Source organism: Sminthopsis crassicaudata, chromosome 4 (genome assembly GCF_048593235.1).
Source record: "Sminthopsis crassicaudata isolate SCR6 chromosome 4, ASM4859323v1, whole genome shotgun sequence".
NCBI lineage: Eukaryota > Metazoa > Chordata > Mammalia > Dasyuromorphia > Dasyuridae > Sminthopsis > Sminthopsis crassicaudata.
In genome coordinates, this window is record NC_133620.1 from 166,525,919 (window position 1) to 166,728,021 (window position 202,103).

Below are 202,103 nucleotides of genomic sequence, written 5' to 3' on the forward strand. Positions count from 1 at the left end.
GGAAGTGGATATCTTCAACATAGAGAAGAGCTAATCCAATTCCAATTGATCAATGATGGACAGAATCAGCTACACCCAGAAAAGGAACACTGGGAAATGAGTGTAAACTGTGAGCATTTTGTTTTGTTTTGTTTTTGTTTTTGTTTTTGTTTTTGTTTTTCTTCCCAGATTATTTTTACCTTCCAAATACAAGTCTTCCTTTGCAATAACAACAACAACAAAATTCGTTCTGCACCTATATATTGTACCAAGCATATATTATAAGATATTTAATATGTATGGGAATGCCTGCCATCTAGGAGAGGGGGTAGAGGGAAGGAGGGGAAAAATTCAGAGTACAAGGGATAATGTTGTAAAAAAAAAAAATTTACCTATGCATATGTACTGTCAAAAAAAAGTTATAATTATAAAATTAATTAAAAAAAAAAAAAAGGAACAAAGCCACCAAGGAATCAAGACAATAGGATCAGAGCAGTCTGGTAACTTCCTGGATAATCCATCATACTTCCAGGAACTTTGAACCTGAGAGTAGAAAGGCACAGATCACCTCTTAAATAAGTCATTGTGAGAAGTGGCAACAAAGTGAATGGTGCCATATAGAGGAGGAAAGGCTGAGTAGTCGAATGGATCAGAGATACTGCTGTAGTGATAAAACCTACAAAGGATCCAATGAGAGTGTAGGGAAAATAGGAAACCTTCTTCATTTGGCCCAAGATATACTTCAGTCCCAGCTTCCTCCAGGAATCACTTCTGCCCTGTTTCTTATGCTTACCATAGCACAGCACAAAGGACAGGAAAAGTCCTGGCATCATCATATCACCAATTCCCATATGAAGAGTGACTGCCTGTGGAATTTAGAAAAACTAATTTTTTTAGTAAAAGAAAATCAAGAAATGTCAGTCCGCATAGAATGTCAAGAGGGTCAGCTGCTGGCCGGGTGGCAACTTTGACCATGATGCTACTATAAAGATGTAGGTGGAGAAAAAAAACCCAAAAGACATCTTAGATCAGAGGGTCTAAAAGGAGCAAACAGGAGATCTTGAAGCTTGGCAGACAGAAAATGATCGTGGCCACATGTAAAGGACTGAGTTGCACTGAGTTCAGGCACTTGAGGTTAATTACCAATTGGACAATACTCTATTAGTATATACTTGGAGAATGACCCACCAACCATCCTGTGCTGGCTCGATCTGTGGGTGTATACAGTGAATGAAAGGAGTCATTGGAGGGTGGAGTAGGACAAGCAAGATCATTCTTTGGTGGTGGAGAGAGAGAAAGGAGGTGTGGAGATTCCTATATCCATTCCCCTGATGGCGACCCCAAAAGACCAAGAATAAAGACTTTTGCTTATCCTGACTCTGGCTGATTTTAAGGTATCCAGGGTACTAACACGGTCATTACATTTGGGGCCCAAGTGTGGGCCAAGGACCTTACTTTCACTGAAGAAGTCCTCCAGTGACCAGCCAAACAAGAAATTTACTTTGTTAAGGGCTAAACTAGCACCCTTTTCTAGCTGAAATGGGGCAGATATTAGGAAAAGATTTTCCCCATTCCCCAGCTCAACCCCCAACACCACCCCTGCCCCAAACAGGTGCTATAAAAAGCATGCTTAAGTTGATTGAGGGGCAAAGTTTAATTATAACCTGGGAATAGATTGCTAGACTCTTAGGTACATTAAAACACACATCCTATTGGTTCTTAGAGGAAAAAGAAATAATTACAGATAATTGGAAACTTGTAGGAGAACAATTATGTGAATACTACAATAATAGAGGTCCTTATTCAATTGCCACATATACAGCATAATACAATTGGCCTTAAATAATCTTGCAAGTTATAGAAAAAGGAAAGGTTTTTAAGAACAGCCAGATGAGGAAGTGTGAGGAAAAAGAGGAAGACAAAGAACAGTTTAATGATCACATAGCCAGAGGGCATGGGGACTTAAATGAGGTTCAAGAGCATCACCACACCCTTCTGGCTCTCATGAGGCAGCTTCAACCACTCCTAGGGAATAGATTATTGACATGCTCCCATCAACTTCACCTTCTGGGACAGAGGGAGGAGGAATAGTGGGAGGGGCAGTGATACCACCAGCACCTCCCCCCAGCAATCATCCCCTCCTATGACTAGATTGCAAAAGGCAGTATGAAAAGCCACAGGGGAAGGGAGGAATATAGGTGATTTGAAACTGCAAATATATCCTGTGATTCAATAGTTTAACTCTTCAGGTCAAGAAAGTAGAAGATATACTCCTTTTGATATAGACATCCTCAAAGACCTGAAAAAGGCTTGTATTCTTTATGGGGCTACATCAGCTTATGTTAAGATATTGTTCCAGAATTTAGCTTATGAAGTCAACCCCTAGGGACTGGAAATCTATAACAAGGATATGCTTAGAACCTTGACAAAACTTGTTGTGGCTTTCTGAATATAGTGAGGTCTGTAGGATACAAGCCCAACAAAATAGTCAAAATGGAGTTAATACTTCAATCACCTGTGACCTACTAACTGGTGTAGGTTCTTATGCAGACATTTCAGTACAGAGTAATTTCCCCTTAGCAGCATATGAGCAAATTGCTGCTGCTGCTATCAAAGCATGGACTTTTCTCCCTAATAATAATGAAAAGGGTGAGACCTTCACAAAAATTGTACAAGGGCCAAATAAACCCTTTGCTAATTTTGTGGGATGTCTGCAGACAGCTGTCATATGAACTAATGGTGAAAATGCAGTAACAGACATTTGATAAGATAAGACATTTTGATCTTCCTAAAGAGAATGCTAATGAGGTTTGCAGAAGAATTATACTAGGATTATACAAGGATGCTCCTTTAGAGGAGATCATAAGATGCTGTGCCACAGTGGGCACAAATGCCTTTTATAGCCAGGCTATGATGCAGACTTCCCAAGATCCCAACAGGGGAAGACAGGGTCCCTTTTGGCAAGGGACTTCCAGAGAGACTCGTCAATGCTTTCAATGTGGTAAAGTAGGGCATTGGAAAGCTCAATGTTGGCATAGAGACAGAATGAGAAAACAACGTGGGAGAAAAAGACCCAATACCCCATGTCCAAAATGCAACAGAGGCTTCCATTGGGCATCAGAATGTAGATTGATTCAGGGAAACAGGATGAGGGGCCCAGCCCCAGGGCCCCAGGCAAAAAACACTTAGGGCATGATAGTAGCCGATGCTACACCCAGAGAGTGCCTAGAAATCTAATACCTAGACATGACCAATCAGCCAGGAAGCAACCTGATGGGAGAAAGGGATTACAATTGGGGAGAATAAAGTTGTATGCAGCTGGGACAATTGAGATACCCCCTGGAGAGGTGAAATCTGTTCCTCTCCAGCCTATGGATCCCTTGCCTCCAGGCACAGTAGGCTTTACCATTTCATCTCCTGAGAATACTTACAAAACATCCATACACTGATGTGGGAAACTGGGGAATGGCAGACAATATTCCAGTCACTAATTCAGGTAGACATTGTGTGACTTATCAACCAGGAGAAGTAGTAGCATCAGGTTTATTGATACAGACTCCTAATAAGCAACCTGGTGATAATCGCCCAGATTCTGATTCCAAGAAGCAAAACCCAGGAATATACTGGACAGCAACTGTGACAGATGACCGACCTATGCTCACTATCTATATAAATGGCATACCATTAAAAGGACTGATAGACACCGGTGCAGATCACACAGTCATTAGGCCAGCTGGCCTAGTCACTGGCCAAAGATTAAGGCAGATACCTACATGTCTGGTGTAGGAGGATCAATAGCAGCTGAAGTTAGTGCTACCCCTTTTAGATGGACTTTTAAAGGTGAAACAGAAGTTTTTCCTCCTTTTATAGTTGAAAAATCCCCATCAATCTGTGGGGAAGAGACATTTTACAACTATTAGGGTTAAAATGAATACTTTGGTTTTTTAAGCAGGGCTGCTGTTGAAGGCCTGCCAACACTTTCACCTGTTCTTATCCAATGGAAAACTGATACACCAGTATGGATAGAACAGTGGCCTTTAGGTAACAATAAAATTCAGGCCTTATTAGATATAGTACAGGAGCAACTTGACCAAGGACACTTACAACCTTCTCCAAGTCCTTGGAATTCCCCAGTATTTATTGTAAAAAAGAAATCTGAAAAATGAAGGCTGTTGACTGATGAACAGATGGAAACTATGGGAACTCTTCAGCATGGACTTCCATCTCCTACTCAATTGCCTAGAGAATGGCCTCTTTGGGTTATAGACATGAAGGATTGTTTCTATTCTACCCCTTTAGATAAGGAGCATATGAAAAGATTTGCCTTGTCAGTGCCCAGCGTTAACTTGACGGAGCCTTATAAGAGATATGAATGGACAGTTTTGACACAGGGAATGGAAAATAGCCCTACTATGTGTCAAATGTATGTTACTGCTGCTCTTACTCCAGTAAGAAAAGCATTTATGTTATTACATTACATGGATAATATATTGGGATGTGCACCTGAGGAACAAATGTTAGAAGCATATCTACAAAAGACCATAGAAACACTAAGGAATTATAAATTGCACATAGCTCCAGAAAAAATTCAAATGCATGCTCCTTTTCAATATTTAGGATATGAAGTATACCCTAAGGTGCTTACAGTACAAAAACTTTCTTTAAGAACAGAGAAGCTAAGCACCCTAAATAACTTTCAGAAATTCATAGGAGATATCCAATGGATGCATCCAGATGTAACCATTATATGACATTTTAAGAGGAGACAGTGCTTTAAACTCACCACACCAGTTTACAAAAGAAGATCAAGAGGCTTTGAGAGAAGTTGAACTGGCTTTATCCATGTGATTGAAAGAGTCACTCAAAAACCCTTGGAAATATCCGTTTTTTGCTACACAAGAGGCACCCAGCAGTCCTTCATCAAGGAGACAGTGTGATAGAGTGGGTGAACCTCCCAGCACAACCAGAACAAAGCTTACTCCTTATCCAGTGCTTATGGCTAGAATTTTATTAAAGGCCATTAAGCAAGCAGTACAATTATTTTGGATAAGATCTGACAAGATATACACCTTTTATACTAATGCACAAGTTAATGTGTGCTGTGAAACCATCCCAGAGAGGCAAATTTTATTAGCCAAGGGTCCAAATTTTACACATGGGTCTCCATTAAAGACTATTACATAATTGGTGATGGATTCTTGAAGAAAAGTTTTCTAAAGTTCCTCTTAAAGTACCAACTATCTTTACAGATGGATCCCAACATAATATTTGTGCTGTATACTCTCATGACTTAACTATAAAGAACTCCTTTTCAGTCCACTCAGCAGAATGAATTGTATGCAATCATTCTAGCTTTTACTTATTATGCAGGAGATATAAATATAATATCTGATTCGGCCTATTCAGTAGGTGTGGTACAAAGAATTGCCACAGACAAAATAAAATTTGTAGCCTCCAATATATATCAGCTCTTTCAGGAACTTCAAGAACAAGTGAGAAAGCATCCAGGTAAGATTTATATCTTGCATGTCCACTCTCATAGTGGACTTCCAGGTCCTATTTTTTAATGGTAATTCAAAGGCAGATAGCCTTCTATGTTGGCCAATACTCCTTTATTTCAAGAAACCCAAGAATCTCATTTTAAATATCATCAGGCTGCTCAAGCTTTACTTTTACAATTTGGAATAACAAGAGAGGAAGCTAGGAGCATAGTAAAAGCCTGTACATCTTGCATTCCTTTCCACACTCCTACACTCCTCCAGGGAAGAACCCTCATGGTTTGAGACCTAATGAAATTTGGCAAACGAATGTGACCCATTTTAAATCTTTTGCTCATTTGTCTTTTATCCATGTTGTGGTAGACACCTTTTCAGGATTCACTTTTGCAATACCAGCAGCAAAAGAGACAACCCAAGTGGTTACTGAATTCCTTATACAAGCATTTGCAATTATGGGTATGCCACAAGCAATAAAAACAGGCAATACACTTGCATATGCTTCTAAACATTTTGTACACTTTTGTTCACAGTATATCTCTGAAACATGATAAGACTATTGTAGGAGTTGAAAATCCTCAGGAATCATTGGATTCTCTGAGACATCATAAGACTGTTGTAGGACTTGAAAACCCTCAGAAATCATTGGATTCTTTGAGACATGATAAGACTGTTGTAGGATTTGAAAACCCTCAGGAATCATTGGATTTTGTGAGAAATAATAAGACTGTTGCAGGACTTCACAATATGCAGGAATCGTTGGATTCCCTAACATATAAAAAGACTGTTGCAGGACTTCAAAAACTTGAGGGGATCATTGGATTCCCTGACACATGATGCAATGGACAATAGATTGGTTTTGGACTATCTCTTGGCTGCTGAAGGATGTATATGTGTGACTGATGTTTACATAGCCTTCTTCTAGGACTTCTGGAAATCTTTTACAAGACCATGTTAATTTATATTGTTTGTTATATCACTACTTGCATGTACAATTCATGCTTGTTACACCACATCAAGCCTGCACTGGCTGTGGGGAGAGTCATCACTAATAGCCTTGCATTATTTCTATGTGCTTGTGTAATACCTCCCATGCTGATGGGTTTGTGCATACCTGTTTCTAATAAGACCCTTAAGCCCAGAAACCAGCTAGCAATCCCCACTTCCCTTTGGTGCTTTTCATCTCCCCTCCTGAGATGTCAGGGAGGGAGTGATTATCTCCTTTTTAGTGCTTTCACCTTCCTTCCTGAGAAGTCAGGGAGGGCATGATCACCTCCTTTTTGGGGTTCTCACCTCCCTGAGAAGTCAGGGATGGTGTGATCACCTGTGTTCTAAAACAAAAGAAAGAGGGAAATGTAAAGGGCTGAAAATCTGAGTTACACTGAGTCCAAGCACTTGAGGCTAATTACCAATTGGACAATACTCAATTAGCATATACTTGGAGAATAACCCCCACACACACACCATCCTGTGCTGGCTTGATCTTTGGGTGTATACAGTGAATGAAAGGAGTCATTGGAGGATAGAGTAGGTCAAGCAGGATCATTCTTTGGTTGTGGAGAGAGAGAAAAGAGGTGTGGAGATTCCTATATCTATTCCCCTGATAGCGACCCCAAAAGACCTAAGAATAAAGACGTTTGCTTATCCTGACTCCGGCTGATTTTAAAATATCCAGGGTACTAACCCGGTCATTACAGCCACACAGAGGCCCATGGCTAGAGCATCCATGAAAAGCCAATAGCCAGTCATGACAGAAAGGGAAAAAGAGTGCAGCTCCAAAGTAATCAATGTTTAACTTAATGATCTTATTCAATTGATAGATTCTTCATTTTTTTGACATGTACTCATAGTTTGGATAATTATCTACCCAAATAATAACTCCATTTCTGGCCAATTAAAGATCCTAATATTTTTCTTCCCATTTTCTTCTTCTTCTTCTTCTTCTTCTTCTTCTTCTTCTTCTTCTTCTTCTTCTTCTTCTTCTTCTTCTTCTTCTTCTTCTTCTTCTTCTTCTTCTTCCTCTTCTTCTTCTTCTTCTTCCTCTTCTTCTTCTTCTTCCTCTTCTTCTTCTTCTTCCTCTTCTTCTTCCTTCTCCTCCTCCTCCTCCTTCTCTTCTTCTTCTTCTTCTTCTTCTTCTTCTTCTTCTTCTTCTTCTTCTTCTTCTTCTTCTTCTTCTTCTTCTTCTTCTTCTTCTTCTTCTTCTTCTTCTTCTTCTTCTTCTCCTTTCTTCTTGTTGTTTCTTCTTCTTGCTTCTTCAAGAATTCTTCTTTGTTTTAAGTTTTATTGACGTTTTGTTTTTACATTATAAATATTTTCACTCCCTGAAATGTTTTTGTAACAAAGTAAAATTGTTAAGTAAACCTAATAATAAAGTGGCCTCATCTGAAAATACATACAATGTTCCACATCTGTAGCAGTCCCCCTATACACACTTACACGCACTCACATATACACACACAGACATACACACTCCTCTACTTTTAAAATTTTGCATAAACCTCTGTTCTCTCCCATCCAATTAGGGGAGAAAGAAAAAAAAAAACAAATTCCTTGCAATAAATATGCATTCAAGAAAAACATTTCCTCAATAGTTGGATACAAATATATCTTAGACCTCTTGTCATCTCTCCCACATTAATTGGCTTCCCTCTCTTACCTAAAATGACATCCACCAGCTGTGTCCCACAGGAATTTGAAGTCCCAGCTTCCTGTCATCAGCCCCAATTTCTGGGGCCTGGATCCCAAGGCTTTGTGAGAAATGTAGTTTCTAATGGGATGGCTATATATTTACTGGAAAGAACATCAGGAATATAAGATTTACCTCATCTGTTTCCTGTTATATTTGGTTATTTCTGAGTTTCTATATAATCTTCTTCTACCCTGCAAATATATAATAATTCAACTACATTCAATGGAACAATTCAACAAATATTTATTAAGTACTTTATTTTGTGCAGATAATTAGCATTTTGCTAGGTTCTGGGAATACAGGGAAGAAAAGAAGGAAGCAAGGAAGAAAGAAAAGAGAGGGAAGGAAGGAGGGAAGGAAGGAGGGAAGGAAGGAGGGAAGGAAGGAGGGAAGGAGGGAGGGAAGGAGGGAAGGAAGGAAGGAAGGAAGGAAGGAGGGAAGGAAGGAGGGAAGGAAGGAGGGAAGGAGGGAAGGAAGGAAGGAAGGAAGGAAGGAAGGAAGGAAGGAAGGAAGGAAGGAAGGAAGGAAGGAAGGAAGGAAGGAAGGAAGGAAGGAAGGAAGGAAGGAAGGAAGGAAGGAAGGAAGGAAGGAAGGAAGGAAGGAAGGAAGGAAGGAAGGAAGGAAGGAAAAAGGGAAGGAGAGAGGGTGGATGAAAGCTGATCTTGAAAGGGTAATAAGGTTTCTGAAAGGTGGGGAAACAGACAATACATTCTAGAAACAATGAATAGCTTAGTGAAAATGCACATAGGCAAGAAATGGAATGCTGAATTCATGATACAAATATAGCTGTGACACAGAATGTATCAAGGAGATTTTTAAATGTCCATGTTCCTAAATGTCAGGCAATTTGTTCCTTATCCTGAGTGTGATATAGGGAACCATGGAATGTTTTTGATCAAGAAATGAACAAGACCTATGTGTTAGGTAGCTAGCTATCTGGCAATTGTGTAGAAGAAAGAAAAGATAAAAAGCATATTGAACAATGAAGAGGCTATTACAGTAGACCAAGTGAGTCCCAAAGAACTAGAACTGTGGCATTGTGATTAAAGAGGAGGAATGAAGGAATGTACAAGATGTACAGATATAATTTTTTAAAAAGACAAGCAAACAAAAAACTCACAATTGATTGAGGGCAGGATGAGAAAAAGGGAAATACAAAAAAAAAGTGATTGGGAGCATAGTGATACTATTGGCAGAGAATAGCAAGGTTTGGAGAAAATCTGTTATTTTTCTTTGGACATCTGAGACTAAGTAACTATCACTATGGAGGGAAAACTGCTCTCCTTAATCTAGCATTTGATTTAGAACAAAAAGAATTGTCTAAAAGATACATTCTTCCTTTTAAAAAAAGTGACATTTTGATTAAAGTTGTGATATAAAATTCTTTAAATAATAATAATTTGACTGATTAAAAGTAAGTTCATGACCTTAATAACATGCCATGTTATTATTATAGAGTTTCAACTGTATATTAAGTGGATATTTAGTCACTGAGAATCAAACTAGATAAATTGGGGATTTTGTTAGTATATTCACAATATGCAGTTATTTTAATTGGCTATTTGCATTAATTGACTCAATGGGATAACTATGCTCTTCCCTCTTTTATATGATTGAAAATATGAATATAGTAACAGAAATAACTCTACTGGGACAGGCAATTTATCTTACTTATTTCTACACCCATCTTTCCATGAAACTACCTCTTAGGCATCTACTGTCCTCTATCTGGCTTGACTGGATTCTCCCACCACTGGGGTACTCATGTCAAGTCTGGGCAACATTCTTTATTTCACACCTATCTCTACCTACCACTACCCCCCTCCAGCTAGCAAAATATATTTGATTTGTCCCACTGTCTCAAAATCATGCACTAAGTCACCACGGAGACCTTAGTCAACATAATTCTCATTTTCTAGATGCTGGAGAAGTTGCCACTCTGCCTTTCAAATATAGTAGCTTTCCTTGACCTAATCTTTACTAGATTTTATGATTATCTACTTAGGTCTATACACAAAAATTATAATCACAGACCAAGTTTGAGTTTCCATAATGTTGGTGATGGGAAAAAGTGTTGTTGTTGTGTTTTTTTTCCCATGTCTATTCTCATAACTGGATGATAGCCACATCAGCATGTCAATCCATATTCATATAGGAGAAAAAGAGTAAGAAATATAGGAAATGGAAAGACAGTGTAAATTAGCTTAAAGGTTATCTAAGTTTTTTTCACCTGAAAACTGCAGAAAAATCATTCAGAGAATCACTATAAGAATAAGACAGCATTTTTTCATGTTTCTTTGTTTTAAAATATCAGGATTTTCATGCAGAAACACCCTACTTCCACATCCTGAGGTTTAACTTAAAGAATTTCTGATGGGAAAGAATGTGCTAATATTTCTCAAAAGACACACATGGAAAAAATGAAATCTGACTAATGACAGATGCTGAAATAATCATGAGCTCTTAAAATTCTTCCCAGGGGAGAGAGTTCTATGTAGATGGAATTGTATAATGGTGCATAATCTACTGTTTTGAACAGTATGGCCCTTAAAATACATTTAAAGTATGAATAGTACAAAATCAAATAAAAAGAATTTAAATGAAAAATAAAATACTTTGCTTTCTTTAATCTAGTATTAGGTTTACAAGATAACTTCTTCCTTTTGAACAAAATGACATTTTAATTAAAACACAAGTGAATATAAATTCTTAAAATTACAATTATTTGACACATTATAAATTAGTGCATTCTTGACAAATTATAGTTATTTGATGAATTATAAATGCATGGTCTTAATAACATCTCATGTTTCTGGTGATTATATATTACTAATTTTTATATTAACTAAAGAAAACACTTTAAAATACAGAATATTTCCCCTTGGAGTAATATTAGTTTACTCCACAAAACAATAATCTGGAAATGGGGAAAACAATTTCATTGTTTTTCATATTAACTTTGAGGAAATAAGCAATGATTTTGTGAAAAGTCCATTTTATCTGGCTTTGCAGATAGAGCTGAATTCAAGTTCCAATTCTGCCATTTTGTTGCTAGTATGACTATGAATAAATCACTTAATCTCTCAGCCCCAGTTTCCTCACCTATAAAATAATTTTATAGAAACGACGTTAACTGTAACTGAAAGAGTAGAACAAAGGTTCCCATTATTCCTAGATTGTGATTAGCATGAAAGGAATGGAAAGGAGTTGAAATAAATTTTCTCACTCTAAAGCAAATAGTACACTGAGTTTAAGAAGTAGAAGCTCAAAAATAATAAAAATAAGTTCAAAAGATAAATGTAACATGGGCAACATATGGAGATTTCTAGTTAAGGAAGCAATCTCAAAGATTGTAGAAAATCCCAAATTTCCTATATAAACCCCACTCAATATCTTAAAAGGACTCCAGAAAGACAAATAAGAAATAATATAAATAAATAGAACTAAGTTCCTCCACCCAAATACAGAACTTAACAAATGACACCTAGAAGGCAGAGATATGGAAGGGTCATATCAAGAAAGTCAGGACTTCATGTTAACATGAAAGACAGTGCAGTTGAGGATAGGGGTTACCTGAGGAAAATGAGTTTGTAATTTGTTAAAGAAGCTAATAGCCAGAAATGAGGAGAGGAGCCACTTCAAGGAAACTATTCATCCCCATGATCAGGGAGATCACAAAGGAAAAATTAAAAAGAGAGAAAGAAAATTTAAAAATCAGAGATCCACATCTTGGCTTGGTAAAAGAAAAGGATGAGAGAAAATTCATTTAAATTATAGATTATTAATAAATTACAGATTTACCTGCAACTAATAATAATTAGCTAGATGGTACCAATGGTACAATAGATTGTACCATGGTACAATGCTAGATGTGGAAGGACTAAGTTCAAATTTAGCCTCAGACATGAGTTATATGATCTGGAGCAAGACACTTTAAAACTCTGCCTGCCTCAATTTTCTTTCAAATGGGCATAATAATAACACTTCTTTCCAGGGTTATTGTGAGGATCAAATGAGATAAAATATAAGTATAATAAAGCTCTTAGCACAATGTTTGGAACATAATGGGTACTATATAAATATTAGCATATATAGAAAATTGACCAATTTCAGATAGCAAACACTCAACAAAAGAAGGTAGCAGAATGTGTTAAAAAGCAAAATACAATAATAAATGTTGACAGGAAACATACTTAAAACATAGACACACAGGAATTTTTAAAAGGGAAAGAAGAGGGTTTAAAGGAAAACCTAGTAGACTTCAGCTGAACACAAAAAAGCAGAAGAAGCAATTTGGTTTAAGTTAAGCAAATGCTAAAAATAGACTTAATTAAAAGAGATAAGCAAGGAAATTATATTTTGCTGAAAGGTAGCAGAGATAATGAACTAGTTTGTATTCTTAACAAATTTATTAAGTATTGGAATAAAATCTAAACATATGAGGAAAAGTTAAGTGAATTAAAATATTAAGAATAGAGAGTAAAACTACAATAATTAGGGACCTCACTGTACTTTTTCAGCTCTAAATAAATTTAACCAAACTCTGACAATTATTGAAAAAAGAGTATATATACTTTAAGGTGTTTATGACACCTTTTTAAAAAAATATCCATACATTAAAGCATAAAAAGATCACAAATGCAAAAAACACTTAAATTATTGAGCACAGCTTTTATTGATCATAATATAGTTATTTTTGGTTTATTGAGGCAATTGGGGCTAAGTGACTTAGCTAGGGTAACACAGCTAGGAAGTGTTAAGTGTCTAAGAACAAATTTGAGTCTAGGTCCTCCTGACTAGAGGGCTAGTGCTTTATCCACTGCTCCATGTAGCTGCCCTAACACAATACAATTTTTAAAAACTATATCCAATAAAGCTGGGGAAACTATTAAAAACCAATTGAAGATTAATACTAAATAATTGGTGAATCAAAATAGAAGTCTTGGAAATGACACATAATTTTATTAAAGATTGTAACATTAAAATAGCCCAATAAAATGCATTTATCATAAATGCATAGTTATATGCACATTGTATCTGTCTTTCCAATAGAATATAAGCTCCTTAATTAAGGACTGTATTTTTGCTTTTCTTTGTATCTCCAATATTTAGCACAGTGCTGGATCCCCTTCTTTATATCTTTTAACATTCTAAGGGTCCAGTTGAGCATCTATTCTTCCTTATTCTTGCCACATGATTGCTTCATTCTCAAATTATACATTTTCTAAATGATCTATTTTTGTCACTTCTCATTTTACATGTTATTTTTGATAATATACAATAGACTAGTTACAACCATTACACATAATCCCATTGCCTTCAGAATCAACCCAAATTTTCATTCTTTAGATGCTATAGTGTTCTACAATTGACATCCCTATGGCCTCAGAATCATAATGAAATCATCAGTCCAGTACAAAAAAAGTCAAAGTGGACCTTCCATAAAAATAGTAGAATATAGCAGGAAGTGCGGGATTTAACATCAGGAATGCTTGAGTTTAAATTCTACCTCTGATACTTATTATCTGTGTGACCCTTAGTACAAAATTTAATCTTGGATATCAAAATTTTAATATCAGAAAACAAAATATGATTATTAGAAAGACTAATTTCAATTTCCTAAATGAAATCCATTCTGTTCTTTTTCTCCTACTCAATCCTGAGTCCAACACAACAATTTGCTATACCTGTTCAAGATTTATAAATGAATAGACTACTTAGTCTTTTGATCCAACTGCATATCATAAACCAAATAACACGCATTTTGATCTAATTTGTTTTCCTAGGATATATCCAAAAGTAGGAGAGAGAGAGTAGTATTTATATAAATTAAAAAAAAAAAAAAACAGAAAGCCAATTTGGCTGCTTGTTCGAGCAGAATGAGATGGAAAATGAGACTAGATAGGTAAGTTGGAGCCAGCTTGTACAAAACTTTGAATATTAAAAAGAAGAGTTAATATTTGATCATTGAGGTAATAGGAAGTGGTCAGGTCAGTACTTTAGAAATATCAGTTTGGGAGGATTCTGGGAAGATGGCAGTGTAAGTTAATAAATTACAAGTTCTCCAGATCATCTCCCACAAATAGTACAAATTTGTGCTTGAAGGCTAACATAGACTGATAAAAAATCAAGAAGATTTGAGACAGAACAATAGATCCTCCCGATACAACCCAACAAAATCTGAAGAAAGACCCCAGTCAGGATCAACCCATTTGAAGTGCAAATATCAAGAAATATTAGGCTAGCTGCCTGTTTCTGGAACCTCAGCAAAAACTTTCACTTCCAGGACTGCTTATGGAGTCGGATCTGTGTTCTTAGTGAGTTATTACTCCCTGATCGAGAATTTTGGATAGGGAATGCCAGGCCCAGCTGTGTTGTTGATACAAGACCCTGGGGCATTAAGGAATCGGCACCTGGTGAGTGTGGAGGCAGAGAGGCAGGGACACTGCTGTCTGTGGATACTTATAGGAGAGTGAAGTTCTTGGTTTGGAGTTCCTAATCACTAATACATCTAATTTTTTTTTTTAAATGAACCAGAAAAGAAGAAAGAACCCCACCATAGAAACATACTATGAGAACAGGGAAGACCAGAGTTCATCTTCAAAGGAGGACACTGAAGTAAACAAACATAATCTTTTCTTGTATGGTTTTTATTTTTTATTTTTAGTTTTTCCTCAATATCTCTTATTTGATTTTTAAATTCTTTTTTTTTTTTTAGTTCTTCTATAAATTCTGGGTAGGAAACCATTTCACATTACTCTTTGAGATAGAAGGTTTGTTTACTTCAGTATCCTCCTTTGAAGATGAACTCTGGTCTTCCCTGTTCTCATAGTATGTTTCTATGGTGGGGTTCTTTCTTCTTTTCTAGTTCATTTAAAAAAACTAATTAGAAAAGGAGATACAGCATCTCAAAGATGAAAATAATTCTTTAAAAATTAGAATCAGGCAAAGGAAAGCCAGTGAAGTTATGAGAGATTAAGAAATTTAAAAAAAAAAAAAGATTATTAATGAGAAAATAGGGCAAAAAATGTAATATCGTATAAGAAAAATGACAGATCTGGAAAATAGATCAATAAGAGAAAATCTTAGAATAATTGGATTGTCTGAAAGTTGTGATCAAAAAAAGAATCTTGACACAATAATGCAGGAAATAATCCAAGAAAATTGTTCTGGATTCAAAGAACATGAGAGGAAATTAGAAATAGAAAACTGCCCACCAATCACCATCTCAATAAGATCCTTTGTGAAAAACACATAAGAATATTTTTGAAAGCCCCAGATCAAAAAGAAAATTTTGCAACAAGAAAAAAAAAAATTCAAATACACTGGAGCTACAATTACAATTGCACAGAACTTAACAGCAGCTACAGTAAAAGATCACATGTCCTGGAATCATATCTACTGATAATCAAAAAAAAAAAAAAATCGACCTGTGGCTAAATATATCATATCCAGCAAAATTATCCATAATATTGAATGAGAAAAAATGGACATTTGATAAACTTGCAGATTTTCAGGACTTTCTATCAACCAAATCTGAACTTATTAGAAAATGTAACATGTAAGAGCCAATCTCAAAGATCAATTTCAAGGAACTCAACAAGGACAGATGGCTTATATTGTTTTTTTTCACATGGAAAATGTATACTATTATGTTTAAAAATCACATCAACAATAGGGTAGCTCAAAAGAAAGATTTTTAAGCAAAAGGTAATGATTATATTATACAATTGAGGTGCAGAGGAAGAATAGATACAGTGACATTAGAGGGGGGAGGGGGGCTGGTAGTTCTCAAAACCTACTCACATTGGTAAGAGTTTAATAGACAACTATATATATATATATATATATATATATATATATATATATATACCATGAAGAGTATAGCATCCTCCAAAATCTATAAAGAAATAAGGGGGAAGGAATGGGCATATGGGGAAGCAAAGGGTCTGGGAAGAAAACAAGAGTGGGATCAGTGGGGGGAAGTTAAGTAATAACAAGGCAAGTTAAAGAGCAGAATTAAAGAAAAGTCAGCAGAGATAAGAAATATGGGGAATGTATGGGATATATTTACGTATGTATGCATAAATATATCTTTTCTTAACTATAGCTTGCTTGGGAGTGGTACAGGGGTAAAAGGGGGGGAAAGAATAAAGTAAATAAAGTGTGCAACAGATAGCAAGAAATAATTTACAAGAACATAAAGAAAAATGGGCATTTATGAATGTAATTTTGTCTATAATATATATATATATATATATATATATATATATATATATATATATATATATAAATTCTTGATCTAATCATTTGTTGTTATATATTTTGAATCTTCCCTGATGTTCTACTGGGCACATGATAAAGTGATAATATAAATAACTAGAGTAGTTCCAAATAACTTATTTTTTAAAAGCTATTAATATAAAAATTTTAAATATTACCGAATCCTATGGTAAAGTAAATTGTAGCTATTGTTACTTTATAGAACCAGAAAGAGTCCAAGTACTACTTCATCTAGTAGAAAGTTGACTTTACTAGGAGTGAAATAGTATCACCAAGGGAAATATGGATCTAGAATACAAATGTATATGCATCATGATACCCAGAAAGATGGTGGTGAAATAAAAGCATTATCTTCTGAAACATTTTTAATGAAAGGATCATAAAGATCTGTGATCAATTTTATGTGGAATCTCATCAGTAATAATTTATAAGGAGGGAAATTTCTTCATCAGAAACAATACCTGCCATGGAGATAGAATGTACTTTATTCCCTTGCTGAGAAGATAGAAGATAAGAAACTCTTAGTTATCAAAGGTTTCTAATAGATTTGTTGACTGAAGCTCAGGAAGATGAACTGTTATTGGAACATCTAGACTGAACTCATCTGGTTTATAAAATCCAAGTTTGAAATGGCATACCCCATTAATTCTTTTTTCCTTTTCCACTTTATCTCCCTTGGACTTTCAGACTGGAATCAGAATGGAAATTGGAGAGGAGTTTTCAGACTGGAGCTTGGGAGTAAGGTTATGAAGGGCTTTGAGTGCCAGACATAGAATTTTATATTTGATCATAGACTTTGTTGTATCCTGTTTGTGTGTGTGTGTGTGTCTGTGTGCGTGTGTGTGTATGTGTGTGTGTGTGTGTGTGTGTGTGTGTGTGTGTGTGTGTGTGTGAGAGAGAGAGAGAGAGAGAGAGAGAGAGAGAGAGAGAGAGAGAGAGAGAGATGTAATTAGTGCATAATATTTGATACCCATATTGCACATTAAGTACATTTGTGGGATAGGACCCACTTACCTACATTTGGGGATACTTTGATATAAGCTATACTTATACTTTGTTTTGGAGATTTACTTGGAATTTTAATCTTAATGATTAATCTTTAAGCTTAATGAACCAAAGAGAAAAAAATGATACTTTTTTGTTTGTAGTTTTTTGCACTTCATAGTATTTTTATTTTTTCCCCAATTACATGTAAAGATAGACTTTAGTTTTCATTTTTGTAAGATTTTGAGTTTCAATTTTTTCTTTCTCCTTTCCTCCCCCCTTCCAAGATAGACCAAGAAGTCTGATACAGGTTATATAGGTGCAATCATGTTAAATACATTTCCACATTAATTATGTTGTAAAAGAAGAATCAGAACAAAAAGAAAAAAAAACACAAGAAAGGAAAAACAAAAAAAAGTTAAAATAATATGCTTTAATCTGCATTCAGACTTCATAATTCTTTCCCTGGATGTAGATAACATTTTCCATCACAGGTCCTTTGGAATTGTTTTAGTTCATTCCATTGCTGAGAAGAGCTAAATTGATTATTGCACAATGTTGTGGGTACTATGTACAATATTTTCCTCGTTCTGCTCATTTCACTCAGCATCAATTCATGTAAGTTTTTCCAGATTTATCTGAAATCTGCCTATTTATTTCTCATAGAACAATAGTATTCCATTACATATGTATGCCACAATTTGTTCAGCCATTCTCCAATTGAAGGGCATCCCCACAATCTCCAATTCTTTGCCAACACAAAAAGAGTTGCTATAAATATTATAGAAGTTCTTTTCTCTTTTTAAATGATCTCTTTGACATATAGACATCTTTGACTGGATGGATGGGTGTGCATAGTTTTATTACCCTTTGGGCATAGAAATTGACCCTTTCAAGTCAGGTTCATAATTAAATTAATCCTGTGAGTTTCATAAGCTCTCAAGGCCCTGTGATTATCACTTTATGATAAAATATTTAACATAAGTATTTATTGAATAGCTTTCTCATAGCTATGCTTTTTTTTTCTAATTCAGTGATATTTTGACCTTGTCCTAATGACTCAGGTCTAAATACACACAGACGCTGATTCAGAAATGACTCCCACATTCGTAAAAAGCCATTTCCTGCTTGTTAAATATCCAGTTTGGGGACTCTTTTTTTAAAAATGTCTGAATTCTGTGAACCCTCACATGATTCTAGTTCTATTAACACTATTGGTTGAGAAAATATATGAAAAAATCTATTATAAATTCAGTTATGCTTTGAAATGACTTTAAATGAAATAGAATTGATATACATGTACAAAATTCTAGCACATATTATGTACAAGTTGTATATTTTTTAGTCTAGAGAAATGTGTGCTTATTTAGATGAAGTTAGGTAGTATATTTAATATGTTAGTTCTGAAATTAGGAAGATTGGAGTTCAAATCCAGCTTCTGACACTAACTTGCTGTGTGAATATAGGTAAGTCACTTACCCTTTACATGCCTCAATTTTTTTATCTGCAAAAGAGAGTTACTAATAGCATTTACATCCCAGGATTGTTGTGAGGATCAAATGAGAATAATGTTGATAAAGAGTTTAGAACTTTCCTGATACATAATAGATACTTAATAAATGCTTGTATTCTTCCTTGTTTGTTATATACCTATTTTTAGAGTTAAATAAAAATCAAAATTACAATACTTGCTATGCTTATTTCAATAATTCTGAGAGGTCCCATAGAGAAAGAGGTCCAACCTGTGAATCCACAGGTTGGAAGGCACATGTGTTATATGTGTTTGCATCTTTAGAATTAGAAGGGACCTTTGAAGTCATCTAGTGCAGCCTCCTCCTTTCACAGACCCAAAAAAACCCAAAGAGGTTAAATAGCTTGCACAGTAAATAGCAGAGTTGGGATTTATACCTATGTCCTCTAATTCCAAATCCCACCTTCTCTATTTACTATGCTGCCTATCTCTTCAGTGCTCACCCTCTCTATTTCCTTTTTTTTTTTTTTTTTTTTTTTGCTGAGGCAGTTGGGGTTAAGTGACTTGCCCAGGGTCATACAGCTAGGATCTCTTAAGTGTCTGAGACCAAATTTGAACTTGGGTCCTCCTGACTTCAAGGCTGGTGCTCTATCCACTGCGCCACCTAGCTACCCCTTCTCTATTTCCTTCTAATTATTCCTGATGAAAGTATTAATAATATGTAGCCATAAGCAATCTAAGGATTCTGAAAATCTTTAGCTTCTCTTAGTTTTTACCAGCTTCCCATTTGTCCAACTTTATACTGAATTTATATTATATGTTGACTTCATTTCAAGCATCTAATCACAGAATCAATGTTTTAGAGTTGATGGAGACTTATAACAGCAACTAATCCAACCTACATCAGAAAGAAATCCTTCCTTAGCCCATTCACATTAACATCCAGCTTCTTGAATATGTATAAAAAGGAAGAATCCATCCTTAGCAGCTTATTCTCTTTAGGACAGCTATATCTCTTAGGAAGTTTTTCTTGGCATCAATTCCAAATTTGTTTCTTTGCAACTTTTATCTCCTGCTCTAAGACCAAATAGAAAAAAATCTAATCTCTCTTCTTTATGACAGCCTTTGAAATACTTGAAAATTATTGTCAAATCAGCCTTAATAATTTTCTCTTCTCCAGGTTCAATTTTTCTGGGGCAATTTTGTTGAATTATTTCCAGGACTCAGTTATCTTCTTGAAAATCTTTTTTTTTTCTTTTGCTCAACATGAGTCTAAGGAGGGAAGAGGACCAAACATCTCAAAAAATTGTGTTATTTGGGGTTTTTTTTCCCTTTTGGACCATAGTGAAACTAACTCTGTTACTCCTTTATTTGCCTCTCCAAAAAAGAAATTTTGTCATCTTTTAATATTAATATACTTCATTATTATTATATTCTGATATTGAACTTATTGATCATTAAACTGGAATATTTATTTAGAACATCAATAGTCAAATTACTGTGCATACCCTAAAGAGATATATAAATTGGGTTTTTTTTAATTATTTTACATTAGAAAATAATGATTTTTAGCATTTTGTCTCATTTCTAACACTTAGCAATGATAGTTAAAGAATAAGGTTTTTTCTTTTATTCCATACACTGTCATGGTCAAAGAATTTTTGACTTATTTACCATCTTACTGTTGATACACTTTCTTTGAAATTATTTCAGCTAGTTATAATTATGTGTCAAGTCACAAAATATGTAGCTGGGAATGAATATAACAGCTTAAGTACAACTGTCTTTCCAAAGAAAACCTTGACAACCTAAGCATAACAGGACCTGTGAAAAACCTTTGACATTTATAAGTCCACTCATCTTATATATCCTCCATGAATTTTCTTAGTCACACAACTCTGAACTATTTGGTTTAGGTTGGAACCAGCAATGGAAATGCTGAAGTATTCCAATTGAGTCTATTTTTATGAGATTTCCAGGCCAATTGGAGGGCCTCAAATGTTTGACTAAACCACTCAGACTGCATAGTTAGATAGTTTTCAAATCTAAACCCAAATCTAAGTAAAATTTCATCCAACATTGACCAGAGTATTTTATTCATACTACAAAATAAATTATGTAAATAAAATGAAATATTTTAAACCATACAAAACATTTTTATGTATACATATACATACAAATGTGTGTGTATGAATGTGCATACTGGTTGTTAACATTTACAAATTTTTCATTAGTACTGCATATCATTTTCAATGACGTAGTACAATAATGTGTTGTTTGTGCAAATGTGCATAGTAACACAGGTAAATGGAAGCCAAAGAAACTCCATAATCAAATGAGGCACATGAATAGGATTAGAATTCAGAGCTCCTGCATTATCAATTTTGAATTCCTTGGTGTTCCTAGGTCATTTCTTCCAAGTAAAAGAAGAAAATCAATTTCATAAAGTTTGCAAACTACAAGAAAAATCTTCAAACCAATTGTTGAAACTCAAGAATAATTATGTAATGCAAAAATATTAACAATCAACCAATCAACAAACACACCCTTATTAAGTACCTACTAAGTGGCAGGCACTGTGCCCAATACTGAAGATACAAATTCAACCAAAGTGAAAAATTTCTGTGCCCTCAAAAAGCTTACATTTTAATGGGGAAGACAACACATAAAATGAAAATAAAAAAGTCAAAATGGAGGACTACATCAGTGAAAGAAGATAGCTGAAGCTTGATGGTAAAGTCTGAAGAGAGAAGCATGATTAGTCTGGCCTCTTTCTCAAAATAGAATTCAAGGAAAAAACAATAATATAATTATTGAATTTGTTTCTATTTATACATATTTTTTCCAAACTAAGAATTTCTTCATTCAAATGTCAACCTTGATCATGGCCATCAGAAAATTTCCTTAATTATCTTTGAATTTCACATCTTGAATCTTTGACCCATTGTGAGAGGTCTTGACTGGTTTTATATTGTGGACCCTTTGAGCAGCCTAGTAAAGCCTATAGATCTCTTCTTAGAATAATATTTTTAGATGTAAATATATATATATATATATCAAATTAAAAAGAAAATTAATTGAAATAAAATTTTTTTACCATCCAAGTTCATAACCTCCTAAAATTTATCATAGTCCTATAGGTTAAGAACCTCTATACTAGAGACTTGTTGTTCCAAGGAATTGAGGATTTTGAACACCAACAGATGTATTATAAATTATTTGGCCTTATAAATGATGTATTCAAGTAAATAAATATATTTTACATATATATATATAAAACATATATATAGCATATATTACAACACTTCTAAATAATGTCTTATCTTAATAAATATATTTGAATATTGCAAAATTGATAAGTAAGCCTCAATCCTCCTGTTATCTTCCACAACTCAGGAAGACTTATTCAAAGACCAAAGTGAATTACAGTTCTACATACTTCTCTTTATTTGAATATTGTCTTAGAATTAAATTTTGGGTTAAATACCCTTGAGAACACACAGATCTCCACTGTTGAGAAATCAGAAAGAATCATTCACTTGCCAAAGGTCACAGGTGTCATCTTTGGCTAAGCAGTGGGATAGAAGCAGATAAGGTGGAAAGATATTGGAAATACAGAAAAATTTCACAGAGTAAATTTAAACTGAAGCCACACTTTTGTACAAAGTAAATCATCATGAATCAAAGCGATCCTATTAAATCTGCATGATTCTTTTGACCCTTTTTGGTATAGTCCTCCTCCTCCATTTGATACTATTGCTTATGAACTCCCACCACATTTTTGCTATCAAATCATTGAACCCTTAACTTTCCTGAAACTTCAACATCAACTTCATGGAAATGGTTTTGTGAGTTCTGCATATATTTGGTTTACTTATCTATATGTGTGATCTAAAAGGACTACTAGGTCTGAGGGGTTTGAGGTACCTACCTCTGCTCCTTCTACTAGGGATCCCATCTTTTCAAGACCCAGGAACTCTCAGACCATGTACAGTACTGAGGGACGTGGTTTCTAAAGAGAGAGGTCAGACTGTTTTTCTCCCACTCTTTAATTCTTTATACCCCTACCGTGGATCTAGAAAACAATTGCTTAAAGATTAGGTTTGGCTCATTTTTAGGCTCACTCCAAAAAGAGAGATTGAAAAAGTTTTCATTATACAATATTAATGAGGTATAGGACAGCTATTTATTTCTTCCATACAAAAAAGAGTTGTTCAATCAAGAGACACACAAGTGTACATTAATAGAAGACTTCAATATTTCCTACTCCTTCTCTTAAAGCTCACTCACTCAAATCATGACAAAACTGGCTAATTAGGTCCCCCAAAAGCAGAGGTCTAACATTGGTGGACCCTTAATGAGTCAGTATACTCATTTCCTTAGCAAAGGTATTGATTAAAATGGCATCACATCTTTTAATGATGAGAGCTTTCTATACCCAGAGAGAGGACTGTGGAAACTGAGTGTGGATTACAACATAGCATTTCATTCTTTTTATTGTGGCTTGCTTGAATTTTATTTTCTTTTATCATTTTTTTTTTTGCTTTTTGATCTGAGTTTTCTTATGCAGCAAGATAATTGTATAAACAAATAAATAATTGTACCTATATTGGATTTAACATATATTTTTTCCATGTTTAACATGTATTGGATTACATACCATCTAGGGGAGGAGGTGAGGGGAAGAGGGAGGGAAAATTGGAAAACAAGGTTTTTCAAGGATCAATATTGAAAAATTATCCTTGCATATGTTTTGAAAATAAAAAACTTCAATAAAAAATAAAATTGCATCACAAAGACAAGAGTTACAAGACATATTCCCCAAATATCAAAGACACATTCTCCTACAAAAATACCCAGAGTCCAGGAGAGGAGAAGAATGAGCACAAATTTAATGGGTACATTGGTAGTAAGATACATGCTTTGGGGATACATGTGGCTAGAAGGATAATACTTAAAACATCAAGACATTAAAAATTTTGTAAGACTAGCATTTTTATCTTCACTTCATTTCTGTAATATCCAATTAATTCCCTTCAGGTTCAGATCCAATGGACAAGCCAGTAACAGGGCTGACTCTTCTGATGGAGGTCATCAACTCTTCCAAAAAGGCCTGAAGAGGTGTATAGTATACCTGTCACTGAAACCAAGGGAGGATGCAGTTTGAAATTCACAAGGCAAATTCCAAAAATAGAAATGCTCAACTCAATATCCTTACTCAGCTACCTACCTACATGAAAGGAACATAAAACAGAAGGTACAACCTGGGTTTTGAGATCCAGTTTGAAATTCACAGAAAATAACATGGGCTAACTCTCACTTGTAAGCCTTTTCCTACTTTTTTTCTAGGTTGAGGGAGAGCATTTAAAGGCTCCTGACATCCTGACAAAGATAGATTCAGAGCACAGAGAGCACTCCTTTTAAGTCTACCGAGTCAATGGTTCTGCTCCCTAATCCTATGCCCCAACAGGTGGAGCAACCTTTGTGGAAAAAGAATACTAGCTCCATCTTGTTCTCTTGGTTTTTGAAGAGAATCTGATAGTTAATAGAATGTACCTTTTCCTTTGAGGAATCCCAAGAAATTTTATTTTAAATCTAAAGGGACAAAAATCTTGGGAAAAAAATTAAAACAATTTGAGGGACCTGAGATCCTATGCATGGCACCTTGTGTCACTGTGCTTGCTCAAACCATAATAGAAAGCACTCCAAGGTATTTCTGTGAAGAATTGTTTATACTTGAATTCATATAATTCCTATGTTTATATATATAAATTATATGAATTCAAGTATAAACAATTCTTCACAGATATATATATGTATATACACACACATATATATATATGTATATACACACACATATATATATGTGTATATATATATATATATATATATATATATATATATATATATATGCATTCTATAATTAGTTTGAATGGAATTTCTTTTTCCATTTTTTCTCCTGGGGTTTTCTGACAATTTTCTGACAATGATATTAGAATGATGACTTTTGTGAGTTTATTTTATATTCTGATAATTTACTGTAGTTATTATTTCAATTAAATTTTAGTTAACTCTTTGTGGTTGTTTAATTGTCATTTTTGCCTATGCTTCTTTCTCCAATTTTTTTCTTGGCTTATTGTTAACTTTAGTATTTCTAGAAATACATCAAATAACAATAGTGACAATAGATACATTTGCTTTACTCTTGATGTTATTAAAAAGACTGGTAGCTTTTGTTCATTGTGGTTATTACATATTTATTATAAATAAATAAACATTATTTACTGTATAAAAGAATTCTTATGCTTTGAGTTTTTTAAACAAAAAGGTCTATTACATTTTGTCAGAAGCTTTTTATATATTTGTGGATATAATTGGGTTTTTTTGATCATTAATATGGTCCATCATGTAGATAGGTACTATGATAGTGACCAAGACTATAATATTTATATATATATATATATATTTTTTTTTTTTTTTTTTTTGGAGGCTGGGGTTAAGTGACTTGCCCAGGGTCACACAGCTAGGAAGTGTTAAGTGTCTGAGATCAGATTTGAACTCGGTTCCTCCTGAATTCAAGGCTGGTGCTTTATCCACTGTGCCACCTAGGTGCCCCTTAATATACTTTTAATATATATTTACTGATAATTTAATAAGTTTGTACTGATATTAGAGATATTGCTCCATACATTTGTTTATTTCTTTTGTCTCTCTATGGCTTAATATCAAGATCATGCATGTTTCATAAAAGAGGTTTGGTAAGAACCTTTATCTATTTTTTCCAATTCTTTATTTCATACTCTAATTGTTCCTTTAGTTTTTTTCATATAATTCATTTATAATTCCATTTCAACCTGTATTTTTAAGACTTATTTAGTTTATTTTCCTGATATTGTTATTTATATTCTCTATTTCTTGTTCTATTAACTTAAATGTTTTAGATTTTTTAAAAAAAAGATCCATCTGTCACTTATTAGCTCTGTTGAATATTATTGGTCCAGAGAGATTTTAATACTTTCCTTTATTGCCACTTCTGTGTCTATGTAAGTATTTTTAGTATGGACAAATGCTTTGTTTTTTTCAAAGGCATTTCCTGAAGAGAATTTAATTCTAATCTGAATTCCAAAGCTTGTTTCTATATTTCTATAAATCTGTTTTAAAAGGTAGTTCAGAGACTATCAAGTTCAAATCATAAAAAAAAATAAAAATAAAAAAAATTAAAAACTAGGATGCTTCAACCCAAACCAAGCCTTCTCCAGGCTAAACGTCCTCAATTCTTTAATCTTCATATGTTATGAAATCAAGACTGCAGATAAGCCTGAGATACCTTTACTGATCTAATGGCTTTGTCTTTATAAAGTATAAACCTGAAACATTGTCTTTGTTCTTGAGAAGAGTATGGAAAGAATATAAACTTTTAATGGAACATAAGTCAGGAATTTCATTATTCATATATGTATATGTAAGTGTAAGGTTCCCCAGACTCCAACTCCATGATCAAGCACTGACATGATCAAGCTCAGGACTACTGTGAGAAGCATATCCCCAATTAAGAGCCCAGATCTCCGGGGTTTTGCCCTTATACCTGGTTGTTACTGGACAGATTCACAGGGATTGAACAGAAAAAGCCCTTACGGGCAATTTCTCTGACTAATAATCTGACTTATGCTTTATCAACCCTAAGAATATTGCAATTAGAAAAGTTTGCTAACCTAGCATATGTAGAGTACATGAAATTTGCTGAACTGATTATAATCAGTAGAGCCTTGCCTAAAATCAGTTGACAGGCAGTTCTATGTAAGTAGGTCAATCTTGGTCAAACATGGAGTTCTTTCTGTCAGGTAGAAACTAAAAATATGCCAATCTTCACTATTCTGGACTGTACATTTTAGGAAAGATCTTGACAACATAGGATATTATTGAATAAGATTTAGAATTTTGTCATTAATATTGATTTAAGGAAACAGGGATTTTAACCTGGAAAACAGAAAACAAGTAAAAATAAAGCAACAGTTTATGATTATTTTCTGTAAATAGTTAAGACTATGGAGGATTATAGGATTTAAATTGAAAAAGGATCTTGAGGGTTCATCAAGTTCAATTCTCTCATTTTACAAATGAGAAAACAAAGATCTACAAAGGGGAATTCCTTGGCAAAATTCATATCAGTAGCAAGTTTCAGAGCAAGGATTTTGACCAGTCCCACTTTTTCTTTCAGGTGAGCAAAACTATGGTCACACAATATCAAAATTTAAAGGTATTTTAGAGATTATGTAGCCTAACACCTTCATTTTACCTATAGAGAAAAAATAAAAGAACTGAGACTATAACTCAGGTTTCTTTACACTCTGTCCAATGTGTTCTCTCTACTGTGTTCCCATTGCCTTCCCAAAGTTTAAATCAACTATGGGGGAAAATCCATTGTTGCCTATAATTGTTTTTTAATTTCCAGTTAATTTTCAGTGACTTATGGTAAGATGATAAAATGCAAAAGCTCAAAAACTACAAGTTTTCTTTCTGTGACAAACCAAGTGTCAAAGAATTTGGCTTATTTTGCATTACCACAGAGAACAAAATTTGGACTAGTTCTAAGAAGCTGTAAGTAAGTAAAATTGGACTTAACTTAAGAAATAACTTTATAAAAGTTAGATCTATTACAAAATGTTCTGTCTTATGAGATAATAAATTTCCCTTAATTGTAAAAATTTGAGCATTGGCTAGATCACTACTTGTCAGAAATATTGAGGAAAGGATTTATACTCTTCAGATAGGTATTAGATAAAATGACTTCTAATGATGAACCAAACAACAAAGATTCTATAATTCTATGTTGATTTTCAGAAGAATTTTGGGCTTAAAACCATGTTACTAGTAATTTTCAAAAAGAAAGAAACCCTTTCAAAGATACTTTAGGAAGTTTTTGAAAAGTTTCTTTCAAAATTATCATATGGCAACAAAGATTTTCATGAGTATGTGTCATCTCCAGTGACTGGCTTAAATAAAATGACTGCTTTTTTTATTCTTCACATTTTTTAGTTCATTTTTCTACTCTTCTCAAGCAACCTATATTTTCTGAGCTTTGCAATCTTCTTTTAACAAAGAAATTGGCTGCTTCAGAATAAACATAGTTCATGGTAACATTCTGGGGAGGATCTGTCTGTCTGAAGTTATGCAGTTGAAGTGGCTAAAAGAGAATTGTAGACTTAAATTTAAGGGCCATTTGAGAAAAACAAAAGTCCCAAAGATCACCTAGTTAAAAGGTAGTGGAGCTGTAAATTCTGGGTTTTGTGGCTTTAGAATAGAAAAGTATTGTGTTTACTTCAGGACTTAACATTTCCTCTGTAAACTAACAAGATGACTTCAGTTTTGGGGAAAAAAAATAAGCATATTCCCCCACCCACTTCATCGCCAAATCTGGTTCATCATTTTGACTATTTCATGGCTAAATGCTTCAAAGTTCCCCTTTTCTTAAGTCCAAGAGGGAAAAGGTTATTTTACTATTGATGATTCCTATGAATCATAAGAACCTTCCTCAAATTGTTAAACATTTACTGAGGGTATAATTTTAACAGGACAATTTAGATTTTACTCAGGATACCAATATCTGGTATTAATAGGACATGCTTCTTCATTGAGATGATCTAGTAACAGTTTGGAGATTGTCTATTTCATATTGTGCAACTACTTTAGGTCACTCAAAATTTAGGTCCCTAAGATGATTTCTCTTCTTTCCCAGCATCTATGAAATATAATCCAGAGTCTCTCATCTCCTCTCTTAGAATAATTGCAGTGATGGTTGAACTGCCCCTACACAGCTTCCATTCAGCCCATCTTTGGAATGTCCTCTGAGGTGCCTATAATCTTATATAAGATATAAGAATATCTTATTCTTCTCAGATAAGAAGAAATCTTAGTTACTGCTCTATATAGTCATTTAGTTATTTGTATGCAGTAATTCCCAAGAGATTGTAAGCTCTTTAAGGATAAGTACTATTTGTACTCCTGTTTTTGTATCCCCATCAAGTATTTAGATAGTTACAAATTGAATTTAATAAGATATTTTATTCTTTTTTGAGACTATAGCAAGTTGTATTAGAGTTTCCCTCATCTGCTATCATAGTTACACTTGAAAACAAAATCTTAGCTTCAAAAAGTTTAACTATAGAACCTAAAATCTGTAGGGAGTTGAAACAATCTGAAAAAATGAGAAACTTAATCTGAGAGAGACCAAGGGATAACTACAAGCAGGATATTTCCAAACCTGCTTCTTTTTCCTTTCTGCTACAATCATAGCCAAGGGAACCCATTTCTTGCTTTATAAGGAATAAACAACACAACAACAAATCTAGCTTTATTTTTCAATCCCTAAAACTGTGAACATCTACAGGGGATAGGGGAAGAAGGGGAGGAGGCAGAGAGGAAGACGTTTCCTTGACCTTTGAGCAGTGACTGAGCTGTTAGCCAAACTCTAACAATTTCTGCACGTGAGCACCCTTGGGAACATGAGAAATTATCCAGAGGGAATAGCTTCAAGATAGTCTTTTGACCAAGAGAATTAGTGTGGCATAAAAGAGTCATTGTGGTTAAGAGAACTCTCCATTGATTACTAGGTAGAGATAATTTTTGCTATAGTCTTTCTGCCACATTATTCAGTCCAGAGACCTAAAACATTGCAGTATTCTAGTGACCTTGTATAACCAATGCCCTCTGTTCCCATTGAGAATAATGAGTATGTGTGTGTGCAGAGGTGGGATGGGAGGGGGGAGGAATGTTGAGGGAAGTCACAAAGAAGACTCAATTGTACAATTTTTCAAAGCTCATGTTTGCACAGTCAAATCCCTTACATAGCTTATATGAGTCTATCCCACAGAAACAAGGTCAAGTGAATAAACTGTTTAAAAAGAAAACTTGGCCGTAAGTAATATGGTTTCATCCCCCACACTTGGTAGAGAGAGTTCTTTTTTAAAAATAGTGAAAATGAGTATCAAGAACAGGACATAGAAAAGATAATCTGAAAATATTTCTGATTGATGCACCACTGTTGCTTCAAAGTAGAGATTTGCTACATTCAGCAATTATTGGAGAGGCAACTTCTTGTATTAGAAAATGCACTAGACTTTGAGTTAGAAAACCTCCTACTCTAACATTTATAGCCATGTAATTGTCTTTCAACTTAACTTGTTAAATCTGTTTCCTGATCTGCCAAATGGGTGTAATAATACCTACATTCATTTTTCTTATCTGTCAAAGAAGACTAGACTAATTAATGTGAAACTCCTAATTGAGAACCATTATTCTATCAATTTATTCTTTGGCCTCCCCATAGAAATGTTTAAAAAAAAAAAAAAAAACAGGCAGGGAAAGTGTGCAGGACTTAGAGTGCAGGGAAGGGAGGGCATATAAATGGTAATATACTTGCACCACTTTTTGTAGTTGCAGAGAAATGGAAACAAAGTAGTTGGATATTGATTGTGGTAATGTAATAGAATATTATTATGCCACCAAAAAATGAATATGAAGATTTCAGAGAAATCACTAAGCATTTCTTTAGCACCTACTATATGCTCTGGGAGGATAAAAGAGGGCAGCTCTGGAGGAAAAGGGAGTCTCTGTTTTAGACCAGACTTGAGGCAGCTCTCTGCAGGAAGGGAAATCACTTCTCTGGACCAGAGTTAACAGCAACTGTCTGGAGACAACTGTTCTCTACAGGAAGAAGAATCTGTCCGAGAGATTTGAGTTGACACAGCAGATCTCCTCCCAGAGAGCAATCGGCAGCTTCTGGAGACAACAACACGTTACAACTGTCTAAGGAATTGAGAGACCTAGTTTATTGGTAATTGATAGCCTTAGCAATAAATTGAATGTGCCCAAAACTTTGTTCCTCAGTATACCTTAATTTCCATTGCAACATCATGATGAATTTGTTTATTTGTAGGCATTTGATAAAGAAGCTATATTTTTCCTTTGTCCATGAAATAAAACCATCAAACCGACTAAACCCTTTTTTTTTCCTTTTTCTTCTTTTCTATATATTGGTCAAAGACCAGAATCCCAAAACAGGACTTTGGTTCTAGGAGGAACCTAAGTGTTGGTGTAGTGTTCCATCATCTCCAAGGTACCTAGCAACTATTTTCTTTTTAGTCTCAGAGGTGATAGCCTCTTGCCCAAGAGACATTATCAGTCATGATCTCATCTGAGTAACTGGACTTTGAGTTTTCTAACTTAGAGAAGAAGCAGCACAGGCAAAACTATTCTCAAACATTTATCAGCTTTGGAAAAACCCATATAGTCTAAATAGTAAGAATTCTTAAAACATATCTTCTTGCAGAAAGAGGGGAGAATTTCTAGGGCATTATGATCTCAGAATCCAGTTTTCCAGCAAGAAAAATGAGTTTTCCTGGTAAATACCAGTTTTAGGGATTGACTCTACAGCAACTCAAAGTTTGAGAGTTCTAGAAACCAGTCAAAAATTGTGAAAGAGTGGAGTAGAAAGGGCAGTTCCTAAATGGTGAAAACCTTTTGGAGAGAGAAGAAACCAACTTTATACTAAGAGAGAATTCTAGAACAGCATGATATTTTTGGGAGTGGAGAATCCACAAAACCAAAAAATATATGGAAAACTAAATCAGACATGACAGAAAAAGATATAAGCTCAGCTGTTTTCCAATAACAAGAATTATTTAAATTCTTCAGGTCCTTTGGAAGGGGAAAATATTTCTCTAGCAAATCCCAAAGTCATTTTTCTTCTGATAAAATCCATGCCCTCAGAGTGACTTTATAATACTGGGTTATTATATGGATCTCTAGGATGAAAGTGGAATACACTGGAATTGGGGGTGGAGTGATCAAGGCAAACCTGAAATCACTACCAGATTTGAACTCATGAAAAATGAGTCTTTCTGATTCCAAGTCCAATCATCTATATTCACTGCACCATCTGGCTGCTCATCTGCCATTGACTTTCCCTCAAATTATTCCACAGTAATGAAATTCAAGGCCATCATTTAGCAAATACACATAAATAATGGCACACTCACCACTTTCTTCATACTATCCATATCTAATTTGCTCATGAAAATTTCTTTCTTTGAAACTGATGATTCTGAGTATTTTTTAAAGAAAAGACTAGTGAATTTCTAAGGTCCTCTCTAAACTCTAAGAGCCTAAATATATCCTTTGTAAGTATATTTTGCAACATATGTAAATCTTGTCAGTCCAGTAGTAAACAGATTTATTCTTGATGCATCCCCCAAGATATTTCTAATTATTTTCAGAGGTAAAATTCTGAGGGAAAAGATATTTTAAAACAAAATATAATATGTCTATTTAAACAGGAAGGGGAATAAGCATTTATATAGTGCATATTCTGTGACAAGTACTATGCTAAGCAATTTATAAATATTATTTCATTTGATTCTCATAAACCTGAACCATTTTTAGTAGAATAAACTGAGGCAAACAGAGGATAAGTGACTTTTGGTGGTCATATAGCTAATAAGTATCTGAGGCCAAATTTTAACTCATGTCTTTCTGAATCCAAGGCAACTCACTCTTCCCCCTGCACCATTTAGTTGTCTCTAAAACATATGTGAGAATACATATAGTGAAACAAATACACATTCATTTATTCAACATATATTTGGTAATTATATCCTATATCACTCAGATGATAAACTTTTTTTCAGTGCCTACCATGTATGAGGCATTTTGCTAAGACCTAGAGTTTCAAAGAAATGCAGAAAGTTACTGTGGTAATAGGGGAAATGAGAGGTTCATCTTTAGAAGAGGATACTAAAGTAAGAAAAGAAAAAACCTCTCCTATCCCAAAGAGTAATATTAAATGATTGTCTACCCAAAAAAAGAATTTGTAGAAGAACTCAAAAAAGACTTTAAGAATTAAATGAGAACTATTAAAAAAAACTTTTTAAAAATTCAAGAAAAACAAGATTATGAAAAGCCAACCAACTAGAAAAGAAGATCCAGAGTCTAAGGGGAAAAATGACTTCTTAAAAATTAGAATTGGGCAAGAGGAAGCCAGTAAAGTTATGAAACCAAAAAAAAATATAAAGAATGAAAAGTAGAAGACAATGTGAGATATTTTATAAGAAAAACAACTGATCTAGAGAACAGATCAAAAATAGAAAACATAAGAACAATTCAACTACCTGAAATCTATGATTTTAAAAAAAAGGAATCTGGATATAAAAATATAAGAAATAGTTAAAGAAAATTGTTCTGAAATATTACAAGAAGGGAAAGCAGAATTAGAAAAATCCACCAATCATCAACTAAAAGAAGAGATCCTATAAGGAAAGCCTACAGGAACATCATTGCTAAATTTCAAAAAACCCAGATCAAAAAGAAAATTTTGCAAACTAGAAAAAAACCAAAAAATAGCTCAAATAAACTGAAGCCACAATCAGAATCACACAAAACCTATCAGCAACTACCAAAAAAAAAATACAGGTTTTAGAATACTATATATCAAATATCTAAAAAACTAGGCTGAGGCCAAAAAATATCATATAAAGCAAAATTAATAACAATACTTATGAAAAAATGGACATTCAGGATTTGTGGAAAACATGAATTTAAGAGATAATTCAACATATAATGTCAACATCAAAGGCTAATTTCAAGGGAGTCAATAAGAAAAACTGGCTTTTTAACATGGAAATTTAAACAATGTTTCTAAGATTGTCATTAGAAATCAAGTAGTTTGAAAGAAAAATTGAGGTTGGGCTGAGTATGATGTAATTCTAAAAAGTAAAACCATATAGGAAAAGAAAAAATAGTAAACATGTAACACAATGAAGTGCATAAACAAGAATTGACACAGAGGAATTAGATGATGGAAGAGGGCTAGTAGCTCTAGAATACTAGTCTCATTAGGAATGGGTAAAAAAAAAGGAGCAATACATATATATCCAGAAGGGTTTAAATCCTCCTTAATACCTATATTATGCCTACTTAATACCTACATCTTTAACTCCTTAAGGATAAGTCAATCAGCATGCACTACTCATAAATCAAATTCAATATAGCAAAAAATCTATTCTTCTATATATAAACATATCCCAGAGATAATATGAGTCTGGTTCCAAACTACCTTAATAAAGTGAATATTGCAATAAAGCAAGACACATATAAAGGTTATGTTTATGTTATGCTGTAGTTTATTAAGTGTACAATAATATTGTCTTTTTAAAGTATACATATTTTAATTAGAAAATACTTTATTGCTAAAGAAAATTGCTAATTATCATCTGAGCCTTCAGTGAGCCATAATCTTTTTGCTGGTGAGAGTTTTGCTCCTATGTTGATAGCTGCTGACTTATTGGGTTGGTGGTTGCTGGAGGTTGTGATGGATGTGCCAATTTCTTAAAATAAGACAACAATGATATTTATTTCATCAACTGACTCTTCCTTTTATGAAAGATTTTTCTGTGGCATATGGTACAATTTAATAGCAATTTACCTATAGTAGAACTTCTTTTGGAATTGGAATCAATCTTCTTAAATGCTGATGCTGCTTTATCAACTAAGTTTATATAATAAATGCATCTTCAATATTATTGTGTCTTACAAAATAAGGAAGCCTAAGAAGAAAGAGAAAGTGACTGGGGTAATGGTAGGATGGTAAAGCAATCAGAACACAGAACATTTCAATTAAATTTACTGTGTCATATGGGCTTGGTTAATTTGCTCCAAATTGATTAAAATGGTAACATCAAAGATCACTGTCACAGACTCCCTTGACAGACATGATAATACCAAAATGTCTGAAGTGTTATGAGAATTACTAAAATGTGACACAGAGACATGACATAATCACATGCTGTTGGGAAAATGGCTCCAATACATTTGTTCAACATAAGGTTGCCACAAAGTTTCAATTTATAAACCAAAAACAAAGCAATATCTATGAAGCACAATATAATGAAATATGCCTTTATTTCATTATTTCTGTCAGTGCTGTCATTATTCATCTATCAATTACATGGTACAGTGGATAAAACTCTGGGCCTGAAATCAGGAAGACCTAAATTCAAAACTTGTTTCAGACACTTACTCTCTTGTGACTCTGAACAAATCCTTTAACCTATGCTACCTCTGAGAGTTGGTGTGAAAATGCACTAAAATAATATCAGTAAAGTTCTTAGCACAGTGCTTGGTAGATGTTATGTAAAGGATAGCTAGTAGTAGTAGTAGTAGTAACAGAAGCAATAGGAGTAGTACTAGTAGCAGTAGCAGCAGCAGCAGCAGTAGTAGTAGTAGTAGTAGTAATAGAAGCAATAGGAGTAGTACTAGTAGTAATAGTAATAGTGATAATAGTAGTAATAAACTCCAGGAATGCTGGAGACAGCCCTAACTAGTTTGTAAGAGCCAAGTGTTCAATTTTCAGGGTGAGCATTTATACCTCAGAATTCTACAACCATAACAAATTAGGATTTGATTTATTGTTTTATTAATTATCTAGACTTAAAAGAAGGAAATAATGCAGATTAAACTTAAAAGAAATGAACATACTTTTTTTTTTTTAAAGCAACACATTCCTGTATTGTTCTATAAACATTGCTTAAACTCAACAAAAGTTCAGAAAGCTCAGGGAATGTCATCACCAGCTTGAAAGCCTAGTAACTTTAAAATAATCACAATGATAATTGTAATGACTTGCTTTGATATAATACTTTGTGGTTTACAAAGTGACTTACATTCATTTTCTTATTTGAGTCCCTTAAGATTCCTGTCTGGTACCCCATATTCAAAACCTTGGTATTATCTTTTAATTCTTCCCTTTTCTTCACCTCTCACATACAATAATTTTTCAAAGTATTATTGATTATACTTCTCTGATATCTCTAGCATCCATCCCCTCCATTACTGTTCTCACTGCCACCACCTTGTTAACAGGCCCTACTGAGATAGTTTCTTAACATATTCTTTCCTCCATTCTCTCTCTACTGCTGAGCTATAATTTACATTGTTGTCACTTCTTTGGTCCTCATTTTCCTTATCTGTAAGATGAAGAACTTGGGCTAGATGGCCTCTGAGAGTCCTTCCAAATTTAAATATGTATATTTACAAATGAAGGTGGCCTAGCTGTACCAGATCTAAAATTATATTATAAAGCAGCAGTTACCAAAACCATTTGGTATTGGCTAAGAAATAGACTAGTTGATCAGTGGCATAGGTTAGGTTCACAGGACAAAATAGTCAATAACAAAGACCCCAGCTTTTGGGATAAGAATTCATTGTTTAACAAAAACTGATGGGAAAATTGGAAATTAGTATGGCAGAAACTAGGCATTGACTCACACTTAACACTGTACACCAAGATAAGGTTAAAATGGGTTCATGATCTACGTATAAAGAAGGAGATTATAAATAAATTATAAGAATATAGGATAGTTTACCTCTCAGACCTGTGGAAGAGGAAGGAATTTGTGACCAAAAAAGAACTAGAGATCATTATTGAATACAAAATAAAAATTTTTGATTATATTAAATTTAAAAGTTTTTGTACAAACAAAACTAATACAGACAAGATTAGAAGGGAAGCAATAAAACAGGGAAAACATTTTTACAATCAAAGGTTTGATAAAGGCCTCATTTCCAAAATATATAGAGAGAATTGACTCTAATTTATAAGAAATCAAGCTACTCTCCAATTGATAAATGGTCAAAGGATATGAACAAACAATTTTCAGATGAAGAAATGGAAACTATTTCTAGCCATATGAAAAGAATCTCCAAATCATTATTGATCAGAGAAATGCAAATTAAGACAACTCTGAGATATCACTACACACCTCTCATATTGGCTAGGATGATGGGAAAAGATAACGACGAATGTCGGAGGGGATGTGGGAAAACTGGAACACTGATACATTGTTGGTGGAATGCATTGAACCATTCTAGAGAGCAATTTAGAACTTTTCTCACAAAGTTATCAAACTGTGCATACCCTTTGATCCAGCAGTGTTACTACTGAGCTTATATCCCAAAGAGATCTCAAAGAAGGGAAAGGGACCTATATGTGCAAAAATGTTTGTGGCAGCCCTTTTTGTAGTGGCTAGTAACTGGAAATTAAATCGATGCCCACCAATTGGAGAATGGCTAAATAAGTTGTGATATATGAATGTTATGGAATATTATTACTCTGTAAGAAACGACCAACAGGATGATTTCAGAAAGGCCTGAAGAGACTTACATGAACTGATGCTTAGTGAAATTAGCAGAACAAGGAGATCATTATATACTTCAACAACAATACTATATGATGATCAATTCTGATGAACGTGGCTCTCTTCAACAATGAGTTGAACCAAATCAGTTCCAATTGTTCAACAATGAAGAGAGCCAGCTACCCCGGAGAAAAAACTCTGGGAAATGAGTGTGAACCACCACATAGTATTTCCACTCCTTCTGTTTTTGTTCGCTTGCATTTTTGATTTCCTTCTCAGGTTATTTTTATCTTAGTTCTAAGTCTGATTTTTCTTGTGCAGCAAAATAACTGTATAGATATGTGTATATATGTATATATTTATGTATATGTACATATTTAACATATACTTTAACATATTTAACATGTATTGATCTACCTGCCATCTAGGGGAGGGGGTGGAGGGAAGGAGGGGAAAAGTTGGAACAGAAGGTTTTTGCAAGGGTCAATGTTGAAAAATTACCCATGCATATAAATAAAAAGCTATAATAAAAACAATAATATTAAAAAAAATGTAGATTTAGAGCTATAATCTTCAAATCAACTACTTAATGAGCACCCACTTTTATATCCCCTTAGCACTGTGCTATAGCACAGAGAAAGAGACAGAGAGATGACATAAACACTACTCTCAAGGAATTTATGATTTAATAGGGAAAGATACATGTATAGAACTGATTGATACAAGAAAAGGTAGTGTGCTTAAAATCAAAAAAAAATTTTTTAAAAACCATGAAAATCCATGAAAACAGATAATAAAAGATGCCATCTTCTTGGAAGAAGTATGGGAGACTACAAGATTAGATTGTGGTCAAACATAGGTTGGGAATCATTTTATGGACATCTTTCTGTTTCAAGTCAAGTCTCAGTTTTTATTTGATGAAGCAGAGATTTTACATAATAAAGGTTAAACAAAAAATCTCTTTTGGTTTCAGATATATAGTGACTTCTGTCTGAACCCAGCCACCAGAATTCCCCAATTTATGCTAATATCTTATACAATAGACAAGTACTAAAAAATTAATTGTTCAACGCTTCTTGTATATGATTGTTACTGAGCTACTTACCAAAAAATCAATATCATATATAAAAGTGCCTGGTCTAGTTTAATTAGGCCAGATTAAACAGATAAAACTTTTGTTGGGAATTACTTGTATATATACAAACTTTTCTAGAGGAATGTCTCATGTAAGTTCCCCCTCAATTAGTTTTCTATAACTTTAATACAATTTCTTTTCTAGTATTTTGGCTCTTATATTCATCTTGTACATCATCATCTCTAAATTTTTACCTTCTATAATCAACACATAAAAAGTGGGAAGTATATTCAGGTGATAAAAAAACAAAAGACACACCTTCAACATTTTTTTTAGAAATTAAAAGAAAAATTATACAAGTGGTTCTTTGCTGACAGGATAAATTATATCCAAAAAGGCCCATTTAAAGAATATTGTAGTAATCTTAATGAAAAGAAACAAAGCCCTGAGTTATGTTGGCAATAAACCAAAGGGAATAGAATATGAGAGATTCACAGCACTTGGAAATTTGTTAAAAGTGAGAGGTGAGGGGAAAGGAAGAAAAATGATTTTGAGCTTATAGGCCTTAGTGGATATATCTGTCCTTAACATAAACAGAGGAGTTAGAAATATGGGAATAATGACAAAAGCAAAAATGAAGAGTTCTTTTTTGGATTTGCTGAATTTAAGGCAGTACATATAGTGGCAAACATCCAATAGGCAGTTATAAATACAGGAATGAAGTTCTTAAAGGATCTTCAAGGTAAAATTTTTGTTAGTGAGTAATCTGGTTTAAAGTGATTGTTCAAATTTAAAAGAGGAACTTGATGGTAAAGATTTGCTTTCTCAGTAATCTGATTAGAGCTGACTGGTAAGAATAGATGAGCTCACCATGACATATAATGCAAAGAGGAGAGGGGGTCAAAGTACAGAACCTCTGTAGTCACCCATGCTTACATTGTAAGAAGAGGATGAATCCTTGAAAGAGATAAGCAAAGAGGCTGCCTATAAATCCAAAAATGACTGAAAATAACTGTGGTATATGTGTACAAATAAAGGGTATATGCTCATCCCAACTACACTCAATCACCCACAATCCATTTATCACATGAGAATACCCTTGCTCAATCAATCAAAGGCATTAAACTATACACACAAAAATTAATTAATTTGGAAGAAGCTAAATGTTTATAATCATTGGATGAAAAGAAAATTTCTACAAAAAATATATTGGAAATGTTTGAAAATACAGTCATATTATGTAGAGCTTTTAATAGAATAGCAAGCCAGTTTGGAATTTATGATTCCTATAATGGGCTAGTCCAATGGTGGAAGCAATCGCCATCTAAGCCTCTGAGAGAATCTCTTAGAAAGAAGAGAGAGCTTCTATCTTCCACCAACTCTTATCATATCAAATAACTCTTTGTTAAAAATTTAATTTATTCTACCTGATTAATTGATATCAGCTGAAAAATCAATGAGAGACACATAAGTGCCGACTCATGAGTAATAATACTAGAAAACTACCTCCTCCCCTCTATTACCTAGTAACATTGAAAATTTCATCAGATATGGTCAATGTATGATAGAAGTAAAGGGCTCTCATGTCCATAAATAGAAAAATAAACAGAAAATATCAATACAATTTTTTTATCAATACAATTTTTTTAAAACTACCTACTTTTGCTACAATATTCAGATCACTCTTTCATTTTTATTCATCCTCTAATGTATTATGTCACCTACCACCCCTGAAATCTATTAGCATATCCAGGAAGAATGACTCATCTGACTAAGGAAACACAGAGGTATTGGTTTCTTGGAATTCAGGAAAGTGAATCATGTTCCATATACTCTGCTTTTAATAGCTTCCTTTTTGGAAAATGTCTGAATACTTCCCAAACATTCAACCTCCTTTGGGGAAATAAAAGTTGATAATAAGTTGCTCACTAAAGTCCCACTCTAATATTACATCTTGGTTTATAGGTGCTTTTGGTTGTTTGACAATATTCTTGTGGATGTCAGGTTCCAAAGAACTTTATCAAGCTTTAAGTATAGGCCCAGAGACTAGTTGTACTTTCATTGGCTAAGAAGCATTATCTACAGGTCACATACATACACACAAACACACCCACACATAAATCTGTATCTTTTGATCTATATACATATATAATATGAATATATGTAAATTTTCCATATTAATTTACTGTTGTCTCTCTCAATAGAATGTAATTACTTTGAAGGCAGGATTCCTTTTGAATATATATTTCCATGACTAATGGGATTTAATAAATGCTTTTTGTTTGAATGGCTTTGGGTGAGGAACCACAAAGATTCCATCAAACAAGATATTGTCAATACTTATTGTTTTCTTCATGGTTATTGCTATTCTTGTTGTTGCTGTTAAGAGACAAACATCAGAGGGTAGGAAATAAGAAGTACATGATATGATATGATATATATGATATATGTGTGGGCAGACGCACATATATACAATTTACATGTATACGTTTACTTCTAACATCTCATGAAGATCATTTACCAGGGTGTGGAGAGAAGAATGTTGATCTCTGTTGAATGAGGGAGCATCCATACCAAAGAAATCCAATAATTTAACTGCTGGGAATTAATTAAATATTTAAGTCGTAGATATTTCTAGGATAAAACTGGAATTTTTAAAAAAGTATTTTCTGGGAGACAAAATGATTTCTTTAATTAAATGACACATTTCTGAATGAATGTGGTGCAAATTGATATTTTTAGTAGACAGCTTTCTTTTACTACTCCAAAATGATTCAAGAAACACACCAAAATAATAGACATATGGATTGAAAGTCAAAATTAATCAATCAAAAAGCATTTATTATTTTACTATGTTCTAGGCACTCTATTAAATTCTGGAAAACAAAGAAAAAGGAAAAATGTCCTGTGCCCTCAAGAACCTTACATATTAACAGAGAAATCAATATGATGTAAATAGATTTATAAGAAACATACAGGATAGATGGAAGGGACTTGAAAAGTCACTTAATACAATTCCCTGATTTTGATGCTATTATTCAGTTGTTCCCTATTCTTTGTGTCCACATTTGGGGTTTTCTTGGCAAAGATACTAGAAAGGTTTACCATTTCCTTCCCCAGCTCCAGTTTGTAGATGAAAAAAAGTGAAACAGAGAGAGTTAAGTGACTTGCTCAATCACAAAGCTAATATAAAAGTATCTGAGGCAAGACTTGAATTCACCAAAATGAGTCTTCTTTACCCCAGGCTGACCACTCTGCACATTGCACTACCAAGAGGCTCAGGGAAGTAATCTAACCAAGTTCTCAAGGACAGCAAATAGATAACACAGGAAGGAATTTAATCTGTGTTCTCAGCCTCCAAATATAATAATCTTTCCATTATATCACTCCACTTCAAATTTTGAAACCTTCATACAATTCACAGATACAAATAAAACTGTTGTATAGAGTGGGCTTTTTTTTTCCTTCCATTTTTGATGCCTCAAGCTATAGCATATATGTTAAGACTCATGCAGAAACTGTAGCAGACAGGATTCAATTTAGGTTTTAAGAAACAATGGTATTCCTTAAATAACTCTCAAAAATTTTCATTGTTCTCAAAATAATAAAGCCAAAAGAAGTTTAGGATTTTTTTTCAAAATTTGAAAACTATTCAACTTGAGTAGCAAGAGTTCCTGAATCCTGAATTCCTAGACCTCGAATTTCTGAACATAGCTCTAGAGATAAAAATACATTGCAGTTAATGTATTTAACTGCATGGACTCAGAAAAGGGGAACTATGTAGTCAAGTTATTGTAATGTTTGAATCCCAAACTTGCAGTGTTAAAAGTTCCTGAATTCTAGTTTTCTGTAAAAACTGCTGAGAATTTGGGAAGCTGATCTTCTAGAAAGCAAAGGAGGAATTCTTGGGCATTGCTAGAGTCTTAGAGAATTACTTAGAGAATTACTACTTTGTCCTGAGAGCTAGAGAATAAGCAAGGACTTAAACCTCACATGAAGGAGCAAAAAGCCTAGATCTTTTCCTTCTCTATTTTCATAAGTTGTATTTCCAAAGGAAAAAGTAGTTATCTTCCTAGAAAACTTTACTTCAAGATAAAGTCCAAGTAATATTATAGGGTTAGAAATTTAAATAGATATCTAGAAAAAAAAAAAAAAAAGTCCAAAAGTTCACCAAAATGTCAAGTGATTGCCTCTTTCATAATCCCAAATTTATTTTCCCATCCAAGGGGAGAACAAATAACATTAGGAATCTGAGGAACTATGTAGATTCTTGAAAAAGTACGATGGACAGACCTCACCAGAGAGACTAGAGAATTATGTCAACTGTTTTAAGTCTCTGTGAATCCTTTGTGGTTTTACTATTATTGTTGCATCTTGTGAAGTGAAAAGGTGTCCTTTATGTGGTATTCATTGTTATCTTGAGTAGAATGACATCATGGGGCGGTATCTTGACTTGCTAGTCAATTGGATTTAAGTGAGGCAAAGTTGAACAAAGGCATCAGCTTCACTCTTCCTGAGTAATCAAGTCCAGGGACAGGACAAAAGTGAGGTGACTGTGATAGCCCAGGATGCATTGGATGACCTTGACATCTTCAATGTCTGACTAAGCTCTAAAGGCTCCACAATTTCTGATTTGGCTGCCTTTATGACCATCGGAACAAATTGCTGTCATCTTCCCTTTCCAGAAGGAGAAGTCTTCATATGCTTGGGGTAGATATCCCCCTAACTCACAAACTGTTGACTACCTTCAAACCTGGTTTAGTCTATCTACCAAGATAGTTTTACTAAGTGTAGCTGCTGTGTATGCTACAGCTCTTTGGAGTCACAGATGCAAGTCAGATAAAAGGTGAATACCAAAAGCAAATGAGCAGCCCTGAAAAGGGCTCAGCAAGCCCTCATACCAGAAGTGCTAAACTTCCCTGGACACCCAAACACCATACTTTGAATACTTAGAATTACTATAAATTCTTTTGTCCTCTTCAGTAATTCCTGCATTTTATAAACTGCCTTGTTTGTGAAATAAAAATAAATAAATGTGTAGTCTGTAACTTGAGGTACACATGTTCACACATAGATAACTACTTGCTTTATTCTTTTTTAAGTTTGTTCCACACTTTTCCTTCTATCCCTTCATATCCAATAGTTTAAACTAATGGCACAATATGATACTATGACCCATTCATCATTCCAATATCATCTTAAATTGACAATTTGTATCCTCTTCCTGCAAAGCAAAATATTTGATACAATCAGCTTGATTCTTTATTTCATTCTTGTATGTGTGTGTGTGTGTGTGTATATATATATATATATCATATTTTACTTAGCTTTGTCTGAAGTTAAAATCAGCTGAGAAGACATGAAAGCATCTCTCCCTCTACATGACAAAAGCTAATTGCTATTTTAAGACAACAGCAACCACCAAAAAACAGTGACTTCTGGAAATATATGAAACCTGCAAATAGAGCTGTTTCCAAGAAAAGAAACTTTTTTCTAAAAAGTCATTTTCCACAATTTTTGTAATTCCTATATTTTAAATTTAAGGAAAATCATGTAAATTATATTTCCATTTACACCTCATCATCTCATCTGACATCATGTAACAGGCTGACAGACAATAGTGGTAGAAAGATCTAAATTGATAGATTTTTAGGACTAAATAAAAGCTTTTTCAACTACATTATCCATAAGCAGGCAGCTACTGAGCTACTATTTCCAACATTGTGGATCTTGGCTTGTAAAGGGAATGAGGGAAAAGTTTCCCACAAAGATTCCATCATTTAAATCTACAATCCAGACAAGTCTAGAGTCATTTATGACTGTACTTGCATGATGAATTTTGAGGAGGAACTCTCCCCTTCCCCACTTCCCTCACATCTATTGGCACTACAAAGACTCATAGACACACAATTCTTAGCTCATAAAATAAAATTTGCTTTTTAAAAAAATGCATAAAGCCTTAATTCTTTAATTGTCTTTCTTCATGTTTGCGTTTCAAGATTCATATTTATATATTCTCAGTGCTATTTTTATTTTAGAAAACTAAACCAAACCTTAAAATTTACATTTTTCAAGGTTTTAATTTTTGCATTTTCCTTCTACAAAAGCCTGTCAGGGGCAGCTAGGTGGCGAAGTGGATAGAGCACCAGCCTTGAATTCAGGAGGACCAGAGTTCAAATCTGGTCTCAGACACTTAACATTTCCTAGCTGTGTGACCCTGGGCAAGTCACTTAACCCCAGCCTCAGGGAAAAAAAAAAGCCTGTCACCCATTAGATTGATGTAGTAACAATTCAATTCAGCAAACACATTTCAGCACATTTTAAATGTCAGGCCCTGATCTAGGTGCTGCATGCTGAAGATAGAAAGATGAAAAATTATCCTGTTCCTGCCCTCTTAAAATTTACAATCTAACAAGACACCAGAACTCAAACTGTGAATTAAGTGCAGTCTATCTTGTGTCCAATCCTCATTCCAGGTTCTCTTTATAAGTTCTTTTTCCTTTTCAACATTCCATCCCACATAATATCCCCTTCTCAACACCAATTTCTATTCCCATACTTAGAATAGTATTAGATGCATACTAAATGTTTAACAAATCTTTACTGGCTGATTCATCAAAGGTCACATAGCCTATAAGTGGCAAAGCCAGTATTCTCTGACTCTTCACTCACTGTTTCCACTATACCACACATATCTCCAATTGCAAATCATTATATACAGTCATCTTATCCTTGCCTTCATTCCTATTCTCCCCCTAATTATAATAAGGGTTCAGGAGAAGGGAACTTCAGGACTAATATTAAGGAATTAGAAATAAGATGATGGATGAAGATCTCCTCAATAGAAAAGTTGATAGTGGATAAGAAATTTCTTTTTTTTTTTTTTTTTTTTTTATTTATTAATTTATTTATTTATTTTTTTAATTATATATATATATATATATTTTATAATATTATCCCTTGTATTCATTTTTCCAATTTACCCCCCCTCCCTCTATTCCCTCCCCCCGACGACAGGCAATACCATACATTTTACATGTGTTACAATATAGTCTAGGTACAATACATGTGTGCGAATATCACTTTCTTGTTGCACAATAAACATTAGAATCCGAAGGTACATGCAACCTGGGCAGACAGATATTAGTGCTAACAATTTTCATTCCCCTCCCAGTGTTTCTTCTCTGGGTGCACTACCTCTGTCCATCATTGATCAACTGGAAGTGAGTTGGATCTTCTTTATGTTGAAGATTTCCACTTCCATCAGAATACATCCTCATACAGCATTGTTGTTGAAGTGTACAGTGATCTTCTGGTTCTGCTCATTTCACTCAGCATCAGTTGATTTAAGTCTCTCCAGGCCTCTCTATATTCCTCCTGCTGGTCATTTCTTACCGAGCAATAATATTCCATAACCTTCATATACCACAATTTACCCAACCATTCTCCAACTGATGGACATCCATTCATCCTCCAGTTTCTAGCTACAACAAAAAGAGCTGCCACAAACATTTTGGCACATATATGTCTCTTTCCGCTCTTTAGTAAAGAAATTTCTTTATGACAAAGTAATGTCCATCTATTGGGAAATGGGTAAACAAACTGTATAACAAATTAATATATGAAAAATTGTTGTATTATAAGAAATGACATGTGTAATGAATAAAGAGAAGCACAGGATGTCCTATATGAAATGATGCAAAATACAATAGACAGGGGGAAGTGACAATGAAAATGGAAATGGATTGCTAACATAATCAAAAATGAATATTGCAGAATTTTTCATAATTTTGGCCCCCCAAAAAATGGCCCCCAAAAAGAGATATGAAAAGATACACACTCCTGCTTTTTTTGTATTGATAAGAAGTCCATGATTTTAAGACATTGAATATATTTTCATATTTTTATAAATAATTAATTAATTTTTGCTAATTTTCTCTTCCTCTTTTTTTAAATGTTTTTTTTTTTAAAATATTCTTTATTGTATAGTATGACTTGCAGAAGGATGAGAATAATGGAAGAAATTTTTGGCAATGCTAAGAACAGGATTTAAAAAAAATGGGTTTTTCTTTTTTTGTTAATTTTATAATTATAACATTTTTTGACAGTACATATGCATGGGTAATTTTTTATAACATTATCCCTTGCACTCCCTTCTTTTCCAAATTTTCCCCTCCTTCCCTCTACCCCCTCCCCTAGATGGCAGGCATTCCCATACATATTAAATATGAAAAACTGGTTTTTCAATGAAAAGCTAGTCCCAATGTTCTTGTGATAAAGAGATACATCTGCACCCAAAGAGAAAACTGTGGGAACTGAGTGTGGATCGCAACATAGAATTTTCACTCTTTTTATTGTTGGTTGTTTGCATTTTATATTCTTTCTCATTTTTTCCTTATAAATCTGATTTTTTTTTGTGTGCATGATGTTCATAAAAATATGTATAGAAGAGCTGCACATGTTTAACACATATGTTGGATTACTTGACATCTAGGGGAAGGAGTAGGAGGAAGGGAGGAAAAAAATTTAGAACACAAGATTCTGTAAGGGTGAATGTTGAAAATTATTCATGTATATATTTTGAAAATGAAAAGCTTTAATTAAGAATTTTTTAAAAAGACTTCATTTAAAAAAAATGATTTTTTAGTGCTCCAGTGCAAAAAACAAAACAAAAAAAAAAAAACTTTCCCAAGTTCCTCATATTTAAAGATGACAGAAACTTCATTAATCCACTCTCCACAATATCCTGTCTTGATTTTTGCATATTCCTTATTTTTTCAATTTGATTATAAACACCACACTAAGCACTTTCCATAAGTGCTTTTTGATTCACTGATTAACTCCTAGGGAGCAATGCATATTTTTTTCTACTTATTTCTTGACTCCTTGACCCTTGTTCCACATCCTCTGTCCCACTGTGGGAATAATAAATAAACCCTTGGTACATTTTTTAATTAAATTTGCAACATTAACATTTTCTTTACCACTTTTTTAAGTTTAGATAATCAACAAAATAACAAATCAAGCTCTGATTTGTAGTACTTACCTATTTCTGAGGGGTGAATGCTTATACTGAAAAATTTAATAACTAGCATTCAGTGCTTCCAGGACACCCCTGCTTTTAGATCTGAACCTACCATTCTGTAACTATCTGAGACAGAATTCAAACTCAGATATTTTCATTCCAAGTTCATCATTCTTTCAATTACAGCGTGCTGCCTCTTTTTCTCCTACCTGCCAGGTCAACTACTATTTTAAAGATGAGGCAATTGTTCCCAAAAGAGATGAAATTATTTACTAATATCAGTAAATTAGTGAAAGAGATGGAAATTAAACTCAAGTCTTCTAATTCCTGTGCCCAAGACTCTTTCCATTATTTAATACCCGTTATTATTTACCTCTAAACTCTGGGAGTTTTCACTGGCTGGCCCTCATACTTAAAATGGATCTTTCTCCTCATGTCTTCTTCCTGCATCCCTTGGCTTCCTTCAAGTCCCAGATAAGATTATTTTTCCTCAGGAAGCCATTCCCAATCTCTCTTAATTAATGGCTTCCTTCTTTTCATTATTTCTAGGCTACATTGTATGTAGCTTGTTTGATCACTCTGTTCCCCTAAGAGAAATGGAGTATCAGACTAGAATTACATTTATTATTATATATTCTTTAAATATTGTTATTCTATACAAGTCATTCTCCAATTGATAAATGGTTGAAAGCTATAAATAGACAATTTTCAGATGAAGAAATTAAAATAATATCTAGTCATATGAAAAAATACTCTAAACCAATATTAATTAGAGAAATGCAAATTAAGATAACTCTGTCTTACCACAACATATCTCTCAGATTGGCTGAGATGACAAGAATAGATGATAAATGTTAGAGGGGATGTGGGAAAACTGAGACTCTGATATAGTATTGGTGGAGTTGTGAACTGATCCAATCATTCTGGAACTATTTGGAACTATTCCCAAAGGGTTATCAAAATGTGTCTACCCTTTGATCCAACAGTGTCTCTATTGGGTTTGTATTCCAACGAGATCATAAAGAAAAGGGCCCACATGTGCAAAAATGTTTTTAGCAGCCCTTTTTGTAGTGGCAAGGTACTGGAAACTGAGTGGATGCCAATCAGTTATGGAATGGCTGAATAAGTTATGGTATATGAATGTTATGGAATATTATTGTTCTGTAAGAAACCATCAGCAGGATGATTTCAGAGAGGCCTGAAGAGACTTACGTGAACTGAAGCTAAGTAAAGTGAGTAGAACCATGAGAACATTGTATAGCAACAAGATTATGTGATGATCAACTGTGATGGACATGACTCTTCAATTATGAAATGATTCAGGCCAGTTACAATAGACCTGTATTGGAGAAAGCCATCTCCATCCAGAAAGAGGACCATAGTGAGTAAATGCGGATCACAACATAGTATTTTCACCTTTGTTGTTGTTTGCTTGCTCTTTCTTTCTTTCTTTCTTTCTTTCTTTCTTTCTTTCTTTCTTTCTTTCTTATTTTATTATGCCACAGTTTCCTTTTTCTGCCTCAGTTTCCCCAAATTGTTCTGCCTCAATTTCCATGAATTGTCCTGCCTCGATTTCCTTAAATTGTTCTGCCTCAGTTTCCTTGAATTATTCTGCCTCAATCTCCCTGGCTGCAAACCCTCTTCCTAACCATTGGAACTGATATAAATTAGGACACAGATAACTAGCCCTGACCATTAGCATTCCATAGAGTCATAAATTGTGGATGGTTATTTAGAGATAGGTAAGCAATCGCCTATCTTTGACTCTGTGGCTCTTAGCCACTTCTTATCAGAATTTGTGGTCCTCACTCCCAACCTGTCAGAACCAAATTTATGATCCATTCCTGAAAAGTTCCCACTCAACAGTGATCTACCTATATTCCCCCCCCCCCACCTTTGTCTCTCCTGATTGCTGGAATCCTATAAAGAATCCTTGAAATTCTTCACTCATTACTGAATGCTTTGAGACTCAAATCCCATTTAGCTTGCTGGGGGCAACATGGATCCTGTTTTGTCCCCAGCACAATCTCTCCCTCTCAAATAAAATATTAAAAACTCTCTCATCTCTATCTTCCCTCAGTTTCTCTAGCATTACATTTTTTTTTCCTTTTTGATATGATTTTCCACATGATAAATGTGGAAATGTGTTTAGAAGAATTGCATAATTTTAACCTATATTGGATTACTTGCTGTTTAAGGGAAGTGAGTAGGGGAAAGAATGGGAGGGGGAAATTTTGGAATGCAAGGTTTTCAAAGGTTAATGTTAAAAAAAAAAAAAAAAAAGTACCTTGGCATGTATTTTGCGAATAAAAAGCTATTATTAAAAAGTTTTATTGACAAACACTTCAAAATCAAATTAATAGGGAAAAATAGTTATTCTAGGAGAAATAATTTTTGGGTTTAAATTAAACTCCTGGTTGCTATTCCTTAATGAGGAAGGAGGGATCTAAGATATATATCCAAGGCTTGACTCTCTTCCCACCAGATTCTTATTCCACAATGGACACACATAGTAAACTATAAATAAATGTATTTAAAACAGAAATCAAAAAAAAAAAAGAATTTATAGAAAAACATAAGATGGATTGAATGAGTTCTGTTTTTGGGAACAAGAAAATAGTCTCAAATCTCACTGAAGGGAAAATTCCCTAAAGTTTCCAGAATAGATAGCTGAAAATGGTATATGATCAAACTCCAATGCCTTTGTACATTGACTTTTTCCTTTTGTGGACCTGAAAAGAAGGTAGAATAATATATCTTCTATTTCAGTACAGAAAATCAGAATACAGATTTTGCCTGTAGCTTTTACCAAGTATCTACCAAATAGATCTTTTGAGTCTAAGGTTACATAGTTATTGGCATGTTGTTTCCCATATTAGATTGTAAATTCTTTGAGGTCAGGGACTGTTTTTACCTTTCTTTGTATCCCCATCCCTTAGCACAATACTTGAAACATAGCAGATGTTTAAGAAATAGTTACTAAGTGGATAAGTTACTAGTTAAGTGGATAAGAGTGAGTCAAGAGGAAAATATGATTATAAGATCTCAATTATATCTACACATCTGTAACATAAAATTGATTGAGTTTCATTAATTATAAATGCTGATCAAACCAAATGTGGAATAGTCTTTGTCCTGAAGAAAAACATTTTTCAGAAGAATGACTTACATAGAAAGATGGCATGGAGTCATGGAAATGTACTTGATTTGGAAAGCTGTGGAAATATTGATCTGGAGTCAGAAGAGGCCAATGTTCAAGTCCTACTTCTGACATTTATTAGCTGTGTGACCTAAGGTAAATCACAAACTCTCCTAAACCTCAGGCAGCCTATTAAGAGTATAATGTATTGACTGAGTGCCATCTGCCATAGTAGAAGGAGTCCCCAAACCAAATTAAATCATTTATGTGTGACCTACATTAAACCCAATATAAAGGTACTAGTATTTTTTGTGATTTTTTTTTAAATTGAAAGCCTTCTTTCAACTGGCATTAGGTTCTTTTTTTTCCCCTAGTATTTGTATATTAATGCACATTACTTCATGAATTATGATAGGAGAAAAAAATCAGAGCAAAAGGGAAAAACCATGGGAGAGTTAAAAAAAAAAAAAAAAAAACCCAAGTGAACATAGCATATGTTGATTTACATTTAGTCTTCTTAGTTCTTTTTCTGAATTCAGATGGCATTGTCTGCCCAAAGTCTATTGGGATTCCTTTAGATCACTAAACCACTGAGAAGAATCAAGTCTTTCATAGTTGATCATCACATTCTTGCTGTTATTATATACAATAAATTTCTGGTTTTATTTGTTTCACTTAGCATTAGTTCATGTAAATCTTTCCAGGCCTTTCTAAAATCAGCTTGTTCATCATTTTTATAGAATAATAATTTTCCATTATATTCATATTTCACAACTTGTTCAGCTATTCCCCAATTGATGGGCATCTACTCATTATCCAATTCTTTGCTACTATAAAAAGAACAGTTACAAAGATTTTTGCACATATGGGTCCTTTTTCCCTACTTTATTATTTCCTTGGGATATAGACACCATTATGGCCCTGCTGGGTCAAATGATATGCACAGTTTTATAGCCCTTTGGGGAAAGTTCCAAATTGCTCTCCAGAATAGTTAGATGATTTCACAACTCTATCAACAATGCATCAGTATCCCAGTTTTCCCATATCCCCTCCAACAATTATCATTAACTTTCCCTGTCATCTTAGCCAATTGTTATGGGCCAGAACTTGAAACAAGGTGCTAAGTGATTATGTACTTAGTACTTCTTAGAGTTCACACCTTTAAGAGAGCATATATAAGGAGGAGATTCACAAGTCAAAGAGATTCACAAAATGGACAGAAATATAAGCAAGAAGCTCTCAGGGCCAAGCCCACACAAACCTACAAAAACCCACTCTCAGAGGTGGAGTTAGATTCATTCCAACTTCTACCTTTGTGATGGCTGGAGGCTGAAGGACAAATCTTTGGATTTGGAGACATTTGGAGGGAGCTCTCGGAACCAAGGAGAGAGATAGGCCTCTACTAAAGCTAACCGGGCCCCAGGAAAAGAGATAAGACTTTGAAGGACACACTAAAGGATTTGGACTTTAATCCCTGGCTGCATTTGGGATTATTTAACTGAACTGAAACTAAGGCTGCCTCCAGAAGCTACCTAAAAAACCTGCTCCCAAAGAACACCCTTTAGAGAAGAGAACATTACACCCATTATGAGAGGTATGAGGTGGTACCTCAGAGTTGTTTTAATTTTCATTTCTCCAACCAATAGTGATTTATAGCATTTTTTCATATAACTATAAATGGCTTGACTTTCATTATCTGAAAATTATCTGTTCATATCCTTTCCTCATTTATCAGTTGGGGAATAACTTGTATTCTTGTAAATTTGATGTAGGTTTTTATATATTTTAGAAATATATATCAGAAACATTGACTGTATAGATTTTTCCCAGTTTTGTTGGTAGGAGGTTCTTGAATGAAGTGAGGAAAAGGATTTGATAAATAGAAAATAGAAGATGGTTCCAATCAATACCTGACATTTTAATATTTTTTTAAGGTTTCCAAAGAAATATGTCTATTTGGAACTATACCCAAAGGGCTATCATACTGTGCATACCCTTTGATACAGCAATGTCTCTACTAGGTCTATGTCCCAAAGAGATCATAAAAAAGGAAAAAAAAAATCCACATGTACAAAAATGTTCCCAGCAGTTCTTGTTGTAGTGGCAAAGAACTGGAAATTGAGTGAATGCTCATCAGGTGGGGAATGGATTATCTGAAAATCAGTGACTTTTTTCCATAGTACCTCCACTCTACTCCCACACTCCTAAGTCTTCTTGCTAAACATTACCAACTTCTTCAATAAATCTTTGTATAATATTTAGTTTTGCTACTGTTTATTTTCTGCTGTATACTCTCTAGTTTGTCATTATCAATCATTTGGTCATTTCAGTTACATTGATATAATTGCAACTAAAGTATTTGGATACCCTTCCAAGTAACATAAAACCAGTCCAAATGTAATGATCCAATTCAACGATAAACTGTGTACATAATATAGGATACTGTCAGCATGACTAACTAACCTCTCCGGTTGGGAAAATGTGCTGGCAGGAAATAAAGTAGTCAAGCCTCAAATTAGTGGGATCTACAAATTTGTGTCATAAAGGTTATGTTCACACACACACACACACACACACACACACACACACACACACACACACACACAAAACCAAAAAAGTAGAAGCTCCTATACATGTAATTCAGGCATATATAATCCATAATTATGGGGTTGAAGGAGGGGCAAGGAATTAAGTAGAAAAAGATGTGGATTAAATCATCCAACTTAACTGCCTACAGTTATTTGAATTTTGTGAATACTTAATTCACTTTGACCAATTAAAAGTGGTCTGAGTACAATTTATAGTAAAAATATTGTTTTTAATTTTACTATAACAAATTATCTTTTTAATGCTTTTTACACTATCTTCATTTCCAAATACTTTCAAATATGTCCATTCTTTCCCCACTTCCTTCTCCAAAGAGCCAATCTTTGTAAGAAAGATGAAAAAAAAGTGAGTGGGGAAAAGCATTTCAGCAAAACTAAATAACTATCAGCCAAGTCCAACCTTACATATAATGCTTCACATCCATAACTCCTTATTTCTGCAGAGAAGAGAGTGATATTTTTCCTATCTTTCTGGTATGATTATTTCCCAGAATTAATTTCATACAGACTAATTTTGGCATCAGTAATCTCACTAGCTATAGAATCCTGGACAAATCACTTATCTCTGTTTGACTCAGTTTTCATCTGTAAAGTAAACCAGAAAAGAGAATAATAAGTCACTTGAGTATCTTTGTCAAGAAAATCCCAAATGGGGTCACAGAGTCAGACACAAATGAACCAGTATGTGAATGAGTGTGTAATTAAAACCTAAAAGAAGCATAATGGATAAACCTTCAATAAAGAATCTATGGGAAAACATGGACAAAAAGTGTATAGGATGAGTATATATGAAGAAGAGTGATCTGCACCAACAGAGGTGATACCCATATAAACAAAATAATAGATAAATTGAAATATTATAGCTTTCAATTGATACTCGGATTATTAATTGGCTTTCATTTTCTCTGACAATGAAATGATCCACTCTAGCTTTAGATCATTGGACCTAAGAAATAAAACAAAAAAAAAAAAAGCAAATTTTTATAAGAATTTGAAATCTAAGAGAAGTAGGGAAATGTTATGGAAGCTGTTTCTGATTAATTTAGTTTATTATAATTCATTCTATTATAATGGACACAGGGAATATTCAGTCTATTATAATAGACACAGGGAAATTTCATCCAATGAGACAAAAAAAAAAAATTAAAGAGTAGCATATGTGATTCCTGTGCTACCACCCACAGTTTATGGTCTAGAGAGATCATGGAAAACAAGAGAATACAGAACATTCTCACCACTAGAATTTTTCAGGAAAGAACTGGAAGACCACTAGACAGGTAGATTGTAGAGAAGATTCTTGTTCAAACATGATTTGAACTAGATGGCTTCTGAGCTTTCTCCTAACTCTTGAGAAGCAGAACTTGAATTTAGGGACACTTGGATTCGTAACCAGTCTCTCTTTATAGTGATGTGATAAGCCTACTGTTGCCAGACACTGCACTAAGAGCTTTTTTTTTTTTTAAACAAATACTATCTCATTTGAGGCTCACTTTAACCCTGGTAGATAGGTACTACTATGATCCCCATTTTACAATTACACTCAAACCAAAATTAAGACTTATCCAGGTTCACACGATGTGTGAGTGTCTGAAATTGGTTTTGAAATTAAGTGTCCCCTGATACATTGTTAATGGAATTGTGAATACATCCAGCCATTCTGGAGAATGATTTGGAACTATGCTCAAAAAGTTATCAAACTGTGCATACTCTTTGATCCAGCAGTGTTATTACTGGGCTTATATTCCAAAGAGATTTAAGAAGGGAAATGTTTGTAGTGGCCAGAAACTGGAAACTGAGTGGATGTCCATCAATTAGAGAATGGCTGAATAAATTGTGGTATATGAATATTATGGAATATTATTGTTCTATAAGAAATGACCAACAGGATGATTTCAGAAAGGCCTGGAGAGACTTACATCAACTGATGCTGAGTGAAATGAACAGGACCAGGAGATCATTATATACTTCAACAACAATACTATATGATGATCAATTCTGATGGATGTGGCCATCTTCAACAATGAGATGAACCAAATCAATTCCAATAAAACAGTAATGAACTGAACCAGCTACACCCAGCAAAAGAGCTCTGGGAGATGACTATGAACCACTACATAGAATTCCCAATCCCTCTATTTTTGTTCACTTGCATTTTTTTTTGATTTCCTTCACAGGCTCATTGTACACTATTTCAAAGTCCGATTCTTTTTGTACAGCAAAATAACTGTATGGACATGTATACATATAGTGTATTTAACTTATATTCTAACATGTATTGGTCAATCTGCCATCTGGGGGATGGAGTGGGGAGAAGGAGGGGAAAAGTTGGGATAAAAAGTTTTGTAATTGTCAATGCTAAAAAATTTACCCATGCATATATCTTGTAAATAAAAAGCTGTAATAACTTTAAAAAAAAAAAAAAGAAAGAAAGAAATTAAGTGTCTCTTACTCCAGGTTTGGTATGCCACCTTAGGTAGGGGATAGAGTGTGGCATTTCAATGACCAGGATTTGCTTCAGACATTTACTACTTATGTGACTCTGGGCAAGTTACTTCCTTCTCTCAATCTGTTTCCTCATTTGTAAAATAGGGTTAATAAGAGTACCTACCTCAAAGGATTATTGTTAATAAGAAAACATGTAAAGTGCTTTGCAAACCTTATAAGTGCTAGCTATTGCTTCTACCAAGGCTTCTAGGTAGCATAATAGTTCGAGCACCAGGTCTGAAATCAGGAAGACTTGAGTTTAATTAGAAAGACTTGAGCCTCAAATAATTTACTAACTATGTGATCGTGAGCAAGTCACTTAACTCTGTTTACTTTAATTCCCTCATCTGTGAAATGAGCTGCAAAAGGTAAACCAGTATCTTTGCCAAGAAATCCTGAACAGAATCATGAAGAGTCAGACATGTCTAAAATTATTACTACCAGTTATCTAACCTTGGATTACTCACAATTACCCCTAGAAGTCTCACAACTTCATGTGATCCTGTGAAATTCTGATTTTGAAAACTTGCTTATTTTTTAAGTAACAATATTCTACCAAGTGACCATTAAAGATATGGTGACTTACAGAATTCAGCTAACTTATTTAAAATTAGCCCTTATTCTTCATGAGATTCCTACAGTTCTATCAAAAGTGGAAATGGATTGGTTTTTTCCTTCAGTATCCTCAGTGTTGCAGTCTCACTGTGAGGAAGAGGCTTCTTACAAAATTTGAGTCTCCTTTGACTTTCTCTTTGCTCTGACATTGGGGGAAGAAGTTGCCAACCAATTCTGTCTGTCTCTATAGTTACCAATAAGCAGCCCAAAAGAAAACCTTAGTTGTCAAAGGAGAACTGGAAAACTAGTTGGAAGAGGCAGGTCAGTATTGCCAAAAAAAAAAAAAAAAAAAAAAAAAAAAAAAAACTCTCTAAAAATAAATAAATAATGAGAGCCAGTTCATACAAGAGAGAGCAGTACCTATATGCCTGCAGTTCATTGTGGAATGAAATGAAATGTGAAAGGCTTTATTCTAAACTGTCAGTGAGGCCACACTGATGCCTAGCTTCAATAACAGATATTCACAGGGCACTTATTCATGACAACACCATGTCAACAGCAACAGAATAAAAAGATGTAGAAGCTGTAAGGAGCTGAATTCTAAGCCTTCTTCTCAAAAGGCAGCATACTGTTCTTATGTGTTGTAGGCCAAAGAAAGAGTCTGAACATGAATAATATAGTGATAGCAGAATCTTAAATAACATTAAGATTTGTAAAATGCTGCATGTGAATTCTCTTTAAGTCTCACCACAACAGCCATGAGTGAACAGTAATAATAGAAGTATAAATATTTTCTTCCAATTTTATAGAAAATGAAGCTAAGGTTTAGGGAAGGCAAGTGACATAAAACTAATAAAAATTAGTGGAATTTGAGCTCTTTTCTTTACTGCAATTTAGCATTCTCTTAACCATGTCAATCAGGGGTCTATTATAACTCTAAATCCTTTACATAAGAAATAGAAGCAGCCTCAAGAGTAATAATTCTAGGTTTTAAGGACACAGAAATAATCCATTTGAGAGGTAAAAGATTTGGACTCTTCTTCCTGCTTTTGCAAAAAAAAAAAAAAAAAAGTAGTGTGTCAATAATTTCTTCATTTCTACAAACAGGAAGCTGGGCAAGGTGATTTCTAATGTCCCTGTCACCTTTAAAATGCACTATTCTGCTACATAAGAATAAGTGATTCATAAAGAAATGAATATAAAAAAGCCTGCAGATATCATTATAAACTGACAAGAGGAACAAATTATAGCAATATAATTACTTATCAGGAAGAATGCACTTTTCAAGAGTTACACAGCATTAGAATGTTTTATTATGGCAAGTTGAGATCTTATGTGGGTGGGTGGGGGTGGGTGTGTGTCCTGGTAATTAAAGAAAATCATATTGGGTCTGTTTTATACAGAAGCAAGGATATAAACTAGATGGACTTTCTTCCAATCCTTTGATTCCCAATATATAATTGTTCTTAATATATAGTTTTAACATCAAAAGAACCAGTGCATTTTTTAATAATCAATTCTCATTATGGCTCATTCAGTTTGAAACTTGAAAGAGCCTGAACAGCATCTAATCTCTGGCTTTGAAAGGCTGTGATTTGTTCCAGTCTGAAAGTTTGTTCATGTATTACTATTGACTGACTGATAGTGGTCTGCCAACACTGCTGTTTAGAAAGGAAGTCTTTTCTTCCACCCATCTTGTTTGTGTTTTGAAAATTGCTTCAGTTTATGTCCTGTTTTCATTCCCACGCCCAACCCTTGCAAAGCAAACAGATTACAAGTGGTGTTAGTGGCCCCACTACTAGTGGTCGTAGTGGTAGTAGTGTGGGAGAGGAGGAGGTGGAGAAAGGAAAGAGAAATTTCCCTAGAGCAAAAAAAAAATTTACAAGAAGCCAAAATATAATTTAAAAGCAAACTTTTATGTACCAAAGCCAGATGGATGTTGCAACATCAAGGACATCAGTTCAATTTGTTAGAATAGACACCATATAAGCTACATTCATTGGAATCCCTGATGCCATCAGATACTTATGAGAATTCAGCATGCCTACAGTAACTCTCCCTAGAATAGAGGTTCCATTGAGGATGGGATAATTTGTTTCTTTCTTTGTGTTCCCAACATACAGTACAGTGCCTAACATTCAGAAAGCTCTTAATAATTGTTTACTAAACTGAGAATTCATGTATGCCAAATTTAATTCCAATAATACCAGTGGCAAAAAATGTATGCTTAAGTACATGATCTGAGTGAGCAAGGATTGCTGTAGCAATAGGCACTGATTTATTTCTTTTATCTTTTCACATTTACCATAATTTATAAACCATTTAAAAAAAAAACACACACACATTAATTTTGACTGTAGATATACTATCTCATGTGCTTGGAACTTGTATTTTCTTCTGGAAGGTGCCCAAAAGTAATCAGGTAAATTTACATACAAAGGTTTTTGTTGGTAGTTTTTTGTTTATTTGTTTTACCATATTCCCCTGATCTAGTTGGGGTTTTTTCCCCACTCTTTTAATTTTTCTCCCAACCCCTCATCTGACCCTATTTGGACAGAAAATTCCCCTCCCTCTATATAAACTCCAAATCAATCATGTATTTTTAAAGTGCTTTCATAATTCATGCTAGTTTAGGTGAATATGATTCTATTATAAAATATGACAACTTGTATTACACTTGATTCTATTCAGAAATAAGTCATTTTATTCAAACAAATATTTATTTGAGGAAAAGGAACTACAAATTGTTGTTCTTTGCAGTATTTCAATGTAAACAATAAAAACAAATTCATTACCTGAGATAATATAACTGTAGCTATCATAAAGTTAGAAACCATAGCTATGTGAGGAATCAAGGGTTGCCTTATTAAAATACAAATCTAACAATGCTCCATATGCTTTTTAATCAATTGGATCCAAAGAAATAATTTACATAAATTCAAAATATTGCTTATGTTGTCAGATACCTACTTTCTTTTCTTGATCTATGAAGTTAAAATGCACCGGGTTGGAAAAATCATTCCCAATCTGAATAACATAAGCATTTTTCTAAAATGGTAGGAATTTTTCTAAAAAAAATTTTTTTCAATCTATTTTAAAGTAAAACAAATTTACTCCTCCCCACCCCCACCAAAATCATGCTCAAAATTTTCATTTCAAATTAATTCAGGTTCTATGTAGAAAAAGTTGGAAATTTCCCAATAATTTTTGCATAAACGATTTCATCAGCAATATTTTATGTAAACTCATATAAACAAAAGGCCTGAAACATGGAAAAAGTGATCCAATATGGACCTCATTACCAAATAGAAAATCCATAGTCCTATCTCTTCTCTTTCTTAAAGTTCCCCTGTTCTTAAAGAAAGGAGGGGAGAAGGGGGAATGCTTCAATCCTTTCTACATTTCCATTTTCATTTAGGAAGCAGCTCGAAGTAGTAGATAGAGAAATGAATTTGGAGTCAGGAAAATATGGGTTCGAATCCCTCCCTTTTTTTTTAATCTTGAAAATGGGAATAATAGTAATAGCTACAAAATAGCTGTTGGGAGGATCAAGTTAAGTAATGTAAATCTTAAAGCTATATAAATATTAGTATTATTATTAATTTTTAAAATTGCTATTACAATGCTTAAAACCTAGTTAGTTAGATGTCTTCTTAAGCAATTTGTTGGTTTTAATAGCCATTATTTGATTGCAATTTTAGATTAAAAAAAAGTAAAAATTCTTTTAAAGCAACTTGTGAAGAGACATCAAAGTTCTGTCAGGTGAGTTTCCATGTTCCTTCAGAGAGGTGAAAATATCATCACATTGTGTAAGCAGCTCACAAAAGATTGCTGAATATTGGGGAAGAAATTATAGTTTGTGTCCTTGTGCTCTGAGCAAAGTATTCTATTCATTTTACAGTGAAACTCAAGTAATACAGATTTGATTCCAAATTAGGAGTTATTTTGTTTTTGCTGGCTGCTGGGGAAAACAAAGGATGAGATGCCCATGAAAAGACATTAAAAGTAAAAAAGAGAGAAAATGACAACTCAGTGTACCTTCAAAGCTAAAGAGGAAATAATAACCATCTGCATTATTTAACTCCACAGTAGGGGAAGAGCTGATTATCCATATTCTCCAAAGTCATGTTTCTATACTGTTATGGCATTTCAAAAATGGGTAGGAATGTTTTTAGTTGCAAGATCTCAGAGACAACCTGCTGTCTATCCTGGTAAAAGTCAAGTCCTGTGAGAAGTTCCACATCACGTACACGAGCAGTATGAGCCTGAAATCTCTCTTCAACCCAAAGATCCTCTGATCTGTTTGCCTAGAAAGCAAAGAAAAGCCCATATTAATAGATCAAGATTTTACTTTGACCTGAAGTCCTATTGAAATGTCTTGCTGTGGTCTTATAGGACCCCACATAATTGATGGTTATGCAGTTTGGGAGTGAATTCTGAAAGGCTAGGAATTAGAAAATGGGAAAAGCTGAGTATGAGCCCAGTACTGTGGATTATGTATATTGGCTGGGGACCAGTCAAACTAATCCTTAGATTGGCCATAAAATGAGAAATCTTTTAGCCACAGCAACTTATAAACCTAAAGGACAGAGAGGATATTTATATTGATAGTATCCATATGGAAAACATCACACATCTTTTAAACATTAATGTATTGTTTTATTAAAGAACAGATAAGTCCCTATCAATTCTTTTCTCAACCCTTTCATGGGTTTGGGCCTTCATTTGATGAAATTAAAGAGGCACCAAGTATGCTGTAGTGATAGAAATTCTGGACTTATAGTCAGAAAAAATCTGACATCTAATTAGATGTGTTCCCAAGGGGAAGTCACTTGATTCGTGTGAGCCCTAATTTCTTCATTTGTAAAATGGTGATACCATCAACTCAGGGGGTTGTTATTGAGGTCTCACGTGAGCTAATATACAGAAATCACATTGCAAAATTGAAACATTATACATAGTTCAGCTATTATTTAACATTAACATTTGACAAATATTTTATTTGAAAAAATTGGTTCAATAGCCTGAGATCTTGGCTGGATCTGTCTAGTAACACAAACAACGCATATTCATTTTACTTTCTTGGGGGCTTTGTTTTGTATTTTTTCAAACATTTGTTAGTTTTTTTTCCCCTTTAATATTTCTAAGTAAAGAAGACCTCTAGCACATTGGGTCCACTTTCTTTGGGAAACATTTAGCGGCAGGGAGTGGAGAGGTGAAACAGCTGCAGAGAACAGGCAAGAACAGATGGATTAAAATTTGTATCGTCGGTGGAAACTTCCAAATAAATTATATCATAGATTCATTTGAACATTTTTCTATTAGATTAGGTATTAGACTAAATGTCCTACTATTTTAAGTCAGATGAACTGTCTACATTTGACCACTAAGATATATGATATATGAGATTTAGCAAACATTTATTAAATCCTTACTGGGTGCCATACTGATCTCAAAGTTTTTATGACATGTTCCCTGTTACCAATATTAATATATATGTACATATACATACTCTAACTACAGTACAAAATAATACATGATAAATAAATCAAGCATTTATGAAGTACCTACTTGTGTAAAGAATTGAGGATATAAAGGAAAGTAAAAGAAAGTCCTTTTTTAAAGCAACTCACATGCTTATAGGGGAGAAATGAAAATTACTACAAACAAGTTATATACAAAATAAATTGAATTAGTGAGGTACAAAATAGTACGATGGGAGATCTAAGGGAAGAAAGATTTTTATTAGCTTGGGGGAATACAGAAAAGTTGCTAGAGGAGGGAATATTTGAGTCAAGAAAGAAACAATGAATAATTTGTAAGTAGGTAGAGAGGATGGAAGGGCATACAGAAGAGGAAAAATAAAGTATTTAAATGTATACATGGCTTCTAGACTCATTGGGCAAAGATTTATTTTATTCTTTTTATTTTTATCTCTTGAACACAAAGTCTGGCCCTTAATCAGTACTTATAGATTAATTGACTAATTGGTCCCATCAAGGCTTAGTGGAGACCTCTGCCTAGTAGCAACATTTGATGACTAAATAAGAATTAGAATTAAAGTCCATGTAATTTTTGCCTCCCATATGAACTATTATATAGAATGATGTCCATTCCATATGACAAGGGAACCAACAAAAGATCATCAATCACCATCTTATTACTATTCAATGCTCATTTCTCAATCTTAATTTAACATTGTTAATATATTGTAATGGAATAAGTCAAAAATCCTGTGTTTGAATACCATAAGAAAGTATTTAACCTCTCAGATACCCAGTTCCCTCATCTATAAAATGAGAAGATTGGTTTATATGACCACTAAGATCCTATCCAGCTTTAAATCCAGTCTATAATCACTCCTTTCCCTGATACTAGGTCATCATTGCCCACTCATTCTTACATCATGAAATACTATATAAATGTGATTTATGCAATCTGGCTTCTCTCCCCACCACTCTACTGAAATTACTCTGTTGATAGTTACCAGTGACTTCTCAATTGTTAAATCTACTTTCCCTCCCTCAGTATTCTTCTTCCTTGAATTCTCTTTAGCATTTCATGAAATCATAGAATCTCAGAATTAGAAGGGACTTTGGATTTTATCTAAGCTAGTGCTGTTTGGAACTAAGATCTCTTCTCTATATAACTGATAAGTATTAGTTATGATAAATCTGTTCTCCCTTGACTTCCATGACAGTTTCAAACTCTTTGATTGCTCCCTCTCTGTCTCTTTTTTTGTATGCTTCAAATGAACACATCCCCCAGGAGTCTAAAAACTTGACCATTTTCTCACCACATCATATCCTTGGGAAATCTTTTTTTTTAATAGTTTTTTTATTTACAAGATATATGCATGGGTAATTTTTCAGCATTGATAATTGCAAAACCTTTTATTCCAATTTTCCTCTCCTTCCCTCCACCCCCTTCCCAGATGGCAGGTAGACCAATACATGTTAAATATATTGAACCATATGTTAAATACAATATATGTATACATATCCATACAGTTATTTTGCTGTACAAGAAGAATTAGACTTTGAAATACTGTACAATTAGCCTGTGAAGGAAATAAAAAATGCAGGCGGGCAAAAATAGGGGTATTGGGAATTCTATGTAGTGGTTCATAGTCATCTCCCAGAGTTCTTTTGCTGGGCATAACTGGTTCAGTTCATTACTGCTCTATTGGAACTGATTTAGTTCATCTAATTGTTGAAGAGGGCCATGTCCATCAGAATTGATCATCATATAGTATTGTTGTTGAAGTATATAATGATCTCCTGTTTCTGCTCATTTCACTCAGCTTCAGTTCATATAAGTTTCTCCAGGCCTTTCTGAAATCATCCTGTTGATCATTTCTTACAGAACAATAATACTCCATAATATTCATATACCACAATTTATTCAGCCGTTCTCTAATTGATGGGCATCCACTCAGTTTCCAGTTTCTGGCCACTACAAAGAGGGCTGCCACAAACATTCTCACACATACGGGTCCTTTTCCCTTCTTTAAAATCTCTTTGGGATATAAGCCCAGTAGTAACACTGCTGGATCAAAGGTCCCTTAGACCTGTATTTCACATTTTAGCCTCTCTCCTGAACAACAGAACCATATTTCCAACTTTTTGTAGAACATATTCTAATCAATTATCATATTATTGATTCTACGTTGATAAGCTCTTAACTGACCTCTATGTATCGCCATGATTCTAGTTTAGGACCTTTTGATTTATTTACTGCAATCAGGTATTAATTGCTTACTTACACTTCATGCCCTCCTTGCTCTAACCTGTATGATTCCACTGATTTTGGGTTACTATTTCTAAAATGCCATTTTAATCATGCCATTTTCCTCACTACAAAACCTTTAATGGCTCTTCATAGCTTATTTTATTAAATCCAAATTCACAAGCCTTGCTTTTAAAGCACTTCACAATAGATCCACCTTACCTTTTCATTTTTAACTTCTATTACTTCCATATGTATACTCTACATATTAATCATATAGGGTTCCTTATCCCTTAAACATACCCTCTGCTGTTCTGTTGCCACAGTTATCTATATTCAATGCATTCCTTTAGACAATAATGCTATTTTGAATTCATCTCCACTCATAGAAACTCTATATATTCTTTAAAACCAAGTAGTTAAGTAGATTTGGAATTGGATGAATGGCTAAACCCAAAGAACAGTCATTAATGAATTCAGAGCAAATTGGTGTAAATCTAACATGAATCATATAGATCTATCATTAGCACTTGCTGATCAATATTTTTATCAATGACTTGATAAAATATAGGAGTAATGCCTCCCAAAGCTGGGAATACACATTTAAAAACAAACAGCATTCAAAAAAATTGACATTATATTCAATATGTATCCATAATTTTTAGTATAACTTTTTTGAAATACTCTACAAGCTACTAATCTTTCTGGTTTCTTAATCCAAACTTTATTTTTAAACATTTTTTTATCATTTATTACTGTCCTACATTCTAACTGAAATGCCTAAATATTGATGCAAAAAATGATTAACTTTGTGGACTGCTGTCAACTTTGTCACATGGGGCAATGTTCAAATTACTGGGACAAAATAAGATAACTGAATTAATCTATAATAAAAAGTTTAAATTTTACACTAAAGTAAAAAGATATTGACAAACTAAAGCTAATAAGATGAATCTATAATGTAAAATCCTTAAAAGCAGAAGCTATTTATATTTTATATGAAACAATGCCTGTTAGGTTATTTAATAAATGTTAAGTATTTAATAAATGCTCTTTCATTGACTAATAGGAATATAAAATATTATTCTTAGGTTTAAAAAAATTGATTGCGCAGGTATAGGATAGAGAAGAAATGGCAAATTTTTGTGGAAACATCTAGAATTTTTAGTAACCTGAAAGCACAATATTTACCAGCAATGTAGACTTTCAAGTGGTAAGAATGGGGCGCAAAACCTAGAGAGACCTTAGTCTGAAAAAAAGAGGCATAGTATACACAAAAAGAAGCATGACAGTTCTATTATACTCAGCACTTCTTTTAAAGTAAGGTATTCAGTTCTTAAGAACACAGAGTTACCACAATGTGTTCACTTAGAATGTTGAGAGAACAGGACATTATGCTGTACAATGAATAGGTGAAAAAAATCAAAGATTTTATTAGCCTGGAGAAGAAAATACTTGGGAAAATAGAATTTTATTGCCACCTTATGGTATCTTTAAAGGTTATCATAGAGAAAAATTAGTTCATGTTAACTCCAGAAAGAATAAAAAATGAAAGCTACAAAGAGGTTTTCACTTAATGTAGAAAGAGATGAGTTTCTCACCACTGAAAGTCTTCAAGCAGAGTCTGAATGACCCTCAGGGGATTTTTTAAGGGGATTTCTGTTCATATACTTGAATTAAATGTGATGCTATGACACTTTAAAAAACAGCAAATATCCTAGTTTAGGAATACTAGTCTGGAAGCAATGTGCAGGATGAATAAAGAGAAGGATAAAGAGGAGCCATAGAAAAACTAGCTAAATGCTATTTCAAGAGTCCAGGCAAGAAGATCTAATGTAGTAGACTTTCCCCAATAACTTCTCTGATAGTTCTATACTAGACAGGGCAATTGAGAGAATGGCATAATGAACAATAAGAACCTTCCAGAGTAAAGAAAAAATTTATAGAATGGCACGTTAAAGAGAAAAATTGGAAGCAGGGAAGAGAAGCCCAGAAGTTATCATAGGACCATATAAGACCTGCAATCCAAATAAACCCCAAGGGAAAAAGTATTGTGTAATAAATAGGCTGTCATCAATCTCAGATAGATAAGGAAGTGGAAAAACAATGAATAACCCTGGAACCATCTCTAATTCCTCGAGGTGCCTTAATTATGAGCAAATAAGTAGATTCCCTGAGGATCCTATTAGAATTTGGCTAACTTAGCCTAGGAAGTCTTTCTTTACACCTTACTCTGGCAGAACATACAATGGAGGGTGGAGTTTATACAAGTCTGCTCAGCTACTTTGTTTACTCAGATTCCTGTGTCCAAGAAAAACAGGCAGTTATCTGTATGTACTTCGAGAAAAATAGTCCCAAGGGAAACCAGGTCTCTCTGAAGAGGCTACTGGATTACTTGGTACTTATGCCTCTCTTCTGATACTGCCACTATCCAGGTACAGGCTCTCACCACCTCTCTTTTTGTCTCTGTCTCTATCTCTTTATCTCTCTTCTCTCTGTGTCTCTTTATCTGTCTCGCTGTCTTTCTTTTTGTCTCTCCATCTCTCTTTCTCTCTCTCTCTCTCTCTCTCTCTCTCTCTCTCTCTCTCTCTCTCTCTCTCTCTCTCTCTCTCACACACACACACACACACACACACACACACACATACACACACACACACACACACACACACACACTCTAACTAATACCTCACATTGACATTGACTCAGGATCAAAAATAAGTCCTTATCTCTTCAACAATGACATGACTCGAACTAATTCTAGTTGTTCAGTGATGAAGAGAGCCCTCTACACCCAGAGAGAGGATCTTGAGAACTTAATGTGGACCACAATATAGCATTCTCACTCTTTCTGTTGTTTGCTTGCATTTTGTTTTCTTTCTGCTTTTTTTTCCCTTCTTGATCCGAATTTTCTTGTACAGATAACTGGATAAATATGTATATATACATTGGAGTTAATATATATTTAAAATATTTAACATGGATTGGACTACCTGCCAGGTAGGAAGGAAGGGGAAGGAGGAAATAATTTGGAACAGAAGGCTTTACAAGGGTCAGTGTTGAAAAATTACCCATGCATATCTTTTGGAAATAAAAAGCTTTAATTAAAAAAAAAAAAAGTATGTATATTAAAAAAAAGAAGCCCTTAATAACCTAGCCCCTTTCTAGCTTTTTCAGCCTTCTCATACTTTATTTTCTTCCACATACACTAAGATTCACTGATATTGACCTCCTGTCTGTTTCTCACACAAGACATTCCATTTCCAGACTCTGGACATTTTCGCCGACTGTCCCCAAGGAAGAGTATGCTTTCTCTCTTTTCTTCTGCTTCCCAGCTTCCTTGGCTTCTGACAAGTGTCAACTAAAATTTTATCTTCTATAATAAGCCCTTGAGTTAAGTTCAGGAATCCAGCTGGGACTGAATTCACCTGGCTTAGTTGAGCTCAGGAATCCAGTTAAAATAGCTTAAAGTTACTTTGAATGAAAGATTGTTATCTTTCACGCCAGCATCCTCTAGGACATTTTTACTCCTGAGAAATTTTTATGTGGTCGTGAATCTATAGGTATAAAATAGGTATATATATCAAACATTTGCTAATTGTAAATCACAATTTCATGTCTCCTACACTCAGTCATGCAACCTCACACGAGGTTGTGACCCACAGTTTAAGAAGCTTTGCTCTGACACCTCATTAATTTCTATTTGTTTAGTCTGTCAGAATTATCATCCCCAAAATATATATTGTCCATCCTTAACCTGTCTTTGGGTCTTATCTCCTGAACAAAACTTTTTAGGCACTAGGGAGTCTGCTTACTCAGGTTTATAAGATGCTGATGGGTCCCATAAAAAAATTAACATTTTTTAATTATCAAAGAAGTGTAATACTAACCCCACAAGGATGTGCTAACTTTCTTTAAAATAACCAATCATGTTATCTCCACTCCCTGATGCTTCCCACTCTGTAACCAATAGTATTGTCTTCCCCATATATCCAACTCTGTATTCCACAAAACTTTATTAAGGTTGGTGAATACTACCTTAAGCTCTTTGGTCACCAAGAGAGATCATTGACCCAATTTATTGGTTACTGCTAGCTTCACTAATACATTGATCATACTCAGATCATCATCTCTCAGTTTGTCTTAATTTTCAAATGTAACATTACTATAGGTACAATACAATTATATAAGCAAGCATCATCTACTGGTTCATTCTACTCCTAAGTACCACCCTGAAAGAAAGCTGAAATGATCAAGGAGGGACATTAAAAGGGATCTCTCCTTCTGCTAAAAGGGATCCAGGAGATTAGACTGGGGTAGTACTAGGATTAAGGTTTACTTCAAAAAGCAGTTGAAAACTGCTTTTCATCCTAGGAAGGGCTAGCATGGTGAGTCATAAGTTGGTTAAACATAATATTCCAATTGTCCCTAAGAAAATCTGCCACTTCTGAAGAGATTCCTAGCTTGCTAACTCTCCCTACATATCCCAATTTCCAATATTCTTGCATAAAGGGAGCAGTGACCACTATCCAGCCAGAACAATAACACAATAGAGAGCACACTGGCTACAAAATGTACTCACGGCACAGCTTTCTATGTTGGTAGATCGATGAGGAATGATAAAGGGCAAAACATCCAAGGACCCAGGACAGTTCAGTGGCGTATAAGTCTGGTTTTTGCAGCTACTCAGCACCACGAAGTAATGAGTTGGGATGGGAATGCCAGTGTTGTTTATAAACCTTTTTTAAAAAAAAATGTTTAGTATTAGTCTTATGAAGTCCCTTGATTTCTAAGAAAGACATCAGATTGTTAAGGAAGATTGGGGCAGCTGGGTGGCACAGTGTATAGAATTCCATGCCTGGAATTAGAAGATCTGAATTCAAATCCAGCTTCAGACACATTAGCTATGAGACCATGAGTGAGTCAACCCATTTTGCCCCAGTTTTCTCATCTGTAAAATGAGCTGGAGAAGGAAATGGCGAATCATTCCAGTATTTTTGCCAAGAAAATCCAAGCAGGGTCGCAAAGAATTGGACATGACTGAAACAAATGAACAAAAGGGGAAAAAAATATTCTGGACAAGCAGTTATCTAACTTCTTTTCTAGATTTGAATTTAATCATAATCAGAGATTCCAATAGAATCACTAAATTATAAAATCCTGAATTTAATATAATGAATGGATAGGGAACAATGTGGTCTGCTGAAAGGAACATTTGACCCGGAAGCAGGACACCTGAACTGTCAAAGTCTTGTTTCTATTTTGTGCCACAATTTCCTTATCATTAAAAAGAAGTTACCACCTCCGTCACCTATTTCACAACAGTGAATAGAGGTAGTATGGCATTCTAGATTAGAATTATGGGATTGGAATAAAGAAAGCTTGGATTCAAATACAATACTTTAGAGCTGTGTAACCCAAACCAACTTGCAATCTCTGTATATAGTTTCCCACATTAATGATTATTTGGATTGCACATAGATGGATTTTTTTTAATAATGGAACCAATAATTTCATTAGTATGGGGCAATTTTGATGAAGAAAGTTCCTCTACTCATGCATGTGGCTACCTAATTTGTGAGTTATGTCTTACAGGGGATGAGTGTAGAATACTGTATTTAATGTCAGACTTTTTCAGTGTATTGGACAATTTTTTTCTGAATGGTTTTCTAAATAAGCCAATCCCTTTATTTTATAGATAAAGACACTGAGGACATGAGAAGTTAGGTGAGTTACACAAAATCCTCCAGCTCTTTCTACTTCATCACATTGTATTCCCATGAAAGATATTTATTGACATGATGCTTGATTTTTAAAATTTCTATATGACCACCACAATTCCATGGATGAAAAACTCTTACTCACTCTTTAATTTCATGGGGCTCATCAGAATGTCCATCATAGTTGTAATCAAACACTGGTCCACTAATCACATTCACTCCATTCCTTTTCATAGCATATGTCACAAGCAGAACACGATGGAAATAGTCCCACATTTCTGATAATAAAAGGATTAGACAAAAATAAATTGTATATGCTATTGCACATGAAATTATCTTTTCTATGATAAAAATTATTTTTAAAATAATAAATGTAATAGCACTTTAAAACATTTATTTCAATATATTTTTACAATCTTCATTTTGTTCTTCTTTATTGCATATAGAAGTAGTGTTTCATAGGATAGAAAACCAGAATTGGAGTTCTAAAAGCACAGGATAAAAGTTTTGTCTCTGCCCAGAACATCTGTGTGATCAGAGTCAATCATAACCTCTCTGTATTCGCAGCAACCTCTAAGATCTAAAGGAACTATCCTAACTTTTTTTTTAAGTTGTGGACTCCTTTGGAAACATGATGAAGCTTATGACCCTTTCTCAGAAAAATGTTTCTAGATGAATAAAGCAAAATACAAGGATTATAAAAAGAAACTTATTATAAAGATGTTATTTTTTCCTACACAAGTTGAAATCTATTCCCTGAAATCTATACAAAGATTCCTTAAGGGATCTATGAATTTGGTCTAAAATTACAAAATAAGTGGCTAATCTCTACTCATCTATATCACTGGAAAGAGTCTCTACACTAGGAATTCCGTAAATTGATAAAATAACAAATTTGAACATCCCCTCCCCAAGGGGGGGGAAAAAACATTTAACAATGATTAAAAATAATAATTCACATCCAAATAGCATTTACTATATGGCAAACACTGTGCTAAGTACTTCACATTTTTTCATTTGATCCTCACAACAACCTTGTAAGATAGGTAACATTCTACAGTTGAGGAAACTGAAACAAATAAAAGTTGTGACTTGTCCAATCACAAAGCTAGTAAGTATTTGAGGCTGAATTTGTCCTTACTCTTCTGATTCCAGTTCTCTCTATACTGTATTATCTAGCTGCTCCTATTTACTTTGAATTTTGAACAATGAAATGAAATTTTTTTGTGGAGAAGGGAGGTAGATTATCTGGGAAGTAGAAAGGAGCATTTCTAGCAGACTTTTCCCTGAGACTTAGTTAGCAATGTTTGTTCATTATAGAGGACCAGAGTATAGAAGGGAGATCTAAAGACTGGCAATTAAATTTGCCTTCAAGGAAATGCAATGACTTTTTGTTTGTGAATGAACAGTTTCTCTATGGTTCGACTAAATAGAGCATAATGATCTAAGAAGCTCAGCAAGTAAGTAGTCCAAAAGTAATTCAACACATCTTAAAAAGGTATCTCATGTTTACTATTAAGAATTCTATTTATACCAAAAGGAAATAATGCCAGTTGTGCAAATATGAGATTCCCCCTAAAATCACAATCTCAACTCTTAACTTACGTTTAAATGCTTCATAAGTAGGAATTAAATTGCTTGTAAGTAAAGCATCATATTGTCCATCAGGTGTCTTGCTGAACACTGGGTGAAAAAAAAAAACAAAAACAAAACTAATAAAAATCTGTTCTGGTTATTGATGAAAATAATCAAGTCAAGTCAACAAGCAGCAAGTTATTAAGCACTTGCTAGGAACCATGCACTATCCAAGGAGTTAGAACTAGAAAGAAGGGCAAAAACAGTCACTTGCTCGCAATCATGGGAAAAGGGCCAAATCATCATTACTCCATCCCCTCACTCAGCCCAATTTCTACCTCTTAATTATGAGATTCTAAGGAAGATACTAAATAGCAGACAAAAAATTGAGTACTATCCATTGTTGCTCCAGCATTTCCAGGGCAACAGTGCACAGTTCCCAATCATAGTCAGCTACCTCAGACTTTTTCCTTGTACTGAACCAGGATAGGTAGAAAACAGAAGAGGATTCTCTTAAGGGATCTCTAGAATTCCTGTATCCTCGTGTAACTGGCTAGCTTAGCTGTTGACCTACATTGAACCAATCCCTGTGAAGTCACAGCCAAATAAAATGACTTACCTGATTCAAAATTCAACATTTAAATAAAATTATTATTGAAAAAACAGAGTAGATATAGTAAGATAGTTTCTTTATGACTTGTTCGCCATTCCCACCGCCCCCCCCCCACACACACACACAAGGGACTCCTCTCTCTTCATAAGTAATAACTACTAATTCTTTCCATCAGAGCCTGTCAAAATACTACTTGTTCACTTCAAAACATAGTCAAAATGCTATCTCTTCCATGTAAAAGAGCATTATTCCTAACTGTATGATCCTGGGAAAGTCACTTAACCCCTATTGCCTCAGCAAAAAAAAAAAAAAAAAAAAAAAAGATAGTATTTATGTAGAATTTTCAGTTTCACAAAACACATTACAACAATTATCACACTTTATCCTTTATCCTCACACAGCAATGAAGTCAGTGTTATTAATGTTCTTATTTTACATCTGGAGAAACTGAAGCACTAAAAGGAAGTTATCCAGAGTCACATTGTTCATAGATGTATAATGCCTAATTTGAACTCAGATTTATCTACCAGGATTAGCCACTATACCACCTACCTGCTTATCTAAAGGCTTCAAAAACCATTTATTTAATAATACATTCTATATTGTTCCAAAAATTAATTTTGCTGACTTAGAATTTATCTATTTTTGATACTATTTACTATATTTTAGAGCAACATATTGCTAATATTTTTATTATGATCACTTTCCTCTTTTTGAAAAGTCTGAACATCGGTCAACTTCTTTTCTGGTTATAGCTAAAAATATTGCAAGTATCAAAATATCAGAAGAGAAACTAGCCAGATCTTGAAATTACTTGAAATTTCAAGGGAAGCTTAGTAAGAATAATATTCCCTATTCAACAAGACATAAATTCAAACTTCAGAAAAATATACTTACTGGTTTTTCCAGGTTTTCAGAGAGATTAAAATATATATATATATATATATAATTCCACCTTGATATGGTGCCTTATGAACAAAAGCCTTAAGACTCTGGCCTGGAATTCTTCAGAGAGACAGCTATGTTTTTAATACAAGCTACATTTGGGTAGTAGCAGCAAGAAAAAATATATTTTTTTAGATGTCCATCTCTCACCAAAGAATTTTGGTTTAAATTTAAACTTAAACCTGATGAACTCTCTAAACATCTGGGCAAGATTACAGATGACCTGTGGCCCACATTGCAAAATTTATTAGTCTTTATTACAGTTGTTGTGTTGCCTCTGGTCAGCATACAGCCACTGGATGCCTCCCCCTGTGCAGGCTGCTTAACCTAAGAAGGTTGTTTTGGTTTGGGGTGTATGTTTAAGCACATGCCCACATCCAGCTGATGAGGGCTTTCGAAGCTGCTGTGCTAAAAAGAGTCATACTAACTAGGAGGGTAGAGGAAGCCGTGGGTGATATTCTTTTCAGTTGGATAGATGGAACAATTTTGGCTCTGAGAAGGAGATATCCTAACATCAGCCCGCAGACAGTCTGGAACAGTGGGAGGAAGAGGCGATGTGTCTCCCTGTTAAAAGAAAAAAGAAGAGAGAAGAAAAAAAAAAAAATTACACCCACAGTTGTGGCTGTGCCTGTACTTTGTATGGTTTGTGACTTCCCTAAAATGTTTTCCATTTAACCTTTTCCTATTTTCATAATGAATCAACTCTACAGGAGTAATGGAAACAGATGTTTTCTGCAGTGTTTTCCTCCCCGTGGTTCACTCCTGGTTGGGAACACCCGTGATAGTAAGCCTGCCACACAGGAAAAAAAGAGGGTGCCCAAACCAAAGGAAATTTGGAGACCAGAATCCAGAATCTCTAAAACTCAGTGACTTGGGAGAATGGATTTATATTTATATGAGAAGAGGAAAATATCCACAAATGATTTCATTTTAAACAATGAATTAAAAATTAAATATGTTTTAAATGCAGATGTGAACATTATACTGGTCTTGAAACACACTGGTTTTTTGTCTACAGAGTAGCTGTCATTAATTGTATATCTAATTATGGGCTTTTACAATTTGCATATATAGACTGGATTGATAAATCGTAAATTCCTTGTGAGTAGAGACCATTCCTACAATTTCATTTGTAAAAGCACTCAAGTTTCCAGAACAGATTTCAGCCCATCACAAAAATCCAATAAGAGTTTCTGATTTAAAAGCATTGTGCTCTTTTTGTTTGTTTGTTTTGTTTTTAGAAAAAGGAGGAGGAACTATTCTAGAGCTATGATTTCAAAAATATAGGGGACATTACTGGTATGGAAACATTCTCTACTGATATAGATCCATAACTCATTATTAGCTCAGTGACAGCAAGTTATCTGAAGCACTTAAAAGATTAAATGACATCACCATGATGACTCAGCACATAATTATCAGAGGGAGAACTCGAACCAAGACCTTGTGGATTCCCAGGTTATTCTTATTGAATTCTTAATGAGAATAGAAATATTAAAAACAGAGGGACAGAGCAGAAAGAGCACAGAATTAAGTCTCAGTTTCCTCCTTTATAAACAATTATGCTTGATTCTAGAGTACTTTGCAAGTGCTACTATCTATATTTTTAAATACTGTTGATCAATAAGCATTAGAAATATAGTAATATTATGTCATTATAGATATGAATTAAATTTATTGGTTAGTTTTGATTATTAATGTTAATTAATATATTATATTAAACTGACCTGTAGTTTCTAATGAAATCACAGATCCATTCCTATATTTATTTAGTGACTTGAAGTTTACAATCAGTCTATCAATAAGCATTTAATAAGTACCTAAATATTTCAGGTACTGTGCTAATAAGTCCTATGGATATCTAATTTGATTTCTACAATATTCCAATGGGGTATTAAACCAAATACAGAACCTAATGTCATCATGTATGGGTGAGTACTAATACTCTACTCTTTTATTTTTACCTTTTAATATCTGAATGTATTCATGGGGATTTTGACAACATCCCACCTATTGTCATTATATAGAACATTTTTATCAGCTAGATTCAGAAAAGCCCAAAAAATTAAGGTAAATCAGACTTGATTTCACAGAATTCTCTAGGTCTCATCAGCTTAACAAGAGTTTTGTTTTAGCTTAAAATTTTTCCACTCCCAAAAAAATTGCATTTTTAAGCTAAAGCAAAACTCTTGTTAAATTATCTAGACCTGTAGTATTTCCTTCAAATTCCTATCACATGAGAATAATAGGGTTACTCTGGGTGGACAGAAAAGAAAAAAAAGAAAAACTCCTTTGGCACTTGTATGGTAGATTGAGTGCCTGAAGCTGAGACATTCAATTCATGCTGATTTCCTGGGGTACATCATTGGGAAATGTTGGGTTGACTTCTTGAAAACTCTCTAGAAAAATAATTTCATGTCATTTACCATTCCTAGCACATTTATCAGGCAGTTACTTTGTGCAATGGGAAAGGAAATGGCAAACCACTTCACTATCTTTTCCAAGAAAACCCCAAATAGGGTCACAAAGAGTCAGTCATGACTGAAAAGGATTGAACAACAACAATTCGTGCAATGCAGCTCGGTATCTACTATGCCATGCTTCCTCTTTCTAAAGGAAAAATACCATATTTTTTATAAGTAATAAACACTGAAAGGTAATGTTTCTAACTTCAGGACATAGGAGGAAGGGTGGAGTGGGGGGTACTATCTTAAGAGAAGAAAAGGCAAAAGAAGTTTTAAAAAATGAAATTCTGAAGACAAAAGCAGAAATTATTCTAATTGGGAAAAGGGGGATCCACCTAAAGAAGACATGGCAGATTCACAAAACACTCATCACAAATTCCTATTATTGAAAGAGGAGTGTTGTCTAGAAATGCTAAATGTTTCATTGAAGAAGATGAACCTGACAAAGAATGCTAACAGCAACAGCAACAACAAAATCCTTTTTTAAAAAAATCTCTTGCTAAAAAATCTTCTTGGAAATCAAAAATAATGATAAAAAAGTTATGTTGGGGTAAAAGGCAAAGAAAGGATCAAAGAAGTCTAGAATTCTTGCTCTTCTGGATCACATAACAGAACTATTCAATTCTCATTTTCAATTGCCTATTAAATATTTCATACTAATAGATTCCTATTAAACATCTCTACCTAAAATATTTATGAAACCCACCAGCCCCCCCAAAAAAAACCCTCTTTTCCCCCTAACTTCTTAAGTACTATTGATTAAACCATCATCTCTCTCACTTACCCAGGTGTACAACTTAGGTATCATCCTTGACATCTCATTCTCTTACCTCCCATATCCAAATTGTTGCCAAAGTTCTATCATTTCTACCTTCACAAATCTTTCTAATCAATAAGTCCCATCACCTTTTATCATTATAATCACCTTAGTTCAGACTATCTTCATTTAATACCTGTTGGTTGGTCTCCCTGCCTCAAGTGTCATCTCACTCCAATTCATCATCAACTCAGCTCTTCATAACACAGCATTTTCCTATCATTACAGCTTTCCGACACCTTACTACCTTCCACACACTATGAGACCCAGTAATAATGATCTACTCACCATTCCTTACATATGACATTCCATCAATATACTCTGAGAGTTTTTATTAACTGTACTCTCCTTAGATGCAGGATTCCAAGATAGTGAAATGAATAAAGCACTGGGCATGGAGTCAAGAAATCGGAGTTCAAATCTTGTCACAGACACTTACTAAATATGTAATCCTGGACAAGTCACTAATCCTATTTGCTTCAGTTTCCTCATCTGTTAAATGAGCTGAAAAAGGGAATGGCAAACAACTCTAGGATCTTTGCTAAGAAAATCCCATGGACAATAACTCTTGGATAGAGTCAGACATGATATGAATAACCAAACAACATTCTTGAAATGCTTTAACTGCTCATTTTCATCTTTGGTAGGAAATTCCTAGATTCCTTCAAGTCTCAGATAAAAATCTCACTTTCTTCAAAAAGACTAAAAGTCCTCCTTAATGTTAGTTCCTTTCTCTGAGACTACCCCCAATTTATTTTGTATATGTCTTGTTTGTATCAAGTTGCTTGCTACTGTTTTTCCTCATTAGACCATGAACTACTTGAGAATAGGGACTGTTTTTGCCTTTCTTTGAATCCACTAGAGTTTAGCACATTATCTAGTACATAGCAGGTGCTTAATAAATGCTAGGTAAGTAGATGACTAAACTCCAAACTTGCTTCTATTTTCTTTTACCCAAAGAGAATGACCTTTGAAATAAAAGTAGATAGACATGAATAGTTAGCAGGGTATGGAAATTCAAGATAAATGAAATGTACAGGGAATATCTAGCTCTCCTCAGTAAATTCAAGTCTTTTGGCCCAGATGAAGTATATATTAGAGCTATCATATCAAACCTGTGGCCTTCAGGCTGCGTGCTACCCACAATATTCCCAAGTGTAGTTTAAATAAAATTAAAATGTAATTGGGAAATATATTAAAATAAAAATTTTAAATATAATAAAAAGATTGTTCATATGCATATTTTTAAATCAATATGCAATTCATAGATTGTTATGAGAGTCTGAGTCTTCCCCATTCTATTTTTACTCATTAGTCACCACTGTACTTGAGTATTCAAGGACCAGATATATTTGCTGTATTGTTGGTGATGATCTTGAAAAATGAGTAGTACTACACCACTAGTGGGGAAAAAGAGAAGTTAAATGTCTCAAATTAAAAAGAAAAAAAATAAGAAGGTAGAGACTCCAAAATATTGGCCAGTAATCTTGTCTTTTCATTTTTTAAAAGCAAAATAACATTTGAACTCCCTGTCTACAAGGTTGTTGTAAGACTATTATGTGGTGACCCAAAAGTCTTAGGATAGTTTTAAGCTAATAATACTTAAAAATATAAATGACAAAGCATTATAGAACTATATAAATTGGAGAATTGGAGAATATGTGTGTGTGTTTATAGATTCATAAGATCCAAAGTTAATAGGTAATTAGACAATCTGGTCCAAACTCTTAATTTTACAAATAAAACAAATAAAATTTTACAAATAAAAATCAATTTCCCAGGGTCACATAGTAAAGTATTAGAGGCAGGGATTTGAATGCAGGTTTTTTTTATTGTAAAATCACTATATCATATTGATGGAGTGAACCCTGAAACTATGTCCCCTTTAATCTGTAAAAGAAGGGAGATTTGGGGTCTCAGGCTTTCCCCTGGGAAAAGCATACCTTCCCAGACAACACCCTCCCCAAGTTAAATGGTTTCATTCAGTTGGAGATCTTTATCAGATAGTCCTATTGAGTGGCTAGAAACTGGAAGATAAGTAATCTCTTTTCAACTGGAAATCTAGGCCTAAGTCATTGAAGCCCAAGCCTCAGACTGCTAATAAAAGAGAATTCTGAACTCCAAATCTTTGTAGAAGTCCAAAACAGAATTATGTTTTGCCAAGGAAGCTCTCTTCTTGGCAAGGCTGCCTGCCAGGACTCTTGCCCACTGTGAAGATATTCTCTTCTCAGTGTTAACCTTTGTTATTTCCTTAACAAGACCTTTTACCCACTAAGAAATCTGTCTTCCTAGCAAAGGTGGCTTCTTAGTGAATAAAATTCCCTTTTGCCACAGACTTTTCAGGTTTTCGAATTCTTTCACATTGGACCTGCCACCAGAAGTAATTCTCCATCCCAATTCTCATACCTCATCACTACCACTAATCTCATCAATATCATCTCAGGGTTTATTATTTTCAATTAACTTGTTCACTTTTATGAGAAATTTTTTAAAGATTATTTCATACAAAAAATAACTAAAGTAGCTGGATATAGAAATTAGGCAAATTTGAGACACTGAGGCGAGGTAGTTGCTTTTCCACTCTTCCCTCAAATTAACACAAATATCCTTAATCAGCTTTGAGAGGTATGAGGAATAGTTTCAAGTTCTACCTAAAGAATCCTGGATTTTTTCTCAGTTTTATAAATGCAGATTTATTATCTGCCAAATTAGAGCCACATGTAACTGGGTTAAAACTAAGAAAAACTTATGACCAATGATGAGGTTTAACCAAATGTTGAGGTCTAGCTAAGGGATACCTAAATAAAATTAGGATTACTTGAGGTCTAGTGGCAGGTTTGGGATACAGGGAGTCAAATGAAGCTCCCCTGAAACCCCTTTGGATTTGGCACCAAGGAAACAAAGTTAAATGAGTTCTAATGGCTACGAAAGTCCCCTATAAATGAATTTACAGGTCTGAAAACCTAGATTGATTAAAAAAAAGGTTTATTGTAGGGTTTGGAAGTAAGGTTAAAGTCTGGTTAGTAAAAGGCATTAGATAGAGGAAGAAATACACCAAAGGCTTAAAGGAGTCTGTGATGCAAAGCATGGTGCTTGCATGTTTCAACTCTCTGCCAAGAGATGATTCCAGCTTGGCTCTTTTATTTGCTTGAAGGGGCCTAGGGTGGAGTTCCAGATTGATTCCTAGGCCAGAACCCACCAGGTGGGGGTTGGGAAACCTGAGCAGATCATTAGAATGGGGGCTGGGTACAGCCCAAATTAGCTCAGATCTCTCCCCTTGGAATATAAAAGGGTGGTTTTGATCAAATCTTGTAAATCAAAGGTTAGTCCCAAAGGAAGTTGGAGATCAGAAAAGAAATCTTAAAGGGGCCACCGCCAGAATCAACCTCCTTATCTAATCACAGAGAAGCTAGGTGGCACCGTAGATAGAACAATTTGTTTTGAGTAAAGAACTGAGTTTGAATCATGCCTTGAATTCTGTGACCTTGTATAAGTCACCTAATCTCTATCTGCCTCAGTTTCTTCAAATGTCAAAGGGGAATACTAATATCTGCCCCACAAGAAGATAGTTCTAAGGATTAAACAAAATGATTGTTTATTGTTGTTTGTCCTCTGTCCTTTGTTCTGGAAAAGGACTATGACTTCAGGAAGATGATGCTGTGACATACAAATAAATTGGATTTAAGTGAAGGAGAGCTATGCAAAATCAACAGCTTCATTTTCTCCTTCAGAACCATCTGGGTCCAGTGGCATGATAAAATCAAGATGACTAGAGATGGCCTTGGATGCAGATGGAAATTTTTTTTAAAACTAAGGTCCTTCCCAGCTCTCAACTGAGGCAACATCCATTCTATAGTTAAGGATATATAAGAAATGAGGTAGAGAATGGTCTCTTTTACCAAGTCAAAAAAAAAAAAAAAATCAATCTGGGAGAGGAAGACCCTCAGGGTTTCTGGCCAAAACAGAAACAATGGTTATTTATATTTACTCTGAGCCACTCAAGAGCCCAAACAATGACCCTGTGGGCTTAGGTCTAGACATATTGTCCAATTAATAAAAGTCAGAGTGATTTTGGTTTAAGGCAAGGTCCTTAAGAAATAATTCTAGCCAAAGGAAAAAAAACAAAAACAAAAACAAAAGTTTTGGGGTTAATATCCAAAAGAGATTTCAGGTATTAAAATTCATATTCCTTTGGGCAGGAAAGAAAAGAAGGGGGAGGGGGGGTGGATAGAGACAAAATGAGCAATAGAGAAAGGAAGGAAGGGAGAGAGAGAGGAAAAGAGAAAGAAAAAGAAAAGAAAAAGAGAAGATAGGAAGAGAAGGAAGAGAAGAGAAGAGGAAGGAAGGAAGGAAGGAAGGAAGGAAGGAAGGAAGGAAGGAAGGAAGGAAGGAAGGAAGGAAGGAAGGAAGGAAGGAAGGAAGGAAGGAAAGAAGAGAAGGAAGGAAAGAAGAGAAGGAAGGAAAGAAGAGAAGGAAGGAAGGAAGGAAGGAAGGAAGGAAGGAAGGAAGGAAGGAAGGAAGGAAGGAAGGAAGGAAGGAAGGAAGGAAGGAAGGAAGGAAGGAAGGAAGGAAGGAAGGAAGGAAGGAAGGAAGGAAGGAAAGAAGAGAAGGAAGGAAGGAAGGAAGGAAAGAAGAGAAGGAAGGAAGAGAAGGAAGGAAGGAAGGAAGGAAAGAAGAGAAGGAAGGAAAGAAGAGAAGGAAAGAAGAGAAGGAAGGAAGGAAGGAAGGAAGGAAGGAAGGAAAGAAGAGAAGGAAAGAAGGAAGGAAGGAAGGAAGGAAGGAAGGAAGGAAGGAAGGAAGGAAGGAAGGAAGGAAGGAAGGAAGGAAGGAAGGAAGGAAGGAAGGAAGGAAGGAAGGAAGGAAGGAAGGAAGGAAGGAAGGAAGGAAGGAAGGAAGGAAGGAAGGAAGGAAGGAAGGAAGGAAGGAAGGAAGGAAGGAAGGAAGGAAGGAAGGAAGGAAGGAAGGAAGGAAGGAAGGAAGGAAGGAAGGAAGGAAGGAAGGAAGGAAGGAAGGAAGGAAGGAAGGAAGGAAGGAAGGAAGGAAGGAAGGAAGGAAGGAAGGAAGGAAGGAAGGAAGGAAGGAAGGAAGGAAGGAAGGAAGGAAGGAAGGAAGGAAGGAAGACCCAACTTATGGGAAAACTCCTGCTACTACTACTCAAAGACAAGGATATTTGTCCTTCATTTGCAAAGCACTTAGCACAGTGCTGGACACATAGTAGATGTAAATTGTGTCCCCTTTAATCTGTGGGGGAGGGGCGATTTGGGGTCTCAAACCCTTCTGATATGTAGGAGGGGTACACTGTTTTTGTCCATAAGGGAAACTCCCAAGATAAGTCATTTGAAGATCTCAGCCAGGGGTATAATCACCACCCTCTATTAAATAAAAATATTAGCCCTTAATCTCCTCAACCTCAAACCTCAGAAGGCTAATAAAAGAAAACTCTGAACCCCAATCTTTGCTAATTGCCCTTCTGGACTTAGCCCACTGGGTCTTTTTCAGTGTAAACCTTTACAAAAGTTCTAACAGGATTTTGCCCACTGATAAAGATATTTTCTTCCCAGTGTAAACCCATTTTTGCAAAAAATAATCCTAACATGATTCTTTGCCCACTAAAAAAGCTGTCTTCTTAATGTACATAAATCCTCTTTTGCCACAAACTTTGGGTCTGGAATTACATCGACCAGAGGGTATCTCTTACCCTTAATTCTCATACCTCATCAGTAGATATTTGTTTCATTCCTTTCTTTAAAGTATAGATAATGGATTTTCTGGGGTAAGTGAACCCCAAATAAATCACTTCTCAATTTTGATTCCAAAACAGAGTGTTGTGGCAGTTTAATCCCTCTGTATCTCTTGTGAGTTTCCCTATACCTTTAAAAGGGATAAAGAAGGAGGAATAAAGATAAAGACAAGGAGGTTGATGAAATTCTCAGTATGATGTAGAAGTTCTGATACTATTTGAGCACCCTGATTTTTGAAGCCTTACTATTTTGTGTGAGACAAGTGCTAGACCACCTTTCCCAAATTAACTAATCAGAGACATGTTCCAGTACAAAGAGAAAGAATTTATTTGGTTCCTGCAGAGGCCTAGACACAAACCTGGGAACAATCCCAACTCCTGCCCTATACCCCTGGAACCTAACCAAGTTCCGGCTTGTCCAAGATTTAAAAAGACCTGAGCCTTTTCATTGGATACACTAAAAGGATGTAATCATCCTTGACCAATGTTGATGACTTCCAGTGAGTCACATCACTTGAGGGTCTGGCCTTTAGAGACCACGTGATTCCCTGCAACCCAGGGTTCAAGACTGGAAATAGGGATCATGTGATTTCCTAATACCTGAGGCCCAAGACCTCATCTTCCAGCTCTGGGTATAAGGATCGTGTGATTTAGTCTCAATACTGAGAAAGCTTCACCCAATCAGTCCCATTCAATTTGAACCATTAAGACCTGCCAAGATGATTAGCACAATGGTACTTTACATGAATTACTTTTCCCTTGTAGTCTGATTAGGGTGGAATAGAAAGGATAAGAAAATACTATGAAGCACATAATAAGTCCTTTAGTTCAACAGTGACTTTCAGCACAGCTATGAAATCTCCTTATCAAAGACATGTAAGGGGCAAAACATTCCTGTTTTCTGATATTATGGAAACTCAAATTTACTTACTCATAAGGCTATATATATGTTAAATAACTGAGATATCTTTCAATTTCTTTTTATTCTTTTCAATCCTTCTAGGACTTATCTTGGAGAAAAAATGTTAAGGACCATGCCTAGTTGAAGGGGCAGGTCAATTCTCCAAAAGCCTCCACAGCTGTGGATCATAACATCTGAAGGAGTTGCCTTTACTGACACAGTGTTGTTTGTGGATTGGGAAAGAGGAAAGATATCAGACAACACAATTGCCTTTTAGTGGAGAGGTCAGAGAATGCAACTGCCTCCCAGTCTCCTTGTATCATCATCACCCTCTCACATATAAAGATCCATTCTACAGGTCTGAGTTAGACCTGCAGCAGCCACTGGCAGGTGGCTCCTGAATCAATCACAACAAAAAAATTTTGCTTGTTTTCTTATTTATCTATTTATTTTATTTGCCCCAAAACCAGATTTTTATGTTATAAAATTATATAAAACATGCTAATATCTATAACTTATTGCAATCCTCTTGTGTTTTTAAAATTCACATGAAGCAAACAAAAAAATGAGGACTAGGTTAAGAATTTATCTTTCTTCTTATATCAGGTTATCCAAAAACTTTTTGAAAAGCTCTTTTAAAAGACTTTTGAATCTTGAGGTGTGAAAAAGGTAAAATTTTGTAACAACAACAAAAAAACAATTCATACCTACAGGAAATTTTAGTTTTGTTTTTTGAAAAGATCTTCCAATTAAATTCTCTAGCTATTTATTGTAGTTAATGATTTTTTATTATTGCCTGTCCCTTCCTTCACATAATAGTTGCATGATATTTCTCCTTTTCTTACTAAAAAATAAAGTTCAGACATTATTCTAACCAAATTCATATAGAGACTCCTTGGCAGCTGCTATAAATCACATCAAATTGTAACCAACTCCCTCTAGTTGTTTTCAAACAACTAAATCAGAAGGCACTGAAGCCACAAAAAAAAGCTCAAACAGACATGTCAATTGAGCACATGTTCAGAATTGCTCCTATTGAAGATCTGATTTTCAAGCACAAAGCTGATTTACAACATTTTTGTGCTAAGTTCAAAACATTCTTGTATGTAATTTTCTTGAACCACAACATACTAACAGAGTAATTTCTGAATTGGAAAGCTCAAAATTGCTAGAATTCCATCCTGTCACATGGATACATGGAGAGAAAGACTTCTCTAGCATGAGTAAAAGGATGAGAACTCTGGTTAAAAATGGAAACTAGTAATACTAAATAGTTGTTTCCACCAATGAATTGATCCATTAACCTGGAAAGATCACATGTCTCTGAGCCTTGAATTTCCACCTGTAAGTGGCCAAAGCCTGGTAGATCCATAGTTGAAAGTCTTAAACATCCTCCTTACTCCTTAGGAATAAGAGGATAGAAATGTTGAAAATACACAAAACACATTACAGTCTGATTAATTTATATATCCTGTGTACCCGAGACTTTATGGGTCCTTCAAAATTATAAGACTCAGATCCTATTAGTGGTACCTTTTTAGGCATATCTGGGGGTGGGAAGGGAAGAAGGAGAAGAGAAAAAGGAGGCAAAAGAACACTAATAATTACTTTAAGGAACTGCAAACAAAACGTGGTATACTAAATAAAGGCACAAACATTTATATTTGTTTTTAATATTTATATTAGGAAAATATCAACACTCGCAAAATAGTATTTTAAAATCAGGTTATTCAGGTTACAGGGAGTAAAATATTTGTCTACATAAGGTAGCAAATTATGTTAGTCTATCCTGCCAAAGACCATGGCCAAACAGTTGTCAGTAATTGAATTTGGTTTCCAGTTCAGGGCTTTAATTAGTGGTAGGAAATTTACTTCCCTCTAAAATCCTAGAATGGAACAGGGAGAATAGATATCCAGAATCAACCAATTCCTTCCTCTCCATAAAAACGGCAGAACTTTTGCAATATACTCTTAGCAAGAACATAACTAGCCATAGGTTAATCTCTGAAAGTCTTTGGAGCCTGTAAATTAAGGCCTTTAGGAAAATAGAGATTGGAGAGGGGAATATTTTAGTTAAAGGGATTCCCTAGATATTTTTCTTTTTCAATCTAATATTTAACATTTTCCTTGTATGTTTCTTAAAATAATTTGAGAGAAACATACACACTTTATTAACAACCTCTAACCCTTTTATATGCAGATCTGCTTCACATCTTTATTTCACATTGATGAGGAGTTAAGTACTTCTTTGCACTAATACAACTTAATTCAAAGGTCTTTTCCCTTTGGCCATGTTTCATAAAAATTATATTTTAATATTTCTTTAAAATTATATATTTAATTTTGAAAATTCAGTGTATATTCAGATATCCTTGGAGTCTTTAGCCACAGGTTTTAGTCCAACATTCTAAATGACTAAAGTCATTTACCTACCTGGGCTCCATTTGCATAGATTATAAAATGAAGGTTATTGAATTAGATGGTATCTAAATTTCTTTCCTTCTCCCAAATCATGTCTAAACAATTCTACCACAAACAGCAATGCAAACTGGCTAATATAATGACTGTTAGTAAATGTGTCAAGAAATATTCCAAACTTTACTCAATCACCAATCTTTCTTTCTGACAAATTATGTTTTACAAGAAATTACCTATCTCCTACTTTTGGGGGCAAAACCAGTTCTAAGTCTGTGGTTGTGTGAATAAATATCAAAGAACCTGGATTATGGAGACAGCTAGGTGGTGCAGTGGCTACCCACCAGAGCACCAGCCCTAAATTCAAGGGACCTGAGATCAAATCTGGTCTCAGAAACTTCCTGGCTATGTGACTCTGGGCAAGTCACTTAACCCAAATTGCCTCAGGAAAAAAAAAAAGAAGAAGAAGAAGAAGAAGAAAGAAAGAAAGAAAGAAACCTGGATTATAGAAGAGAATCAAAAAATGTTAGTAATTAAAGTGATCTGAAGTTGCCAGTGGAACCATCTGAGATAGATTAAAATTTTATCTTTCTAAGACATGCACAAAATAAGAAAGTACTCTACACAGGTAAGATACAATCTGTATTTATTTCCTGGATAATCTATTTAAGGGACTTAACAAATGGTTGCTCACTTTAGTTGTTGAAAGATCAGATTTGGAGGATTTTTTGGTTGGTTTTCTTTTTCAATCCTTTTTAACATTCTATGACTCCATTTGGGGTTTTCTTGGCAGAGATACTGGAGTAGTTCACCATTTAATTTCTAATACATTTTACAGTTGAGGAAACTGAGGTTAACAAAGCTGAGTGACTTGTCCAAGGTCACACAACTAGTATGTATCTGATGCCAGGTTTGAACTAAGATTTTCCTGACTCTAGGTCTGGTACTCTATTCTCTGACACTTGGCTGTACTAATTTTACAAGCTTAAATCATCTGATTCAGTACCTGGTAAAAATGAAGAGTTATTTGGATAGAATTATAGAAACATCAGTCACTATTTCTTCCAGAACTCATTTAATTTAATTCTGGTTTTAAGCATTTCAAACAGATGCTTTGCCTTTCTCACTGAATTGTTTTAAGGATCAAGTGAGATTAATTGATTATTTCATTACAGTCTTAAAGTTCTTTAAACCATAAACCTGTTCTACTTCAATATGAATACATTCTATCACACTTCATTTCCTTGTCCTTAACTATTAGCTCTATTTACCAACCATCCAAATCCTTTAAAAAATGTAATGCCAAATGTATTATATCAAGTGTATTTGCTTGAAGCCAATCTGTAATAACAGAAAATTGGACTCTGCATCAGGAAGATCTGGGCTCAAATCCTACCTTTTGCCCCAATTAAATTGGTCTCTCTGTTTTTCACACATGACACTACAATATATGTAGCTATATGACATAGTGATTTGAGAGCTGGACTTGAAATCAAGGAAATCTGAAACAAAATCCAGACCCAGACACTTACAAGCTATGTAAACTGAAACAAGTCACTTAAAGTTCTGCCTACCTTAGTTTCCTCGTCTATAAAATAGTGCCTACTTCCCAGGCTTGTTGTGAGGCTAAAAAGAGCTGATATTTGTAAAGTACTTTACAGATATTAAGCTCTAACATCATCATCATAATCATCACCATCACCATTTCCCATCTCCATGCCTTTGCGGTCTTCCCGGATACCTAAGAAGATTCTTTCCTTATTTTTGCCTCACAGAATACTTCTTTTCCTTTAAGATATGGTTTGATTAATATCTTCTATACAAACCTTTTTTTCATCCCTCCACGAAGCCTTCCCTCCCTATCTTGTACTCAAACTTTTGTATTTATTTGTATTTATTATCTAATTATACTGTATATTTTATATGTATTTATGTTCCCCATGAAATATAGTAAAATTTAATAATTGTATTTTTCCCAGTATCATATAGCCTATATATAATAGATAACCAATAAGTGCTCATTGATTGACTGATTGATTGATGTCAGCTGTGTAACCATAGGCATGTCACTGAACACTAATTATATCCTATCAATAATATCTCTGCCTATTTCAAAGGAGATGGGAGAATCAAATGACATGGCAGCTAAAGCTTTGCAAATCTGAAAAGTGTTATATGTGCATGAACTATATTATCATAAATCTATTTAACACAACTTCTACAGAAAAGAAACATCAATGTCCATTAGTACTTACAGGTTTAGAAATTGTATATGAAGTCCACAGAGGCATTCGGATTTCTTGACTATATCCACTAATATAGTCCTTCTGGTAAAGGACACAGTAATTTTTGCTTCTTTGTGTAATCTTGGGCCTCCCATAAGGCAAATTTTCTTTGGATGTTTCTGTTTCTAAAGCATAAAAACAATTCCTGGTTTTATATTTGGTCTGACATCATTGTTAGAAGAAAAGTACATTTAAGAGAGAACTCTCAAACTAGAAAATGAAAAAATGCATTTTGTTGTATATGCGTGTTTTTTTAAACCAAATGCTGTCAAAAGACACTATTTAATAATTCAAAATAGTCCAAAAGATAATAGCCCACAAGTTTATGATACACAAAAGAACTGTTCTGTGTATTAAATCACATCTAAATCTCTCTGTGGGATCAAGGAATCAGAAATGTTTCTCCCCAACTTTTTCTTAGATTGGATTCCTCAATTAACTCATTCTAACCAAGCAGCCACAGGTTAACAGCTCAGTACCTATTACATCTATAGGTATCGTGCTTCTTGGACTAGCTTTCCTCTTGTGCATTCTTATTGATGCTACAAATAACAGTATTTAAAATGAGAGCTTAAGGCAGAACTAGAATAGACCTTAAGAGATCATCTCTCTAACCTCACTCATTTTATAGAGAAAGAAACTAAGACTCAGAGAAATTAACTGACTTCTACAAAGTTACTTCACATTAAAATAAAAAAGAAATTCAGATATTAAAGTTTTAATATTTGTGGGGCAGCTGGGTGGCATAGTAGATAAAGCACCAGTCCTGGAATCAGAAGGATCTGAATTCAAATCCAGTCTCAGCCAGTTAGCTGTGTGACCCTGGGCAAGTTATTTAACCCTGATTGCCTCAAAAAAAAAAAAAAAAAAAAAAAAAAGTTTTAATATTTGCAATAAAACTGCAATGTTAAGAATCATTTTAATGTATTTATATAACTGAATAATAAACTAGGGAATTGAAGCAATTCTGTTCTAGGCCCAATTCTTTTTTTTTTTTAATTAAGGATTTTTATTTTCAAAACATATGCAAAGATAATTTTTCAACATTGACCCTTGCAATTTTGTGTTCCAATTCCCCCCCTCCCCTAGATGGCAAGTAATCCACTATTATTTTAAACATAGTAAAAATATGTTAAATCCAATATAGACATACATATTTATAAAATTATCTTACTGCACAAGAAAAATCAGATAAAAAAGGGGGAAAAAATGAGAAAGAAAATAAAATCCAAACAAACCACAACAAAAAGAATGAAAATGCTAGGTTGTGATCCACCCTCAGTTCCCATAGTCCTCTCTCTGGGTGTAGATGGTTCTCATCATCACAAGATCATTGGAATCAGTCTGAATCATCTCATTGTTGAAAAAGAGCCACGTCCATCAGAATTGATCATAGTATAATCTTCTTGTTGCCATGTATAATGATCCCCTGGTTCTGCTCATTTCACTTAGCATCAATTCATGTTAAGTCTCTCTAGGCCTCTCTGAAATCATTCTGCTGAATATTTCTTATAGAACAATAATATTCCATAACATTCATAACTTATTCAGCCATTCTCCAACTGATGAGCATCCACTCAGTTTCCAGCACCATAACTATGTCATAAAAAGAATTTGGTAGGATTCCTTATTTCCCTATTTTTTCAAATAGTTTGCATAATGTTGGAATTGTTATTTAAATGTTTGGTGGAATTTACATGTAAATCCATTTGTCTAGGTCCAATCTTTGCCTTAACTAATTATACAGTCTAGAGGAGAACCCTTAGCTTCTCTGAGTTTCAGTGTTCTCATTCATGTCTGTTCTCAGTCCCAATGCAATTGAGATATTGCATTTGCTATTTTAGAGTTTAAAGCATTTAGATGACTGGTAGGTGAAGGACAGTTAAGAACAGTGTGATAGAGTTGGAAATAATGTGTTTATATTGAAGTGGAAGAGATTTGTTTTAAAGTACTTCAAGACTGTAAGATGGTCTAATTATTTGATCTATTATCATTGGAGGCTGTGAGTGTATTGACCAAGATGAACTCGGTCTCTTCCAACTCTCAGATTTTATGACTTTATATGATATAAATAAAATGTGTGGCTAACTTAAAGGAATTCTAAACAGTAGTTTAGAATGAATTTCCAACAGATTAGATTGTAGAGGTTCCTGTGATTAAGGAGATGAAAGAATAAGGTAGAATAAGAAAGGAGATTTCTGAAGGAAATAGAAATTCAGACAGGATCTGAGAGAGCACCTCAGATACTAAAATGAGGAGATTGAATGAAAAGATCGTAGAAAGTCTTTGAACTCAAAGCCCTAGGTGAGAACCCTACCTCTGATGTTTACTACTTGTATGACCTCGGGCAAGCCACTTAATCTATCTGTATTTTCATCTGTAAAATAAGGTTTGACTTAAAGATCTCTAAAGTCCCATATAGCTCTAAATTCTATGGTTTTTAAGTTCCCTTCCAGATTATAGATATTTGGATATTTGGTCTAGTTTGGCAAAATAGAGGTCTAGTGTACTATTGAGGAAAGTATAATTGGTATCTAAGTAAGTATCATGTGGTTATTCCCTAGGGAATATTTTAGCAAGCAGAAAGCAGCATTCAGAATTGTAAGTAATTAGAGAAAAAATTAACAAAACTCAAAATAACTGAAGACAAAGTAGTCAGTGTATTGGAAAAAGGTAAATGAAATTTACATGATAATCAGTTTCACAGATAGGAAAGAAGTCTAAGGGATTTCAGTGATTGCTGGCAATTAATTATGTCATACAATTAGATTTTTATGCCAGATCCAAGTGCTCTGCTATCATGATATTTTATCTGGAATATTGTGCTTCATTCTAAGACCTACAATTTAGAAGGATCAGTGATAATTTGGGAGTTGTGTTGGTGAAGATCCTTTAATGCATTTCACATGTGTATCAGGTAAAGGAACTTACATGTTTATGCCAGAGAAGAGAAGACTTTGAAAAAGGGCTATCAGGTGGAGAAAGGATTATATTTGTTTTCTTTTGGCTTCTGAGAAGCAAATGAGTGAGAGCTCCAAAAAAGTGAGAACTCTTGATTTCAAGAAAAAAATTATTATCTAATAACTTACCTCAAAAGAGCTCTGATTTCACTGATGTGAGTACTCCCTCCACTAAAATAGACCACAAGATAGCTTCATGAGTAGCTATGGCCAAAAAGGTGATGAGCCTTTGTGCAGTTAGCTAGGCTATTCCTGGGTTCTAGGTAATATATGTCCAGGCTCATATGCAATGTTGTTTCACCTTGGGTAGATGTGTCCAAGTTGACACTTCATTAATACAGTCTTTGACAACCCAGCATAAGAGCCAATAATTAGCCAAACTGAAATTGAATTTTTTTTTTTTTAAAAAGACAGTACCAAATTTTTCTATTTCACTTATTTGAATTAGGTCTTCAGAATTATAGACCTTTTTCTTTATTCTTCCCCAGCAGCCTTTTCACCTTGGAAGTTTACTCTATTTTTTTAGAATAATTTTTATTTACCAGATATACATTGACAATTGCCAAACCTTTTGTTCTAATTTTTCCCCTCCTTCTCCCTGTCTCCCCCAGATGGCAGGTCGACCAATACATGTTAAATAAGTTACAGTTTACTCTATTTCTTTTTTTTTTTTTTTTTTATTCATTTTTCCAAATTATTCCCTCCCTCCCTCCACTCCCTCCCCCTGATGGCAGGTAATCCCATACATTTTACATGTGTTACAATATAACCTAGATACAATATATGTGTGTAAATACCATTTTCTTGTTGCACATTAATTATTCGCTTCCGAAGGTATAAGTAACCTGGGTAGATAGACAGTAGTGCTAACAATTTACATTCGCTTCCCAGTGTTCCTTCTCTGGGTATAGTTATTTCTGTCCATCATTGATCAACTGGAAGTGAGTTTACTCTATTTCTTAAGGTCTCTTCTTTTGATTGATCTGTCCTTCCCAGAATCTCCATTTTAAGGAAAGTATCTGGGCTAAATACGTTCACTCTGGGACTTTCTCCACCATAGCCCTTTCCAAATATCTTTCCCAACTTTAGCTCATTTATGTGTTTATTTATATCAGGAGATATATATGTTGTGTATGTGTATACATACATACATACACACATACACACACTATCTGTATTATTTTATGTCCTCCATTAAAACATAAGTTCCTTGAAAATAGAATTGTCTTTCTTCTTGTTTATATTTTTTAATCCCAGCAGTTAACATAGTACCATAGTAAGTCTTTAATAATGCTTATTGAATTGATTTGATTTTTCTCTTAAAAAGGCATAGGAAGACTTATTGGAAAGATAATTTCAAGTACAATTATATCACTGGGTAATATAAATACAATTACAAGTATGCTTCCATTAACTGAACTTCATATAAAATGAACTCATAGTAAAATGATCATAGAATTAGCATGAATTAGAATTACCTCTGAAATAACTTTTTCATTGAACTGAGATTCTTTTTAATAATTTCATAACCTATATACATATATATACACATAAGTATATATGTAAGTACAGGTAACTCCCAGTGAGAAAATTTCTTCCACCTCTCTCACTTTTGGAAATATTCCAGAATTTACAGTCTTAGATACCCAAAGCAATGAAAAGCTAAGTGACTTGTTCAAGATCATATGACAAAGATGTATCAGAGCTACATAGACAGAGATAGATAGATAGATAGATAGATAGATAGATAGATAGATAGATAGATAGAGGTATAAATTTAGATTTAGATATAAAGAGGCAGCTAGTAGATAGAGGGCCAAGCCTGGATCCAGGAAGACTCATCTCTCTGAGTTCAAATCCAGTCTCAAGTTTCCTGTTTGCCTCAATTTCCTCATCTGTAAAATGAACTGGAGAAAGAAATGGCAAACTATTCCAAGACCTTTGCCAAAAATAATGCCAAAAGGAGTCTGGAAGAGTTAGACACAACTAAAATGACTCAACAACAATATAGTCCAATGAGAATGGAGTTTTCAATAAAATTATGGAACAAAAAAATTCACTAGGTCTAAACAGAAAATACACTAGACCTTCACACCACTTCCATGCTATCTCCAGACAATGCTATCTGAACTCTGGTCATCATTCCTCATCTTCTCCCTGTAGAGTCTTGTGCATTGTCCCTATATGCCAGATTTGATAAGCAAGCTTTTGTCTGTTTCCTAGAATCAAGGTTCCCAAATAAGACCATGCTATCTCCATACCACACTGCCTACTTGTGTACCTCCTAATCCCCTCTTCCAACTCTCCTTTATGTACTTTCTTCCCCCATTTGAATGTAAATTCTTTCTTGCTTGTATTTATGTCCTCAGAGCTTACCTGGTACATAGTAAACTATTATTTACTAAATTAGATTATCATTTACTAAATTAGGTTTAAATACTTTTAAAATCTGTTTTCCTATTTTGTGTTCAAGTAGTCACAGTTTATCATGCCATTTTTAAATTTTACAAATCAGACTTTCATAAAAACAAAGAAAGCAAGCATGTTAATTACCTTAAACAAAAATCTCAGTGGAAGTTAAACCTCCAATTCCTAGTAATAAAGATATAGAGCACTCAAGCAAGAGATGATGAAAGTTTGTGTGTATATATGTGTGTACATAAAAATATATGTAGGGTATGGTATATATGTGTATGTTTATACATATCCCTATACAAACAAATATATACATATCAAGAAGGAATCCATGTGAGAGACACCAGGCACCTGCTTCTAGGAAAAGACACCTACATTCCCTTACTCCAAGGAACCAATCTTTTTCCATTATCTTTCCAATACTACCCTTGGACACCACACTTGCTAATTATATACAATGGACTATTTCATCAGAGTGAATTAGAAAAGTGACTGCTATAATAGTGAAAAGATCAGTAAGCACAAAGTTCAAAAATGAGCTTGAAAGGTGAGAGAGAGAGTGACAAATTTTGATCAATTAACCAGGCAACTATTGATATTACAGCTCAGATAAAATCCAAACAATAGAAACATAAAAACCATTTATATTTTGTGGTTATTAAATTAGCCTTTTCTGTTTTCTATTGGCCTACCTTCTGCTGTTGTGAGATTTAGATTTTGATTCTTTTCTACTTCAGCATTCTGTAAAATAATGAAATAAATGACAATGAAATAAGAGATTTTCTTTGGTAGATGGATTCCCAAATACTTTATACTCTCAACATTTGTTTGGAATGGAATTTCTCTTTGTATCTCTTGCTGTTGCATTTTGTTAGTGATATATAAAAATGCTGAGGATTTATGTGGATTTATTTTGTATCCTGCCACTTTGCTGAAATTTTGAATTATTTCTAATAGCTTTTTAGCAGAGTCTTTGGGGTTCTCTAAGTATACCATCATGTCATCTGCAAAGAGTGATAGTTTGATTTCCTCATTTCCTACTCTAATTCCTTGAATCTCTTTCTCGGCTCTTATTGCCGAGGCTAGCATTTCTAGTACTATATTGAATAGTAATGGTGATAGTGGGCAACCTTGTTTCACTCCTGATCTTACTGGGAAAGGTTGCAGTTTATGAAATAAGAGATTTTCTTGGGTAAAAAGGAGGATAAGTCTATTTCTAGTTACTCTATAAATTAATCTGTTTACAAACAAAGCTTTTGCTTATCCCAGTGTAATCTTCCTTTTTATATCTGACAATTTTGTCACGACTACTACTTAAAAGTTTGTTTGCTATGACTATGGGCCATCTTCAAATAACATCCAGAATGATTGATGTGCTTTGAAAAACAGTCCCCCATATAGGACATCAGTGAAAAGAAAGATGTGTTACAGTATTCATGATTTGTTCCTTGGTCCTAAGATAATAGGAATAAAGGAAAATGTAGATATTCAATTAAATAAAATATAATTTTTGGACAGTACTTGAAGATTCAAATACAAGATAATTTCATTTGTACTAAAAATGTTTTTACTACTTTTAATTGGACAAAATATGAAAATTAATTTTCTTAAACTTTGTGGAATCAAATCTATAGCTATTTTTATTCTTTTTTTTACTGAATCTGTTTTTCATCAGTATAGAGACTTCCTCTATCATGGTGAACCAGCACTGTCTCCACAATTTATTCCTAGAGTACTGGCAAACCTAAATGACTTGCTTCAGGTAACAAAACCAATAGGTGTCAGAGTCTGGTTTTCTTAATTCCAGGTCCAGCCTTTTACCGACTACATCAAACTTCCTATCCTGTCACATACTTCCTTTGATACTCAAGAAAACTTTGAAAAAAAAAAAAGCAAAAATATAAAAACACAGAAGAATAGAATTTTGATTTTAAAATGAGGAGTATTATGTTCTGGTCAAGTTGACTTAAAGAGAATAGGTCTGCAAATCTATCCTTTAAGCACAAGGTGGAATAGCCTACCCAAAATAAGATCATGGGTTAAATGACCTTCATTAAAGATCTCTACCCACATTGCAGTAAGATGAAAAGAATACTGCATCGGAAAATATGGTCTTGTGTTCTGGTTCAGGAACTTAAATGTTATATAATTCTAAGCAAATTACTCAACTATTCTGAACCGAAATTTCCTCATCTCTACTTGTATCACCTACTTCATAGGCTTGTTTTGAGAAAAAGGTTTTATAAATTTTAAAGTGTAAGTAATCTGTAGTTATTATTGATATAGCTTACCTGATCTAATGAAGGACATGTACAATGTAAATTATCTGCGGGCTTTGCATTAACAAAGGGGCAAGAATACAAAGTCGACACTTCTTTGGGGTGTGATGGATTATGGAAAGGTTGCTTCAAAAGATGGTTTAGACTTCCATGAGTTCCATTGTTTGGTGCTGGTTGAATGTGTAAAAGATCTGTTTTAAAAAAATATGTGATTATTATATAGATAGATAGATATGACTAAAACTATTATTTATTTATTTATATTTAAAGGACTTTTAAAAACTGATGGTAACAATTTCCAAATTTAGAGAAACACTGGACTATCCTTTCACAAATATTGTTGTACTATAAATATTCACTGTTCAGATCCCATCCTCACCTGTCCAGATGTTTCCATCACCTGTTGTCAAAGAATCTGATTGGTCATTGAAAGTTGTAGAAGTAAAATCAAGCAGACTTATAACTTTCTCAATTAAGATGTATACTTGCAGCAAAGATGGAATCAGTTTATTTATCTCAGAGCTAAAATTTGTTTATTCAAATAGCTGGAGTAATTGAAATTGCACAACTGGGAAAATAAGAGAATTTGCTATATACGGTTCTGAAAATAGCCAGAGTTTCCTTAAGATAACTTAATATCTTTTATGTGTAACATTTCTTCATATAAATATTTAACCCAAAAATAATTCCTGAGTACTTTTGTAATGAATGTTATTTTATCTTATCTTTCACTCATAATTCTTAAAACTCACTTGAGAATCTTCTTTCAGACAGTTTATAAGTACATACATATAAACATAAGCAAATATGAATTTGATAGACCTGATCCTAAATAACAACTATGTAAAACATTCAAGATATATAACAATTCTGGAGAAGTATACTTGAAAGAAGGATACTTACAATAGGGTGTTAATTCAGTGTGATTGATGAGATAATGGTTCCCTAGTTTACATATACTTGGTACTTAGCATGGGAATGGAATGGTTCTCTACTTCACACATACTTAGTATGCTATAATGATGTAATTGTAATAGGGTATTTAAGGGCTGAGAGAACTGGAAACACAGTTAAAGTGGTCAGTCAGTTAGCTAGTAGAGACCTTTTGGGACCCTGAAAGCAACCTGAATCAGTCCAATAGCATCTTTGGCCTTATCTTCTATAGCCAGCAGCAACTTTTGGGTTGCAACAGTGCTCCATGGACTTCCTCAGTCGTGATGTTAAGTTCTGTGCTTCAATTTACCTAGCCTGGATCTTACTTTTGTGCTATGTGACATCTGCCTGGTGTGTCACCACTTTTGCCTTCAATTTAGCCTTGGCCATACTCAACTACCAGAGAGCAACGGGACCCTTAAGACTACAGGACTGCAATAAAAATGTATTTAAAGCCTTTCCTAATCTAGACCTCTCCCATCTTTTTAGATTTCTTACACCTTACTCACCAACATATACTATTCAACACAATGACATTTGCCTCCTGGCTACTAAATAAATAATACATTCCATCTTTTAGCTTTGGATATTTTCTCTTAGCTATTCTCCAAATCTAGAATACTGTCCTGCCTCAACTTTGACTTATTGACCTCCTTGGTTTCTTTTAAGTCCTATCTAAAATCCTATCTTCTACAGGAAACTTTTCCCAACCCCTCTTGATTTTAGTACTTTTTGTTCTGTTAATTATTTTCTATTTATCCTTATTTGGTTTCCTTTGTATATATTTGTTTGAGTGTTATCTGTTCCTTTATATTGTAAGCTCCTCAAGATTAGGGACTATCCGTTACTTCTTTTTGTAACCTCAGCACTTTAGCACAGTACCTGACACATTAAGTACTCAATAAATGTTTTTGATTGATTGATTTAAGGTTTAGTGCTTCAAACTAAATACTTTTATTTTTTATAAAACATTCTATGAATTTTTGATTGTCTTTATAATTAGTATTTTCTTATTATCAATCATATAATAGAAAGTATTATCCAATGAAATTTTCTCTCACAGAGGAAAGGTCATCATGAGTATTTTCTTATATGACTGTTTTCACTGACAAAGAGTATTTTTAAAAAATAAATTTCTCTTATAATGTTGATATTTAGGTTCTGAGTTTGAGAAAACTGGTTTTCTCGTTATATATTAGTGAAAACACATAAACAAATGTTCATGGTGACTTTTCTTGTGTCAGAGAAAACTTTATGGGTCACATTTAAAATAGTAACTGAGATCCTAAAATAAAACTTCCTTGAACTAGGCATGTCTATTTCTTTCTAGGAATGTATACTTACCACACAGTAGGTTGTAGATCTCAATATTTTCAAAAGGTTCAACTTCAACCTTCTCCTTAAATCCAGGTCCATGTGCCAAAAAGATAGCCTAGAATATCAGTAAAAATCTATAAGTAAAGATTTGTAATCGAAGATAAAACATGAAAATTGAAGTACATAATGAGACATCATCATTGAAGTATAAAAAGAGATGGTAAATTCTTTGCTATTTTCTTCATTGCTTGCCTTCACATTTGCCTCTAAAATCTTGTATAAGGATTTTCTTGAATGAAAAAATCCTACTTTCTAATACCTTGAAATTTTCCAAAAGCACATTAGCTTGCAGATCTGCATCCATTCAAATTATACATAAGCTTCCTAAAGCATAAGTTTGACCACCTAACTTTTATGCTTTATAACTTTCAGAGATCCCTTTTGTATCTAGAATATTTACTTCTTCTTGTTCCACTGATCTTGAGATCAATAAGCAATAATAATAAAAAAAAAATATTGCCTATAACCACATATAGCTATAGCCACAGCTCCCAGCAGAAGCAGACCCTGAATAACTGAGGAAGAATACAAAAGCAAATTATATATGTACAAAAATTAACTAAGTGAGGCTCATCATTACTGCCAAGAACAAAGATGGAAAACTTTTTTTACACCTCTGTAGGAGAGGCTAAGTACAGTGACGACAGTTATAGGAGTAGACTTGGAATCAATGGGATTATAAGGGGGCAAGAAAGAAAGTGAAGGCAAAATCTAATTTTGCTTACTTCCTCTATCGAAGGAAAATAATCTTCAAATTGTAAAGAATACAGGTAAGAATTGGATTTGTGACTTAATTGGCATGAGGATGTTCCAGATAAGAAAACTCCCTCTAACAATGCAGGTCAGCACCTTCTCTGAAATATATTGTTTTAGGGATTCCCTAGAGTATCAAGAGATCAGGTGACTTGTCCTAAGTAATACAGCCAGTATGACTCAGAAGCAAGACATAATAAAACAAAAGTGATTACTAGCAAACTGAAACTCAAGATAATGAAGAGAGTACAAGATCATTTATTGGCCAAAAATAAATTCATGTAATCAGACTTGAATGAAGTTTTCAAAGGTACAAAAATAGGAACTACAAGAAATGATCTTTTAAAAATCATAGAAAACAAGATACTGATTTTGAAAATGAGGTAGAATATGACTTTTTCAGACCTAGGGAGTCCACTAGGGAGTTCAACTTCATTGTTAAAATTCTATCAAGCATTTGTAAAGGAATGATTTGTAAATGAAGAGAGGAAATGGTAATCAGTGGGAGAGAATACGATTCATTAAGAACAAGACTTGCTACAGTAACTAACCTCTTTCCTCTTTTTTGATAAGATTACTAGACTATTGGTCAAAGACTGCTAGAGACATGGTATTTTCATTGGAGCATATGGTTCATGGTATGTTTCAATATACCAAAGTCATGGTATATTTCAATAAACTATTCAATATAGTTTCTTAGATTTTCTAGGCCATTTTTTTGGCACATGAACCTGGATTTAAGGAGAAAATTGAAGTGGAATCTTTTGAAAATATCTAGGTAGAAAAAATGATAAAGACTAATCCACACTATAGTGTGAACTAATTGTACAATAAAAGTCAGACTGATAATAATAATAACAGTAAAAAATAACATTTGCATAATTCTTTAAGATTTGCAAAGCTTTACATATGTCATCTCTTTTGATCTTCCAACAACCTTATGAGATGGATTGTTTATTAGCTCTTACTATGTTCATTTTACAGATGAGGATACCCAAGACTTAAAAGAGGTTAAGCTAATTATCCAGACGACTAGTCAAATAACTAGTAGCTTTCAAGCTACTTATCAAACAATTAATAGTTATGATAATCATTATCAAACTAGAGAGAACTCATTAATGAAGTGTCACAGGTTTTTGTACTTGACTATTTTTTTCAACACCTTTATTAATGACTCAAATAAAAGTATAGATTCCCATGTTTAGAAAATTTACAAATGATTGAAGCTTGGAAGAGATAGCTAATAGATTGGACTATTAAATCAGGATCAATAAAAATTTCAACCATCTGGATAGATGAATCAGATCTAATAAGATTAATGAAGATAAAGGTAAAATCTTATACTTGGTTTAAAACAATTAACTGTATAACATAAGTCTATCCCATAATTGTGAAGAAAATATAAAGCAATTAATATCAAAAGATTCTGAAGGATAGAGTGGATAATGAAATCAATAAAAAATCCACAATGTGGCATAGCGGCATATGGTGGCAGAAAGGTATATCCCTAATGCTTCACATGGAATGAGAACACATCAAAAACTTTTAAGAAGTTTATTATTTGATTGAATCAAATAGATCATTTTGCAAAGTAACAACTGTTTATGTTCACATTACTTGATGTCAATATATATATTCTTTTTTAAAAGATATTTCTTTCAGCCTTTACCAAAGTTTTATTACACAAACCTTTTCATGTTAAAGAGTGGTACCTGAGTCACTGAAGTTTAAATCAGAGAAGCATGCTCCAATTAGCTTTCTTGAGCTAGAAAGACTTTGCCACATGTTACCTTTGTGACTTTGGAAAGGTTACTTAACCTCCACAGGCCTCATTTTCCTAATCTGTGAAATCAGGAGTTGACCTGATGACTTCTGAGGTACTTTCTAACTATGCATCTATGATACTATGATTATAATCTAGTGATGATTATTCGTTTATCATCCAAGGACTAGACTAAGGTTAGAGAGGTTGGTTCATCAATAGAAAGATGACCATCAGATGGGGAATTTTTTGGCTACACAACTTATAAAAACCATATACTAATGAATATATGGGTGGAGGAAGGTGCTATCTACATCCTACGATGATAAAATCATAGGTCTGTTGAGATACTGAAAAAGTATATACTTTTCTTCACAATAAAGAGACTAAGCTAATATGATGCCATCATTCCATCTAGGAACTTTTCTATTTAGGCAAATATGTATATTCTTGAGATTAAATGAGATTTAAAAAGGCAGTCCAGCAGAATAGAGAGAGAGTAGGCCTTGATATCTGGGAAATCTAAGCTATCTCTGACACATTCTTGGCTTTATGGTCACAAGCAAGTAGCTTTACCTCTCAAGATCCCATGCAATGCTATGAGATTATATTATACAAACTGCCAATTTGCAAAATGTCAGTAGAGATGAAATTTCCATAAGAAATAGCACCTATATAGATGAAATCAGAGGGTCAGGAAGCCTATTTCCCCCCCCTTCTCGCCTCCCCCATCTCTACATGGAATTCTTTGTAAAATCTAGTAGATCCAAAATAATAAAAAAAAATATAAAATTATCTCACACACTTAACACTTCCTAGCTGTGTGACCCTGGGCAAGTCACTTAACTCCAGCCTCAGAAAAAGGAGAAAAAAAATAATAATATAAAATTAGAAACCTTACCTCCATACTTTTAAATTCATTGTTATAACCATGGGTACCACCTCCACAACCTTTATAACTTTTATACCTGAAAAATAATAATAAAAATAAGATCTAGTATTTTAATATTAATGAGAATATTAGATGTTTACAAATATAAATAAGATTTTATTATTGTGTAGTATATGTATACCAAAAACAAAATAAACTCATTTTTTCCTACATAGATAAATTGTCATAGAAAAAACTTTTGAAAGAATCTGTGAATAATTATAGGTAAGGAAGATGTTTGAGAAAGATAGGTAAGAAAGAACAAAAAAATAAAGAATTTATAAAATTAAAATATAATTTGTTTGTTTGTTTTTTAAATTCCAGTAATATTGCACTTTCTGTACAGGTAGACTAGCCAAATTCCAAAAATCTTCAGTCAAGGAGAAAATATTGCAAGCATCCAGCAAGAAACAATTCAAATATAATAAAATGTAATAAAAACATAATCAAGGTAACACAAGATTTATCAACTTTTATATTACAGGATTGGAGGTCTTAGGATATGATATTCCAGAGAGCAATGGAGCTAGGGTTGCAACCAAGAATCACTTACCCAGCAAAACTGAGTATAATCCTTCAAGGGGAAAAGTGAAAATTCAATGAAATAGAGGATTTACAAGCATTATGATGAAAAGAACAGAACTGAATATAAATTTTAATTTTCAAATATAGTATTAAGGGGAAGCATAAGGAGATAATCAAGAAAGGGATTCCATAAGGGACTTAAGGTTTATTTATTTATTTACATTCCTACATGAAGGGAAGATACTTATAACTCATAAGAACTTTTTAATTATTATGGAAGTTAGATGGAAAATATATAGACAGAGGGCATAGGTGTGAGTTGATTATGAAGGGATCATATCTTAAAAAAAATAAAATTAAGAGATGAGAGAGGAATGTACTAGGAAAATGGGAAAGGGAGAGGTGGAATGGTATGAATTATCTGCCATAAAAGAGATAAGAGAAAGCTTTTACAATTATAGGGAATTCCATGTAGAGATGGGGGAGGGAAGAAGGGGGGGAGGTAAGCTGCCTGACCCTCTGATTTCTATATAGATGCCATTTCTTATGGAAATTTCATCTCTACTGATATTTTGCAAATTGGCAGTTTGTATAGTATAATCTCACAGCATTGCCTGAGATCCTAAGAGGTAAGAAGAGGGAAAGAGAAAAGGGAATTTGTGAATCTTACTTTCATCAGAACTGGCTCAAAGAGGAAATAACATACACACACAATATGGGAATCGAAATCTGTCTTACCCTGCAGGAAAATATGAGGGGAAAGAGATACTGGAAGATGGGGAGGGTGATAGAAGAAGGGGTGGAAAGTAGCAAAATACTTTTGAGGATGGGCAAGGTGAAAGGAGAGAGAGAATAAATGAGGAGAAATACCATTAACAATAGTAATTGTTTAAAAAAAAATTTGAAACAAGCTTCTCTGATGAAGGTTTCATTTCTCAAATGTATAAGGAACTAAGAAAATTCATTAAAAATAAATAAAAGCTATTGCCCAATTGATAAATGTGATCAAAGGATGTGAAGGACTAATAGGACTATATATAGTCTATATAGACTATATCCTATATATAGTCTTATATAGGATATAATATAACAAAAGGACTATAAAATATATCCTTAGACCTAACAATATTACTACTAGGCATGAATCCCAAAAGAGATTTTAAAAAAAGAAAAAAGACCTATAAGTAAAAAGCATTTATAGCAGTTCTTTTCTCAGGACAAAAAAACTGGAAATTGAGGGAATGCCCATCAATTAAAGAATGGAAAAATAAATTATGGTATGTGATTTTGATGGAATATTATATTGTATAAGAAATGATGAGCAGGATGCTTTCAGAAAAACCTGGAAAGTCCTCCATGAACTCAAGCAAAGTGAAATATACTGTGTACAAAAAAAGAGCAAAGTTGTGGGATGAGCAGCTATGAATGATTATTCTTAGCAATACAAAGCTTCAGTACTACTCTGAAGGACATAAAAAATGCTATCCGTATCCAGAAAAAGAACTGATTGTGTCTGAATACAGATTGATGTATACTTTTTCTTTTTTATTTTATTTTTTTTTTGAAAGTCCTTTTTTGGAGGAGTGGGAGAGTCTCTGTTTTCTATCACAACATGACTTTTATAGAAATGTTTTACATAACTTCACATGTACCTTTCTAATTGTGATGGGGGTGGGGAGGAAGGGAAAGAATCTGGAACTCAAAGTTCTAAAAACAAATGTAAAAAATTGTTTTATGTATAACTAGGTAAAATAAAACTATTTTAAAAAATAAACTACAAGCTCGGAAGAAATCAGAAAACGAAATTAAATGTTATCAAATAACTCCTTTCAAAAAAGCGATATTCTCACTCAAGGGTTAGAGAATTAAGAAAAAAAAAAAAAAATCTAGAATGACTCCTCCCCCTTTCCCTATTCTGATATTACCACAATCCTAACCAGAAATCCATCTCCCTGCCATTTCGTACTGAAATAGAAAAGGAGAAGGAAAAAAAAGGAAGCTACAAGAGGAAGGCAGGAATGACCCACAAGTAGAGTTTTTATCCTTGTTCCCCTCTCATTCCTCATATCAAAAGTGTACCATTTGTTTTTACTTGAGTTTCAGTTTGTAATGATCCAAACAAACAGAAGTTTACTCCTTTCTCCATCGGTTTTCAGAAAGAGATTATACTCCTTTTTATCTTTAGCTATTATGATTCCTATGTTCCTAGAGCCATTGAAATCTCCAGAGGATAGTGGATTGCTTGCTGCTTTGGGGAGGAGGAAGACAAGGGAAGGAGAGAGAAAAAATTCAGAACACAAAATCTTGTAAGAATGAATGTAACTATTGTTACATGTATTTGGAAAAATAAAATACTATTAAGAAAAAACAAAAGAAAATAAAAACAAAAATAAAGAGAAGTGTGGATATCAACAATCAAAACAAAAAATAGAAATTTCCATAGGAAAAGATAAAAATGATTACAGAATCAAAAACTCTTAGAGTCATATGCCACCTCACAGGTTATCTAATCCAGTCTGTATAAGAACAGGGATTCCCTCTACAGCATTTAAGTGATCAATCAACCTCAGATTGAAAACTTCCAAATATGGTAGATTCCTCACTTCTAGTGACAGTCCATTTTCCACTTTTGTGGAAAATTTTTGTCTAATGGTTAGGAAGTTTTTCCTTATTTTTTAGAACTTAGTTTTGACAGGAACCTAAAGGGAATAGGACTATGTACTATAATACATATATATGCATATATGTACATATAGTACATAAAAAAACAATCAATAAGTTGAAAACCTTAAAGTAGATTGAAGGCATCCAAGCCAAAGACCAAAGAAGCCTTTCCTTTATCCTTTAATCCTTTGGGCCACCATTAACATTTGCAGAAGTTCAGTTACTACTCTGTCCTCCCTTCATACAACACGGTGAAGTCAAAGATTGATTTTACTGAAAATAGAAAGTCAGTTCCAGAACTGACTGTACTTTTGATCATACCATTAATGCAAGTTCTGCATATGCATGATGCTAAACCCTGAAATCTGACTTTCTGATCACAGTTTCCTTATCCTTTCATGTTTCCTTATTCTTCAACTTTTCTAAAGCTATTTTTGTCCTCAATGAAACCTCCATTCTCTTCATTCTTCACTGTTCTTCTAGTTACAGTGGGCCTCAAACTTTTAAAATAGGGGGCCAGTTCACTGTCCCTCAGACTGTTGGAGGGCCGGATTATAGTAAAAACATAAGCTCACACTGTCTCTGCCCCTCAGCCCATTTGCCATAACCCTGCGGGCGGCATAAACGTCCTCATCCTCGGTGGGCTGCATCTGACCCACGGGCTGTAGTTTGAGAACCCCTGATACATACTTCAGCCTAGCTCTTACTTTTCTCTCTTTTTGACTCTATCATTGACCTATTCAACTACAGAGTGACTTCTACTAAGGATCCTAAGCCTGTTGCTATTGAATGGAGTCCTGAAAATCATAAATCCAAATCTTTCTCCATTATCCAATCATTTTTTGTTCCTATTCCTCTTGTGCTATTGAAAACCACTGAAGGAAGCTGTACAATCATGCTGTTCAGTGGCACAAATGTGAAGTGAATTCATAATAAATTCATGTAATCTGATTTCAACTGGGACATCATCAGTGCATAGCAACCCTTTTTTTCCTTCCTCACTTGACCCTATTTTGTTCCCAGGTTGCTGCTCCAAACTTACTCTTCTTTGCTCAAGCTTACAACATCATTTTAATATCTCTTTCAGTTGGCATCAGTTTTTTTTTTTTAATTGATAAAATCTAGGCCATCCTAGAGTTCTCTCTTCTCTCCCATATTTATATCTCAAAACCTCTCTCTGTTAATACCCTTTCTCTTCTTCTGTTATGCCACAGTTCTCTTTTATTGTCCTGACTCAGTTTCCCTAATTATCCTGACTCAGTCCTGCCTCGGCTCTGTTTCTCCAGCATTACACATCTTAGTTCTAGTCACTGAGGAAGAGATGATCTTTCTCCTAGCCAAGATCAACTCTTCTACTACATTCCTAAAAAGGGTATACTGGTAAATGTTTAACAACTACCTCTTTAAGGAAAAAAAATACAAACAAAGCACACTTTAAGTTTAATTTTCTTTATTAACATTTTACCTATCATTTTCTCTTCTCGATCAACAAAACAACAAATCAAGCCCCAACGTGTAGCATTTGCCAATTTCTGAATTGCAAATGCTTACACTAAAAATTTAACAATCAGTTTTGAGCTAGTTTGAACTGGCTTTTAAAAAAAAAAAAAAAAAAAAAAAAAAAAAAGGAAAACCTTTCTCTTAACTATTGTTCTTCAAGTTATCATTCTATGTATTTATCCTCTATCTTTTCTTGACAAATTTCTAGAAAGAATCAACCTATACTCATCTTAATCTCTTTAGCACTACTCACTCCTCAAAGCCTTATCAGTGTGCCTAAAATAAAACTCATTTTCCTTCATGCTAAACATCTCCTTCTCCCAATGTTTCTCTTTCTAGAAAGATCACAATCCTATGTGAAGGAGTAATGCAACAACCTCTTAATTAGCTTTCCAGCTTTCAATCTCTCTCTTTTTTTTTTTTTTTTGGTTTATCTTCTGCTATACAACTTGTTATGGCCACAATCACATCTGCCAGTTTTTTCAATACACTGAGATAAAGTTCATTCAAGTCCAGTGATATGCACTTTAGAAGAATATTCAAGTGTCTTCTTGTTTTTTCATTTATCTTTTTTTTTCATTTATTTATTTTTCATTTATTAGTGACCATTCCTTTTTAACCATTATTGTTCTATATTACTTAATTTGAAACACTTTCCTTGATATATATATATATATGTACATATACACACACATACACATACATACATGCATATGAGAGAAAAAATATATATCAATACATATTCCCTCAGCAAACCTGCCTTTTAAGCTCTATTTTCTTTATTCCCAAAATAGGTTTTTTCTTATTAAAGCTTTTTATTTTCAAAATATGCATGGATAATTTTTCAACACTGATCCTTGCATAGCCTTTTATTCTAAATTTTCCCCTCCTTCCCCCCACCCTCTCCCCTAGGTGGCAAGTAATCCAATATGTAAACATATTTGTACAATTCTCTTGATGCACAAGAAAGATCAAAAAGGAAAATAAGAAAATAAAATGCAAATGAACAACAAAAAGAGTGAAAATGTTATGTTATGATCCACACTCAGTTCCAACAGTCTTCTCTCTGTGTGTAGATGATTCTTTATCATGAGATCATTGAAACCCAAAATATTTTTTTTTTTTTAAAGCCTGTTATTCTTAGGATCCAATTCCAGTTCTCATATTCACAAATATTATGTTTCTTTCCTATTCTTATATCAAATGCTTACTATATTCTCATGTCCTAGTCACTCACATTAACTTCAGTGAACATCTACAAATACACAGTAAAGTATTCAATTTACTCTCATTTTTTCCTCTATATTAGGATGTGTTTTTTATTAATTGTTGGAATAATTATTTTGTTTTGTTAAAGCCAATGTTTTGGGACCTAGTGTGTTTTACTCACACTATTGATTGTCATTAGATCAAGACATGATTCTGTTGATTAGGACTTTTACATTCCCACAGTAGAAATGATTACTATAAATCAGAGGTAAAATCTTATCATTTCTCTGCCCACCCCACCTCTTCACTACTTTTCACTCCTTTCATCTACTTCTGTCAGTTTATAAAACCACCTGATAAACTTTTCCTGAAGTTGAGGGAACACCTCCACCTCGTGGTCATTTGAGGGATAGTTCAAGTTTTTCACCCCAATGTATCTTAAGACCAGAGTTTTTTGACCAGTGATTGAGTCCTATCTGCCTACTAATAGGAAAATGTTTCAGGATGTGTTGTAGAAACCAAGACTTTCCTAATTTCTATGGCTCTTTAACAAAAATCAGACCTCTGGTGTCCATTATTTTTTCTCTTTCATGTTTTATTCCTTTTGTTGTTTTTTTTCTTTATTCTTTTTTAGACTTAGTCAAGAATAGTTAGCATGTGGAAATAGGATACTAGACTTAGAATGAAGAAATACTACCTTAAAAGTTTATCTAGCATTGTGATTAGGAAATTATTTTAGCCTACTAGTCTGTTTCTGTATCTCTAAAATGATGATAATAGATGATAATAGCTACTATCTCACTAGGTTGTTATGACAATTAAATAATATGATATATAAAGGCATAAAGATATATGTATATATCTTATATATAAGATATGGAAAGAATTGTTATTATTATTATTATATTCTCAAGCTCATTTTCAACAATGTGAAAATGAATCCCAACAACCCTCTTTAGAAGTCAACAAATCAAGTCAGCAAGCATTTATTAACTCCCAACTATGTGCCAGATATTATGCTTTAGAAATAAACACTCCTGAAATTATGAATGAACCTGTGATCTCCTTGGTACAGAGAACTCCCTGACCAATGCAACACTAAAAGATTCAACAACTTTCCCAGAGTCACACAGTCTGGATGTCAAGAGGTCCTTCCTGCTTCTAAAGTTGGCTCTATTATATAATACTGCCTCTAATATCTGATGGAGAATAAATGAAGGTTCAAAGCAATAATTTCCCCTATAACCATCAATGTTCTCTATCTCTTTTTTTTCTTCATAAAAATCTTGAAAAAAAATCTAATTTGATTTTCAGTTGTCATATAGGGCTGAACTTAAAAATTATTCTACAGCATAGCTAAGATTAATGTTTTTCTGTCTGATGGGGCAACTGTGGATTTGATCTTTATACTCACTTATACATATATATTTTAATATCTTCCAGGATGCCTTCATCTATATCCTATAAATAACAAATTTGGTTATAATAAAATAAGAAGGACATAAATATAGTCAGAGGACCTGGATTAGAAGGCCAGCTCTCTAAATCATCTATGACATAGGTCTTATAGACCATTACATGACCTTAGACAAGTCACTTAATTTCAATGTTCCTCATTTATAAAACATGGGAGTAATATTAAATAATCTTCAAAGTCTCTACTTGATCTAAACCTATGATTCAACAGCAATATGAAAGTGCAGAACATATTTTTAATATAATGTTTTATAAAATGTCAAAAATACTCATTGTAGCTACCCCCTCTCAAATTATATAAGCACGATAGTAAGATGAAAATTTGGGTAATTGACAAGAAGCATGAAATATTGATTTTTTAGGAAATAGGTAAATGACCATACAAACCTTACAGCTAGCCACTGTTGATCTACAAGAAGGTGAACTTTGTCGATTCTAACATTTTTAGCATAATGTAATCGTTTGGGCAAGTCAGGAGTCAGGTAGGGCTTAAAATGCTGGTCTGCTTTTTGACACTGAAAAACAAGTAAAGATTTCCTCATGAAAACAATTTGTAGAATGAATACAAAAATGTGAATGAAAACAACTGAAAAAAGGCCTAAGAACTCTGATCAATGCATTGAAAAATCAGGATTCTAGAACACTTTTGGTGAACTATATGACTCATTGCTTAGCAGAGAGATGATTACTAGAGGGGCAGAAAGAGACAGATATTCTGAATATAACTAATATATGGATTTATTTTACTTGTTCATACTTAACTTTTTACATAGGAGCAAGAGGAAGTTTTCATTATATTTTTGTTTAGGGCAAAGGACAGTGTTAGTGAAAATGAAGGGAAATGCCCTTGACAGAAAAAGAGCATCAATGAAATGTCTTCATTTGTAATTTTTTGTTTAGTTCATGATAAATACGTATTTATAGAAACATTATTTCCTCCTGAAACTCATAGTACACAGACATTTCTTGTTCTATGCAAATAAATTTCTATATTTCTTTGAATAAAAATAATTTAGTCTCATGTAACAAAATATAAGGAGACAAACCATTCTCAGATTGTACATTATAGATCTATTGTGAAGACCATACAAAATAATATGAGTCATTTAGCAATTCTACATGTACTTTACTAAGATCCTACTATATGATAGGTCCTATGAAAGGCTCTTGGAATCCAAAGACAAAACAAAACAAATAAAATTTATAAACTGCCTTTACATATATTATATTATTTGATCCTCACAACAAGCTAGTAAGATAGCTGCTATTATTTTCTATTATTTTCATTTTAGAGATATAAAAATAGACTAATCATTTTAGCAAATGATTTCCTAATCAAATTGCTAGATAGTATCTAAGACAATAATTGAACTTAAATTTTCTACATTCCAAGACTAGTATCTTATCCATTATTTCATGTGCTAAGAGATACTAAAAAGGATCCCTCAAGAAACTTATTTACTAATTTATGTATTTATGTATTATATGTCTATGTATATAATCTCTTAGTAGACATCTAATGTGTGGTAAAATGTAATTTTCTTTTTAGTGAATGTTTGAGAAAATAAATTTCTAGATATAAAATATAGAATTAGAAGAGCTATTATTATTAAATATATTAACATTTTGACAGATTATTTTTGGTTTTTCTAAGATGTTAGGAAAAAGTTTTTGTACCTGCCAACCTATTTTATCAAATATTAAGTACAAACATTTAATAATTCACATAAGGACAAAAAGAATACACCAAATTTGTTTCTATTAAATGTTAGTTTACATTCATTTTTAATTGAATCTCTCATTCTTTAGTTCAATCCAACCTTTTTATTAAGAAAAATTGTATATGTGTGTAAAAATATATAAAAACATAGACTTGTATATTCAAAAAGCAGTTTCCCAATCACTATAAAAATCTAAAAAGAAAAGACAGAGAGAAGTGTGCTTCTGTTTTATAGTGGTCTTTTTATCCTCTTAGGCCCACTGAGATAGTCCAAGGATAGACCAAAAGTTTCAGGAACTAGGAAAACTAAAATTTCTATGGGCACAGGCCAGAGTTGTTCCAAGAAGCCATGTGGCTAAAGTCAAAATTGTGTTTAGTCAGGGTTGATCAGAAAAACCCAGTTCTACTATAATCTTTCACTTAGACCCTATTCGATTTATCATGGAGTTGAGTCCTATAGATCTTCTCTAGCAATGAATATCTATTTTAATTATAATAATTAATATTTATATAACACTTTAAGATTTGCAAAGTGCTTTACAAATATTATCTTATTTTATTCTCACAACAACCTAGGAAGATTGTTCCTATTATCCATGTTTTACAAATGAAGAAACAGGCAAATTATAGTGAAATAATTTGTTCAGGGTCACACAACTTAGCAAGTATTAAAAACCAGAGTTGAACAGAGTAGAACCAGAGTCTACCCACTATGCAACCTATTTTCTATTGCTGCTGCTGCTAACTACAACTACTACTACTATTACTATTTTTTCTTGTTATTGTTTTTTCATCATGATCCCATTTGGAGTTTTCTTGGCAGTTGTTTGCCAATTTGTTCTCCAGCTCACTTTACAGACGAAAAAAACTGAGTTAAACAAGGTAAAGTAACTTGCCCAGGAACACACAGCTAAAGTGTCTGAAGCCAGATTTGAATTCAGATCTGTCTGACTTCAGATATGACATTCTAACTGCAGTCACCCAGTTGCCCAAACTACTTCTATTATTATTACAACCAGTAATAATAATAAGTAATGTTTTTAGTGTTTAGTATGTGCTAGACACTGTACTAAGCACTTTACAATTATTATCTCATTTGATCCTTACAACAACCCTGGAAGGTAGGGGTTATTATTATTCCCATTTTGTAGTTGAGCAAACTGAAACAAACAGGTTTAGTGATTGATATGCCCAGTCACACATCTAGAAAATATCTGAGACTGAATTTGAACTCAGGTCTTCTTAATTCCAAATATCATTTAACTGCTCAGTTTAGTTAGTGTTTGAATTCTGTATGCTAAGTTGGGGTGGAGGAGAATCCCACATTTTTCTAGAATTTCTGAAGGCAGCCCTAAACCTTGACTATAGCATTTAGATAGACCTTGCCAGTTACTGCAGCACACTTTAAAGAACCTCCGTCTAAGAATAGAAGGATTTGACCAGCTTCTCTTTCTATTAACAACCCTCACCCATGCCAAATATAATATAAAAGGATTAAAGCCTAAAGTAAACTAAAAAAAAAAAAAAAAGAAAGAAAGAAAAAGAAAAAGCTAAAAAGAATTTGGGGTAGAGAAAATAGATATTAGAAGGTGAAATAAAACTATTATATTTCTAAATCTGATATAAACTAAACAAAGAAAAAATGCTTTAAGAACTCACAAAGAACATGTTCATAATATACATTTTATCAGTAGAGAACATAATTACTTATCAGTATTTCATATTTTACATCTACTAAGAATTTTAGATTATTTGTAAAGAAAGTGAATATTTCCAGGCTTCAATAAATTCTTCCACAAAGGCCACTCCTATATTAAATTGGCAGTAAAAATTTAAAGCTATTTTTGAAATACTTTTTCTATAATGCTTTTTCATTGAATTTCATGCAATTTCAAATCAAAGTATGTTAATCAAGTACAGTCAACAGATAATATTCAGAGGGGATGAAATGATTTTTCTGAATTGTGTAGGGGACTGCAAGAATCTCTGGTATCTTTTTCATTGATTTAAAGAAGCCATTCTTTTTTTTTACTTTGAAGAATTTAAGAAGTAAAGATGATTGAGGAGTAATATATGAGATTCTTTCATGAAGAGTCTAAGTTGGAGACCTCAGTAGTCAAATAGGAAGTCACCAATAGTGGCAAAGATATCACCTTTGCATAAAACTTTTTCTTCCTATTTTCCTAGTACAGAAATGAAATATTCTCTGAGATGAAAGTTACCACACTGAAAGTCTCAAATGTGTGCAGAAAAGTATTAATAAGGAGAATGAAGGAAATGATGAGAGGTTATGACCTAGGAAGATGTGTAAGAGTAAGTTGCCATCAATTCAGGCTCTAATTATCAATTTAAAAAAAAAGATGAACCCAAGAAAATAATTAATACTTACACTGAGGTTTCTAACAATTCCTGGAGAATCGACTGTTTCAAAGGAAGAAAAAAAACACATTATTATTATCAAATTTATTATCAATTATCAAAAATAATTTTTAATTATCAAAATTAAGAAATATTTGCATAGGAAATTCAGTCATATATTCATTGATGAAATTATGTGTTGGTAAAAATTAATTCAAAATTTTAAAAATTCTTAAACATCTAGGCATAGAGTATGGTACATTTTTATTTAACAGCTGAGTCTAACATGAGATGTTATGGAATGTCTTCCTTTCAAAGTTCATAAAAATAGGACATTCTTATTTGACTTTAACCGTCCTTCAAATTTCCATTGCTTTCAATTTAATAAGCACCTACTTTAGTTTTATTTTTAGCAGAATCAAAAGATAGGGTAGAATAAAAGAATGGATTTCTACTCTGTGTTGTGAACCTTGCTAAATACAGGGGTAGAAAAAGTCAAAAACAAAACAGTTGCTGCCTTCAAGAAATTAACATTCTCCTGAAATGTGTAGAAGAAGAGACACATGATCTGTTACCCTCAAAAAATTTGATTCTGATTTTCCGTGCTTCCTAACTGTCATGGTCACTTACAAAAACTGGTCCATACTTACAAGTAAAATAGTCCTTCGGGACATTGCGAGCTCGAATGCGCGGAGCAGGCCCTTCATACATATAAAAGTTTATTTCTGGAAAGTAATCTATCATATATTCCAGTTTATTACAGTATGTCTGTTCCATTCCTAAAAAAAAATACATAAGGCAAGTCCTTATTAATTTCAACAGTATTAAGCATGTCTATAATTTTTTGTATATATGTTACATTTACTTATCCATATATGTGTAATTTTCCACAGGGAAATATAAGTTCTTTTGTGAAGTGGTTTACTCATTCTGTAACATATTTTAGAATAGTACCCCCAAAAGTCACTAAAGTATATATACCTTTTGACAGAGGCTACAATGCATGAACAACTAACCAATGAACACTCTTTCAACTCTCTGATCAATGAGCCTCTTATCTCAATAACCCTAGCCCTTTCCATAAAACTAGGCCTTGTTCCCTTCCACTTCTGAGTGCCTGGAGGAATTCCACTCCTATCTGGAATAATCCTTCTAACATGACAAAAAAATTGCCCCAACATCTATCCTCTACCAAATTGCACTCTGCCTAAACATAAATATTCTTCTATATTCCAGAGAAATCAAAGAAAAATGAAAAGGATTCATATATACAAAAATATCTATAGCAACTCTTTGTCTAGTGGAAAAAAAACTGGAAAATTAAGCATCATCCATCACTTGAGAATTTGCGGAATAAATTATGGCAGATAAAATAATAGCATACTATTACACTATAAGGATTGATGAAAAGCATGTTTTCAGAGAAAGAACAGATACAGAATGAAATGAGCAAAACCTGAACAATTTATAGAATAGGAACATTATAAAGACAAACAACTTTGAAAAACTTTCATCTTTTTCCAATGGGAAAAAAGAGGAAAGAGTGAATGAGTGTGTGTGTGTGTGTGTGTGTATGTGTGTGTGTGTGTGTGTGTGTGTGTGTGTGTAAGTTTCCTGTGAACAGGGACCATTTTGTTTTTGTTTTTGTTCTTTTATCCCAAGAATCAAGGACAGTATCTTACAAACAGTAAGTGCTCAATTTGACAAGATACCTATTTGTATTCAAAGTGGACATTTATTTTTAAGAATATGTGTGTGTGTGTGTGTGTGTGTGTGTGTGTGTGTGTGTGTATACATACAGTATACATATAAAGCTAAGAACTAGCATTTTATGTAATGGGGATGACTAGAATCTTTCCAATGAAATCCTTTCTTTTAAGATGACAAATAGTATATATCTAAAGCTAAGAGCTAACACTGTATACCATGGGGATAACTAGAATCCTTTCCAGTAAAACCAGGATGTCATTTATTTATTAGAAACATATATTTCACTTAATACTAGAAATTCTGGATGTAGCAGTAAGACAAAAAAGAAATCCAGGAAATATATATATTTTTTTTTGCAGATGATATAATAGTATATTTTAAAAACCCTAGAAAATTTAAAATTGAAAAATGAATTGAAAAAATAAGCAACAAAATTGTGGAATATAGCATAAATCCATATAAGTCATCAGCATTTATATATAATACCAATAAAAAATCAGCAAGAAAAGAGAAATGCCATTTAAAGGAACTTTGGTGTCTACCAATCAAGATATACTCAAGAACAATATAAATAACTCTTATAAAACACTTTATGGAAATAAAGGTAAACCTAAATAGTTGAAGAAATAATAATGGCTTATAAGTAGGATAAATCAATATAAAAATGATACTACTTAAATTAATTTACTTATTCAATATCATGCCAATAGATTATTTTATAGAAGTATGTTATACAAATATTTATTTGTATATAAAATTTACATGGAGGAAAAAATATTAAGAATCTCAAACGGGGGAGAGCAGCCAATTGGTGTAATGGATAGAGCACCAGCCCTGAAGTCAGGAGGATGTGAATTCAATCTGTCCTCAGACACTTAACACTTCCTAGCTGTGTGACCCTGGGCAAGTCACTGTACCCCAATTGCCTCAGCAAAAAAAAAAAGAAAAAAAAATCTCAAAGGGAATCAAGAAACAAGTAGAAATGAAGGGAGGGCTAGCAGTATCAGATCACAATTATACTAGAAAATAGCAATTCTTAAAAAATATAGTGCAGATGAAAAAATAAGAGATTGATAAATGGAACTAATTAGGTATACAATATATATATCTAACATATATACCTAATATGAACTTAATAGTCAAATGCCTGATAAATATAAAGATCCCAGCCACTGAGATAAAGCCTCACCATTTTATAAAAACTCTGGGAAAATTGGACAGTAGCATAGAAGAAATTAAATTTAGACCAATACCTCACAACTTATGTAAGCTCCAAATATATATTTATTTATTTATATATAGTTAGGTTATATAACCTAATTATGAAAGGTCATATTAGAGACATATTAGAGAAACATGGGAGAAATTATCGATTTGATCTAGAATAAATTTACAAAACAAATATCAGGTAGACTCACTATCCAACAAAGTATCCAAATTATTTATTTCCCAAATGTTGGAAAAAGAACTATCAGTACTAACAGCCATATATACATATATATATACACACATAAATATAATCTCTTAATGGGAAGCACATATACAAGCACAGGTTTAGGCATATTTGTAATCAGAATGGTTTAAAAAAGATATAGAAATGATTGCAGAAGATAACATCAACAAATGTGTGTCTAATGGAATAGAATGGAATATTGAGGTTTTTCTGAAATCATTGAATTAATAAGTTCAGCCAAGATGTTTTATCAACAACCTGTAATAAACACCCTTAGTTCTCGGGAAGAGAAAACATATATGTCACAAGAATTAGGGAACAGGAGAAAAGAATGAAGAAAGAGTATTAGATATTTTATGACAGAAAAAAAAACAGGATGAACAGGTTATAGCTTACTCAGGCAAAATAAAGAAATAATTTGAATAATTCATGGAAAGAGAAAACTCACTAGAGGTAAACCTAAAACTTTAATCTTCATTTTAAGAATGCTTTTCTCTATCCTGATCTGTAATATAAAACCGTTTCATTATCTATACATAATTTTAAGAATAAAAGGCTTACCATGAGATATTTTTAAATGACGATGCCAGATTCTTCTTTAGTTTTGTGACCTGTAACCTTACAGCATGAAAAAAAGTTCTACACATTTCACTAAATGAATGCTAATGTATTCTGAGTGAGGAACAGTAAAAAGAGGCAAATACAGTTCTGTATCTAATACAAAGGTTAACATCAATTAGCACTAAACCTCCTCTCAGATTAATATCATTATACCTCATAAATGAGAAAGATATTGTAGCCACAGCTAAGTCCCTTACATACATTAAAGCAAAATAACTTTTGTTATAAAGTCAAAATAATTTTGACATGGCAAAATATGATTATGTGTGTGAAGGAAAGATCCATTTTTAATAGAAATATATATCTTATCAGAATTGAACAGATACTATCCTAAATGCTGTGCTGAAGCAAAGACATTAGGTAAAAAGAACCCGGAACTGAGAATCAGAGGAGGTGAGTTTAAATCCTGTGTGACACTGGGCAAGTCACTTCATTTTTCTGGATCACAATTTCTTCATTTATAAAAATAAAGGAAGAACTAGAAGAAAAGGCACTAAGATGTGTTGAAAAGACTGGCAGATTTTTCATTAATATAAATAGTAATTGTAACAAAATAAATAAATAATAAATTGATATGGCCTTATTATAAAGCAGGAAGAGCTGAACAAGTCATATAGTCCAAACACTTTAACTCAAATTTGAGAAAACCAAGATCTTAAAAAGGCTAAATGACTTGCCAAAGGTTGTACAGGAGCAGCTAGGTGGTACAATGGGTAGAGCACTGGACTTAGAATCTTCAAGAGTTTTAATCCAGCCTCAACCACTCACCCTGTTTGCCTCAGTTCTTCATTTGTATAATAAGGTGGGAAATGGAATGGCAAACTACTCCAACATCTTTGCCAAGAAAACTCACTGAGATCACAGAGTCAGACATAATTGAAACAACCAAGTAGTACAACAAGATCATATAAGTAGGAGGATTAGTACCAGTATTTGAACTCTTGTCCACTGACTCCAAAGTCAGAATCCTTTCCACTGTACAACATTGTCTCTCTTGCCTCTAACACATTGACAATTACTACTCATGTGATCCTAGGCAAGTTTTCTAACCTCTCAGAACCCCAACAAGATGGTAAATGGAGAGACAGAAGCAAAATAAGAGGGGCAAACCAAACTATTAACAGCATCTCCCCTCAGCCTATGATGGAGATAACCAAGAACCTTAAGCCCAATAGCCTTGAGAATAAAAGTCTCTCCCACTCCATCCTCCACTAGCACCACTAATCTGCTTCCAGCCCTCCTTCTGCAGCTATAATTATAGCTAGGTAGAAGGGTTGTGTCATCCTCACCAACATCCATACCAACTTCTAACTACCTATTACCAATGGGCAAGGGAACCCAAGGAACCTAAGGAGAGTGACTACTGTGTGGTTCTTACACACCAGATGCTCCCTTTAGTCCTACTTTGCTACTACATCCTAAAGACCACAGGACTTGAACATCTAAGGCAGTAAAACCTCCTGTACATGTTATCTCCTTCAGTAGATGAGCTCCTTGAAAAGAGTTCTTTCTCTTTTCAACTTATATATGTATTGCTTAGCACAAATTTCACACATAAGGACTCGATAAGAACTTTTCCATTCATTCACACCTTTGAAAAAAATGGGAAAATCATGCTTAGGTTTCTTGTTTATAATGAGATTAAAAAGAAATAATGCCTATGTAAAAATAGGCTGCTGTTAGTACTATTGACAATTTATAATTAGTAAAAACTTGGTTGAGGAATCAGATCTAATCATTTTAATTATTTTTCCAGTTCTCTATTAAAACTGCTGAATTTATGATAGCAAGACCTAGCAGAGCTCTTGGAACCTTCTAAATAAATATATGTTGATCAATTTCAGTGATTTTTCTACAGTTGCAGTAAGGATGCATTCTTTATATCTTTGTGGTTATTATTACTTTGTATGCTCAATGAATAGATACTAAATAAGATAAAGAGCTGCAAAAGGAAACATTAAAAGAATAAACTGGTGCAAGAAAACTTACCATGATCAGCCAGAAGAATGATATTGACGCAGTTGTGTAGGTTCCTTTGTTTTAGTCCCTCCATTAACATTCCAAAAGCTTTATCTACTTTCTCTAAGGCCCTAATAACCTGGATAATGAGAATAAAGTTAGCATTTTTTTCTAAAAATTTCATGTTATAGAAACAAATAAACCCTGGTTCAATACATTACAGCCTCATATTTATCTCAAAAAAATGAATTGTTTTTTAAATTCATAACAGACCAGAAACTAGCAAGTTTGTTTTTTGTGGTTGCATTTGTTTTTAACTAGAGTAAAAGCAGTTGAAGGAAGATTCTAACCAAGAGTTGAGAAAGAACAATCTGAAAATATAGGAATTGTAGAGAGCCAGTACTCTGGAGAAGTATACTTGAAACAAGGTGTTAACTCAGTAGAACTAGTTCTCTAGTTTACATATATATACTTATTACTTAGAATGGTGATGTAATGATTCTCTAAATTCACACATAATCAGTATACTGTAATGATATAAGTACAATAAGGTATAAAAGGGCTAACAAGGACTGGATAAGGAGTAAGGCTTTGTTCTGGTTGTGCTGGGAGGTTCATCAATTCTATCACACTGTGTCCTTGATTAAGGATTGCTGTGGGTGCCTCTTTTGTAGCAAAAACTGATATTCCCACGGGTTTTTGAATGACTCTTTCAACTACATTGGATAAAAGCCAGTTCAACTTCTCTCAGGGCCTCTTGAGCTTCCTTTGTAAGCTGACATCATATAATGTCATATGATGGTTGTAATTGATAGGTAGTTAAGCCTAAGACTGGATGTATCCATTGGACATCTCCTATCAATTTCTGAAAGTCATTTCTCTGTTCTTAAAGAAAGTTTTTGTATTATAAGCACCTTAGGATATACTTCATATCCTAAATATTGAAAAGTAGCATGCCTTTGAATTTTTTCCAGAGCCATATGCAATTTGTAGTTCCTTAGTGTTTCTATGGTCTTGTAGACATGCATCTAACATTTGTTCCTCATGTGAACACCTCAAGATATCATCCAAGTAAGGTAACAACATAACTTTTGGAAATTCTTTGCTTCCTGGAGTAAGAGCAACAACATACATTTGACACATAGTAGGGCTATTTTTCATTCCCTGTGACAAAACTGTTCATTCGTATCTTTTATAAGGCTCAGCTAAATTAACACTGGATACTGAAAAGGCAAATCTTTTCATATTCTCCTTATCCAGAGGGATGGAATAGAAACAATCCTTAATGTCTATAACCCAAAGAGGTCATTCTCTAGGCAACTAAGTAGGAATAGAAGTCCAGGCTAAAGAGTTCCCATAGTTTCCATCTGTTCATTTACTTTTCTCAGATCAGTCAACATCCTCCAAAGAACAATTGTACCAAAGAGGGAAACAATCTAAGCCTTGTCTTAAAAGCATAGCTGATTTTGAAAGTGCATCCAAGTTTGGGAGAACATGGGAAAGAGGTGACTTGATGGTGAAATCCTGGAGATAACAGACTGAAAGGTTATTGTACCAAAAGGGAAATTCAGACCAGGTTAATATGACAAAGTGAGGCACAGAAGTTGTGGTTGGTTCAAGAATGAAGGATACTTTCCCAGAAAGAAAGACCTCCATTCAGATGTGGGTAACCTATAGCAAAGTTCAATTTGTTCCATGCTAATTATGTTCCTATTATGCAGTATCTATCTCATTATAGTCATTGTATTTCTATACAGCACAATTGGATTTATTTTTTCCCATTGAAGATAAAGATAAATAAATACCCAATGAATTCCTGTTATATTTTTCAGTGGCGGCAGGGGTGGGCATGGGGAAGAAAAAGACAAAATGGATTTTTAAAAATGATATATTTTTATAATACAACAGGTCACAAATGTCTGCTAGTAAAGTTAAATCACCTAAAAAGAAAAAGTAGAATGAGATCTTGATAAAAGAACCTGTGTATGAACTGAATGATGACAATAGATATGAAAATAAATTGATGTTTACAGAATGTAATTTGAGATTTTTTTCTTTGAAGTCACAGCTATGTGAGCTTATTCTTTCTTTTCCTGCTTTGTCTTTTATACAGTTGGCAAGAGATAAAGCTTCTTCTGAAATGTGGGAAGAAAAGAGACCATTCAAAGCATGCCAGAAAAACAAAAAAGGTCACTAGTGGAAATATCAGCATTACCTTTCATGTTCAAAAACAATACACAGTTAAGTTCTCCTCGATATAAGGCTATGAGTGAAAAAAATGACCCATAATCCTTTTTAAATATATTTGTAGCATAATAGGAAATAAAAATTAATCTGAAAGCCTAGTTATGAATTCACAGTTTCATCAAATATCAGTTATCTAAATCTAGGTAAGGCATTTGCCCTCTTTGAGCTTCAGTTTTCTTATCTGCAAGATGGGAATATAAAATTACAAAGACTGAAGAAGAAATTGACAAATTACTCCAGCATCCTCCCCAAGAAAATCCCACAGACAGTATATTTCATAGGGTCATGAAGAGTCAGACACAACTGAGCAACTGAAAACAACAATTAATAAAGATTGCCCACAAAAAAAGAGATGAGGAAAAGTGCCTTTGGTTTTTCCTTGCAGAGGTGGAATATAGTACAGTTAAGATGTATATGTTGAGCTATTTTGTGGATATCTTTCTTCCTTAAATATATATACATATATACTGTTAAAGAAATGACTCAGATTAGCTTTATATCAGCTCTGTACTATAGAATGCTACTTAAAGGAGAAGGCAGGAATATATATGGAAATAAATGTGATAATAAATAAAATAAAACAGAGAGCAGAATAAAATAAGATTCTGTAACTAAAATGAGATTCTACTTCACACATGTGTTATCAGAATGAAATGAGGTAATACCTGTGTAAAATATTTTATGAAAAATATAAGCATTATGTCAGGGTTATCATCATTATTATTTCTGAGTTTTGGATTATGGTTATTTTCACCATTCATAAACTTTTTTGGTTGTTTTTGGATTTGGCCCTTTTCAGTTAAGTTTAAATTTAAGCAACCTTCCCACAATTTAGTCTTTTAAAAAGACATCCCAGATTTCTATATGTCACTAACTAATTCTTGTTCTAGCAATGGATTCTGTATAAGAAAGTGAATGTGCTAAACATTTAATTCTATATTACCAAGGGAAATTATTCTGCTCTCATAACCGATTTTTGTCATATCAAAAATTATTATTTTGTCATTGGATGTATCTTTCATGAAATAAATGCTACATCTCTGTTTCTCGTTCCATCTGAAATATGACAGTTTTATCTGTCAATTATAGTTATTTAGAATAGTATTTTATATGACTAAAAGAATGTGGAATATTATTTACAGTTACATTCCTCATGATCAAGTTCAAAACATCATACACCCAAATTTCCATTAGCCATAAAAAAGTCACTAGATTGATTGATAGAATTGTAAGCATATTATTAAAAAGCTAATGATGAATCTACCAAATCTATAGGGCTCTCCCCAGTCCCTTCTACCACACATTATTTAAAAGGACAAGTCTCTGGCCTTGAAATGTAGAAAAGGAATTAGATTTGGTCTATTAGGTTGTAAGCTCCTTGAAGACAGAGACTATTTAACTCTTTTAGTATCTCCAGAGCTTAGGACAGTGCCTGGCACATAGTAGTCACTTAATAAATGTTGATTGATTAATTTGGTGTCAGAGAAAAGAACCAGGAACCAATAGGTGGATGTTGCATGAAAACAAATCTAAATTTGATGTCCAAAAATTTCGCTATTAGAGATATCCAAAAGTTAAATAGGTTACTTGGAGAGGTGGTAGGTTCCTTCTCCTTCAGAGTCATCAAGTATAACCTATATAGTTATTTATTGATTATGCTATAGCTTGGATTCTTTTTGTGTATGAGTTAGATTTAAATGTTTATTGAGGTACCTACATTCTAAAGACTCTCTATTGCCTCCAGCAAAAATTACAAACTTTTCATTTCAATTTTTAAATCCCTTCACAAACTAGCTCCAATGTATCTTTCCAGGCTTAATATATTCTCCTTTCCATTCTCATTGATTTAGCCAAACTGGTCTTTTTGTCGTTTCTCATATTTTTTTTTTTCTTTTTCTTTTTCTGAGGCTGGGCTTAAGTGACTTGCCCAGGGTCACACAGCTAGGAAGTGTTAAGTGTCTGAGACCAGATTTGAACTTGGGTCTTCCTGAATTCAGGGCTGGTGCTCTATCCACTGCACCACCTAGCTTCCCTGTCTTTCCTCATATGTAGCACTCTATCTCCCATCTCTGTATTCTTGGAATATTCCTGGAATGTACTCCCTTCTCATTTTCACATCAAAGAATCTTTTACTTTCTTCAATAATCAGCTTAAACACCAACTTGTATATGAAGCCTGTACTGATCCATGCCCTCCCTCACTATCTATCAGAATTCTAATTTATGCTCTACATAAATATCTACTAATAGAATTTGTCACTTAATAGCCAATACTGTTTCCTTTTTTTTTAATCTCAGTATCTCTAGTTCTTAATACATGCTTGGCATTTAAAATTGGCATTTAAAAAAAATAATAATACTTGTTAGAAGTTCCAATAGACTTTTGATGGAAAGTTGGAAAGCTATCTTGGAAGAGTGGGAGAAAGAAAAATTTGGAACATAAAGTTTTGCAAAAATGATATGCTCCCTTCTCATTTTCACTTCATAGAATCCTTTACTTTCTGCTACAATCAGCTTAAACCCCAAGTTGTATATTAAGCTTTTCCTGATCCATCCCCTATCAATTTTTTATGTCCTCTCTCACCATCTATCAGAATTCAGATTTAAGCTCTACATATTTATTTCTATATACTTATATATGAATATATGTACTAATAGAATTTGTCACTTAAAACCCAATACTGTTTCTTTTTTAAAAATCTCAGTATCCCTAATCCATAATACATGGCTGGCACATAATTGGCATTTTTAAAAAAAATTATATTTGTTGGCAGTTCCAATAAACTTATGATGAAAAGTTGGAAAACTATCTTAGAAGGGTGGGAGAGTAAAAATTTAAAATACAAAGTTTTGCAAAAGTGAATGTTGAAAACTATTTTTGCATATATTTGGAAAAATAAAATATAATTAAAATAGTAAATATATATACTAATTGACTAAAAATCTCTGTAAGGGGACTGACCAAGTTCTGAAATCAGAAAAGAGTTAAGGAACTCATAGGATTAGAATCTGATGAATGCCTACTCCCCAACTCCATTGCCCCCACCAATCTTTCTCCCCCTCCTCCATAGGTTTCCCCATGAGAAAAGAACCTAGATGTTAGTCGTAAATATAGATGGAAAAGAGAGGAGCAGTGAGCAGTGGAGATGTTTATAGAAAGCTACAGAGACCAGTCTAACAAAGGTGCCCCCTGAAAATTGTTCAGCTGTCAATGGATGATAGAAAATAGTTCAGTTGGATTTCAGAGGGCAGAAAAGAGCAGTGTACCCCCCCCCAAAAAAAAAATCAACACAGATGCCCAAGATAAAGAATACAACAGAGGCAGAAGAATATCCTAATATCTCTCTTCAGCAGAACTTGTTCAAAAACAGCCTAAAACTTAGTCTATCTGATAAAAGGCCTTTTGGGGCAGCTAGGTGGCGCAGTGGATAGAGCACCAGCCTTGAAGGCTCAGAAGGACCCAAGTTCAAGTTTGGTCTCAGATACTTAACACTTCCTAGCTGTGTGACCCTGCGCAAGTCACTTAACCCCAGCCTCAGAAAAAAAATAATAAATAAATAAAAATAAAAGGCCTTTTAATAGACTGCAGAGCCAGAACTTTAGTGTGCTTCCAAAGTAAATGGAAGAGCTCTCTCTCCTCTGATGGCCTCCCTGGAAAGACTAAGAAGAAATATTGTAATATATGATACATATAGGGGAGAAATAATAACAGTGGTATCAGTAGCAGAGAAGACTACACCAAAGCTCTCAGAGTTACCCTAAATTTCTGAAGAAAGAAGCATTAGCAATGCTCTGGAGACTTAACTATTACTCTAAATGGGGATTAGGAAAGTGATCCTATCACTTATGTACTACATAACAAATTATTACAGTAAGAGGTATAAAATATTTCAAAATAATTTTCTTTAATTTATCTTCATAAAATCCCATTGATAAGGTACTTCCCAAATGAGTTTATCACTTAGGTCATTTTGGTTTCCCTAAGGTGAGAGTACAGGGAACCAAAATTAGTCAGCCCAACAAATTGTTTTCTTTCTATTCATGAATCCCAAATATTTCTACTAAAGTAAGTCACCTGAATGAGTGAAAGAAACATTGGAAGAACTATATAAACTGTAGAGTAAAACTAATTGAATAGAAAGAACAGTCCTCACAATGGCTTATTATTGCTATTTAGTCATTTTCAATCATGTTGACTCTTTGTGACCCTATTTAGGGTTTTCTTGCCAGAGATAATGGAGTGTTGTCATCTCCTTCTATAGTTCATTTTACAGATAAAAAAAGTAAGGTAAATAAGGGGGGAAAAAGGTTAAATGACTTGCTCAGAGTCAGTTAGTAAAAGTTTGTGGCCATATTTGAACTCAAGAAGATGAGTCTTTCTAATTCCAGGCCATTCTATTCACTGTGCCATCTGGCTTCCCCCACCATAATATCTACCCCCCCAAAAAATGAAAAGAATCACTAAAAAAGAAGCCCAACTCCAAGTAAATTAAAAAACCAATAGTAGTTGCAGGACCCACATAATAAAATATGTATTCTTTCTTCCAGTTAGCAGAAAGAAGGGAGACTCTGAGGGCATAATGTTAGATAAGCTATCATTGTTTACATTGTTTTTGCTTAGGTGCTGCTTTTTGCTAAAAGGGAAGGTTCATTAGTATATAGCAATAGTCTATATGAGGTACATATCCCCAAAAGAGGATAATGTAAGCATCACTAAGTTAGAGCTAGAAGATGCCATCTAATCCAATGTAAGGAACAGTAGGTTAACTGGCTTGGGGTATAAGAAGCAGAATTTGAATCTATTTCCTCTTACTCCAAAAGCAAAGCTCTATTCATTGAAATGTATTGCCTCCAATAAAAACACTATTTTAAAAAAATAAACAAATAAAAGCAAATTCATCTAGATTTTAAAAAGAGGTAGTGTAATAAAAGATGTTCATACATCTCCAAACACCTGCATAAGCCTACATGCCAGACAACTTGTGAGTACATTATTTTTTCTTCTACCAGCTGAAACTTGGACTTGTAGGCAAGCACTAGTGGTATTCTTTCTGCTGGTACTACCTTTCTTCTTTCCTTCATTACCCACCATCACCTACTGAATAGAATGGGACCCAGGATTTCTTTTCTCTTTTGTTTTTTTTTTCCCTGAAAAATTCTATGTTTAATTAATGTTTTAAAATTTTACCAGAAAATATTCAAGGCATTAAAACTAGGAGAAAAAGTATTAAGTTTACACTAATTTTACCTAGGCTCTATTTAGGAGAACTCAGTCTGATTTTTTTTTTTTTTCAGTTCTTCCTCTTTTGCCTGATTTCCTTCTCTCATTATTGTCTGAATTGGCCAGATCACTCCTTTTGGAACAGGATGTTAAATCTGGTTCCAGGTATCTGTTCAAAATATTCAGCTGGTAAAACTATCAGGTATCTGTTTCACCCACCTTTAATTAAGTTCCAAATCTGTCAAGAATCATTCTTTTAATTGATTTCCACTCTTTCTCACATATACACTTTTTTTTTTTGCTTACCTACAAGGTACATAATCATTTTCCTTACCCTATACATTGTGAAAAGATAAAAATTAATATTACCTCTGATTTCTTCTGTATTGATTCTACACTGTAACTGATTTTGTACTGTATTAATTTTATACTGAATCCACAACCATCTGGCTTGAGTTGACTTCAGGAATCTAGTTGGGTCACATCTACCTAATCCATTTGGATCTGTTTTCTCATTCTAAAAACAGTACTAGACTAGATGGTCTCTGGGGTTCATCCCAGGTCTAGTTCCATGATTCTTTGATCTTCTAATAGATATATTCAGAGGTAAATTAGATATAAACATATCATTATTAGTTATTACTATAAATATAGGTATAGGTATATTACAGAGACTGGCAAAGTATAGGTTTGATAGCTATAAATTAGATATTATAAAATTATCTAGACATAGACAGAAACAGAGATAGCTGATTATCTAGGCATATATTTTAAGACTATAAGTTGCATAAAAGGCAACAAACTATTGGTAATAGTTTCCTCAGTATGGAGTTCTTTGTACTACCTGTTATAAAATAACAGATACAGTTCATTATTTGTATATGCATGTATATAATATATATATATATATGCACATACATGGGATAACAAAGAGTTGAACATGACTGAAAATACTGACAACCTAGGGGGGGGGGAATAGAGATAGATAGATAGATAGAAATTATATACACACCAATGGCACATAGAATAAACAATGTGTCCTACCTAGAAGAGCAGGGTATAAGTACCACAGTGACTAAGGAGGCTTCAACCCACAAACTAGACACAAGAGTGGAATTATATGTCTCTTTGTTTGCCATAAGACATCTTTGGATTTCAAAAGTACTAAGACTAAGGTATACAGTGCCCAGTCATACTGCATTCTTGATGCTAAATCAAACTAACGATCCATGCCAATCAATTGTATCATTTTTATAGATTTAACAATTTTATTCTAATGAAATTCTAAGGTAAATATCTGTCTTTCAGAGATACATTGTGCAGTTCTACAGATTACATTTTTTTGCCTTATCCTACAGGCAGCATAATCCAATGGGGATGGGCATTAGACTTATAACTTCATTAGGACAGGGAATTTCCAGATAAGAAAACTCCCTCTTAGCAATTCAAGAAACATTTTTAAAGTACATTATTAGAGAGTTGATCAGAGGACTGAGTAGTTAGAAGCAACTTTCCAGATGTCACAAAACTATTATGTTTCAGTCTTGAACCTAGGTTTTCCAGGCTATGTCATGTTGCCTCTCTATAACCCAATATCAAACTTTTTTTCCCTCCTGAGGCAATGGGGGGGGGGGAGCTTAAGTGACTTGCCCAGGGTAACTCAGCTAGGAAGTGCTAAGTGCCTAAGACCAGATTTGAACTCAGGTCCTCCTGACTTCAGGGCTGGTACTCTATCTCCTACACCAATTAGTTACTCCTACCAAACATTTTTAAGGAAAAAAAAAAAAAATAAGCAAACATACACCACCACTGACTGGTCCACTTGCATGTCCAGCAGAATCTGGTTCTTCCACGTACAAAGTATAAAAATTTGGTCTGGGGATAAAATTGAAACAAGACAATTATTTCTTATTTTCCACCAAAAAAAAAAAAAAAAAAAACTTTTAAAAGCTGCTTTATAGGAGAATGTCAGTCAGATCTGAAAAATAGACTTGTAAGCATCTGCCTCTGTCAGCATATGCCAATTTTAATCATCTGCAGATAAAGATGTAGTCCCTTTAAATACTAAGAGAAGTAAGGTGTCAAGAATAACCCCGAAATATCAGAAGGTAATCATAATAACTAAGGTGTTTCATTCCACATTAATTTCTGACCATATTACATCATTGACCCTTTGCTTCCCATCACTTTCCTCAACTATTACCTATTTGGAAACATGCATATTGGAGTTGAAGACCTAGGGTCTCATTTCTAGTGATATTTTGCTATTTGATTTTGGCTAAGTCATTTAACTTCTCCAATCACTGATTTTCTCATCTATAAAATTAAAGAACTGGATTAGATAATCTGTAAGGTTCCTTCAAACTCTGAATCCAGCAATCTATGATTGTATATCATAGGGTTTTTTCAAGCTAATTCATATATATTCTGAGCAGACAAATTTTAGATACTCCATCTCTCTATGCAGATCATTTCTTCATAGTTTTACTCCAGCATTTTGTAAATTTGTAGAATACTCAAAAATGTATAGGATAGAAAAGAAGGGAAGGAGAATAGAGATTTTTTTTTTTTTATTTTACTGATAGAAAAGGTGAGGTGAAAAAAGGGGATGCTAAAGAGAAAAAGCAGCTATACTCCTATTTTGCTTCTATTTCTTTTTCTGTCAAAGAGAATATTTGAGCTAGAATTGACAAAACAAAATAGCTATGATGGAGTTAAAATCCTTTGTAAAAAAGAAGAAAATATAAGATGACATTTATGTGCCTTTAAAAATGTCAGATCACTAGACTCGTGAACTGTATCTGAGGAAAGTGAAAAGAACTAAAGGATATATGATTTTTAAAGGAAATTTTCAAAATGTGTTGAGAACAGGGGAAGGACTAGGGATCTAAATATAGCTTTTAAAAAGAGTCAGAGAATCAGCTCTGTCAAATGTAGACCAATGAGCTTAGACAAACACAAATGGCAAGCTTATCAAATTTTCAGATGACATAAAGCTAGGATAGCAAATGTGTTCTTATGATAAAGTCAGGGTCAAAAAAGTTCTCAACAAACTAAATAAAATACTTGATCAACTTTAAGGAGATCAAATATAATAAGAATAAGTGTAACATCTTATATTTGAGTTGAAAAGCAACTTTTCAAAGTAAATTGGGATAGGATTAGCTAAAGAGTTCATGGGGGGGGAAACACTTGGAATTTTAGGGGAATTAATAATGTAACATGATTGCCAGAAATGTTACAATATGCTTTATTAAGAGAGACATAATGTCCAAGACTTGGGGAAAGGAAGTGGGAAAGAACAGCTCTGTACTCTGTCCTGATCAGACTTTAACTGTGAGACAAAAATTGTCCAGTGGACTACAGACTACTAATAATTAGTCAGTGATGTAGAGAGAGACATAATTGCAGTTTATTCATTTAATGTGATACATCAGATGGTGTATCTGTCAAAACATTTATATTATAAGGAAAAAGGGAAAATGTCCATTGGTCATAGAAATGTTGTTTATCCCTAGCTCCAAAGGAAGAAATATGTCCTTATGAGCATGGTTATTCCTACTAGGTTAAAGGAAACTATAATATTCCTCATGAGATAGGATTAAAGAATAGATTTCCTTGGACTATCAAAGTCCTTTTTTTTTTCCTTTGCAACACTAAGCAATTAGTGACCTAGTAGAGAATCTGGAGGAAACCACCTGAACTAAAGCAACATATAATAGAATAGTGAATACAAAACAAAATGGAATTAGTTATGTCAGCTTTTAATACACCACTCTTCGCTCTTAAAAATCCTTTTTTAGATATGGAATATTGTGTTTATTTTTAGGTGCCAAAAAATAAAGCTGGTAGTGATAATTAGCACATTAGATGACAAAGTCAAGATCTTAGATTCAGACAGGCTAGATCATTGTTTTGAATTTAATAAAATGAAATATGATTAGGATAAAAAGATAATGACTTAGATACAACTGTAGGAATGAGATTTGAATGAGATTTGAATGAGATTGTGAAGTTAAGTGCTTACTTGAGGTTGATTAAGATGTAGAGAAATGTGCATTGACCCAGAGCTCAGAAGTTAAAGGAATAACAAGATGAGAACAGGGTCGAAGAAAATTCCTACTGAGGAAAGGTAATTGAGGTAGTTAAATAGATTTTGATCAGTCAAGTCTTTTTGGTATGGTGGCTCAGTTTGATTGTGTGCTGATTAGTGCCAAAGAGTATCTTGGCCAAAGATGTCGAAATTAAAAAAAAAAAAAAGACAATACTCCCTTTGAGGGAGAGAGATCCTTTATGTGGAAAGGAAGGAAAAAGAAAAAGAAAAAAACCTGAACAAAATAAAATCAACCAATCAAAACTAGTAGTACATGACTCTAGCAGATCTAAGGAAAAGCAGCAAACTAAAAACATAATTGAATAAGGCACAATCTCATTCAAATTTTATTCCTACAGTTGTATCCAAGTCATTATCTTTTTATCCTAATCATATTTCATTTTATTAAATTCAAAACAGTGATCTAGCCTGTCTGAATCTAAGAATGAAGTGTTTTTGCTGTTTCCAGGAAAGGCATTCTGTGCCTTTTTGAATGTGGGGAACTTTTTCTTGTTATTTTCCTTGATATTAGTTTAATTGAGATTAGTTAAATATATGCCATTTAAAACAAATATTATTCAGTTTCATCTAACAAAAAGATTCACTGGAAAGGAAGATCAGATAAGGTTAAATAGATGCTAACCTAAAACAGCACATTGGACTTGAGAAGCAGCGAGGAGGCCTTCCTACACATCTGTGTCAGGACTTGGCCCTTGGTATATTTATATTTTTTCACTAAGATTAAGCTATCCTGTCAAATAATCATCTTATACAAGACATTTTCTTTGCTCTACTTTATGTTAACAGTTACCTTTCAGATTTGGGTAAGTCAAGCCAATGAAACAGTGTAGAAATTCTCTCTTCATATGGAACAGACCTAAAGAAAACAGTTGAGAAAGAAGATATAAGGTCATATTGAACATATTCCTACCAACACATGTTTATTAAGCAAGGAAAAACTGATATTTTCTAACATTAATAATAATAATAATATATTTAGATAGGTTTGTACTCTTATAAGTAAAATTTATATATCAAATCTTTCTCAAAAGAGAGTGTCAATGTAATTGAAAGAGAACTTGATCTGAAGTCAGTGCACCTAGGTTCAAATGCTAATTCTTCTTTCTACTTATGTGACTTTGGGCAAGACACTTAATCTGGGCCTCAGTTCCTTATATATAAAATGACAGAGTTGAACTAGATGACCTCCATTGTCCCTTACAGCTCTAAATCTTGTTCTTATGCTCTCTCTTCTCTCCTTTTAAAAAATACTTCTTATTGACTTCTTTTTGTCCAATTTCAAAAAGTCTGAAGAGACAATACTAGTATTTCTAATCTAATTCCTTTTTTGTCCTTCCTGTTTAGGTATAGGGAGGAGGAAATTGATGGGTCTCTTCTAGGGAATGGGGGGTATAGCAGAACAGACCAACAGAAAGAATCTTATCCTTTTTGTGAACTAAAGCCAAAAGATAGGGAAATATCTATATCTCAAGGATTTGTGATTTCATCAATGTGAAAACCAAAGATGTTAACTTAAATGTCAATTCTTAGAGAACTAAGCACCTAGAAGAAAAATTACATAAAGTATAACTCTCCACCTAATTGGTTCACACTATAAAGATATAACTTACTTGTTATACAGTTTGTAATAAGATGGAAACGTGCCATTGATAGGTACGTCAGAACCAGGCCAAAAGAAGGTTGCAGCCTTCAAACCTTGATACATAGCTGTCAGCCAGATCTATAGGAAGATAAAATCAAAAGTTTACTACAAATCAAAACTTTCAACTTGTAAACTTCCAGGAATCTTTAAGTTGACCAAAGAGAAACTTCAAAAATAAATATAAGGATTTCTATTAACATGAATAAGGGGGAGATAATAGCAATAGTTTGTATATGTGATTCACAATAATGTATACTTTCTAATTTTCCAAAAATATCATAATGATTCAACTTTTCTAATATTATTTGGGAAATAGTGCAACTGTTTTTTTTAAATTTACAGTTTAAAAATCATTTATGTAGTCAAAAATATAATATTTTAACAATTAGAAAACTGTGTAATTGACTCAACTTTTAAAGTAATTTATTTTTAAAATTATTATTTTAATATACCTGGAAAATAATGATTAATTTTTATGTAAAAGTCATTTAATCATCTCATGTTACTGTAAATTTAAAAATTATTTAGAATTACAAAGTTCCCAGTGATAATAAGAAATGTCTTAAAGCTAGCTCTGGAGTCAGGAGGACCTGAGTTCAAATTTGACCTCATACTTCCCAGATGTGTGATCCTAGGCAAGTCACTTAAACCCAATTGCCTCAACCAAAAAAAAGAAGAAAAAAAATGTATTTCATAGTTTTAAAAATAAACGTTTTTGTAAAGATTAAAACCACTATCCAATAGTTGACTTTTAAACAAACAGTAGAGAGATGATTTTCAAAAGCTGGAAAAGAGCAATCAGATGACTCCCAGTTTCCTAATAACACCTCAACAAAATTGCTGTTCATAAAGGGGTTTCAAGTAGTTAACAGCCTTGAAGATATATATTTTTTCTATCAAACTTTACAAACAGCATTTTAATTCACTTATAAATAATTTATAAAGACTGAAGTTTACAGAGAAAGTGGCTTTTGTGCCATGTGTAAGATTTTCTCACATTAAAAAGCAAAGATTATAGCTTGGACATAGGATACCTACCGGTTGCCCATTCCACCATTCTGGACTGAATTTCTCATTTGAAGAAAGTGAAAAGTTCTTGTTAAGATATACATCATATATATTATTGTCAATGATGCCATGGGATTCTGGATATAAACCCTAAAATCAAAAGAAAAGAAATAAATCCACATATTAATATAAAACAGATGACCCAATGCTGGCAAAAAATAGTTAAAATACTGAATGGCAGATTCAAGATCCAAAAAGATTTTGGCAAGATAGATCATAGGATCAAATCTAATAGAATGTAAGTTAATAAGAGTGAAGATAAAGTTTTATACTCAGGTTCAAAACACTGACTTCATAAGAACAAGATGAGGGAACCATGACTTCAAATCCCATATCATTACATACACATTTACTGAGCAGCTGCCTCCTAATTAGTTTCCCACTCTCCTAATTTAAATGTTCCTCAGTACTCTACCCAAGGTTCACTTTCTTTTTTCATCCTACACTTCTTACTGATTTTATGAAGTCCCATGGGTTTGATAATTATCTACATATACAAATTACTCTGAAAACTTCATATCCAACCTTCATGTCTTTCCTGAGCATCTGTCCTGATACTCCAACAGTCTGTGGTGTCCCTACCTATGAATTCCCTAGGCATTTCAAACACATGTCAAAAGCAGACAATAAATCTACCCTTCCTCTCATTTTACTTATGTCATTTTGTAATACTTGTTTCAATTCTCCCACAAAATTCTGGATTTCTCCAAAAATATTCCAAACTCAGTTTTATTGAGACAAATTATAGATTATAAGGAATTGTTCTTTTTTTTTCTGGTTTTGTGTTTCATGTGAGCTGAACTACACAATTTATCATGAAAGTCTTTTATTGTTTACTCATTTTTCGATTCGAGTTTTACTGCCTGAATTGGAACCTTATATTAAGTCTAGCCTCCATATACTTTTGGAGGGAATGTTGGGACCTTGTTTTGATCTTGATCTGTATTATCTAGTATTTTGCTACTGTTTTCTCTTCTTATTAGGCATTGTGTTCTTCAATGTTCTCAGAAGTGTCTCAGGTCAGAAAGTACCCTAAGAAGTTTGAACTAGGGTATAGTCTGACTGTTAACCTCCTAGTCTGAACTTTACAGACTCCTGGATTACAGACTACAGACTTTATAGACTTCTGGATTTGGATTACTCAACTTGCAGGCTTTCTCCTGGCCACAGGTCCAGCTATTACCCTCGCCTGACCCTGCTCCCTCCCAGCTTCTATCAGACAGAAGATTAGATAGAAGATTCAGTTGATTCAGAAAAACAGCACAGGAATGGGCAAAGGTTCTATGCTCCCTACCTTGATCAGTCAGTTGAAAGCTCAGCCCAGCCCCACAATCCAGGGTCAGAGAGATAGAACTATGAGCATACTTTTGATCTACACTTTCTAACAAGAACCTAAAACCCATCTACACTAGATGCCAAGACTCAATTCTGGGAAAAGAGTGATAGAACTATAGGCTCACCCGTGATCTATATATACTTTCTACCCTGGAAACCTCAGGCCTTAGTCCCAGTCCACACTGTAAGGTTCTAAATTCCAGTCCAGGGTCAAAGGAACAGGTACCAGCTTGCCCCTATTCCTTGCTCTCTGCTCTGGTACACATATATAGATACTGGTTCCATCTATGTGCTACAAGTCTCTGCATGGGCTTCCTGGTTAGACCCCCTTCCCTAATGCCTGCAGACTTTTGGCTGGTTTCTCCTCAAATTTTCTGATCACTACTCAGGCTGGTATTTGTCTTTGATGTTTGTTAAAGTACTTGTGACAGAGAGCTAGATCATATTGCTTCCTCTTTCTCTGCCCTCTTTGCCAGTCTCATTTAACAACAATCTCTAAAAACAGTTTATCTGAGCCCCAATCTTAATCTACCCAGATCCACGTAAATAATTCACCTTACATGCTGATATTTATAATATCAACTTGGAGACTCTTCTCTTGTTGGCAACATTATGTTTTTCCAAACACCATTCCTATACATACTTAAACAAGCACATATGAAATATTGCCTATGTACATGTACTACATTAATTACTAGGGTAATAAAGACTAAAGTGAAAAATATTATCCTCAAAGAGCTCCCATTTTACTGGGGGAGGGAGGGAAATGTCATTTACAAGATAAGGAAATACAAAATACATAGAGAGAAAGTCACAATTTCCCTGAATCAAAATCCTTTATCTGTAAAATGAGGGTGATTACATGAGGCCCTTCCAGCTCTATATCTAAAACTGCATGATTCTAAATACATAGTAATGGGAGGCAATGCTAACAATTGGGGTAATCAATTACATGTCCAACTGAAATAGAAACTGTTCATCACTATTCTTTTCAAGTTATATCTTCCAGTTCTGAAGCTATATTCCTAAGGGAAGATGAAGTTTAGGCTCATAGCAGCTTAGTGGTGGATCATGCTCCAATGCCTAAATCAACACTAGTTATTTGCTACAGTAAAGAAATAGCAATTCAACAAGCAGACTGAATTCCATTCATTTGGGAGCAAGGGAATATAGTACAATTATCTCAAAAGATCTGTCTCCTATGAAGACTTTCATAAGACAAAAGTTTGTTCTCTAATACCTTGGGCCATTTTCATCATGTTACATGACCAATTTGACACTGAATTTCTTCTACCTTACTCCAATTTGATATAATTGTTCTTTGGCTTTGTGATTTGTGAATAGAATGCAGCACTTATATAGAGGAAGACCTATGTTGAATCCTGCCTCAGATAGACCTCTCAACTTTCCTGGACCCCGATTAATGCATCTGTAAAAAATAAGGACTACTAGGATTCCTTACAATTCTAAATCCATGGTGCAACCTATAATCACTCATGATACCTGCCTAGTCTTCCAGATTTGCTGACACTAGTGAATCTTTTGACCTTGATGCTATCATGGCATTCTGATTACTTTGTCTTGAATCAGTTTGAACTATAACTTTTTCCCAATAGGATCTTGCTAATTGACCTTAATCAGCATAGAACATGACTGGCATATCTTCCTTCTCTAATATGAGTCACAAACAATTCAAAGAGTTTTTCGCCCCCCCCCCCCAATAAATCACTTGGTTAATAACTTACTGTGACAATGGTGTAATGATTTGGGAAGGTTTTGGTTGGATAAGCTGCTCTCATGTACTTCGAATGTATTCCACATGTTTCTGCAACAAGTTACATTGACATATTAGGAAGTTCCATGTTTATGAAGAATATGTACAAATAGATAGAAATTTGGGGATATAAAGTTTCCAATAGAAATAATAAAAAGCCAGTTATGGGAGTTTATAATGATAACTTGTTTATATAAATATATTTCATATAATTAGTTTAACATCTATTCTATGTACTTTTTTTTGAATACAGTAAATACAGAACACTGAATACAATAAAGTAAAAAGTTTTTGAACTCTAATATCTAACTACTCAAATAAGTTTAAAGTGACATGAAAAGATGCTACACAGAACAGAAAAGCTCTTCACTTTATATTTTAGAATGCATACTAACATCTTTATGATTGTACAAATCATTATTATAAAACTAACTTCAGTGGAAATTTCTATAAATCTGTTTCTAAGTCTTGGCCCATACATTTTTCAAGCAGATGGCTCCATTATAATATAATACTATATGCTGTCCTTTAGCCTTTGTTCTAGTGTATGTAAATTGGTAACAATCAACAAACCTTTATTAAGCACATGCTATGTACCAGACATTGTGCTAGACAATGGAGAAATAAATACAACTAAAAAACCAGCCTGAACTCTCAAAATGCAAGCATATAATCAAATGCTATTTTATCAAAAACTTACTGTTTACAAAGAAACAAATTTTATATTTTAGTACTTTGGTTTCCTATCTATACATTGTAGTTATTTACAAATCAATAAACAGATCTAAATTTTATTCCTCACAAATAGATATATTACTATTTTTCTAATACCTAGAGATGCTATAATGATTATTTTTGGACTGGATTGTCATTTCATTAATGTAGGGAACTCAAAGAGAAAAAAACTTTCTGTGTTCAAATCATCACCTGATTTGCAATTTATAATCTTAGTTAAATTGGGAGGTTAAGTGACTTTCCCAGGACTCTATATAGTCCGGGGATAATCTGATACAGGTCTTCCTGATTAAAGCCAGTTCTCTATCAGCTAAAACACATTACCTTTTATTACATACATTAACATAATGCAAATTACTTATTTTAATTATTTTATATATACTTAAATATATAAAATATGTGTACAAATATATTACATATATGTATTCTTGCATATTTAAAGCGTTATTGAATTGAGGCAGTTGAGAATCTTCTCTGTAAATTGTAATTCTAGAGAACTGTCTCCATCACTAAGAGCTCCTGACCTGCTCACTTGAGATGAGCTCAAGCTGGGACTAACTGTATTTACTTTTTAACTCTACCTCTCAAATGCGCTGGTCAAAGAATCTTTACTTGGAAGTTCCCTACACTCTTTTTCTCTAGATTTCCATAACACTATTCTATCATGGTATTCCTTCTACCTGGCTGATTGCTCTTTTTCAGTCTCATTTGCATGATCACTATCCAGCTAATGATGCATTGTTTCCCAAAGCTCCTTGCTAGGCCCTATTCTCTTTTCCCTCTGTACCAGTTTACTTGGTGGTCTCATCAGTTCTCATAGATTCTTTATCTTTTCTCTACTAATGACCTCCATCCATATCTACTTATTTAGCTCTAATCTCTTTCCTAACCTCCAGACTCATAATTCCAACTGGACATCTTGAACTTGATGTCCCAAAGACACATTAAACTCAACATGTCCAAAGGTGAATTCATCTTTCTTCTAAATCCCTCTCTTCTTAATATCACAATCTAAGTGACATTCTCTACTTCTCATCCTCATCTCATATCTAATCTGCTGGCAGATCCTGTAGATTTTACCTTCATAACAACTGTAATGTTCTCTTCTCTAAAGTGTGATCATTCTCTGGGAGCAGGTTTCTTGGGGAGCTTCTGGAGGCAGCCTTCGTTTCAGTTCTGTCCAATAATCACCTCAAATACAGGCAGGAGTTAAAGTCCAAATACTTTATTTTCTCCTTCAAAGTCTTGAATCTTTCCTGGGGCCCCCCAGTTAGTTTTCTTAGAGGCCTATCTCTCCTTGGTTCCAAGAGCTCTCTTTGAATGTCTCCAGCCAGCACAAATGTGGAATGTGGAATGAATTTTGATTCCTCCTCCCAGAGAGTGGGCTTGTGGGTTTCTGTGGGCTTGTCGCTCTGGCCCTAAGAGCTTCTTGCTTATATTTATGTCCAATTTGTGAATCTCAACTTGTGAATCTCTTTGACTTGTGAATCTCCTCCCTATATATGCTCTCTAAAGGTGTGAACTCCTTTAAAGGTGTGAACTAAGTATATAAGCATTGTCTCTATCAGTGACTTAGCACCTTGTTTCAAATTCTGGCCCATAACACTGGTTTTATTTTGATTTAAAACATAAGGTAGTCATGACCTCCCTGACTTCTCAAGGAGGTGAGAACCCCAAAAAAGAAGGTGATCATGCCTTCTTTGACTGCTCAAAAAAAAGTGAAAACACCATAAAAAGAAGGTGGTCACACCCTCCCTGACATTTCAGGAAGGGAGATAAAAATACCAAAGATTAGCAGGTTTCTGAAGGGGCTCATTCTTAAAACAGGTATACATAAATCCATCAATATGAGAGGTATTACACATAATTACATAAATTACATAAGCACATAGCAATATAATACAGGCTAGAAGTGATGTAACAAATAACATGAATCAACATGAGGAATTATACATGTCCATAAGTCCTAGAAATAATCCAAAAGGAATCTATTGTCCATTAGTTCATGTGCCAGGAATCCAATAATTCTTGCAATTTTTGAAGTCCTGCAATAGTCTTATCTTGTGTTATGGAATCTAATGATTCCTGCTGGTTTTCAAGTCCTGCAACAGTCTTATCTTGTTAGGGAATCCAATGATTCCTGCTGGTTTTCAAGTCCTGCAACAATCTTACATTGTGTTAGGAAATCCAATGATTCCTGCTGGTTTTGTGCTTAGATCTTCTCCTTTGTTTTCAGATTTTTCTTTTTTTTCTGTCTCTCTCTCCAGGTGCTCATTGCCACCCATGTGTTTCCTTCTCCATCTGTTTCCTTCTCTGTCTGTAAAAATACAAGCAAACCCTCTCTCCCAGGCAGTTAACCTATCTCGTCCCTTCTATTTACCACTTTCTAAATCTCTCCTCATCATCTGGCAATTACATTGGAGCTGTTTGCACTGGACACTGTTCTGTTGGTTTGAAAGGCCTGTATTCCCCCCAAGTGTAATCCCTTTCTGCTATCTTATTGCTTTTCTGTTGGTTGATCATGTAATCCCTTTCTGCTATGTGATTGTTTTTTTGCTGGTTGATTACATCAGAATCCTGACCTTCTAAAGACTCTCTGGGTATAAATTCAGCTGCCATCATGCCCCACCTATCTTTTGATTGAGGTCTTGGAGCTGGGCCCCACATCTCATTTCCCTGGGTCAATCTACATTATGAGGCCCAGTGGAAGCCCTTGTGGCATTTTGGACATAGGGAAGTTATTCCACTGAAATCAGGATCTTGTCTGTCCTACATTTGGGCACAAAAATATAATGTACTCTTCTCTAAAGTGTGATCATTATTTGGGAGCAGTTTTCTTGGGGAGCTTCTGGAGGCAGCCTTCATTTCAGTTCTGTCCAATAATCACCTCAAATGCAGCCAGGAGTTAAAGTCTAAATACTTTATTTTCTCCTTCAAAGTCTTGAATCTTTCCTGGGGCCCAGTTAGTTTTCTTAGAGGCCTATCTCTCCTTGGTTCCAAGAGTTCTCTTTGAATGTCTCCAGCCAGCACAAAGGTGGAATCTGGAATGAATCTTGATTCCTCCTTCCAGAGAGTGGGCTTGTGGGTTTCTGTGGGCTTGTCGCTCTGGCCCTGAGAGCTTCTTATTTCTGCCCAACTTGTGAATCTTTTCTCTATATATACTCTCTAAAGGGGTGAACTCCTTTAAAGGTATGAATTCCTTTAAAGGTGTTAACTAAGTATATAAGCATTGTCTCTATCAGTGACTTAGCACCTTGTTTCAAATTCTGGCCCATAACAAACAATTAAATGTGTGCTCCTACATTTACTCCCTTTTTTCCTCTGTCATCACCCTTGTGTAGGCCCTCATAAGCTCAAACCCAATCTATTTCTTTTTTTTTTTTTTTTTTTTTTTTATTTTATATATATATATATATATATATATATTTTATAATATTATCCCTTGTATTCATTTTTCCAAATTACCCCCCCTCCCTTACTCCCTCCCCCCGACGACAGGCAATACCATACATTTTACATGTGTTACAATATAGTCTAAGTACAATACATGTGTGTGAATATCATTTTCTTGTTGCACAATAAACATTAGAATCCGAAGGTACATGCAACCTGGGCAGACAGATATTAGTGCTAACAATTTACATTCCCCTCCCAGTGTTTCTTCTCTGGGTGTATCTACCTCTGTCCATCATTGATCAACTGGAAGTGAGTTGGATCTTCTTTATGTTGAAGATTTCCACTTCCATCAGAATACATCCTCATACAGTATCGTTGTTGAAGTATACAGTGATCTTCTGGTTCTGCTCATTTCACTCAGCATCAGTTGATTTAAGTCTCTCCAACCCTCTCTGTATTCCTCCTGCTGGTCATTTCTTACTGAGCAATAATATTCCATAACTTTCATATACCACAATTTACCCAACCATTCTCCAACTGATGGACATCCATTCATCTTCCAGTTTCTAGCTACAACAAAAAGAGCTGCCACAAACATTTTGGCACATATATGTCTCTTTCCGCTCTTTAGTATTTCTTTGGGATATAATCCCAGTAGTAGCGCTGCTGGGTCAAAGGGTATGCACAGTTTGATAACTTTTTGGGCATAATTCCAGATTGCTCTCCAGAATGGCTGGATTCTTTCACAACTCCACCAGCAATGTATTAGTGTCCCAATTTCCCCACATCCCCTCCAACATTTGTCATTATTTGTTCCTGTCATCTTAGCCAATCTGACAGGTGTGTAGTGGTATCTCAGAGTGGTCTTAATTTGCATTTCTCTGATCAGTAGTGATTTGGAACACTCTTTCATGTGAGTGGATATAGTTTCAATTTCTTCCTCTGAGAATTGTCTGTTCATATCCTTTGACCATTTATCAATTGGAGAATGGTTTGGTTTCTTATAAATTATGGTCAGTTCTCTATATATTTTGGAAATGAGACCTTTGTCAGAACCTTTGTTTTTAAAAATATTTTCCCAATTTGTTACTTCCCTTCTAATCTTGTTTGCATTAGTATTATTTGTACAGAAACTTTTTAGTTTGATGTAATCAAAATCTTCTATTTTGTGATCAATAATGATCTCTAGTTCTCCTCTGGTCATAAATTCCTTCCTCCTCCACAAGTCTGAGAGGTAGATTATCCTCTGTTCCTCTAATCTATTTATTATCTCCCTCTTTATGCCTAAATCATGGACCCATTTTGATCTTATCTTGGTATATGGTGTTAAGTGTGGATCCATATCTAATTTCTGCCATACTAATTTCCAGTTTTCCCAACAGTTTTTTCCGAATAATGAATTTTTATCCCTAATGTTGGAATCTTTGAAACCCAATCTATTTCAATATTCTTCTGGATATTGAACCTTACTTCATGTTTCTCTCCACTTCTATCCATCCTCCAATCAGCTATCAAATTGATCTTCCTAAAGTGCCAAGTCTGATCATTCTGCTCTCCTATCTAATAGATTCCAATGTTTGTCTATCTCCTGCAAAAATCAATTATAAAATCTTTTGGCATTCAAAGCTCTTTATAACCTGGTTTCTTCCTACATTTCCAACCTTTTATATTTTTTTCCCTCACTATATGTTCTTTGATCCATTGACTGCACTTTCTGTTCCAACTTTTGACTCATTTTCAATGGCTTCCCCCACACCTAAAATTCTCTATTTATCTCCACCTCCTGGATTTCCTGACTTCCTTCAAGTCTTGACTAAAATACCACTCTGTAAGAGAAAATTTTCCCAATTCCCTTTCATTTTCATTCTCTCCCTCTAGTGAGTATCTCCAATATCTTCTATACATTTTTTGTATAAAGTTACTCACACCATGTAAATCTCTCCCATTAAAACTATGAATTCCATCTAATGCTTATTGTGCAACAAGAAAATGGTATTTACACACATGTATTGTATCTAGGTTATATTGTAACACATGTAAAATGTATGTGATTGCCTGTCATGGGGGGGAGGGAGTAGAAGGAGGGGGGGATAATTTGGAAAAATGAATACAAGGGATAATATTATAAAATATATATATAATTTAAAAATATATATATATATAAAAAAAAAAACTATGAATTCCATAAAAATAGCAATTGGCTTTTGTCTTTCTCTGTATTCCCAGTGATTAGCATAATACCTGGCACATAGAAGACCAATAAGTTTTTATTGACTTGACTTGATTATACCAGTGAAATCACAGCTATAATCCTCATCTATTAAACTGTTATCAACTTTTTTTGTCATTGTACCTTTTCACAATCAAAGAATAGTAATATTATTATATAGTATTAAAAGAGATAAGACCCACGGAAGTATTTTCTCCCTAAGGAACAGGAGTTGTCATACTTTACAACCTTGGACACCATTGACTTATTTTTTTGAATAGTTTCCATGTGGAAAACTGATTTCTTACTCATTTATTTTTGGAAGGACATTAGCTGTACCTTTATTTCTTTGATCAATGCTTGGTCTGTACTAACCTTGCTCTAAAGATCATTATCTTTGGGAGAGTACATATTGAAAGTTATTTCCTCTCCAGCAGCAAAACACAAAATATTGGATTTAAGTTTACATAGCTACATTAGAAATTTTCCAACAGTGAAAAGATAAAAAGCAAACAATTTGCTTTTTTTCAGGATATGATCATGCTGATGTTATCATGAAATTAATGTTTTGCAACTAGAGAAAATTAATATTATATTTTGATTTGTATATTTTATAGTTCCTTTCTCTATCCTTTCATTAATTTGTGAGATGTTACTTAAAAGAATATCTATCAATGCCTTATTTTTTCTGTTTTCCCCAAATGGCATTTTCTCTCATCAGTGAAAAGAATAAAAACAAAAAAGAAAACTCACATTTACATTTTCAAGTCAAGTGCTTGACTTGATGTCATGTGGTATAAGAAAAAAGCAGGCCAAGAAGAAAAAACCATGCAAAAGAAAAAATAAACAAACAAAAAGTGAAAATACTATTCTTTTATCTATATTCAGTTTTCAGTTTTCTCTCTGGATACAGAGAATTACAAGGTAGAGAAATTGACTGTAGAGAAAGATTAATTGGTTTGCACAAATTCACATTAACAGTAGATTTAAGAGCTTAGATTTGAACCTAAAACTTGAGATTCAAAAACCATAATTTCATTATAATATCCTGCTCTTTTGTTGTTGTTGTTGTTAGTGCTAACTTCTACAAGTTATTAAATGAGTTTCCATCGCAAGTCTATTGGAATTGTCGTTAAGTAACCGCATTGTTGAGAAAAACCAAGTCCCCCCAGTTGATCATCTTATAATCTTGGTGGGTTATAAGAGAGAGAATCTAGAATTCAAAATTTTAGAAACAATATATTTAGAAACAAATATAAAAAATTGTTTTGAATGTAACTGGAGAAAATATTAAATTAAAAAAAAATCTTTGGTTTAGATTGGAAGGTCTTGAGGTCATTCCGAAAAGCCAGCTATTTAATCTGTATGAGATTTAAGCTTTTCATTTATAAAATGGGGATGATAGTAATAGCTATTCAAATTCAAAAGCCTGGAAAAACTTACACGAACTTATGCTAAGTGAAGAGAGCAGAACCAAGAGAACACTGTAAATAATAACAGCAAGATTAGTTTGAAATTTATTGAAGTAAATTAAAAAGTGAGTTAAATTATGAAAATGATATTTCTCCTGAACTTATATTCAACATTCTGAAGTTCATACTTATAAAATATTTTGAATGACTATAAATTATGGATAACACAATTTTAAAATATGTTCTGATTCTTGGAAACTCCAACTCAATAGGCTTCCTTTTTTTTTTTTTTTTTTAAATGTTGTATGTCATTATATCATTATCTGCCTACTTACTATAAGAATCTCTGAAAAACTCTGCCTTCTAACACTGCCTTACTGAAGATCACTTGCACACGTGTGGAAAGGTATACTTAGGAGTTCTTACCTGTCCACACATAAGAGAGAATATAGAAGTGAGATCATACATCTTTTTCAAAGAAAAAAATACAAACCTATGATTTGTCCCTAACAAGTAAAGCTACTTTCAGTTGTGTTAAGTTCTGTGTAAACAAGTAATGGAGAAAGGAATAACCAAAACAAATATGGGAATGTGTGTGCCATGGATAAATCATACTTTACAATAAACCAATCATCAAATCTAAGAGTCAAAGATGAGGCTGGCATAGCAATTCCTTCCTTTAGTAGATATAACTTTATCCTTTGAGGGAGACTTACTCAGTTTGTTGATATTGGGCATAAGTGTGCTCCATGTATGTAAATACTCAGCTCTAAAACCATCCATGGATAACAAAATCACAGGCGGCAGTCTAAAAGTAAAATATGTACAAAAAATAAAGTCATTAGTCATAATTGTAAAAATGAAAGTACCCTCCCAACTTATCAATCTCTAGATTAGGAAATGTTTAAATAATCAAAATAGGTTTAGGAAGGAGAATGAATTGCAGGATATGAGCAAGGTTTTTTTTAATATCCCTATCTCCCTTTTAAGCGGTGAGTATGTAGTGATCTTTGACCGGCTTAGACCTCCAACATAACAGTTCTCAGCCCAGCCCCTTCACTATGGCCTTCCTTTTCTATCACTTTAGAGCTTCCTATTGAACTCATGATCTTCAGACTCCTTATCACAAATCAGTGGTACCACCTTCACCCCTGTCTCAGTGTTATATCAGGCCTGTCTATGCCTAATCCAAAAGGATTTGACTTAGGATCAAAGGAAGTAGAACCTATTTATGCCCCATTCTAACCCCTATATGTGACAAAACTCTAGTGCCTGTACTCTACAGGAAGCCTTTCCTAACTCTCTAGTGCCTTTTTTCTTTTAATTATTACCTATTTATCCTGTATAGAGCTTGTTAGTATATATCTGTTCATTTGTCTTCCCTATTAGAATGTAAGCTTTTTGAGAATGGGGAAGGTCTTTTGCTCTTTTTTGTATCCCCAGCACTTAGCACAGTAGCTGGCACATAATAGGTGCCTAAAAATTACTTGACTGACTGACTTTTCACTTAAGAATGACCAGTCTCTGTGGTATCCTTTCTCCTGCTAAAGCTGTTTCTGTTCATGAGTGTGAACTGACAAACCTGCCTCCTAGACACACTTCCTCTCTGCCTTTGCAGTTTTTATTGCTTCATAAGCTTCTAATGGAAACTCTCAGACATGTTTAACCTCTGGAATTATATCAAGTGGTTTCCTTCTCCCCACTCCCACTCCCACTTCCTAATCAGAGGCAAAACAGGTCAGGACAATGGTCAATATACTAATTCATAGATTTAGAGCTGAAAAGGACCTTTAGAAGCCATCGACTTTAATTTCTTCTTTGCAAGGTGGAGAAATTGACTTTTAGAGAAAGTTTAATTGGCTTGCACAAATTCACATTAACAGTAGATTTAAGAGCTTAGATTTGAACACAAAACTTGAGATTCAAAAACCATATAATTTCATTATATTACCCTGCTCTTTTTTTGTTGTTGTTGTTAGTGCTAACTTCTACAAGTTATTAAATTCTAACAGAAAGCTTTTTCCTGTGTAAAAAAAAAACAAAATCAAAAACATCCAGATTGAGTAGTTCACTGCGCCAATAATATGATTAATGTAAGTGCTAAGTAAACTGGAATTAAATCTTCTTGTGGGTCAAAAATATACATTGATGAACTAGGTGAGTCTCTGGTGTGTATAGTGTTTTTCACACTTCTGCAAAAACATCTTTTCTAGTTACATTCTACAAAACATGAATTATACAACACAAAAATACATATCATTCTCATCTCTTCTTTCCTCACCTTTCAGAATCTCTAGACTAAATCCTATCCAGAACAGAAACAATTGCTATTTACATTTAATCCAGGTCAACCTGGGCCCAAACAAGAAATAACAAACTTGGTCTGGGTCCTGTTATTGGCTAATCAATGAGAGGCGGATTGATTTGGGTTTAAGGTATGTGCTTAAAGAAATGTTTAGCCCAAAGCTTAAAAATAATTGAGTCAGAGGAAAAAAAAAAAAAAAAGTGTGGTCTTTTGATGTATCTTCCTGGGAACTACAAAAGCCAGTTAACTAGGAGCTAAGAGTTTCTCCCTCCCAGGTCTGCCTGATGTTTTAGCATCACCAACACAGAAAAAGAAAAACTGAGCACAAATGAATCAATGTGTTATGTTGCTAAGTATTCTTTCCATGCTGGATAAGCAGACCTATTTTTCTAACTATTAGATGTTTCTATGAGTGTCTCATTTTGTTCCAATTCTAAGAATCTAAAACACCAGATTAGTGAATTAGTTCTGTTTTACAGCAACTGAATTTCTCCACAAAAGTAATATTGACATTTAATCATAGATTTAGAGAGATGGGTATTCTCAGTCAAAATGAATTGAAATACTTCTGTTTTATATTAGATAGCCTTCATGAATTGCTACGGCCCACAGACATGAAATCTATTCCTGCACCCCATCTGAAGCCATACCAGCTGAGAAAAGGGTCTCTAGGTGTGAAATGGATAGAGCCCTGGTTCTGGAGTCAAGAAGACTCCTCTGTGCGTTCAAATTAGACTGTGTGACTCTGAGCAAGTCATTTAACCCTAATTGCCTCAATTTCCTTATCTGTAGTAAGCTGAAGAAGGAAATAACAAACCACTCCAGTATCTTTGCCAATAAAACTTAAATGAGGTCATAAAGACTGTGAAATAACTGAACAACAAGTTGTCAAAGTTTGTGCTCTATTGACATAGCCTTTGAGAATTCAAAGTCATTTCCACATTATAGTGAAGCATTCAAGTAGGCCTTTAATGGAAAAATAATTCATATATTCATTGTCTCTGACAAAGAGGCAACTTTTTACTGAGGCAAACCCCTCTATCTATTCCTTGATCCTATTTCCTCATCTTCTCCATAAGGTTGCAATTCTAACCATCTCCCCACTCTTGATCTTTTATTTAAATGACTTCCACTGCAGCCTTCAAACATGTATATGTTCATCTTTAGAAAAATCTTCAGAGATCAAACTCTCATCCTGAATTTATTTTTTTATCTTAACTTTTTCTTTTTTTTTTTTTTTTTTTTTTTCCTGAGGCTGGGGTTAAGTGACTTGTCCAGAGTCACATAGCTAGGAAGTGTTAAGTGTCTGAGACCAGATTTGAACTTGGGTCCTCCTGAATTCAAGGCTGGTGCTCTATCCACTGTGCCACCTAGCTGCCCCTTATTTGAACTTTTAAGACACTATTCTCTCCTTGTTTCTCTTCACTCTTTCTCAGTCTCTTTTACTGGGTGATCATTCTCTAAATGTGAATATTCCATAAGGCAATACCCTAGGATCCCTAATCTTTTCTCTATATATTCTCAGTAACCTCATCATCTCCTCTGGACTTAATTATCTCAATACCAATGATTCTCAGATTTCTACTTCCAGCCCCAATCTCTTCCCTCACTTTCAATTCTACATCAATTACCTGTTGGTTCTTTCAAATTGGATATTAAAATATTTTCAAACTCATTATGTCCAAAACTTGTCATTATCTTTCCCTCTAAACCCACTTATCTTCCAAACATTTCTATTTTTGTCCACAGTACCACCAGTCTTAGTTCATAAGTTAGTGATATCCTTTATTCTTCTCTTTGCTCCACCCCATACATCCAATTACAATTTAATTTCTACCTCCATATTATCTCTCATACCTGACACTTTTTGTTTGCCAGATAACCGTTTTAATTTAGGCTCATTATCTCTCATCTAGATTATTTTAGTGACCTTCTATATAAAGTCTTTTCTGATCCTCTCAATTGCTTGTGTCCTCCTCTCAAACTAGAATGTACTTTACTTTATATTTATCTTTTTTTGTCCTTGTTATTTTCCTTATTAAAATATAAGCTCTTTGCATGTAAGGATTGTTTCTTTTTTTCTCCCAATTTTTGCTGACAGTAATTGACCAACCAACTTTCACAATGGTAATATACATTTTCTTTTATTTTCTTCTTCTTTTTTTTTTATTTAATAGTATTCTATTTTTTCCAATTACATGTAAAAATAGTTTTCAAAATTCACTTTTATAAGATTTTGAGTTCCAATTTTTCTTCTCTTGTAAGTGTTTCTTTCTGTAAGTGTTGTTTCATTCATTGTATTTGTAATATCAAGGCCTAGTATAGTGACTGGATATAATAGGTGCTAACTAAACATTTGTTGATTGATTGATAAAAGATTCACACAATTAGATATTGAATTTCTCAGTCTTTTGCCCCTTTAAAGTGTGGTCTCTCCAGCCTTTCACTAAGGAAATCTATAGTCTTGTCTCTGTGGTTTATAGCTATCCCCCAAATTCCCCAAGTTGTTAAACTCCCCTGTGCCTAGTTACGAATCTGACAATACAAGGTGTTAGACCAGAGGTCCTCAAACTATGACCTGTGGGCCATTTGCAGCCCTCTGAGGACGTTTATGCGGCCCTCCGGGTTATGGCAAAATCAGACTGGAAGTGACATTCGACCTAAACTTGCATTAGCAACGCACACTTCTGGCACTGGGCTGAGGCAGTGGAGACAGAGTATGAGACATTCCAATAGTCTGAGGGATAGTGAACTGTCCCCCCTATTTAAAAAGTTTGAGGACCACTGTGTTAGACGCTGAAAGTGAATAACAGTGAATACAAGGATCAAAATCTTCATAAATTTGGTTCTACTTCTGCTGCTGCTGTCAATCTTTAAAAAAAAAAAAAATACTATTACTCTAATATCCATAAATCCAAATGAAAATATGAAATCCTTTGGTCCACGTCTATCGAAATCCTCTCCACACTTAGATTTTAATAGTAATGTTGTCAATAATTTCTGAATGCTTAAAAAAAGTAAAGAAAAGAATAAATAAGTAATTCAGAAGTAGACTCTAGTCTTGGAGTCATTAATCAATTAAAAGAAATTGTGGCTGATGTTCATTATCTTTATGTTAATGTTGTCTGGTAATATGTTAGCCTTTTTCCTCCTGCCTTAAGCAACCTTTTGCAGCTTGACAGAACTAATGTTTTTTGAGAGTGAGGAGACAAGAAGAAAGAAAGAGTATAGTGAAGAAAAAACTTTCTTACTGCCAACTTGGATCATTATTTGATTATTTTACTTATCTTTGAACATAACTACATCAAAATAAGAGAAAATTTTCACAAAAGTTTCCCAATTCTTCAATTGTTTATGATTTTTGAAAGCATCTCTTTTTAGCGATAAAACATGTCTGGTTGATCAAAACCAAATCTAATTTTTTTTTTTTTTTAGTCTTTAGAGTTAAAAAAGAAAAGCATGAAATTTCGCACAGAAAAATTACATATTTTTAAATTCTTTGTTTTGACAAGTTTATAACACTAGCTTTCTACCCTCCCCCAAAAAATTACAGGTTGAATTATAATCACAGATAGGGTTTCTCAACAAATTGAATCATGAGATTAAAATTGTCATAATCTGTCTAGTAATACCTAGTGGAAGTATAAGCTGGCTCCTGGTTCCCATTTACAGTGAAAAATGAGTCAGTGACCAAAGTAATTGTCTATATAAGCAAGGGTTTAAATTCTCACTAAGCTATTATTTGGAAACTCAGATGAAACTTTTTTCAAAAACTTCTACTTTTATAAGAGATATAATAGCAACAAGATTCTTAGGTTAATAAGCAGATATACATAGAATTATGAATTTTTAGCTGAGTGGTTCAAGTCACCTATTTTATACATTAATAACTAAGGCCAAGAGAAGTGAAGTAATTTGATGAGGATGACCCAGCTAGTAATTATCTAAGGCAAAACTTAAATCTAATTCTTCTTGATTTATCAATCTATCAATCTGCCCACTATAATTTAACTGTTTTTACTTTAGTCAATACTTTGTGCTAAATACTAAACCTACCTTACGGGATATTTAGAAGTATAAATTTCCCTAATACAAACAACTCTATTAATTCTAAAATTGGTTATTTATTAGTTATAATTAATTATTAATTTATATCTATTCTAAAATGTTATCATCTACAAAATTACATAATCCCATTTCTTTCTGTTTCAGTTCCTTCTTCCTACTACTAAAGGAGAATCAAATACTCAAATCAATCTTACCCTTCTGGACACTGAGATGCATGAGAAACATTACATTCTTCATCTACCCAGCGGCTTTCTCCTAAAAATATAAGATCAAAACATTTAGATATCAGAAAAACAAAAGATTAAAACAACACATTCATTTTAAGATAAACTATTTTGTTTAGAGCCTTTCCTGAGAATAAAGTATTTTACTATAAAGTTATAACGAGAATTTAATAACTAAAGCTTTTGTTGAGTAAACGGGGATTTCCAACTCTGTAACTCTATATATTGCTCATTCTATGCCAGACAGAATCAACCTCTCCAATTCCACCACTCTTTTGTGGTTTACCTTTTCCTCTTCCTTATAGCCATTTGCTATCCTATCACATCCCCACCCAAACCCTACTCCATAACATTACTTCTGATCTTAGGAGTGAAGGCTCATTAGCCATGACATAAGGGAATTTAGGTATGAGCCATCTTATTACTTAGCATAGTGGTATCCAACTAGGGATGAATATCTTTTGTGTGCTTCCATTACTTCCCACCCTCCAACAAGTCTTCATGTTTCAGAACTCCTGATTACAACTATAAAGGAGGAGATAATTTTGCCGTAGAAAATAAATGTAATTTAAGTTATTTACCACATGCAATTTATTGTATAATATATAATGGCTTGGCAAAATCATTCATATTATCTGAATAACTACTTTTTATCAAGAAATAGTTGAAAGGAAAATAGTTCTGAAGAAAGATAAGGACTTAATTTTATTTCAGCTATAATGAGCTAGCATATATGTCTGATTTTAAAGTATTAGGTAATTGTAGCCATAAAAATCTATTGGCTTTTAAAGTATATATTGAGGGACAAAAGGGTATGAGAAAAAATGAATGGGATCAAATAGAGAATTTAATAATAACTTCTAAACTTTGCCTTTTCCTGCTAAAGAGAGAGCCTGTGTAATATACCTTGTCAGAACTATATGTAACTATCAATTTGGTGCTCAGAGCAAACTTCCCTAAACATTCCAAGATAAAACAGCATAAATTATACCCTCAAATCACTTTTTTTAAAAATCAAATGAGGTTTGGAGGGGAAGAGGAGAGATCCCAAGATACCTCAAAGACATAGCCTCAAATAAAATTTTTATGACAATTTCAGTTGTAGTCAAAAAAAAAAAATAGGATTTGGCCATCATGGTATGAAATTTCTTCCCATTCTAACAAGTTATTCTTACTAGTTAGTTGCTAAATTCAATAATTTCAATATTATTGAAGGAATTTAAGTAATATCAATGCCCTTTAAATTTCAGTGGTATAGAGCAAAGTCCTAGTTAACCTACCTTGGTTACAATTCTACATATTGCATTTTTTCCAAAAATTAAATGAAAAGCCAAATGTCTTTCTATCTCAAGTAAGTACTCAAATCTTCCACAGCATGCCCTAGTTTTTATATAATTACCTTGTTATTAAGAGCTTGTTAATAAACCAAGATATCCTCTTGAGTGTCAATCTTTTTTCAGGATAACACAGAAGAAAATGATTTATATTTATTCTTTTACTCACCTTTGCAAATACTGTTATAATCAACACAACAGTCTTTTTTCTGTAAGCAGTCATCAGAGCAAGAACAATGACTATGAGGTAGCCGAGTCTCTCCACAACGAAACTTATTGCATGTCCATATCTGAGCTGCAAATTTCAATTGAGTATTTAGTAAGTTAAAATTCACTATGAGAAAATAAGAATTTTTATTTCAATGTACTTACTTAATTATCTACAATAATTAAGGATGAAAGATAATACAAAATTATTTATCTACTAATACTACTAATTCAGTACTTTTCTCCATTAACTTAGGTGTCAGGGAATGAATGAACTGTCTACATTGCTGTAGAGCAAGCTTATGAGTATTGACTAATCCTCTAGTCATTACTCTATTCTCAGAGTAGGGATAAAAACACTAATTTGGAGAATTTTTGCAATTCCAGTATGGCTTCTTATGGCTAGCCATCTTAGTCAATTAATAAACATTTATTAAATACTTACACTGTATCAAGCTCTGAACCAGATGTTGGGGATAAAAAAAAGAGCATTGTCTCCCCATTTCAATAAGAAAGTATTTTGCAAATAACTAGTTACATGCAAAATATAAAGCGCAATTGGAAGATAATCTCAGAAGAAAGCAGTAGAAAAGATTTTAAAGATTTTCTATAAAAGGTGGTAGGTGAACTGAATCTTAAAGAAATTGGCAACATCCAGGAAGCAGAAGTGAGGAGGAAAACATTCCAAACTGGTATTTTTTGAGTGAGGTGGTGTAACATAGTCATAACTACAATGATTTAGGAAAATCATAGGCCACAGGACCTAAGCAATAGGATTTCTTCATCTCCCAGTCACTTCTCAGGACTTTATTCATGTAAGTGTCTGACCTCAGAACTGTTCTATTTAACCTTCTTTATCATTCTTAACCCAATACCTCCTAGAAATATTCTCCCTAATTTTCCTCCCCCTTTTTTGTCTAACGCATCCATTTTAGTCACTTTTGGTGGATCACCAACCACAGCCTGATCTCTCTGCATGAGAATACCACAAGCCTTCATCCTTGGCCACCTTCTATTGCAACACTCTTTCTCTTGGGATCCCATCAGCAACATGGCTTTAATGATCATTTCTATGCAGATAACTCATAGATCTTTCCATTCACCTGTGGTCTCTCGCTTAAATATTAGTCCCATTTCATCAACTGCCTGATAGATATCTCCTCCTGAATTGGTTATATAGACACTTCAGTACCAAACTCACTATTGTTCCACCAAAACCCATGACTTTCTCTAGCTTCTCTCTTTCAGGTTATTACCCGGGTTTACTCTCTCCCTCTACTCTTTATAGCTAACCAATTACCAAGTGCTGTTTTTCCTACTTTACAACATCTTGTGTATCTTGCCCTTTCTCTCTACTCCCACAGTTCCCACCCTAGTTCAGATGTCTATTACCTTAAAAACAGACTATTTAAATAGCAAACTAATTGATATCCCTATTTCCAGTTTCTCTTCTTTTCAATTCATCCTCCATACAATAGAAAAAAAAAAAAAAAAAGATATTTCTAAAGCACATACAACTTTCCCACTCAAGAATCTTTAGCACCTTTCTTTTGCCTCAAAGAAAATATAAATATACCTGTGTGCCACTGAAAGCTCTTTGCAATCTAATTTCTACCTATCTTTCTATACTCAAATCACTCTTTGAACTCAAGTTCCAGAAAAACTTTCCAACACAATAGTTTATTTCTCTGCTGTGTCTTTGCATAGGCTATCCTGCATGTTTAGAATCCCTTTACCTGCACCACTCAAAGTGTCAGCATGTCAATGTGAGCCTGCCATGAGAATCAAGTAAAATGATATTTTTAAAGTTCTTGGCATAGTGATTGGCACATAGTATGTATGGTATATTAATGCTAGCTACTATTAAATGAAAATGCATTTTTAAAAAAATTATGTATACAAAGGAGACTATAAGCATTGCTAGAGCTACTCAATTATAGAACTATACAAAAATACTCAAGTATATGGGCATAGTCCTATTTGGTAGTTTTCTTTAGTGTTTAGAGCAATGCAAGGAGCTTCTTTGGATCATCTTTTCTAATGGGAGCTCAGAGATCTTTTATATTCTTCATACATTCCCCAGTGCTTTCCCATTCCCAAAGCCAGCACTTGAAGACCTAATTATAAATTTCCTAAACTGTTGCCCTGGCTCCCAAGCTCAGTGTCAACCTTGGAGCCTTATTTGTACTCACTCCATAGATCCAATATGTTGTTTGTTGTCTTACTGTTTTCACCTTCACAACATCTACCATATAAGTAAGGGTACTTTTGATGCAGACCCCTTGTGTCTGGAATATTACAAACACTGCAGTCTATCCTCCACTCAGTGGCAAAGTGATTTTCCTAAAGTACAGGTCTGACAACATATATACCATCTCTCTCTTCCATTCAAGAAAGCCCAGTCAGTGCCTCCCTATTACCTCAAGGATCAAATATAAAACCCTTTATTGTTTGATATTTAAAACTATTTATAGTCTGGTCCCTTCCTACCTTTCTAGTCTTTTTACATTTTATTGCTGGCTACATACTCTATGAAACAAATATTTCAGCCCACTTGCTATTTCTTAAACACAACAAACATTCCCATCTCTCAAGAGTTAGAAAGTTAGAAAAGACTGTCTAGTCAGTCCATTCTGTGGCAAATAAAGAGTTCCCTCTACAAGTCCTATAAGGGGTCACCTAGTCTCTTCTTGAGATATTTATTGAAGATAGTCTTAGATTGCTAAAAGGTAGAAAGTAGTGGATTGGCGGGACTATTGGCATACTGCCAGAAAAAAAGTTCTACATAATCATTATTCCAGAAAGTGAATGATAGTGATGGGCAAACTCAGACATTGTTACACTTACTTGATTCCACACAAGTTTCCTCAAAATCCCAGCAGCAGTTTTTACGGTCTTTACAGCCACTATCACACTGGCATCCCTCCAGTCCTCTGTAGGATTGCTCAAAGCATTTGTTTCTGCAACTCCCTGCAAAAAGAAAAGGAACAGAGTAACACATTACAGGGACAAAAAGAATTTCAAGTTATTTTCTTTCTATGGCCTCTCATGGTATGAGGCATCCTTGACCTAATAAATAAAAACAAACCTACAGTTTAAACCTACTAGATGCAGATTATGTTTCAATTAACATGTCTAGTCCAGAAAAAATATCTCAGAAAACTATTAAGTGAATCTTATCTTCCTACTGATTTTTCCAATATAGATTTGCAGAATGAATATTCTCATAGATAAAGAACAACAAGAATGGGGGCAAAAGAAATATAGCTTTGTTGACAACTAAAATCTTCTCTGGTTTCAGCATCATTCTTATTCTATAGCCATATGTCTCATACTGCTTTTCATATAGTGGGAAAATATTCATATTTTTCCAGATTTTGTCAGATAATATCTGGAGAGACTCATCAGCTATGCATGAGCAACTTAGACTTGAAAAGCAAATGGCTCCTAAAAGTCCTTTAATCAAGCTAAATGTTACTCTGCTATTTGCTAAATTCACAGAATTACTCCTAGGCTAATAGTTTCCCTTGTTCCTTGGACTTGGCATTACATTTCTAGTATGATCCTTTATTTATGTTTTACAGTAATGTCTCTCCCCCTCCCTCCCCTTTTCCCCCCCTCCCCCCCGCCTGGCTACATGCATGAACTTCTAGGAAAAGATCACTTCTTAAGTTTGATGGAAGTGCTTGGTCTGCTCCTTCCTTAGTATTTTTAACATGTTTTCCCCCCATTCATTTGGCATAGACTCACAAAGTACTAACTCTTTAGTTAATAAGCAACAATATATCTATGAGGGCCCATAACAGTAACTTTCAGAGAAGATAGATAAACGATCAATGAAGGACCCAAGGCCCTTCACTCTATGGTTTAAACACCATAGGAAAAATATATGATGAGCTAGCCAATGCACAATTAATGATAAGTTTACAAGTATATCTTCATTGTCTGCTAGTATAGATAATCCAGAGAGGTAACAAAAAAATTTTAAATATGGCCACCTATATGATTTTGGAAATAGCTATAGAATCTGTATAGAATAGATATAGAAGAAGGAGAAGAAAGAGGAGGAGGAGGAAGACATATCAAACCTTTGTCACAATGGAATGAATAATATGTTTACTAATCACATTGATTTGTTAAGCTCCCTTCCAGGAGAATTGAAATAATCTTAGAATGGGAAATCAGCCCATCAGAAGACAAAATGAGTTTTACTCTAGTTTGGCACACTAGTAATCCTTTTTTAGTGTTTACTGGGTGAACCTAGAAAACCTATGTCAGCAACCACAGGACCAGCTCAAACTGATTAGTACTGATCCCAAATAGACAAACGTAACTGGTTCACAAACCACAAACATCTAAGTTCCAGGTGCACTGCCCTCCTTGGCCCAATATCTGGAACTTTCTTCCCCAAAACACCCTGAAAATGCCCCCAAAACCTCTCTTTTGGTTGTAAATCCATGTAAATCACTCCCTAAAAAGCAATCTTCAGAAGGACCCATACTAATTCTGACCATTTCCTCATTTGTGCTCTACTCACCCAATAAGTGTTTCCTAAACATTTGGTTTTGCACTTGAACTGTGATTCTGTTTAAGCAGAAGCCATTTTTTGTCCACTGACAAAACAATTTCTGAATCCACTGAATTATATTATTATTATCTAACCCACATTTCATTTTTGAATGCAAAAAGTGAATCATAGAATAACAGATTTAGGAATCTTACAATTATGTGGTCCAAGCCTTTTACAAAGTACTTTTATAAAGTACACAGAAGGTACTTGAGCAGAAGAAACATATTTGGAAGTATAGATGATATGAGGGGGGAAAAAAAAAAGAAACACCTAGATGGCTCAGTGGATAGAACATTGGGCCTAAATTCAGGAAGATGAGTTCAAATTCACCTCAGACACTAGTGATCTGATTTTGGGTAAGTCACTTAAACTCTATCTTCATCCACTGAAGAAGGTAATAGTATATCATTCTAGTTATCTTTACCATCTTTAGCATGCTATGGTCCATGGGATCTGACCAACAGAAACATATCAATTTTTTTTAAATTAAGAAATTAAATTGAAAAAATCCTTGAAATACATAAAGTCAAAGCATCCATATCATCTCAATAGCCTGGAGTTAACTAAAACATTAATTGATGTCATAAGAACTAGGTCTTGTTTAATACAGATTTTTCTTTAAGAGTAAAAAATCTCTAACTAGGTAAATATATTAAAATTAATATATGAGTGATTTCTGAAGATTTAATTCTGGGCTGGCATGAAGAAATACTTGGATTCTCAACAGATACTAAAACTAGTTTGACAAGATCAACTTTAAATGCAAATGCATTAGAATGACAGAAACTATGAATCAAAGAATTGCAATTCATAAGAGGAAACTCAGAGGTTCAAATGAGTTTCATTTAATCATTCTATAAACATTTATTAATTACTTGTTATTTGCAGTAACACTATGCTGCACTGAGAAATATGAATATAAATCAGAAATGGCCTTTGCCCTCTTACAATCTAGAAGGTGCACTGAAGCACATACACAAATAAATGTAATCAGATTAGAAAATTATATAAGTCTAAGAGGTCTATATAAGAGTAAAAGCAGTGTATTGAGATGATAGAATTGAGGATGAGATCATCTTATCTAAAGGTTCTTAAAATAAGATTCTTAAAGGTTCCTGGACTAACAGATTTCAGTAAGTTTATGAACTTGGATGAGAAAAAAATATACATCTTTACTTTCACTAACATTTTTAGCATTTCCTTCAATTATTTAAAAATATTCTGAGATGGGTCCATAGACCTCACCAGACTGTTCAAAGGGGTCTATGAATTCAGAAGAGGTTAATAATCCTTAGTCTAATCCAACATCTTCATTTTACAATTGTAGAAAGTAAAACAAAAAAACAAAAAAAATGAGTCTTGACAAAGATCATTGTGATTACATATAGGTTTTTTTTACTATATTATTAGCATATACATATATATATACACATATACTATATGTATAGTATATTTCTCTATACTATATATATATATATATATAGCATACATATATATATATACATAGAGCATACTATATATATAGTATATATGCTATACATATAGCATATTTCTCATGCCAACCCCCTAGCAATGAACTGTAATATATTGGTCTTTCCATGTGTATATATATATGGGAGAGGGATGATTTGGCCTGAAATGTTTCTAAACTTAGGTCTTCATGATTGAATGAATGGGATTCTACTGGAAAATAGTTACATCTCTAAATGCTTCCCAGTTAAAATTAAAGTCAAATAAGGTCATACTATCACTTTAACCTTTTTTATTATTATTTCTGTTCATAACATTGAAATTGGAAAGTTTGCAGTTAAGAAATCTAACATTAAGACAACAGGAAAATGAAACTGACCTCAGGAATTAAGCTTTATTACTTTCATGATGTTGTAATATGCCATCTAACATGCAACTGTCCTTTGCATCAATATTATGTGTAAATATATCTGCTTTAAATATCCAAAAGGGCAGATTTATGAATTAGTTTCACCTTGGAAAAAAGAAAAATTATCTATTGGAGCAAAAATCAAAACAATACAGAGAGGGAAAGCTGGAGAATTTTATTTTTTTGGCATTTCAATTAAAAAAGCCACATTTTAAAATAAAACCAAATTAATTAATGTAGGTATCAGACATTGTCCAAGTCACTGATCCTTCCATCTGCTAGTATCCCTATTACTGGTAAATGTAGATGTGACTTAATGTGAAAATGTTTTTCATAAATCCCACTATGCTCTTCCCACACTGCATATCTGGGCAGAATTTCTCTTTGACTTGAAATCCTAGCCACGATATGGTGCAATTTAAAATTATTTCTGATTCTCACCCTCCAAGGTTCAAAGGTAGTCCATGACATAGTATGTGGAGAACTAGTTTTAGGACCACAAAGATCTGTGTTCAAATTCCATGTCTTTTATAATGGTCATGTGACTGTGGGAACATCATCTAACCTCTCAATATTCTATGCAATTTGAAGGCTACAAATTACAGATAAAATACTAGTCTGCATTAGTAAAGGTAATTTCCTCACCAGGAGTTCCGTCTATGAATGAAATCACAAATCCAAGCCCTCTCTTTATCTCTTCTCTTCTTGGAGAAGGCTCGGACATTTAGATATTCTTTTATCATCATCTACTCTTCACTCAGAGTCAACCATTCTATATTCTGAATATCCCCAATCTCATATGTACTCAGAAATTAAACAGAGATACTATAGGCTTTTCTTTTATAGGTCAGAAAGTGTAAAATGGTACTGGATTGAGGGGGATTAGAGGACCAAGGTTCAAATCCTATCCTGCTCCTGTATGATCCTGGGCAAATCACTGAACGTCTATATACCAGAGTTAGGTCCCCATCTGTAAACTAAGGAGGTTGAACTAGATATCTGAACAACAATATGCTATCATCTAGCAGAGTTACTATTGCATTGACTATTATCTGACTGGCTAACTCTCACTCAGCTGAAATTCAATCCTGCCAGGAAGAGTCACAGACCATACTAATGAAAAAATGTTTAAGAAGCTATATGTAAAAAACCAATGAAAAAAAAATTTATTATGCAGACCTTGTTGGAAACGTCCTGTTGGTATTACACTTCCTTTATAAATCTTCCAAAGACAATGATGGTCTCATCAAATTATAGCAATAATGCAGTACTCATTTTTAATTGATCCCAAAAGGCAAAATGAATGGCAAAAACTACTCTCATATTGAGTACATCTCCAGTACATTTTGCATTATCCTCTCCTAATCCCCAAAGAATCAAGTGAGGCTCCTAACTATGGAGAAGCTAATCAGTCCAGCTCAACACAAGCCAGTTCCTCCCTTCTTGACCCAACTCGTTTTTTGCAATGAACCAAGACCTTTATATTTTGCCTTCCACCATATCCCACACAATTCAAACTTTTTTGGCAGGCTGGAGGCTAAATATGGAAATAGAAGCTATGGTCTGATGCCCACTACCACTCAGGGATCTGGCCGCTACCTGGAGCTTGGGGCTGCCAGGAGTCCTAGGTCATCCACTACTGTCACTAGCCTCACGTGAGCACCCACTGCTGATGATCCTGCCCCTGGGCTTCTCCCACCAGGCAGCTCCATTCCCCTTCTAGCACTACTGATTTTGGACTCAGGAGATTATACACTGTAGCCACACGTCCTGAGCATCATGAGTTCCAACCAACAGTGTTATACACTTCTGCCTTCATTATGGAGGAGCTACCCACAACCTAGGGCAATAGCAACTTTGGCAGGGCTGGGTAGTAGGTCTGGCTAACCTCACATCCCTACTGCTCAAGCAAGACAACAACCAAGTGTGATGAGTGCTAAGCAAACATCAAATGCTGAAGCATTATTTTTTTCTCATCAAAATGTATAGAATACCAAATTTGATGAGTTTTGAAGCACACTAGCGCTAAAGTACCATTGTAGTTTACTATTTCTTTAGTGATCACTGAATTGTGATTGCCTAGGTAGCCAAAAACTTTGAAGAGTTTATGCTTTTGCTACCTACATCCTATTGGAAAGTTGATGTACTCAAGGTATCATGAGACATTCATTTCTAGACATAACCAATGTGAAAGTTTGCTTTGCTTGACTGTGTATTTTTATTACAAGGTTTATCTCTTTTCTTATTTTTCCTGTTATTGTTTAAAGGTGGAGGGCAGGGTGACATAAGAGGGAAAAAATAATTGCTTATTAATTGAAAAATAAGAAAACTACATTTAAAGAGAACATCTTATGCTTTGGTTTATATTTTCTCCTTACAGCTAATTCATAGATTCCTCCTCTCTTCTTTTTTGATTTTCTTTTTTTTTCCCTCTCTTCTTTTAAGATGCAAGTCAGACACCATTCTCTACACAAAGTCTTTCCTGAGACAGGCCCAACAACTGATAATTGCTCCTTCCCAAACAACTTTAATTACTTTCTGTTTGTATATATGTATGTATTCATATAAGTTTTAAAACAGCTCTTCTTGTGGTAGCAAAAGAATTGGAAAATGAGTAAATGCCATTAATTGGGGAATGGTTGAACATATGAAGGTGTTATGAAGGTAATTGAATATTACTATTCTATAAAAATTATGAACAAGCTGATTTTAGAAAGGCTTGGAAAGATTTACATGAATTGATGCTGAGTGACACAAGTAGAACCAGGAATACATTGTATACAATAATAGCAAGAATGTGAGATGATCTATTTGATTCTTCTCAATGGTTCAGTGATCCAAGCAATCCCAATTGACTTTGGACAGAAAATGCCATCTGCAGCTAGAAAAAAAAAAAAAAAACTAACAAGACTGAATGTAAATCAATACATGCTATGTTCACTTCTTTTTTCTGCTTTTTTATCTTTCCCATATTTTTTTTTCCTTTTGCTCTGATTTTTCTCTTCCAATATAATCGATGTGTATAAAAAATAAATTTACTAGAAATAAACAAAATAAAATACGAAAAATAGGTACATATATGTTTTGATTAAATTTATATATTTTAAAGGTTTTTGTTTCTCCACTATAATTGTAAGCTTACTGAAGTTTTCAGAAGGAATAATGCCATTCTTTGAACTTTTATCCTCAATGCCTAGCACAATCTTAGGGACATAGCAAATGTTTAATAAATGCTTATTGATTAATGTAAGTAGAAATGAAGTAGATGAATGCTAAACTTAAACAGGGTTAGCATATAGAAAGAGATTAATAGTAATGATACTACAAGAAAACAAGAGATTCCAATGTTGTTGTTGTTGTTGATCCTTTGTTTTCAAAAAAGATCAATAACAACATCATATTGGAGTAAAAAAGTGGATGATGGATGATGTCTTATATGTGATTTAGATTTAAGTGAGGCAGAGTTTCTCAAAGTCATTAGCTTCATTCTCTCTTTCAGAGTGACCCAGGATGCAATGGATGACCTTGACATCTTTGATATCTGACTCAGAACTCTGAGCATTCCATAGAGTTTGCTTTAGCCACCTTCATGGCCAATGAAATAAATTTTTCTCATCCACACATTCTATCAGGGGAAGTCTTCACATGCTTGCAGTAGACATTCCCATTTTTCACCAATGATTTTGAGGCCTGTCCATTACCCTCAACTTAATTTATCCCATTTGCTGAGATGATTTTACCATGTTACAGAATCTTGGAGCTACCCATGAGAGTTGGATAACAGGTGGACATCAAAAGTGGATTCAAGTGTAGAAGACAGTAGAAGGTGGAAGGTTGACATGGTTAATTACTAAGATCAAGCTATCAAGCTGGCTTTCATTGAATGACCAATAATAATCCCAGCCCAAGCCTCAGTGGCTCATTGTTTAGGTTTTCAGGGCTTAGAATGAATATAAATAGCAATTGTTTTCTGTATGGGTCAAAAACTTTGAGAATTCCTCTCCCAGGTTCATATCAGCCATCTTTTATCTCAATTCTTACTCAGTCCTTAGTCATTAATGAATGGCTATGGCTTAGATAAACTGAGACCTGGAAAAGACTTTAATTTAGCAAGGCCAAAGTCATCTACTGTATTTTAAGACATACTTTTGACCTTTGTTTTGCTATTGAACTCAACTGACTCTGGAAGAGAAAGCAAGACTGATCACTTAGAGCAGTTCTCTTCACTCCAATCCAATTCATGCACAAATAAAGATGTCACCCTTGTGATATCATTGGTCTTTGAGAATGAAAGACATACAAGTTATTACAGGAATAAAACATCCCTTCAACAAATACAGGTTAGACTATTAGACTTTTGAGCCCTTCTAGTTTGAAGACCTTTGGCTTCATGACATAATTAACCATTTACTTCTTCTTGAAATTCTTTCTGTGACATTTCATATTTCTGGTTATTCTAACTCTAAGTGATTTCTTTTTATCTCTTTAATAACTCTTCACCCTGATCCCAGAGAAGTTTTCATTCAAAATCCTGTTCTTAACTGTCTCTTTTCTCAACACTCTTCTTTAGAGAATACCTTCAATTTTCATCTCTGGGCTGACAGCTCTCAAATGTAGTGTAGTGGTACAGAGAAGTTGATTTGAAGTTCAAGGACTAAGATTTGAATTTGTTCTTTTACTTCCTACCTATGACACTGGCCTCTTCTATTTCCTACATAGGTAGTTGCAGAGAAGACACTTCAGTTTTGATTAGCTAGGATGACCTCTAAAGTTCTCTCTACCATTAAATCTATGATTCACAATATATAGCAGCCTACATCTAATCATCTTGCATTTCTCAATTGCTTTTAGTGTCAGTTGCATTTTTGATTCTTCAGAGACTGATATTTTCCACAATTTGAAGTCATCTCACATTACTGGAAGAATTTTTATGTTTAAAAAGAGAAGATTGGGGTCATTAAAACCACTTCATTGTTTCCCAAATGAAATCTAGTATGATTCTCTCTCTTGTTTAGTTCAGCTCATTATCCATTATTAGTCCCAATCTAAGAGACATATACTAATAGACAAGATCTAGTTCTAAATGTCCATCCATTTGCATGTTATAAACTAGACTAATGATCTCTAAACTTTTTTTTTTTCATCCCATCACTAGAGATTTTTTTGAGCAATGTATCTTGAATATATGTATCCTTGTTTATAAATTACAAGGAGTTTGACTAAAAAAAAAAAAGGAGAGGACTTGATGAAATAGAAGGGTATAATGAATGGAGTGGCTTTTTTTTTTAATTTGGGTATGTTTGAAGTCAGTAGGGAAGGAAACATTTGAAAAGAAAAGGCTGAAAATTCTAAAGAGAAGAGAGATGATTTAGCATGCAGACTGAAGAAGAAGATAGAAAGACTTGGAATCAAAAGTATATATAGAGGGCTTAACTTAGACAAGAACAGGCCTCTATCAGAAACTGGAGAAAATAAGAAAAGGCAGATAATGTCAAGGCATTTTGAGATGCAAAGATAACATGCAATTGAACATCAGTTACACAACCACAGGAAGTTACACAACCATAATGACTGAATCTGTTACAAATATATATTACCTAATTTTAACTGGAATCTGGTTATTTGCTATATACCACTCCTTTTTATTCTGTGCTGACCGATTATCCTATGCCCCACAGCATGTATTCCAAATTTTATGCTGTTTCTTCAAGCCACTTACAACTTCACCAACTGCCTCCCTCCCTTTCCTTCATCAGAAAACTTTACCACATATTTTAAAAGTAAATAAAGGCCAATAACTGTTTATGTGTAAATCAAGCCATTATGATAAAAATGATAATACTACCTAAATCAATCTACTTATTCAATGCCATTCCAATAAAACTAACAAAAAAATTCATCTGGAAAAACAAAATATCAAGACTATCAAGGAAAGAGGATTCTAGGAAAATGGCAAAGTAGGTCAGAAAATTCTAAACTCTCCAGATCTGCCACACAAAAAATGACAAATAGTACATTGGGGCAAAAGTAGAGTAGTTAAAATAAACAAGACTTGGAACAGAATACTGATCCTCCTGGGACACCCAGAGAAGACTCAAGAAAGAGAGCAGGAAAAGAGGTTCAGTCAATGAGAAGTGTAAACACCTCCAGATTAACTTTACTGAAACAGGAAACAGCTAGTCCTGTTTTTACCCAGGACTAGCTGTTTCCTGTTTCAGTAAAGTTAATCTGGAGAAGACTTTTATTCTTTTCTAAATGTCTATGTTGTTCTCTCTTTAACCCTGATCTGACATGACTAGCAGTCCCTCTAAATATTGCTCTTTTATCCTCTTTCTCCTCCCTATCCTCCTACCTTTTTATTTCCCTCTGAATTTAGAAAACTTTTATACTCTTCAAAATATAACTATTCCAGAAGTAAGTCTAATTATTCTTATATTTTCTCTTCTTGTTTTGTTTTTCAGATCAATTGTTTTTCTTGCATTGCTATTTAAAAAAAAAATTTCCCCTCAATCTCTCTTATTTGATTTTTAAGAGGTTTGTTTGTTTTGAATTCTATAAATTCTTTTTGGGCAGGTAACCATTTAATGTTCCTCTTTCCAAGGCTTTTTTTTTTTTTTTTTTTTTGCTCTAGTATCCTTTGAAGATGAACCCCAGTCTTCTCTATACCCATCATAACTTTCTATGGTTGCGTTCTTTCTCTTTTACTGGCTCATTTTTATAAAAATTTTTAATTTATTTCGGCTTGTTAGTGTAAGTGCCTCTGATTCTGAGATGTGGAAAATGGTGCCTCTGGCTTCAGATTTTCTTTCAGTTGAAGAGATAGCCAAAAATGTCCCTGCCCTTCTTCACTCACTGCTGCATGAGCTGGTTTCTTCCTGCCTCTGACTAGTCTCAGCAACACAGATGGGCTTGGAGTCTCTTATCAGCAGAGATTTTTAACAATTTTCCCAGACTCACTATCCTACCATACCGTCTAGGAGGTTAAAAAAAAATCCCGTGGTTAGGCTTCTAAATTTATAAAGAAATAAAAAGGTGAAGGAATAGAATAAGGAAAGGGATATAAAAGAGTGTATAGAATAACAATGAGAAACCTGATTAACAGGAATGTGATAAGGTATGTAGATTAATTGGAATGAGATAAAAAAGGATGGGGTGGGGAAGAATAAGACAAGGATCTTTGAAGGGATGGGAAGTTTAAAGACATTAAGGAAGGTATCCTTGGGAGTCAGATGGTGGGAAAATTAAGTAATAGGAGGACAAGATAACTGGTGGAAGTAAAGGAGTGAAAAGGAATAGAAAATGAGATACATATAAACATAAAAGTAAAAATCAAGAGTAGAATTTATTATGTAAAAAAAAAAAAAAGCAGGGTAGTAATCATGATCTCAGACAAAGTTAAAACTAAAATAAATTGAATCAAAAGAAAAAATCTACACTGTCAGACATATTAAGTTATTAGACAGTATAAGGTTGGAATAATGCCAAAATAAGGTCAAAATGAGTATATGATTTAAATATAAAAAGTGATATTATAAGCAAATTAGGATAGTAAAGAAGAGTTTATCTATCAGATCTATGGAAAAGAGAATAATTTATGACCAAACAAGAGACATAAAGCACTACTAAATGTAAAATGGATAATTTTTAATTATATCCAGTTTAAAAGTTTTTGCATAAACAAAACCAATATAACCAACATTAGAAAGAAACTGGGGAAACAATTTTCAAAGGAAGTGTCTCTGATAAAGGCCTCATTTCCCAAATATAGAGAATTGATCCAAATTTATAAGAATACAAGTCATTCTCCAATTGATAAATATTGATAAACTATTTTCCCCTTAATTTTTATGGGGTTTTTTTTTTCCTCCTTTGGATCTGATCTTATTTTATACCATGACTCATATGGTAATATGTTTTGCATGATTGAACATATTAAAATATACCAAGTTGCTTACCATCTCAAAGCAAGGAGAGATAAGAGGGGAAGAAAATTTGAAAGTCAAAATTTTTTTTTTAAATCAATATTCAAAATTGTTTTTACATATAATGTGTGCCACAGTTCTCTTAATGTCCTGACCCAGTTTCCCTAATTGTCCTCACTCCCTCGACCCCAAAACTCCAGGCTATAATCATTCCTTCTTAATGTCTGATGGGATAAAGGTCATCTGGAACCTCTCCACTACCCACCTTGATCCTAGGTGTCTCCCCCCATTAGGTCATCCTCATTAGATCATCCCCATCCAGGTTCATCCCCCATTATGTTATCATTCTTGTTACTCTATAAAAGAATCTTGTATCTGACACTCCCTGCTGGATTCTTCTTCAGTCCTGGAACCAAACCATGGATTCATTTGGTCCCAGTAAATTTCTCCCTTTTAAATAAATCATTAAATTGTTCTCTAATCTCTATCCTTCCTCCATTTCTCCAGCATTACAATAATTTGGGGGGAGAATAAAATATTATTTAAAAAAAAGAATTGAGACCATCTTTCCAATATTTACACTTACAATGATCTGTACCTTCTCCTTTCTCTCTTCCTTTGCTATCATCTCAAAGTATGAGATGGATATTTTCCTTACAAAAGTCATTCAATTTTTGTTCTTGATCCCATTCTTGTTTGTCTTCTCTAAGTGCTTTCCCTTTTAATTATGTATTCTTTCACATGAATTTTCAATTTCTCCTTACCCAGTGACTTCTTCCCCTCTGTTTATAAACATGCCCAGATCTCTCAATCATTAAAAATCCTTCACTTGATCATATTATCCCATATCTCTCTTCCTTTTCATAGGCAAATTTAGAGCAAAAGTTACATACACATATTACCACCACTTAATCAATAAAGTCATTAAATGTTCATTATGTGCCAGGCATCGTGCAAAATCCTGGGGAATAAGGGAGGGAGGGAGGGAGGGAGGGAGGGAGGGAGGGAGGGAGGGAGGGAGGGAGGGAAAAAAGGAAGGAAGGAAGGAAGGAAGGAAGGAAGGAAGGAAGGAAGGAAGGAAGGAAGGAAGGAAGGAAGGAAGGAAGGAAGGAAGGAAGGAAGGAAGGAAGGAAAGAAGGAAGGAAGGAACTATGAAAGGCTTTAAAAGACAAATATTTTTTGTTTGCTCCTGGAGGTGACAGGGAACCAATAAACTTTACTGAATGGACCAGAGCAAGGGTGTGTGGGTTAGGCCAACCTAGGTCATTTTGGTGGCTGAGTGGAGGATAGACTAGAAAGGGAAAGACATGAGGGAGGGAGCCCAATCAGAAGACTACAGTTATAGTTCAGATATGATGTGGGACCGGTACTAGGGTGGCAATATCAAAAGAAAGAAGGGAACATTACGAGACATGTTGAAAAGTTGAATCAATCACACTTAAAAACAGATTGGATATAAAAGATCAAGAGTCACATATTTCTGAGTGTACTTGAAGTGGGGTGAAGGAATAGATCATGAGAAATGAGTAAATTGAGGACCTGGGAATTTTAAGTGTTGAAGGAAATATGTTAAAGTCATAGTCAGCCCTAATCTTTCTCTTAAGCTTCTATACAATTTTACCAACTAGATAAATATATAAAAAAACTATAAAACTAGATAATCCAGATCCTGAAACTCTCTCTCTGAAAACTCCTTCAGAGAGAAAGTCTCCTTGAATTCTGGCTTCTGTAAAAGACCCTGCCTGAGGGAAACAGGATAAACAGCTTCATTCTGTTAACCTGAGAGACAGGTATCACCCCCATAGATAATGCTCACTACTAATTAAGCTTTCCATTGAGATGAAGATCAGCCCAAAGACACATTCAATTCCAAGAGTTTCTATTCTGATTCCAGCCCAGGCTGCACTCAACCCCCCATCAAGAGCTGCTAACTTAGTCTTCTATTATAAAATGAGCCAACTTGGGGCTCAATCCTTGCAGAGGACCTAATATGCCAAGGAACCTCTCTCCCTCGCATAACAGCAAGCTCTGCCTGCTGAAATGATATTCTCTTTAGTGTTACCCTCTCTTTATCTTTCTCACCTATTTTCCTAACAAGACTTTATACCTCTCGGTAGGGAATTCTCTGCTATAATATTTATATCTCTCTCTTGGGACCTTGCCACCAAGGAATTCAGTCTTTCTATTCATGCATAGCAAAAGCTGACTTCCCAATGCCAATAATAAACTTTTTGTTTTTTTTAACCAGTCTAGCTTTTCAAGTTCGTAAATTCCTTTACAAAGGACTCTGCACTGCCAGAAGGAGGTTCCCATAACTCCCTGCCCTGAGCCTAATCCTAGGGGAATCTAGGGGAGCCAAATCTCTTCATTTGATATCCCGAACCCCAAACCTGCCACTAACCTCATTATTTAACTCCCTGACCACCAGGAACCCTAACCTCATCACTATGATTCAGTGATTCTTCACCTATCATATCCAGTCAATTGCCCCTGAAATATAATAAAAATTGCATCAAGTCTGGATTCAGAAAATTTGAGTATAAATATTATTTATATTCTCTTGATTTTGATTTTCCTCATCTATAAAAATGATAAGATTAAACTAAATGGACTCTTAAGATTCCTTCCAAATCTACATTTTTGATTCTAAATCTTCTTGATTCCATTGCAAAATATGTCACAAATCTGCCCCCCATCTCTCCAATTATATCTCCCTAATTCATGATTTTTCCTCAGAATTATTTTAATAGATTGGTAATTTTTTTTACTCCATCTCTTCTTTCCTAGTTATTCTTAATACAAATGCAAATTATTCCTAAAGTATGAGTTTAACTATTATCTAATTTAAGAAAACTCCAGTGATTTCTTGCCTCTAGGATATAATACAAACTTCTCTATTTGACATTTAAAGTTCTCTGCAGCCAGGTTCTAATCTACTTTTCCAGATTAATTACATATTACACTGCATTACAATCTACCTTCCTTCTGTTGTGTCATAGTTCTCTTTTAAAGTCCTGACCCAGTTTCCCTAATTGTCCAATTCTGTTACTCTGCCTCAGGTTATAACCATTCCCTTTTAATGTTTGATAGGATAAAGGTCTTATATCCTACACCTTAGGCTATACTTATTCCCTCTTAATGTTTAATGGGATAAAGGTCTTTATCAATTTTAGACATTCTTAGAATATCATGAGCCTCTCCAGTACCTTCCTCTATCATGTCATCCTAGGTGCCTCTCCCCATTAGGTCATCTCCATCCAGGTACCTCCCCCCATTATGTTATTGTTCTCATTAACCTATAAAAAATCCTGTATCTGATATTCAGCCCTGGGACCAACCATAGATTCATTGGTCCCAGTAAATCTCTCCATTTAATAAATTCTGTATTGAATACTCTCTAATCTCTGTCTTGCTCAGTTTCTCTGGCATTACACTTCCCATCTAGCCAATTAAGCATTATCCATACATTTTAATCCATTTCCCATCTGTCACCTGGAAGACATTTTGTTCACCTCTGCCTCATAAAATCTCTAACTACTTTCAAGCTTAGCTCAAATGCTATCTCCCAAAGAAAATATAACCTAAACCTCACCCAAATTACTTTATATCTTTGCATATTTTATATCTTTGTATATTTTTATGTATAATTTTCTGCTCACACATACTATCATTTTCCTACAAGACAACAATCTCCTTAGCAGCTGTTATTTTTGTTTTGCCTTTGCATGTCTTTAGCCTAAGTATGTCTACTATAATGAAGGCATATAATGAACATTCAAAAGCATGAATACTGCCTTAGATTGATTCCTTCATTATTTTATTGCTAACACCAAATTCAAAAAGAATACTCGTTGTTGTTCTTAGCATTTATCCACACTCACATTTGACTTAGATCTTCCTCCCATTATGATTCAAACAGATCTGTTGCCTTACTTCTATCTTCTATATGTTCTTTTAAAATTTGAGTTCCCTATACTACCACATTGATTTCTGCTTTTCTTTCTCATCAGAATTATTTGTGATTATTTCCTCAGAATCTCATTCTTGAGTCCACCAAGCCAAGCTGAGAATCAAAGTATGAGACCAAATGCCACAAAGAAATTTGAGGTGATTAAGAGGTGGGGGAAAGGCCATTAGAATGGCCAAGGAGGTCATTGTTAACATTTGGGATAAAGCTCTTCTCAAAAACTGCAGTTTGACATTAAAATCCTTGCCTATAGGTGTCATCTCTCAAAAGCATCAGACTAGCTGAGTTCATCAGGGTTTTGCAATGAAATAAGGGAAATTTCTTGAATCACTATTTATTTTTAGAATACTCCATGACAATTAGCTTTTTAATTTATAGAAAATCCATAATTAGGGGCAGCTAAGTGGCTCAGTGGATAGAGCACCAGCCCAGAATTCAGGAGGACCTGAGTTCAAATCTGATCTCAGACACTTAATACTTCCTAGCTGTGTGACCCTGGGCAAGTTACTTAACCCCAGCCTCAGGGAAAAAAAAAAAAAAGAAAGAAAAAAGAAAATCCATAATTGGACCTTGAAAATATTGTATGAAAGAGATTCCTGAAAACTTCAGACTATACCTTGCTCTTGTCGCCTTAATCCAAGTCCCAGGCCTAGGCCAAGTGACACAACCACCAACAAAACAAGAAGAACCTGTCACAGAAAAAAAAACAAATTTTTTAAAGGAATAAAATCAAAGCTTTTTATCTATGGAAAATGCTTAATATCATTCTTCCCAAATCAATCTGTTTTACTGAATACTTACCACATGCTAGCTAATCAATACAGTATTTTTATTGTTGTTGAGTCATTTCAGTGACATCCAATCCTATTTGTGACCTTATTGCGTGTTTTTTTGGCAAAGATAGAGATTTGCCATTCCTTCTCCAGCTCATTTTACAGATGAGGAAACTGAGGCAAATAGAGTTAAGTGACTTGCCCAGAGTCATAGAGCTGAGTCTGAGGGCACATTTGAATTCAGGAATGAGTTTTCCCGACTTCAGGTCTGGCACTCAATTCACTATGCCACCTAGCTGCCCTACCCCATTTGATTAATTCACAAATTATTGTATATGCATTTTATTTTCTTTTATCTTCCTTGACATAATAGAACGAGTAATTAGAGGATTGAGCTTGATTCCTAAATCTTTCACTTAAGATCTCTGGGTCTTGGGTTCCTTATCTTCAAATGAGGGGGTTGAATTAAATAATTTCTGAGTCCTTTATGTAAATTTATGATCCTATCTGTGAAGAAATAGCTTCTTTATGCAATGCACAAATACTCTTAAGTAAACATATCCATGTTGTATTTTACTAGGACAACAACAAAAAAGATAGCTATCACAGAATTGCTTATTATGCCAATAGTCAAAGGATCCTTCACATAATAGGAATTTAATCATTTAGTCTTGAAAATATAGCATTCATTGTTATGGCATCTATACTTCTAACACCATCAATCCTGGTTCATTGATTACTATGAGTTAGACACAACATTGAGTCTAAGAAAGATAAATAACTTTATTTTGAACAGTGCTTGACTAGTGGCTTTAAGATACAATGGTATTAAGAAGATACCCTGGTATAATCAAAAATAAAACTGCTTAATCCCTTTCCTTTGTGTCTTATTCAGTTGTGTGAAAAAAGTCATTTGTCAAAGCAATTAACAAAATCATCTGTTTTAGAAAATAGCTGACATATTCAAAGAACAGAGAAGTAAAGGATGTTGAAATTATATAACCTACAAATAATTCACCTATAGATCAAGTTTATTGTTCATATTCAAATTGACTAATGACTAATTCAGTAGCCTTCCAAACATAATCTCATCACATCAAAAGCAGCTGGCAAAGGTTTCTCTTTTCCTGTACTTAACATTTTCATAAGAACATGGTTATAACATAGAGATTTACCTCTTCTCTTCCGTACTCCACCCTATCCAACAATTCCAATAATCAAAGAGAGAGAAGGAATTGGTGATGTTGTGCTGAAACACATGCCAGATATAACAGGAATTTGATGTGGACCACACAACTGCAAAGGGATTCCAGTTCAGATTGAGCAAGTTTTAATGGGTGAGTTGAGTCCAGTTTAGCAGGAACAAGAATCCCAAGGAGGAAGATCCTTATCACCATAAGCAATAATTGTACAGAAGCAAAAAGTCAGCCTGTTAGTTCCTTATCTGGGGATGCCCTTAGGCCTCATGGGGCCCTAAGATGTTTCAGGGAGTTAAAGCTGAGACTGATTGAAAAACAATCCCTACGGGCCTAAGAGAAGTGGAAAATTATTGTAATTTTCCTGTCTTGGGGCAACAGAGTGTGCCTACATTGTACAAGACAGATGCACAAGGGGTTCAGGAGGAGTGAAGACCTATGGTTTTTCCATGGGGTCACATTGTCCAGTGTTGTCCTTGAGAGCAGGCAGGTTAAATCAGGCAGGCTATAGCAGTTTTCATTTAGGGCCCCAGGGGTTTTGCAGTACTTTAAGTTTTCTAAGTTTCCAAGGATAGGAAAGGGTTAGTTAAAAAGTTGGGGTAGTTCTTCAGTGATACCTTTTATCATAAAGGCTAAGTTTAGAATAACATAAAGGTGTCAATTACTTGTACAGGAAGAACCTGTTTCTATTGTCTATTGTAAAGAGAAGAGGAAATTATAAAGCCCAACTTCCTGAAAGAAAACATAATTATCACAAAAGTTTATACAGATTCTTTTCATTTTGAAGCTTGACAGAAAAAGTATGAAACTTTTTCTTATAAACAAATAAGTTAAAATTGGGAGAAACAAAAATATGTTATTTAAGGTACACATGAGGACTCAAGTATTTTATAAGAATAGAGACAGCATGACATAATAAAAAGAATACCAGGAAGACCTAGACTCAGATCCTTCTTTCAAATATTTATTAGCTATGTGACCCAGGCAAGTCACTCAACTACTGTATACTTCAGGCAACTCCTTTGGACATACATACTCATTCATAGACAGGTTGCAATCTACTTTGCTAAAGGGAGTTTCCTGGGAGGTCCTTCCTTGCATCCTAGAAATAATTTAGCAAAATTTGTCAATTGAAAGTAAAAATGCCTGAGATTTATAATATGCCAAATGTTCAGCAAACAATCATTATCTTATATGATGATACTGAATCACTTGAACACAATCACTTCCTTGCATTCTTTTGCTAGACTATTAGACATTTTTTCTATTTTAATAGTTTCATTTTAAAAATAATACTAAAATGACAAATGTGTGCTTTAGAGACTTGATCAGGAGATATGATCAACTTAATGAGTTTATAGGGAGGTAAGTTTTTATTCAAAATTTTGTTATTAGAAGAACCAGGATTTTTAAGAACATAACAAGGTAGCTATTGGCAGAAAAGGTCAAGTTTTCAATAATAAGCAGTTGCAACCAACACATTAGATAAACAATATCTGTCAATTAACTAAGAACATCTAGTTCACTAAATCTTAATCTTAAATAAGAAATACTCACTAGTTGGTTAGAAACCAATATGGTGCCATAGAGCTGAACCTGAAGAAATGGCTTTGATAGGATAGTAGCACAGAGAGTAAAAGAAAGGGAAATGAGTTGGGATTGAAAGCTTTAAAACAGCTCAGTCAAGGATTTCTCTGCCTTTACACAGTTTACATCCCAAGAAAAAAGTTCATATGCCAACTATGGGGCAGGAGTGGGTCATGGATAAAAGAGAGACATTCTATACATTCTACTAGATATATATTTGTATTTGGCAAAGCCACCTGATATATACAAAATGAGGTAGGCTTGAATTAAACATGACCCACTCCTTAAGTGAGCCACATACCAAGGAATTTGGTGAGTAAAGTCATACAAAATGCATGATTACTTTGGGGTCCTTAATCTTTTTTTTATTTATATCATAGATCTTTTTGGCATTTAGCTGAAGTCTAGGGATCCTTTCACAGAACAGTTTTTAAAATGCATACAATAAAATACATAAGATTGCAAAGGAATCCAATTATATTAAAATATAATTATCAAAAACAAAGAAACAAGTACATGGACTCCTAAGGAAGAGCTGCTTGAAGCAATGAGAGAATTTAACTTGTCCATGTCATAAGTAAGCAGGTCTTAATGTCAAAGCTTCTCAGCAACCCCAAGACCTGCCCTCTATCCAACATTATCTCTTAAATAGGACATTAAAAGTATTCCTAAAAGACCATGTCAGGCACACCTAATGTCTTTCAAGGAAGCTAAAAAATAAAGGACAAAGAAACTACACAGTATTGTCTAACTCAATTATACAGTTTCTAAGAATTAAGAATACTAGCCAGTTCAGCATGTACCCACTATAACCCATGGCTCCTCCCAGGAAAGGAATAACTACAGGGCAGTGTAATACAATGGGGAAAACTCTGGATTGGAATTCTAAGAGAGCTAGTTTTCAGTTTCTGTTCTATTACTAAACAGTAATATGATCCAGAACTCAGTAGAGTGCCTGGCAGATAGATATAATTGAATGAATGAATGAATTGTGGACAAGTCACTTAACCTGTATGGTTCCCAATTTCTTCATCTGTAAAGTGAGGGGATTATTAAAAATGATCTCTAATGTTTCTTTCAGTTCAAAACTATATATTCTAATGCTACTTTGTTTTGCTTAACTACACTTATTGCTTATAATTATTGTATGTGAATCACTGGGTAAGAAATGTGGTATTAAAAAAGAAAGAAAAGATCATTGGTGAAACATTAACAGAAAGAAGTTCAGAAGGGGACATAAAAAAGGAAGATAGTTTTACCACTATATAACAAGTTTAATATGTATAAAAAAGGTATGTAATAAAAGTTGAAGTTTCTTTTTTCTCTGTTTTTTGTCCATTGAAATGTTTAGGTTATAATAAAAAAATTTAAATAAATTCTATAATCTAGTCCCAAAGATCTGGGCAATCTCAAAAGGAAAGGAGAAGATTTATCCCATTCTGGTCCTAATGTATATTCTAATTGGTTCCCTGGAAATCTAGGATTACCCAGAATAGTAGGTTTTCTAAGAAGTATTACAAAATTGAGTGAAGGATGATAATGAAAAGGAGAAAGAAGGAAGAGAAGGAGCAGAAGGAAGAGAAGAAAAAAGAAGAAGAGGTAGCTCACGTATATCAAGATTCGTAAGAAAGAAGCTTGATAATAATATGCATTCAGAGCTAGTGAACAGACCCAGGTTCAAATACAAACTACTGCTTATTTCCCAAGATGACCTGATAAATCATTTAATTTGAGTTTTAGTTTTCTGATCTATAAAATAAGGAATTTGGGTTAGATGACCTCTGAGGTCCCTTCTAATTAAATCTGTGGTATAATTGTATGATCAAAGTGGTTTAAATAGAATGTACTTTACATAATTAGGAGGCAATAGATAGGACAATGGACCTCAAGTAAGAAAGACCTAGGTTTCAAACTTTGCCTCAGTTACTTGCTAACTGTGTGAGCCCAAAAAAAGTCAACAAAATTTTCTATTTCATTTCCTTATCTGTAAAAGGAAAATTGTGGACGTTCCTTCCAACTCCAAATCTAGAATCCTATGATCATTGTAATGCCAGAGAAACTGAGGCAAGACAGAGACTAGTTTTTAATAATTTAATTGTGGAGTGTTTTAGACTGAGACTAGCCAGGTGTGTAGTACTCTTGTCTCAAAGCATTCAACAACTAAGACAGGAGACTTTTATAGTTCTCCAAGTATAGAGTTAGCTAAGTATCTTCAGGAGATATTGAAATAAAATACACTATAAGAATAATATAATTTTAGTAGAAATTAAAATAGAATACAGAATAGGCTTATACATTTACGAAGGTGGTTAAGGGAACTGGGAAGTTTGAGAGAAACTAATAAATGGGTTGAAAAATTGATAGCCAGGGGGCAGCTAGGTGACGCAGTGGATAGAGCACCAGCTCTGAAGTCAGGAGGACCTGAGTTCAAATGTGACCTCAGACACTTAACACTTCCTAGCTGTATGATCCTGGGCAAGTCACTAAACCCCAATTGCCTCAGCAAAATAAAAAATAAAAAAAGAAAAAGAAAAATTGATAGCCTTGAATTATTACCTTTGAAGATTAAAAAAAAAAGAGAGTTGCTTTAGCAAATTTCAACAATTTCAGAAAAGGTTTGTAGGCAGAATAACATTATTTTCCATCTCCTTTGAAAAAAAATATATTTGGATGTGCTTGTTCCCCTGCTGTCTATTATTAGATCCTATCTTTTAAAAAGAGAGAAGCAATTATGGTTCCCTTATGTGATAGAAATGGCAAGCTAAAGGAAAATTAAGTAACAAACCCTAAAAGATTAGCATAGCTGGGCAACAATAAATTTTACTCCACTGAGAGAACAAGGGAAAAGAGTAGGATATAGTTAGGAAAATGTAAAAGGTGTTCCATGTTTCAAAAAGGTGAGATCAAGATAGGAATTGCCCACCTTCCAGTTAATAATCTATATAATTTAATTTAATCTGTCCTAATCTGACTAAAATTTTTCCTACACAAATGGCACATATGAGAATAATTTTAAATGGAACCTAGTGGGTCTTGCCAAGACTGAAAGGCTCCAAGAAGGTTTACTTCTAAGAGGACAGATATCCTGACAAGTCTCCAAAGCAGATTTCTAAAGCACTTTGCTTCTCAAATATTCAGCAAATGAGTCACAAAGACTTTACAACATGATTTATGTTCTGTACTCTAAAGGAAGATTATCTGAGATTCTTGATCAATTATAAAATCAGCAAATCTGTAATACTTTTCAGTTTATTCTTTGAATCATCCCTGGCATTTGAAGTGACTGAAGAATAACTGGCACATCCTATGTAGCTAGATTAAAGAAACAGATTCTTCAAGCTTTCTGGAATACCTGTCTAGATATAGTTACATCAGAGTCTAATCCTAATTCACCTTTTTGAACATATTTGTAAAATGTTGCTAAAAGAACTAACATGCATTTCACAGTGATTGCAAAGAGTTGTGCTGAGGTGTTTTTCAGATAAACAAATGATGCATAATGGCAGAAGAAAAAGCAATATATCACAAAAAAATAAATAGATCTCTGAGTAAAGTAGAAACCAGTGACCTAAAAAAGAAACAACAAAACATAGCTTTTCCTTAGCTGTAGAAAGATGGGAACTACTTCTATAAAATATTCTATACATTTAGAGCTGGAAGAAGATATGTCAGAGGTCAAGTAGTCCAATTCCCCTCATTTTATAGATTCACCCAGGATCCCCAAAGTAGAAAGTAACAGGTGAGATTTGAACTCAGATCCTCTCATGCCAGAGCCAGTACTCTTTCCAATGTACCAAACTAATATTTTGCTTAATTGTTTTTTGTTTTGTTTTTTTTTAATTTGGGGGAGAAGGGAACCCAGAGAATTTGGCCACAAGATAGTAATCAGTTTGGAACATAAATAGGAATGACAACAGTGCAAAGACAAAATATTTTAAAATGTTCAGATAAAATGAACAAATATGCTAATACCCATAACAAATCATATACATGCAATTCATCATCAAGGCAAAGAATCAACATAAAATTCTAAAACTGTTGGTACTACTCACCCCAGAGAGTATTTTATATTTCTTAAGAGTGCTTTTGGTCTTAGAATCTTCTGTTTGTAAAGCCAGCATTGATTCCACCATTATTGTGCTTGTTTTGAGAGTAGCCAGTAGCTGTCTCTTTCCCTCTGTTGGCTAACAAAGAGTGCTACAAGACAGATCAATGGCATGAGCCTGTGAAGATATATGGAGGACTGAGGCCCTGCAGCTATTGGGCAATCTAAAAGTATTTAAAAAAAAAAAAAGAAAGAAAGAAAGAAAGCAATTACACATGACTATCAAGAGATAAAAGTCCAGTTTTAATGTACTGTAAATAGCCTCATCTTGCGTACAATAATCAGATGTCACTACGTTCTGTTCCACACGTACAATTCTCTTATTAAAGAAATAGCTTAAATTATACCTGCTTCAATGTTTTCTATTCTGCTGCAAACCTAAAATGCAGCGAAATAATGATAACCATCTTAATTTCTTTCAAATCTGCACTAGTACTGGAATAGACATATTATACTTTTAGTTAATTTGCTTATGAAGGAAAATATAGTTTCTTAAATGAAGAAAATGTTCAAATTTACTAAATTTGCATTGCTCTGGACACCTCAGGAGATATTCTAGTCCAGGCTCCTAAACAATTAGAAACTGTTTATGTTGCTTTTTAAAATAAGTAACAATTTGTGATACTAGAATTCAGTGTCTTATATAATATCCAATCAGGAAGTCTTCAAATTTCAGCCTAAACCCCTAAGGCAATTACAAACATTCACTCCCTTAAGAAAATAAAAATTTTAAACTGTTTTCCTTTATGACTGAAAACCAATAGATGCCTTTACTCCTATCCTTAGTTTCCCATTCCTCCTAGAAGTTCCAAGTTCTCTGATTATATTTACTACCCTTATTCCTCATCAAGATCCATCTCCAGCATCTTTTCTTTGCCTTTACACAAATTGTCCCCCTTTTCCCAAATTCAGTGCCTCCTTACCTTTTTATTCTCTAATAATCTCTACCTTCTTACAAAGCTCAGTTCAAATGCTACCTTCTCTATCAGAAAACTTCAGATCTCCTCCAATGGTTGGTGCCTTCCCCACCAAGAATTCCTACTGTGTAAAAACATGGGGCAAAGCTTCTTTGGACTAAACTTATTTGCCTAGGCTAATCCAAGAAAAGCTGTTATATAGGGTGGAGCAGGACAGAGACAAAGCCTTGCCCCCTGGGTCACTCTCTTTTTTGATCCCTTTACCAGGAAAAGCCTTGGGGAGAAAAGAGTTGAGATTTGAAAATCGGGCAATAACTAGCTGGATTTATTTTGCTTTTTGTCCTAAAGAGCTTGGAATTTGGGCCTTTTTAATTTATGTGGGAAATGTTTTATCTGACATTTCATTAATGCTTTTGAATTTCATGTCCTCTGCCTTATTAAAGTAAACATATTAGTGGGGAATTGTGAAATATGGTTTTATTATGTGGACCAACAGAAAATCTAAGAATTAATCTAATTGTTCATAGGAGGACTACCCTCTGGGAGTTTTGGAAGGTGCCTCTGAAGTGCTACACTAAGATGTGTGTCTATTTCCCCAACAGAAGATATGCTTCAAATTAAGATAACTCTGAGGTACCACCTCACACCTTTCAGATGACTAAGAAGATAGGAAAAGATAATGATAAATATTGGAGGGGATGTGGGAAAATTTGAACAGTAATACATTGTTGGTGGAGTTGTGAAATGATCCAACCATTCTGTATCCCAAGAGATGATTAAAAAAAAAAAAAAAAAAGGAAAAGACCCTTATGTGCAAAAATGTTTGTAGCAACTCTTTTTGTAGTGGCAAGGAACTAGAAATTGAGTGGATGCCCATCATTTGCGGAATGGATAAATAAGTTATGGTATATGAAGGTAATGGAATATTATTGTTCTCTGAGAAATGATGAGCAAGCTCATTTCAGAAAAACATGGGAAGATCTATATGAACTGATTCTGAGTGAAGTGAGCAGAGCCAGGAGAATGTTGTATATAGTAATAATAAGATTATGTGATGATCAACTGTGATGGATTTAGCTCTTCTCAATATTGCAGTGACTCAATGCAATTCAGTAGCCCAGGGATGGAAAATGTCTATGACATCCAAAGAGAAAACTGCATAATGAATGTGGATCTAAATATAGTATTTTCACCTTTTTGTGTGTTTATTTGTTTTCTTTCTTGTGGGTTTTTTTCTTTTTTGTCTGATTTTTCTCCCACAACATGACAAATATGAAAATATGTTAAAAAGGATAGCACATATTTAGTCTATATATCAAATTGCTTATTGTCTTGGGGAGGGGGGAAGTAAGATAGGGTTGGAGAAAAATTTGGAACACCAAGTTTTACAAATGTGAATGTTGAAAACTACCATTATACATGTATTTGAAAAAATAAAATACTACTGAGAAAAAAAAAAAACTTTTGAATAAAAAAAAAAAAAAAAAAAAAAAAAAGATAAATAAGGTATGCTCCTTTAGGGTATTAGGGAATTTCTCAATCCCAAAGTCCTAAAGTCTTCCCAAGATAGTAATTCCTCCCTGATAATCACTTTAATTAGAATTCAATAAATCTAGAAGCAAGGCTAAAAGACAGCATCTAGATGAGCTTAGGTACCTACATATGCTTTTTTAAAACTTTGGGGTAATATCATATGCTGCAGAAAGTCATTTAGTCACTTTCCTTTTTGAGAGGTAAAGTATAAGGGAAGGGATGTCAGGTAATCTGGGGAGAAATTAGAGAGACATGTCTCTAAATAGAATTGGTGAGTGGAATAAAATAAACATTGCTATCACCCACAATGTATCAAGTTTGTGTCCAAGAATTATAAAATCCTGTTATCTGATCATAATTTATTTACTTTCCATTTGTCACTGTCCTTTGTCCACTATGTAATCTTCAATCCCTCATTGTACCCCTACATTAACCACTCTCCCTTTTTTCCATATTAACCCTTTAGTAAACCAGCTCAGCTCTACACTATCCTTTTCTCTTGAGTTTTTGTCCCTCTTATCAGACTGCCAATTGTACCTTGCCAAGCTTCAGCCTTGGATAATTACCACCTTTCTCTGCCTTGAATAAAGGTAAATCTAAAGAGAAGAAAGTGTCTAAAAGAGAATTATTAATAGTATTAAAGACTACAGAGGTCAAGAACAATGAAGAGTGAAGAAAAGCCATTGGGTATAACTATGAGAAGATCATCTGTAAACTTTGGAGATAGAAATTTTGGTTGTTCAGATAGCATAGTTGCCTACTTCTCAGGCTCCTTTGCTGGACCCTAATCCAGTCTCACTTGGGAAACTCAATGGAGCTCAAGAATTTAATTATTATTCTTCTCTAATCTCTCTGATGGCCTCCAGCCTTGTATCTACAACATTTCAAACTGGATATCTAGTAGATATTTTAAACATGCTCAGAACAGAACTCTATCTTTCTCTCTAACCTCCCTACTTAGCCCTCCCAATCTCCCACCTCTGGGGGAAAAATAATTTACATATTACTATGAAGGACACTACATGCTCCCAGCCTTAGAAACTAGATGTCGTCCAGGATTCCTCATTTGGGAGGGGCAATCCTAAACAGCCAGATATTTATGACATTTCAAGGAACAGCAGAACTGAGAATATCTAGTAATATTCCTTCACACACACACACACACACACACACACACACACACACACACACACACACACACACAGAGACAACACCCATCTTAGTTAATGGGTCTTTGATAGCCATCCTTCTGCCTATCATATTACCCAGTGTGGGAGAAACTGAAAAGAAACAGCCCTACTCTACAGTTTTGTAATGTTAATAAAACAAGGAAAATTGGGAGCTGGAGAAATCTCAAGACATTTCTCCTCCTTGGTAGATCAAAGATGTCTTTACATCATACATGAAGGGACAGAGGAGATATTAAATATTAGATTGCTAAGGTCCTTGTCAGTTCTAAAATTCTAAGATACTAGATAACTGAGAAAAATCATGACCCTCCAGAACCTTAGGGAAATGCTGATAATTTTTTTTCTTTTTTTTTGGAGAAATAAATGCTGACCAGGCTATCTTGTGGATGAAGTTGCCTATTATATAGTTAAAATCCTGAAGAGAAACTTCAGTTGTTCCTAATTCCTCTATCATTTACCTAGTTTTAATACTATTATTCTAGTGAATGTGCTACTTACTACATGTTCAAACTTCTGTTCCTTTTCTGTCTTCTGAATCTTGGATTCACTCCTAAATTATTGTATCCTTAAGTACAACTACATTGTTTATTCTATTCAACCTGTTGTTGTTTGTCCTTCATTTTCAAAGAGAACCATGACATCAAGAAGGTGATGCCGTGACATAAAAGTGAATTGGATTTTAAGTGAGAAAGGGCTGTGTAAGGCCACCTATCTCACTTTCCCCTTCAGAGCAATCTGGGTCTAGTGGTAAGACACAGATCAGGAGATGGATCCTAGATACAATAGGAGACTTTGGCTTTTTTAAACTAAGGTCTTCAACAAGTCTCAGTTTGACTGAAGCCATAACCATTCAATGGTTAATCCTAGGTAAAAATTGAGGAAAAAAATCTCTTCTTTCACCTAATTTAAAAAAAATATATATATATATATATGTATGTATATATACATATAAACAAATAAATAAATAAATATGGAGAGGAAAACTCAGGATTTCTGGCCAAAGCAGAAATTGCTATTTACAGTAGATCTAAATCAATCAGGACTCAAATAAAGACAAAATAGGACTTGGCCTGAGACCGGTTGGTGGCCAATCTACAAGAATCAGATTGGTTTTGATTTTTTGAAACACAGAAATGCATCATCTATTATAACTCAAGTTTAGGAAAAACACTTCTGTTACATGAACTTCGGATTCCTCCTTCCTTGGACTTTAAACCCTCAAATATGTCCCAGAATCCATGGTTTCCGCAAAGTCTCCTGGGCAGAATCTTTAGTAGACCAGAAACCCAAGTTGTCATGAGATGAACAAAATCTTGCTCCACTTTTTTTTTTTTGAGAGAGAGCACCTGAAGCCTACTTCGGATAATTTCATTGGATACCAGAAACTTGTGCTTGCTCCCAGTCCCACAACCACTGTCTCATTATAATTTTAGCGGCAGGAGCCTGATGCTGACTCTTTGAAAGAAACATCTCTAAAGACTTCTCCAATACTACCAAAAACAATAGATTCTGAGTAACAGATCTTGTTGATATTTATTTTCTGTTGACATATTCAATACCCTTGTCCTCAATTCTTAGGAATTGGTGGGGGGGGGGGTAAGAAAGTGGGAAATGTGGAGTTTGAGATAAAGGGAAAAAAGACCACTGACAACAGAATCAAAACACTGGGATTCAAATCCTCCCTCTGCTAGCTACTACCTGGGTGACTTTGGGCAAGTCACAACTTTATTGGGTCTCAGTTTTCTCATCTGTGAAATGAGGATTAATTGGATCAGATGTTCTCTGAGGTTCCTTTTAGGTTTAAATCTATGCTCCTGTGATTTTTAAGTTGACTGCTCAAATCCCCTCTAATGCTAAAAATATTTTGTGAAGTCATTTTAAAATCAGGTCTTCCTAAGTTATCCACTATTCAGTGCCACCTTACTTTGGAAAAGCATGAAGTTTTCCCACTATAGTGATGAAGAGGGGACCCTGCAACTCTAAAAATCCTAAAGGAGAAAATCTCCTTCAACTCTTCCTCAATGAGGGACTTCACCCCAAGAGACAAACAGTTTCATCCTTGTTATCTAGGTGGAGCCTAGGAAGATTTTTAAAAGGAGATTTTTAAGAGTTTTTTTTAAGAGTTCGAGGGTCCTCTCTTCAGTGAGAGAGCTTAGTTAGTGACATAGCTTGGTGGGCCCTCAGAATATGTTACTCAGATAGCCCTGGCCTCCCAAGCAAGACCCAGAAATTTGTTCCAAACACACATCTGTTCTTGCTCAATCGTTTTCAGTTGTATCTTACTCTTTGTGATCCTATTTGGGGTTATCTTGGCAAAGATACTGGAGTGGTTTGCCATTTTCTTCTCCAGCTCATTTTACAGATGAAGAAACTGAGACAAACAGAGTTGAGTGACTTGCCCAGGTCCACACTACTGGTATATATGTCTGAGGCCAGATTTATACTCAGAAAGATAAGTCTTCTTGATTCCAAGAATAGCATTCTATTTATTATGCCCCCTTGCTGCCAAAAGTAACACAAAAGACACTATCAAACTGGATTTTTAAGACAAATTATAATTGAATGTGAGAGAAAGAGGAAACCTGGGAAGATAAAAAACAGACCTTGAAACATAGAGCTATATTTTGAGAGACCTATCCTCCATGGAGACAGACCCTAGAAAATCATAGGGAAACTGTTGGTGAGGCCACTGACATGGGGAGAAAGTAAAACAAGACTAGATAAGAGTTCACCTGGGATGTAGCCTGGGAAGCAAGGAGAGAAAGAAAAGAAATATTTCATCTGGGAGGTTAAAGAGAGTGATGGTAAATGCCTAATTTAGTTTTTCCAGAAACAAACAAAAAAAGTACACACAACACATTTTAAAATCTAATCTGCATTATTAACCTGTACTTTATTACTTTCTTAAGTTTAGACAATCAAGAAAATAATAAATCAGGCCTTGATTTGTAGTTAGTCAATTTCTGAAATGCAAATTTAGATTTATTATCATTTCCCTCAAGCAGGTATAAACTAATGCCAGTACACTATTGAATAGGTTTCTATTTTAACTAATTATTCTTGTTAATGAGGTGCTAAAAATCAGTTGTTTCTAACTGAAAAAGGAGTATAAGTGTTGTTACCAATCTCTTTTGGCATGCTGGTTCAAAGCCTTTGTCACAACGTGGTGTGCATTAAAAAATGCAAACTGGACCTATCATTTAAAACCCTCCATTAATATTACTCTGACCTGTTTTTCTTGGTTATTTCATAATTTTCACCTTCACACATTCTACATTCTAATGAAATTTGTCTACTATTATTCCCAGAAGTCAACATATTAGCTCCCAATTTTGTATCTCAATATATGGAATACTATCCCTCTTCATCCCAACTTCTTAGAATACTGAAGGTCTTAAAGCCTAAGTTCTTCCAAAATGCCTCCAAAAATCTTTCCTCATTTTCTCCTTTTCCACTCACCTTCCAGCTTCTAGCATTGTTTCTCTTTCTTCTAACTCTCATGGCTATGAATTTCTGTTTGCATGTCATTTTTTCTTTTGGAGAATGGTAAATTCCTTAAAAGAAGGAATCAGTTTTTTGTTTTGTTTTCATATGCCCAGTGTCTTGAATATGGGGGACAAAATAAGTATTTACTTAATTGAACTGCTTCTTGAAGAAAGGGCACCACCACATCATACTGAAATTTCTTAGTAGATGTTTATAAATACCTATTAAGTGATCAGCATGTGGCAGCTACTAGGGAAATTAGTAATTAATTTATAGAATGACTTCTAAAAATATCTCTTAGAATCACTATAGGAAAGCGAATAATGGTCTAAGTACTCTGTGATGTGATACAAAAGGGCAATTTTGAGACAATCTTTTTGCTAATTTAGAAACTATGAAAAAATAATACTTGGTCATTAGAATTTGCAGCAACAATAACATTTTTTTACAATAAACATTGGCCTAATGGCATATGATACTACGTAATAGGTTTTTAGATATCATTTATATTTTCTGTTGGCTGTTAATAGTCTAAATAGGCTCCAATTACTAAGGAGCAGATTACTGAAAAATATGCTAAACTTTACCAATCTTGAAATCCCTAAAGTAAAAGAAACCAGATGTTAGAAAGAAGTGACCGATAACTTTAATGATAGCTGTTAGAAAAGCAAATAAAGAAGTTAGAAGAGAACTGATGCTGTTTGAGTGGTCTAGATTCCTGGTGGTCTAGAGGTTAATGGCTATAAGAGAGTTATTAAGAATCCCCTTTAAATAGGCCACAGGTTTTAGGAGTGAAAGAATTCACTCATTCCCGAATATTAGTTGCAAAATGAAAGTTTATTGTTAAATAGAAATCAGTTTACCAAGAGACTGACTTCTATAAGTGGCAGATCTATGGAAAATGGAGTTGCACTGAGAGAAGGCAGTTCTCAGTGAATGGAAGGGTCCTGACAGCTGAGTGAGCCACCGAGGTCCACCTGCAAAAGACTTTAGTAGATGGAAGCTATTATATTGGGTCTTGAGTGGGAATTGGGACAGTGAGCAGATCAGACCTGGTGGGGGTTGGCAGCCGGAGCAGATCAGAACAAGTGGGGGCTGGGACAGCCCAAGTTGGTTCAGACTCAGTGGGGGATAGGACAGCCCGGATCTCCTATTGGAATTCATAGGGATGCTTTTGACTTGGATTTGTAATTGAATCAATGGCTCTACCATTCTAGAAAGATAACTGGTCTAGAAGGATATGCCTCAGCCAGGAGGGGCTGAGAATCTGAAAGGAATCACAGATCAATAGGAAATAGTTTCTTAAAGGGACAAACAACCCACTTCAAGAAGATTCTATTACATGACCCAAGAAAAACAACATCAGATCAGACAGTTGACCTTCTTTCATTTCAATGCATCTGAAAAGTATTTTCAAAAATATCAAGATAAAAATTATTGCAGCTTTGTAGAGAATGAGGAAGTAGAGGAATTATATTAAAAACTTGATAAGAACTTACAAATATAATCAATATATACTTTGATACTTCATTATTTCAGTGCAAAGATAAGGATATGTAAACAGGAAAAAAATTATGGTTCAGGTATAAAAAATGAGAGATTTAAGGCTTATAGATTGTTGTTGTGGTTACCATTATCTTTATTGCTGTTGTTCAGTCATTCAGTTGTGTCTGACTCTCTATGACCTCATTGGCCATAGCATGCTAGGTCTTTCTATTTTCTATTCTCTCAAAGTCTGTCCAATTTCATTTTCATTGTTTCCATGATACTATCTTTCTCATCTTCTTAACTGACTCCTTTTCCTTTTGTTTTCAATCTTTCCCAACATCAGGATCTTTCCCAAACAGTCCCATTTTTTCATTATATAGCCATAATTTAAGCTTCAAAATTTGACCTTCAAGTGAATAAGCTGAATGATTTCTTTAAGTATTGGCTAATTTGATATTCTTGCAGTTCAAGTGACTTTCAGAAGTCTTCTTCAGCACCACAATTAGAAATCATTGACTCTGTGGAACTCAACAGAGCTTTGACAATATGGGCATTTGTTCAAAAGATGATCTCTCTCATTTTTAGGATATTGTCTAGATTTGCCATAGCTTTTCTTTCAAGGAGGAAGTGTCATTTAATTTCCAGGCTGCAGTCGCTATCTGCAGTATTCTTTGAGCCCAAGAATATAAAGTCTGACACTGCTTCTCTTTTTTATCCTCTATTTGCCAAGCAGTGATGGGACCCATTGCCAAGATCTTAGGTTTTTAGACATTAGGCTTTAAGCCAGCTTTTACACTATCCTCTTTCACCCTCATTAAGAAATTTTTAAATTCCTCTTCACTTTCTGTCTTCAGAAAGTTGGTCTATTATATTTCATCAAACACGACATGATCAAGCATATATCAAACTTGAATAACTGATCAACTAACCAATCAAAAACATGCATTAAGTCCTTTCAATGGTACTGTACTAGGTCCTAAAATACAAATACAAAGAATAAAATCCTTACTGTCAAGGAGTTAATATTTTATTGGAGAAATCAAGTACCTATACAAATCCACATGGAATATATATATATAAACAAAACACAAACAAATGCAAATTAGTTAAATAGAGGGTCATTAAAAAGAAAAGTCACTAGCTTTTGATAGTAGAGAGGAATCAGAAAGGCTTTCTGTAGAAAGTTGTATTTAAGCTGGGTCTTAAAAGAAGAAAACAATTTTATGAAGTAAATCTGAAAAGGAAATGCATATCAGGCATGAGAAATGGCCAGTGCATAAGCATGGAGACAAGAGATGAGAAAGATGTGATAAAGATATGGTATATAACTAAAACAACTCCAAACTAACTTATTTGAACAAATTTCTGAAACATGAAAGTGATGAAAAAATGACAATAATAATTTCATAAGAAATTTTATCAATGAATGAAAAATCAATTCATGTAAAATGCCTATCACTGCATTAACCAACATAATACAGTTAAAATAAAATTAAAAGACCTAGAAACCATCTCATAGCAGAAACACAATTTTCTTACCAAAAACAGATATGGGAGTCAAGAGAAGCATTTGTTCAGGATATTATTTCATCTGAAACTGAGAAAGATTGTGGAATGTTACAAGTAGTATCACATCATAAAGTAGAGATAAAAAGTGGAAGGAAAAACACATTTAAAGGAATATTGGTGAGAGAACCAAATAATGCCAAGTATATTTAGAAATGAAACAGGAAGGAAAGCAACTAACAAATGAAAAATGGAAAATACCTGTAAAGATTTTTGTAACAGCAGCCAATTTTCACTAAGAAGGACAATGGAGCCGCTACATTTAGGCTTGAGAATCACAGCCCTGGCTGTATTGAAAGAGGAAACAGAAGCAACTCTGAAGAAAACAAAGATAGGAAATAGAGCTAGATTCAAATCAAGTACACACAAAGGAAATCTGCATCAGTAATAACAATGTTGAGGGAATTAAGGGATTGGTTTTCTAGGGATATGAAAGAGAGGGGAATACTAAAGGCTCAGGGGAAAAAATCCTCACCTTTGTTTCTCATTATCTGAAAAACAACCATATTCCCACTTTCCCAACTACATAAATTTTTATGAGAATAATCCACACACAAAGAAGGAATCTTTGATAAAGACAATTGAAAGTATCAAGCAGGCTTTTACAGATAATATTATGCAATTGATTCTGTCCTCACTATCACACAATTAACTAAAAGATGTAAAAAATTGAAAATCCCACTAAATTTCCTAAACTTTTTGTGTGTCATTTTTCTTAAGTATTTGAGTTAGTAGAGCTGAATGATGTCTTGGAAGCTCTCTTCCAACAAGTTATTTCACATGTATATTTCAGAATAAGATATTTTGAAAGATACAACATATAATCTTGCTAAACATTTATCTGATAATTCATATCAGGCAAGAAATTAAACAGGAAAATGTATACTTGCCAAAGATGTTTGTCACCATCATAGAGGTCTAGTACAGAGTCCAAGTTGAAGCAAGATTCCCTATGGTGACATCCTCCAGATACTTTTGTTTATGCTAATTGCCAGAAGATAGAATCTACTAAAATAATTTCTTAATCATTGAAAAATATTTGACCTATCAAATGGGGAGGAAAGGCAAATGAGTAGAGAACTCTTACTGTATTAACTATAACATATTGTTAAATAGACAACTTAGGGAGCTCATCAGTATATCTGGGATAGATTCTAAAAATAGATAAGGAACTGGACTCAAAATTGAAGAGGAAAAAGAGAATAGATTAAATTACTTTAGGATTGTAAATTTTGTTTGTTTGTTTGGTTTTTTTAATCTTTAAATGACTCCCAAACTTCTTCCTAAAACACAAATCTTGTTTTAAAATACCAAAACTCTGCTTTTAATATTGTGTGATTTCAAATCATGGAATCCAATATCTCACAAAAATTTGAGTTGAAGATCCTCCAAAAGTCAATGGAAAAGTATATACTTAGATTATAGGTGTAAGCAGAATGTAACATATTAGAAGTGAGGAATTACATGATAGATGTGGTATAAAGAAATACCCACATTGATAAGTAAATAGATTTTACCTGTGTAACCTCTACAGAGTCCAATATGACATAGAAAGGACACTGGATTCTTATGAGTAATGTCTTTTTTTTTTTTACTTTTTACTTTACATGTATTTCTTTCTTTCTTTTTTTTTAATAGCTTTTTATTTACAAGATATATGCATGGGTAATTTTTCAGCATTGACAGTTGCAAAACCTTTTGTTCCAATTTTTCCCCTCCTATCCCCCACCCCTCCCCTAGACGGCAAGTAGACCAATACATGTTAAATATGTTAAAGTATAACTTTACATGTATTTAAAAAATTAGTAGATATATTGAAATCCAGAATTATATTCTTCCTAGGACAGAAATGTTCCTCTCTCTTAATGCCCACCCAAAGAAATCACTTAATATTTCAATCAAAACAGAATGTTTTACAAAATAACAATTTACCAGGTGATGTGTCTTGCTAATCATTTCCAAGTACACCAGAAAGATTTATGAGCTTAGAGGAAACTACCATCATTGTCTGAAAGCATAAAAAAGGAATATGTATTAACCACATTCTAAGTAGATATACAGTCTTCATTGTTTACTTTTTTAGTTTGTAGCAATGTGACATATGATCTATATCTAGCAAGGAAATAATATTTTAAAATTATATTCTTATAATGATACAAGGTATAAAATGTGAAATAAGTGATTTGTAGTCCAAAGACTCCCTACATTTTTACTTATTCCATGCATTCAAATATTTTAGAGATGGAAAGAACTTTTCAATTCATCTGGTCTAAGACCCTCATTTTTAAAGCTAAGAAAAATTATGTCCCTGAAATGTTAAATATTTGCCCAAGAATAAATATGTAGTTGGTAATAAAGCTAAGATTAGATCTTAGGTCTCTTGATCTCTCCCTCATTAAATAAATAAATAAATGAAGCAAAATGTTTAAAGGCTTCCCATTGACTATCAGGTCAAGTTGAAATTTCTCATTCTGGCATTAAAGGTCCTCTAGATAATATTATTTGTCCTTTTACAGACTCTTATAGGAAACATACATGCTAATTAAAAATTGTAAAACCTGAACATTTTCTTTGAGAAATCTGGAAGAATCTTAGGAATCAGGAAGAAAAGAATTTACTTGACATTTTTACAATTGATAACTTTTATGAACCCAAATCCGAACCAGTTTCACTGAATATTTGCAGAATGAATCCCTCTTAAGCTATTAGATGGCTGTATCAGCTCTTTTTTTTTTTTTTTTTTTTTTGCTCTTTTTCTTCCTTTTAGCAAAACCCAGAACATTTATTCTTTCTTTTGGGTAAACTTCCTATAATTTTCCCCTATTGCTTTCCTGCAACCTCAAAAAACAATGGAATAATCTGTATATGATCCTCTATTAGTACTATGCTATATGATAATCTTTTTGTGAAATCATAGTATTATATATTATAGGACTAGAAAGATTTTGGAGATAATATAATGTTCATTTTGATCAATAAACTGGGGTTCAGAGAGATTAAATAATTTGTTCAAGGTTATTCATGAAATAAATAGTAGGAATTAGAATTGAATTCAGGTCCTTGTGAGTGCAAGATTAAATTTGCCATAGCATAGATATGCTATTAAAAATTTATTTGTTTGTGTGATCAAGTCACACAATCAATAAATAAGAATTAATTTGATATTTTACAAAGATATAATTTCTTTGATCCAAATGTCCTCTTTGCCTGTTTTATGGCCCTGTAAAATGAGGTAGAGAAGGAAATTGCAAACCATTGCAGAACTTTTGCCAAGAAAGTCTCAAATAGGATCACAAAAATTGGAGAGAACTGAAACAACTCAACAATAAACCTAAAATATGCTAAATTGAAAACTCCAATAAGGACTTTGGAACCTGGCTGGTTTTTGTTCTTGTGCCATACTACTTCATGGACCCTGTTACAATGTGGGCATATTGTAGACCAGTGATGATAAACTTAAAAAAAACAAAGAGACTACTACTCTTTACATAAGAATCCCTGTGGGCCACACATTGACTGTTTTAAAATGTTACATTACAATATTTTCTTGCATTTTTGTTTATTATGTTACATATTTCTGTTACATTTTAATCTGGTTTAGGCCACACTCAGTATTGCAGACCACATGCCTTTACATATATCTAACTCTTCTGCATGTAGTAAACAGAGTAAGGGATGTTCATACTGCAGAAACTGATAGCTGATTCCTAATTCTCAGCTCCCAAATGCACAGGAAAATTTCAAAATCCTAATACTCAATTTAACTTATGTAGGTGTGCTTCACCTTCCTTCTTCTGTACTCTTCTTACAACTTAGAATGTCCTTCTCATACCTCTCCTTATAACTGAAGCCTAGATTTCTTTGAAGTCCATCTCAATTTCTATATCATCTAAGAAGCTGCCCCAAACAATTATGGCCCACATTTACCTCTAATCATTCAGAAACCCTAGGATACTTAATGTTTTGATTTTTTTTAATTGACCATTCTGGTCCTTGATAATGCTTTGTGCTTTTCTCCCAATGTTTTGAGTGTGCAATCCTGATTTCTCAGATAAGATTATGAGCCAGAGCCCAAATTAGGAATCATTGCCATGAGTAGCAAGAATCATAAAGCATACCTGGGAAAGTACCTTGAAATTCATCCTTATTAGTAGAGAAGGGTAAAAGACACTATTCTTCATCCAGCTATTAGAAAGAGACTTGACACTTATAGTCTTTACATAGAGATAGTGACACCATTGGACACTGTGAATAGTTAGAACACCACCTTAGGTCGTGCCAAGATCAGAATGAGGCAGGAAAGGATCTCACCTCCTATCAGGTGGATTTCAATTTAATTAATTATTCCTACCACCTAGTTGCTAAAGCCCGGGTTTTTCTCTCCCCATGCTATATAAGGGCTGTCATTGCCCTCTAAATTGGACACCTGAGGCATAGCCCCAGTTGTCCCAGTCTATTTGCAGTGAGGTTGCAAGTTCTTTGAGAAAAAGAACAATATCCGTATTTATTTAATTAGCATTTCTTTAATTGGTTTGGATTGGACTAATGAAAGGAAACACAATTTCACATGATGTTCCAGAAGCATAGAGATGAACGTAGCTGAACAATGCAGGTTATTCTGGTATTCTGCATAAGTCTGGTTAATGAACAATATAGCTGTAAAGGGAGGATACAAATGGGGCTCTTGCTTATCATAATAACAAATCACAAAAGTTTGATATCATTGTTTTATACTCTACCCACATTGTAACAGGGTTCATGAGGTAGTATGGCACAAGAACAAAAGCCAATTGGTTTTGAGATCCTGAATCAATTAAGCATATTTTGATCTTTCTTGGCAAAGATTCTGGAGTAGTTTGACATTTCCTTCTCCAGTGCATTTTATAGATCACAAGTATTTTTGATGGCATACTCCACGTTGATTAAATAAAATATGCTGAGAGCTACAATGAACTGGAAGGAGCAAGTGTCCTCATTTGGGGCACACTATCAAATACTATAGGCAAATTATCCATGCTTTACTCTTTGGCAAGGACAAAATCAGTGATTCAACTCATTCTGTGCCCAATGTGAAAAAGTTTTGATCACAGATTATGTTTCATTAAATGTATGTCTTTCATAGATTCAGTTGTTAATTATAAACAAAAAGATTTTTGTGAAATTCTATTAGCAGTTTTGCAAATTCACATATAATCTTTTACTTATTGGTGGTTATCTTCAGCTAAGACTTTTATTATGATAAAGTAATGGGGTCATATGATAATAAGTATACATCAAAATCTAAATGTTATTCATCAATATTCAAAATATAAGTTGTCTTTTCTCAAGGTATATTTTCATCTATTTGGCAACAGCACCACATTGTGGTAATTTCCTGATATGTTCCCTGATATTAAAAATAATTCTAAATCACTAGAGTTCTTCAACAATCTTCAACAATCAATTATTTTCATTCTTGGATGAAATTTTACAAGTTGTCTAATTCAGCCCATACTTGAATAGGAACCTATACTATAATATCCCCTATAAGTAAGCGGTAATCTGTTCTCTGCAAAAGACTTGTAGGGTATATAAATACAGTACTTTCCAAGGCAATCTATTCCAATTTTTTTGACAGTTTTAAGCAATTTACCTTCATTGGTCCTATTCTGACTTCCAGAACCAAAGAGAAAAATCTAACCCCAAGTATTTTATTTTGTTGTGTCTCTTGTGGGAGTGACATCATTTAAGAAAACAAAAGGCCTGTGCATAAACTTATCTAAAGAAAAGCAGTAAAGAATACTGTTTCTGGTTAGGACAATAGAAAGCACTTGGCCAAATTGCAGTATTTATTCTGAAAATGTTACAATCACAATTCAGGTCACTATGACCTACTAACCATTCATCATCAATCTCTTAATGTTCTATTTTCCTCTCCTGCTATTATAACTTTGTGCTTACTCTATTTTATTTTTTGTCTTCTGAAGCCAATTGTAAAATTATAAATTAACTCTACTTGGTTACAAAAAAACAATAACACAAAATGGCTATGATACCAGCTTGTGTTTTAATGGCCTACCCATTTCTTTTGGTAAAGTAGGAAGGATATTAAGAAATTATAATGATATTAAAAGATTATCATATTTTTAAAAATAGTATTCTAGTAAACCTTGCTTCTATTGACTCCCTACCAATAAAGAGGAACTAATTTCATACTTTAAAAAGAAATAATTTTTATTTCCCAAAGGGACTATTTGCCTTAGAACTTCTGAAAAATGAGCCAGAGAAGGAAATGGTAAACCCATTTAGTATATTTGTCAAGAAAACCCCAAAGGAGCTGAAACAACTGAACAAGTGAAGGAAAAAAGTAAAATGTTACACTTGAGAAGAATTAGAGATGATAGATAGATATAACTCTTTATATATATATATATATATATATATATATATTTATATTATTTATTTAATGTGTATAATTATTATTTTTAAAAATATAAATTTTATAATATAAATATATTATATTATATATATATATATTAATAGAGGGTAGACTTATTCTATAAAAATAAATGGAGGGTAGATATTCTATTAGTCCAACTCTCATCCCACCCTACAGGTCAGAATTACTTTTGTCAAAATATAACTATGTAATCGATTCTGATTATTCTTTTTATTGTTTCACTTTGCAATTTGCTGTTTTGTTGGTATGATTTTTAGGTCTGGAGACAATATATAAATTCTTTCAATGTATCTAGTCCTCTAACAAGCTATCTAACCCTCTAACAAGATTCTTAATTGATAAATCCTATTGCCTTTTCTCAGAACTCATTCTTCTGCATTTGATACTATTCTTTACTTCCTCCTTTGGATATTTTCTACACTTTTGTTTTGTGATATTTCTTGTTCCTGGTTTTATTCCTAATTCCCAGGATGATTGTTTCTCAGTATCTTTGAATAATCATCTACATCCAACCTTCCAGCCATGAAGGTCTTTCAAGGTCCTCTTTTAGAACCTCTTCTTTCCTTTCCAGATAATCTCTCAATGATCTTATTTGTAATCTCTTATCATTACCTTTATTCAGATGATTATATCTATTTCTATAGGGGAACATTTTTTGAGGGTCTGCAATGCAATGCAATTGAGGGTCAGACTGTTAAATACTTTAAATATATTATTTCATTTGATCTTTGTAACAACTCTGGGAGGTAGATGGTATTATGATCTCTTTTTATTATTAAGAAAACTCTGAGGCAGTCAGAGTGCCAAGGTCACATAGCAAGTAAGTACCTAAGTCCACATTTCAACTAGGATCTCTCTGATTTAAGACCCAGTATCCACTGTGTTGCCTAGCTGCCTATCTAGCCCTATTGAATTCTATCCCATTGGCATTTCAAAAATTTAACACATCCCAAACAAAAATTATTATGAGTGCCTTAAATTTACATTTTCTCCAAATCTTCCTATTTCTTTGGGACAGTATCACCCTTCTGTTTACCCAGGTACAAAAGTTGTTAGATCCTACCATTTCCTTTGTTTATCTTCATGACTACCAATCAAACTCAGAAATTCATCAGCTCTGGTCTGAACTATTATAATAGTCTTCTTTTTGGGATGATGACTTCCAATATCACCCATCTTTAATTCATCACAATCTACATCACTATAAAAATTATCTTATTAAAATATATCAAACCTGCACATGCCCATTAAAGAAAGTTTAGGGATTCCCTGTTGCCTCAAGTACTAACTCCAACTTCACTTTTAAAAGTCTTTCACTGTTTCCAATCTAACTTTACAAAGTGAATTCACATAGTTGCCTTCACATAGTCTCCATTACAGATAAACAAATCCACTTACTGTTTCTCATACTCAGCAAATTTCATTTCAAGCTGTCCTCATGCCTAGTATATATATATTTCTCCTTTCTTCCCTGCTTTCTCTCAGAATTCAATTTTATGCCAACTCCCAAGAGAACCTTTTGTTACCTATTTTACTTAAGGGTTTTACTTTACTTAAGGCTTTCTGCCTTAAATCATCATGTACATAAATAAATTGTCATATATATATATATATATATATATACACACATATATATGCTTATCTATTTGCACTGAGGAGTTGTAAAGGGCTAAAACTCTTGAGTCAATGCACTAAGGTCAGACAATCAAGCACTTGAGGCTAAATACTGATTGGACAATACTCTATAAGAATATGCTTGGAAAATGGCCTTTCCCACTATCCTGTGCTGGCTCAATCATTTAATGTATACAGAAAATTGTGGGAAGGACTAGGAGGTGGAGTGAGAATAGCCAGACTCACTCTGGGCAGGAGACAAGTAGGTAAGGTCTGGAGAGCCTACACATCCCATTCCCCTTGACTTCTACTGTTAAAGACCAAGGACCCTACTTTCACTGAAGAAGCACCTCAGGAAATAGGGTGAGTAATTTAATAGACAAACAGGGAACTAACTTTGTTAAGGGCTAAACTAGTAACCTTTTCTAGCTGAATTGGGGCAGATAATAGGAAAAGGTTCTCCCCCAGCCCTACCCCCACCCTGAGGTGTGCTATAGAAAGCATGTTTAAGTTGATAAAGGGACAAGGCTTAATTTTAGCTTGGTTGCAGATCCCTAGACTCTTGAGTACATTAGAACGCACATCCCTTAGTTCTTAAAGGAAGAAGAAATAGGGCTAGATAATTGGAAGGTGGTAGAAGATCCACTATGTGAATACTACAATGATAAAGGTCCTCATTCAATTTCCAAGGAAACATTCTATATATACAACATAATACAATTGGCCTTAAAGAATCCTGCAAGTTATAGAAAAAACAAAAATTTTAAGAACAGCCAGATAAGGAAGAGCGAGGAAAAAGAGGAAGACATTGAACAGATTAATAGCAATATCACTAGAGGGCATATGGAATTAAGTGAGGGTGAAGGGCATCATGAAGGGCATGGTGATTCTAGCTCAGACCAGGCAGCTTCAACACCACCTAAACCAGAACTGGTTCTTGATATGCCCTCATTAACTTCACCTTCTAGGATGGAGGGAGGAGGAGGAGTGGGAGGAGCAGTGATACCACCAGCACCGCCCCCCCCCCCCCCAGCAATTATCCTCTCCTATGACTATATTGCAAAAGGCAGTACTTAAAACCACAGAAGAAGGGCAAGATTTAGCTGATTTAAAATTAGCAACGTAACCTATGATTCAACAGTTTAACTCTTCAGGTCAAGAAAGTAGAAGATACACTCCATTTGATATAGAAATCCTCAAAGACCTGAAAAAGGCTTGCTCTCTTTATGGGACTACATCAGCTTATGTAAAGATGTTATTATAGAATTTGGCTTATGAAGCTTTAACCCCTAGTGACTGGAAATCTATAGCAAGAACATGCTTAGAACCTGGACAAAACTTCTTGTGGCTTTCTAAATATAGTGAGCTCTGTAGGATACAAGTCCAACAAAATAGTCATAGTGGTGTTGATCCTCCAATCACCTATGACCAACTAACAGATGTTGGCTCTTATGCAGACATTTTAGTACAGATTAATTACCTCTTAGCAGCATATGAGCAAATTGCTGCTGCTGTTATCAAAGCATGGGCTTTTCTCCCTGGTAAAAACGACAAAGGTGAGGCCTTCACAAAAATTGCCCAAGGGCCAAATGAACCCTTTGACTATTTTGTGGGATGTCTGCAGACAGCTGTCATACAAACTAATGGTAAAAATTCAGTAACAGACATTATGATAAGGCAACTTGCTAAAGAAAATGCTAATAAAGTTTGTAGAAGGATTATACTAGGACTATGCAAGGATGCTCCTTTAGAGGAGATCATAAGACACTGTGCCACAGTGGGCACAAATACCTTTTATAGCCAGGCTATGATGCAGACTTCCCAAGATCCCAACATGGGAAGGCAGGGTCCCTTTTGGCAAGGGACTTCTAGAAAGACTCATCAATGTGGTTTAAAGTAGGTCATCTGAAAGCTCAATGTTGGCATAGAGACAGAGTGAGAAAACAGGGTGGGAGAACAAAATCTAATACCCCATGTCCAAAATGCAACAGAGGCTTCCGTTGGGCATCAGAATGTAGACTGATTCAGGGAAATGGGATGAGGGGCCCAAGGCAAAAAATACTTGGGGCATGATGGCAGCCAATGCTACACCCAGAGAGTGCCTAGAAGTTCAGTACCCAGACATGACCAATCAGCCAGGAAGCAATCTGATGAGAGAAAAGGATTACAATTGGGGAGAATCAAATTGTATGCAGCTGGGACAACTGAGATATCCCCTGGAGAAGTGAAATCTGTTCCTCAACAGCCTATAGATTCCTTGCCTCCAGGCATAGTAAGCTTGACCATTTCACCTCCTGAGAGTACTTACAAAAAAGTGTCCATCCATACACTGATGTGGGAAACTGGGGAATGTGTAGATAATATCCCAGTCATTAATACAGGTAGACAATGTGTGACTTATCAACTAAGAGAAGTAGTAGCATCAGGTTTATTGATACAGACTACTAAAAGCAACCTGGTGATAGTCACCCAGATTCTGACTCCAAGCAACAAAATCCAGGAATATACTGGACAGCAGCTGTGACAGCTGACCAACCTATGCTCACTATTTGTATAAATGGCATACCATTAGAAGGATTGGTAGACACTGATGCAGTCATTAGATGGACCAACTGGCCCACTCACTGGCCAAAGATTAAAGCAGTAACCTACATGTCTGGCGTAAGAGGATCAATAGCAGCTGAAATTAGTAGTACCCCTTTGAGATGGACTTCTGAAGGTGAAACAAGAGTTTTTACTCCTTTTATAGTTAAAAAATCCCCATCAATCTGTGGGGAAGAGACATTTTACAACAATTAGGATTAAAAATGAGTACTTTGGTTTTTTAGGCAGGGCTGCTGTTGAAGGCCTACCAACACTTTCACCTGTTCCTATCCAATGGAAAACTGATACATCAGTGTGTATAGAACAGTGGCCCTTAGGTAGTGATAAAATTCAGGCCTTATTAGATATAGTACAGGAGCAACTTGACCAAGGACACTTACAATCTTCTCTAAATCATTAGAATTCCCCAGTATTTGTTGTAAGAAAGAAATCTGGAAAATGAAGGATGTTGACTGATTTAAGAAAGGTAAATGAATAGATGGAAACTATAAGAACTCTTCAGCCTGGACTTCCATCTCCTACTCAATTGCCCAGATAATGGCCTCTTTGGGTTATAGACATTAAGAATTGTTTCTATTCTATCCCTCTAAATAAGGATATGAAAAGATTCGCCTTTTCAGTGCCCAATATTAACTTAGCTGAGCCTTATCAAAGATATGAATGGACAGTTTTGCCACAGGGAATGAAAAACAGCCCTACCATGTGTCTACTATGTTGCTGCTGCTCCTACTCCAGTAAGAAAAGCATTTCCAAAAGTAATGTTATTACATTATACAGATGATATATTGAGATGTGCACCTGAGGAACAAATGTTAGAAGCATGTCTACAAAAGACCATAGAAACACTAAGGAACTACAAATTGCACATAGCTTCAGAAAAAATTCAAAGACATGCTCCTTTTCAATATTTAGGATATGAAATATACCCTATGATACTTACAATACAAAAACTTTCCTTAAGAACAGAGAAGCTAAACACCTTAAATGACTTTCAGAAATTGATGGGAGATATCCAATAGATGCATCTAGTATTAGACTTGTTTACCTATCAATTGCAACCATTATATGACATTTTAAGGGGAGACAGTGCTTTAAATTCACCATGCCAGCTTACAAAAGAAGCTCAAGAGGCTTTAAGAGTTTAACTGTCTTTATCCAATGTGGTTGAGTCCACTCAAAAACCCTTGGAAATATCAGTTTTTGCTACACAAGAGGCACCCACAGCAATCCTTCATCAAGGAGACAGTGTGATAGAGACAGGGTAAACCTCCCAACCAGAGCAAAGCCTTACTTCTTATCCAGTGCTTGTGGCTAGAATTTTATTAAAGGCCATTAAGCAAGCAGTACAATTATCTGGGATAGGACCTGATAAGATATACACCTTATAAATATACTAATACACAAATTAATGTATGCTGTGAAACCATCCCATAGTAGCAAATTTTATTAGCCATGGCTCCAAATTTTACACATGGGTCTCCATTAAACATAACCAGACTATTACATAATTGGCGATGGATTCTTGAAGAAAAGGTTTCTAAAGTTCCTCTTAAAGGACCAACTATCTTTACAGATGCATCCAAACTTAATATTTGTGCTGTATACTCTCATGACTTAACTATAAAGAGAGTAGTCAGAACTCCTTTTCAGTCCATTCAGCAGAATGAATTGTATGCAATTATTCTAGATCTTACTTATTATCCAGGAGATATAAATATAATATCTGATTTGGCCTATTCAGTAGGTGTGGTACAAAGAATTGCCACAGCCCAAAGAAAAGTTGTAGCCTCTAATATATATCAGCTCTTTAAGAAACTTCAAGAGCAAGTGAGAAAGCATCCAGATAAGATTTATATCTTGCATGTCCACTCTCATAGTGGACTTCCAGGTCCTATTTTTTATGGTAATTCAAAGGCAGATAGCTTTCTAACCATGTTGGCCAATACTCCTTTATTTCAAGAAGCCCAAGAATCTCATTTTAAATATCATCAGGCTGCTTGAGCTTTATGTTTACAATTTGGAATAACAAGAGAGGAAGCTAGGAACATAGTAAAAGCCTGTACAGCTTACTTTCCTTTCCATGCTCCTATACTCCCTCCAGGGAAGAACCCTCGTGATTTGAGACCTAATGAAATTTGGCAAATGGATGTGGCCCATTATAAATCTTTTGGTTGTCTGTCTTTTATCCATGTAGTGGCAGACATTTTTTCAGGATTCACTTTGCAATAACAGCAGCAAAAGAGACAGCCCAAGTGGTTCCTGAATTCGTTATACAAGCATTTGCAATTATGGGTGTGCCACAAGCAATAAAAACAGACAATGGACCTGCATATACTTCTTTTTTTTTTTTTATTTAGAATTTTTTTCCCACAGTATATATGCATGAGTAATTTTTTTAAATAATATTATCCCTTGTATTCATTTTTCCAAATTATCCCCCCTTCCTCCACTCCCTCCCCCTGATGACAGGCAATCCCATACATTTTACATGTGTTACAATATAACTTAGATACAATATATGTGTGTAAATACCATTTTCTTGTCTGCATATACTTCTAAATATTTTGCACACTTTTGTGCACAGTACAAGATTTTATACACCACTGGCATACCTTTTAATCCTCAAGGACAGGCAATAGTAGAAAGGAGAAATAGAGACATTAAGACACTCCTCCAAAAACAAAAGAAAGGAGGAGCCACAGGTAACCCTAGAGAACTTCTAAATATAGCTCTTTATACTATTAACTTCGTGATTTTTGACAAAGATGCACTGGTTTAGCAGACAGGTTTTATAACCCACCGGAACGGCAGTGAAGAGTGCGAGCAGCTCCATTGTCTTTAGATAATCACCAGGTGACGTGGAGAGACCTAGAAAATTGTGAATGGAAGGGACCAGATAGGTTAACTGCTTGGGGAAGAGGGTTTGCTTGTATCTCTATAGATAGAGAAGGAATCAGATAGTTGCCAAGGAGCAGTATTCACCTTATCCATCAGAGACACAGAACAGACCCTTGAAACGAAGGAGAAGACCCAAGAAACATTGGGTGATTCCATTGCTGACTGTGCCCAGCACTGAAAGAGCATGGCGGTTATGGCATTTGACTCATGGACATCAAAAATTGTTGGACTTTAAAATCCTCAGGAATCACTGGAATCCCTGAGACATGAAAAGATAGTTGTAGGACTTCAAAACCCTTAGGAATCATTGGATTCTCTGAGATATGATAAGACTGTTGTAGGACTTGAAAACCCTCAGGAATCATTGGATTTTCTGAGAAATGACAAAACTGTTGTAGGACTTCAAAATCTGCAGCAATCATTGGATGCCCTAACACATAAAAAGACTGTTGCAGTACTTCAAAAACTTGCGGGGATCATTGGATTCCCTGACACATGATGCAATGGACAATAGATTGGTTTTGGACTATCTCTTGGCTGCTGAAGGATGTGTATGTGTGACTGTTGTTTACATACCCTCCTTCTAGGACTTCTGGAAATATTTTACAAGACCATGTTGATTTATGTTGTTTGTTATATCACTACTTGCATGTACAATTCATGTTTGTTACCTCATTGAGCCTGCACTGACTGTGGGGAGAGTCATCACTAACAGCCTGTGAGCTATTGGTATGTGCTTGTTCAATACTTCCCATGCTGATGAGTTTGTGCATACCTGTTTCTAATAAGATCCTTCACCCCAGAAACCCACCAGAAATCCCCACTTCCCTTTGGTGTTTTTCATCTCCCTTCTTGAGATGTCAGGGACGGTATGATCATCAATTTTTAGTGCTTTCACTTCCCTTCCTGAGATGTAGGAGGGTGTGATCACCTCCTTTTTGGAGTTATCACCTCCCTGAGAACTCAGGAATGGTGTGACCACCTGTGTTCTAAAACAAAAGAAAGAGGGAGATGTAAAGGGCTGAAACTCTTGAGTTAATGCACTGAGGTTGGACAATCAAGCACTTGAGGCTAATTACCGATTGGACAATACTCTATAAGAATATCCTTGGAAAATGGCCCTTCCCACTATCCTGTGCTGGCCCAATCGTTTGGTGTATACAGAGAATTGTGCAAAGGACTAAGAGGTGGAGTAAAACAAGCCAGACTCACTCTGGGCAGGAGACAAGGAGGTGAGGTCGTGGAGATCCTACACATCCATTCCCCTTGACTTCTACTGCTAAAGACCAAGAATAAA

At 34.1% G+C, this 202,103-nt stretch overlaps 1 protein-coding gene and 1 pseudogene across 1 annotated transcript; both read right to left on the reverse strand.

The window, feature by feature from the left end:
• Positions 1 to 452: 452 nt before the first annotated feature.
• Positions 453 to 7,223, reverse strand: LOC141540668 (signal peptide peptidase-like 3; annotated as a pseudogene).
• A 51,434-nt stretch (positions 7,224 to 58,657) lies between these two features.
• On the reverse strand, positions 58,658 to 177,199 carry ENPP3 (ectonucleotide pyrophosphatase/phosphodiesterase 3). Its single transcript, XM_074309819.1, has 25 exons — positions 177,019 to 177,199; positions 170,027 to 170,099; positions 153,920 to 154,042; positions 151,035 to 151,160; positions 149,502 to 149,562; positions 143,651 to 143,742; positions 135,154 to 135,233; positions 132,044 to 132,163; positions 130,974 to 131,083; positions 130,154 to 130,219; positions 127,052 to 127,124; positions 117,813 to 117,921; positions 112,690 to 112,818; positions 112,071 to 112,102; positions 108,349 to 108,476; positions 100,558 to 100,624; positions 97,109 to 97,196; positions 94,844 to 95,022; positions 93,245 to 93,293; positions 87,148 to 87,302; positions 72,983 to 73,118; positions 71,027 to 71,104; positions 69,567 to 69,699; positions 68,284 to 68,440; positions 58,658 to 60,280 (listed from the first exon to the last, which is right to left on the reverse strand). Exons 1-25 carry the CDS (start codon positions 177,097 to 177,099, stop codon positions 60,113 to 60,115), a joined length of 2,613 nt encoding a protein of 870 aa, XP_074165920.1. The 5' UTR covers positions 177,100 to 177,199; the 3' UTR covers positions 58,658 to 60,112.
• Between the last annotated feature and the right edge of the window lie 24,904 nt (positions 177,200 to 202,103).

What these genes read in the sequence shown, in the direction of transcription:
- ENPP3 (XM_074309819.1), bottom strand. Translation starts at nt 177,099, where the DNA reads ATGGTGGAATCAATGCTGGCTTTACAAACAGAAGATTCTAAGACCAAA. An exon ending in CATGTCCTTCATTAGATCAG is followed by an intron (nt 93,294 to 94,843) that starts GTAAGCTATATC and finishes ATTATTTTACAG; the next exon opens with AATGCTGAAGTAGAAAAGAA. An exon ending in GAGCCCCATGAAATTAAAGA is followed by an intron (nt 68,441 to 69,566) that starts GTGAGTAAGAGT and finishes TTTTTAAAAAAG; the next exon opens with GTTTATAAACAACACTGGCA.